The sequence below is a fragment of the Ranitomeya imitator genome, chromosome 3 (assembly GCF_032444005.1).
Source record: "Ranitomeya imitator isolate aRanImi1 chromosome 3, aRanImi1.pri, whole genome shotgun sequence".
Classification (NCBI taxonomy): Eukaryota; Metazoa; Chordata; class Amphibia; order Anura; family Dendrobatidae; genus Ranitomeya; species Ranitomeya imitator.
The window spans coordinates 343,052,517-343,340,874 of record NC_091284.1 but is presented as its reverse complement, the minus strand read 5'-3'; the positions used below and the strand labels follow the sequence as shown (position 1 = coordinate 343,340,874).

General features: G+C 44.5%; 1 protein-coding gene and 1 long non-coding RNA gene across 3 annotated transcripts; one reads left to right on the top strand and one right to left on the bottom strand.

Moving 5' to 3' along the window:
• The first annotated feature begins 90,738 nt into the window (after positions 1 to 90,738).
• LAPTM5 (lysosomal protein transmembrane 5) lies at positions 90,739 to 276,924 on the top strand. 2 transcript variants are annotated; one of them, XM_069756797.1, is made up of 8 exons: positions 90,739 to 90,858; positions 122,530 to 122,620; positions 149,036 to 149,109; positions 158,610 to 158,738; positions 165,966 to 166,094; positions 219,154 to 219,243; positions 245,530 to 245,619; positions 275,531 to 276,924. In XM_069756797.1, exons 1-8 carry the CDS (start codon positions 90,772 to 90,774, stop codon positions 275,600 to 275,602), a joined length of 762 nt encoding a protein of 253 aa, XP_069612898.1. In that variant the 5' UTR covers positions 90,739 to 90,771; the 3' UTR covers positions 275,603 to 276,924. The 2 variants fall into 2 exon arrangements, with proteins under 2 accessions (XP_069612898.1, XP_069612899.1); XM_069756798.1 differs by lacking the exon at positions 219,154 to 219,243 and having other exon boundaries at positions 90,754 to 90,858; positions 275,531 to 276,916.
• Positions 231,648 to 258,547, bottom strand: LOC138669925 (uncharacterized). The gene is made up of 3 exons (XR_011319270.1): positions 258,341 to 258,547; positions 253,661 to 253,722; positions 231,648 to 232,418 (listed from the first exon to the last, which is right to left on the bottom strand). It is a non-coding gene; the product is annotated as an uncharacterized lncRNA (long non-coding RNA).
• Positions 276,925 to 288,358: the final 11,434 nt, after the last annotated feature.

Here is a 288,358-nt window from a genome sequence, read left to right as displayed (position 1 = left end):
CCGCTTAGCGGCTAAATCCCGCAGTCCAGTGTGAGACTTCGGCCTCCGTCATCAAGAGGCAACCGCAACGTCATTAAGAGCTGCCGGAAATGCCGGTGAGGGTCGCGGCCGTAAAAAAGCGCCGCGATGCCCTCCTCCTCTGGCTCCCGGTCGGCTTTTGCAGCAGCAGTTGGAAGCGCCGGATCGGTCCTACTGCATCCCCACCAATCCTCGGACGAAGATGACGACTTGCATCCAAGACCAGCTGCGCATTTGCGTTCGCCCACTCCTGAGGGATTGAGCGCAGGTGCTGTAGGAACCGGACGACGCGACGAACGACATGGAGAGAGATTTCATGTACCAATGTCTGTCCCACATGAGCCTTTCAAAGACTTAGTTAAGTATATTGTAGCTGAGGCCCTGGGTGGAGTTTTTAACACCTCCCCAGCTGTAGCCTCCCTTATGCCTGAGAGTACATTACTTAGTTCGACTCCTGTTAACCTATTTAAGGAAGCTCTGACTTGTGAGCTGTCCCTCCTGGGCTTTCATTTAGGCTCCTCTGTTAAGGAGCTAATTTGGAATCACCAGTATGTCGACCTCTTTTCACTACTCCCACGTAGGGACCAGACGCTTAAATCCAATAAGAAAGATGATAAGTGTGAATCAGAGGATATGAAAAGGAATATTAAATCCTTTAATAATTGGCTTCAGGCCTTCGCTATATATGCAGCTGTGTTGGGCGAAAAATCGCCAAATCTCTGCAGTAGCCTTTTCCAGCATGTGGATATTATTCTAGAGGCATATAGGAACTTCAGTGGGTCTGCGTGGATTAGTTATGATGAGGCATTTAGGCATAAATTGGCGGTCCACCCTGATGTCCACTAGGGTTCCAAAGACATCGGTCTCTGGATCAACCTCATGCTTCCTATGAGGCATGCCACTTCTAGACAGCAGATTAATACCCTTCCCAAAAAAGGTGTATGTTTTGCCTTTAATCAGTCCTTTTGCAAATGGAATGACAGATGTAGGTTCAGGCATGAGTGCTCCTACTGTGGGAACCCTCGCCCTATGGCCAAATGCTTCAAGAAGCAGGCAGCTCATCAATCCGTCCTTAAAGATCCTAATGGAAAAGGCTCGGACTCCGGTGAGCCTGCAAAACATGGTATGCTGGTTAAACAGGTACCCAGACATGGAGAGCAGTAAACTTTTATTTGAGGGTTTTTCTTTTGGTTTTTGGGTTCCTCAATTTAAGCGGATTGGTTGTCATATTGTTAAAAATCTACCTTCCTTATCCGATTTTCCAGAAATTGCTAGACAAAAAATCTTGAGCGAACTAGAGCTAGGCAGGGTTGCTGGCCTATTTTCCTCTCCTCCGTTTATCAATTTTCACATTTCTCCCCTGGGTATTGTTTCCAAAAAGGAATCCGATTCGTTTCGTCTGATTCACCACTTGTCATACCCTCAGGGCCAATCATTGAATGATGAGGTGGACAAGACATTATGCTCTGTCACCTATTCTTCCTTTGATGGTGCCTTAGAGATGTTACGGAAATTTGGCCCTAAAGCCTTGATGGCTAAATCTGACATCAAGTCTGCTTTTAGATTGTTACCAGTCCATCCAGAGGGTTTTAATTCTCTTGATTTTTATTTTGATGGGTGTTTTTTCTTTGACAAATGTTTGCCTATGTGTTTTTCTTTATTGTATTTTTTTTTTTAGATTTTTTCCTGTTTTTTACATTGGGTTTTGGAGTCCAGTTCCAGGGACGTTGGGATTCTCCATTATCTAGATGATTTCCTTTTTTGTCGGCCCCTCTCATTCTACAGCCTGTGAAGACACTTTATCTGCTTTTTTATGCTTATGCGCTCACTTTGGTGTCCCGATTGCGCATGAAAAGATGGTTGGTCCATCTCATCGAATTCTTGGGTAATACCATTGATTCGTTAAAGATGGAGTCTATCCTCCCTGAGGATAAAATCGCTAAGCTGCGCAGTTCACTCTCCAATTTTCTGTCTCAATCCAAAACTACACTCAGAGAGCTGCAAGCCTTGCTGGGTCTGTTGAACTTTGCCCTTCGGGTTATTCCAATCGGCCGTGTTTTTTCTAGGAGCTTGTATGAAGCTACTAAAGGTTTTTCTTCTCCCAATTCTCATAGTAGAATCCGTTCCAATATTTGGCTCTCCTTTCTGTCAGATTTTAATGGCAGATCAATAATCCAATCTCCTTTTGTGTCAGCAGATTCCTTCCCTTTTGTTTTTTTTCCCGGATTTCTCCTCTAGGGTTAGCGTTTTATTTTCATCACATTGGGTTTCCATTCAGTGGCATGATAGGTGGGTTTCTGAGAATATTAATACGAACTCTAGTTCGTGATCTTTTTTCAATTTTTTGGGGCATTTATTTGTGGGGTCACAAAATCAGAAATTCTGGAATTTTGCTTTCCTCTGATAATCCTGGGGTGGTTTTTTCTCTCAACACTTTGTCTTAAAAAAACAGATACGCAGCTAGGATTTTGACAATGCTAGTTTTGGAGTGCCAGAATCATAACATATAGCTGAAAGCGAAGTCAGGTGTCAGTGAATTTTGATTTTTATCGGACCTTATTTTGAATCGTCAGTGGCTCGCTTTTTATCAACAGGTGCCGTTGGCCAACCCCTTGCTCTCCTTCGGTTTTGGATCTAATTCCAGCCTAATCCCTTATTTTATACAGAATTCTCTGTCTAAAAGCTCATGGGCTGACTACTCAGCCACATGGAAGAAATGGACCGATTTTTCTGTACTTCACGGGTTCGATGCGACGGTTCCTGATTCTTTTACGGCTCTGAAATTTGCGGAATCCCTGGTGGGAAAGAACCTGTCTTACTCTGCAATAGCAAAATGCTTTGCAGCAGTTTCTTTCTTTCTAAAAATACATGGAGGAATTGCTTTAACCAAATTTTTTCCGGTTAAGCAATTTCTTAAAGGGCTTAGACGGAACAAGTTTTTACAGGATACCAGACGCCCTATCTCACTTTCATTATTAAAGAACATTTCTTCAGCCTTGGTGCATGTCTGCCTAAATTCGGATGAAGCCGTTTAATTTAGATCGATATTTTGTCTTTCATTTTTTGGGGGCTCTTACGGTTGGTGAAGTAGTTTCCTTGAAGAAATCCGAGCCCTCTAGTGTTATGATCCGGTGACCTTGGAGCTGCATGAGAACTTTCACTGGAGAAGGTGGCCACTATACTGACCACAAAACTGAACTTTACACCGCAACTAGAAGTAGCCCTGGAGTGTACCTAACACACCTAGACACCTCGTCACAGCCGGAGGACTAATTACCCCTAAAGATGGAAAAAGGAATACTATCTTGCCTCAGAGAAAATCCCCAAAGGATAGACAGCCCCCCACAAATATTGGCGGTGAGTCGGAGAGGAAAAAACATACACAGGCAGAAAAACAGGATTTAGCACAGGAGGCCACACTAGCTAGATAGGACAGGATAGGACAGAGTTCTGTGTGGTCAGTATTAAAACCCTTCAAAAACATCCACAGCAGAAAATACAAAAACTTCCTACATCTAACTAATAGATGTAGGAGCGTAAATCTGCAACTCCAGTGAATCCTACAATCAGGACAGGAATAAAACTGAAACAAGCACACAAGCAGTGTGCCACAGATACAAAAAAACAAACACTTATCTTTGCTGAATTTGGCAGCAAGCAGGAGAAGCCAGAAAGTGATCCATCACTTCACAAGGAACATTGACAACTGGCAAGGGCTAAAGGATCCTGCACACCTAAATATCCCAGTCAGAATTGTAATCACCAGATACACCTGGCCAGGACTGTGACTCAGAGACAACTGCATTCCCACCTACAACCACTGGAGGGAACCCAAGAGCAGAATTCACAACACTCTGGGCTCTGTATTTCTGATGTTAGAATGTATGATTCGTTTATTATTTTGTTTATAAGGAAATCCAAAACCGACCAGTTGGGTAGAGGATCGGAGCTTCACCTGAATTCGTTTTCTGATTCAAGCATCTGCCCGGTGTTTAATTTATCTAAATGGATTAGTACAAGGAGAACAAAAAAGAAGAAAAAAGCCAGCTCACCTAATGAAACATCGGTGCACAGAGGGCCATCCTGGTCAGACCTGAATGCATAATGAAGAAAAAAGTTCACCTCCACCTCCTGGGATAAAATTACCAAATTTGTTTATTCGAAAATATCTTTAAAATTCCATTGAGGATTTCGGGACACAAAACATCAGACAGATGAAAGAGCGACGCGTTTCGATCAACACAGTGATCTTTGTCAAAGCTCTGTTTGTATAAGGATTAGTATATGGCCTGCTGTTCAGGGCCCTTTATTTCTGCACAGGGACTAGTCTCCAGTTACTTCTTTTCAGTTTCGTTTTATCTTAAAGAAATGTCTGAATTTTCTTGGTAAAGGACATCTCAAAATTTCCTCCCACTCCTTTAGGATTGGTGCGGCCACAGAAGCTTCCAGGGCTGGGTTATGTGACTCCAGGATAAAAAAAATTGGGCAGATAGGAGTCTAAGCGGTTCAAACTTTATGTCAGGCATGATCTCTATGATGACTAATTCTTCATTTTCTTGTAGGTCCAACAATTATTTGGATCGTTGGGCACTCATTTGTATTCTGGGCCCAGAAGAGGGCCAGTCAACGGCCGTATTCCGAAAACTTATCTTTTAATCCTAGCGTTGCCCAGGTTTTTTGGCACAGTATTAGAGGAATGAGATGGTCGTCTTTGGTTTATGAACTGAAAAATTGCATGGAAAGATTCCCTTATCCGCATTTGATCATTTTGCATATATATGGGAATGATTTGGGTAAAGTGAATATATTAAATCTCCTAGCTTCTATGCGCTCTGGCATCATATTTTTGAAGCAGATGTTTCCGTTCACTAGCTTCGTTTTTTCTGAAATTGTTCCCAGGCTATTGTGGCAGCATAGCCAATTTCGTTTTTTGGATGGAATTCGGAAAAGGGTCCATTTTTCCATGGCAAAATTTTTACCTCTGGTAGATGGGTTTTCTTTTCGGCACACTGATCTGGAAGGTTTTTTACCGGGAATGTTCAGGCGGGACTCAATCCATCTGTCAGATATCGGACTAGATATCTTTAATCTTGACTTGGAGCTTATTATAGAAAAATGGCTGTGTGGTTTGGGGGGGCCTTGACTCTGTGAGTCTCGGCCTTGTGGGTAAAATCACTCAGTTATGGGTGGATTTCGTTTTACTGGAAATTTGGAATTTATTGGAATTTTAATATGTGGAACATTATTTATCGGTTATTTATTAATTATTTATGTAACCCAAAATAAAACCTCACGGCCATTTTATTCCATTACTATCGTGTCTGTTTGTATTTATTTGGGAATGGGTTTTATGGGGACATGACTGTTCTCCTAATCACCTTGCTGGCAGTGGCAAAATTATTGAACCCTACAGAGACACTGGATAAACTTTTAAAGTTTGCTGACAGGGACAACAAACTTATTCAACGTCATGCTCTTAGTATAAAGGACGTGGAAGGACAAAAACTGTTGAACTGTTGGATCTGTATACACAGCCCAGTATCTGCAAGGACTATGCTGTACTTAGTCTTACCCCTGGCGCCAAGGAAGGTATTAATACCACACTGCATACACAATGAGACTTGGACTCACTCAGATTTTCTGGGTTCCTTGAGGTTCTTCTTGAGACTAATACAATACAGAGACTCCTTTTTAAACCCAGCCAATTGGCTTAGTGGCCTAGCGGGATGGATTATTTTTGACATTTTACAGACTTGCATGCAATTTTTATTGTTTTCTTTACTGTTTTATGTAGCTGTAAAAGCACTATTATATGCATTACATAAGATATTGACTAGTGTATGTTTAAGGAAGGAATCTAAGGCTGTGCCATCCATAGCATATCATAGACCCCGTATAACCACTGCTGACTGAGGAAGTGAGTGTCCACACTGAGGGTGGATGGGCGAAGCAGGTAGAAATGGGTACTAGACCCATGAGACAGTAGCTCCTTTGTGGACATCAACTGACCCTGTGGCAGGGGTTATACCATTTACAAAAGGGGGAAATTGATATAGAAGGGTTAATGTTCTGCCTTTAATTGCCTTTTGCCTTTAATTGCTAGAAAGTGTTTAGAATTTGTTCTTATGAGGCAGTTTTGAGTCTACGATTCAAGGATTTTATACTTCTTAGCTTACATGTTTTCAAAAGAAAAATATTTAGAATTGAGAGCCCACAGTGGTTGATACCTTTTAATGGCTAACAGCCATTAAAAGGTATCAACCACTGAGGACTCTCAATTCTAAATATTTTTCTATCTACTGGCTAACACGGTACCAAGATATATACAGTGGGGCTAAAAAGTATTTAGTCAGTCAACAATAGTGCAAGTTCCACCACTTAAAAAGATGAGAGGCGTCTGTAATTTACATCATAGGTAGACCTCAACTATGGGAGACAAACTGAGAAAAAAAAATCCAGAAAATCACATTGTCTGTTTTTTTAACATTGTATTTGCATATTATGGTGGAAAATAAGTATTTGGTCAGAAACAAAATTTCATCTCAATACTTTGTAATATATCCTTTGTTGGCAATGACAGAGGTCAAACGTTTTCTGTAAGTCTTCACAAGGTTGCCACACACTGTTGTTGGTATGTTGGCCCATTCCTCCATGCAGATCTCCTCTAGAGCAGTGATGTTTTTGGCTTTTCGCTTGGCAACACGGACTTTCAACTCCCTCCAAAGGTTTTCTATAGGGTTGAGATCTGGAGACTGGCTAGGCCACTCCAGGACCTTGAAATGCTTCTTACGAAGCCACTCCTTCGTTGCCCTGGCGGTGTGCTTTGGATCATTGTCATGTTGAAAGACCCAGCCACGTTTCATCTTCAATGCCCTTGCTGATGGAAGGAGGTTTGCACTCAAAATCTCACGATACATGGCCCCATTCATTCTTTCATGTACCCGGATCAGTTGTCCTGGCCCCTTTGCAGAGAAACAGCCCCAAAGCATGATGTTTCCACCACCATGCTTTACAGTAGGTATGGTGTTTGATGGATGCAACTCAGTATTCTTTTTCCTCCAAACACGACAAGTTGTGTTTCTACCAAACAGTTCCAGTTTGGTTTCATCAGACCATCGGACATTCTCCCAAAACTCCTCTGGATCATCCAAATGCTCTCTAGCAAACTTCAGACGGGCCCGGACATGTACTGGCTTAAGCAGTGGGACACGTCTGGCACTGCAGGATCTGAGTCCATGGTGGCGTAGTGTGTTACTTATGGTAGGCCTTGTTACATTGGTCCCAGCTCTCTGCAGTTCATTCACTAGGTCCCCCCGCGTGTTGTTCCGGGATTTTTGCTCACCGTTCTTGTGATCATTCTGACCCCACCGGGTGGGATTTTGCGTGGAGCCCCAGATCGAGGGAGATTATCAGTGGTCTTGTAAGTCTTCCATTTTCTAATTATTGCTCCCACTGTTGATTTCTTCACTCCAAGCTGGTTGGCTATTGCAGATTCAGTCTTCCCAGCCTGGTGCAGGGCTACAATTTTGTTTCTGGTGTCCTTTGACAGCTCTTTGGTCTTCACCATAGTGGAGTTTGGAGTCAGACTGTTTGAGGGTGTGCACAGGTGTCTTTTTATACTGATAACAAGTTTAAACAGGTGCCATTACTACAGGTAATGAGTGGAGGAAAGAGGAGACTCTTAAAGAAGAAGTTACAGGTCTGTGAGAGCTAGAAATCTTGATTGTTTGTTTCTGACCAAATACTTATTTTCCACCATAATATGCAAATAAATTGTTAAAAAAACAGACAATGTGATTTTCTGGATTTTTTATTCTCAGTTTGTCTCCCATAGTTGAGGTCTACCTATGATGTAAATACAGACGCCTCTCATCTTTTTAAGTGGTGGAACTTGCACTATTGCTGACTGACTAAATACTTTTTTGCCCCACTGTATATCTTTCCTGTATGTTTTCAATAGTCAGCAAACAGCATGTTCTGCGTATGTGGGAAATAAAGGTCAGCATGACCCGGTGTAACGGGGGGGCGAGGGGGGGCTACTTGAGTTACATTTGTTGTAAATGGTATAAAATACTGCCTCTTTCTTCATTATATCAGATGAAGTGACTTTGCTCACAGCACGTGTGCAGCTTCCTTTTTCTCCAGGCAAGCTTCTCAATGAAGGGCGTAATTCCACAATTTGGCCTCACTGGTGATCTGGCATATCTGACATTGGGTCAGAACGCAAACAGCTACAACAATATAAAGGACTGCTGCAGCATGAGGGGAGAGCACTCACCCACCTGCCAGGTCCAGCTGGTTCTGAAGAAGAACCTGACTGGTGGGCAAGGTTTCTATCTAGCACGGAGCTGCTGCTTTCATGCTGCTTGTGCAGCATCTTTACATGAGACAATTCAAGCAGATGTGGAATAGTGTGCGTGCCCAGTTGGAATTGCAGCTCCTGTGACCCCCATATCTACACCACACACCACCACAGCCTTTGTGCAATAACATTAAGACTTTGAGCAACTCTGAACTTGTGAGCAACCACAAAACAGCAAACAGCATGCAGATTTCAAACATACACAGAGGAAAAACAAATTCTAAATGTAAAATAGATTACTTAAATGTAACAATATATAAATTATAGACTTCTGCTTTTCAGACAAAGCTAATCAAAGTTGGAACTAGACTTCATCCTATCCACACATGGGAAATAAGTTAAGACTAGAAACAGTGATTTTTATTTATTTTTCAGCTCCCATGCTGCATCAGGACTGGCTAATTTATTTATGTAAGGTGCCTGGACAACATCTCTCCCACAGATGCAGGAACAGCAACACGAGCCAGAGGAAAAATTAGCTACTGGTTGCCACGAGCAAAAACAACCAGTTCCTGTCAGTGCCTTACCATCCTAACCAAATGGGATTATTTTTTCATTGTTTTCAAACATACATTTAAAAACTTTCCTGACAAGACTAAAGGAGTCAGGTTCAGTATTCTTAAGAAGTCAATTGCAATAAATCTGGCTCGCTGTGAAAGATTACGTAGTAATTGCCTAAGTTTGGAATAAATTTATAACACACTTTCATACCCAGGATTTCAGAGAGGAAGATGACAGCTATAAACTAAAGGTACCGTCACACTTAGCGACGCTGCAGCGATACCGACAACGATCCGGATCGCTGCAACGTCGCTGTTTGGTCGCTGGAGAGCTGTCACACAGACAGCTCTCCAGCGACCAACGATCCCGAGGTCCCTGGTAACCAGGGTAAACATCGGGTAACTAAGCGCAGGGCCGCGCTTAGTAACCCGATGTTTACCCTGGTTACTAGCGTAAAAAAACAAACAGTACATACTTACATTCAGCTGTCTGTCCCTTGCCGTCTGGTTCCTGCACTGACTGCTGGCCGTAAAGTGAAAGTGAAAGCACAGCACAGCGGTGAGTCACACAGCGGTGACTCACCGCTGTGGCTGTGCTCTGCTTTCACTTTACGGCCAGCAGTCAGTGCAGGAACCAGACGGCAAGGGACAGACAGCTGAATGTAAGTATGTACTGTTTGTTTTTTTACGCTGGTAACAAGGGTAAACAGCGGGTTACTAAGCGCGGCCCTGCGCTTAGTTACCCGATGTTTACCCTGGTTACCAGTGAAGACATCGCTGAATCGGTGTCACACACGCCGATTCAGCGATGTCTACGGGGAGTCCAGCGACGAAATAAAGTTCTGGACTTTCTTCCCCGACCAGCGATCTCCCAGCAGGGGCCTGATCGCTGCTGCCTGTCACACTGGACGATATCGCTAGCGAGGACGCTGCAACGTCACGGATCGCTAGCGATATCGTCTAGTGTGACAGTACCTTAAGATTGGAGTCAGAAAGTTTATCCCCTTAGTGACAGAGCCAATTTGGTACTTAATGACCGAGCCAATTTTTGCAATTCTGACCACTGTCATTTTATGAGGCTATAACTCTGGAACGCTTCAACGTATCTCGCTGATTCTGAGATTCTTTTTTCGTGACATATTGTACTTCATGTTAGTGGTAACATTTCTTCGATATTACTTGCGGTTATTTATGAAAAAAACGGAAATATGGTGAAAATTTTTAAAATTTTGAAATTTTCAAACTTTGTATTTTTATGCCCTTAAATCAGAGAGATATGTCACGAAAAATAGTTAATAAATAACATTTCCCACATGTCTACTTTACATCAGCACAATTTTGGAAACAAAATTTTTTTTTGTTAGGGAGTCATAAGGGTTAAAAGTTGACCAGCAATTTCTCATTTTTACAACACCATTTTTTTTAGGGACCACATTACATTTGAAGTCATTTTGAGGGGTCTATATGATAGAAAATAATGAAGTGTGACACCATTCTAAAAACTACACCCCTCAAGGTTCTCAAAACCACATTCAAGAAGTTTATTAACCCTTTACGTGCTTCACAGGAACTGAAACAATGTGGAAGGAAAAAATGAACATTTAACTTTTTTTTGCAAACATCTTAATTCAGAACCATTTTTTTTATTTTCACAAGTGTAAAAACAGAAATGTAACCATAAATTTTGTTATGCAATTTCTCCTGAATACGCCAATACCCCATATGTGGGGGTGAACCACTTTTTGGGCGCACCACAGAACTTAGAAGTGAAGGAGCGCCGTTTGATTTTTTCAATGCAGAATTGGCTGGAATTGAGATCAGACGCCATGTCATGTTTAGAGAGCCCCTGATGTATCTAAACAGTGGAAACCCCCCACAAGTGACACCATTTTGGAAACTAGACTCCTTAAGGAACTTATCTAGATGTGTGGTGAGCACTTTGAACCCCCAAGTGCTTCACAGAAGTTTATAACGTAGAGCCGTGAAAATAAAAAATCGCTTTTGTTTACACAAAAATGATCTTTTCGCCCACAAATTCTTATTTTCACAAGGGTAACAGGAGAAATTAGACCACAAAAGTTGTTGTGCGATTTCTCCTGAATACGTCGATACCCCATATGTGAGGATAAACCACTGTTTGGGCGCACCGCAGAGCTTGGAAGTGAAGGAGTGCCGTTTTACTTTTTCAATGTAGAATTGGCTGGAATTGAGATTGGACGCCATGTCGCGTTTGGAGAGCCCCTGATATGCCTAAACAGTGGAAACCCCCCACAAGTGACACCATTTTGGAAACTAGATCCCTTAAGGAACTTATAAAGATGTGTAGTGAGCACTTTGAACCCCCATGTGCTTCACAGAAGTTTATAACGTAGAGCCGTGAAAAAAAAAAATCGCATTTTTTCTACAAAAATGATCTTTTTGCCCACAAATTTTTATTTTCACAAGGGTAACAGGAGTAATTAGACCACTAAAGTTGTTGTGCAATTTCTCCTGAGTACGTCGATACCCAATATGTGGGGGTAAACCACTGTTTGGGCGCACCGCAGAGCTTGGAAGAGAAAGAGTGCCGTTTTACTTTTTCAATGTAGAATTGGCTGGAATTGAGATCGGACGCCATGTCGCGTTTGGAGAGCCCCTGATGTGCCTAAACCGTAGAAATCCCCCACACGTGACCCCATTTTGGAAACTAGACCCCCCATGGAACTTATCTAGATGTGTGGTGAGAACTTTGAATGCCCAAGTGCTTCACAGAAGTTTAGAATGCAGAGTCGTGAAAATAAAAAAAAAATTTTTTTCACAAAAAAGATATTGTAGCCCCCAAGTTTTTATTTTCACAAGGGTAACAGGAGAAATTGGACCACTAAATTTGTTGTCCAATTTATCCTGAGTATGCTGATGCCCCATATGTGGGGGTAAACCACTGTTTGGGCGCACGGCAGAGCTCGGAAGGGAAGGAGCGCCGTTTTGGAATGCAGACTTTGATAGAATGGTCTGTGGGCGTTATGTTGCGTTTGCAGAGCCCCTGATGTACCTAAACAGTAGTAACCCCCCACAAGTGACCCCGTTTTGGAAACTAGACCCCCCAAGGAACTTATATAGATGTGTGGTGAGAACTTTGAATGCCCAAGTGCTTCACAGAAGTTTATAATGCAGAGTCATAAAAAAAAAGATTTTGTAGCCCCCAAGTTTTTATTTTCACAAAGGTAACAAGAGAAATTGGACACCAGAAGTTGTTGTCCAATTTATCCCGAGTACACTGATGCCCCATATGTGGGGGTAACCCACTGTTTGGGCGCACGGCAGAGCTCAGAAGGGAGGGAGCGTTTGCAGAGCCCCTGATGTGCCTAAACAGTAGAAACCCCCCACAAGTGACCCCATTTTGGAAACTAGACCCCAAAAGGAACTTATCTAGATGTATGGTGAGAACTTTGAATGCCCAAGTGCTTCACAGAAGTTTATAATGCAGAGTCGTGAAAATAAAAAATATTTTTTTTTCCACAAAAATGATTTTTTAGCCCCCAAGTTTGTATTTTCACAAGGGTAACAAGAGAAATTGGACCCCAAAAGTCGTTGTCCAATTTGTCCTGAGTATGCTGGTACCCCATATGTGGGGGTAAACCACTGTTTGGGCGCACGGCAGAGCTCGGAAGGAGCGCCGTTTTGGAATGCAGACTTTGATAGAATGGTCTGCGGGCATTATGTTGCGTTTGCAGAGCCCGTGATGTACCTAACCAGTAAAAACCCTCCACAAGTGACCCCATTTTGGAAACTAGACCCCCCAAGGAACTTATCTAGATGTGTGGTGAGAACTTTGAATGCCCAAGTGCTTCACAGAAGTTTAGAATGCAGAGTCATGAAAATAAAAAATATTTTTTTTCCACAAAAAAGATATTGTAGCCCCCAAGTTTTTATTTTCACAAGGGTAACAGGAGAAATTGGACTGCAATAGTTGTTGTCCAATTTATCCCGAGTACGCTGATGCACCATATGTGGGGGTAAACCACTCTTTGGGCGCACGGCAGAGCTCGGAAGGGAAGGAGCGCCGTTTTGGAATGCAGACTTTGATAGAATGGTCTGTGGGCATTATGTTGCGATTGCAGAGCCCCTGATGTACCTAAACTGTAGTAACCCCCACAAGTGACCCCATTTTGGAAACTAGACCCCCCAAGGAACTTATCTAGATGTGTGGTGAGAACTTTGAATGCCCAAGTGCTTCACAGAAGTTTAGAATGCAGAGTCGTGAAAATAAAAAAAAAAAATTTTTCACAAAAAAGATATTGTAGCCCCCAAGTTTTTATTTTCACAAGGGTAACAGGAGAAATTGGACCACTAAATTTGTTGTCCAATTTATCCCGAGTATGCTGATGCACCATATGTGGGGGTAAACCACTCTTTGGGTGCACGGCAGAGCTCGGAAGGGAAGGAGCGCCGTTTTGGAATGCAGACTTTGATAGAATGGTCTGTGGGCATTATGTTGCGTTTGCAGAGCCCCTGATGTACCTAAACAGTAGTAACCCCCCACAAGTGACCCCGTTTTGGAAACTAGAGCCCCCAAGGAACTTATATAGATGTGTGGTGAGAACTTTGAATGCCCAAGTGCTTCACAGAAGTTTATAATGCAGAGTCATAAAAAAAAAGATTTTGTAGCCCCCAAGATTTTATTTTCACAAAGGTAACAAGAGAAATTGGACACCAGAAGTTGTTGTCCAATTTATCCCGAGTACACTGATGCCCCATATGTGGGGGTAACCCACTGTTTGGGCGCACGGCAGAGCTCAGAAGGGAGGGAGCACCATTTGACTTTTTGAGCACAAAATTGGCTGTCGTGTTTGGAGACCCCCTGATGTACCTAAACAGTGGAAACTCCCCAATTCTAGCTCCAACCCTAACCCCAACACACCCCTAACCCTAATCCCAACCTGATCCATAATCCTAATCACTAACCATAATCACAACCCTTACCCCAAAACAACCCTAATGTCAACCCTAACCATAACCCTAATCAAAACCCTAAATCCAACACACCCCTAATCCTAATCTCAACCCTAACCTCAAACCTAACCCTAATCCCAATACACCCCTAATCACAACCCTAACCTTAACCCTAATCCCAAACCTAACCCTAATCCCAAGCGTAACCCTAATGCCAACCCTAACCCTAATACCAACCCTAATCCAAACCCTAACCCTAATCCCAGCTCTAACCCTAACTTTAGCCCCAACCCTAGCCCTAACTTCAGCCCCAAGCCTAACCCTAGCCCTAAGGCTACTTTCACACTTGCATAGTTTGGCATCCGTCGCAATCCGTCGTTTTGGACAAAAAACGGATCCTCCAAATGTGCCCGCAGGATGCGTTTTTTGCCCATAGACTTGTATTGCCGACGGATCGTGACGGATGGCCACACGTCGCGTCCATCGTGCACTGGATCAGTTGTGTTTTGGCGGACCGTCGGCACAAAAAAACGTTCAATGAAACGTTTTTTGTACGTCGCATCCGCCATTTCTGACCGCGCATGCGTGGCCGTAACTCCGTCCCCTCCTCCCCAGGACATAGATTGGGCAGCGGATGCGTTGAAAAACTACAGCCGCTGCCCACGTTGTGCACAATTTTCACAACGTGCGTCGGTATGTCGGGCCAACGCATTGCGACGGCCCCATACCGACGTAAGTGTGAAAGAAGCCTAACCCTAAATTTAGCCCCAACCCTAACCCTAAATTTAGCCCCAACCCTAACCCTAGCACTAATCCTAGCCCTAACCCTTGCCCTAACCCTAGCCCTAACCCTAACCCTAGCCTTATCCCTAGCCCTAACCCTAGCCCTAACCCTAGCCCTAACCTTAACCCTAGCCCTAACCCTAGCCCTAACCCTAGCCCTAACCCTAGCCCTAACCCTAACCCTAGCCCTAACCCTAACCCTAGCCCTAATTTTAGCCCCAACTGCTGTTCTCCTGCCAGCCAGCAGATGGAGACAGATGGCGGGCGCACTGCGCATGTGCCCGCCATTTTCTTTTGCCCGCGGCCAGGAAGAGCAGCAGGAGGATCCAGGGACACAGGTGAGTATGATAGGGTCCCCGAATCCCCCTATTTCTCTGTCCTCTGATGTGCGATCACATCAGAGGACAGAGAATTACACTTTACTTTTTTTTGCGATCGCCGGTAAACAGTTAATTACCAGCGATCGCAAAACGGATCATGCTCTTTGGGGTCTCGGCTACCCCCGGCAGCCGAGACCCCAAAGATTCTCGCGGGGCCGGCCGGCGGGCGCACTACGCATGCGCCTGCCATTTTGAAGATGGCGGCGCCCAGCAGGAGCCACGAGGAGCACCGGGGGAGACAGGTAAGTATTGGGGGCCTTTCTGGGACCCCTTTTCTCTGTCCTCCGATGTGCGATCACATCGGAGGACAGAGAAATTAAAAAAAGATCGCATTTTTTTTTTGCAATCACCGGTAAACGGTTAATTACCGGCGATCGCAAATGCGTGGTGGGTAAAAAAAACCCGGAATCATGTTCTCTGGGGTCTCGGCTACCCCCGGAAGCCGAGACCCCGGAGAAAATCCGACTCTGAGGGGCGCTATTCACTTTTTCCACAGCGCCGTTAATTAACGGCGCTGTGGTTTAACTACCCTTAGCGGCCGCCGTTAAAAGGCGTATCGGCGGTCGCTAAGGGGTTAAAGCAGGTTCTCAGCCAGGGCTAGCTCCAGGTTTATGTGGGCCATTTAGTGACATAGTGCTAGTCGGTTCCACTCTGCAAAATAACTACAGTAATTACAAGAACTGCTGACACAGAATTTGTGCCATGTGCCACTGAATGGTATCCATTAGAGGCTTCCTATTAATATATACGTACCGGTGTATGCATTAAATGGCAGCCTAAACATGGTATGAATACAGCCTTACTAAAGTTGACTCCCTGCAAAGAGCACAAAATGAGAGACTGTGCCCTGTATGTACAAGGTACACAAAACTAAACCAAATTCAATTAAATGAGCTGGAACACATGTTGATATTGGTTGATATAAGAGCAATGGGTAGGTGCACATTTACACTATTTCCATTAGCCAACATAACCTAGTATAAAAACAATGAGCACACATTATGCATTAAGTAAATAAGTAAATAGTAAGAGTACATATAAATAACATAAGGTACTTTGATGACTTTTTTTGATCAAAGAAGTGCAAAAGACATCCCACTGCGCAACGTGTACCCGATCAGATCCTCTCTTAGGCTATGTTCACATTTGCGATGTTGTGTGCTGAGTCGGTGATGCAACGCATGCAAAAACGCATGCAAAACGCAGCAAAACGCTGCGTTTTGTGATGCATGCGTTCATTTTTATAGCGCAAAAAAAATGCAACAAGCTGCGTCCTCTGTGACCTGACGCTTGTGCCCAAAAAACACATGCGTCACAAAACGCAACAAAACGCATGTCCATGCGCCCCCCATGTTAAATATAGGGGCGCATGGCGCATGCGTCACCGCGTTTGCGCCCGACGCACCGCAAATGTGAACGTAGCCTTAGAAATTCCAGAACTATGGGAACCTGTCCTGGATACAGCAGTGCTGGGTCACATAATGAAGAGTGGCTCAGACAGTGAGAACTAATGAAGATGCACAGGCCTAGGGAGTGGCTTGTTTTACTGTCTATGCATGTCTAACTTTGTCCTGCAGCAGCCGCCACATGCCGATATCATGTGTGATCTAATGGTGAAAATAGTGGGCAGCACTTGATGCTGAGAGATGGACAGATTGTGACCTCACAAAGAGAGAGCACTGACCCAATGGACCTTGGCATTTTCTCGGGTGTTTATACCAATTCTGGGGAAGGTCAAGGGGACAAGGGACCGTGACGGGTTACAGGTCTCAATGATTGATTTCAACATGCCTCTATGTCCTGGTCAGTAGGGTTGAGCGAAACGGGTCGTTCATTTTCAAAAGTCGCCGACTTTTGGCAAAGTCGGGTTTCATGAAACCCGATCCGACCCCTGTGCGGGGTCGGCCATGCGGTACGCGACTTTCGCGCCAAAGTCACGTTTCAATGACGCGAAAAGCGCCATTTCTCAGCCAATGAAGGTAAACGCAGAGTGTGGGCAGCGTGATGACATAGGTCCTGGTCCCCACCATCTTAGAGAAGGGCATTGCAGTGATTGGCTTGCTGTCTGCGGCGTCACAGGGGCTATAAAGGGGCGTTCCCGCCGACCGCCATGTTACTGCTGCTGATCTGAGCTTAGGGAGAGGTTGCTGCCGCTTCGTCAGAAGCAGGGATAGCGTTAGGCAGGGTCCATTAACCACCAAACCGCTTGTGCTGTAGCGATTTCCACTGCCCAACACCACCTTCGGTGTGCAGGGACAGTGGAAGCTACATTTTTTTTTTTTCCCTCAGCGCTGTAGCTCATTGGGCTGCCCTAGAAGGCTCCCTGATAGCTGCATTGCTGTGTGTACGCCGCTGTGCAAACCAACTGCTTTTTTCAAAGCACAAATCCTCTTGTTCCTTCCTTTCTGCACAGCTATCTTTTTGGTTTGTACACACTTTTTATTTAATTTGTGCATCAGTCCACTCCTTATTGCTGCCTGCCATACCTGGCTGAGATTACTGCAGGGAGATAGTAATTGAAGGACACTCCCTGTTTTTTTTTTTGTGGGAGATTAAGATTGACATTTCTGCTAGAGTGCCATCCCTGTCTGTGTCATCTCTCACTCAGTGGGCCATAGAAAGCCTATTTATTTTTTTGCTTGATTTTGGTTCTAAAATCTACCTGAAAAAATCACTACATCAATCAGTGGGAGAAAAATATTGGCCTCAGGGCTTGTGTGCCACTCCTGACTCCTGTGTGCATCATCACTCACTCAGTGGGCCATAGAAAGCCCATTTTTTTTTTTTTTTTGCTTTATTTGGGTTCTAAATTCTACCTGAAAAAATCAATAAATCAATCAGTGGGAGATTAATATTGGCCTTTGGGCTTGTGTGCCAGTCCTAAGCGTGCCATCTCTCTCTCTCAGATAGTGGGCCATAGAAAGCCTATTTATTTTTTATTTTTTTTAATGGGTTTATAAATTTTCCCTGGAAAAAAAAAAAAAAGTGGGAGATTAATATTGGCCTCTGGGCTTGTGTGCCAGTCCTGAGCGTGCCATCTCTCTCACAAATAGTGGGCCATAGAAAGCCTATTTATTTATTTTTTTTTGGTTTTATAAATTCTCCCTTAAAAAAAAGGGAGATTAATATTGGCCTTTGGGCTTGTGTGCCAGTCCTAAGCGTGCCATCTCTCTCTCTCTCAGATAGTGGGCCATAGAAAGCCTATTTATTTTTTATTTTTTTTAATGGATTTATAAATTTTCCCTGGAAAAAAAAAAAAAAGTGGGAGATTAATATTGGCCTCTGGGCTTGTGTGCCAGTCCTGAGCGTGCCATCTCTCTCACAAATAGTGGGCCATAGAAAGCCTATTTATTTTTTTTTTTTTGGTTTTATAAATTCTCCCTTAAAAAAAAAGGGAGATTAATATTGGCTTTTGGGCTTGTGTGCCAGTCCTAAGCGTGCCATCTCTCTCTGTCTCTCAGATAGTGGGCCATAGAAAGCCTATTTATTATTTTTTTTATTGGGTTTATAAATTTTCCCTGGAACAAAAAAAAAAAGTGGGAGATAAATATTGGCCTCTGGGCTTGTGTGCCACTCCTGACTCCTGTGTGCGTCATCTCTCACTCAGTGGGCCATAGAAAGCCTTTTTTTGTTTTATTTCTTTTCTAAATTCTCCCTGAAAAAATCATTTTATTTTCTTTGGTTTCTAAATTCTTCCTGAAAAAATCATTTTATTCTATTTTTTTTTTCCTAAAGTCTCCCTGAAAAAAAAACAAAAAAAAACAAATCAGTGGGAGATTAATATTGCCCTTTCTACTTGTGTGCCAGTCTTGACTCCTGGGTGTGCCATCTCTCTCTCTCTCTCTCCAATTGTGGGCCATAGAAAGCCTATTATTTTTTTAGCTTGATTTGGGTTCCAAAATCTACCTGAAAAAATCACTACATCAATCAGTGGGAGATAAATATTGGCCTCTGGGCTTGTGTGCCACTCCTGACTCCTGTGTGCGTCATCTCTCAATCAGTGGGCCATAGAAAGCCTTTTTTTGTTTTATTTGTTTTCTAAATTCTCCCTGAAAAAATCATTTTATTTTATTTGGTTTCTAAATTCTTCCTAAAAAAATCATTTTATTCTATTTTTTTTTTTCTAAAGTCTCCCTTAAAAAAAAAAAAAAATATCAAATCAGTGGGAGATTAATATTTACATTTGTGCTTCAGTGACAGTCCTGCGTGTGTGGCATCTCTCTCATTTGTTGCCACCAACAACAGAGTGTGTAACATTGTGCCTGATTTTCGTTGTGGTCTCACTCACCTGTAAAGGGGTAGCTAAATCATACTGAAGTTATAGCTCACCGTGTAATTTGTGTGACAGCAACAAATACCGTTAGTTTGTTTACGTTTTTAAAACAATGAGGAAGTATGGTGGAAGAGGTCGTGGCCGGGGGCGTTCATTGTCAGCTGGTAATGAGGGTAGTGGTAGTGGTGGAGCATCAGCTGGTCGTGGGAAAAAAAATATTGCACCTAAGTCTGGAGCTGTGGAGCCAGGTTCGTCATCTGGCTACACAAGGCCTCGAACGCTCCCTTTTCTGGGAGTAGGAAAACCGCTTTTAAAGCCGGAGCAGCAAGAGCAAGTTTTGGCTTATCTTGCTGACTCAGCCTCTAGCTCTTTTGCCTCCTCTCGTGAAACTGGTAAATGTCAAAGCAGCGCGTCGTTAGTGGATGTTCACGGTCAGGGACAAGTCGCTTCCTTGTCCTCTTCAGCAAAAACAACAACAGAGAAGAATGCAGCAGGCGACACAACGGGTTACTCCATGGAGCTCTTTACACATACCGTCCCTGGCTTAGAAAGTGAAGCAGTTAACAGTCCATGCCCATTACAAGTTGAATCTGACATGGAGTGCACTGATGCACAGCCACAGCCAGACTACTATGCTGGTCCTTTGACTCAGACCACAACATTGCCCTCGCAGGGTGCTGATCCAGAATCAGACCCTGATGAGACTATGGTGCCCCATCACGAACGCTATACCACCGACCGACACGGTGACAGAGACGAAGTTGCACACGAGCTACAAGAAGAGGTAATAGATGACCCAGTTCTTGACCCCGATTGGCAGCCATTGGGGGAACAGGGTGCAGGCGGCAGCAGTTCTGAAGCGGAGGAGGAGGGGCCACAGCAGGCATCAACATCGCAACAGGTTCCATCTGCCGGGCCCGTATCTTGCCCAGAACGCGTGGCAAAGCCAAAACCTGTTGGAGGACAGCGTGGCCATCCGGTTAAAGCTCAGTCTGCAATGCCTGAAAAGGTATCCGATGCTAGAAAGAGTGCAGTCTGGCATTTTTTTAAACAACATCCAATTGATCAGCGCAAAGTCATCTGTCAAAAATGTTCAACTACCTTAAGCAGAGGACAGAATCTGAAAAGTCTCAATACAAGTTGCATGCATAGACATTTAACCACCATGCATTTGCAAGCCTGGACTAACTACCAAACGTCCCTTAAGGTTGTAGCACCCTCGGCCAATGAAGCTAGTCAGCAACGCAACATCCCTTCCGGCAGTGTAGGGCCACCATTTTCCGCACCACCTGCAGTATCTGTGCAGGTTTCTTTGCCAGGCCAAAGCAGTCAGGGTCAGGGAATCACCAGTTTCGTAGTAGGAAACACTGCATCTAGGGCACCGGTGGCAACAATACCATCTCCCACCGTCTCTCAGTCTGCCATGTCCACCGGCACCCCCGCTAGTTCCACGATCTCCAGCTCTCCAGTCCAGCTCACCCTACATGAGACTATGGTTAGAAAAAGGAAGTACTTAGCCTCGCATCCGCGTACACAGGGTTTGAACGCACACATAGCTAGACTAATCTCGTTAGAGATGATGCCCTACCGGTTAGTTGAAAGCGAAGCTTTCAAAGCCCTGATGGACTACGCTGTACCACGCTACGAGCTACCCAGTCGACACTTTTTTTCCAGAAAAGCCATCCCAGCCCTCCACCAGCATGTTAAAGAGCGCATCGTCCATGCACTCAGGCAATCTGTGAGCACAAAGGTGCACCTGACAACAGATGCATGGACCAGTAGGCATGGCCAGGGACGTTACGTGTCCATCACGGCACACTGGGTAAATGTGGTGGATGCAGGGTCCACAGGGGACAGCAAGTTTGGGACAGTTCTGCCTAGCCCACGGTCTAGGAAACAATTGGCTGTAGCCGTTCGCACCCCTTCCTCCACCTCTTCGTCCTCCTGCAGAAGCGAGAGCTCGTCCACAGACCGCAGTCGCACAACCACTCCATCCGCAGCTGCCACTGTTGCACACCAGGTCTCCCATTATGGGGCAGCTACTGGCAAACGTCAGCAGGCTGTATTGGCTATGAAGTGTTTGGGCGACAACAGACACACCGCGGAAGTTCTGTCCGAGTTCTTGCAGAAAGAAACGCAGTCGTGGCTGGGCACTGTAGATCTTGAGGCAGGCAAGGTTGTGAGTGATAACGGAAGGAATTTCATGGCTGCCATCTCCCTTTCCCAACTGAAACACATTCCTTGCCTGGCTCGCACCTTAAACCTGGTGGTGCAGTGCTTCCTGAAAAGTTATCCGGGGTTATCCGACCTGCTCCTCAAAGTGCGTGGACTTTGCTCACATATCCGCCGTTCGCCCGTACACTCCAGCCGTATGCAGACCTATCAGCGTTCTTTGAACCTTCCCCAGAATCGCCTAATCATAGACGTTGCAACAAGGTGGAACTCAACACTGCACATGCTTCAGAGACTGTGTGAACAGAGGCGGGCTGTTATGTTTTTGTGGGAGGATACACATACACGGGCAGGCAGTAGGACGGCAGACATGGAGTTGTCAGGTGTGCAGTGGTCGAAGATTCAAGACATGTGCCAAGTCCTTCAGTGTTTTGAGGAATGCACACGGCTGGTTAGTGCAGACAACGCCATAATAAGCATGAGCATCCCCCTAATGCGTCTGCTGATGCAAAGTTTGACGCACATAAAGGATCAGGCGTCTGCAGCTGAGGAAGAGGAAAGCCTTGATGACAGTCAGCCATTGTCTGGCCAGGGCAGTGTACAGGACGAGGTAGCGGGCGAAGAGGAGGAGGAGGACGAGGAGGATGATGGGGATGATTATATTTTTAATGAGGAAGCTTTTCCGGGGCCACTGGAAATTGGTGGCGCGGCAAGGCCGGGTTCTGGTTTTTTGAGGGACACAAGTGACGTGGATTTGCCTGAAACTGCCCCTCAACCAAGCACAACCGCAGATTTGAGAACTGGAACTTTGGCCCACATGGCGGATTATGCCTTACGTATCCTCAAAAGGGACACACGCATAACTAAAATGATGAATGATGACGATTACTGGTTGGCCTGCCTCCTTGATCCTCGCTATAAAGGCAAATTGCAAAATATAATGCCACATGAGAACTTGGAACTAATATTAGCAACCAAACAATCAACTCTTGTTGACCGTTTGCTTCTGGCATTCCCTGCACACAGCGCCCGTGATCGTTCTCACACGAGCTGCAGGGGCCAGCAGACCAGAGGAGTTAGAGGGGCAGAAATCAGAAGTGGCATTGGCCAGAGGGGTTTTCTGACCAGGTTGTGGAGTGATTTTGCTATGACCGCAGACAGGACAGGTACTGCAGCATCAATTCAAAGTGACAGGAGACAACATTTGTCCAGTATGGTTACAAACTATTTTTCATCCCTTATCGATATTCTCCCTCAACCGTCATTCCCATTTGATTACTGGGCATCAAAATTAGACACCTGGCCAGAATTGGCAGAATATGCATTGCAGGAGCTTGCTTGCCCGGCAGCTAGTGTCCTATCAGAAAGAGTATTCAGTGCTGCAGGTTCAATACTAACAGAAAAAAGGACTCGTCTGGCTACCCAAAATGTAGATGATCTAACCTTCATTAAAATGAACCACAACTGGATTTCGAAATCTTTTGCCCCACCTTGCCCGGCTGACACCTAGCTTTCCTATGAAAAGGTCTTGCCTGTGGACTATTCTGAATGCCTTTTCCAATCTCGTAATTTTCTGCACCTGATTGTCCAGCATACGACATGTTTACACCTCACTAAATGGTCAAACTCCCCACACGGGGCCGTGGTATCGACACTTGGCGACAGCACCCGTGAGAGTGCAGTTTGTCTGAAGAGGTGGGTGAGCCCGCTTTTGGTCGACGGCACTGCCACTGGGTCCCTCCTAGTACAATAAAGTGTCTCTGGCGGTGGTGGTGCGCACCCAATGTCAGACACACCGTTGTAATATGAGGGGCCCTGGGCCTGTACCGCCGGCCACAAGACAGTTTCCCCCCACCCCAGCTCAAACAGTGCTCTACCACTTGCAAAATTACCTCACAGCTCCACCAATGTTTAGTCTATGCGCTGACATCCTTCAATGCCTGCCACTGACAATACCATTGTATTGACATTTTTGTTATGTTAGGCCTTCGATGCCTGTCTGTGGTCACTCCTTCCACTAGGCCTCCACTGACCACACCACTGCTGCCCGTGTACCCCTGTAACCAATTTAAAATTGCCTACAGCCATGTGTTATTATTTTAGGCCTTCGATGCCTGTCTGCGGTCACTCCTTCCACTAGGCCTCCACTGACCACACCACTGCTGCCCGTGTACCCCTGGAACCAATTTAAAATTGCCTACAGCCATGTGTTATTATTTTAGGCCTTCGATGCCTGTCTGCGGTCACTCCTTCCACTAGGCCTCCACTGACCACACCACTGCTGCCCGTGTACCCCTGGAACCAATTTAAAATTGCCTACAGCCATGTGTTATTATTTTAGGCCTTCGATGCCTGTCTGCGGTCACTCCTTCCACTAGGCCTCCACTGACCACACCACTGCTGCCCGTGTACCCCTGTAAACAATTTAAAATTGCCTACAGCCATGTGTTATTATTTTAGGCCTTCGATGCCTGTCTGCGGTGACTCCTTCCACTAGGCCTCCACTGACCACACCACTGCTGCCTGTGTACCCCCGGAACCAATTTAAAATTGCCTACAGCCATGTGTTATTATTTTAGGCCTTCGATGCCTGTCTGCGGTGACTCCTTCCACTAGGCCTCCACTGACCACACCACTGCTGCCCGTGTACCCCTGGAACCAATTTAAAATTGCCTACAGCCATGTGTTATTATTTTAGGCCTTCGATGCCTGTCTGCGGTGACTCCTTCCACTAGGCCTCCACTGACCACACCACTGCTGCCCGTGTACCCCTGGAACCAATTTAAAATTGCCTACAGCCATGTGTTATTATTTTAGGCCTTTGATGCCTGTCTGCGGTCACTCCTTCCACTAGGCCTCCACTGACCACACCACTGCTGCCCGTGTACCCCTGGAACCAATTTAAAATTGCCTACAGCCATGTGTTATTATTTTAGGCCTTCGATGCCTGTCTGCGGTCACTCCTTCCACTAGGCCTCCACTGACCACACCACTGCTGCCCGTGAACCCCTGGAACCAATTTAAAATTGCCTACAGCCATGTGTTATTATTTTAGGCCTTCGATGCCTGTCTGCGGTCACTCCTTCCACTAGGCCTCCACTGACCACACCACTGCTGCCCGTGTACCCCTGGAACCAATTTAAAATTGCCTACAGTCATGTGTTATTATTTTAGGCCTTCGATGCCTGTCTGCGGTGACTCCTTCCACTAGGCCTCCACTGACCACACCACTGCTGCCCGTGTACCCCTGGAACCAATTTAAAATTGCCTACAGCCATGTGTTATTATTTTAGGCCTTCGATGCCTGTCTGCGGTCACTCCTTCCACTAGGCCTCCACTGACCACACCACTGCTGCCCGTGTACCCCTGGAACCAATTTAAAATTGCCTACAGCCATGTGTTATTATTTTAGGCCTTCGATGCCTGTCTGCGGTCACTCCTTCCACTAGGCCTCCACTGACCACACCACTGCTGCCCGTGTACCCCTGGAACCAATTTAAAATTGCCTACAGCCATGTGTTATTATTTTAGGCCTTCGATGCCTGTCTGCGGTGACTCCTTCCACTAGGCCTCCACTGACCACACCACTGCTGCCCGTGTACCCCTGGAACCAATTTAAAATTGCCTACAGCCATGTGTTATTATTTTAGGCCTTCGATGCCTGTCTGCGGTCACTCCTTCCACTAGGCCTCCACTGACCACACCACTGCTGCCCGTGTACCCCTGGAACCAATTTAAAATTGCCTACAGCCATGTGTTATTATTTTAGGCCTTCGATGCCTGTCTGCGGTCACTCCTTCCACTAGGCCTCCACTGACCACACCACTGCTGCCCGTGTACCCCTGGAACCAACATCAGAAAATATAAAAATAAGTATTTTGCTTATAAAAAAGAAAATACTGGAGAGATATCAAATGCAGACATTTTAACATTAAAAACAAACACATACAACAAAAATCTGGTACAGTACTAAAAATGGCCACCAGCTACAATAACTTTCTCCTGCAAGTAGTTAACTGAAAGGTTTCTTCAATTTTAAACACAGATATGGCATCCACCGAGTGTTGTCCTGTCGCGTCTTCTTTATATTATTGCCAAGAAGATGCAAAACAATGAAAATAACAAAATCATTATTTACCAAAAAAATAGAGTAAGTCAAAACCACATTGCAAATAAACATTCATTACAAATAAAGAAGTAGGGCGCGTCCGAGGGTGAGTATATACCTAATAAGAATATAATCACCCTCGGACGCGCCCTGCTTCTTTCCGACAGCCTTCCTTCCTAAGAATCAGCCCTTCCGTGGTGTAGAGAGAGGGTTTGTTACACTCCAAGGTGTTCCCCAGGTTTCCTCTCCATTGCTTCGATCTTCCGGCTCTCGTTTAGTAGTTGTTGGAAACTACGCTGCATTAGGCCTACAAATTGGGTATGGGGTGTAGAGAGATGGTGTGTTACACTCCAAGGTGTTCCCCAGGTTTCCTCTCCATTGCTTCGATCTTCCGGCTCTCGTTTAGTAGTTGTTGGAAACTACGCTGCATTGGGCCTACAAATTGGGTATGGGGTGTAGAGAGATGGTGTGTTCCACTCCAAGGTGTTCTCCAGGTTGCCTTTCCTGAGCTTCGATCTTCCGGCTCTGGTTTAGTAGTTGTTGGAAACTACGCTGCATTAGGCCTACAAATTGGGTATGGGGTGTAGAGAGATGGTGTGTTCCACTGTAGAGAGATGGTGTGTTCCACTCCAAGGTGTTCCCCAGGTTTCCTCGCCAATGCTTCGATCATCATGCTCTCGTTTAGTAGTTGTTGGAAACTACGCTGCATTAGGCCTACAAATTGGGTATGGGGTGTAGAGAGATGGTGTGTTACACTCCAAGGTGTTCCCCAGGTTTCCTCTCCATTGCTTCGATCTTCCGGCTCTCGTTTAGTAGTTGTTGGAAACTACGCTGCATTAGGCCTACAAATTGGGTATGGGGTGTAGAGAGATGGTGTGTTACACTCCAAGGTGTTCCCCAGGTTTCCTCTCCATTGCTTCGATCTTCCGGCTCTCGTTTAGTAGTTGTTGGAAACTACGCTGCATTAGGCCTACAAATTGGGTATGGGGTGTAGAGAGATGGTGTGTTACACTCCAAGGTGTTCCCCAGGTTTCCTCTCCATTGCTTCGATCTTCCGGCTCTCGTTTAGTAGTTGTTGGAAACTACGCTGCATTAGGCCTACAAATTGGGTATGGGGTGTAGAGAGATGGTGTGTTACACTCCAAGGTGTTCCCCAGGTTTCCTCTCCATTGCTTCGATCTTCCGGCTCTCGTTTAGTAGTTGTTGGAAACTACGCTGCATTAGGCCTACAAATTGGGTATGGGGTGTAGAGAGATGGTGTGTTACACTCCAAGGTGTTCCCCAGGTTTCCTCTCCATTGCTTCGATCTTCCGGCTCTCGTTTAGTAGTTGTTGGAAACTACGCTGCATTAGGCCTACAAATTGGGTATGGGGTGTAGAGAGATGGTGTGTTACACTCCAAGGTGTTCCCCAGGTTTCCTCTCCATTGCTTCGATCTTCCGGCTCTCGTTTAGTAGTTGTTGGAAACTACGCTGCATTAGGCCTACAAATTGGGTATGGGGTGTAGAGAGATGGTGTGTTACACTCCAAGGTGTTCCCCAGGTTTCCTCTCCATTGCTTCGATCTTCCGGCTCTCGTTTAGTAGTTGTTGGAAACTACGCTGCATTAGGCCTACAAATTGGGTATGGGGTGTAGAGAGATGGTGTGTTCCACTGTAGAGAGATGGTGTGTTCCACTCCAAGGTGTTCCCCAGGTTTCCTCGCCAATGCTTCGATCATCATGCTCTCGTTTAGTAGTTGTTGGAAACTACGCTGCATTAGACCTACAAATTGGGTATGGGGTGTAGAGAGATGGTGTGTTCCACTCCAAGGTGTTCTCCAGGTTGCCTTTCCTGAACTTCTATCTTCAGGCTCTCATTAAATTGTGGTTAAACGGAACAACTGCATTTGGCGTACTAGTTGGTTTGGGGCCTACTATCGGTGTCTGCCGCTCCTTGCTGTTCTCCTGGTTTCCTGTCCTGAAATTCCGTTTTCAGGCGCTCGTTAAGTAGTTGTTAATGTTAGACTGCATTTGGCCTACTAGTTGGGTTGGGGCCTACTATCGGTGTCTGCCACTCCTTGCTGTTCTCCTCCACTGAACAAAGCTGTGCCGCCTGTTTACTACTGTTGCCAATTTTGAACTGCATTTCGACTACTTACTGATTTGGGCCTACTCTCTGTGTCAGCCTCTCATTCCAGTTGTCCTCCACTGCAATGCCCCCTGATTAGTCCTGTGTTACCAATTTTGAACTGCATTTAGCCCACTTTATTCTTTGGGCCTATATCTGTGTTTCCTCCTCATCCTGCCCATTGCCCAGCCAGTGATAGATGAGTCTGCTGGTACATTGACCCATAACGCAACATTTCCCGTGCACGCTACACTGCAAGATTGTGACCCTGCTGAAAGTCAGGTCCCCCTTCCCGCATACCATACCACCTTACACGGGGACAAACAGGAAGGTGCAGATGAAAGTGCAGGTTCCTTCATCAGGTGGGGGGAGGAATACTAGTTGGCGACGTCACTGGCACAGGGCCTCTCATGGTACGCAAAAGTGTTGCTGCCGGTGGGAGGCGCCCCCGCCGTGCAAACACACCGCTGTACTTTGAGGGGCCCTGTGCCAGTGCCAATGCCAACGAGTGGGCCCCCCCTGCTTGCTCAGGTTCACAGCACTTGCAAAGTTGAAATACTTACCTCTCCCTGCTCCACTGCCGTGACGTGGTCCAGATTTCCTGGGCCCACTAATTACTTGAACCAGCCCTACCCACCACAACTTTAGCCAAATGACCCCCAATTTCAAATGCCTTCCAATTATTATAAGGTAAATTACGCTTGACAAGCTTCATTAAGAAGAATGGATGGTTTTGACATTAAAATGGGCACTCTAGGTGTTTTCCTGGCCCCCACTCACTGCCGACTATGCTGCCCCATTGACTTGCATTGGGTTTCGTGTTTCGGTCGATCCCGACTTTACGTCATAATCGGCCGATTTCACTCGACCCGACTTTTGAGATAGTCGGGTTTCGCGAAACCCGGCTCGACTCTAAAAAGGTCAAGGTCGCTCAACTCTACTGGTCAGGATACTTTGAAGCTAGTCTAGAGTAGCAAAATCACTGAACCGTTGCCATGGGTAAAAAATTAGTCTTGCTGGCTTCAGGTTAAGGTTGATACTTTACATTATTATTTTGAACTTTTAGATCAGCTTTCTTCTAAAATGTTCACTCTCCTTCAATGCAACGAAGACTGCTTTTAGGTATAACCTTACCCTGGATAATCTCTTATAACCACAAAAAAGACCTGAAACAACTTCCTGTTGGGTGAAAAATGGTCATAGCTTTATTTTAATTAATTTAAAAACACCACAATCACTTGACCCAAATTTCTGTGCAACTCCTAACATGTCTGTCACTGTAGCACAGTGAACATGTTATGACAATGGGCCAAAATTTACCATCAACTGTGACAATGACCAAAACATCTAAAAAAAAAACGAGTACAAACAAAAAGGGGTAGTGTGGGTGTTTTACCTCAGGACAGAGGTAGGAAAGAGGGGGGAAAACTTTCCAGCTCTAAACCTATATACCCCTTTGACCCTCCCTCTTTCCACTATGACTAATAAACATTTCCCAAAACAGTATTTCAAAAGATATCCCACCTTATTTTAATTGTTAACCCTGTCCCTGGCACCCTCATTAATCATTGTGGTGCTTGCAAGACTGCTTTTATATATATCCTTACTCTGGATGATCTCTTATAACCCAAAATTAGACCAGAAACAACTTCCCCTTGGGTGGTAATTGGTCACAGCTTTATGTTATTAATTTCCTTCATTAACCCCTTTTTTGTTTTGCATTTTCATTTTTCCCTCCCCTTCTTCTCAGAGCCATAACTTTTAAACTTTTTCATCAATATGGCTATGTTATGGCTTGATTTTTGTGGGACGAGTTGTAGCTTTGAACAACACTATTTGGTTTTACCATGTCATGTACTAGAAAGCGGGAAAAAAAATCCAAATGTGGTGAAATTGCAAAAAAAGTGCAATCCCACACTTATTTTTTGTTTGACTTTTTTTCACTAGGTTCACTAATTGTTGACCTGCTATTATGATTCTCCTGGTCACTAAGCGTTCATAGACACAAAACATGTCTAGGTTCTTTTTTATCTAAGTGGTGAAAAAAAATTCCAAACTTTGTAAAAAAAAAAAATTGCGCCATTTTCCAATACCTGTAGCGTCCAATATTTTTGCATGCTGAGCTGACATTTTAATGATACAATTTTGGTGCAGATACGATCTTTTAATTCCCTGTTATTGCATTTTAATGCAATGTCACGTTGACTAAAAAAACGTAATTTTGGCAATTTGACTTTTTTTCTCGCTATGCCATTTAGCGATCAGGTTAATCTTTTTTTTATTGATAGATCGGGAAATTCTGAACGCGGCGATACCAAATATGTGCTTGTTTGATTTTATTTCTATTGTTTTATTTTGAATGGGGCGAAAGGGGGTAATATGAACTTTTATAATTTTTACATTTTTTTAAGATTTTTAAAAACATTTTGACATGCTTCAATAGTTTCCATAGGAGAATAGAAGCTGCCATAACCCAATCGGTTCTGCTACATAGAGGCAATGTTCAGATCGTCTCTATATAGCAGAATTACTGACTTTTTATGAGCGCCGACCACTGGGTGGAGCTCACAGCAAGCCAGCACTGACAACCATAGAGGTCTCCAGAAGACCTCAGGTTGTCATGCCAACACACCGGTGACCTGCGATCACGTGAGGTGACGGGCGATTTAAATGCTGCTGTCAGAGTTTGACAGCGGCATTTAACTGGTTAATAGCCGTGGGTGGATCGCGATTCCACCCTCGGCTATTGCGGGTACATGTCAGCTGTTCAAAACAGCTGACATGTCCCCAGAAAGATGTGGCTTACCACTGAAGCCCACATCAAAGGGAGGGAGACCGACATTGGCATACTATTCTGCCCGATGTCGGTAAGGGGTTAAAAACACCACAATCACTTGAACCAAATTTCTTCTGTAACAACTCCCAACATGCCTGTCACCGTAGCACAGTGAGCATGTTATTACAATGGGCTAAAATTTGCTGCCAAGGGAGGAGGCCAAAAAGCCTCTTCAACCCTCCGACCATATTCCACACCTTCCTGTAAACCGTTTAACAATATGTCATTACCAATAGCGTTCAAGTGAATGCCATTCAAGATCACCATTGTTGCCCTCCGATATATGATGCCTAATGGTCACCCCTCCTGTAGAACGCACAAAATGAGACACCTTTATATTCAGCAATCTCGGTGCCCTCTCTAAAGCCACCAAGTCGGGTGGTCCCCTCCAACATTTTCAAGGCACCACTTCGGACCAAGCTAAAGCATATTTTTGAGTAAACAATCTTCTAAACCTTGTACAATCAGATTATATGATCCCAATGAGTTCAGCCAACTTTATTTTTTCCAAATCGTTACCCCCTGCGTGTATGACTAAGACAATGGGGTTTGCACATAAGTTGCTTATTGATTCTTTCCTACCAAGTATCTGAAACCACCTCAGACCACAATAATCTTCCAAATTAAAAATGGCTGCAACTTGACCTAAGTTCAGGGCCAAAGGGCGCACTCTCGCCCGTCTCTCCGCCCAATATATAAATGAATGGCCTATCATCCATATATGAGGTGTTGACGTATCTGCAAAATAAACTAAAAACAAAACTTACTATTTCCTAATTACAATAAGTCCGGTCTCACATATGTCTGAAAACACGAAGACCTGTCCAGCTGCTTTATTGTTTCCTCACCCAAACCTACAGCACTAGGTAGCACTAGGTAGCAGCTCCAATCCTGAAAGAATGCATCCCAAACTGTGAGGCATCCTAACCAACCTGTGTTAAGTTTTGAATACGGTCTTGAACTGATACAAAATCAGAGATGCACGAGATTAATGAACCAAAAAAATTGGGCCATATATTCTCATATATTCTTTCACTACTTGTACAGGACAAAAGGGATTGTCTAGAGATTTTATTGTAAGCCAAAAACGTTTTCCTTCCTGATCTGTTTTTGACTGACGTACGCACACATTTAAACAACCTTGACGAATGATAACTTTACCTGCAGCCAAACCACCTGCGCCCTTTGTGCTCAGTGCAACCAAGTTCCCGAAACACAGTGCTGCGAAAAAGGCCAAAGAAAAAGCCGCTGAAAACCAGCATGCTTCAAAGGGACTGTGAGTAACCATTTTTAAACAGCTAATAAGCTGTGACAATAAAGCAAAAGACACAGGACACCTCTTGTACTGTAATTGCTTCTCTTTTTTCCAACCTTTACGATCTGTCTGATAATAAATTCATTTGTTATATTTCTATAACCCCAAAGTTTTAGCATAAAAGCTACTCCCGATAGCTTTTTTTGCCCCCTAAAACTTGATAGGCCTCTCCTCCTCCAAATTTCCAACAACAACAGAGTAGCTTCCAAATGAGACCAATCACTTGCAGGAAACTTGCCCCTGGCAAACATCCTCCATTCATTCCATGCCGTTCCATGACTTTTCCACATCAAGTGAGCCACTGATGTCTGCACTAAGTGTGCCAACTCCTCTCTACGATGATCCACAAGTGATCTGGGCAACTGAAACCTGTCCCTTCTGCCCGTGGATGCAGTTCCCTAAAAAGCCCCATCTGCGAACGAGACAAAACATCCGTAACTTTATTATCCATGCACTGTGAACCATATATCCAGCGGAAGGCACCTGAGGACTAAATGTATTAGCAATGCTAACACTGGTAAAGAAGAGGATGATAAGGAATTAACAGCATTGACCACAGCCAAATTAACGGACCAAAATGGATGCGTCTATTTTTTAAGACTTGATCCCAAATTCAATTGGCACAATGATAGGAAACAACTCTAGCAAAATAACATTCTTTATTAAAGGCAAGTTATGCCATGCAGGTGGCCAATCTGACCTACACCTCTGCGAATCAAAAATTGCCCCAAAACTGCAACGACCCAATGCATCCATAACTAACTGTAAATATGCCTCCTGGCATAACCCTTTCCCATCAAAAGAGTGTATAAAGGTTTGCCATACCAACAATCTTCCTTTATGGAACTAGAAAATTTTACAAAATGGTTGGGCCTCTCTACACCCCTCGTCACCAAAGAAAAACGTCTAGAAAAAACACCTCCAATAGGAATTGTACTACAGGCAAAAAACAGCAAACCCAAAAGGGATTGAACCTGCTTTAACCTGGCTTTCCTTGCCATCACGAACTGATCTATAAGAGATGTCAACCTTAATAATTTCTCATCTGGCGAATGAAAAACCATAGCCACTATGTCCAACTCAATGCCTAAGAAAGAAAGATTTGTAACCGGACCTTCCATTTTTCACTTGCAGCCGGTACCACTATTTTTTTCATCAATTGGCAGAAGACATACAACAGATAAGCACAAGTGTTATCGTTGCCTGAACCGATAAAGACAAAGTCATCTAGATAATGTATGACCAATAGAATGCCCTACTCAAAACGCACTATTCACACATATCCACAAAATAGCAATCATCCAACATGCAACACAGAAAATGGTAGCATGATGGGTATACCGGCAAAACGCAAAAAGCTGAGTATATATCTGACTTAGCCAACAATGCACCCTTCCCATAGTGCCTTACTCATTGCACTGCTACATCGAAGGAAGTATACGACATCGCCGACAAAACTTGCTTTGTTCCTTTTTTGGAATCAGACCCAAAGGAAATACTCTCAATTTGGAGAAAGGAGAGGAAGCAAAGGGGCCCACCATGTGATAAGCCCAAACCTCCTGTAGTACTTTTTCCCTTGTCTCTTCTTGGTGCTCCAAAACCGACTTCAAATTTCTGGAAAAACTACCGCCAGATGAAGGTTAGAAAGGGATCTGAAATCCAAAAGAAAAACCTTCTAAAAGAACGCTTGCTTCCTTTTTCTGGGGTACTGCTCTTACCAATGTAGCATCTCTTGAATGCACATTGGCATTTTCCTCTGAATGGGGCACTGTTACTGTAACTTTTTCAGGCTGTTTAACTCTTTTTCAGAGTGCTGAATGTGCACACCATGCACTCATGTCTAAATTTCCATGTAGCAAAAAACCTGCAATGCCCTTCTTTGAATAACCAGCAGGCTCTTGTGGGACGTTGTGCTGCTGCTGAAGTTGACGGTGTCCGCACAGTGGCTCCCCTGTAAAAGGAAGAGCGTGAATGTGGGCGATGCAGCATTATCAGCTGTTTCCACGCATCAGTTGCCTTGAACGCCCACCCTATGGCAAGTGACAAAGCCAAATGACATCTAAACTCTTTATGATAGTGCCACCAAGCTGCACCTCCCTGCAGCCTATAGGCTCTATATATTGTGTCTAGATAATCGAAAAGCTTTGCTCCTTTCTCTGGAAAACGTTGAGCAAGAATGAAAGCCAAAATAGAAAATCCCTTGATCCAATTACCAAACGTTTTTGCCACTTTGGCCTTTATATATGAACCTCACCCAAAATTCGGTTCTTTGTTGACTATCACATGATCCACGGGAACAAGGGACCAACCATCTACAAATTCATGTTTTAATATTCTTTCCCTCATTTCCCTCATTTCCGAGGATACTTGAGTCCTTAATGGGGCTATGAAAAGCAAAGTTGGCGCTAATGTCTGGCTGCCCAGGCGGAAGTGAATGTTCCCTTGTTGAACCCATACCAACAGACCTGCGATCCGCCTGCTCCAACCCTGCTAAAAAAACTCTTAACATACGAATAAAACTACAGAAGCTGCCATGGGTCAAGCAGGCGTATCAGTCATTCCAACTGCTGCCCCAGATTGTGGTGATAGAACGGATACGTCCTGGGTTAAACCAGCTGGTCTGGAACTTGGTCTTGGGCGAGTGGTGTCCCGATCCTCACGTGTCTTTTGGTGACCCTCTTTACAATGCTTTCTTGTCCGCTGCCTACGTCAGCGACTCTCCCTTGGTGATGATTCCATGGAAGATGCCGATGAATATGATGGTGAGTCAGAGTCTCTTGACTCTTTGTACGATCATGTCAACAATGATCAATTCTGCTCCTGCTACAGTAATGACTATGACTCCAGACACCACTGACACCCTCACTTCCTGTAAAAAGCAACAGAGAATCAGATAAAGACCTGATGCTATTTTACATTCAGTCCCTCCTACTGCCACTATTGTGATCCCTGACCCGGGTTGTGGCAGCATGCTTCAATGGAAGTCTCATATGTTCAGGGGGTTGCTTCTGAAGAAACATCAGGCACAGCTCTCCCAAACTGCTCTGTAATATTGTTCCTCCCAATCACTGATGGCAGAGGGGAATAACTATTCCCCTGTCTTGGACACTCAGATAGCCACCCTCCTACCGCTCTCTGCGGCCTGACATCAGACCTGCTGTCTCTCGTGGCAATAGAAGGTGGCCTGCTATGCAAGCTCCTCTCACAGTAGGCCCAGCATCAGTGATGAAAGCGGCCCCTCCCCCTCCTTCCTGGACTGATGACCCCTGGTCCTGGTGAATGGACCTGCTTCGGGTGCCACCCCCGCCTGCAGGTCCTCTGCCCATCAGCGCAGCAGGCACTGCCAACCACGGGTTGTCTAGTTGCTCTGTGAGCATTCGGTGATGACCCCCGGCCATCTCGTGATGATGACGTTATCAGCAGATGATGCGCTCACTACTATGCCTGTGAGAGCATGATGTACTGCTCGCACAGTTCTCGGGCAGGGGCTTTGGGACAGGCGGTTCTATGCCAGGAAGAATCCGCTGCAGGAGCCATGATGAACCCTGCTGTGCCACCCATTCCAGCACCTTTGGTTCCAAGGCGTGAGCCATTCTGGCACACGCTTTGCTTCCGGCGTTTTACCTCAGGACAGACTTAGGACAGAGGGAGGAAACTTTCCCACTCTAAACGTTTATACACATTTGACCCTCCCTCTTTCCCCTATGACCAATATACATTTTCCAAAACCCCATTTCAAAAGATATCATCCCACCTTATTTTAATTGTTAACCATAGCAGTCCCTTGCACCTTCATTAATCATTATGGTACCTGCAAATTCATTAATACGCATTGATGATTACACTATGTGCAAAATTATTAGGCAAGTTGTATTTTGATCACATGATACTTTTTATACATGTTGTCCTACTCCAACCTGTTCAGGCTTGAGAGCCAATTACCAATTAAGTAAATCAGGTGATGTGCATCTCTGTAATGAGGAGGGGTGTTGTCTAATGACATCAAAACCCTATATATGGTGTGCTAACTTATTAGGCAACTTCCTTTCCTTTGGCAAAATGGGTCAGAAGGGAAAATTGTGAGATGTCTTGCAGAGGGTTGCAGCAGTCTTGAAATTGCCAAACTTTTGAAGAGTGATCACCGAACAATCAAGCGTTTCATGGCAAATAGCCAACAGGGTCGCAAGAAGCATGTTGGGCAAAAAAGGCGCAAAATAACTGCCCATGAATTGAGGAAAATCAAGCGTGAAGCTGCCAAGATACTATTTGCCACCAGTTTTGCCATATTTCAGAGCTGCAACGTTACTGGAGTAACAAAAGCACAAGGTGTGCGATACTCAGGGACACGGCCAAGGTAGGGAAGGCTGAAAAACGACCACCTTTGAACAAGAAACATAAGATAAAACGTCAAGACTGGGCCAAGAAATATCTTAAGACTGACTTTCCAAAGGTTTTATGGACTGATGAAATGAGAGTGACTCTTGATGGGCCAGAGGCTGGATCAGTAAAGGGCAGAGAGCGCCAGACGCCAACAAGGTGGGGGTGGGGTACTGGTATGGGCTGGTATCGTCAAAGACGTACTTGTGGGACCTTTTCGGCTTGAGGATGGAGTGAAGCTCAACTCCCAGACCTACTGTCAGTGTCTGGAAGACAACTTTTTCAAGCAGTGGTACAGGAAAAAGTCGGTATCGTTCAAGAAAAATATGATTTTCATGCAGGACAATGCTCCATCACATGCCTCCAACTACTCCACAGCGTGGCTGGCCAGTAAAGGTCTCAAAGAAGAAAAAATAATGACATGGCCACCTTTTTCACCTGATCTGAACCTCATAGAGAACCTGTGGTCCCTCATAAAATGTGAGATCTACAGGGAGGGAAAACAGTACACCTCTCGGAACAGTGTCTGGGAGGCTGTGGTGGCTGCTGTATGCAATGTTGAATGTAAACAGATCAAGCAAATGACAGAATCTATGGATGGAAGGCTGTTGAGTGTCATCATAAAGAAAGGTGGCTATATTGGTCACTAATTTTTTGGGGGGGGTTGTTTTTGCACGTCATAAATGTTTATTTCTAAATTTTGTGTAGTTATATTTTTACATGGTGAAAATAAACAAGTGAGATGGGAATATATTTGTTTTTTATTAAGTTGCCTAATAATTCTGTACAGTAGTAGTTACCTGCACAAACAAATATCCTCCTAAGGGTAGTTTCACACTAGCGTTTATCCGGGCTGCGGAGGGATGCGGACTTCCTCCGTGAAGCCCCACCCACTGCCGCTCCCCTTTGGTCAGCTCCGCCTATGGCTGCATCCGGCGTGTGCACCCTATCTTTAACATTGGGTACGCAGGCCATGCCGCTGTATGCGGATGCCGCCGCATGCGTCATTTTGACGGTGCGACGATCTGCGCCGAACGCAACATGTTGCATTTTCGTGCAGATGCCGCACCGTCAAAACGACACATGCGGCGGCATCCGCATACAGCGGCATGGCCTGCGTACCCAATGTTAAAGATAGGGTGTGCACGCCGCATGCAGCCGTAGGTGGAGCCGAACAAACAGGCACGGCAGTGGGCGCAGCTTCACGGAGGAAGTCTGCATCCCTCTGCAGCCCGGATAAACGCTTGTGTGAAACTAGCCAAAGATAGCCAAATCTAAAAAAAAACCACTCCAACTTCCAAAAATATAAAGCTTTGATATTTATGAGTCTTTTGGGTTGGTTGAGAACATAGTTGTTGATCAATAATAAAAATAATCCTCTAAAATACAACTTGCCTAATAATTCTGCAAACAGTGTGTATTGTGTCTACATCAGCAGGTTTAATATGTTGTGTAGGAGTTATTGGTCACTTTGTGGATGGGAAATCTGACATGTCAAGACAACATCTGATATTTATAGTATGAGCACATATCATACTGTGTCTCATATCAGATTCAGCTACCAGTAAAAAGATATGAACGATGCCACATTGGGGAAGTTGTGGCTACATCAACAATAGTGTGCAAAATATTTGGTTGCGGTTGTATGCTCAATAACTTTTCTTTTTCATGTTTAATGCTGACGTTGATGCCCCAACTGTAAGAATTATCAGTATAATAATACAAAAAAATATATGAACAAGCCATGCTGCATTAACTTAGATGAGATCAATGGAAATTTTTTTTTTATAACACCTAACAGCAAGAACATGCACATGGAATAACGTTATGCTTTCACCTACATGCTTGTATGTCATGTCTTATTTTAGTTAAATTTCCTTCACGTACAATGATGCTCTGATTTAGACGCTTTAGCCTCAGCATAGGAACTCATTAGGTTGAAATATGATAATTAAGAAACAAGCGGATTCTGTATTTAAATGTTGCATAGCTGCATAGAACCCTGGATGTGCAGATGTACAGAGCTCAAACTGTCACACCCAAGATGTTCTCATGCCCTAGGTGCACAAAGAAGGTAGGTATGCTACCTGTAATCCAGCTTGCTTCATTCCGATTTGGAGGACAAGTCACTGATTGAGAGAGTCTTCCAAGGTCTGATGGATGTTTTTTCCTAAACAAACAACTGCATCGTTCTCTTGGGTCCAGCCATTTCCTACCACACTGATCAGTCATTACCCACCTCAGGAGCAGTGGAATGTGCAAATTCTACTTACACAGAGACTTCACTCATCTACAGAAGACATATTACAGCCCGAAGTATGTGGCTTCAGCACAAGAAGCCTCTGTGTGCAGCTGTGACAGTGAAATAGGTGGCCACTTAGAATATCAACATGCACAAATTCTCTATCCGAAACTGATATTCAATAAGCTGCAGTGTGTAACATCATGTATTCACTGCTCCTCCCAAATCATTGTGTATGAATAAATCATCCATAACGTCAATTTGCTATAAAGTCCATATTGTTCATGGAAAGTCATTTTTATTGTACCATTTCCTAATCGTTTAAACAAATTGACAATCAACTGCCACATTAAGTGTAATCAATGGTTAAAGTGACAAGACTTGCAGTGGTTGATGCTGCTCATATGCATAACCCTGCTATTGCTCCCATACATGCCAACTTCTGTCTGAGAATTGTTTTTGCTGAAAAATTTTGTTCATTACTTTTATTATTTAGCTACTGTAGGGGTTTCACTCACTCAGGTGTGACGGCTGACACTCAGGAGGCATGTTCCTTTAAAAGTTCACAGGGTTTATTGCTCCATAAACCACATAGCAAAATAACAGAAAGCAAATAGCCTTTAGTTCAGGAAAAGAAAAACAAGTGTCCAGTCCTCCAGGCTCAGTCCTGGAGCCTTAACACACTTTGGAGGGTTTCACCTCCACACATATATCTGCTATGTTAAACATTAGCCTTTCTTTTATAGGACTAACCACACCCAGAAACCCATCACATGATTAGACATGTGGTTATGACATCACTACAGGTCCTGAAACACACATAGATAGGCAGGGTTATGTTACAGCAACAAGCCACCTATGTGACACATATCTCCCGTCGACTATACAACCTTTAGCCATGCTACATACCTCCCCCCTCTGCCTAAAGCTGTGGGGCTTGGAACTTTCTACCATTAGACAAGGGATTCTTGATAGGGCATCAGCATTACCGTGCAGCTTCCCGGCCCTATGCTCCACATGGAAATTGAAGTCCTGCAGGGCTAAGAACCAACAGGGGACCTTAGCATTTCTACCCTTCGTTTCCCTCATCCATCTAAGTGGGGCATGGTCAGATATCAGTCTAAATTTACGTCCCAGCAGATAGTACCGTAACATGTCCACAGCCCACTTTATGGCTAAACACTCCTTCTCTACGACTGAGTAATTCTTTTCAGACGAGGACAGTTTCCTACTCAGATAGAGAACAGGATTCTCCTCTCCATGTAGCTCTTGGGAAAGGACTGCTCCTACCCCAACATCTGAGGCATCTGTTTGAAGAATAAACTCTTAAAATTTGGGGCCATCAGAACGGGTTGCTTACACAGAGCCTCTTTCATTTCTTGGAAGGCCGACTCTGTCTCTTCAGACCATTTAACCATTACTGATTTCGTCCCCTTTAGCAGATTAGTCAGAGGCGCAGCCTCCGTGGCGAAGTTTGGGATGAACCTCCTGTAATATCCCACGATCCCCAGAAAGGCTTTAACTTGCTTTTTGGAGAGTGGCTTTGGCCATGTTTGCATTGCCTCCACTTTACTGATTTGGGGTTTTATTTCTCCACGACCCACTATATAGCCTAGGTACTTAGCTTCTTCCTTACGCAAGGCACATTTCTTTGGGTTTATTGTAAACCCCGTCTCTCTTAAAGCATCAAACACCGCTTGGACTTTTTCCAGATGACTCTCCCAGTCCGGGCTAAAGATGATGATATCATCCAGGTATGCAGCAGCGTATGGCTTATGGGGTGCAAGGACTCTATCCATAGCCCTCTGGAAGGTCGCCGGAGCTCCCTGTAGGCCAAACGGTATCCGGACATACTGGAAGCATCCATCTGGTGTAGAAATCGCCATCTTCTCCTTGGCTTCCTGTGCCATGGGGATCTGCCAATACCCCTTCGTCAAATCCAAGGTGGTTATATACCTGGCGTATCCAAGCCTTTCGATGAGCTCATCAACGAGAGGCATGGGATATGCGTCGAACTTGGAGACCTCATTCAACTTTCGATAGTCGTTGCAAAACCTCCACTCCCCATCAGGTTTTGGGACCAGGAGAATTGGGCTTGACCAACCGCTCTTGGATTCCTCAATGACTCCAAGCTTCAACATACGCTCCACCTCCTTGGAGGGCTTCACGTTTACCCGCACATGTGGCTCTGTCAGGGCCTCGTGCTCTATGACCTTCGTGTATCCTGGCAACTCTGAAAACAGGTCCCTGTTCTTCTGGAGTAACTCCTGGCACTGCTGTTTCTGAGCCTTCGATAGCGTCTCCGCTATAGTAACCCCTCCAACCTCACCTTCTGGGTTGTTTAGGAAAGATGGAGCTACTGCCGGCTCTCTATCTTGCCATGGCTTGATGAGGTTGACATGGTAGACTTGAATTGTTTTCTGTCTTCCTGGTTGGTGAATTTTATAGTTTACTTCACCAAGCTTCTCGACGACCTCATATGGCCCTTACCATTTGGCCAAGAACTTGCTTTCCACCGTTGGAACTAACACAAGAACTCGGTCTCCCGGATTGAACTGCCTAACTCTTGCAGACCGGTTGTAGACCCTGGCCTGAGCTTCTTGTGTTCTTGTGCCTGGAGGAGGTGTTCTTTCACGATAGGCATCACCTTTGCAATCCTCTGCTGCATCAGGGCCACATGCTCAATGACGCTTCTGTGTGGCATGACTTCGGCTTCCCAGGTTTCCTTGGCTATATCCAGGAGTCCTCGCGGATGTCGGCCATATAGAAGCTCAAACGGTGAGAACCCTGTGGAGGCCTGTGGAACTTCACAAATGGAAAACATCAGATATGGTAAGAGACAGTCCCAGTCTCTAACGTCTTTCTCTATAGCTTTTCTCAGCATGCTCTTCAGTGTCTTGTTAAATCTTTTAACAAGGCCATCTGACTTGGGATGGTACACCGAGGTCCTCAACTGGGAGATTTTCAGGACTTTGCATAACTCCCTCATCACCTTGCTCATGAATGGTGTCCCCTGGTCAGTCAGGATCTCCTTCGGCAGACCTGTCCGGGAAAACACATGGACCAACTCACGGGCTATACTCTTCGAGGAAGAATTTCTCAGGGGAATTGCCTCAGGATAGCGTGTGGCATAGTCCAGGATGACTAGTATATACTGATGGCCCTGGGCTGATTTAACTAAGGGACCGACCAAGTCCATGGCATTTCTCTCAAACGGCACCTCAGTAATGGGCAATGGTACAAGGGGGCTCCGGAAATGAGGAGTGGGGGCAGTTAGCTGACATGTAAGGCAGGACCTGCAATAGTTCACTATTTCCCGGTGACACCCAGGCAAATAGAACCTCTGCACAACCCTTTCCTGCGTTTTTTCCACCCCTAGGTGTCCACACAAGATGTGGGAATGAGCCATGTCCACTACCTTCCGTCTATATGGACCCGGCACTACCAACTGCTCTACCAACTCCTCCCTTATTTTCTTGACCCAGTACAACAACTTCGCACTCATTATAAAATAGGGAAATCTTGTGTCTGCCCCGGCTCCTGTACAACCCCATTAATAACTGTGACATTATTAAAGGCTTCCCTCAGAGTGGGGTCCCTATGTTGGGCAGTCCCAAAATTTTAACCAGTTACCTCTAACTCCAGAATGTCAGATGCAGGGGCACTTCCTCCTCATCCCCAACTCGAACACAAAAAGGAAACCTGTCTGTCTCTGGGTGTGGTGATAGCTTTTTAGGGTTCATTGGCTCCCTACTCTTGCTAGGGACCTCAGAACCCTTTCCCCACAAATCCCAAAACAAACAGAGATCCCGGCCAATAATTATAGGGTGCAACAAGTCCCGAACAATGCCGACTTCATGGGATTCAGTGCCAAATGCCGTTTCAATATCCACCCTGGCCATAGGCTAGTGCTTTGCATCACCATGTATGCACTGCACGCCGACCTTCTTTCGCGGGAGCAGGTGGAGAGGAAAAGTGGCCCTCACCAGGGTCACTAAGCTCCCCGAGTCTAACAGTGCCGTTACTGCTCGACCGTTCAAATTTACAGGACACGCTTGAGGCCCCTCGTTGGGCGGAGAGTTCACACTGCAGGCTGGATATGCATAGTATGAACTATGGCGTCCCAGGCTGTAGTCCATCTGCTCAGTGGTCTGGGAGCAATGGGCAGCTATATGTCCTGGCCTGTGGCACCTCCAACAAATAATATCACCCGAAGGGACCTTGGGCACCACCTCCCCCGCCCTTTGTGACCTTGCACGCCCCACCCCTTTTTGGGACTCAGCCCCCTTCTGGGACCCCCAGTACGGCATGGGCTGCCTCCCGAAGGAGCCTTCCAACCCTTGGTATCTCTCAACCAGTCCGATCAGCTCATCGGCGTTCTGGGGATCACCCTGGGCAACCCAAGTCTGTATGGGCCTCGGGAGGGAATGCACAAACCGATCCATCATCACTCGTTCTACCAGCTGTGCAGGTGTAGATGACTCTGGCTGCAGCCATTTATGGACCAGGTGCAACAGATGAAACATTTGGGAGCGAGGCGGTTTGTCCCGGTGATAGACCCAAGAGTGAATTCGCTGTGCCCTGACAGTCAGTGTCACCGCCAAACGTGCGAGAATCTCGGCTTTCAATTTGTGATACTCCTTGGCATCCTGCAAAGTCAAGTTATAGTACACCTTCTGGGGTTCTCCCATGAGGTATGGCGCCAGTACCTCTGCCCACTGCTCTGGCGGAAGTTTTTCCCTCTCAGCGACCCTCTCAAATACCGTCAGGAAGGCCTCAACATCATCCCCGGGGGTCATTTTCTGCAAAGAGCGTCTTACCGTCTTCCAGACGTGGGTGTCATCAGCCAGACCTGGGGTTGGGGCGCTCGTCTTGCCCTGGATAGCAGTTGCCAGAAGCTGCATCTGCTGCCGTTGCTCCTGCTGGCTCTGTTGTATCTGCTGCATAAACAGCCTGTTGGTCTCTTGCTGCTGTGACTGCGACTGGACCAAGTGTTTCAGCAGGTCCTCCATTTTCCCTGGCAATGCTTGCTGACTTGCAACAGACTTGACCCAAGACATTCAATAATAGACTTACGTCTCCGCTGGGAACGCTGCCCGCATTCTCCACCAATTGTAGGGGTTTCACTCACTCAGGTGTGATGGCTGATACTCAGGAGGCACGTTCATTTAAAAGTTCCAGGGTTTATTGCTCCATAAACCACATAGCAAAATAACAGAAAGCAAATAGCCTTTAGCTCAGGAAAAGAAAAACAAGTGTCCAGTCCTCCAGGCTCAGTCCTGGAGCCTTAACACACTTTGGAGGGTTTCACCTCCACACATATATCTGCTGTGTTAAACATTAGCCTTTCTTTTATAGGACTAACCACACCCAGGAACCCATCACATGATTAGACATGTGGTTATGACATCACCACAGGTCCTGAAACACACATAGATAGGCAGGGTTATGTTACAGCGACAAGCCACTTATGTGACACATATCTCCCGTCGACTATACAACCTTTAGCCACGCTACACTGCACACATAATTGGTGTATATCAGAGGTAATGTAACTGTCTTTTGAAATTTGTCATTCAAAAGACTTGATTGAAATAGATACCGATCTGTGACTATTGCAAAATGCAAATTAGTAATCTTGAATTGATTCACATAGACTTTCTAAAAGGAGCTCCACATTGTGATAACTTGCATTTCTTCACCATAGCCTCAGGTTAGAAAGTGGCACTAACATAGTAAAAATAACTACCCTTTATGCCTGCCACATCTGTTTTTTAACGGCCTACAGCGACTTGAAGGATGAATGCTCTATAGGAAGATCAATTTTGTGCAAGCCTTGATAGGTCCACCAAGGTCTTCTCTGCCGATATCTTGGTGGTATCAAGAGATCAGGTTGCTGGTCTTCCTCTTCATCTTGTTCCTTCTATTCTTCCTACCATGATGTCCTTCTCCTATGATTGCTCTCTTCGTACGATGTGTCCAAAGTAGGCAAGTCCTAGCTTGATGATCTTTGCTTCGAGTGACATGTCTGTCTTGATTTGTTCCAAAATTGATTTGTTTGTTATTCTTGCTATCCATGGTATTTATAAAATCCTTCTCCATCCCATTTCGAAGGCTTCGATTCTTCTGTCTTGCTTCGTTATGATCCAAGTTTTGGATATGCTACCACAGAAAAGACGAAACTATGTTTGAGCCATGTATTCATCCCAAGTGAAATGTTCTGTGATTTGAAGATCTTGTTCAGTGACCCATAATAATATGCCCAATAAATATGAGTCAGTAGAACAGAGTCAAACAAATCACATTACCTAAAGTCTTTACCGCTATGCCAATGCTCTGCACATTTGATAGACAAGAAATTACATTTTAATTGAGGTTGGAGCAGCGCTTAGTGTACAATAACTCGTAGGGCTGCAAATTTAGACAAAAAACCACTAATAGAAACTACATTTACAACTGAAAATACTAAAGCAGTGTCCATATAATAAAACTGAGTCATCTTATCCATGGTTCTGCACTGCTCATCGATGTGGAACATATACAGTGCTGTATATAGGGAGCAGATAAACAGTCACTGAAAGGGGTATTTCTATAGCCAATATTTTATCCCAATATATAGTAGGTATAATAATAATATTAGAAATACCTTCAATTAGAAATGTAGTATAGTTTTTCTGATTCGCTATGTCACATACCCCATGCGTATGGCATTGCATAGGTTAGACATACATGGTTACGACCACTAGCAACTAACTATCTGTCAATATATGAGGGGTCATAGCCATGGACACCTAAGCTACTGTATTGTCTTGCCATTGGGGTAAGCGACAGCGAATCAGAAGAACTATACTATGTTTCTAATTAAACAACCTATTCACAAGAAATATAGCCAAATTGAATATATCACATAAATCTTTATTATAATAATGCAAAACAAAATATCCATCCCTTGTACATTGTGAGCCCTCGTGGGCAGGGTCCTCTCTCATACAGTACCAGTCATGACTTGTATTGTTTAAGATTATTGTACTTATTTTTATTATGTATACCCCTCCTCACATGTAAAGCGCCATGGAATAAATGGCGCTATGATAATAAATAATAATAATAAAATATTTTTTACACATGGGCACAGTGAGCAAACAAGAAAGGTGACAAAACAGCAGGAGGAGATGGATGTATAAGCAGTTACATGGGTATGTCAAGTATATAAACCAAGCAAAGGATAAATATCCATAGTATTAAACAAACTAGATACACTTAATATCCTCAATGCTGGCCAAGTGGCTAAATATATAAATAAATCAAAGAGCGTTTGCAGCAGATATTAATGTAAACAAGTACCTGTACTCATTTCCTCTTGCTGGACTGGTACAAGGTCCTAACACGTGTTTCAGCCTGTAGCCTTCATCAGGGTAATGGTGTCAGGCCATCAGGAAGCACTCTAAATACTGCCCTGGACCAATAAAGAAATGGCACATTAAATTGTCCCAGCTGGTAGTTTGTGGCTATGTCCCACCTCCTCTGCATCATCTAAGGGAGGCCGGCCCAGGTTGCATGAGCTTAACCATGAATAGCACATGATCATGGTCTGGTCACATGACCAGGCCCAGTTGGAGACGCAGCGAGGAAAGGACCAGCGAGTTGGAATTGTGCATGCGCAGAGACCATATGTGAGAATGAGAATGAATGGGGACAGAAAATTTGAAGGCAGAGAATGTGCAGATGCACAGATGGTCTGGGGGATGGACCCAGGCCGGATCATGTGACTGAACCGCGATCATGTGCTAGTCACATGGTCGCAGTCAAACTGGCATCATGTGGGTCAGCCTCCTCAGATGACGTGAAGGATGTGGGACCTAGCTTGCTGTGTAACTGCGACATGCACCTCAAAGAACCAGCTGGGACATTTTAATGCAGCGATTCCTTATTTTGTAGTATTTAGAGTGCTTTTGCTTGCCACTTGGCCAACATTGTGGATATTTGGTGTATCTGGGTTTTTTTTAATACTATGGAAATGTATCCTTTGTTTGGTTTAGATACTTGACATACATGTATAACTGCATCTCCTCTTGCTGTTTTGTAACCTTTCTTTTTGGCTCACTGTGCCTATGTGTAAAAAATCTTTTATATTTTGTTTTGCATTACGTTAGTAAAGATATATGTGATTTGTTTCCTCAAGGTACTTTGGTTTTATCTCACACTTCAAAGGTATACTGGTAGGGAGTATAGATTGTGAGCCCCATTGAGGACAGTAATCATCAATCACAGAAAACACAGAAAGAATGGCGTACATAACCCAGCGTGCACAGCAACAGTGGTGGTCAGCCACGTACCAATATGAAAGCAAAAAAAGGGGGGAGAAGCCAGCACTGCTTATGGTCAGAGACCAATACATAAAGTGCACGTGCGCATATTAATTTCTAACTGTATTTAAAAAATGAGACGTTTAGCAAACAATTGATCAATTCTTTGAGCCACCCCGCCACGTCACGGCATTCTCATAATGGGGCAGTCCTACGCTACGTTTTTTATATTCGCTGTGCCATAAAGGCCTCCTAAACTAATTTAAAACAAGAGAACATAAGATGCAAGCTGTACCTGGAGCATTTCTGAGTCACTCCCATGGTGCCAGAAAGGGCGAGCGCATATAAAGGTTGACCAGGTCCAGCTATAGACATTTCAGGTTTAACCTCCACACTGCCCAACCAGCACCACAGATAAAGGGTGAGAAAGGCTGAGACACAGGTGCACAATTAAACAGCGCCTAGGGCAGGGCAGTGCTGCTGTATGTGTGTACAGCAGCCTATCAATCACAGAAGACACAGAAAGAATGGCGTACATAACCCAGTGTGCAAGGCAACAGTGGTGGTCAGCCACGTACCAATATGAAAGCAAAAAAAGGGGGGAGAAGCCAGCACTGCTTATGGTCAGAACGCAATACATAAAGTGCACATGTACATATTAATTTCTGACTGTATTTCAAAATGAGACATTTAGCAAACAATTGATCAATTCTTTGAGCAACCCCGCCACGTCACGGCATTCTCATAATGGGGCAGTCCTACGCTACATTTTTTATATTCGCTCTGCCATAAAGGCCTCCTAAACAAATTCAAAACAATAGAACATAAAATGCAAGCTGTACCTGGAGCATTTCTGAGTCACTCTCATGGTGCCAGAAAGGGCGAGCACAGATAAAGGTTGACCAGGTCTAGCTATAGACGTTTCAGGTTTAACCTCCACACTGCCCAACCAGCACCACAGATAAAGGGTGAGACAGGCTGAGACACAGGTGCACAATTAAAAAGCTTTTGTTGCTTTCATATTGGTACGTGGCAGACCACCACTGTTGCCGTGCACACTGGGTTATGTACGCCATTCTTTCTGTGTTTTCTGTGATTGATAGGCTGCTGTACACACATACAGCAGCCCTGCCTTAGGTGCTGTTTAATTGTGCACCTGTGTCTCAGCCTGTCTCACCCTTTATCTGTGGGGCTGGTTGGGCAGTGTGGAGGTTAAACCTGAAATGTCTATAGCTGGACCTGGTCAACCTTTATCTGCGCTCGCCCTTTCTGGCACCATGGGTGTGACTCAGTAATGCTCCAGGTACAGCTTGCATCTTATGTTCTCTTGTTTTAAAATCGTTTAGGAGGCCTTTATGGCACAGTGAATATAAAAAACGTAGCGTAGGACAGCCCCATTATGAGAATGCCGTGACGTGGCGGGTTGGCTCAAAGAACTGATGAATTGTTTGCTAAATGTCTCATTTTTTAAATACAGTTAGAAATTAATATGTGCATGTGCACTTTATGTATTGCGTTCTGACCATAAGCAGTGCTGGCTTCTCCCCCCTTTTTTTGCTTTCATATTGGTACGTGGCTGACCACCACTGTTGCCTTGCACGCTGGGTTATGTACGCCATTCTTTCTGTGTTTTCTGTGATTGATAGGCTGCTGTACACACATACAGCAGCCCTGCCCTGCCCTAGGCGCTGTTTAATTGTGCACCTGTGTCTCAGCCTTTCTCACCCTTTATCTGTGGTGCTGGTTGGGCAGTGTGGAGGTTAAACCTGAAATGTCTATAGCTGGACCTGGTCAACCTTTATCTGCGCTCGCCCTTTCTGGCACCATGGGAGTGACTCAGAAATGCTCCAGGTACAGCTTGCATCTTATGTTCTCTTGTTTTAAATTAGTTTAGGAGGCCTTTATGGCACAGCGAATATAAAAAACGTAGCGTAGGACTGCCCCATTATGAGAATGCCGTGACGTGGCGGGGTGGCTCAAAGAATTGATCAATAGTTTGCTAAACGTCTCATTTTTTAAATACAGTTAGAAATTAATATGCGCACGTGCACTTTATGTATTGGTCTCTGACCATAAGCAGTGCTGGCTTCTCCCCCCTTTTTTTGCTTTCATATTGGTACGTGGCTGACCACCACTGTTGCCGTGCACGCTGGGTTATGTACGCCATTCTTTCTGTGTTTTCTGTGATTGATAGGCTGCTGTACACACATACAGCAGCCCTGCCCTGCCCTAGGCGCTGTTTAATTGTGCACCTGTGTCTCAGCCTTTCTCACCCTTTATCTGTGGTGCTGGTTGGGCAGTTTGGAGGTAAAACCTGAAATGTCTATAGCTGGACCTGGTCAACCTTTATCTGCGCTCGCCCTTTCTGGCACCATGGGAGTGACTCAGAAATGCTCCAGGTACAGCTTGCATCTTATGTTCTCTTGTTTTAAATTAGTTTAGGAGGCCTTTATGGCACAGCGAATATAAAAAACGTAGCGTAGGACTGCCCCATTATGAGAATGCCGTGACGTGGTGGGGTGGCTCAAAGAATTGATCAATTGTTTGCTAAATGTCTCATTTTTGAAATACAGTTAGAAATTAATATGTGCATGTGCACTTTATGTATTGCATTCTGACCATAAGCAGTGCTGGCTTCTCCCCCCTTTTTTAGCTATTATTTAACCACACATAATATAGAATAAAATTTAAAAAAAAAATAGGATACTGCATTCAAAAAATAAAAAATGTAACAAAGTGAAAAGCTAAATCGTGATGTAATCCGATTAATTGGATAACGAAATAGCACAACCCCAATTCTCTCATTTGATCATGATTCTAATGACCCTACTGTCTTCTGAACAAATCTAACTAATACTGTGTCAGCCAGGATTTAACAATCCAAGAACGAATAAGATACTAGCTGGATAACTACATAAACCTATATAGTTTGTTGCTACTGTGTCTTTAATGGAAAGATTTCATCCTTCTTAGTCCCCCCTCAAAGTGTTTACACAACTGAATAGGTTATGAAGACAAAAGTAGTTATTTCACTTGTTTTAAACAAAGGTACTGCTTTATTGTCGAGAAAGCCACTTTACATGTAATATGTAAATAAGGGTGGAAGTGCTCTGGGTGTGACAGAGTATTTCCATTGCCATGGCTCCTGGATCCATTCTTAGCACCCTCCAATAGGTGATAGAGAGTTAGTTAGCACTAATGCAGCATAAAAATAACCTAGCAGGATGCAGAGTTAGGCCACGCTCACGTGGCAGCATTTTAAATCAGTATTTGTAAGCCAAACCCAGGAGTGAGTGAAAAATGCAGAAGTGGTGATGTGTTTCTATTATACTTTTTCTATGATTGTTCCATCGCTTATTTTTGCTTACAAATTATAATGTAAAATACTGAACTAATACTGAATTGTCAACATGGACGTAGGCTGAGACTGGAGCTTGGCTCTAAACCAGTGTAAGTGCTTAATCATGCCCAGAGCATACGCGTTACTTCTAAAGTGGATTTTTTGTCAGTTGAGCAACGCTTTGGTAAATCAAGGTATGGAATTACTTGTGTTGTCATAACCTACACAGTCATGTACTGTGAGGGGATTGATAAGCTTACAGATTATTTTAAAAATGTTTTCTGTTTAACCCCTTAGTGACAGAGCCAATTTGGTACTTACTGACCGAGCCAATTTTTACAATTCTGACCACTGTCACTTTATGAGGTTATAACTCTGGAACGCTTCAACGGATCCCGGTGATTCTGAGATTGTTTTTTCGTGACATATTGTACTTCATGCTAGTGGTAACATTTCTTCGATATTACTTGCGATTATTTATGAAAAAAACAGAAATACGGCGAAAATTTTTAAAATTTTGCAATTTTCATACTTTGTATTCTTATGCCCTTAAATCAGAGAGATATGTCACGAAAAATAGTTAATAAATAACATTTCCCACATGTCTACTTTACATCAGCACAATTTTGGAAACAATTTTTTTTTGTTAGGGAGTTATAAGGGTTAAAAGTTGACCAGCAATTTCTCATTTTTACAACTCCATTTTTTTTAGGGACCACATCACATTTGAAGTCATTTTGAGGGGTCTATATGATAGAAAATAACCAAGTGTGACACCATTCTAAAAACTGCACCCCTCAAGGTGCTCAAAACCACATTCAAGAAGTTTATTAACCCTTTACGTGCTTCACAGGAACTGAAACAATGTGGAAGAAAAAATGAACATTTAACTTTTTTTTGCAAACATTTTAATTCAGAACCATTTTTATTTTCACAAGTGTAAAAACAGAAATGTAACCATAAATTTTGTTATGCAATTTCTCCTGAATACGCCAATACCCCATATGTGGGGGTAAACCGCAGAACTTGGAAGTGAAGGAGCGCCGTTTGACTTTTTCAATGCAGAATTGGCTGGAATTGAGATCGGACACCATGTCACGTTTGGAGAGCCCCTGATGTGCCTAAACAGTGGAAACCCCCCACAAGTGACACCATTTTGGAAACTAGACCCCTTAAGGAACTTATCTAGATGTGTGGTGAGCACTCTGAACCCCCAAGAGCTTCACAGAAGTTTATAACGTAGAGTCGTGAAAATAAAAAATCGCATTTGTTTACACAAAAATGATCTTTTTGCCCACAAATTCTTATTTTCACAAGGGAAACAGGAGAAATTAGACCACAAAAGTTGTTGTGCAATTTCTCCTGAGTACGTCAATACCCCATATGTGGGGGTAAACCACTGTTTGGGCGCACCGCAGAGCTTGGAAGAGAAGGAGTGCCATTTTACTTTTTCAATGTAGAATTGGCTGGAATTGAGATCGGTGACGCCATGTCGCGTTTGGAGAGCCCCTGATGTGCCTAAACAGTAAAAAAAAAACACAAGTGACCCCATTTTGGAAACTAGACCCCCCAAGGAACTTATCTAGATGTGTGGAGAGAAGTTTGAATGCCCAAGTGCTTCACAGAAGTTCAGATTGCAGAGTTGTGAAAATAAAAAATATTTTTTTTTCCACAAAAAAGATTTTTTAGCTCCCAAGTTTTTATTTTCACAAGGGTAACAAGAGAAATCGAACCCCAAATGTTATTGTACAAATTGTCCTGAGTATGCTGGTACCCCATATGTGGGGGTAAACCCCTGTTTGGGCGCACGGCAGAGCTCGGAAGGGAAGGAGCGCTGTTTTGGAATGCAGACTTTGATAGAATGGTCTGCTGGCGTTATGTTGCGTTTGCAGAGCCCTTGATGTACCTAAACAGTAGAAATCCTCCACACGTGACCCCGTTTTGGAAACTAGACCCCCCAAGGAACTTATCTAGATGTGTGGTGATAACTTTGAATGCCCAAGTGCTTCACAGAAGTTTATAATGCAGAGTCATGAAAATAAAAAATATTTTTTTTTCCACAAAAACGATTTTTTTAGCTCCCAAGTTTTTATTTTCACAAGGGTAACAGGAGAAATTAGACCCCAAAAGTTGTTGTCCAATTTATCCCGAATACGCTGATGGCCCATATGTGGGGGTAACCCACTGTTTGGGCACACGGCAGAGCTCAGAAGGGACGGAGCACCATTTGACTTTTTGAGTGCAAAATTGGCTGTCGTGTTTGGAGACCCCCTGATGTACCTAAACAGTGGAAACCCCCCAATTCTAGCTCCAACCCTAACCCCAACACACCCCTAACCCTAATCCCAACCCAATCCATAATCCTAATCACTAACCCTAACGATAATCACAACCCTTACCCCAAATCAACCCTACTGTCAACCCTAACCATAACCCTAATCAAAACCCTAAATCCAACACACCTCTAATCCTAATCTCAACCCTAACCTCAAACCTAACCCTAATCCCAATACACCCCTAATCACAACCCTAACCTTAACCCTAATCCCAAACCTAACCCTAATCCCAAGCGTAACCCTAATGAAAACCCTAACCCTAATACCAACCCTAATCCAAACCCTAACCCTAATCCCAACGCTAACTCTAACTTTAGCCCCAACCCTAGCCCTAACTTGAGCCCCAACCCTAACCCTAGCCCTAAGGCTACTTTCACACTTGCGTCGTTTGGCATCCGTCGCAATCCGTCGTTTTGGACAAAAAACGGATCCTGCAAATGTGCCCGCAGGATGCATTTTTTGCCCATAGACTTGTATTGACGACAGATCGTGACGCATGGCCACACGTCGCGTCCATCGTGCACTGGATCAGTTGTGTTTTGGCGGACCGTCGGCACAAAATAAACATTCAATATAACTTTTTTTGTATGTCGCGTCCGCCATTTCTGACCGCGCATGCGTGACCGTAACTCCGCCCCCTCCTCCCCAGGACATAGATTGGGCAGTGGATGCGTTGAAAAACTACATCCACTGCCCACGTTGTGCACAATTTTCACAACGTGCATCGGTATGTCGGGCCGACGCATTGCAATGGCCCCGTACCGACGTAAGTGTGAAAGAAGCCTAACCCTAAATTTAGCCCCTAGCCCTAACCCTAGCCCTAACCCTAACCCTAGCCCTAACCCTAACCCTAGCCCTAACCCTAACCCTAATTTTAGCCCCAACTGCTCTTCTCCTGCCGGCCAGCAGATGGTGACAGATTGCGGGGGCATTGCGCATGAGCCCGCTATTTTCTTTTGCCATGAAGACGCTGGCGGCCAGGAGGAGCAGCAGGAGGACCCAGGGACACCTTGAATCCCCCTATTTCTCTGTCCTCTGATGTGCGATCACATCAGAGGACAGAGAATTACACATTACTTTTTTTTTTTTTTTTTTGCGGTCGCCGGTAAACAGTTAATTACCGGCGATCGCAAAACAGGGGTTGGTAAAATCTACCCCGATCATGTTCTTTGGGGTCTCGGCTACCCCCAGCAGCCGAGACCCCAAAGATTCTCCCGGTGCCGGCGGGCGCACTGCGCATGCGCCCGCCATTATTTTGCCGGAAAAAGATGACGGCGCCCATCGGGAGCCACGAGGAGCACCGGGGGAGACTGGTAAGTATTGGGGGGCTACCTGGGACCCCATTTCTCTGTCCTCTGATGTGCGATCACATCGGAGGACAGAGAAATTAAAAAGAAATTGCGTTTTTTTTTTTGCGATCGCCGGTAAACGGTTAATTACCGGCGATCGCAAAAGCGGGGTCGGTAAAAACCGACCCGAATCATGTTCTCTGGGGTCTCGGGTACCCCCAGCAGCCGAGATCCCGGAGAAAATCGGACACTGGGGGGCGCTATTTACTTTTTCTACAGCGCCGTTAATTAACGGTGGTGTGGTTTAAGTACCCTTAGCGGCCGCCATTAAGAGGCGTATCGGCGGTCGTTAAGCGGTTAAAAGTGTTTTCATCAGGATGCTGGAAAAGTGCACATCTACCCATGGCATAACGGAGTGATGGTAACATATTCTCTTTCGATATAGAGCAGTACATCTGTGAATTTATTATACCATCAATGAAAAGTGGAACAGGAAAATGAGAAAAAAATATAGCTGGAGGTGGCTAAAAAATAGCTTATTTTAAACATCCTTTTAAAATATGAACAAAAGCATGGTGTTGGGCACTGGCAAACTGATAGGAAAGATCGACACATTTTAAAATAAGTCATAGTCATGACTATCAGTGTGCCAGTGCCCGACACCATGCTTTTTTTCATATTTAATAAGGATGTTTAAGAAAAGTTATTTTTTAGCCAACTCCAGCTGGATTTTTTTCTCCTTTTCCTGTTCCATGTTCATTGTGGTGACTCACCACGATCCGTGCTAGGCATTGGTTGGCTCAGGGGAGTTTTACATACACCGATAAGCTGACTTTCCTTGTTTATCAATGAAAAATAGCTTATCGACACTAGCAGCACTCATGCAGCCCCACATAAGGAAACTGATACCATTTTGTGTCATGCTGCTGCAGTGCAGTAGAGTGGAACATCCTCCAGGGGGAGCTTGAGAGGGACTGCACACACAGAGCAGCAGCACAGACGCCACCAAGTGGTGAGAGAGTGGTCAGACAAGCCGAGTCAAAAAACAGAAGCTGAAGTACCAAAAATAGCAGTACTATACGTGGTCATGAACAAGCCAGGGGGTTCAGCAATGGTCAGAAGCAGATAAGAAAAAGACAGAAGGCAGAAGCGAGTCCGAATACGAGATAAGTAAAAAACCAGAGAATCAAACCAACAAACAGGGAAACACTGGGAAAAGGGCAGACAGAGGGAGTCAACAGACACGGGGCAAGTCAGTGATCACAGCAGGACAAATCAAGAGCTACCAGACTCAGGTACAAATGCCGAAGGCAGAACTATAGCTGACACCGCCAGCAGGATGCATGGGAGCTAAATAGCAAACCTGAACCCAGAATGAGGCAGAACAAAGTTAACCCTTGACATGATCCACCCGGAAAAAGAGCAGACAGGATTAAACCCTGGAACAGATCATGACATTATGTTTCTTTTTTCTAAATGCATTATGCCTACAGTGAAACATGGTGGCGGCAGTGTCCTTATGTGGGGCGATATGAGTGCTCTAGGAGTCAGGCAGAAAGCTATCTTTAATTAATTGTATAATGAATTCACAGAAATACTGCTCAATATTGAAAAGGAAGATGCTACCATCACTCCGTGCCCTTGGTAGAAGTGTATTTTTCCAACATGACAGTGATCCAAAACACACATATAAGTCCTCTGTTACATTTCTGAAGAACAAGGTGAAAGTGATTCAGTGGCCAAGTATCTGAATCTGTTCTAACAGTACGGAGAATTCAGAAGCAAAAAATTGAGCATCACTCTCCATCCAGCATCCAGGCTTTAATAGAGGTCTTTCTTAAAGAATGGAAAAAGATAGATGTTGCAATACAGGTGCTTCTCACAACATTTGAATAACAAAAAGTTAATTTACTTCAGTTCTTCAATACAAAAAGTGAAATTCATATATTATATAGAGTCATTACAAACAGAGTGATCTATTTCAAGTGTTTAGTTCTGTTAATGTTAATAATTATGGCTTGCAGCCAATGAAAACTCAAAAGTCATTATCTCACTAAATTTGAATAATTAACAAAGAAACACCTGCAAAGGCTTCCTAAGCATTCAAAAAGTGTTTCAGTAGGCTCCACAATCATGGGAAAGATTGCCGACTTGACAGATGTCCAGAACGCAGTTACTGACACACTCATCAAGGAGGGTAAGCCACAAAAGGTCATTGCTAAAGAAGCTGGCTGTTCACAGAGTGCTGTATCCAAGCATATTAATGGAAAGTTGAGTAGAAGGAAAAAGTGTTATAGTAAAGGTGCATAAGCAAACGGGATAACTGCAGCTTTGAAAGGATTGTTAAGAAAAGGCCATTCAATAGTGTTGAGCGATACCGTCCGATATTTGAAAGTATCGGTATTGGATGGTATCGGCCGATATCCGAAAAATATCGGATATCGCCGATACCGATATCCGATACCAGTACAAGTCAATGGGACACAAATATCGGAAGGTATCCTGTAATGGATCCCAGGGTCTGAAGGAGAGGAAACTCTCCTTCAGGCCCTGGGATCCATATTAATGTGTAAAATAAAGAATAAAAAAAAAAAATATTGATATACTTACCCTCGGACGGGCCCTGGTTGTCACCGCTGCAATCGCCATGCTTTTCTTCCTAAGAATGAGCGCTTTAATGACCTTCGATGACGTCGCGGCTTGTGATTGGTCGCTGAGCAGTCATGTGACCGCTCACGCGACCAATCACAAGCCGCGACGTCATCGAAGGTCCTTAACGCGCTCATTCTTAGGAATGGAGCAAAAAAGGGGAGAAGCCAGCGCAGCCTAAGGTTAAGACGCAATACATAAAGTGCAAATGCACATATTAATTTCTAACTGTATTATCAAAATGAGACATTTAGCAAACAATTGATCAATTCTTTGAGCCACCCCGCCTCTTCACAGCAATCTCATATTGGGGCAGTCCTACACTATGTTTTTTATATTCGCTGTGCCATAAAGGCCTCCTAAATGAACTAAATGCAAGACCACATTAAATGCAAGCTGTACCTGGAGCATTACTGAGTCACCCCCATGGCGCCAGAGTAGGCAAGCGAGGATAAAGGTTGACCAGGTCCAGACAGACATTTCGGATCCAACCTCCACACTGCCCATCCAGAGCCACAGATGAAGAGTGAGACAGGCTGAGGCACAGGTGCATAATTAAACAAACCCTGAGGCAGGGCAGGGCTGCTATGTGTGTGTACAGCAGCCTATCAATCACTGAGACACAGAAAGAATGGTGCACTGTTATGACATGGTGGTTAGGAGCACCCGACCTGATAGTTAAACTCATACAGGACAAGCTCTGGGATGTGGGAGCTCTGCTGACCGCAAGCCCTAATCCTATCACACACACTAGAAATAGCCGTGGAGCGCTCCTGACGCTCCCTAGGCGCCTCGTCACAGCCTCAGAGCTAGCTAGCCTTAGAGATAGAAAATAAAGCCTACCTTGCCTCAGAGAAATTCCCCAAAGGAATAGGCAGCCCCCCACATATAATGACTGTGAGTAAAGATGAAAGTCACAAACGCAGAAATGAAATAGGTTTCAGCAAAGGGAGGCCAGACTTACTAAATAGACAGAGGATAGGAAAGGAATCTTTGCGGTCAGCACAAAAACCTACAAAAGACCACGCAGAGTGTGCAAAAGGGTCCTCCGCACCGACTAAAGGTGCAGGGTGCCACTCTGCATCCCAGAGCTTCCAGCTAGCAAGACAAAATCAGGATAACCAGCTGGACAAAGAAACAATGAGCAAAAATAACAATAAGGAACTTAGCTTCTGCAGGAGAAGACAGGTCACTAGGCAGATCCAGGAGCGAACTGAACCAATGCTAAAACATTGACAGCTGGCATGGAGTAACGATCTGAGTGGAGTTAAATAGAGAAGCCAACCAAAGGATAAACCACGTCACCTGTGTAAGGAACCTCAGAAGCAGCAGCTTCACTCATAGCCACCAGAGGGAGCCCATAGACAGAACTCGCCAAAGTACCATTCACGACCACAGGAGGGAGTTCGACAACAGAATTCACAACAGTACACCCCCTTGAGGAGGGGTCACCGAACCCTCACCAGAGCCCCCAGGCCGATCAGGATGAGCCAAATGAAAGGCACGAACAAGATCGGCAGCATGAACATCAGAGGCAAAAACCCAGGAATTATCTTCTTGACCATAACCCTTCCACTTGACCAGGTACTGGAGTTTCCGTCTCGAAACACGAGAATCCAAAATCTTCTCCACCACATACTCCAACTCCCCCATGACCAACACCGGGGCAGGAGGATCAACGGAGGGAACCATAGGCGCCACGTATCTCCGCAACAACGACCAATGGAACACATTATGGATGGCAAAAGAAGCTGGAAGGTCCAAACGAAATGACACAGGATTAAGAACCTCAGAAATCTTATATGGTCCAATGAAACGAGGCTTAAACTTAGGAGAGGAAACCTTCATAGGAACGTGACGAGATGACAACCAAACCAAATCCCCAACACGAAGTCGGGGACCAACACAACGCCAGCGGTTAGCGAAACGTTGAGCCTTCTCCTGGGACAATGTCAAATTGTCCACCACATGAGTCCAAATCTGCTGCAACCTGTCCACCACCACATCCACACCAGGACAGTCCGAAGGCTCAACCTGCCCTGAAGAGAAACGAGGATGGAAACCAGAATTGCAGAAAAGAGGAGAAACTAAAGTAGCCGAGCTGGCCCGATTATTAAGGGCGAACTCAGCCAAATGCAAGAAGGACACCCAATCATCCTGATCAGCAGAAACAAAGCATCTCAGGTATGTCTCCAAAGTCTGATTAGTTCGTTCGGTTTGGCTATTAGTCTGAGGATGGAAAGCCGAAGAAAAAGACAAATCAATGCCCATCTTAGCGCAAAAGGACCGCCAAAACCTCGAAACAAACTGGGAACCTCTGTCCGAGACGATGTTCTCCGGAATGCCATGCAAACGAACCACATGCTGGAAAAACAATGGCACCAAATCAGAGGAGGAAGGCAGTTTAGATAAGGGTACCAAATGGACCATCTTAGAGAAGCGATCACAAACCACCCAAATGACCGACATCTTTTGAGAAACAGGGAGATCAGAAATAAAATCCATGGAAATATGCGTCCAGGGCCTCTTCGGAATCGGCAAGGGCAAAAGCAACCCACTGGCACGAGAACAGCAGGGCTTAGCCCGAGCACAAATCCCACAGGACTGCACAAAAGAACGCACATCCCGTGACAAAGAAGGCCACGAAAAAGATCTAGCCACCAAATCTCTGGTACCAAAGAATCCAGGATGACCAGCCAATACTGAACAATGAATCTCCGAGATAACTCTAACAGTCCATCTATCAGGGACAAACAGTTTCTCCGTAGGACAACGGTCAGGTCTATCAGCCTGAAACTTTTGCAGCACACGCCGCAAATCAGGGGAAATGGCAGACAAAATTACCCCTTCTTTAAGAATACCTGCTGGCTCCGGAACACCCGGAGAGTCAGGCACAAAACTCCTTGACAGGGCATCAGCCTTCACATTCTTAGATCCCGGAAGGTATGAAACCACAAAATCAAAACGGGAGAAAAAGAGCAACCATCGAGCCTGTCTAGGATTCAACCGTTTGGCAGACTCGAGATAAGTCAAATTCTTGTGATCCGTCAAGACCACCATGCGATGTTTAGCTCCTTCAAGCCAATGTCGCCACTCCTCGAATGCCCACATCATGGCCAACAACTCTCAATTGCCCACATGATAATTGCGCTCAGCAGGTGAGAATTTTCTAGAAAAGAAGGCACAGGGTTTCATCACCGAGCCATCAGAACTTCTTTGCGACAAAACAGCCCCTGCTCCAATTTCAGAAGCATCAACCTCCACCTGAAACGGAAGCGAAACATCTGGCTGGCACAACACAGGGGCAGAAGCAAAACGACGCTTCAACTCCTGAAAAGCCGCTACAGCCGCAGAGGACCAATTGACCACATCAGCACCTTTCTTGGTCAAATCAGTCAACGGTTTAGCAATACTGGAAAAGTTAGCGATGAAGCGACGATAAAAATTAGCAAAGCCCAGGAACTTCTGCAAGTTCTTCACAGATGTCGGCTGAGTCCAATCGTAAATGGCCTGAACTTTAACAGGGTCCATCTCGATAGTAGAAGGGGAAAAAATGAAACCCAAAAATGAAATCTTCTGAACTCCAAAGAGACACTTTGACCCCTTCACAAACAAGGAATTCGCATGAAGGACCTGGAACACCATTCTGACCTGCTTCACATGAGATTCCCAATCATCCGAAAAGACCAAAATGTCATCCAAATATACAATCATAAATCTATCCAGGTACTCTTGGAAGATGTCATGCATAAAGGACTGAAACACAGATGGAGCATTAGAAAGCCCGAATGGCATAACCAGGTACTCAAAATGGCCCACGGGCGTATTAAATGCTGTTTTCCATTCATCACTCTGTTTAATTCACACAAGATTATACGCCCCTCGAAGATCTATCTTGGTGAACCAACTAGCCCCCTTAATCCGAGCAAATAAATCAGACAGCAGCGGCAAAGGAACATCACCATGTACCCCCTGACAACCCCAGCTGGACACAGACATAGATTTCCAATCCAACACTGGATTATGGACCTGTAGCCATGGCAACCCCAAAACGACCACATCATGCAGATTATGCAACACCAAAAAGCGAATATCCTCCTGATGTGCAGGAGCCATGCACATAGTCAATTGAGTCCAGTACTGAGGCTTATTCTTGGCCAAAGGCGTAGCATCAATTCCTCTCAATGGAATAGGATACTGCAAGGGCTCCAAGAAAAAACCACAGCACCTGGCAAACTCCAAGTCCATCAAATTCAGGGCAGCGCCTGAATCCACAAATGCCATTACAGAATGGGACGACAGAGAGCAAATCAGAGTAACGGACAAAAGAAATTTAGACTGTACCGTACCATTGATGGCAGACCTAGCGAACCGCTTAGTGCGCTTAGGACAATCGGAGATTGCATGAGTGGATTCACCACAGTAAAAACACAGCCCATTCCGACGTCTGTGTTCTTGTCGTTCAGCTCTAGTCAAAGTCCTATCGCATTGCATAGGCTCAGGCCTATGCTCAGAGAATACCGCCAGATGGTGCACAGCTTTGCGCTCACGCTTGCGCCGATCGATCTGAATGGCCAAGGACAGAGACTCATTCAGACCAGCAGGCGTGGGAAATCCCACCATGACATCCTTAAGGGCTTCAGAAAGACCCTTTCTGAAAATTGCCGCCAGGGCACATTCATTCCACTGAGTAAGCATAGACCACTTTCTAAACTTCTGACAGTACACCTCCGCTTCATCCTGACCCTGACACAAAACCAGCAAGATTTTCTCTGCCTGATCCACTGAATTTGGTTCATCATAAAGCAATCCAAGCGCCAGAAAAAACGCATCTACATTTCGCAATGCAGGATCTCCTGGCGCAAGGGAAAATGCCCAGTCTTGAGGGTCACCACGCAACAAAGAAATTATGATTTTTACTTGTTGAACGGGGTCACCAGAGGAGCGGGGTTTCAAAGCTAGAAACAGTTTACAATTATTTTTGAAATTCAAGAATCTAGATCTATCCCCAGAAAATAAATCAGGAATAGGAATTCTAGGCTCTAACATAGGATTCTGAACCACAAAATCTTGAATGTTTTGTACCCTTGCAGTGAGATGATCCACACAAGAGGATAGACCCTGAATGTCCATCTCTGCACCTGTGTCCTGAACCACCCAAAGGTCTAGGGAAAAAGAAAGACAAAACACAGTGCAAAGAAAAAAAAATGGTCTCAGAAGTCCTCTTATCCCTCTATTGAGATGCATTAGTACTTTGGGCCAGCTGTACTGTTATGACCTGGTGGTTAGGAGCACCCGACCTGATAGTTAAACTCATACAGGAAGAGCTCTGGGATGTGGGAGCTCTGCTGACCGCAAGCCCTAATCCTATCACACACACTAGAAATAGCCATGGAGAGCTCCTGACGCTCCCTAGGCGCCTCGTCACAGCCTCAGAGCTAACTAGCCCTAGAGATAGAAAATAAAGCCTACCTTGCCTCAGAGAAATTCCCCAAAGGAATAGGCAGCCCCCCACATATAATGACTGTGAGTAAAGATGAAAGTCACAAATGCAGAAATGAAATAGGTTTCAGCAAAGGGAGGCCAGACTTACTAAATAGACAGAGGATAGGAAAGGAATCTTTGCGGTCAGCACAAAAACCTACAAAAGACCACGCACAGTGTGCAAAAGGGTCCTCCGCACCGACTCACGGTGCGGGGTGCCACTCTGCATCCCAGAGCTTCCAGCTAGCAAGACAAAATCAGGATAACCAGCTGGACAAAGAAACAATGAGCAAAAATAACAATAAGGAACTTAGCTTCTGCAGGAGAAGACAGGTCACCAGGCAGATCCAGGAGCGAACTGAACCAATGCTAAAACATTGACAGCTGGCATGGAGTAACGATCTGAGTGGAGTTAAATAGAGAAGCCAACCAAAGGATAAACCACGTCACCTGTGTAAGGAACCTCAGAAGCAGCAGCTTCACTCATAGCCACCAGAGGGAGCCCATAGACAGAACTCGCCGAAGTACCATTCACGACTACAGGAGGGAGTTCGACAACAGAATTCACAACAGCGCACATAACCAGGCGCGGCGCACGGCAACAGTGGTGGTCAGCCACTTACCAATAACAGAGCAAAACAGGGGAGAAGCCAGCGCAGCCTAAGGTTAAGACGCAATACATAAAGTGCAAATGCACATATTAATTTCTAACTGTATTATCAAAATGAGACATTTAGCAAACAATTGATCAATTCTTTGAGCCACCCCGCCTCTTCACGGCAATCTCATATTGGGGCAGTCCTACACTACGTTTTTTATATTCGCTGTGCCATAAAGGCCTCCTAAATGAACTAAAAGCAAGACCACATTAAAAGCATGCTGTACCTGGAGCATAACTGAGTCACCCCAATGGCGCCAGAGTAGGCAAGCGAGGATAAAGGTTGACCAGGTCCAGACAGACATTTCGGATCCAACCTCCACACTGCCCATCCAGAGCCACAGATGAAGAGTGAAACAGGCTGAGGCACAGGTGCATAATTAATCAAAGCCTGAGGCAGGGCAGGGCTGCTGTGTGTGGACAGCAGCCTATCAATCACTGAGACACAGAAAGAATGGCGCACATAACCAGGCGCGGCGCACGGCAACAGTGGAGGTCAGCCACTTACCAATAACAGAGCAAAAAAGGGGAGAAGCCAGCGCAGCCTAAGGTTAAGACGCAATACATAAAGTGCAAATGCACATATTAATTTCTAATTGTATTATCAAAATGAGACATTTAGCAAACAATTGATCAATTCTACAGTTTACGCCGGCGATGTGCTGCTGAGAACAATGATTTTTGCTCCGGCAAAAAACAATCTGAATATGCAGCATTTTACTTGTTTAGTAAAATTCACCCCATAATCCTTCATATATTATAACGTGCACCACAGTCCTCCATATAGTATAATGCACTACCTATAGTCCTCCATATATTAAAATACACTGCTCAGTTATCCACATAGTATAATACACTCCTCATAGTCCTCCATATAGCATAATACACTCCTCATAGTCATCCATGTAGTATTCACTTCCCATAATATAATGCACCCCATAGTTCTTCAAATAGTATAACGTATTCCCCATAGTCCTTGATACAGTATAATGCAGCCCACATACAGTATAATGCAGCCACCACCACCCAGAGTATAATGCAGCCACCCCACAGAGTATAATGCAGCCACCCCACAGAGTATAATGTAACCCCCCATAGAATATAATGCAGCCCCCTCATAGTTTAATGCAGCCCCCTCAGTGTATGATGCAATCACCCCTCATAGAATATAAATATAATACAGCCCCCCATAGAATATAATGTAACCCCGAATAGAATAGAATACAGCCCACCTCCCCATAGAATATAATGCAGCCTCATCAAAGAGTATGATGCAATCATCCCTCATAAAATCTAATACAGCCCCCCATAGAATATAATACAGCCCACCTCCCCATAATATATAATGTAGCCCCCCATAGAATATAATGCAGCCCCCCATAGTATATAACACAGCTTCCCCCATAGAATATAATATACCCCCATAGTATATAACACAGCCTCCTCCATAGAATATAATATACCCCCACAATAGTATATAACACAGCCACATAGTATATAAAACTGCCTCCCCCATAGATTATAATATACCCCTCATAGTATATAGCAAAGCCCACATAGTATATAGCACAACCCGCATAGTATATAGCACAACCCACATAGTATATAGCACAGCCTGCATAATATAGCACAGCCCACGTAGTATATAACACAGCCCACATAGTAGTATACAGCACAGCCCACGTAGTAGTATACAGCCCACAGAGTAGTATACAGCACAGCCCACAGAGTAGAATACAGCAAAACCCACATAGTAGTATACAGTACAGCCCACGTAGTAGTATACAGCACAGCCCACAGAGTAGTATACAGCACAGCCCACAGAGTAGTATACAGCACAGCCCACAGAGTAGTATACCGAACAAACTTTAAACCAAAAAATAGGAGTAAAAAATAACCTATCAATTATAAAATCAAAATCTCGTTCAAGTAGACAACAAATCTTCAAACCAAAAAAACTGCTTGAACACCTAAATCCGTATTAACCACATAATACACAAATTTGTCTTCATGATAAACACAATTTTATTAAAGATACCAATCCAAATTTACACAAGATATGATAAAAAGCATATAACAAATTAAAAAAACACACAAGGGGGGCAGGGCACCATGCGCAGTCCAAATATAATTAGTAGAGAAAGAAAAAATATACTCCATAATCCGTATAATAATTCAATAAGGTGCTGTATACATAGTAGATCCAGATGGTACAGGTAAGCAAAGAGGAGTGATCAGTGCTCAATAGTGGAGTAGTATACAGCCCAGCCCATAGAGTAGTATACAGCACTGCCCACACAGAGTAGTATACAGCACACACAGCCCACATAGTAGTCTACTACACAGCCCCCCCGGAATGACCCCAAAGTCCAGTTTAAAAAAACCCACTCTCCTCACCTCTCCTCGTGCCTGCGTTGCTCCCTGCTTAAGTCTCGGTGGCTGCCGCTGCACTGCCCCGCACACAGCAGGTATGCAATGATATGACATCGTCGTGCACCCGCAGTGTCAGAGGCAGAACGGGAATGATTGGAGAGGGAACTGCATCATTGCAGTTGAATGCGGCGGCAGGGGGGCGAGTCGGCGCTGGCGCTGCTGGCAACGCCACAGTGTGCAACGGCCCACTATTGGCACCGGCCCTTCAGGCATTTGCCAGAACTGCCTGATGGCCAGTCCGCCCTGGTCCACTGTGCTTTATCAAGACCAAAGTCAGCGCAGCCATCTACCAGGAAATATTAGAGCACTTTACGCTTCCCTCTGCCAACAAGCTGTTTGGAGATTAAAATTTCATTCTCCAGCAGGACTTCGCACCTGTCCACTCTGCCAAAAGTACCAAAACCTGTTTTAAAAACAACAGTATTACTGTGCTTGATTGGCCAGCAAACTCGCCTGACCTTAAAGGGAAGGTGCCATCAAAACATTTATTTTCCAGCGATTGAAAAAATGTAAAGAATTAATGTTTAAATTTCCTTTAAAAATATTATCATTTGGTTATAATTTAGTAAAATATGAAAAATAATTTTAAAAGGTTTGGCATTTCCACTTTTAAACACTAGGGGGAGAAGCTAATGAAATTTGACAAAAACCTAGTGTACAACTAGCTCGCATTACTGCACTGCAGTAATTATGGGCGGAGTCTGCTGACGTGTGTGATGTCTCCTCTCCTCCCCTTCTGGGTGTTTGCTAAGGGATTAGAGAGGAGGATATTCAGGAACACAGTGAGCAGCCATTTTGTTGGCGACTGCAGAGTAAGGCCGGCTTCACACTTGCGAGTTTTACGGACGTAAGAGCGCAGAAACTACGTCCGTAAAACTCGCAAAAAATACGGCACAATTATTCTCTATGCCCCTGCTCCTATCTGCCGTATTTTACTGATCAGTATTATACGGCTTTCTACGGCCGTACAAAATCGCAGCATGCTGCGTTTGTCACCGTACTGCGCAAGAAATACGCCAATGAAAGTCTATGGAAGCGTGAAAAATACGGATTTCACACGGACAAGCAGTGTGACTTGCGAGAAATACGCAGCGCTGTTAGAGAGAAAAGCCGGTAATTCAGTGCGGTGTACAGTAAAATCACACTGACAGCTTACAGTCCAATAGGTAGAATAAATGTGTACACATAGAATAGGTATATATATATATATATATATATATATATATATATATATATATATATATATATATATATATATATATATATATATATATATATATATATATATGTCAGTGAGACACATATATGTATATATATTAATATTTATTCCAGCGCTATACAGCTTGAAAGCCGGTAATTCAATTACCGGCTTTTTCTTTCTCCTTCCTAAAAGCCGACATGATTTGAGACATGGTTTACATACAGTAAACCATGTCTTCTCTCCATTTTTTTTGCAGATTCCACACTACTAATGTCAGTAGAGTGTATCTGCAAAATTTGGCCGTTCTAGCTCTTAAAATAAAGGGTTAAATGGCGGAAAAAATTGGCGTGGGCTCCCGCGCAATTTTCTCCGCCAGAGTAGTAAAGCCAGTGACTGAGGGCAGATATTAATAGCCTGGAGAGGGTCCATGGTTATTGCCCCCCCCCCTGGCTAAAAATATCTGCCCCCAGCCACCCCAGAAAAGGCACATCTGGAAGATGCGCCTATTCTGGCACTTGGCCACTCTCTTCCCATTCCCGTGTAGCGGTGGGATATGGGGTAATGAAGGGTTAATGCCACCTTGCTATTGTAAGGTGACATTAAGCCTAATTAATAATGGAGAGGCGTCAATTATGACACCTATCCATTATTAATCCAATTGAATGAAAGGGTTAAATAAAACACAAACACATTATTTAAAATTATTTTAATGAAATAAAAACAATGGTTGTTGGAGTATTTTATTCTACGCCCAATCCAATCACTGAAGACCCTCGTTCTGTGAAAGAAAAAACATAATAAACCAACAATATACTTACCCTCCGCAGATCTGTAACGTCCAACGATGTAAATCCTTCTGAAGGGGTTAAAACATATTTATTTATATTTATATTTATTTATTATAGCTCATTGATCTATATTTAGACTCATTCCCCGGGGTTTTGCAGCGAGGAGCAGCCTGCATTAGCAAAGCTCCTTGCTGCAAAATGTTTTAACCCCTTCAGAAGGATTTACATCGTTGGACGTTACAGATCTGCGGAGGGTAAGTATATTGTTGGTTTATTATGTTTTTTCTTTCACAGAACGAGGGTCTTCAGTGATTGGATTGGGCATAGAATAAAATACTCCAACAACCATTGTTTTTATTTCATTAAAATAATTTTAAATAATGTGTTTGTGTTTTATTTAACCCTTTCATTCAATTGGATTAATAATGGATAGGTGTCATAATTGACGCCTCTCCATTATTAATTAGGCTTAATGTCACCTTACAATAGCAAGGTGGCATTAACCCTTCATTACCCCATATCCCACCGCTACACGGGAATGGGAAGAGAGTGGCCAAGTGCTAGAATAGGCGCATCTTCCAGATGTGCCTTTTCTGGGGTGGCTGGGGGCAGATATTTTTAGCCGGGGGGGGCCAATAACCATGGACCCTCTCCAGGCTATTAATATCTGCCCTCAGTCACTGGCTTTACTACTCTGGTGGAGAAAATTGCGCGGGAGCCCACACCAATTTTTTCCGCCATTTAACCCTTTATTTTAAGAGCTAGAACGGCCAAATTTTGCAGATACACTCTACTGACATTAGTAGTGTGGAATCTGCAAAAAAAATGGAGAGAAGACATGGTTTACTGTATGTAAACCATGTCTCAAATCATGTCGGGTTTTAGGAAGGAGAAAGAAAAAGCCGGTAATTGAATTACCGGCTTTCAAGCTGTATAGCGCTGGAATAAATATTAATAATGACATATATATATATATATATATATATATATATATATATATATATATAGACAGTATATATATATATTTTTTTCTTTTTGGGACACATGGATCATTTCTATAGCGGTATGTTGGTTTTGCAAGCCTGCGAGAAAACCACGCAGTACGGATGCCATACGGATTACATACGGAGGATGCCATGCGCAAAAAACGCTGACACACCCTGCCTACGGAGGAGCTACGGACCACTATTTTCGGGACATTTCAGCGTATTACGGCCGTAATATACGGACCGTATTTTCATACGCTGAGTGTGAAGCCGGCCTTATACTGACAAGTAGACAGTCACCGAGGATGGCAAGCAGCAAGGATTCTGGGAGAGATGTGGTGGAGGGAGCAGGGTGACAGCAGCACAGAGTATTTCAGGAGAGCAGTGTGCTGGTCTATAGGGGCCCCCTGTTTGGTGCACGGAGCAGCCAGGGATTGTACATAGGGCGCTGTATTTTATACACATGGATGGACCGTCTGCTCCACAGAAATCCAGGAAACATTTCTGCAGATTGATGGCCTGTTCTGATCCAGACTTTGCATACAGACCCCATTCCCCTCCTCAGATCCTGTCTTCTCCATCCTGTCCTGGCGATGTGTGAAAGCGAGGCGACAGGCGCAGTCTGGGGTGACGCTGGGAAGGAAATGTAGCCATATAGTAACGATAAAAATGAGACCCCTCTCTTCAGCTGCCTCACCAGCCCTGACTGCACCTAACTGGAGGTCATGCTGTCCCCTCTATTACCCCAGACCCGTGTGCAGCTGCTCAACCAGAACAACCCAAGAATGGGTCCACTTTATGAAGATAATACTGCCATAGTGTTCTCACATAATACCACCATATATATCAAACATAATACTGTCCTATAGTTCTCACATAATACCATCATATAGACTGCAAATAACGATGCCATAGTGTTCTCACATAATACCGACATATAGATCTCACATAATACCGCCATATAGAGCACACATAATACCGCCATATAGAGCACACATAATACCACCATATAGAGCACACATGATACCGCCAGTGTTCTCGCATAATAGCGCCATATAGATCACACATACCGCCATACAGAGCACATATAATATCGCCATATAGAGCACACATAATACCGCCATATACTTCACACATAATACTGCCATATAGATCTCACATAATACCACCATATAGATCACATAATACCGCCATATACTTCTCACATAACGACGCCATATAGATCTCACATAATACCGCCATATAGATCACACATAACGGAACAGAGGAGTGCATAGGAGAGGATTAAATACACAGCTCAGCAGTCAGTATCACACAGGACAGTATTAGATACACAGCTCAGTCAGTATCATACAGGATAGGATTAGATACATGGCTCAGCCATCAGTATCACAATGGATAGCATTAGATACACAGCTCAGCAGTCAATATCACACAGGGGAGGATTAGATACACATCTCAGCACAGTAACACACAGAATAGGATTAGATACACCAGGGGTGTCAAAATGCATTCCTCAAGGGCTGCAAACAGGTCATGTTTTCAGGATTTCCTTGTACTGCACAGGTGATAATTTAATCACCTACACACATCATGATTCCAGCACCTTGTGCAATGCTAAGGAAATCTTGAAAACACGCATGGTTTGCGGCCCTCGAGGAATGCAGTTTGACACCCCTGAGATACACGGCTCAGCACACAGTATCCCACAGGAGAGGATTAAATACACATCTCAGCACAGTATCACACAGGGTAGGATTAGATACATGGCTCAACAGACAGCATCACATAGGAGAGGATTAGATACACGTCTCAGCACTGTATCACACAGGGTAGGATTAGATACATGGCTCAGCAGACAGTATCACACAGGACAGGATTAGATGCAGGGCTCAGCAGACTGTATCAGACAGGAGAGGATTAGATACACGGCTCAGCAAAGTATCACACAGGAGAGGATTAGATACACAGCTCAGCAAAGTATCACACAGGAGAGGATTAGATACAATGTCAGCACAGTAACACACAGGATAGGATTAGATGCATGGCTCAGCAGACAGTATCACACAGGAGAGAATTAGATACACAGCTCAGTTAGTATCACACAGGATAGGATTAGATGCATGGCTAAGCAGACAGTATCACACAGGAGAGGATTAGATACACAGCACAGTAACACACATGGGAGGAGATACTTAATGCATGGCTCCCTGCTGAGTCCTTTCTTGGTTTCCTCCTCCTCCTCCTCCTCCTCCTCCTATAACTGCAGGGCTCCTGCGATTATCCAGGGAAGCTGGAGCTCACAGATGCACTGTGAGCTCCAGGAAGATGGCACTGATCTCCTGCCTCTGCTGTGGTGATCAGGGCCGGCTCCAGGTTTTTGAGGGCCCCGGGCGAAAGAGTCTCAGTGGGCCCCCCCTTTAACACATACCCCGATTCATGATCGCATATAAACACAGCCATGTAGTATATAACACTGCCCACGTAGTATATAGCAGCCCAAGTAGTATATAGCAGCCCATGTAGTATATAGCAGCGCAGCCCACGTAGTATATAGCAGCGCAGCCCACGTAGTATATAGCAGCGCCACTCACTCAGGCACTGGTAGGACTAGGAGCTCCTCCTGAATCTGCCTCATAACTTCAGCAGCAAGGCAGCCAGCCAGGGGTGGAGATCAGAGCAGAGAACGTGCTCTCTCCGCCCACAAACAATGTCACACTGGCTGCCTTCTCTTAACCCCTATGTGTGCCTGCCTGGCTGCACTGACTGAGTGAGAAGATGCTTGTGTCAGAGCTGGCACATAGGGGTTAAGAGAACGCAGCCAGCAGTGACTTTGTGGGCGGAGAGAGCATGTTATCTCCTGCTCTGCTCTCCCAGCTGTATCTATGACAGCGTGAGTGGGCCCCCCTCTCTCCCCAGGGCCCCGGCATTTGCCCAGGTGCGCCGGGTGCTGACGCCGGCCCTGTGTGGTGTGGACGGCTCAGGGGCGTGGCCACATCACAGCAGGGAGCAGCTTATAATGCTTGGTATGGGGTCGGGCGCCGACCGCAGATGTCTATGCCCAGGGCTGCCGTATTTGCAGAGTGTAAGTGTCGTGCAACTACACTTACACTCCTGCAAAGCAAAATGGCGGCGCCCAGTGGCTGAAAAAAAATTAATAATAAAAAAAAATGTTAAAGTTAAAAAATGTTAATTTGTATTCAAAATAATTGTTTATATAAACAATCATTTTTAATACAAAAAATAAAATGCGGCACCTTCCCTTTAACCCCATAGAGAATCTATGGTGCATTGACAAGAGGAAGATGAGAGACACCAGACCTAACAATGCAGATGAGCTGAAGACTGCTATCGAAGCAACCTGGACTTCCATAACACCACAGCAGTGTCACAGGCTGATCGCCTCCATGCCATGCCGAATTGATGCAGTAATTGATGCAAAAGGTATTGAGTGCATTTACTGAACATACATTTCAGTAGGCCATTTTTCAAGCTGGTGTTATAAAGTATTCAAATTTACTGACATATTGACTTTTAGGCTTTCATTGGCTATAAGTCATAATCATCAACAATTAGCAGAAATAAACACTTGAAATAGATCACTCTGTTTGTAATGACTCTATATAATATATGAGTTTCACTTTTTGCATTGAAAAACTGAAATAAATTAACATTTTGATAATATTCTAATTTTGTGAGAAGCATCTGTATGTCACTGCTTTGTTCATTCCATGTCTAGAAGAATTGGTGCTGTCCTTAAAGGGCCACTGTCACCCCCCTGCAGCCGTTATAAACTAAAAGAGCCACCTTGTGCAGCAGTAATGCTGCATTCTAACAAGGTGGCTCTTTTAGTTTTGTGTTCATGTATTACTAAAATAAAGCGCTTTGAAACTTTTCAAAAATACCTGTCTTTGTACCTGGAGGCGGGTCTGAAGCCTCCTCTGTGAAGCGCCCAACTGCCGTCACTCATCTCTTCTGGGGCAATGGTCGCCGCCCCCCTGCGCGCTGTTCTTCTTAAATCCGGCGCCTGCGCTGTGCGTGCCTGCCTGGGGCAGGCGCATTGAGAATTGGCAGTCATAGCTCAAATGCCGGGTTCCTGACTGCGCCTGTGCGGGCAGTGCGGCCACCCTGTTACTGAATCCCCACCCCGCACTGTGTTATGCATTATGCACAGTGCGGGGCTGGGATTCCTGGGCATGCGCACTGCACTTGTCAGATGCTGCCCCAGGTTCCCCGCCTTCCAGCGTCGGTCTGTGCAGGAATCTTCCCAGGAATCCCAGCCCCGCACTGTGCATAATGCATAACACAGTGCGGGGCGGGGATTCAGTAACAGGGTGGCCGCACTGCCCACACAGGCGCAGTCAGGAATCCCGCATCTGAGCTATGACGGCCAATGAATACTGCGCCTGCCCCAGGCAGGCACGCACAGCGCAGGCGCCGGATTTAAGAAGAACAGCGCGCAGGGGGCGGCGACCATCGCCCCCGAAGAGATGAGTGACGGCAGTTGGGCGCTTCACAGAGGAGGCTTCAGACCCGCCTACAGGTACAAAGACAGGTATTTTTGAAAAGTTTCTAAGTGCTTTATTTTAGTAATACATGAACACAAAACTAAAAGAGCCACCTTGTTAGAATGCAGCATTACTGCTACACAAGGTGGCTCTTTAAAGGTACCTTCACACTGAGCGACTTTAGAACGATAACGATAGCGATCCGTGACGTTGCAGCGTCCTGGATAGCGATATCGTTGTGTTTGACATGCAGCAGCGATCAGGATCCTGCTGTGACATCGGTGGTCGGAGCTAGAAGGCCAGAACTTTATTTCGTCGCTGGATCACCCGCTGACATCGCTGAATCGGCGTGTGTGACGCCGATTCAGCGATGTCTTCACTTGTAACCAGGGTAAACATCGGGTTACTAAGCGCAGGGCCACACTTAGTAACCTGATATTTACCCTGGTTACCATTGTAAATGTAAAAAAAAAACACTACATACTTACATTCCGGTGTCTGTCGCGTCCCCTGGCGTCCGCTTCCCTGCACTCCTCCTGCATCCTGTGTCAGCGCCGGCCGGCCGTAAAGCAGAGCACAGTGGTGATGTCACCGCTCTGCTTTATGGCTGGCGCTTACACAGTGCAAGGAAGCGGACGCCGGGGGATGCGACAGACACCGGAATGTAAGCATGTACTGTTTTTTTTTTTTACATTTACAATGGTAACCAGGGTAAACATCGGGTTACTAAGCGCGGCCTTGCGCTTAGTAACCCGATGTTTACCCTGGTTACCAGGGGACTTCGGCATCGTTGGTCGCTGGAGAGCTGTCTGTGTGACAGCTCTCCAGCGACCACACAACGACGAAACAGCGACGCTGCAGCGATCGACATCGTTGTCTATGTCGCTGCAGCGTCGCTTAATGTGATGGTACCTTTAGTTTATAACGGCTGGAGGGGGTGACAGTGGCCCTTTAATAATCATGGAGGTCATCTAAAATACTAGGTGTTTGATGTGGTGTTTATTCATGTTTGAAGATTTTGTAAGGAATGTTATATTAGTAACTAGGCTTGAGCGAAATGGATCGTTCATTTTCAAAAGTCGCCGACTTTTGGCACAGTCGGGTTTCACGAAACCCGACCCGACCCCTGTGTGGGGTCGGCCATGCGGTACGCGACTTTCGCGCCAAAGTCGCGTTTCAATGACGCTAAAAGCGCCATTTCTCAGCCAATGAAGGTGGACGCAGAGTGTGGGCAGCGTGATGACATAGGTCCTGGTCCCCACCATCTTACAGAAGGGCATTGCAGTGATTGGCTTGCTGTCTGCAGCGTCACAGGGGCTATAAAGAGGCGTTCCCGCCGACCGCCATCTTACTGCTGCTGATCTGAGCATAGGGAGAGGTTGCTGCCGCTTCGTCAGAAGAAGGGATAGCGTTAGGCAGGGTCCATTAACCCCCAAACCGCTTGTGCTGTAGCGATTTCCACTGTCCAACACCACCTTTTGTTTGCAGGGACAGTGGAAGCTACATTTTTTTTCCTCAGCGCTGTAGCTCATTGGGCTGCCCTAGAAGGCTCCCTGATAGCTGCATTGCTGTGTGTACGCCGCTGTGCAAACCAACTGCTTTTTTCAAAGCACAAATCCTGTTGTTCCTTCCTTTCTGCACAGCTATCTTTTTTGTTTGTCCACACTTTTGATTTAATTTGTGCAGCAGTCCACTCCTTCTTATTGCTGCCTGCCATACCTGGCTGAGATTACTGCAGGGAGATTAGTAATTGTAGGACAGTCCCTTTTTTTTTTTTTTTAATTCTCCCTAAAAAAATAAGTTGTGGGAGATTAAGATTGGCATTTCTGCTAGAGTGCCATCCCTGTGTGTGCGATCTCTCTCAAATAGTGGGCCATAGAAAGCCTAGTGTTTTGTTTTTTTTAAATTTGGTTTATAAATTCTCCCTGACCAAAAAAACCCAGTGGGAGATTAATATTGGCCTCTGTGCTTGTGTGCCAGTCCTGAGTGTGCCATCTCTCTTAAATAGTGGGCCATAGAAAGCCTAGTGTTTTTTTTTTTAATTTGGTATCTAAATTCTCCCTGAAAAAAAAAAAACAGTGGGAGATTAATATTGGCCTTTCTGCTTGTGTGCCAGTCCTGAGTGTGCCATCTCTCTTAAATAGTGGGCCATAGAAAGCCTAGTGTTTTTTTTTTAAATTTGGTTTCTAAATTCTCCCTGAAAAAATAAAAAAAACCGTGGGAGATTAATATTGGCCTTTCTGCTTGTGTGCCAGTCCTGAGTGTGCCATCTCTCTTAAATAGTGGGCCATAGAAAGCCTAGTGTTTTTTTTTAATTTGTTATCTAAATTCTCCCTGAAAAAAAAAAACAGTGGGAGATTAATATTGGCCTTTCTGCTTGTGTGCCAGTCCTGAGTGTGCTATCTCTCTTAAATAGTGGGCCATAGAAAGCCTAGTGTTTTTTTTTAATTTGGTATCTAAATTCTCCCTGAAAAAAAAAAACAGTGGGAGATTAATATTGGCCTTTCTGCTTGTGTGCCAGTCCTGAGTGTGCCATCTCTCTTAAATAGTGGGCCATAGAAAGCCTAGTGTTTTTTTTTTTAAATTTGGTTTCTAAATTCTCCCTGAAAAAATAAAAAAAAGTGGGAGATTAATATTGGCCTTTCTGCTTGTGTGCCAGTCCTGAGTGTGCCATCTCTCTTAAATAGTGGGCCATAGAAAGCCTAGTGTTTTTTTTAAAATTTGGTATCTAAATTCTCCCTGAAAAAAAAAAAAAAACAGTGGGAGATTAATATTGGCCTTTCTGCTTGTGTGCCAGTCCTGAGTGTGCCATCTCTCTTAAATAGTGGGCCATAGAAAGCCTAGTGTTTTTTTTAAAAAATTTGGTTTCTAAATTCTCCCTGAAAAAATAAAAAAAACCGTGGGAGATTAATATTGGCCTTTCTGCTTGTGTGCCAGTCCTGAGTGTGCCATCTCTCTTAAATAGTGGGCCATAGAAAGCCTAGTGTTTTTTTTTTTAAATTGTTATCTAAATTCTCCCTGAAAAAAAAAAAACAGTGAGAGATTAATATTGGCCTTTCTGCTTGTGTGCCAGTCCTGAGTGTGCTATCTCTCTTAAATAGTGGGCCATAGAAAGCCTAGTGTTTTTTTTTTTAAATTTGGTATCTAAATTCTCCCTGAAAAAAAAAACAGTGGGAGATTAATATTGGCCTTTCTGCTTGTGTGCCAGTCCTGAGTGTGCCATCTCTCTTAAATAGTGGGCCATAGAAAGCCTAGTGTTTTTTTTTTAAATTTGGTTTCTAAATTCTCCCTGAAAAAATAAAAAAAAACCGTGGGAGATTAATATTGGCCTTTCTGCTTGTGTGCCAGTCCTGAGTGTGCCATCTCTCTTAAATAGTGGGCCTTAGAAAGCCCCGTGTTTTTTTTTTTTTTTAATTTGGTTTCTAACTTCTCCCTGAAAAAATAAAAAAAAAAAGTGGGAGATTAATATTGGCCTTTCTGCTTGTGTGCCAGCCCTGAGTGTGCCATCTCTCTTAAATAGTGGGCCATAGAAAGCCCCGTGTTTTTTTTTTAAATTTGGTATTTAAATTCTCCCTGAAAAAAAAAAAACAGTGAGAGATTAATATTCACCTTTCTGCTTGTGTGCCAGTCCTGAGTGTGCCATCTCTCTTAAATAGTGGGCCATAGAAAGCCTAGTGTTTTTTTTTTAAATTTGGTGTCTAAATTCTCCCTGAAAAAAAAAAACAGTGAGAGATTAATATTCGCCTTTCTGCTTGTGTGCCAGTCCTGAGTGTGCCATCTCTCTTAAATAGTGGGCCATAGAAAGCCCCGTTTTTTTTTTTTTTAATTTGGTTTCTAACTGCTCCCTGAAAAAATAAAAAAACAGTGGGAGATTAATATTGGCCTTTCTGCTTGTGTGCCAGTCCTGAGTGTACCATCTCTCTTAAATAGTGGGCCATAGAAAGCCTAGTGTTTTTTTTTTAAATTTGGTTTCTAAATTCTCCCTGAAAAAAAAAAAAACAGTGGGAGATTAATATTGGCCTTTGTGCTTGAGTGACAGTCCTGCGTGTGTGGCATCTCTCTCATTTGGTGCCACAGAAAACAGAGTGTGTAACATCGTGCCTGATTTTCCTTGCGGTCTCACCCACCTATAAAGGGATATCAAAATCATACAGAAGTTAGAGTTCACCTTGTAAGTTGATTGACAGTAACAAATACCGTTAGTTTGGTGAAGTTTTTAAAACAATGAGGAAGTCTGGTGGAAGAGGTCATGGCCGTGGGCGTTCATTGCCAGCTGGTAATGATGGTAGTGGTAGTGGAGCATCGGGTGGTCGTGGGAAAAACAATATAGCACCTAAGTCTCGAGCTGTGGAGCCAGGTTCGTCGTCTGGCTACAGAAGGCCTCGAACGCTCCCTTTTCTGGGAGTAGGAAAACCGTTTTTAAAGCCGGAGCAGCAAGAGCAAGTTTTGGCTTACCTTGCTGACTCAGCCTCTAGCTCTTTTGCTTCCTCTTTTGAAACTGGTAAATGTAAAAGCAGCGCGTCGTTAGTGGATGTTCACGGTCAGAGACAAGTCGCTTCCTTGTCTTCTTCAGCAAAAACAGCAACAGAGAAGGATGCAGCAGGCGACACAACGGGTTACTCCATGGAGCTCTTTACACATACCGTCCCTGGCTTAGAAAGTGAAACAGTTCACAGGCCATGCCCATTACAAGTTAAATCTGACATGGAGTGCACTGATGCACAGCCACAGCCAGACAACTATACTGGTCCTTTGATTCAGACCACAACATTGCCCTCGCAGGGTACTGATCCAGAATCAGACCCTGATGAGACTATGGTGCCCCATCACGAACGCTATACCACCGACTTACACGGTGACACAGATGAAGTTGCACACGAACTAGAAGAGGAGGTTATAGATGACCCAGTTGTTGACCCCGATTGGCAGCCATTGGGGGAACAGGGTGCAGGCGGCAGTAGTTCTGAAGCGGAGGAGGAGGGGCCGCAGCAGGCATCAACATCGCAACAGGTTCCATCTGCCGGGCCCGTATCTGGCCCAAAACGCATGGCAAAGCCAAAACCTATTGGAGGACAGCGTGGCCATCCGGTTAAAGCTCAGTCTGCAATGCCTGAAAAGGGATCCGATGCTAGAAAGAGTGCAGTCTGGCATTTTTTTAAACAACATCCAATTGATCAGCGCAGAGTCATCTGTCAAAAATGTTCAACTACCTTAAGCAGAGGTCAGAATCTGAAAAGTCTAAATACAAGTTGCATGTATAGACATTTAACCACCATGCATTTGCAAGCCTGGACTAACTACCAAACGTCCCTTAAGGTTGTAGCACCCTCGGCCAATGAAGCTAGTCAGCAACGCTACATCCCTGCCGTCACTGTAAGGCCACCATTTTCCGCACCACCTGCAGTATCTGTGCAGGTTTCTTTGCCAGGCCAAAGCAGTCAGGGTCAGGGAATCACCAGTTTCGTAGTAGGAAACACTGCATCTAGGGCACTGGCGGCAACAATACCGTCTCCAACCGTCTCTCAGTCTGCCATGTCCACAGGCACCCCCGCTAGTTCCACGATCTCCAGCTCTCCAGTCCAGCTCACCCTACATGAGACTCTGGTTAGAAAAAGGAAGTACTTAGCCTCGCATCCGCGTACACAGGGTTTGAACGCCCACATAGCTAGACTAATCTCGTTAGAGATGATGCCCTACCGGTTAGTTGAAAGCGAAGCTTTCAAAACCCTGATGGACTACGCTGTACCACGCTACGAGCTACCCAGTCGACACTTCTTTTCGAGAAAAGCCATCCCAGCCCTCCACCAGCATGTTAAAGAGCGCATCGTCCATGCACTCAGGCAATCTGTGAGTACAAAGGTGCACCTGACAACAGATGCATGGACCAGTAGGCATGGCCAGGGACGTTACGTGTCCATCACGGCACACTGGGTGAATGTGGTGGATGCAGGGTCCACAGGGGACAGCAATTTTGGGACAGTTCTGCCTAGCCCACGGTCTAGGAAACAGTTGGCTGTAGCCGTTCGCACCCCCTCCTCCTCGTCCTTCTGCAGAAGCGAGAGCTCGTCCACAGACCGCAGTCGCCCAACCACTCCATCCGCAGCTGCCACAGTTGCACACCAGTTGTCCCATTATGGGGCAGCTACTGGCAAGCGTCAGCAGGCTGTATTGGCTATGAAGTGTTTGGGCGACAACAGACACACCGCGGAAGTTCTGTCCGAGTTTTTGCAGAAAGAAACGCAGTCGTGGCTGGGCACTGTAGATCTTGAGGCAGGCAAGGTAGTGAGTGATAACAGAAGGAATTTCATGGCTGCCATCACCCTTTCCCAACTGAAACACATTCCTTGCCTGGCTCACACCTTAAACCTGGTGGTGCAGTGCTTCCTGAAAAGTTATCCGGAGTTATCCGACCTGCTCCTCAAAGTGCGCGGACTTTGCTCGCATATCCGCCGTTCGCTGTACACTCCTGCCGTAAGCAGACCTATCAGCGGTCTTTGAACCTTCCCCAGCATCGCCTAATCATAGACGTTGCAACAAGGTGGAACTCAACACTGCACATGGTTCAGAGACTGTGCGAACAGAGGCGTGCTGTTATGTATTTGTGGGAGGATACACATACACGGGCAGGCAGTAGGATGGCACACATGGAAGTGTCAGGTGTGCAGTGGTCGAAGATACAAGACGTGTCAAGTCCTTCAGTGTTTTGAGGAATGCACACGGCTGGTTAGTGTAGACAACGCCATAATAAGCATGAGCATCCCCCTAATGCGTCTGCTGATGCAAAGTTTGACGCACATAAAGGATCAGGCGTCTGCAGCAAAGGAAGAGGAAAGCCTTGATGACAGTCAGCCACTGTCTGGTCAGGGCAGTGTACAGGACGAGGTAGCGGGTGAAAAGGAGGAGGAGGACGAGGAGGATGATGGGGATGAGTATTTTTTTGATGAGGAAGCTTTTCCGGGGCCTCTGGAAATTGGTGGCGTGGCAAGGCCGGGTTCTGGTTTTTTGAGGGACACAAGTGACGTAGATTTGCCTGAAACAGCCCCTCAACCCAGCACAACCGCAGATTTGACAACTGGAACTTTGGCCCACATGGCGGATTATGCCTTACGTATCCTCAAAAGGGACACACTCATTACTAAAATGATGAACGATGACGATTACTGGTTGGCCTGCCTCCTTGATCCTCGCTATAAAGGCAAATTGCAAAACATTATGCCACATGAGAACTTGGAACTAATATTAGCAACCAAACAATCAACTCTTGTTGACCGTTTGCTTCAGGCATTCCCAGCACACAGCGCCCGTGATCGTTCTCACACGAGCTGCAGGGGGCAGCAGACCAGAGGTGTTAGAGGTGCAGAAATCAGAAGTGGCGTTGGACAGAGGGGTTTTCTGACCAGGTTGTGAGTGATTTTGTTATGACCGCAGACAGGACAGGTACTGCTGCATCAATTCAAAGTGACAGGAGACAACATTTGTCCAGTATGGTTACTAACTATTTTTCATCCCTTATCGATGTTCTCCCTCAACCGTCATTCCCATTTGATTACTGGGCATCCAAATTAGACAACTGGCCAGAATTGGCAGAATATGCATTGCAGGAGCTTGCTTGCCCGGCAGCTAGTGTCCTATCAGAAAGAGTATTCAGTGCTGCAGGTTCAATATTAACCGAAAAAAGGACTCGTCTTGCTACCCAAAATGTGGATGATCTAACCTTCATTAAAATGAACCACAACTGGATTTCGAATTCTTTTGCCCCACCTTGCCCGGCTGACACCTAGCTTTCCTATGAAAAGGTCTTGCTTGTGGACTACTCTGACTGACTTTTCCAATCGCGTAATTTGCAGCAGCTGATTGTCCAGCATACGACATGTTTACACCTCCCTAAATGGCGAAACTCCCCCCACGGGGCCGTGGTCTCGCCACTTGGCGCAAGCACCCGTGAGAGTGCCGTTTGTCTGAAGAGGCGGGTGTGCCCGCATTTGGTCGACGGCACTGCCACTGGGTCCCTCATAGTACAATAAAGTGTCTCTGGCGGTGGTGGTGCGCACCCAACGTCAGACACACCGTTGTAACATGAGGGGCCCTGGGCCTGTACCGCCGGCTACAAGAGAGTTCCCCCCCAGCTCAAACATTGCTCTACCACTTGCACAATTATCTCTCACAGTTCCACCAATGTTTAGTCTATGCGCTGACATCATTCAATGCCTGGCACTGACAATACCATTGTGTTGACATGTATGATGGTACTTAACATAGTCAGGGGCAGTGTCCTATATTTACACCAGTAAATAATTAGCGCCAAATTACTAGGTCTAAAACTCAGTAGAGTAGCCCACCCCTGTACCTAAGTATTCCACGCTTTGGTGTTTTGGTTTTGTCTATATATTTTTTTGGAGTACTAACTGGCAGACACTCATTACAATCGGCCTCCGCTGACAACACCAATGCTGCCTGTGTTCCCCTGCAAGAGAATTGCAAGTGCCTACGGCCGAATTTTGTTATGTTAGGCCTACTACGCCTGTCTGCGGTCCCTCCTTCCACTAGTCCTCCACTGACTAGACCACTGCTGCCCGTGTACCCCTGGAACCAATTTAAAAGTGCCTACAGCCAAATTTTGTTATGTTAGGCCTACTACGCCTGTCTGAGGTCCCTCCTTCCACTAGTCCTCCAGTGACCTGTCCACTGCTGCCCGTGTACTCCTGGAACCAATTTTAAAGTGCTTACAGCCAAATTTTGTTATGTTAGGCCTACTACACCTGTCTGCGGTCCCTCCTTCCACTAGTCCTCCACTGACCAGACCACTGCTGCCTGTGTACCCCTGGAACCAATTTAAAAGTGCCTACAGCCAAATTTTGTTATGTTAGGCCTACTACGTCTGTCTGCGGTCCCTCCTTCCACTAGTCCTCCACTGACCAGACCACTGCTGCCCGTGTACCCCTGGAACCAATTTAAAAGTGCCTACAGCCAAATTTTGTTATGTTAGGTCTACTACGCCTGTCTGAGGTCCCTCCTTCCACTAGTCCTCCAGTGACCTGTCCACTGCTGCCCGTGTACCCCTGGAACCAATTTTAAAGTGCCTACAGCCAAATTTTGTTATGTTAGGCCTACTATGCCTGTCTGCGGTCCCTCCTTCCACTAGTCCTCCAGTGACCTGACCACTGCTGCCCGTGTACCCCTGGAACCAATTTTAAAGTGCCTACAGCCAAATTTTGTTATGTTAGGCCTACTACGCCTGTCTGCGGTCCCTCCTTCCACTAGTCCTCCAGTGACCTGTCTACTGCTGCCCATGTACCCCTGGAACCAATTTTAAAGTGCCTACAGCCAAATTTTGTAATGTTAGGCCTACTACGCCTGTCTGCGGACCCTCCTTCCACTAGTCCTCCAGTGACCTGTCTACTGCTGCCCGTGTATCCCTGGAACCTATTTTAAATTGCATAGAGCATCCTTTTTTTAATAGTAGGCATACAAACTCTGTCTGTGGTCCATAATTGAAATTGTCCTCCACTGAACAGACCAATGCTGCCTGTGTACCCCTGTAACCTTTTTTAAACTGCATTGAGCCAAATGTTGTGTTTAAGGCCTACTACCTGTGTCTGTCTGCGCCACTCAATACAGCTGTCCTCCTTTTAAAAAAGCTGAGCGTCAATAGTCTGGTTTTCAGCCTATAGGAATTTGAAAACTGCATTGGGGCTACTACTACTACTTCGGTAGAGCCTACTAACGGTGTCTGCCGCTCCAAGGTGTTCCCCAGGTTTCCTCTCCGTAGCTTTGAGCTTCTAGCTCTCGTTTAGTAGTTGTTGAAAACAACACTGCATTAGGCCTACAAGTTGGGTCTGGGTTGTAGAGACGGTGTCTTCCGCTCCAAGGTGTTCTCCAGGTTTCCTCTCCATAGCTTCGAGCTTCTAGCTCTCGTTTAGTAGTTGTTGAAAACAACACTGCATTCGGCCTACAAGTTGGGTCTGGGGTGTAGAGACGGTGTGTTACACTCCAAGGTGTTCTCCAGGTTGCCTCTCCATAGCTTCAATCTTAAAGCTCTTGTTTAGTAGTTGTTGAAAACAACACTGCATTCAGCCTACAAGTTGGGTCAGGGGTGTAGAGACGGTGTGTTCCACTCTAAGGTGTTCCCCAGGTTTCGTCTCCATTGCTTCGATCTTCTGGCTCTCGTTAAGTAGTTGTTGAAAACAACACTGCATTAGGCCTACTAGTTGGGTATGGGGTGTAGAGACGGTGTCTTCCGCTCAAAGGTGTTCTCCAGGTTTCCTCTCTATAGCTTCGAGCCTCTAGCTCTCGTTTAGTAGTTGTTGAAAACAACACTGCATTCGGCCTACAAGTTGGGTCTGGGGTGTAGAGACGGTGTGTTCCACTCCAAGGTGTTCCCCAGGTTGCCTCTCCATTGCTTCAATCTTCTGGCTCTCGTTTAGTAGTTGTTGAAAACAACACTGCATTCAGCCTACAAGTTGGGTCTGGGGTGTAGAGACGGTGTGTTCCACTCCAAGGTGTTCCCCAGGTTGCCTCTCCATTGCTTCAATCTTAAAGCTCTTGTTTAGTAGTTGTTGAAAACAACACTGCATTAGGCCTACAAGTTGGGTCTGGGTTGTAGAGACTTGTAGAGACGGTGTCTTCCGCTCCAAGGTGTTATCCAGGTTTCCTCTCCATAGCTTCAAGCTTCTAGCTCTCGTTTAGTAGTTGTTGAAAACAACACTGCATTAGGCCTACAAGTTGGGTCTGGGTTGTAGAGACGGTGTCTTCCACTCCAAGGTGTTCTCCAGGTTTCCTCTCCATTGCTTCAATCTTCATGCTCGTCTTAAGTAGTTGTTGAAACAACACTACATTAGGCCTACAAGTTGGGTCTGGGTCGTAGAGACGGTGTCTGCCGCTCCAAGGTGTTCTCCAGGTTGCCACATAATCAAAGCTGCATAGAGCCTATTTTGTAATTTTACGCCTACAAAGTCTTTCTGCGGTCCCTCCTTCCAATTGTCCTCCACTGAGCACAACAATGCAGAACGTGTACCCATGTAACCTTTTTTAAACCAGCGTCGAGCCAACTTTGTGGTTTAAGGCCTACTTGTAGTGTCTGGCTGCGCCACTCAATACAGCTGTCCTCTTTACAAAAAATGACCTACAATTATCTGGTTTTCAGCCTATCGGAATTTTAAAACTGCAGTGGGCCTACTAGTTGGGTTGGGGCCTTCTATCTGTGTCTGCCGCTCCTTGCTGTTCTCCTACAGTGAACAAAGCTGTGCCGCCTGTTTACTACTCTTGCGAATTTTGAACTGCATTTAGACTACTTACAGATTTGGGCCTACTCTCTGTGTCAGCCTCTCATTTCAGTTGTCCTCCACTGAACAAAACAATGCCCCCTGGTTAGTCCCGTTACCAATTTTGAACTGCATTTAGCCCACTTTATTCTTTGGGCCTATATCTGTGTTTCCTCCTCATCCTGCCCATTGCCCAGCCAGTGATAGATGAGTCTGCTGGTACATTGACCCATAACGCAACATTCCCCGTGCACGCTACACTGCAAGATTGTGACCCTGCTGAAAGTCAGGTCCCCCTTCCCACATACCATACCACCTTACACGGGGACAAAGAGGAAGGTGCAGATGAAGGTGCAGGTTCCTTCATCAGGTGGGGGGAGGAATACTCGTTGGCGACGTCACTGGCACAGGGCCCCTCATAGTACGCAAAAGTGTTGCTGCCTGTGGGAGGCACCCCCGCCGTGCAAACACACCGCTGTACTTTGAGGGGCCCTGTGCCAGTGCCAATGCCAACGAGTGGGCCCCCCCTGCTTGCTCAGGATCACAGCACTTGCAAAATTGAAATACTTATCTCTCCCTGCTCCACTGCCGTGACGTGGTCCAGATTTACTGGGCCCACTAAATACTTGAACCAGCCCTACCCCCCACAACTTTAGCCAAATGACCCCCAATTTCAAATGCCTTACAATTATTATAAGCTAAATTAAGATTGACAAGCTTCAGTAACAAGAATGGATGTTTTTGCCATTAAAATGGGCTCTGTACATGTTTTCCTGGCCTCCACTCACTGCCGACTATTCTCCCCCATTGACTTGCATTGGGTTTCGTGTTTCGGTCGATCCCCGACTTTTCGCGATAATCGGCGGATTCCACTCGACTCGACTTTTGAGATAGTCGGGTTTCGCGAAACCCGACTCGACTTTAAAAAGGTGAAGGTCGCTCAACCCTATTAGTAACCTTACTTTCATGTTATGGGTTAGAAAAATGTTCTATGAATCAGGTCTTGTCAACATTTTGGAAATTGTTCTTGTATTCAGTGAGATATTGATTCTATTCTTATCAAAGCATGGATCTCAGTAAAATCAGAGCTGTAGTTGACTGGTCTACCCCAAGAAATGTAAAAGACACTCAGCACTTTTGTAGGATTTTCAAATTTCACCAAATGATTTATTAAAAACTTTTCAAAAACGGAGTGTACTTATTTATGATAAACACTGTATCGATATTTCCTACATCTATATCTAGCAATAACTGAAGAATATAAAATTGATACATACGTATCCAATGCTGCAACTGATGACAAAAAAATTTAAACTAACAAAGAAATTTAAATGGGGAGAATAAAAGATACCTTACCTTGTACATGATAATTCTTTACTATTATATAACTGCAGTTCAATATGATTTAGGCTTGTGCAGTGTGACAGAAAGAAAACCCAAGTATCATATGAAATGAAAATAAGCATAAACTTACAACATAGCGAAAGACAAGTTCACAGAGGCAAATGCACTTACATGATATTAATGAAGACTGGCACTATTGACTGTAGATATGAAAAGGCTAATTTGTGACAAATCTTGGAGCACATACTTACATTGTACATTTTACTGGAATATACTGCAAAATATCAAATTACAGAAAACTTTCAAAGCAATCAAGTTATCAATATCTAACTTTTTCTTCTAAGTTCTTTTTTTAGCTAACTCAGTATAAGAAATGTTAACAGTAAATGCTTACACAGCTATAATTTAAATATAGTATTAATTTACTGCATAAAGTATGCACATTCTGAAATAATACTATATAACCAAAAATTAAAGGGGGAGCGTCAAGGACTTAAAAATTAATAGTATCATTTATTTATACTATATGAGGGCCCAGTCCCCAACACCATTCCCCAACAGTTGAATGAAGGGGCATACAATGAAAAACCATGTTAACGCTGTCAGGAACATGAGGTATCTAATTGTCTATGATTACGTACACAGAGCTCTACTACATCCAAGAGCAGAGAACAGACACGCTGTGGGCCATTCCAACACCCCCTCTTCTCACTCTGCCTGCTGCCTATGAGTGTAATTCAAAACCCTCACTAGAATCACTGAAGAAGTTTTATGGCTTTATGCTGCAAATACCAGTCTCCCTACACTACCCATTCCCTCCTCCCAACCAATACCAGCCAAAACTGGTATAGCCCCTTCCAAACTGCATGACATCCTTTGTTCTATTAAAATGATATATATGGGCAATGATCCGGATTAGAGATATAAGAATTAAATATTCCAGATGTCCATCGATAGATCTATCACTGAAAGCGCTAGCAGCTCATTAAGCGGTTCAGGTAATTACTCCGTGTGTACACTTAAAATAGTCCCCATGATGTGGAGCACATTCTGATCATCGTGTCTTTCAGGTACGAGATTCCTACAGCGAGCTAGGCATAAAAAATAGTTTTCCTAAGTCTAAGTAAAGGGGAGGTTTCAGCCTCTAAGTGATGTTACCACAGGGGGAGTGCCTGGGTCTTAGGCAAGGAAATATCTGTATGAAGCAGGAGTCTTCAGTGTCTTTTGTCCAGGGTCTAGCTGCTATACAGATGTGTGCTGTGCATCTAAATGTGTGCATCCTACAACGCACACGGTCAGCCATGATGATATGAAATGATCTGAACTCTATGTGTTTTTTCAATTTTAATCCTTTATTTGTAATTGTAATGTACATATGACTTGTCTTCTTTATAATATATTTTATACTTTGTAAACACTGCCTACCTTTTTGGAGTAAAATATACAATTATTAGCTTGTCTCTCCTTGTTCTATAACGAACTGTCGCATCCTCTGAGGTGAATTACGCTACTGATTTGGGTTGACTCTGGACCCGTTAACAATTTTGAGAATCAGAGCTGGTGGCAGCATACTTTGTCTTGCGCAATTGTGTGTCTTTGCAGCGACTGGCAGCATTGATAATTATTGTTCCCGCCTGTGTGGGAGTAGTTATATCACCCTTGCTGCAGCATTCCCAATAGCCAGTACATAGCAGGCAGCCCTACAGGCAACTAATTACCCTAGGTGCAGTAACATGACTTACCTAAGGATAAGGGGCACCAGAGAGCTGCAAGTTCCAAACCGGAACAGGGAAATGGGATATAGATAAATCCCCTTCAGAAGGAACCAGGGGCAACCAAACAAACCCCGTTGTTAACAAATTGGTGAGAGTGGTGGGGAAGATAAAGGTATCTTCCCTGTGAACCATGATATATTGGTGGGATCCCATAGGGGTGGAGCCGCATATTCATTACTGTAATAAGCGGCACCATGTGACCGCTCATACAGGACAAGCAGCGATGCTGAGAGGATGTAAGCGCCGAGGGAGCTGGGTAAGTATTTTAATGCCAGCGGGGGGGGTGGGGGGGCACAGGGGGTGGGAGGGGGCAGATTACCGGCAACTTTATTTTAAAGACAAAAATAAATAAAAACAAAAGAGTATTCATTCCTTCTTTCCAGCGAACGCTGCTGGGAAGAAGGGATGAATACCGACTTCAGCACCGCACGCAGGGGACAGCGCTTAACTCTAGCGCTGTCTCCTGCACAGTCCGTGTGGTCCTCAGTCGGCATACGGGCGGCACACGGCTGCCGCACGTGTGCCACACTGATGTTCAACGTAAGCACACGGACACACGGACACGGATAATTCCGGTACCGATTTTTCCGGTACTGGAATTATCTGGACGTGTGAGACTGGCCTAAGGCTAAGTGCACACGTTGCAGCGTTGCGCAGAATTTGTGCTAACCTAGGCAGCATACTCCCTATGCTGTGGTTTCTTTCCTTCAATTCCACCCCAAATTTTTTTTTTTCATTTTACAATGCATTTTACAGTGAACTAATAGGGCCACTGAAAAATACAACTCATCCTGAAAAAATGTGCCACGTCTTCTAAAAAAAAATAGAAAAGTCATGGCTCTTGGAAAGAAAGGAGGAAAAAATTATTGTTTGTGTCATCAATGCATTAAAGGAATATGAGTTAGAACATTTTGTAGATTCTTGTCCAATCATAACCGATACAATAATAATAGGAATCTCAATAATAACTAATAAGATTATAACTAAAATAATAATTTCATCATTTTGACACAAATGTATTTAACAATACATCACTAAGAATCTATACAATATTTTGTACAGGAGGACAGTGTTGTTACCCATTTTGTGAGTATGCTTTTGAAAAATATCTGATTACACAGGTCTGTGACTAAAAACTGTTTGATTATTTTCATAAAATTTCCAAGTATTTTGATGTTTTGAAAACGAACAAAATATTGAAAAAAATCCTAAACGTCAGGACTTGCAACAAACCTACAGGTTGTTTTGCAAACTCTGTTGAGAATCATCGGCAGGCAGCTTACTTTCTTTCCCCATTAACATCAATAGGAACTGCCTGATTGGCTGTTGGCAATCAGGTGGGAAGTGACATAATGAAAGGACCTTATGCTTTCAAGAAACTTGCATTGGAATTTCATCCATCTACCATGTTTCCCCAAATTAGCGTTATGGCTTTGTGGAAGTGTATTAATTAGCCTGACCATTTCTGTTACACTTGTGGTGAATATGCAGTGTTGAATCAACAGTTGAATATTACAGACTTTGTGAAAAAAGTATACTTTGCATACTTCAGGCTAAAAGCTTGAGATCAAGATAAAGTTTAGGCACCTCATAAATTGTGCAAACGGAGTGTTGAGGACTTCCGAAATTGGTTAAGGGTAAGAAAAAAGCTTTCCGTTATGGGATTCCCATGGTATGGAGAGAGCAAAGGAACCATAGTGACAACTGTTACTTTTGTCCATGTAATGTGAAAGGGTATAATTTTAAATAGAAGCATTCCATTTCATACCCTGATCTACACTCAGCACTTCGGCCCATCCCCCATGGCACATATATACCAGTACCCAAGGGCCCTACTACCTTGGAAGAGATACCTAGCTCTTATGAAGGTGGAATCATACCTGAACCAGATGACAAATCAAATTCTGACTTTGAAGATGATACAAGACCATATAAAGATACAATGTTTTTCCTAGGAGGAGATGAAGGATTTAGTTAGAGACTTGAATCTTCCCAAAAATGCTGCTGAGTTACTCAGATAAAGGCTCAAAAACAGGAATTTAATGTTACCAGTAGTGTATTTTTCATGGTTCAGACATCGTGAAAGGAGTTTGTTCCTCACTTTGCCCAGGAAGACAAGTTTGTTGATTGCATCGATGTCGAAGGTTTGATGGGTCTAGTCAAAATCCAATATGATTCAGCGCAATGGCGTCTTTTTATAGATTCTTCAAAAAGAAGTCTCAAAGCAGTTTTACTCCACAACGCTTCCATCCATGTAGGTCATTCTGTACACTTGAATTACACCTACGAGAACTTGGAATTGGTTTTTCGTAAATGTAAATATGAAGACCATGGTTGGCAACTGTGTGGGGTAAAAAGGCAGCGATGTTTACCCTTCCCAGGCCTCCAAACAAATGCACTATCAGGGTACAGTGGACCCATGTAGTTAAGATGGCGGCAACACAGGTGCAAAAATAGCAATGAGACAACCACTCTCGGCCTACCAATACATGGAGGGGGTGGTTGCTTGGTGTATTAATGCACAATAGAGGCTTGTATGTGGCGCTGTTCACATAGAGATGATGTGTTACAGCATCCTGGTTAGCAGCCTATTAGTGACACCCATACTATTTGCTCGGGCGGGCTGCCCAGTGCTATCCAAATGCATCCCATGTGAACAGACACCACAGTTTACCAGACCAAATGGGCCCAGCTGCACCCTGAAAAATAAAGTGCAGAAAATACATGTAAAAATATGTGAGGTATTAGTTGATATTTTGGCAAAGATATGCAAACTCGCAGTCCGTGTCAAGGGTCCTCACGCTTGCGAGTCCTATCCCTAAACAGCAAAACCACAAGAAGAGGACTTAAAAATCCTCCAAAAATTCAAATAACCTGTTTTTCTCATCATTCAGGTTACATTGGGGGCTTATCTACAGCATTACAGAATGCCGTAGATAAGCCCCTGATGCCGGTGGCCTTAGCTCATATACGATTTTTGGGGTGACAGATTCCCTTTAAATATAGAAAAAGAATACGAACCACAAAAAGGTGAAACAAATATGTATTCCTTATTAAAGGGAACCTTTCATTAGATTTATGCTGCCCAAATCACACACAGTAAAGACCTTTCAATCAACCGGAGCTATGCGGGAAGATGACGTGGGACTACCCTGGACAAATCAGGTCTCTATAGTCCAAGAGTCAAACAGATTTGGCTGCAATCACACATCCATTTTCTGATTTATGCTGCTTGTGGTTTGGGCAGCATAAATTTAATGACTGATTAATATAGCACTAACATATTCGATTGCACTTTAGAAAAATAAATTGCCAAGTGCAAACTAGGAAAATAGATCTGAAATCTAGTAAAACTATGTAGTCAATTTTGCCAAAATCTTCTGCTAATAATAAACCTTTAGTAGAAGATTATAGTAAAAAGGAGCAGTAAGGCTTGGTTCACACTGTGTTCTGGGCGTCTGTTAGATGGACTACGTTACACCGCGGCATAAACGCGGTGTAACGTAGTCCGATAAGGCCGCCATTAATTCCTATGTCGGACGCATGTGCCGTCTTTGAGTCACGGACTCTGAGACGCGGGCTGCAGCGTTTCCGGGTCCGTCACACCTAGCGCAGATAGAGCTAGCAGATGCTCTATCTGAGCTAGCGCGATGGAGAATGTCGGCACTTGCGTCAGCAGCCCGTTCACGTATGTGTTGAACGGGCTGCTGTTTAACACAATGTGAACCCGGCCTTAGGGCCATGAAACATTAGAGTCCTGCTTGTTTAACGCAGCCGACCAGTCACATCTAAATATCAAGGGGCTCGTATATGAATATTGTAGGGTAAACCACACGTCTGTGCATGCTAATTTAGAAAACATGAAACTGGGCACTATGCTAGTCATATCTGTACAATCTCACACATTCGTAAAGGAGTGTGAGCACAGGAAGGAAGTTAGGTTAAGTCTTCATTTTAAACTAATTTCTGTCTCAAAACAGTGACCCAGCAGAAAGTGCAAGCAACAACCATGACACCAGAACAAATCAAAGGACTTGGCAAACCCAGATGCTCAAAGGTCCAACATGTGGCTTATGTTTTGGCAATATATCATTTGGTGAGTGTTTTTCTATTTGAGCCTTTACTCTACATTTTATCAACGTGAACAACAAGGGGTTGTCACGTTTGCATCAAAACACATATACATTGTGGAGACTTAATAATGACATGATATCATTGAAAATATTTTTAAATGTGTCACGCAATTTGCGTTTTTACAGAAAGCAATTTTCTTCCAAATTTCTAATTCTGCCTTCCGTTACTATTTTAGTCATTATTGTCCGTTTTATCCTTAAACTTAAATTGCGTTAAACACTGACATAGCATGGTATTACTTTATGATCCAGTTTATACTGACTAATACTGTATTACAGCACATCTTTGCTTCGAATTGCATTTTATTTTTAATAAAGTAGAATCGGTAATCCAATTAGAAATTAGCTGTGAGGAAAAGACAAGAAATGAAATTCTTCAAGTTGTTCATTGATTAAATAGATGTCTTAGGCTAGGTTCACATTGCGTTAGGGCAGTCCATTTAGCGCATAGCGCTACGGACTGAGCTAACGCAATGTCCCAAAAAAAGGGATCGCGTTTGCCGATCTCGCTAGCGCAGATGCCCGATCTGCGCTAGCGAAGAACGGACCGCGAATGCTGCAAGCAGCGTTAGAGGTCCGTCACTCAAATGATGGCACATCGCTAGCGCACGCCCAATGTGGGCGTGCGCTAGCGATGCGTTCGCCATTACAAGCAATGGCGGCGTTAACGGACTACGTTACACCGCATTATGCCGCGGTGTAACATAGACCGTTAAACGGGTTAACATAACGCAATGTGAACCCAGCCTTAGAACTGATGAGGCAGGTGTAACTATTTGGAAAATCCACGGCAGAATGGTGTTATATGCTTTAAATTAAAATGACAATTTTATTAGTCTAGTTAGATTGCTTGTCCTAATATAAGGCAAAGCAAAATTTCACAAAGGATTACACATTTCATATTACTTGCATTTCAATAAAGTATAGCAGCCTCATCATGTCTAAAATATCTTTAAAACATTTATTTAAACTGTATACTGTTTTATTGTAGTCTTGTGATAGTTGCTTCTTAAAGGGAACCTGACACATCCCCAAATGCTATTAACCTGCGAATATAAGGTTAATCTGCACCTTAAGAGTATTCCAAAGCTGCTTGGCCACTGTACTAAAAGTGCAGCTACATGAGGAAATGAACTTTATTCCTCCAGGCAGTATCCAGCTCTCAGGCATAGAGGTACTGCTGGCATGAACTCAAACACTTCTCAGCACATAGTACGCCACGGCACTAACTGACTGCACGTGCATCAGTGCTGAGCCGACTGTCAGTGAATGTCTGCCATACTTACATCCGCTGCCTACTATATACTAAGAAGTGACTGAAGGCGGCCGGCCGCGGCTCTGTGACTGAAAGCCTGAGGCTCCCAGGTGGAATAAAGCCGGGCTTTCAGTGCAATGGCCAGGTAGCTTTAGAACACTATTAACCTGCAGACTAGCCCCATATCTGCAGGATAATAGCATCTAGAACATGACAGGTTCCCTTTAAGTACTACATATGTGTGGCTTGATGTTACGCATCATAAAGTGAATTGCTCTTTGTGGTTGTCTATTTTGACAATGCCAATAATAAAAGACATAAAACGCTATGCTAACACTTGCTATGTAAAATCTAAGTTAGATAAGAAGATAGATAATTTTGACTATAATAATATTACTATTTATTTATTTTTAAGTGACCCTAATTGTATGGGGCTACAAATATGAAAAAGGTGCAAACCGAGTATAGTACATAGCATACATATCACAATACATAGCATAAGTATATAACATGCGATAGAAAACAAGAACAATAATAAGAGTCTCAGTACAATTTGCAGGAAGACAGATGTAGACCGCTGTTTCTGCACTACCATATGTCTAATATCATCAGAATGTACAAGTTTCTCCATAGTTATTCTGCACAGCTGCATATATTATTAGATCTATTCATTGTATTTATTTAATAATTTAGCCACATTTATTGTAATAAGAAAATATCTGATGAAAAGCTCATGATAAAAGGACACCAGGGAAATAAGTGTAGATCTCTGCTCTGCCTATGAGTATTAGCATGCATACAAAGTGGAAGGAAAACCTACTGAGATAACAACTTTCTAGGAACAGAAGTACTGGGGAAATTTCAGCCGCAGATGAGCTGTTTAAGTAAAAAAAAAATACAGAAATGTGATAAATCTACACTAAACTTTGTTACGGTTAATAGACGATTGATGAAGCAGTAAAACAGAGCCACAAGTAATACACAAGAATGATTGGACTTACATATAAAAGTGCATCTTCAATGCTTGGAGATTATAAAAACACATGAAGGGAAAAAATGCTTATTGGATTTTATTTCTGTGAAACATACAGAGAAATATTAAATACAGATATTCAATATAGGGGCATTATTGAACTTTACATTTTCTGTTTAATCCAATTAAAGGGATTATTTCAACTAGAGAACCTTTTTTTTAAAGGAAGCCTCCCTGGCAAACAGATGCTTGATGCAGGTGTGGCACCCAAGGAGTTCAGGTACCACAGTGGTATTGCCTTCCTCTCAGGGAGGGTAATGCCATGCCTGGAGACAGGAGGAATCACTTTGGCAGGTAACCTTACAAAAACACATTCCAACTCCAGGCCAGAAGGGGGAGCTCTACACCTGACTTGAGGGGAGCTGCTCTTTCTGGTCGGGATGATTGCTAGGCAGTTGCTAGGTAGACAAGCAGACAGTTGACAGTTGGCAGCAGACAGTGAAGGAGCACAGAGGTGCTTAGGAGCTAGAGAAAGATTGCTACTGGGCCTCTCTAAGCTGAGCGCAGAAACGGGGTACCGAGAGCCCGAGGCTGAGGGGGACTGCAAGCCCCACGGCAGAACTGGAGGGCAGGAAACTAAAAGGGACTTGCCCACATAATACCTGAGGTACAGCAGCAATCAGAGTCCAGAGTCACCGTGAACAGAGACCCAAAAGAGACAGCTCAAGTTGCCTACCGTGCAGGTACTGTCCCTGGACAGGGAAGAAAGAGGACCTTGTTAGAGAGCTACAGGCAGCAAGGGACCACAGACCACAGTGCATAGTGGAAGGCTCCCAAACTGACCTATCAAGGGGATTTCCACCTGTCTTCAGGCTGCCTGGACTCTAACTACACCTGTTACCGGTACCCTGGACTGAGGCTGAATACCATCTCAGTAAACCAGGTAAAGACTGCAACCCTGTGTCCTCCAATTATTTGCAGCATTCACCATCCCTGCCAAATACACTGGAAGCCCTGGGGACACCGCTTCACCTGTGGGAAGCAACACCATCTTTGCTGCAGCACCATCGCCCCCAGAGGACCCCTTTAAGCAGCGTCGGTCACCTCTGACCGAGAACCACAGGTGGCGTCACAAACTTTCCTTACTTCCACAACCCTTTAAAGACCGTGCCTTTTACTTGGGCGCCCAGGGCCACGGACCGGGTCATTGCCACCACGACTGGAACTTGGTACCGAGTACCCCACAGCCCTGACGGGCGACTCATTTTGGCATCTCGAACAGGATGGAATGACCCAGCAAATTGGTCTTGTACGCCTAAGAGACTATGCTTTATTGAGAAACTAGAGAGACTTTATTGAAGTGTGTACCAGAGACTTAAATGAGCTTCTAGGGTGTCGCCATCAAGGCATCGCAATAACTGCGTCACGCCATAACTGTCGCCATCGGTGCATCTCTTTGTTTTAAAAATAACCGCCAACAGCCGCCAGAAGGAGTGCTGCGAGGAGCGCAGGAAAAGAGAGGTGTGCCATTTTGGGCAGAGCCTGAAGTGAGAGATGCAAGTAAGGATGCCGTGCAGGAGAACCGCAAGTGAAGACGCTGCAAAGCCCTGGATGGAGGACCGGGAGAAGCACCCGACCGCACAGAGAGAAACTGCTGCAGACCGTGCACCGGCGGGACTGCTACAGGCTCCAGAAGAGAAACACCAGGCCTCTATAAGGTTAGCAAGGGGACATGTCTGACCCGGGAGGAAAATTGGCAGCGGTCGCAGTCGCAGGCCCCATGATGCCCCTAGGCCCCGCGGTGGATGCAGTCGCAGGTCCCATAATGCCACCAGGCCCCGCAGTGCCCACAGCTCCTGCCAGCCGGCCGGACCACACCCAGTAACTGCTCCCATAATGCTGCTATCCATGCCCTATATACCAGGAGCGGCCTGGCTTCCACAATATTCTGGGGAGTCCCATACACTCTATCACTTTAAGGAAAGGCTCTGCAGCCTATTTGAAGTATATCCTCTGACAGAGCACCAAAAGGTCAGCATTCTAAATGGTCAACTAATTGTCGCAGCCCTAAGAGAGGTAAAATCCTGGCCAGATATAGAAAAAGGGACTGTGCAGCAAATCTTTGCCAAACTTAAAATCACCTTTGACACCCGCACCGTTGCAGAAATCAAAATGAAGTTTTTTGGGTGCAAGCAGAGAACACAGGATAGCATACAGAACTATGCCCATCTACAGCAGGCACTGCGGGCCATCAAACAAGTTGATCCTAACAGCGTACAGGATGGAGACAAGCTCTAAAAGGAGCAGTTCATTGAGGGACTCCTGTCCAGCACCCAAAGGACCCAGCTACGCATCCTGGCCTTGCAAAACCCTGACCTGGACTTTGTGCAATTTAAAGACAGGGCCATCCGGGTGCTGCCCGAACCTCAGCCCAGCTGCACAGTGCCCCCTAGGCATCAAGCCTTCACGTACCACCATGAGGTGACATCATATCCCCAGGTCCCCGTTGAGGCCGACGCGCAGATCCTGGATGATGATTCTTCCACAGGACTACGCCTCCAGGTACAGGAACTGACAAAAAGCGTAGCTGCACTAGCCAGGACCGTGCAGTCCCTGCAGGAATCTCTGAAAGAAAAAATCATGCTGGCTGCCAGCCCTGAGGACGTCCCCTGGCAAAGACCGAAGAGGATTCCTCTGACCAGAGGAAGAGATAATGACCACTATCATCAGGACGGATGACCCATCTGCCACCGCTGCAACCAGCCAGGACATATTGCATGGTACTGTCATTTAAATGAACGACCCCCTGGGACAGAGGGCCAGCCCCCAGGAATAAAGCGACCAGGCCCACAAAGTTGGCGAGCCAAGTACGTCGGAGGATGACCGGTCCTCCCCATTGTGATCGGCGGCATCCCGATGAACGCTTTATTGGACACTGGTTCTCACGTGATGACTATGACTTACATCCTATATAAACAATACTGGGCTGACACAGACATTACCCGTGGCCCAGATAGTGATTTAACAATAGTTGCCAGTAATGGTCAGCCTTTGCCAGAGGTGGGGTACAAAGAGGTCACCATTAAGGTGGGGCGGGTAGAATTGAAGGCCCAAGGAATGGTGATTGTTGATATTGATGTGAATAAAACCCTATAATGACCATTGGTACTAATGTCATTGAAATTTGTCTTGCTGAGGTTATTGTCTTGTTACAACAGGTGGCCGAAACTGCTGGTTCCAGTGAGCAATGTGTCCTACAGAAAGAAATGAGAGCTTTGGTGCAGAGACAACAGGTAGAATTATCTAGTGGAAAGATTGGCCGTGTCACAGTGAGTGACCCGATCCCCATTGCAATACCCCTAGGAGTGAAATGTTAATATGGTGTCGGGCAGCAATAGGCCTCAGAGGTAAAGACTACCAGGCCCTGGTAGGACCTGTGTATTCAGACAGTGGGCCCACAATCCTGACAGCCAGTGGGGTGGTTGATGTCCGCAAGGGGAGGGTACCAGTATGTGTCCTTAATTGTGGAGAGAAAGAGGTCCACATAACAAGATATGCCACACTTGCTAAACTGTTTACTGTAAATAATAATGCAATACAGGCAACAGAACCCTTGGTCCCATCCAACCAGGTGGAGGACAATGGATGTGCAGGACAATTGGAAGATTGGTGTCAGAAATTACACATAGGCACTGACTGTACCCCATCACACCAAAAACAAGGGGCTTACTGGGTGGTCCATGAGTATGAGTGGGTATTCAGCAAACACCCCCTAGATTTTGGGCAGGTAAAAGGGGTTCAACATCATATCCCCACAGGAAATCATCTGCCCATTAAAGAGAGGTACCAGCCTGTACCTCCAGCTTACTACCAATGTGCAAAAAGTTTGTTACAAGAGATGAAGGAGGCTGGAGTAATTAGAGATAGTTGTAGCCGTTGTGCAGCTCCATTAGTCCTCGTCAGGAAAAAGGATGGCACAATGAGAATGTGTGTTGATTACAGGCAGATAAACCGCATTACACACAAAGATGCATACCCGTTGCCCAGAATAGAAGAGTCATTAGCTGCTTTAAAATCTGCTAATTACTTTTCCTCCTTGGATCTCACCAGTGGTTACTTGCAGGTTCCCGTGGCAGAGGCGGATAAGGAAAAGACGGCTTTCACAACACCGATGGGTCTCTCTGAATTTAACTACATGCCGTTTGGACTGTGCAACGCATCAGGAATATTCCAGAGGATGATGGAGTGCTGTCTTGGGCACAAGAATTTCAAAACCGTCTTGCTGTACCTGGATGATGTCATCATCTTCTCCAAGACATATGAGGACCACCTGAAGCACCTGGCTGAGGTGTTCGATGCTCTGTCCAACTTTGGCCTAAAGGTAAAACCATCCAAATGTCATCTGTTAAAGCCCAAAGTGCAGTACCTGGGCTATGTGGTAAGCACCGAAGGAGTGGCACCAGACCCTGACAAGGTCACTGTGATCAGAGACTGGCCATAACCCAGCAACATCCATGAAGTCCGACAGTTCCTCAGGTTGGTAGGCTACTACAGAAGATTTATTAAAGACTTCACCAAGATAGCCGCTCCACTACAAGACCTGTTAGTCGGCCAATCTAAAAAAAACAAGGGGAAGGAACACCCCGTTTCACTGGAATGACAGACTGGAGGGATCCTTCGCTTGGTTGATGTTGGTTCTCATGGGAGATGAGGTACTGGCCTACCCTGAATATGACCAACCGTTCATACTGTACACGGACGCCAGCAATGTGGGACTGGGAGCCATGTTGTCCCAGGTACAAAAAGGCAAAGAAAGGGTAATTGCCTACGCCAGCACGAAGCTTCGTCCCACAGAAAGGAACCCCGGAAACTACAGTTCCTTTAAGCTGGAGTTCCTCGCTATCATCTGGGCGGTAACATAGCGGGTCTAACACTACCTGGCCTCCACAAGATTCACAGTTTTCACGGACAACAATCCGCTGACACACCTGGAGACGGCAAAACTAGGTGCTTTGGAGCAGCGATGTCCAATTATGAATTCACCATCAAGTACCAGGCAGGGCACAAGAATGCCAATGCCGATGCGCTGTCCAGGATGCTTAACTTACCAGAGATGGGAGAAGATTTGGAAGAACTCGAAGAAATAGAGTTACCAGTTACCATCGCCCCGGGTTGACTCAGTATTCTCATTATGTGAGGAACAGGCGTAAGGACAAGCAAGAAGCTACGCTGAACCCATTGTCTCATCATGGATGGGCCGAGATACAGGACAGTGACCCAGCAGTCCATCTGGTCAAGGAGATGCTCTCTAGTCCAGATGCTCCACAAGAGACTCAACAGCTGTGGGAAGAGAAAGGCAAGCTGCTTATGTACAACAGTAAGCTGTGTCGAAGGAATATTGACCCACGCACTCACAAGCTGGTCTGGCAGATAGTGGTCCCAAGACAAGATGCGCCGACGGTTTTGGAAGCATACCACAATGGAGCAGGACACTTCCGATGGAAGAAGTTAGAGATCCTACTTCGTGGACGATTTTACTGGATTGGCATGAGAAAAGCCATTGAAAAGTGGTGCCGAGAGTGTGGCCCATGCAACCTGCGCAGAAAGGAACGTGACAGCCAGAGGGCTCCCCTACAGCCCATAGTCACCAAACAGCCACTTGAACTGGTAGCTTTAGACCACGTGAAGCTAACTCCAAGCCGGTCAGGCTATGTCTATGCTCTGACCATTGTGGACCATTACTCCAGATTCCTGGTAGTCGTAGCTGTCAAGGACCAGACAGCGAGGACAGCAGCCAAAGCCTTCCAGCAACACTTTTGCTGATCACACGGATACCCAGAGAAGGTACTCACTGATCAAGGCGCAGCCTTTGAAGCGGAAGTGTTTCAAGAATTTTGCAACCTGTATGGACGCAAAAATATCAAAACAACTCAGTACCAACCACAAACCAATGGAATGTGTGAAAAGATGAACCAAGTAGTGATTGACTTACTGAAGACCTTGCCTTTACATGAAAGAAACTTGTGGCCAGAGAAGTTACCTGATTTCGTAGTTTTGTACAATCACATCACAGTGAATTCCTCCAACTGTACTCCAGCATACCTGATGAGAGGAAGATCAAGCAAATTAACTGTTGATCTAGACATGGGAGTCCTAACCCCAGAAACAACCTTACCAGATACAGATTGGGATACCGGGCAACAAGAGAAATACCGCCAAGTACAAGAGTGTGTAGAGCGAAGCTTGTCTCGGGCAAGACAAAAACAAGAGAGAGACTATAACCAATGTGCCCCTGCAATTCCCTTGTCTCCAGTTGAACAAGTGTTAAAGCGAAAAAGGAGAATGCACAAACTCGATGATCTGTGGGAGGCAGAACCATATACTATCTTACCGTCCAACTTTGACAATAATAAAGTTTGTCTAATCAGCAAAGATGGAGGAGAAACATCGACTGCAGTATCTAGAGATCATCTCAAAGTATGCCCTGACAAATTGAAAGATAAAGAAAAAGATCCAAGTACTACTCAACCAATGGTAGAAGAAGAAAAGAGGATCCATACCGTTCTTGGAGATTTTCCCCAGTCTTGGACTCAAGTATATCAGGCCATAGTGATACCTGTCTTGACTTTTCCCCAGCTGGAAATAACAGAACAAAACGTGATTCAAGACCATCCTGAGACAGAAGAGACTTTACACCAGCGGGCTCAAGCAGCAAACGTCACCCTAGCAGTGGAACAAGAGAATCCACCCTCTGCTATTGTTGAATCTGTCAGACCCATGGTGAATCTAAGAAGTCGCAGATGTTTGCCCACTTTACCAATACAATGCAGGCCTACAAGTAGGACAGACATTAGTGAGTTCACAAAAGCAGACATGTTAGACCAGGAACTACGCAGATCTACCCGTAGTACCAGAGGTCAGATCCCAGCCCGTTACAGGGACTGCTGTCAATAATTGTTGTTATCTATTTTAAAAACAGATAACAACAAGCAGGTTTAAAATGTACAATAGGGTATTAGACAGTGAATTACCCAAAAACTGTTATTGTACATAGTTGGCACCCTCAAGGTGCACCCTGGTTCTGCCCACATTGCCGGCGTGGGTAGAGCCTTGTTACTTCACAGACCTAAAGCTAAAACCATCTGGTATGGCAAACACCAGGTTTGGATATGCCTTGTAGCCTGCCCAAGCCTATGTTGGGGGTTTATGACGGATCCCCTGCATCGGTACTGTTGCTAATGAACAGGGACCAGTTGTACTTTTGTAAATATGTTTGCAATGTTTAAGCCAAAAATGCCTCCCATAGGGGAAGAATAAGTTTAAACCTGTTTTATGTGTTTCAAAATGTTTTACACCTTTGTAACCTATTGTTTATGTTTCCTTTTCCCAGTCTGGGAGTACTGGATTTAACGGGGGGATGTGGCACCCCAGGAGTTCAGGTACCACAGTGGTATTGCCTTCCTCTTGGGGAGGGTAATGCCATGCTAGGAGACAGGAGGTATCCCTTTGGCAGGTAATCTTACAACAACACATTCTGACTCCAGGCCAGAAGGGGTAGCTCTACACCCAACTTGAGGGGAGCTGCTCTCTCTGGTTGGGAGGATGAGTCAGTTGCTAGGCAGTTGCTAGGCAGACAACAGTTGACAGTTGGTAGCACACAGTGAAGGAGCACAGAGGTACTTAGGAGCTAGAGAAAGACTGCTACTGGGCCTCTCTAAGCTGAGCGGAGAAACTGGGTACCGAGAGCCCGAGGCTGAGGGGGACTGTGTTGTGAGTTCTGTTTTTGGGCTCCCTCTGGTGGTTACTGATGGTGCTGGGTGATTTGTGTTCTGCTGTCTCTGGTGTCCACCTGTTCTATTAGGATTTGGGAGTTTCCTATTTAACCGGGCTTTCTTGTCATTTCCCCGCCGGCTATCAAGGTTATCAGAGTGTTTTGTTACCTCAGCTTCTGGCTTCAGTAATCTTCAGGACAAGCTAAGTTTTTGATTTTCTTGTTCCACGTTTTGCTTTATTTTTGTCTTGTCCAGCTTGCATATAATTGTTTCTTTGCTGCTGGTTGCTCTAGCGGGCTGTAATTGCTCCTCATGTTCCATGAGTTGGAACATGAGTTCAAGTAATTACAGGATGGTTTTTTGAAAGGTTTTTTGCTGACCGCGCAGTTTACTTTTGTATCCTCTGCTATCTAGTTTTAGCGGGCCTCATTTTGCTGAATCTGTTTTCATACTGTGTATGTGCCTTCCTCTCAATTCACCGTCATTATATGTGGGGGGCTGCTATTTCTGTGGGGTATTTCTCTGGAGGCAAGAGAGGTCTGTGTTTCTTCTAATAGGGGAAGTTAGATCTTCGGCTGGTGCGAGACGTCTAGGATCAACGTAGGCACGTTCCCCAGCTACTGTTATTTGTGTGTTCAGGTTTAGGGTCGCGGTCAGCTCAGGTTCCATCACCCTAGAGCTCGTTGGTGCTTGTCCTTTTGTGATTCCCTGCCATTGGAATCATGACAGTATAGCCGGCCTAAAATGTTTGGGCTGAAGTAGGAGGAAAAGTAGTCTGAGGAAGTTTTTTTTTTTTTTTTTCTCCTCTGAGGTTGCTGCCTAGCCCTAATTGCAGCCTGGCTGATTTTTTTTTTTTTTTTCCTCCTCTTAATCCTTGAATGGCTCTGACCTTAGCTGTTTATCATGGACGTCCAGAGTTTAGCTTCCAGCTTGAATAATCTTGCTGCTAAGGTTCAAAATATACAAGATTTTGTTGTACATGCTCCTATGTCTGAACCTAGAATTCCTATTCCAGAGTTCTTTGCTGGAGATAGATCTAGTTTTCTGAATTTTAGGAACAATTGCAAGCTGTTCCTTTCTTTGAAATCTCGCTCTTCTGGAGACCCTGCTCAGCAGGTTAAGATTATTATATCTTTCCTGCGGGGTGACCCTCAAAATTGGGCATTTGCATTGGCACCAGGGGATCCTGCGTTGCTTAATGTGGATGTGTTTTTTCTGGCATTGGGTTTGCTCTATGGGGAACCTAACCAAGAGATTCAGGCTGAAAAAGCTTTATTAGCTCTCTCTCAGGGGCAAGATGAAGCAGAAATATATTGTCAAAAATTTCGGAAATGGTCAGTGCTTACTCAGTGGAATGAGTGCGCCCTGGCTGCAAAGTTCAGAGATGGCCTTTCTGAGGCCATTAAAGATGTTATGGTGGGGTTCCCTGCGCCTACGGGTCTGAATGAGTCTATGACTATGGCTATTCAGATTGATCGGCGTTTACGGGAGCGCAAACCTGTGCACCATTTGGCGGTGTCTTCTGAACAGGCACTTGAGACAATGCAATGTGATAGAGTTCAGTCTAGAAGTGAACGGCAAAACTATAGGCGGAAAAATGGGTTGTGCTTTTATTGTGGTGATTCAGCTCATGTTATATCAGCATGCTCTAAACGCACAAAAAAGGTTGATAAGTCTGTTGCCATTAGTACGTTACAGTCTAAGTTCATTCTGTCTGTGACTCTGATTTGCTCATTATCATCCATTTCCGTCGATGCCTATGTAGATTCAGGCGCTGCCCTGAGTCTTATGGATTGGTCATTTGCCAAGCGATGTGGGTTTAGTCTTGAGCCTCTGGAAGTCCCTATTCCTTTGAAGGGAATTGACTCTACACCTTTAGCTATGAATAAACCTCAGTACTGGACACAAGTGACCATGCGTATGACTCCCGTTCATCAGGAGGTGATTCGCTTCCTGGTATTGTATAATTTACATGATGTTCTAGTACTTGGTCTGCCATGGTTACAAACTCATAATCCAGTCCTTGACTGGAAAACAATGTCTGTGTTAAGCTGTGGATGTCAGGGGGTTCATGATGATGCACCTCCGATTTCTATCGCTTCATCTACTCCTTCTGAGGTTCCTGTATTTTTGTCGGATTATCGGGATGTTTTTGAGGAGCCTAAGCTCAGTTCGCTTCTTCCTCACAGGGATTGCGATTGTGCTATAGATTTAATTCCTGGTAGTAAATTTCCTAAAGGTCGTTTGTTCAATCTGTCAGTGCCAGAGCATACTGCTATGCGGGATTATGTTAAGGAGTCCTTGGAAAAGGGACATATCCGTCCATCTTCGTCCCCTTTGGGAGCAGGTTTTTTTTTCGTGGCCAAGAAAGATGGGTCCTTGAGGCCTTGTATAGATTATCGTCTTTTGAATAAGATTACCGTAAAATATCAGTATCCTTTGCCTTTGTTGACTGATTTGTTTGCTCGCATTAAGGGGGCTAAATGGTTCACTAAGATTGATCTCCGGGGTGCGTATAATCTTAGACGAATAAAGCAAGGTGATGAGTGGAAAACCGCATTTAATACGCCTGAGGGCCATTTTGAGTATTTGATAATGCCTTTCGGACTTTCTAATGCTCCTTCAGTCTTCCAGTCCTTTATGCACGATATTTTCCGTGAATATCTGGATAAATTTATGATTGTGTATTTGGATGATATTTTGGTTTTTTCTGATGACTGGGAGTCTCATGTTCAGCAGGTCAGGAAGGTGTTTCAGGTCCTGTGGGCTAATTCCTTGTTTGTAAAGGGCTCAAAGTGTCTCTTTGGAGTCCAGAAGATTTCTTTCTTGGGGTATATTTTTTCCCCTTCTACTATTGAGATGGATCCCGTCAAGGTTCGGGCTATTTGTGACTGGACGCAGCCTGCATCTCTTAAGAGTTTGCAGAAGTTCTTGGGCTTTGCTAATTTCTATCGTCGTTTTATAACTAATTTTTCTAGTGTTGTTAAGCCATTGACGGATTTGACTAAGAAGGGTGCTGATGTTGCTGATTGGTCTCCTGCGGCTGTGGAGGCCTTTCAGGAACTTAAACGCCGGTTTTCTTCTGCTCCTGTGTTGCGTCAGCCTGATGTTTTGCTTCCTTTCCAAGTTGAGGTTGATGCTTCCGAGATTGGAGCGGGGGCGGTTTTGTCACAGAGAAGCTACGATTGCTCGGTGATGAAGCCATGTGCGTTCTTTTCTAGAAAATTTTCGCCCGCTGAGCGGAATTATGATGTGGGTAATCGGGAACTTTTGGCCATGAAGTGGGCATTTGAGGAGTGGCGTCATTGGCTGGAGGGTGCTAGACATCGTGTGGTGGTCTTGACTGATCACAAAAATCTGATTTACCTTGAGTCTGCCAGGCGTCTGAATCTTAGACAGGCTCGTTGGTCACTGTTTTTCTCTCGTTTCAATTTTGTGGTTTCATACTTGCCAGGTTCAAAGAATGTGAAGGCGGATGCTCTTTCTAGGAGTTTTGTGCCTGACTCCCCTGGAAATTCTGAGCCCACTGGTATCCTTAGGGATGGGGTGATTTTGTCGGCCGTCTTCCCAGACTTGCGACGTGCTTTGCAGGAGTTTCAGGCAGGTAAACCTGATCGTTGTCCGCCTGAGAGACTGTTTGTTCCGGATAGTTGGACCAGTAGAGTCATCTCCGAGGTCCATTCTTCTGCGTTGGCAGGTCATCCTGGAATATTTGGTACTAGAGACTTGGTGGCCAGGTCTTTTTGGTGGCCTTCCTTGTCGAGGGATGTGCGTTCTTTTGTGCAGTCTTGTGAGGTTTGTGCTCGGGCTAAGCCTTGCTGTTCTCGAGCCAGTGGATTGTTGTCACCTTTGCCTATCCCGAAGAGGCCTTGGACGCACATTTCCATGGACTTTATTTCGGATCTCCCTGTCTCTCAAAAAATGTCCGTCATCTGGGTTGTGTGTGACCGCTTTTCTAAAGTGGTTCATCTTGTACCCTTGCCTAAGTTGCCTTCCTCCTCTGAGTTGGTCCCTCTGTTTTTCCAGAACGTGGTTCGTTTGCATGGGATTCCGGAGAACATCGTTTCTGACAGGGGATCCCAGTTTGTGTCTAGATTTTGGCAGACGTTCTGTGCTAAGATGGGCATTGATTTGTCCTTTTCGTCTGCATTCCACCCTCAGACGAATGGCCAGACGGAGCGAACTAATCAGACCTTGGAAACTTATTTGAGGTGTTTTGTTTCTGCTGATCAGGATGACTGGGTTACCTTTTTGCCGCTGGCCGAGTTTGCCCTTAATAATCGGGCTAGTTCTGCTATCTTGGTTTCTCCTTTCTTTTGTAATTCGGGGTTTCATCCTCGTTTTTCCTCTGGTCAGGTGGAGCCTTCTGATTGTCCTGGAGTGGACATGGTGGTGGATAGGTTGCATCAGATTTGGAGTCATGTGGTGGACAATTTGAAGTTGTCCCAGGAGAAGGCTCAGCAGTTTGCTAATCGCCGTCGCCGCGTGGGTCCTCGACTTCGTGTTGGGGACTTGGTGTGGTTGTCTTCTCGTTTTGTTCCTATGAAGGTCTCTTCTCCTAAGTTCAAGCCTCGGTTCATCGGTCCTTATAGGATCTTGGAAATTCTTAACCCTGTGTCGTTTCGTTTGGATCTCCCGGCATCGTTTGCTATTCATAATGTGTTCCATCGGTCGTTGTTGCGGAGGTATGAGGTACCTGTTGTTCCTTCGCTTGAGCCTCCTGCTCCGGTGCTGGTGGAGGGAGAATTGGAGTATGTTGTGGAGAAGATCTTGGATTCTCGTGTTTCCAGACGGAAACTCCAATATTTGGTCAAGTGGAAGGGTTATGGTCAGGAGGATAATTCTTGGGTGGTTGCCTCTGATGTTCATGCTGATGATTTGGTCCGCGCTTTTCATAGGGCTCATCCTGGTCGCCCTGGTGGTTTTCGTGAGGGTTCGGTGACCCCTCCTCAAGGGGGGGGGTACTGTTGTGAGTTCTGTTTTTGGGCTCCCTCTGGTGGTTACTGATGGTGCTGGGTGATTTGTGTTCTGCTGTCTCTGGTGTCCACATGTTCTATTAGGATTTGGGAGTTTCCTATTTAACCGGGCTTTCTTGTCATTTCCCCGCCGGCTATCAAGGTTATCAGAGTGTTTTGTTACCTCAGCTTCTGGCTTCAGTAATCTTCAGGACAAGCTAAGTTTTTGATTTTCTTGTTCCACGTTTTGCTTTATTTTTGTCTTGTCCAGCTTGCATATAATTGTTTCTTTGCTGCTGGTTGCTCTAGCGGGCTGTAATTGCTCCTCATGTTCCATGAGTTGGAACATGAGTTCAAGTAATTACAGGATGGTTTTTTGAAGGGTTTTTTGCTGACCGCGCAGTTTACTTTTGTATCCTCTGCTATCTAGTTTTAGCGGGCCTCATTTTGCTGAATCTGTTTTCATACTGTGTATGTGCCTTCCTCTCATTTCACCGTCATTATATGTGGGGGGCTGCTATTTCTGTGGGGTATTTCTCTGGAGGCAAGAGAGGTCTGTGTTTCTTCTAATAGGGGAAGTTAGATCTTCGGCTGGTGCGAGACGTCTAGGATCAACGTAGGCACGTTCCCCGGCTATTGTTATTTGTGTGTTCAGGTTTAGGGTCGCGGTCAGCTCAGGTTCCATCACCCTAGAGCTCGTTGGTGCTTGTCCTTTTGTGATTCCCTGCCATTGGAATCATGACAGGACTGCAAGCCCCACAGCAGAAAGGGAGGGCAGGAAACTAAAAGGGACTTGCCCACATAATACCTGAGGTACAGCAGCAATCAGAGTCCAGAGTCCCCGTGAACAGAGACCCAAAAGTGACGGCTCAAGTTGCCTACCATGCAGGTACTGTACCTGGACAGGGAAGAAAGAGGGCCTTGTTGGAGAGCTACAGGCAGCAGGGGATCACAGACCAGCGCATAGTGAAGGGCTCCCAAACTGACCTGTCAAGGGGATTTCCACCTGTCCTCAGGCTGCCTGGACTCCAGCTACACCTGTTACCGGTACCCTGGACTGAGGCTGAATAACATCTCAGTAAACCAGGTAAAGACTGCAACCCTGTGTCCTCCAATTATTTGCGACATTCACCATCCCTGCCAAATACACTGGGAGCCTTGGGGACACCACTTCACATGTGGGAAGCGACACCATCTTTGCTGCAGCACCATCGCCCCCAGATGCACCTCTGACCGAGAACCACAGGTGGCGTCACAAACTTTCCTTATTTCCACAACTCTTTAAAGACTGTCCCTTTTACTTGGGCACACAGGGCCACGGACCGGGTCGCTGCCACCATGACCACCCCTTTAATTGCGACCGGGCTCGGTACCGAGTACCCCACGGTCCTGATGGGCGACTCACAGATGTAGAGAAGATATGGGAGGCAGTGTTTAATTAAATGGTGGCAATTTAAATAGCCATGTAAAAACTGATAAAAAATATCCCATAGCCACATCACCAAGTCTACTGCCTCTTCCCTGTAGCACGGCAGCCATGCCTAAACTCCAAGAGCCCTGTATACATGTGAAAAAGGAATATTCTACTGTGTATTCGGCACATATTGTCATATTGACAGCTCTGCTTTCCTGATGTCAATAGCACAGATCAGTTTATGCATTTCCTTCTCTCTAGTCTGAATGTACTGACATAAGGGATGATTACATTCAATCAATTTTCCATAACAACTCATCTGCTTTTATTACCTCATTCAGCAACGTATAAAAGCTTTCCTCGTGATTTCTTAATTTACCCTATTTTCCATAGCAATTACCAAAGTAAAATTAGATAATTGATATTAACTTGCTTTTAACACTAATAATGCATTTATTCAAGGTTAGCGCTTGAAAAGCCAGAAGTAAAATGAAAAGAAAACAAATGAATATTCTGATATAATGAAAATGGGCTATGTTTAGCAGAATCTCTCTCTTCCAATTTATTTTTCAGAAATCGTAGTTTTCCTTTCCTATGGCTGTTAAAAGTGTTAAATATGTAAAAAGGAACCAGTTCAGTGCCCCAATATTCTCATCATGTTAATCGATCAGAAGAGATTAATTAATCCATAAGATGCAAAGCAAATTCATGTTGACATTTTATAAATTCAACAGTAAGCCTGTAAACTCAAACAATTTGCAATTTTGCTTCAATCAATTTGAATACAATAAACTCTGCTATTTTACTCATTGCAGAAGATCATATCATCTATCATCAGTGAAGGCTGGCATGACCTCAGGCAGACTTATCCTTTCTTGCGGATATGACACCACATGGTATAGCACAGCCAATCAGGAGGGACAATCATAGCCTGTATAAAAGAAGAAGCTGGAAATGCAGCAGCCTTTTTGTGATGAAACTGGAAACTTCACAGCTCACATCATAGCCATAGACATAGAGAAAGTAAGCCACAAAACATTGAAAAGGCTGTACAGATAGTGTGTGTGACAGCATGTCAATGAAGAATATTAGTATATAAGGAAAAGAAAACAGTAGAACAATTAATTAATGGCAAATCAATTAACGACAAATCAGATTTTCTGGGAAAATTTGATGAATCTGGTAAATTCTAAAGATTTACTCACATGGGTAACATCATGAAGAGCCCTTGTTGAAGGAACGTCACACCTGTCCTTTTCCAAAGATTATGGTTTGGGGTGGCGTAATGTACTCTAGCTAGTCCCCTCTAGTCTTTATTCCAGGTACACAATCGGCTCGATGTTACATTGATTTGATGATGGCCATGTCTACAAAGGAACTGGGACGTCATTGGTCGACAATTGCAAACGGAGCTGCCAACAATAGATTTTGATGATTTCCTTGCGTAATAAGATTTAGTGTGCAAGTTTGAGAAAAAAATATTGCTCAGGCAAATATTAATAACCTCATTAATAGCATAATGCGTGTATTTCTTCTTGTTGCACTCATATTTTTTACTGAATAAATTGAGATATTTTTAAAATTTTATATCCATCATTTGATTTCAATAATTTCACACATTTTCCTTCTTGGTGTTGGAATTTCAATTTTGAGGAGTATATACTGTATGTTTTATCTTCGATATATCACAGTCAATTTGTCATCAGATATTATATCCTTTTAATGAATAGCTCATTATTCAAAATTGCTCAAAATTCAGCTGTAGATTATCTAAAGCAATAGGTAACTAAAGAACTTGACCATTTACTTTAAACTTACAGTATATGAGCCATGTCATTTCTGAAGAATGGACATGTAGGAAACACCAGTTGAGCCATAGTAACTTAAAAGGGTATGCTCTCCTGGAGAGGGTTTGCTGCAAATTTTCCTTAGAGATTTTATGGGCAGAAGTCAATAATGTATCACAATACTAGCTATATGGAGGAGAACTTGTCAAACAAATTTCATCCACTTGTTGCATAAAAATCAGTACAAAATCTACTCAGAAATTGATCTGTGCTGCAGAGTTGTATTTTGTAGCATGTCAATTTTTGTTTAAAAATTTTCTTTCGGCTTTACCTTTACAATGCATAGCTTCAAACCTGCATTAAATGTACAGCAAAATCCAGGACAAATATACATGTGATTTTTTCTTTTCCTGCTTTATCTACATCCGCAGTGAACAATAACCCCTTAAGTAAACTTATTGAATGTTTTTGGGGATTTCCAAACAGAAATAAAATAAAAAATCAGACGCTTGAGCAAATTTTGTCCAATTTCTTTCTTATAGAGTTATTGATATTTTTCCAGTTAGCTATGAAAAATTGTTTGTTGTTTTTTAACATAGTTTTTTTATGAACTGTCAATTTATAAGTTCTATTATAGCACCTTGGACATTTTTATTTAATACTGTGTCCCAAATGCAAATTTAAGAAAAACCCTTGTCAAAGATGTTGTCAACTAAGCCTGGTTTCCAGCCGCTCTTGGACCCTTAGGGCTCATTCAGATGCGCATATTATACGTATGTGTGCTGTCAAAATAACAATGTGACATCACACCGACCAAAAGGGCTGTTTAAATGACAGTTTTTCACGAGTGTGTAAAAAAATTGCAACATGCCCTATTCTTTTCAGAAATATTGGAAAATGTACTGCATCTGATTTTCACAGATACATTTCATTATTAATTATTATTTTATAATGTTGATAATGATGATGACGATGTTGATGTAAAAACGGATGTCACAGGATGTCACACAAAAGTAAAATACAATCACATGGATGGCACATGAATGACAATATGGATGAAAATCGTATGAAATTTCTGCATGAAAATTGTTTAATTTTTCAAACATTTGTAGGACCCTAGCATGGAAATGTTTGAATAAAGTTGCTTGAAACATTTTGCTTATCATTATACGGAATATTGCCATGTAAAAGTATATACATTTGGCATTATTGTACAGGACAGTACATTATAGGGGGTTGCTCTGCTTGCCTCCTTCACTCTGTTCGCAGCTGATAGGGAAAGGTTGAATGCTGCCATTTAAATGATAACATATGACTATGAGTCCGCTGTATTCATTGATTACTCTTAGTAGCCAACTGGCTCAGTATTTTTAGATGAGCAGGTTAATAGAAGAGTAGATCTTTCTCAATACTATGCTTACAAGGGGAAGCAAATTCAGCTGGCAGGTTTCCTCTAAGTTTCATGATAACAAAACACCCTGCACAATAAAATGACTTCACGGCTTTGACATATACTGTATACTTCTTGCATACTGTGCCCCAGTCCCATAAAGTATATAGTCACAAAAGGACTTTGTATTTTATAGTCACTGGGGTGTCTGCGGTATACTAAGAACCGCGGTTGCTGTGAAATACAGTCGTAGCAAAAGCTGTAAATATCGATATTGCTGCGAAAGTCATAAATATAGGCATGCAATAAATAGACATAGCTGGCATCTTGCCGCAGCTGCTGTCTGTGGTTGCATTAGTGATGGCAGGTGCCATGGTGAGATGACTATCTTGGCTCAGAAATGATGTATTTATTTCTCAAGGGAGTCCAAGTTTAACTGAGAATGGAAACTTGCCTTACCAGTAACATGGAGGATGAAAACGTTTCCAGTTAGTGGTGAGCTATGTGCATGGGTGCAGAAAATAGGCAGCAGCCAGAGAGTTACGTACGGAGCAAAGTTAAACTCTCATAATAATCATAAAAGGCACAATATTTTGCCCTTGTTTTATGATGGTAGAAATTCTGATAAATCAGTGAAAGCTATAACTGTGGGCAGGTACTATATAGGCAGCGGTATAAAGAACCCTAAAGAATTAGTGCTTAGATTCATTCTTAAAGGGAACCTGTCACCTGAATTTGGCGGGACCGGTTTTCAGTCATATGGGCGGAGTTTTCGGGTGTTTGATTCACCCTTTTCTTACCCGCTGGCTGCATGCTGGCCGCAATATTGGATTGAAGTTCATTCTCTGTCCTCCGTAGTACACGCCCGCACTACAGCTTTCTATGTAGCAGTGAGCTGCTTATCATAAAAGGGTGCCAAGCTCTTGTGCCCAAGCAATGATGAGCTACTAGAGCTAAAAAAAAATCATTGCAAGTAAACAACAAGACAGAGCTTGATAAGAGAGGCATCACTTAACCCCTAAGCTCTACCTCACTGTCTTCAGATTACAAAGCAAAAACCTGCTGACAGATTTCTCTGAAAAGACTTCATAAAGGAACAACTTATTGAAGGCTATGTTTTTCCACTTTCTGGAAATCATCTATACATTTCATGATTGATCAGTCAACCATGTAGTGCATGGATGGGACCGATCTGTAAGTAAGGGAATCACTTACACCGTGGTTCTCTTGTCTGGCTCGTACAGAGGATCTCATACACTAGGACATATCAGCAGGAGTTGTCATTGTGAGATAAGCCAACAACAATGTTTCAGCGAAGCTTTGGTTTATGCTCTTCTTTTATTTGGCATAATCATTTGTTCTTAAAAAGTAACAGACGTAAAAATAGCTTTTCAGTTTTTATTGTTTTTTGTAATCTTGAATTCAAATTTATTGATATTTGAGTAACGATGAAGATAAACGTTAGTCAAGTATATAGCAATTTGCATATTAAATTTCCCAGAGGAGCATTGCACGGCGAATAAGCCTCCTTACCTTGACAAGCCAGAGCTGGTATGTCACTCTCTACAAGGAGAAACGATACCCCTTAGACCCCAGTCCAGAGCCTCTCATCTAGCCAAATTAGCTCTCATGCTTCGCACTGATGAAGGCCAACAGCCCGAAACACCGTGTCTGCGAATTGAGATACTTTTATCCTAAGTCATATTGCACGACTCGCTAAAGGGTTGATTGTGACTTGAAGGATTACTACTTCCAACAGGTGGCGCTATAGAGTTTAAGTCCTCTTTTTCTCTGAAGACAAGTGATATATTAACATCATTGTAGGCATAAAACCTAAGACAGAAAGAATATGAACATATACCCTACTGTAAGAAAGTAAAAGCAGCAGCGCATGAAAATAGCATAAGGGGCTTAGTAAACACTGTTTTAAGTTAAGAAAAAGAGTAAAAGCCATTCTACCAGCGTCAGGGTGTACCCAAATTAGGGATGGTCCTAACTGCCAGCATTAAAACCTTACCATGTGTCAAAGTGATGTTAATGTGATTAAGAGCCAAGCAGGATCGGGCCCTGAACATGAGTACTTAGCAAAATGGGAAGTTATATAAACTTAATATCCAGCTCAAAGAAAGGGAGGCCACACACTTACCTGCAATAAGTGCAGAAACCTGAAACTTAACAAAAAAAAATGAATTGGAGTATAAGTTGGTCTGCATGCATGTTCACAGTGGCCATTAAGCAGATAAAACCTAAGAAGGAACCAAAATGAACCTATACCCTGCTGTAATCAAATAAGTAAAAGCAATAGTACATACAAATAATATTGGGTACTTAGAAAACACCATTTTTTATTTAAAAAAAAGTGTAAAAGGCATCCCAATGGTATCAAAGTGTACCCAAATTCAGGATGGTCCTAACCTCAAGTATTAGAAGTATTAAAGGTTAGGACTAGCCCTAATCTTGACCATGGTGGGATACATTTTACACTTTTATTTTTATTTAAAACGGTGTTTACTAAGTAACCTTCGTTATTTATATGCATGTTTGTGTGAGGCCCCAGGGTCCTGGTTGTCACAGTGGCAATGCTTTTGTCATGGGGAGAGTGATGTCAAACTTGGAAGCGATGGAGGATTCCTTTTAACAGGTAATTAGCACATACAATACCATTCTGACTTCAGACCAGAAGGGGGAGCTCTATACCCAAAATCGGGGGAGCTGCTCTCTCTTTGGTCGGGAGGAGTTAGTTGCTAGGCAGTTGGGAAGAATTAGACAGTTGGTGCCAGACAGCAGACTGGAGCAGTCTGAGGCAGAAGGACGGGTGAGGGGCTGTACAGAATGAGATGCTGTAGCTCTTAGTGAAATACAGAAGGAAGAACAGCCCTTAGCTAACGTGGCAGAGAGCGAAGCACAGGAGTGTGTCTAAAGGGGAGAATAGCTGTAACTGGGCTACATTCCTGATTGAGCGCAGACACCGGTAGCCAAAAGACCGAGGCTTTTGTGGGACTCTAAGACACATAGCAGAAACCGGCAGGACAGCTGGATTATACATCACCTGTTCGCCCTAACACCCAGGAGACACAGTGAAACAGAGCCCGGGTCATGATAGAGACCCTGTAAAAAGGCTCGAGTCACCTGTCATACGGGTTTGTGTCCCAGTTCAACAAAGGACAGAGATAACTGAGAGGACCTTGCTACAAAGCCATAGGCAGTAAGGGACAATAACACCACAGCGCTAGAAGGAAGGCTTTTAACTCCACCTGACAAATCTGGACTCTGAACTCGCTTCCAAGCCAGCCGGACCCTGCCTGTACCTGTGATCTGGTGCCCTGGACTTTGGCTGCCTGCTACCATCAGTAAACCAGGTATAAAGATTGCCCAGCTGTGTCCTTCGTTCTTTACTGCACCACTCACCATCCTCCATCTATTCATCAGGAGCCCTGGGGACCTACTTCACCTGTAGGAAGTTATACCATATGGCTGCCATAACATCACCCCAGAGGAGCCTTTAAGCAGCGTCGGTCCCTACTGACCAAATACCACAGGTGGCGTCACAAACTTTCCTAATTTCAAAAACCCTATAAAGACCTTCCCTTTAACATGGGCGCCCAGGGCCACAGACTGGGTCACCACCGCCATGACACGTCCCTTTGAGTAAGAGACCCAGTACCGAGTACCCCACTGCCCTGGCGGGCGTATAATTTTGGCGTCACAAACAGGATGGACCAACCCAGTAAATGGGTTTTGTGCGCCTAAGAGACTGTGCTTTATTGAGAAACTACAGAGACTTTGTTGGATTGTATGCCAGAGACTTTAAAGAGCTTCTAAAACATCACCATCAAAACATCGCCATAACTGCATCACATCAGTTAGGGTTGGGGCTACAGTTCAGGTTAGGGTTGGGGCTAAAGTTAGGGTTAGGGTTGGGGCTAAAGTTAGGGTTAGGGTTTGGATTACATTTACGGTTGGGAATAGGGTTGGGATTAGGGTTAAGGGTGTGTCAGGGTTAGGGGTGTGGTTAGGGTTACCAGTGAGATTAGGGTTAGGGGTGTGTTTGGATTAGGGTTTCAGTTAGAATTGGGGGGTTTCCACTGTTTAGGCGCATCAGGGGCTCTCCAAACGCGACATGGCGTCCGATCTCAATTCCAGCCAATTCTGCGTTGAAAAAGTAAAATAGTGCTCCTTTCCTTCCGAGCTCTCCCGTGCGCCCAAACAGGGGTTTACCCCAACATATGGGGTATCAGCATACTCAGGCCACATTGGACAATAACTTTTAGTGTCCAATTTCTCCTGTTACCCTTGGGAAAATACAGAACTGGGGGATAAAATATAATTTTTGTGGGAAAAGTTTTATTTTTTATTTTCACAGCTCTGCGTTATAAACTGTAGTGAAACACTTGGGGGTTCAAAGCTCTCACACCACATCTAGATAAGATCCTTAGGGGGTCTACTTTCCAAAATGGTGTCACTTGTGGGGGTTTCAATGTTTAGGCACATCAGTGGCTCTCCAAACGCAACATGGCGTCCCATCTCAATTCCAGTCAATTTTGCATTGAAAAGTCAAATGGCGCTCTTTCCTTTCCGAGCTCTGCCATGCGCCCAAACAGTGGTTTACTCCCACATGAGGGGTATCAGCGTACTCAGGACAAATTGTACAACAACTTTTAGGGTCCAATTTCTTCTCTTACCCTTGGGAAAATAAAAAATTGGGGGTGAAAAAATAATTTTTGTGAAAAAATATGATTTTTTATTTTTATGGCTCTGCATTATAAACTTCTGTGAATCACTTAATGGGTCAAAGTGCTCACCACACATCTAGGTAAGTTCCTTAGGGGGTCTACTTTCCAAAATAGTGTCACTTGTGGGGGGTTTCAATGTTTAGGCACATCAGGGGCTCACCAAACGCAACATGGCATCCCATCTCAGTTCCAGTCAATTTTGCATTGAAAAGTCAAATGGCGCTCCTTCCCTTCCGAGCTCTGCCATGCGACCAAACAGTGGTTTACCCCCACATATGGGGTATCAGCGTACTCAAGTCAAATCGTACAACAACTTTTGGGGTCCATTTTCTCCTGTTACCCTTGGTAAAATAAAATAAATTGGAGCTGAAGTAAATGTTTTGTGAAAAAAAGTTAAATGTTCATTTTTATTTAAACATTCGAAAAATTCCTGTGAAACACCTGAAGCTTTAATAAACTTCTTGAATGTTGTTTTGAGCACATTGAGGGGTGCACTTTTTAGAATGGTGTCACACTTGGGTATTTTCTATCATATAGACACCTAAAAATGACTTCAAATGAGATGTAGTCCCTAAAAAAAAATGGTGTTGTAAAAATAAGAAATTGCTGGTCAAATTTTCACCCTTTCAACTCCCTAACAAAAAAAAAATTTTGGTTCCAAAATTGTGCTGATGTAAAGTAGACATGTGGGATATGTTTTTTATTAAGTATTTTGTGTGACATATCTCTGTGATTTAATTGCATAAACATTCAAATTTGGTAAATTGCAAAATTTTCAAAATTTTCGGCAAATTTCCATTTTTTTCACAAATAAACACAGGTAATATCAAAGAAATTTTACAACTGTCATAAAGTACAATATGCCATGAGAAAACATTGTCAGAATCACCAGGATCCATTGAAGCGTTCCAGAGTTATAACCTCATAAACGGACAGTGGTCAGAATTGTAAAAATTGGCCCGGTCATTAACGTGCAAACCACCCTTGGGGGTAGTGGGGTTAAAAATAACAGCCACCAAATGGAGCGCTATGAGGAGTGCAGGAAAAAGAGGGGTGTGCCATTGTGGGTGGAGCCTGAAGAGAGAGCGTGAAGAGGAAGCGGGTACCGTGCTTCGAGAGGAACCGCAAGTGAGGACGCCATGCAGCAGAGCTGTAAGTGAAGACGTCGTGCAGAGGTGGCGTCACAAACTTTCCTAACTTCAAAAACCCCTTTAAAGACCTTCCCTTTAACATGGGCGCCCAGGGTCATGGACTGGGTCACCACCGCCGTGACACGTCCCTTTAAGTATCAGACCCGGTACTGATTACCCCACTGCCCTGGCGGGCGTATAATTTGCTTTTACTTATTTACTATCAGCAGGGTATATGCTCATTTTGTTTCTGTCTCAGTTTCCTTTTTCTGTTTAACCCCTTTACCCCCAAGGGTGGTTTGCACGTTAATGACCAGGCCAATTTTTACAATTCTGACCACTGTCCCTTTATGAGGTTATAACTCCGAAACGCTTCAACGGATCCTGGTGATTCTGACATTGTTTTCTCGTGACATATTGTACTTCATGATAGTGGTAAAATTTCTTTGATAGTACCTGCGTTTATTTGTGAAAAAAACAGAAATTTGGCGAAAATTTTGAAAATTTCGCAATTTTCAAACTTTGAATTTTTATGCAATTAAATCACAGAGATATGTCACACAAAATACTTAATAAGTAACATTTCCCACATGTCTCCTTTACATCAGCATAATTTTGGAACCAATTTTTTTTTTTGTTAGGGAGTTATAAGGGTTAAAAGTTGACCAGCAATTTCTCATTTTTACAACACCATTTTTTTTTAGGGACCACGTCTCATTTGAAGTCATTTTGAGGGGTCTATATGATAGAAAATGCCCAAGTGTGACACCATTCTAAAAACTGCACCCCTCAAGGTGCTCAAAACCACATTCAAGAAGTTTATTAACCCTTCAGGTGTTTAATAGGAATTTTTGGAATGTTTAAATAAAAATGAACATTTAACTTTTTTACACAAAAAATTTACTTCAGCTCCAATTTGTTTTATTTTACCAAGGGTAACAGGAGAAATTGGACCCAAAAAGTTGTTGTCCAATTTGTCCTGAGTACGCTGATACCCCATATGTGGCAGTAAACCACTGTTTGGGCGCATGGGAGAGCTCGGAAGGGAAGGAGCGCTATTTGACTTTTCAATGCAAAATTGACAGGAATTGAGATGGGACGCCATGTTGCGTTTGGAGAGCCACTGATGTGCCTAAACATTGAAACCCCCCACAAGTGACACCATTTTGGAAAGTAGACCCCCTAAGGAACTTATCTAGAGGTGTGGTGAGCACTTTGACCCACCAAGTGCTTCACAGAAGTTTATAATGCAGAACCGTAAAAATAAAAAATCATATTTTTTCACAAAAATTATATTTTTGCCCCCAATTTTTTATTTTTCCAAGGGTAACAGGAGAAATTGGACCCCAAAAGTTGTTGTCCAATTTGTCCTGAGTACGCTGATACCCCATATGTGGGGGGGAACCACCGTTTGGGCGCATGGGAGGGTTCGGAAGGGAAGGAGCGCCATTTGGAATGCAGACTTAGATGGAATGGTCTGCAGGCGTCACATTGCGTTTGCAGAGCCCCTAATGTACCTAAACAGTAGAAACCCCCCACAAGTGACACCATTTTGGAAAGTAGACCCCCTAAGGAACTCATCTTGATGTGTTGTGAGAGCTTTGAACCCCCAAGTATTTCACTACAGTTTATAACGCAGAGCCATGCAAATAAAAAATATTTTTTTTTCCACAAAAATTATATTTTAGCCCCCAGTTTTGTATTTTTCCAAGGTTAGCAGGAGAAATTGGACCCTAAATGTTGTTGTCCAATTTGTCCTGAGTACGCTGATACCCCATATGTGGGGGGGAACCACCGTTTGGGCGCATGGGAGGGCTCGGAAGGGAAGGAGCATCATTTGGAATGCAGACTTAGATGGATTGGTCTGCAGGCGTCACACTGCGTTTGCAGAGCCCCTAATGTACCTAAACAGTAGAAACCCCCCACAAGTGACCCCATATTGGAAACTAGACCCCTCAATGAACTTATCTAGATGTGTTGTGAGAACTTTGAACCCCCAAGTGTTTCACTACAGTTTATAACGCAGAGCCGTGAAAATAAAAAATCTTTTTGTTTTCCCACAAAAATTATTTTTTAGCCCCCAGTTTTGTATTTTCCCAAGGGTAACAGGAGAAATTGGTCCACAAAAGTTGTTGTCCAATTTGTCCTGAGTACGCTGATACCCCATATGTTGGGGTAAACCCCTGTTTGGGCACACAGGAGAGCTCGGAAGGGAAGGAGCACTGTTTTACTTTTTCAACGCAGAATTGGCTGGAATTGAGATCGGACGCCATGTCGTGTTTGGAGAGCCCCTGATGTGCCGAAACAGTGGAAACCCCCCAATTATAACTGAAACCCTAATCTAAACACACCCCTAACCCTAATTCCAACGGTAACCCTAACCACACCTCTAACCCTGACACACCCCTAACCCTAATCCCAACCCTATTCCCAACTGTAAATGTAATCTAAACCCTAACCCTAACTTTAGCCCCAACCCTAACTGTAGCCCCAACCCTAACCCTAACCCTAGCCCTAACCCTAGCCCTAACCCTAGCCCTAACCCTAGCCCTAACCCTAGCCCTAACCCTAGCCCTAACCCTAGCCCTAACCCTAACCCTAGCCCTAGCCCTAACCCTAGCCCTAACCCTAGCCCTAACCCTAGCCCTAGCCCTAGCCCTAACCCTAGCCCTAACCCTAGCCCTAATGGGAAAATGGAAATAAATACATTTTTTTTTATTTTTCCCTAAATAAGGGGGTGATGAAGGGGGGTTTGATTTACTTTTATAGCGAGTTTTTTAGCGGATTTTTATGATTGGCAGCCGTCACACACTGAAAGACCCTTTTTATTGCAAAAAATATTTTTTGCAATACCACATTTTGAGAGCTATAATTTTTCCATATTTTGGTCCACAGAGTCATGTGAGGTCTTGTTTTTTGCGGGACGAGTTGACGTTTTTATTGAAAACATTTTTGGGCACGTGACATTTTTTTATCGCTTTTTATTCCGATTTTTGTGAGGAAGAATGACCAAAAGCCAGCTATTCATGAATTTCTATTGGGGGAGGCGTTTATACCGTTCCGCGTTTGGTAAAATTGATAAATCAGTTTTATTCTTCGGGTCAGTACGATTACAGCGATACCTCATTTATATCATTTTTTTATGGTTTGGTGCTTTTATACGATAAAAACTATTTTACAGAAAAAATAATTATTTTTGCATCGCTTTATTCTCAGGACTATAACTTTTTTATTTTTTTGCTGATGATGCTTTATGGCGGCTCTTTTTTTGCGGGACAATATGACGCTTTCAGCGGTACCATGGTTATTTATATCTGTCCTTTTGATCGCGTGTTATTCCACTTTTTGTTCGGCGGTATGATAATAAAGCGTTGTTTTTTGCCTCGTTTTTTTTTTTTTTTTCTTACGGTGTTTACTGAAGGGGTTAACTAGTGGGACAGTTTTATAGGTCGGGTCGTTACGGACGCGGCGATACTAAATATGTGTACTTTTATTGGTTTTTTTTTTTTATTTAGATGAAGAAATGTATTTATGGGAATAATATTTTTTTTTTTTTTTCATTATTTTGGAATATTTTTTTTTATTTTTTTTACACATTTGGAAATTTTTTTTTTTACTTTTTTACTTTGTCCCAGGGGGGGACATCACAGATCAGTGATCTGACAGTTTGCACAGCACTCTGTCAGATCACTGATCTGACATGCAGCGCTGCAGGCTTCACAGTGCCTGCTCTGAGCAGGCTCTGTGAAGCCACCTCCCTCCCTGCAGGACCCGGATCCGCGGCCATCTTGGATCCGGGGCTCGAGCAGGGAGGGAGGTGAGGAGACCCTCGCAGCAACGCGATCACATCGCGTTGCTGCGGGGGGCTCAGGGAAGCCCGCAGGGAGCCCCCTCCCTGCGCGGTGCTTCCCTGCACCGCCGGCACATCGCGATCATCTTTGATCGCGGTGTGCCAGGGGTTAATGTGCCGGGGGCGGTCCGTGACCGCTCCTGGCACATAGTGCCGGGTGTCAGCTGCGATAAGCAGCTGACACCCGGCCGCGATCGGCCGCGCTCCCCCCGTGAGCGCGGCCGATCGGCTATGACGTACTATCCCGTCCAGGGTCAGATAAGCCCAGGGCACCTCGACGGGATAGTACGTCTAAGGTCACAGAGGGGTTAATTATCAATGTGAACATGTCCTAATTTGCATGCGCTCCAAACATTGTACACACAGCTCTGTGTTTAGGGTACAGTATATTTGTCCATCTCCATACATAGAAGTCAGGGGACTGTAGCAAAGGTGCACTGTCCAGTGCTTCTAGAACCATGGCATGTAGAATGAAATCAGAAATATTTCATCGGATTACGGTATTACATTGATTGTATTTGCTTTACTAACTGATATAGCACCACCATATTCCACAGGTTTGTTTAACAGTTTATTTTTTTCTCATTTTATCTATTTTATATATGCATTTATTTACAATTATTACTTTCTTAAATAAAGAATTTTTATAATATAATAATTACTGATAGCAGTGCTAACTGAGGCTCAGTGGTTAGCACAGCAGCCTTGCAGCGCTGGGGTCTTGGGTTCAAATCCCATCAAGGATAACATCCGCAAGGAGTTTGTATGTTCTCTCCGTGTTTGCGTGGGTTTCCTCTGGGTTCTCCGGTTTCCTCCTACATTCCAAATAAATACTGATAGGGGATTTAGATTGTGAGCCCCAATGATAACAGTGATGATAATGTCTGTAAAGCGCTGCAGAATTAATGGTGCTATACAAGTAAATAAATCAAATAATGTCAGGGCTTTTATTAAATGAGTTGTCTAGCAACATTCCTTAGATGCCCTGCTCTACAATGCTATCTTATGAAAAGTCTGAAACATAGAGGCTTTCTGCAGTTGGATATACCACTGGCTCTCCTTCTCAGTAAGGGAGATTAGTAGTTTTCGGAAGACAGATTATTACTTAAATAAACCTGTCTGCAGTTTCATGCTGTTCTAACCACGGACAGCATGAAATATGGTCAGGCTCCCTAATTATAATGAACTGCTTCTTAAGAGGACATTTATTGAGACTGGCATTTCATATGCCAATCTTAATCTGAAGTACGCTGGGGAACAATACGCCAAAAGTCGGAATTGAAAATTAGTATTTATTAAAGTCTTGAAATAGAAAAAACATTTGCAAAGTGATTCATGTCATTTACATCCATTCCTATGGTAGCACTGAACGTAGCAGTAAGTTTACCCATATTGAACAAACAGATACTGTGCTTCATCTGTTCTTCTAATACGAACGGTTTATGAAATAGTTCAGTTTAAGGCAAGATTTGTACAAGCACGGAAATTGTCAAACCTAATTTATTTTTAGCGTTTTCAATTAATTTTTGTGCAATACAATAATTGGACACACTAATGATAGAAAACATAGTCAGGATTGCATTTCTGACAAATAGGTTGGCTTTCTGCCGGCTGGTGGGTCATGGTTGCTGCTAGCTATACGTTGCAACGCAAACACAGGACTAGCGTTTGTGGTGATGGGGTAGCATGATGGTGAGAACTTCTGTTGTGCAGCTACATATACTAATTTGAAAAGCTCAGGCAGACGTCGGGGGATTTCGGTACGATCTCAGAGCACATTGCAAGGACTGGCTGCGGCTCTCTCAACTTGAACGTCAATGCTTGATATATGTCTATAGGTTGTCACAGTCATATCGGAGTAAAATAGGGCTGTATCACCATATTTGTCCCAACGAAAAGACTGCATCTTTTCCAGAAAACAATCATACTGTTCTTAGGCTACGTTCACATTTGCGTTGTGCAGGGCTGCGTCGGCGACGCAACGCACAACGCAAACAAGAACGCATGCAAAACGCATAGTTTTGCGACGCATGCGTCCTTTTTTTGCCGGATTTTGGACGCAAAAAAAATGCATTTTGCTGCGTCTTCTGCACCCTAACGCTTGCGGCAAAAAATACGCATGCATCGCAAAACGCATGCAAACGCATGTCCATGCGCCCTCATGTTAAATATAGGGGCACATGGCGCATGCGTCGCCGCGGCTGCGCCCGACGCAGCTCGGCAGAACGCAAATGTGAACGTAGCCTTCGTGTCTCCAATAATGTACCAACACAGCGTAGCCTTAATTGATGAAGCTGTATACCGCAAAATATTCTTCATTCCATGCCACTCAATGCTAAATACATTCATACTGAGCCTATATTTTTCTGTTGCAGGGAGTGAATGTTATACTCTTTATTGAATATTCAGTTCAGTTGGACAAAAGGAAGAACTGCTGTATTGAGCTGAGCAATGTGAACCCCATTGGTGAGTTCATGTATCTTGTACACTACTGTAATTTGGCAGCTATCTGTTTCTGAGTGCAGTGGATGGCATGACTGAATGCGTTCCTGTGCATTTTACAGTAAGAAATAGCATTCAATGCCGTGCTATAATGTCCTCGGAATGAATCACTGAGGCATACATTGGATCACATTGTCTCATTTGTTCTGCTCATCATAAATAGCAAAAAGTATTGAACTGAATCTTAAAAAAAGTAATTTATGACTGTCACGTAAATCAAAACTTTGCATAAATCAATAGAAAAGGGTTTGCAAGAAGCATTGTCAATTATCTTATCATAGAAATATGCTTTTCTGCTCACTTTTGAACCATGCCATCCCCTCCCTCCTGCCTCCTCATTCATCATCCACTCTGAAAAATAAGTCAAACTAGTGTTGGTCAAAGCAAGATGGACAGGATGCACTGCCTATTGTACTCTGTGGAGGGAAAGGAGTGACGAGTTCTCATCGCAATTAGAGGCCAGCAGAAATGGTCAGACACAGATAGATGGAGATGTAGATGTAAGTAATAGTTTTGTCTAACACCAGTGCGGCATTCACAGCCACACAGCTCAGTACTATTGTATAGTATAGTATTATATAGAATGAATGCATTCTGCTTCTCATGTTTTTCATGTGTTAAAGAGAAAGAAGAGCAGAAATCCACTCGCTCTTATGTGCTGTTCATGGAATACAATATAGTGGCTGGTCTCCACTCCGTAGGTCGGAGAGGGCTGAAAATTAGAAATAGTGCGACATACTGTAAGTCACTTAATGGCCAGAAATAGTGTAATTCCTTATGTGAACACATAACAGCCTATGCAGAAAAGTTACCTCAAATGACAGATATGCATTCACATTATTTTTTTGTTTTAAACTGTATGTACTGTATCATTATAAATGTTTTTTATGGGTGTCAGGACCGAGCATTCCTACATGAATAATTTCCTGGAAAGTGGATGGGTCGTTGTGGGCCAGTTGAATGGCCATTAAGGTCTCCCGATCTGACCCCCTTAGACTTTTATGTTTGGGGTCATCTGAACTCAGTTGTCTATGCTATGAAGATACGAGATGTGCAGCATGTGAAACAACGGATACTGGAAGCCTGTGCTAGCATTTCTTCTGCGGTGTTGGTATCAGTGTGTCAAGAGTGGGAGAGGAGGGTTGCATTGACAATCCAACACAATGGGCAGCACTTTGAACACATTTTATAAGTGGTCAAAAACTTGTAAATAACTCATGAAAGAATAAAGTTATGTTAAAACCAAGCACACCATTGTTTTTCTTGTGAAATTCTCAATAAGTTTGATGTGTCACATGACACTCTTCCCATTGAAAAAAATAAAGTTGGATCCAAATTGGCTGACTTCAAAATGGCTGCCATGGTCACCACCCATCTTGAAAAGTTCCCCTCTCCCAAATACTAACGTGCCACAAACAGAAAGTTGATATCACCAACCATTCCCATTTTATGTAGGTGTATCCATATAAATGGTCCACCCTGTGTTATGTATTCTGTTCTGATTATATTGTTTCAACGTATTTATTGTAATATCTAGAACAGGTGATCAAATGATCACAGGTTCATATAATCTAATCAGACTAAAAGAAAGCAAAAATAGTTTTTAAATTTACAAAAAAAAAACTGAAAATTCTAATCAATCCCCTTTTCCCAAGCTGAAAAATAAAAGCAGATATTGATATGTCCAATCAACTCCAAAATGGTATTTATAAAAACATCAACTTAGTGTGCAAAAAACAAGATCTCACAAAGATCAATCTATAGAAACTTATAATAATTAAGGGTCTCAGAAAATGGAGGCAGAAAACTTTTTTTTTTTTTTTTTTTACAAATTTCTGATTTCTTTTTTCAGCCACTTAAATACAAAAGGCATATATATGTAATCATGCAAACCTTAAAAATCATATTGCCAGGTTATTTTCATTGCACAACAACTGCTGTAAAAATAAAATCCAGAAAACAATGCCCTAATTGCGTTTTCTTCTGCAATTTAATCACACTTGAATTTTTTTTTAACTTTTTGTCAGTACATTATTTCTTAAAATGAACGGTGTTAATCAAAGCTACAACTCATCCTGCATTGAATAAGCCCATAAGCAGCTATGCCGGTGTCTCTTTGAAGAATGGGAGGAAAAAATAAAGCAAAAAAATTAAAATTGTCTATATGGGGTTAAGAAGTTTATTTACAGGTTCATCTCACAAAATTAGAATATCAAAAAGTTAATTTATTTCAGTTCTTCAATGCATAAAGTAAAACTCATATATTAGAAATTACAATTAGAGTTATGTATTTCAAGTATTTATTTCTGTTCATGTTGATGATTATGGCTTACAGCTAGGGTTGAGCGACCTTTACTTTTATAGGATCGGGTCGGGTTTCACGAAACCCGACTTTATCAAAAGTCGGGTCGAGTGAAATCGGCCGATCCTATAAAAAAGTCGGGGTCGGGGTCGGCCGAAACCCGAAACCCAATGCAGTGCATTGGGTTTCATGGTTCCCAGGGTCTGAAGGAGAGGAAACTCTCCTTCAGGCCCTGCGATCCATATTTTAGTGTAAAATAAAGAATTAAAATAAAAAATATCGCAATACTTACCCTCTGACGCGCCCTGGTACTAACCGGGAACCTTCCTTTCTTCGAATCAGCGCTTTCAGGACCTTCGGTGATGTCGCGGTGACGTAGCGGCTTGTGATTGGTCGCGCGACCGCCCATGTGACCGCCGCGCGACCAATCAGAAGCCGTGACGTCACCGCGACGTCACCGAAGGTCCTGGAAGCGCTGATTCTTAGGAAGGAAGGCTGCCGGAAAGAAGCAGGGCGCGTCCGAGGGTGAGTATATTCCTATTAGGTATATACTCACCCTCGGACGCGCCCTGCTTCTTTCCGGCAGCCTTCCTTCCTAAGAATCAGCGCTTCCAGGACCTTCGGTGACGTCGCGGTGACGTCACGGCTTCTGATTGGTCGCGCGGCGGTCACATGGGCGGTCGCGCGACCAATCACAAGCCGCGACGTCACCGCAAGGTCTTTGAAGCGCTGATTCGAAGGAGGAAGGTTCCCGGTTAGTACCAGGGCGCGTCAGAGGGTAAGTATTGCGATATTTTTTATTTTAATTCTTTATTTTACACTTAAATCTGAATTCCGATACCAATTCCCGATATCTTAAACATATCGGGAATCTGTATCGGAATTCCGATTCCAGATTCAGAAGATCGCCGACTTCATGGCCGACCCCACACTGGGGTCGGATCGGGTTTCATGAAACCCGACCTTGCCAAAAGTCGGCGACTTCTGAATCTTACCGACCCGTTTCGCTCAACCCTACTTACAGCCAATGAAAACCCAAAAGTTATTATCTCAGTAAATTAAAATAATTTATAACACCAACTTGAAAAAATGATTTTAACATCTGAAATGTTGGCCTACTGAAATGTGTGTTCAGTAAATGCACTCAATACTCGGTGGGGGCTCCTTTTTCATCAATTACTGCATCAATTCTGCGTGACATGGAGGTGATCAGTCCGTAGCACTGCTGAGGTGTTATGGAAGCCCAGGTTGCTTTGATAGCAGCCTTCAGCTCGTCTGCATTGTTAGATCTGGTGTCTCTCATCTTCCTCTTGACAATACCCCATGGATTCTCAACCCAACAATGGAGACGAGCTGAAGGCTGCTATCAAAGCAACCAGGCCTTCCATAACACCTCAGCAATGACACACACTTATCGCCTCCATGCCACGTTGCATTGATGCAGCAATTGATGCAAAAGGAGCCCCGACCAAGTATTGAGTTATAAAGTCTTCTAATTTACTGAGATAATGACTTTTGGTTTTTCATTGCCTGTAAGCCATAATCATCAACATTAAAGGGACACTGTCACCTGAATTTGGAGGGAACAATCTTCAGCCATGGAGGCAGGGTTTTGGGGTTTTTGATTCACCCTTTCCTTACCCGCTGCCTGCATGCTGGCTGCAATATTGGATTGAAGTTCATTCTCTGTCCTCCGTAGTACATGCAATCTTGCCTTGCGCAGGCGTGTACTATGGAGGACAGAGAATGAACTTCAATCCAATATTGCAGCCAGCATGCAGCCAGCGGGTAAGGAAAGGGTGAATCAAAAACCCCAAAACCCCGCCTCCATGGCTGAAGATTGTTCTCTCCAAATTCAGGTGACAGTGTCCCTTTAACAGAAATAAACACTTGAAATAGATCACTCTGTTTGTAATGACTCTATATAATATATGAGTTCCACTTTTTTTATTGAAGAACTGAAATAAATTAACTATTTGGTGATATTCTACTTTTGTGATATGCACCAGTATTTGACTAATAGATAATTAGATGGACAGCAAGACGTACAATATATACTGTAGATGTATTGACACTGTCTTATCAGCTACCAATTAAACCGCCGTAGCCTGTGCAAATCGTATTGTGCGGCCACATATTTTTTTGTATTGGAACCACCTTGCTACACAGTGTGTGTAAGAATGTTCAGCACACTTATTAGCTTTCAAATATAACATCCGTATAATATACATAGCTAGGAGACCAAGATGAACCGGATTGACAGACATATAGCAATCATCAAAGTAACAGCCATGCCACACTAGCTATTAATATAGTGCACCTATGCTATTGTAAGCAGGTTACTGGGATGCAACAGACAATGAGGAGACAATGGTACTTAACCAACTCTAGTTATTTAACTAACACAAAAAGGCAAGTATATATAGCCCTGCAGCGCTGGGGTCCTGGGTTTGAATCCCACCAAGGACACTATCTGCAAGGAGTTTGTATGTTCTCCCCGTGTTTGCGTGGGTTTCCTCCGGGTACTCCGGTTTCCTCCCACATTCAAAAAGACATACTGCTAGGGAATTTAGATTGTGAGCCCTAACGGGGACAGCGATGATAATGTGTGCAAACTGTAAAGCGCTGCGGAATATGTTAGCGCTATATAAATAAAAAGATTATTATTATTATTATTATACATGTAAGCACTATATGGCATTAACAGTAACAGGGTCAATACAGTATATTATGTCACAGCAAAGCGACTAAATACAGTACAATATTCTGCATTGAGCAAGGGGTTGGACACGGTGACCCTTGAGTTCGCTTCCAACTCTAATATTCTATCATTCTATGATTCTATCTCATCAATGTTTTATTACAAATATTGTTCTTGCTATCTATCATTTAAATGACTGTTAATGACTTTATGTCTCAAATTCACAGTCATCACTCTCAGTACTGTCTTTCACTAGGGGGACTTGTCAGGGAGTCACAAAAACACTGAACTTTAGGAAGGCAAAGTTTGACCAGCTTAGAGATGCCCTTAATCTGGTAGACTGGGACAATATCCTCAGAAATAAGAATACAGATAATAAATGGGAAATGTTTAAGAACATCCTAAATAGGCAGTGTAAGCGGTTTATACCTTGTGGGAATAAAAGGACTAGAAATAGGAAAAACCCAATGTGGCTAAACAAAGAAGTAAGACAGGCAATTAACAGTAAAAAGAAAGCATTTGCACTACTAAAGCAGGATGGCACCATTGAAGCTCTAAAAAACTATAGGGAGAAAAATACTTTATCTAAAAAACTAATTAAAGCTGCCAAAAAGGAAACAGAGAAGCACATTGCTAAGGAGAGTAAAACTAATCCCAAACTGTTCTTCAACTATATCAATAGTAAAAGAATAAAAACTGAAAATGTAGGCCCCTTAAAAAATAGTGAGGAAAGAATGGTTGTAGATGACGAGGAAAAAGCTAACATATTAAACACCTTCTTCTCCACGGTATTCACGGTGGAAAATGAAATGCTAGGTGAAATCCCAAGAAACAATGAAAACCCTATATTAAGGGTCACCAATCTAACCCAAGAAGAGGTGCGAAACCGGCTAAATAAGATTAAAATAGATAAATCTCCGGGTCCGGATGGCATACACCCACGAGTACTAAGAGAACTAAGTAATGTAATAGATAAACCATTATTTCTTATTTTTAGTGACTCTATAGCGACAGGGTCTGTTCCGCAGGACTGGCGCATAGCAAATGTGGTGCCAATATTCAAAAAGGGCTCTAAAAGTGAACCTGGAAATTATAGGCCAGTAAGTCTAACCTCTATTGTTGGTAAAATATTTGAAGGGTTTCTGAGGGATGTTATTCTGGATTATCTCAATGAGAATAACTGTTTAACTCCATATCAGCATGGGTTTATGAGAAATCGCTCCTGTCAAACCAATCTAATCAGTTTTTATGAAGAGGTAAGCTATAGGCTGGACCACGGTGAGTCATTGGACGTGGTATATCTCGATTTTTCCAAAGCGTTTGATACCGTGCCGCACAAGAGGTTGGTACACAAAATGAGAATGCTTGGTCTGGGGGAACATGTGTGTAAATGGGTTAGTAACTGGCTTAGTGATAGAAAGCAGAGGGTGGTTATAAATGGTATAGTCTCTAACTGGGTCGCTGTGACCAGTGGGGTACCGCAGGGGTCAGTATTGGGACCTGTTCTCTTCAACATATTCATTAATGATCTGGTAAAAGGCTTACACAGTAAAATATCGATATTTGCAGATGATACAAAACTATGTAAAGCAGTTAATACAAGAGAAGATAGTATTCTGCTACAGATGGATCTGGATAAGTTGGAAACTTGGGCTGAAAGGTGGCAGATGAGGTTTAACAATGATAAATGTAAGGTTATACACATGGGAAGAGGGAATCAATAGCACCATTACACACTGAACGGGAAACCACTGGGTAAATCTGACAGGGAGAAGGACTTGGGGATCCTAGTTAATGATAAACTTACCTGGAGCAGCCAGTGCCAGGCAGCAGCTGCCAAGGCAAACAGGATCATGGGGTGCATTAAAAGAGGTCTGGATACACATGATGAGAGCATTATACTGCCTCTGTACAAATCCCTAGTTAGACCGCACATGGAGTACTGTGTCCAGTTTTGGGCACCGGTGCTCAGGAAGGATATAATGGAACTAGAGAGAGTACAAAGGAGGGCAACAAAATTAATAAAGGGATGGGAGAACTACAATACCCAGATAGATTAGCGAAATTAGGATTATTTAGTCTAGAAAAAAGACGACTGAGGGGCGATCTAATAACCATGTATAAGTATATAAGGGGACAATACAAATATCTCGCTGAGGATCTGTTTATACCAAGGAAGGTGACGGGCACAAGGGGGCATTCTTTGCGTCTGGAGGAGAGAAGGTTTTTCCACCAACATAGAAGAGGATTCTTTACTGTTAGGGCAGTGAGAATCTGGAATTGCTTGCCTGAGGAGGTGGTGATGGCGAACTCAGTCGAGGGGTTCAAGAGAGGCCTGGATGTCTTCCTGGAGCAGAACAATATTGTATCATACAATTATTAGGTTCTGTAGAAGGACGTAGATCTGGGTATTTATTATGATGGAATATAGGCTGAACTGGATGGACAAATGTCTTTTTTCGGCCTTACTAACTATGTTACTATGTTACTATGTTACTAGGCCCGCTCCCATTATAGTCTATGTAAGCTCCTCTGACTCTGATCATTACACTGGCCCTAGGTGGGGTCATCAGTATTTCCTGCTAGGCTTCAAGTCCTAGATACAGTATGTGAGTCACTGGGTAGACAGTGTGCTCGTCGCACTGACCATTTCCATTCCTTGAAGCATGGCCCCAGCCCACTCCCTGTACCGTACATCTACACTGGAAGTAATGGCCCACAGGAAAGGTCCTCTGCTACAGCTAAATCATCTCTTGAGCCTGGTTTGGATCTAGTTATGGGCTTCTACTCGCACTACTTACAGATTTCTTACTGTCACTGGTTACGGACTTCTACTGGCACTGTTTATGGACTTCTACTGGTGCTGGTCACAGACTTCTTCTGGTGCTTGGCATTGACATATACTGGTTTGGATCTAGTTATGGGCTTCTACTCGCAATACTTACAGATCTCTTACTGTCACTGGTTACAGACTTCTACTGGCACTGTTGATGGACTTCTACTGGTGCTGGTTACGGACTTCTACTGGCACTGATCACAGTCTTTTACTGATGCTGGCCAGGGACTTCTACAAGAGCTGGTCGCAGATGGACTTATACTGGTGCTGGTCTCCGTCCTGTCTTCCACTAGCTCTGGGCATGAACTTCTAATGGCGCTGCTTACAGATCTACTACTGGCCCGGGTAACGGACTTCTACTGGCGCTGATCACAGACTTCTACTGGTGCTGGGCATGGACTTCTAATGGCGCAGCTTATGGATCTTTTACTGAGGCTGGTCACAGACTTCTACTTCTACTGGCGTGGTGGCGTGGATCTTTCTCTCTTGTCCACTTCCTTACACTATTTGCATAGCATTGCTGCTATATTACACTTTGGATTAAAAGAGTCACATAAAAAAAATAGCATAAAGCATTTGCCGTTACTTTAGCGATTGCTACATCTATAGACATCACATTGATAAATGACTTAAAGACAGGTTTACAATATAGAAACACATTCTATATACAGCACTGTAACTTTACATGGGCTCCACATCATGGTTTATTAATTTATTTTACTCATTTATATAGTGCCATTAATTCCACAGCACTTTATATACATTATTGGCACCGTCCCCGATGGGTCTCACAATCTAAATTCCCTATCAGTATGTCTTTGTAATGTGAGAGGAAACCGAAATACCCGGATGAAACCCAAGCAAACACAGGGAGAACATATAAACTTCTTGCAGATGTTGTCCTTGGTGGGATTTGAATCCAGGACCCCAGTGCTGCAAGGCTAACCATTGAGCCACCGTGCTGCATTCAGTCATTCTTAAACTGTTCCACTTTTATTACAGCACTCACAGCTGATTGTGGAATAGTTAGGAGGAAATAAATTTCATTAACTATTACAACAGTGATATCCTATTACAGCACCACACTTAACTTAAGGCCCCTTCACATTAAGCGACGCTGCAGCGATACCGACAACGATCCGGATCGCTGCAGCGTCGCTGTTAGGTCGCTGGAGAGCTGTCACATAGACAGCTCTCCAGCGACCAACGATCCCGAGGTCCCCGGTAACCAGGGTAAACATCGGGTTACTAAGCGCAGGGCCGCGCTTAGTAACCCGATGTTTACCCTGGTTACCAGCGTAAAAGTAAAAAAAAACAAACACTACATACTTACCTACCGCTGTCTGTCCCCGGCGCTCTGCTTCTCTGCACTCCTCCTGCACTGGCTGTGAGCACAGCGGCCGGAAAGCAGAGCGGTGACGTCACCGCTCTGCTTTCCGGCTGACCGACGCTCACAGCCAGTACAGGAGGAGTGCAGAGAAGCAGAGCGCCGGGGACAGACAGCGGTAGGTAAGTATGTAGTGTTTGTTTTTTTTTACTTTTACGCTGGTAACCAGGGTAAACATCGGGTTACTAAGCGCGGCCCTGCGCTTAGTTACCTGATGTTTACCCTGGTTACCAGTGAAGACATCGCTGGATCGGCGTCACACACGCCGATCCAGCGATGTCCACGGGAGATCCAGCGACGAAATAAAGTTCTGGACTTTGTTCAGCGACCAACGATCTCCCAGCAGGGGCCTGATCGTTGGTCGCTGTCACACAGAACGATTTTATTAACGATATCGTTGCTACGTCACAAAAAGCAACGATATCGTTAACGATATCATTATGTGTGAAGGTACCTTTAGTTCATCTGGTCTCTCAGGAGGTACGCAAAACCCCTCGCCAGCCTTCTAGGGAGCCAGGCCCAAGTAGGTGTTATTTACTTTTGTGGTTAAGTCTGTACAGGGACAAGTTGACTCTCTTTGTAAGTTCTTTCCTTCTACCGTTACCCATGTGAGTGTGTGAACACGTCCATAACAGCTAGGAGCCAGATTTTATACACTTATGATAATGGGACTGAATGCAAAAATAGAAATAAGTGGTTAAGAGGTGTGTCCAATACTTTTGGCTATGTCATCCATATATATATAGTATGTATATATATATATATATATATATATATGTATATTGTGATGCCCAGGAGACCGGGGTACCCAGCACCGGACCAATGGGGTCTGTCTCTTGAGGGGGATGTCACGGGTGGCTTGACCCGGTGCTGTGGCCTCAGGCAATGCACAGTGTAAGGGGTATCATGAGGGAACAGGCACTTACTTGATCAGCAGCAGGTTCTCCCAGCGGTGATGATCCTGATCCTGGATAGATGGCTATTGTCCAAATGAAAGACTGAGGCACTGAAACGTTTAACCAGTTTACTTCAACATAAAGGGATTTACAATCCAGTCCTGTCACCGGAGTCTGTATGGGAACTCTGAGTTACTTTGACCCTGCCGGGGTCTTCGCCTCTTATTGTACGCAGTTTCTGTGTGGCCCTGCTGCTGTATGTGAACTGGCTGCCGGCCCAATCTGTCCCCTCCGGACCCTGGTTCGACGGGCAACCCGAGTCCTTTTATCGGCTTACCCCCTCCGGGAGTACCGCTGAACTCTGTGTCTGTTGCTGCGTCCGGCCCTAGTGAAGCTGATATCACCTCACGTTTTTCCGGTTGCTGTATTATATATAATGAATACAGCCGCGGATCCGGTATCCGTCTTTGCGCCTTTTCTGGGTAGTGATTAGTGCTACCCGGTTCTCACAATGTCCTTTTTCTCTGTCCATCTTCTCCTCAGGCCGGTGATTTGGGCCTGGAAACCGTCATAGGGCTGTTAGAAATTCAGCTGTATGACCTCTCACTTTCAACTCCTTAGCCCAACTGCCCAACTGCCAGTTCTTCTCTCAGACCAGAATGGATCAAGGGGAGTCTCTGGAGCTCTCCCTTCTGGCCGGAGGAGGTAGTGCAGTCTTGCTATTTTAGTATTTGTATTCAGTGTCAGTAACTATATTTGTGGCAAATACCTCTAGGGGTGCCACATTCCCCCTTAGTTAAGAACAGCACTCCGGGACTGTGGGACGATAACATTTTGAAATAACAATTAATATGTACAGAGTCTTAAAAATGAAAAGTTACAAAAACCACTCAAAGAAACAAAAATAGAGTTCTGTAAAAAGTCACTTCAAATAGCGTCCATTAATACAGTTCTATCCTTGAAGGTACTAGGAAAGGCACTGCACTTTGTGTCCAAGAATTTAGGTCCATTTTTCCAACAGAGTTATCAATATAACGTCTAAAGAAAGTTCAAAAAGAGCAAAAAGCAAAGTTCAAAAAGCAGTCTTTCCGGAGCTTTGATTTAGTGCCTCCGGGCTGATAAAAAGTTCAAGAATATGCAAGAAGTTCATACAGACAAGTCTCTGTAGGTACTGGGCTTAAACGTTGCAGAATGATAACAATGACTATAGTTTTATAGTTGGTAATCTGCATACCTGGCCGGTAATTGACCCTGGGTACTACGCTGTGATCTACGTAACAGCGGTATCTCTCCATGTGGTGTACTACTGTCTACTGCGGATGTAGTATCTGCCCGCTCTGCTAAAGATAATTCCACGACTATGGAGTTGGCAAGTCCACCGTGAATGGGATCACTCTGATCAGGAATCTGTTCTTCCTGGCCTGGAATCTCCTGTAGTACGGGGTCAGCCTCTTCCTGTCTTGGGACTTCTGGTATTGGGTTCGGTGTTGGGTAAAAGGCCACCATGGGAACCACTACTGCACCATGGTATGTTAGTAGGGTTTTGGGAAAGTCTCCTATACAGGTGTGATACATTTCCTCTTCTTTTTCCTTTACTGGTTGGACCTGCATGGGTTGAATAACTTCTGGTTCTGGCTGGACAACTTCTGTCTCTTTCAGTGCTTCCGGACATAATTTAAGATTGTCTCTTGACACTAGTACAGATGATAAGCCCCCGTTTTTGCTAATGAGACACATTTTAGGATTATCCATTGTTGTTGGTAAAACTGTGTAGGGTACGGCTTCCCACTGATTGTCTAGTTTATTGGTTCGACGATTTCTCTTGAGCAATTGGTCACCCGGTCTTAATGGGGTCGCTAGAGCATTCTGCTTGAAAGTTCGCTCTTGTCTTTCTCTAGTTTGCTGAAGGCTTCTTTCCACACTCTCTTGCACTTGGCGATACTGCTTTTGCCGTATGATATCCCAATTGGAGTCTTGGACTTCTGCGTCTGGTTTCAGAATTCCCATTTCTAGATCGATTGGTAATTGGCCGGGTCTTGCACGCATAAGGTAAGCTGGGGTGCAATTGGTGGAACTCACCGGGACATGATTATACAGATCCACCAAGTCAGGCAATTTCTCTGGCCATTGATTCCTTTCTGCCTCAGGTAAAGTCTTTAGTAGTTCTATTACAATATGGTTCATCTTCTCGCATAAGCCGTTTGTTTGTGGATGATAGGCCGCCGTCCGGATCTTTTTGCAACCATACATATTACAGAATTCTCTGAAGATCTCTGATTCAAAGGCTGTACCTTGGTCGGTGAGAACCTGTTCCGGATATCCATGGGGTCTACAAAAGTACGTTTGGAACGCTTTGGCTGCTGTTTTTGCTGTCAGATCTTTTACGGGTACTACTACCAAGAAGCGTGAATAATGGTCCACGATGGTCAAGGCATAGACATAGCCGGACCGGCTTGGTGTCAACTTCACGTGGTCCATGGCTACAAGTTCAAGTGGTTGTTTGGTGATTATGGGCTGCAGTGGTGCTCTTTGGTTCTTTTGATCATTTCTTCTGAGGTTGCACGGGCCACAATTTCTGCACCACTGTTCGATTGATTTTCTCATCCCGACCCAATAAAATCTTTCTCTTAGAAGTACTTCTAACTTTTTCCAACCGAAGTGACCAGCACCATTATGGTAAGCTTCGAGGACCATCTTGACATCTTGTTTAGGCACGATAATCTGCCAAACCAATTCATGTGTTTTCGGATTGGTGTACCTTCTACAGAGCTTCCCTTGATACAGGAACATTTTGCCTCTCTCTTTCCAGAGTTGATGCATCTCTTCTGGGGCATCCTCATCGGGATATGCACTTTGCTCAGTTAACAGTTCCTTCACCAACTTCACAGCCGGATTGCTGTCTTGGGTGTCAGCCCATCTATGGTGTGCTAACGGATTAAAATTCACCTCTTGTTGTTTCTGATAGGTACTTGACTGATGATGTTTTGCCTTGGGATGATGGAAGGCTGGTAGTTCAATTTCTTCAAGCTCCCCCGTTTCTTCTTCTACATCTCTCAAGTGTGGCATCCGGGATAGGGCATCAGCATTTCCATTCTTGCGACCTGCCCGAAACTTGATCTTGAAGTTGTAATTAGATAACCGGGCTATCCATCGCTGTTCTAACGCACCTAATTTGGCTGTGTCCAGGTGGGTCAACGGATTGTTGTCAGTATAGACAATAAATTCTGCAGCAGCCAGATAGTGTTTGAAACGTTCAGTCACAGCCCAAACTACTGCCAGTAGTTCCAATTTGAAGGAGCTATAATTTTCTGGATTTCTTTCAGTAGGCCGGAGCTTTCTACTTGCAAAGGCGATGACTTTCTCCCGACCTTCTTGCTTTTGTGACAGCACCGCTCCTAGTCCCACATTACTGGCATCGGTGTAGAGGATGAAAGGTTGATGGTAATCTGGGTATGCCAGAACCTCTTCTCCGGTTAGTGCCTTCTTTAGTTGTTCAAAGGAGTCTTCCCTTTCGTCGTTCCACTGAAAAGGAGGGTTTCGGTTTGAAGGTTTCTTCGTCTGCCCTACCAAGGTGTCTTGCAAGGGTGCTGCCAACTTGGTAAATCCTTTTATAAATCTGCGATAGTAACCCACCAATCCCAGGAATTGTCTCACTTCTTTTGCGCTGGTAGGTCTTGGCCAATCCCTTATGGCGCTTATTTTCTCGGGATCTGGTGCTACTCCCTCCGAACTCACGATGTGTCCCAGGTACTGTACCTTTGGCTTGAGAAGGTGACATTTGGATGGCTTGACTTTCATGCCATACCTGGATAAGGCTTCGAACACTTCTGCCAGGTCTATTAAGTGTTGTTCGTAAGTCTCTGAGTAGACGATCACATCATCTAGGTACAGGAGGACGGTCTCGAAGTTCTTGTGTCCGAGGCAGCATTCCATCAGCCGCTGGAAGGTACCGGATGCGTTGCAGAGTCCGAACGGCATGCGATTAAATTCACATAGACCCATTGGTGTGGTGAATGCCGTCTTTTCCTTATCTCTCTCAGCCACAGGGACTTGCCAATATCCGTTTGTTAAGTCTAAGGTGGAAAAATAATTAGCAGATTTCAAAGCAGTTAAGGACTCTTCTATCCTAGGCAAGGGGTAGGCGTCTTTATGGGTGATGTTATTAATCTTCCGGTAGTCTACGCACATTCTCATGGTTCTGTCCTTCTTTTTGACAATCACTAGAGGGGCCGCCCAGGGGCTACAGCTGTCTCTTATTACCCCGGCCTGTTTCATCTCCCTCAGCATATCTTTTGCACATTGATAGTGAGCGGGCGGTATGGGTCTATATCTTTCTTTTATTGGGGGATGGTCACCGGTGGGGATTGTGTGTTCTACCCCTTCTATCCGTCCGAAGTCCAATGGGTGTTTACTGAAGACTTGTTCATATTCCGTCACTAGCCTATACACCCCTTGTTTTGGATGGGTAGGTGTTGAATTTATGCCCACGTGTAGCTGTTGGCACCAATCCTCCAATTCTCCATCTGAGCCGTTGACTTCCACCTGACAGGTTGGTTCTAAGGGCTCAATGGTTGTGATGGCATTGTTGTCAACAGTAAATAGCTTTGCCACTGTAGCATACCTTGGCAAAGTGATCTCTTCCTCTCCACAGTTCAAAAGTCGTACCGGCACTCGTCCCCGGTGTACCCCGACTACCCCTCGTGCTGTGAGTATAGTGGGCCTGCTGTCGGTGTACACTGGTTCTATTAAGGCTTGATAATCTCGTCCTTTAGTACCAATGGCTGCTCTACACCATACCAGCATTTCTGTTTTTGGTGGGATTACAATAGACGTTGGATCACTTACCCTCACACTGCCGATTTCTCCACCTGCAACTTCTACCTGTTGCCTTAACATCAATACTTTTATTTCCCTCCGGAGAACTCTCTGCTGGTAGGATTGGGCAGTTTCAGCAATTTGCTGTAAGACAGAAATAACTTCGGAAAAGCAGTTCTCTAACACATTCATTCCTATCAATACAGTGGGTTCACAGTTCCGCCGGTCAATATCAACAACAATTATACCCTGTTTCTTCAATTCTACTTTACCAATCTTTATGGTCATCTCCCTGAATCCTAGTTTCGGTACCAACTTACCATTACTGGCCCATATATCTAGTTCAACATCAGAGGGCCCTTTATCAATATCTGCATCAGCCCAGTATCTCTTATAAAGGATATACGGTATAGATGAAATCTGGGAACCTGTGTCCAGCAAAGCGTTGAGGGGAATTCCGTCCAGCACGATAGGGATAATGGGTCGTCCTCCGATGTACCTGTCGTGCCAGGGTGTTGGGCCTTGAAAGTTCATTCCTGCGAAGCGGCCCGCATTCCCAGGGGATTCCCGTTTAAATCACAATCTCGTGCAAAGTGGCCTGGCTGCTGGCAATGGCGGCAAATGGGCTGTCCATCCGGTTGGTAGCGGTCGCGGGGTCGTCCTCTCCATGTCGGGTATCTCCGGGGTCTCATCCATGGAACATCCTCTCTACAGTTTGCCAACTCCATCTTGTGTCCTCTCATCTCCTGCATGGTTTTAGCCATTGAAGCAACAACATCAGCTAAAGAGTCAAGCTTTTGTTGAAGAGCCTCATTAGTACTGGGCCCCAGGGGCTTAGCAATGGCCCCAGACATAGCTGATGTCACTGGCACTCCCTGTTGTTGAGGTGCCTCTGCCATGGGTTGCGCAGGATCCTGATCCCGAGGTGCCTCTGCCAGCTGGAGACGTATAGCGCTCTCCTTTAATTGGGCAAATGTCAATTCAGGGTTCTTAAAAACAAGCATGCTCACATGCCCCCGGTGAGAAGGGGTGTAGAGTCCCTCCATAAATTGATCACTTAGCAGTTTATCCGCTCCGGTGTTAAAAATGGGTTCAGCCAGTGTAAGTGATTTAAGGGCTTCCTGCAGGTTTAAGGCAAAGTCTCTCATGCCCTCATTAGCTTTTTGTTTGCAATTAAAGAATCGTATTTTAGCTTTGCTGCTGGCCGTGGTTTCAAATGTAGCTTTTAATCCAGCAAATATGCGTTCAACAGTGCCTTTTAGATCAGCTGCCCATGCTGTGACTTCTCGCTTAGCATGGCCACTTAACTGCATCATCAGGAGACTAACACGCTGAACTTCACCCACGGGGAACATGTCAAAATGGGCCAGCATCTTTTCTCTGAAATCGTCAAGGGTATTAGGCTCACCTTCATACATTGGAAGCCACGGGCCACCCGGGGTATATGGCATCAGCACCGGCATGATGGGCGCCGCTCCTTGCACCGCTGCGCTACCGGACTCTCTATCGACACTCTGTCTTTCAGCTGCATTAGCGTCGCCGGGTGCTGCGGCGTCTCCGTGCTGCGACATACTGTGCCCCCTTAGTTAATTCGGACCCTTCCGGTCCTCCGCTTCCGTCGGGATAGTGTAGATTCGTTATGCTGCGCAGCAGGATTGGTTTTTCCCTTGCTCTGACGTCAGAGCGCTCAGCTAGGTGCCGCCCACAATAACACGCCCCCTGCTTCTCCCGCCCGCCGCGCGCTCCGTAATGGCGGATTCTGAAGTTTTTCAGTCAGACTGGGGCTCAAGTAATGGCGTAGCCCAATTAACAGTGTCGTGCCTAACGGTTACGAGGTGATTACCTCAGGAGATGGCGGCCTTCTTTACTCTATTATAACCAATGGGGAAAAGTCACTTTCAATAGTTTTCAATGGGGAACGGAATTTTCTTTAATAAAGTCAATTTTCAAGATTTTTCATCCAAGTTTTCACAGTTTTGGGCTCCAATCACGGCACACAATACCCGGTATACGGGCTGGCTGAATCCTGTTCGTGACGCCAATTGTGACGCCCAGGAGACCGGGGTACCCAGCACCGGACCAATGGGGTCTGTCTCTTGAGGGGGATGTCACGGGTGGCTTGACCCGGTGCTGTGGCCTCAGGCAATGCACAGTGTAAGGGGTATCATGAGGGAACAGGCACTTACTTGATCAGCAGCAGGTTCTCCCAGCGGTGATGATCCTGATCCTGGATAGATGGCTATTGTCCAAATGAAAGACTGAGGCACTGAAACGTTTAACCAGTTTACTTCAACATAAAGGGATTTACAATCCAGTCCTGTCACCGGAGTCTGTATGGGAACTCTGAGTTACTTTGACCCTGCCGGGGTCTTCGCCTCTTATTGTACGCTGTTTCTGTGTGGCCCTGCTGCTGTATGTGAACTGGCTGCCGGCCCAATCTGTCCCCTCCGGACCCTGGTTCGACGGGCAACCCGAGTCCTTTTATCGGCTTACCCCCTCCGGGAGTACCGCTAAACTCTGTGTCTGTTGCTGCGTCCGGCCCTAGTGAAGCTGATATCACCTCATGTTTTTCAGGTTGCTGTATTATATATAATGAATACAGCCGCGGATCCGGTATCCGTCTTTGCGCCTTTTCTGGGTAGTGATTAGTGCTACCCGGTTCTCACAATGTCCTTTTTCTCTGTCCATCTTCTCCTCAGGCCGGTGATTTGGGCCTGGAAACCGTCATAGGGCTGTTAGAAATTCAGCTGTATGACCTCTCACTTTCAACTCCTTAGCCCAACTGCCCAACTGCCAGTTTTTTCTCTCAGACCAGAATGGATCAAGGGGAGTCTCTGGAGCTCTCCCTTCTGGCCGGAGGAGGTAGTGCAGTCTTGCTATTTTAGTATTTGTATTCAGTGTCAGTAACTATATTTGTGGCAAATACCTCTGGGGGTGCCACAATATATATATATATATATATATATATATATATATATATATATATATATATGTATATATATATATATACTGTATATATATGTATATATATATATATAGCTAGGATGGAAAGGTTTAATTAGGGAATTGAAATGTTGCTGCATGGGCCAATTAACAGTCCTTCACTTTTTCACATCATTAGAAGTGGTGTTTGTTTTTCTTGAGATATAGATATGCTAGATAGATAGAAAGATAGATAGATAGATAGATAGATAGATAGATAGATAGATAGATAGATAGATAGAAAGATAGAAAGATAGAAAGATGGATGGATGGATGGATGGATGGATGGATGGATGGATGGATGGATGGATGGATGGATGGATGGATGGATGGATAGATAGATAGATAGTCATGAATTATAGATTTTTAGGCATTTTATGGATTCAACTTGCATTGAACTTATAAAATAGTAATTATATAAGATCAATCTTTCCGCTTATACAAGCATTTTTCCAACTTACAATGTTTGAAATTCCACTATTCCCCTTGCCCATTATGAATAGATGTAGTTACACAATACCCATTTAATTTGGATGGCAATTTAAAGTAATTTCTATAAACTTAACTGAAAAACAATTACAGAGTGAATATGACTAAATAAATAAAATCAAGACTAATTTTATATGACATAAAACAAAATGTATTTATCATTACCTAACACAGAATCCCTTTTATAAATCAATAACACACATCTTTATTATCTAAATTCAATGAAAACTTGTCATATGCAGAGAATACTTTCCACTCCAGACACAATCATTCTTGCCAGATTATCATTATTGTAATAACTGTTTACAGCGATAATTATGTAACATGCATAGACAGTTGGTGTTACAATTACCACATCCCTATTAAAGACAAACAATAAAACCGCACAAAATAAATAGCGCATATGCAGGCCAAGAAGTGGGGAATTGCAGGCTTTTACCCAAAGTCATGAATTCAATCATTGAGTGATTATACTTCCTTTCATACAAAATGTTCTATACGGCATTAAAACAATAAAACCCAGTAAAAATAGAGATAAAACAATGTAAGAATAGAATCTGGCTCATTACACAATCTGTAAATTCATCAGCCTTATATATTCCACAATGCATGATCACTCACAATATATCAAAAAGTCAGAGCAGCTATAGCAATCAAGGTCACCAAAGATCTATTTGTAATCTACTTAGGTAGGGTATTTAGACATACACTGTGTGCAGAATTATTAGGCAAGTAGTATTTTAGAGGATTATTTTTATTATTGATCAACAACTATGTTCTTAATCAACCCAAAAGACTCATAAATATCAAAGCTTATTATTTTTGGAAGTTGGAGTGGAGTTTTTTTTAGATTTGGCTATCTTAGGAGGATATCTGTTTGTGCAGGTAACTATTACTATGCAGAATTATTAGGCAACTTAATAAAAACCAAATATATTCCCATCTCACTTGTTTATTTTCACCAGGTAAACCAATATAACTGCAAAAAATTTAGAAATAAAGATTTCTGACATGCAAAAACAAAACCCCAAAAAATTAGTGACCAATATAGCCACATTTCATTATGATGACACTCAACAACCTTCCATCCATAGATTCTGTCAGTTGCTTGATCTGTTTACGATCAACATTGTGTGCAGCAGCCACCACAGCCTCCCAGACACTGTTCCGAGAGGTGGACCGTTTTCCCTCCCTGTAGATGTCACATTTTATGAGGGACCACAGATCCTCTATGGGGTTCAGATCAGGTGAACAAGGGGGCCATGTCATTATTTTTTCTTCTTTGAGACCTTTACTGGCCAGCCACGCTGTGGAGTAGTTGGAGGCATGTGATGAAGCATTGCCCTGCATGAAAATCATGTTTTTCTTGAACGATACTGACTTTTTCCTGTACCACTGCTTGAAGAAGTTGTCTTCCAGAAACTGGCAGTAGGTCTGGGAGTTGAGCTTCACTCCATCCTCAACCCGAAAAGGTCCCACAAGTTCATCTTTGATGATACCAGCCCATACCAGTACCCCACCTCCACCTTGCTGGCGTCTGAGTCGGAGTGGAGCTCTCTGCCCTTTACTGATCCAGCCTCTGGCCCATCAAGAGTCACTCTCAATTCATCAGTCCAAAAAACCTTTGAAAAGTCAGTCTTAAGATATTTCTTGGCCCAGTCTTAACATTTTATCTCTCTTCTGACCCATTTTGCCAAAGGAAAGGAAGTTGCCTAATAATTAAGCACACTTTATATAGGGTTTTGATGTCTATTTAACTCAATAAAGGACCAATGTTCAGTATCTGGCCACAGCCACTATTCTGAACAGATCTAGCTGACACTTGCATCGGGAACAGCTGATTGACAAGAGTGCCGGCTGTCGCATCCCAAAAGATCAGACATTGATGACCTATTGTTAAAGTTTCAGACAACCCCTTTAAATAAAGAATGAATATGCACACATAGAGAGAGAAGGATGATGGGCACAGATTTTTTGGGACAGTACGGATTCCCTTATTTTAATTATTGCAATATTTTCTGATTTCACAGTTTTACTGTTACAAGAGTTTAACCCCTTCATGACCCAGCCTATTTTGACCTTAAAGACCTTGCCGTTTTTTGCAATTCTGACCAGTGTCCCTTTATGAGGTAATAACTCAGGAACGCTTCAACGGATCCTAGCGGTTCTGAGATTGTTTTTTCGTGACATATTGGGCTTCATGTTAGTGGTAAATTTAGGTCAATAAATTCTGCGTTTATTTGTGATAAAAACGGAAATTTGGCGAAAATTTTGAAAATTTCGCAATTTTCACATTTTGAATTTTTATTCTGTTAAACCAGAGAGATATGTGACACAAAATAGTTAATAAATAACATTTCCCACATGTTTACTTTACATCAGCACAATTTTGGAAACAAAATTTTTTTTTGTTAGGAAGTTATAAGGGTTAAAATTTGACCAGCGATTTGTCATTTTTACAACGAAATTTACAAAACCATTTTTTTTAGGGACCACCTCACATTTGAAGTCAGTTTGAGGGGTCTATATGGCTGAAAATACCCAAAAGTGACACCATTCTAAAAACTGCACCCCTCAAGGTACTCAAAACCACATTCAAGAAGTGTATTAACCCTTCAGGTGCTTCACAGCAGCAGAAGCAACATGGAAGGAAAAAATGAACATTTAACTTTTTAGTCACAAAAATTATCTTTTAGCAACAATTTTTTTATTTTCCCAATGGTAAAAGGAGAAACTGAACCATGAATGTTGTTGTCCAATTTGTCCTGAGTACGCTGATACCTCATATGTGGGGGTAAACCACTGTTTGGGCGCACGGCAGGGCTTGGAAGGGAAGGAGCGCCATTTGACTTTTTGAATCAAAAATTGGCTCCACTCTTTAGCGGACACCATGTCACGTTTGGAGAGCCCCCGTGTGCCTAAAAATTGGAGCTCCCCCACAAGTGACCCCATTTTGGAAACTAGACGCCCCAAGGAACTTATCTAGATGCATAGTGAGCACTTTGAACCCCCAGGTGCTTCACAAATTGATCCATAAAAATGAAAAAGTACTTTTTTTTCACAAAAAAATTCTTTTAGCCTCAATTTTTTCATTTTCACATGGGCAACAGGATAAAATGGATCCTAAAATGTGTTGGGCAATTTCTCCTGAGTACACCAATACCTCACATGTGGGGGTAAACCACTGTTTGGGCACATGGTAAGGCTCGGAAGGGAAGGAGCGCCATTTGACTTTTTGAATGAAAAATTATTTCCATCGTTAGCGGACACCATGTCGTGTTTGGATAGCTCCTGTGTGCCTAAACATTGGCGCTCCCCCACAAGTGACCCCATTTTGGAAACTAGACCCCCCAAGGAACTTATTTAGATGCCTAGTGAGCACTTTAAACCCTCAGGTGCTTCACAAATTGATCTGTAAAAATGAAAAAGTACTTTATTTTCACAAAAAAATTCTTTTCGCCTCAATTTTTTCATTTTCACATGGGCAGTAGGATAAAATGGATCATAAAATGTGTTGGGCAATTTCTCCCGAGTACGCCGATACCTCATATGTGGGGGTAAACCACTGTTTGGGCACACGGCAGGGCTCGGAAGGGAAGGCGCGCCATTTGACTTTTTGAATGGAAAATTAGCTCCAATTGTTAGCGGACACCATGTCGCGTTTGGAGAGCCCCTGTGTGCCTAAACATTGGAGCTCCCCCACAAGTGACCCCATTTTGGAAACTAGACCCCCCAAGGAACATATCTAGATGCATATTGAGCACTTTAAACCCCCAGGTGCTTCACAGAAGTTTATAACGCAGAGCCATGAAAATAAAAAATAATTTTTCTTTCCTCAAAAATGATTTTTTAGCCTGGAATTTCCTATTTTGCCAAGGATAAAGGGAGAAATTGGACCCCAAATATTGTTGTCCAGTTTGTCCTGAGTACGCTGATACCCCATATGTGGGGGTAAACCACTGTTTGGGCGCACGGCAGGGCTCGGAAGGGATGGCACGCCATTTGGCTTTTTAAATGGAAAATTAGCTCCAATCATTAGCGGACACCATGTCACGTTTGGAGAGCCCCTGTGTGCTTAAACATTGGAGATCCCCCAGAAATGACACCATTTTGGAAACTAGACCCCCAAAGGAACTAATCTAGATGTGTGGTGAGGACTTTGAACCCCCAAGTGCTTCACAGAAGTTTATAACGCAGAGCCATGAAAATAAAAAAAAAAAATTATTTTCTCAAAAATGATCTTTTAGCCTGCAATTTTTTATTTTCCCAAGGGTAACAGGAGAAATTTGACCCCAAAAGTTGTTGTCCAGTTTCTCCTGAGTACGATGATACCCCATATGTGGGGGTAAATCACTGTTTGGGCACATGCCGGGGCTCGGAAGTGAAGTAGTGACGTTTTGAAATGCAGACTTTGATGGAATGCTCTGTGGGCGTCACGTTGCATTTGCAGAGCCCCTGATGTGGCTTAACAGTAGAAACCCCCCACAAGTGACCCCATTTTGGAAACTAGACCCACAAAGGAACTTATCTAGATGTGTGGTGAGCACTTTGAACCCCCAAGTGCTTCATAGAAGTTTATAATGCAGAGCCGTGAAAATAATAAATACGTTTTCTTTCCTCAAAAATAATTATTTAGCCCAGAATTTTTTATTTTCCCAAGGGTTACAGAAGAAATTGGACCCCAAAAGTTGTTGTCCAGTTTCTCCTGAGTACGCTGATACCCCATATGTGGGGGTAAACCACTGTTTGGGCACATGCCGAGGCTCGGAATTGAAGTAGTGACGTTATGAAATGCAGACTTTGATGGAATGCTCTGCGGGCGTCACGTTGCGTTTGCAGAGCCCCTGATGTGCCTAAACAGTAGAAACCCCCCACAAGTGACCCCATTTTGGAAACTAGACCCCGAAAGGAACTTATCTAGATGTGTGGTGAGCACTTTGAACCCCCAAGTGCTTCATAGAAGTTTATAATGCAGAGCCGTGAAAATAATAAATACGTTTTCTTTCCTTAAAAATAATTATTTAGCCCAGAATTTTTTATTTTCCTAAGGGTTACAGGAGAAATTGGACCCCAAAAGTTGTTGTCCAGTTTCTCCTGAGTACGCTGATAAACAGCCTAAACAGTAGAAACCCCCCACAAGTGACCCCATTTTGGAAACTAGACCCCCCAAGGAACTTATCTAGATATGTGGTGAGCACTTTGAACCCCCAAGTGCTTCACAGACGTTTACAACGCAGAGCCGTGAAAATAAAAAATCATTTTTCTTTCCTCAAAAATTATGTTTTAGCAAGCATTTTTTTAGATTCACAAGGGTAACAGGAGAAATTGGACCCCAGTAATTGTTGCGCAGTTTGTCCTGAGTATGCTGGTACCCCATATGTGGGGGTAAACCACTGTTTGGGCACACGTCAGGGCTCGGAAGTGAGGGAGCACCATTTGACTTTTTGAATACGAGATTGGCTGGAATCAATGGTGGCGCCATGTTGCGTTTGGAGACCCCTGATGTGCCTAAACAGTGGTAACCCCTCAATTCTACCTCCAACACTAACCCCAACACACCCCTAACTCTAATCCCAACTGTAGCCATAACCCTAATCACAACCCTAACCGCAACACACCCCTAACCACAACCCTAACCCCAACACACCCCTAACCCTAACCACAACACACCCCTAACCACAACCCTAATTCCAACCCTAACCCTAAGGCTATGTGCCCACGTTGCGGATTCGTGTGAGATATTTCCGCACCATTTTTGAAAAATCCACGGGTAAAAGGCACTGCGTTTTACCTGCGGATTTTCCGCGGATTTCCAGTGTTTTTTGTGCGGATTTCACCTGCGGATTCCTATTGAGGAACAGGTGTAAAACGCTGCGGAATCCGCACAAAGAATTGACATGCTGCGGAAAATTCAACGCAGCGTTTCCGCGCGGTATTTTCCGCACCATGGGCACAGCGGATTTGGTTTTTCATATGTTTACATGGTACTGTAAACCTGATGGAACACTGCTGCGAATCCGCAGCGGCCAATCCGCAGCCAAATCCGCACAGTGTGCACATAGCCTAATTCTAAAGGTATGTGCACACGCTGCGGAAAACGCTGCGGATCCGCAGCAGTTTCCCATGAGTTTACAGTTCAATGTAAACCTACGGGAAACAAAAATCGCTGTACACATGCTGCGGAAAAACTGCACGGAAACGCAGCGGTTTACATTCCGCAGCATGTCACCTCTTTGTGCGGATTCCGCAGCGGTTTTACAACTGCTCCAATAGAAAATCGCAGTTGTAAAACCGCAGTGAAATGCGCAGAAAAAAACGCGGTAAATCCGCCATAAATCCGCAGCGGTTTAGCACTGCGGATTTATCAAATCCGCAGCGGAAAAATCCGCAGAGGAACAGAATACGTGTGCACATACCGAAACCCTAACCCTAGCCCTAACCCTAGCCCTAACCCTACCCCTACCCCTAACCCTACCCCTAACCCTACCCCTAACCCTAACCCTACCCCTAGCCCTAACCCTACCCCTAACCCTACCCCTAGCCCTAACCCTAACCCTAGCCCTAACCCTACCCCTAACCCTAACCCTATTCTAACATTAGTGGGAAAAAAAAAATTTCTTTATTTTTTTATTGTCCCTACCTATGGGGGTGACAAAGGGGGGGGGTCATTTATTATTTTTTTTATTTTGATCACTGAGATATAATCTATCTCAGTGATCAAAATGCACTTTGGAACGAATCTGCCGGCCGGCAGATTCGGCGGGCGCACTGCGTATGCGCCCGCCATTTTGGAAGATGGCGGCGCCCAGGGAGAAGACGGACGGGACCCCGGCTGGATCGGTAAGTATGATGGGGTGGGGGTGACCACGGGGGGGGATCGGAGCACGGGGGGGGAATCGGAGCGCGGGAGGGGTGGAACGGAGAACGGGGGGCGTGGAACGGAGCACGGGGGGGCTGGAACGGAGCACGGGGGGTGGAACGGAGCACCGGGGGGGTGGATCGGAGTGCAGGGGGGGTGATCGGAGCACGGGGGGGTGATTGGAGCACGGGGGGAGCGGACAAGAGCACGGGGGGGAGCGGAGCACTGGACGGAGGGGAGCCGGAGCAGTGTACCGGCCAGATCGGAGGGCTGGGGGGGCGATCGGTGGGGTTGGGGCACATTAGTATTTCCAGCCATGGCCGATGATATTTCAGCATCGGCCATGGCTGGATTGTAATATTTCACCCGTTATAATAGGTGAAATATTACAAATCGCTCTGATTGGCAGTTTCACTTTCAACAGCCAATCAGAGCGATCGTAGCCACGAGGGGGTGAAGCCACCCCCCCTGGGCTAAACTACCACTCCCCCTGTCCCTGCAGATCGGGTGAAATGGGAGTTAACCCTTTCACCCGATCTGCAGGGACGCGATCTTTCCATGACGCCACATAGGCGTCATGGGTCGGAATGGCACCGACTTTCATGACGCCTACGTGGCGTCATGGGTCGGGAAGGGGTTAAATGAGAAAGACAGTCAATGAAAGGCAGTAAAGAGAGTGGGAAAAGTAAATGAACACCATAAATGAAGAGCTGTAATTAGGGAATGAATTGGCATGCACATTATAATGATTACTGGAACGCGCATTACAGGCAATAATTCATCCGTTATTCCCTTATGTGTTTAATACTAACAACTATACTTACTACAAATTCTATGTGAACAACTGATTTTACCAAATCTATAATATCTGGGTTAAAGGAAAATAAGGAACAAATACAAGAACAAATCAAAGTCTGTTTAGCCACATTCACTCATTCACTTTCTTTTAAATTGTATTCAATTATTATTCAGTTTCTTTAGAATTTTAATTAACTTCATCCTACTAACACAATTATGTTGATGATTATAATTATGACAAATGAACTACCGTAGTTATTTCTAAAGCTATGTCAGTAGAATGAAATATAACATTTTTTTCTATTTTTCAACAGATACAGTTTCAAGTTACCTCCTTCTAGTAGCCCTGTTTCTGATCAGCCTCTCATTACTGACTGGTGCGATAAGTGTAAGTGGCCTGCCTAGTTTGAGCCATGTTTATGAATTTATAAGTCTTTAACAGTAATGAAGCAAGTCAGAACATAGACATGTGAGGTGCCATGGCTAATACTTTCTTTGAGGCGTTATCATTGGTTATGTTATCAATCTAAAAAATGCAGAAATAATAACATAGCCATAGACTCAAACACAGAAAATTGAGAGAATAACAATATTGTAATGATTAATCATAATGCAATATATAGGAATGGAACATACTGTATATGCAAACATAATCATGTAGAATACATGTAGCATTTATAGAAAGTAAACTGCAATGCATGAAATGCATAAGGTGCACATGCTTCTGCATGAGAATTAGATGAGTGATGAAAGTATTTAGGAGGACCAAGTCAAAGGAATGAACACTTGAATTTATTCGCTCATCTCCACATCTGTTCCTTCAAACAATTCTAGTAACTGCTCATTACACTAGCTTAAATCGACTACTAGAAACAAAACTTTAATAAGTCTTACTGCATTTAAATAATCGATACACAATTTTAATAAATCATGGAACTCCTTTAGGCTGTTTTCACACTATCGCTCTGATAGTTATTATCCTGTTCTTTATTCAGATTAGAATAGCTTAACTAATAGCACTAATAGATTTATTACATGATGAACTTTGTTGGCATGAGACAAACCTCATTGACTTATAATGGTGTCTGGTTTCTGTTAAAGCGTTCATTATTTTATCTGAAAAATAGCACAGATGATTTCTCATCAATAAAACCATGTGTACAGGGTGGGCCATGTATATGGATACACCTAAATAAATGGGAATGGTTGGTGATATCAACTTCCTGTGTGGAGCAAATTAGTATATGAGGGGGAAAACTTTTCAAGATGGGTGGTGACCATGGCAGCCATTTTGAAATCGGAAAAGAGAAACTTGTAAATAACTCATGAAAGAATAAAGTTATGTTAAAAGCAAGCATGCCATTGTTTTTCTTGTGAAATTCTCAATAAGTTTGATGTGTCACATGACTCTCTTCCAATTGGAAAAAATAAACTTGGATCCAAAATGGTGGAATTCAAAATGGTCACCATGGTCACCACCCATCTTGAAAAGTTTTCCCCCTCCCATATACTAATCTACCACAGACAGGATGTTGATATCGCCAACCAATCCCATTTAATTTAGGTGAATCCATATACATGGCCCACCCTCTAGTATGTAGGATACACCTTAAAGGGAGTCTTTGACACATGTGCAGTAGTGATGTTGCAGGTATAGCACGGGGCCAATGTAGCAAGTCAGTGGTCTCAGGGGATTAGCTATCTAGTTCAGATGTTAGATCCAGTTGGAGATTTTTTGAAAAGGTCATGATCCCAGAGGTCCAATTGAATTTTCAGTTTGGTAGGCTTCTGAGCTGTAATCTCCCAACATTCTGAGTTGAGTCAATGACAACTTTTTAAGCAAGATAAACATACATATACTTATCAAGAAGGCTAGAAGATTTTACTGCTCCTCCTATGTAATGTATTTCTAATATGTAAATGATGCACATGCATACTGAGACCAATTTATTCCAACCTATAGAAAATATAGAAAATATTGCAACTTAGTTGTGTGATGTGCATCAGTTCCCAATGTACATTGTACCACACTTCACCAATGTCTTTTTTTCATCCAAATCCAATGAATTATAGCTGCAAATCATAGAGTGAAAACTATATAATTTAAACTGCATTAATAATTAATTTATTTTCCAGACTATGATGTAGAGTATTAATATACAGTATATTTATATATATTGTATATCTACACCGTGTTCCATATTATTATGCAAATTGGATTTAAGTGTCATAAAGATTTAATTCTTTTGTTTTTCAAATAAACTCATGGATGGTATTGTGTCTCAGGGCTCAATGGATCACTGAAATCAATCTTAAACACATGTGATTATTAGTTTTCCAGGTGATTCTAGTTTAAGGAAAACTACTGAAAAATGATGTTCCACATTATTAAGCAGGCAACAGTTTTCAAGTTACATGGGAAAGAAAAAGGATCTCTCTGCTGCAGAAAAGCATCAAATAGTGCAATGCCTTGGTCAAATGAAAACATTAGATATTTCCCGAACACTTAAGTGTGATCACCGTACTGTTACGAGATTTGTGGCTGATTCTGAGCACAAATGTGTTCGTGCTGATAAAGGCATAATGAGGAAGGTTTCTGCCTGGCAAGATCATCGGATTAAGAGAGCAGCTGCTAAAAAGCCATTACAAATCAGCAAACAGATATTTGAAGCTGCAGGTGCCTCTGGAGTCCCTCAAACCTTAAGGTGTAGGAGCCTTTAAAGGCTTGCTGTGGTTCATAAACCTACTATTCGGCCATCCCTAAACAGTGTTTACAAGGAGAAACGGTTGCAGTGGGCCCAGACATACTTGAAGACTAATTTTCAAACCGTCTTGTTTACTGATGAGTGTCGAGCAACCCTGGATGGTCCAGATGGATGGAGTAGTGGATTGTTGGTGGATGGCCACCATGTCCCAACAAGGCTGCGACATCAGCAAGGAGGTGGAGGAGTCATGTTTTGGGCTGGAATCATGGGGAAACAGCTGGTAGGGCCCTTTAAGGTTCCTGAATGACCTCTGCAAAAGTACAGTGGTGGCCAAAAGTATTGACACCCCTGCAATTCTGTCAGGTAATACTTAGTTTCTTCTTGAAAATGATTGCAAACACAAATTCTTTGGTATTACTATTTTCATTTAATTTGTCTTAAATGAAAGAACACAAAAGAGACTGAAGCAAAAAGCAAAACATTGATCATTTCACACAAAACTTCAAAAATGGGCCAGACAAAAGTATTGGCACCCTCAGCCTAATACTTGGTTGCACAACCTTTAGCCAAAATAACTGCGACCAACCGCTTCCGGTAACCATCAAGAGTTTCTTACAATGCTCTGCTGGAATTTTAGACCATTCTTCTTTCCCAAACTGCTCCAGGTCCCTGATATTTGAAGGGTGCCTTCTCCAAACTGCTATTTTTAGATCTCTCCACAGGTGTTCTATGGGATTCAGGTCTGGACTCATTGCTGGCCACCTTAGAAGTCTCCAGTGCTTTCTCTCAAACCATTTTCTTGTGCTTTTTGAATTGTGTTTTGGGTCATTGTCCTGCTGGAAGACCCATGGCCTCTGAGGGAGACCCAGCATTCTCACACTGGGCCCTACATTATGCTGCAAAATTTGTTGGTAGTCTTCAGACTTCATAATGCCATGCACACGGTCAAGCAGTCCAGTGCTAGAGGCAGCAAAGCAACCCAAAAACATCAGGGAATCTCGACCATGTTTGACTGTAGGGACCGTGTTCTTTTCTTTGAATGCCTCTTTTTTTCTCCTGTAAACTCTATGTTGATGCCTTTGCCCAAAAAGCTCTACTTTTGTCTCATCTGACCAGAGAACATTCTTCCAAAACGTTTTAGGCTTTTTCAGGTAAGTTTTGGCAATCTCCAGCCTGGCTTTTTTATGTCTCGGGGTAAGAAGTGAGGCCTTCCTGGGTCTCCTACCATACAGTCCCTTTTCATTCAGACGTCGGCGGATAGTACGGGTTGACAGTCACTGTTGTACCCTCGGACTGCAGGGCAGTTTGAACTAGTTTGGATGTTAGTCGAGGTTCTTTATCCAACATCCGCACAATCTTGCGTTGAAATCTCTTGTCAATTTTTCTTTTCAGTCCACATCTAGGGAGGTTAGCCACAGTGCCATGGGCTTTAAACTTCTTGATGACACTGCGCACGGTAGACATAGGAACATTCAGGTCTTTGGAGATGGACTTGTAGCCTTGAAATTGCTCATGTTTCATCACAATTTGGTTTCTCAACTCCTCAGACAGTTCTTTGGTCTTCTTTCTTTTCTCCATGCTCACTGTGGTACACACAAGGACACAGGACAGAGGTTGAGTCAACTTTAATCCATGTCAACTGGCTGCAAGTGTGATTTAGTTATTGCCAACACCTGTTAGATGCCACAGGTAAGTTACAGGTGCAATTAATTACACAAATTAGGGCAGCACAGTGGCTCGGTGGATAGCACTGCAGCCTTGCAGCACTGAAGTCCTGGGTTCAAACCCCACCAAGGACAACAGCTGCAAAGAGTTTGTATGTTCTCTCTGTGCTTGCGTGGGTTTCCTCCGGGCACTCCGGTTTCCTCCCACATTCCAAAGACATACTGATAGGGAATTTAGATTGTGAGCCCCAATCGGGGACAGCGATGATGTGTGCAAACTGTAAAGCGCTGCGGAATATGTTAGCGCTATGTAAAAATAAAGATTATTTATTATGATTAAATTAGAGAAGCATCACATGATTTTTCGAACAGTGCCAATACTTTTGTCCACCCTTTTTTATGTTTGGTGTGGAATTATATCCAATTTGGCTTTAGGACAATTCTTTTTGTGTTTTTTCATTTAAGACAAATTAAATAAAGATAATAATACCAAACAATTTGTGTTTGCAATCATTTTCAGGAAGAAACTGAGTATTATCTGACAGAATTGCAGGTGTGTCGATACTTTTGGCCACAACTGTATATAGAGTTTCTGACTGACAAATTTCTTCCATGGTATAAAAAGCAGAAATATGCCTTCAGGATTAAAATCATCTCCATGCATGACAATGCACCATCTCATGCTGGAAATAATACCTCTGAGTCATTGGCTGCTATGGGCATAAAAGGAGATAAACTCATGGTGTGGCCACCATCTTCCCCTGACCTCAACCCTATAGAAAACCTTTAGAGTATCATCAAGCAAAAGATCTATGAGGGTGGGAGGCAGTTCACATCAAAACAGCAGCTCTGGGAGGCTATTCTGACTTCATGCAAAGAAATACAAACAGAAACTCTCAAAAAACTCACAAGTTCAATGGATGCAAGAATTGTGAAGGTGATATCAAAGAAGGGGTCCTATGTTAACATGTAACTTGGCCTGTTAGGATGTTTTGGAGTTAAATAGCTTTTTTGTTCAGTGAATGTGACCTCCTAATGCTGAAAATTCAACAAATGAGCATTTTCATTTCTTTAAAACATATCAAATGTATAGAAATTCTACTGTGCCTAATAATTTGGAACATTTATAACAATAATTTGCATTTTGAGGTTTTATCCATTTTGGAGATTAAACTGTTATCATTGGGATGTTTCTTTAATAAAATTCGATGTATACTCTAACAGGTGATGACTTTTATTAGACTGACTGTCATTTGCACCGACCATTTAGGAAAATCCGAGAAGAATATCATTTGCATAATAATTTGGAACATAGTGTATATATATATAGCACTGTATATACTGTAATATAGTGTATATAAAGTAAGAATGCTTTAAAAAATAAAGTGGTAATAGTTTATTTTCAACTATAAACAAAATGTAAAGTGAATGACCAAAAAAGAAATATAAATAAAGTCAATATTTGGCACCTTTTTTCTTCAAAACAGCATCAAGTATCAATTCAGTTCTTGAAGTAATAAGTTTGGGAGGTTGTTCCAAACATCTTGGAGAAATAAGCACAGATCTTCTGCAGATGTTAGCTTTCACAAATCTTTCTGTCTCTTCATGTAATCCCACATTAACTTGATATTGAGATCAAGGCTCTTAGGGGGCCATATCAAGACTTCCAGGACTCCTTGTTTTTCTTGATGCTGAAGATAGTTCTAATGACATTTGATGTATGTTTGGTGTTTTTGGTCTGCTGCAGAATACATTTGTAGAAAATGCCTGATAATATTGCATGACAGATAAGCATCTGCATTTCTTACCATTGAGGAAACCATTAATCTTGACCAAATCTCCAACTCCATTAGTTGAAATGTAGTTCAAAGCTTGCGGGAAACCTCCACGATGCTTCACTGTTGCCTGATGAAGGAAACCGTGTTCTTTCTGAAACTAGTTGGAAGGTATTGGCCCCAAGTATACCACGTGACCGCTGATGTCACGGAAGGTCCTGCAGCAATTGCAGACCGAGTGAATCTGTATTACACAACTGCACGCTAGCGCAACGTGGGAACCAGGAGCAGTGGAGCGTCTGTCACCAGCCGGGGCAGCGCTTAGGAAGATTGACACACAGAAGCCCGCTGCAACCAGACGGCTTTTCCGCTCTCATTACAACTGTCACGCCACTCAGTGAGCTATTCCAGAGCTACGGATGCCTATTCAGCAGTAAAGTAAAACTACTGGACTTTTTACTCATTATTAAGGCACATTTGTGGCATGATTTAGAATCACTGTTCTGAGTGGTTAATCATCTGAGGGGTTTGGATTTTTGATACTTTAGGGATACTCTTTGCGCAAATAATTATACATTTATATATACAATCTTTTTTAACAGCTTTGAGTGGTGTGTTGTTCTGTTTTTTTTCAGCAAGTATCCCTATGTTCTTCATTTTTCCTCACTCCTCCTTTTTGTTTAATTTGATAGCATTATTAACAACTCTCTAGCCATTCAGTGAAAAAAAAAATGCTTTTGATTGCAGCCAAATGTTGGGTTGTCATTATGATTTAAAAAGAGAAAACACAGTAGTTTGACAATAACTGGCTTCACCCAACCACTAACCATGAGTGAACCATGAGTGAAGAAAAAGTTTTGGTCTTATGATTCATATTCTCTGAAAAAAGGCCAAGAAAGCAAAAATTCTGCTGGGGTATGTAAACTTTTGAGCACAAATGTAAGTAAGATGTGTCTTTCATCGTCTGTTCTAAGTTTCTTTGAACAACCACTGCATCTATGGTCCAAAACATTGTCCATTTCTTGGGGTCTTCAAGGCTGAAAATTACTGGCAGATTTTTATCTTCTATGCAATAACCTCAGGGAGGCATCTGAATGGCTCCAAATTTATTCTGAAGCAGAACAACGACTTTAAACATACAGCCAATGTAATTAAGAATTATTTTAAGCATTTAAAAAACAGAGTATTAGAAGTGATTTGGCCATCACAGCGCCCTGATCTCAACAGCATCAAGTCTCACCTGGATTACATGACGAAACAGAGAGCTTGAATCCAAAGTCTTGAGTGGAGAATAAAATGAAGCACTATCCTCTTCAATGATCAGTCCTGCTTTTGTCTTAGATGTAATGATAGCCAGACTCTGCTTTGGAGACCACATGGGCAATGCTATAAAGAGGCCTTCATGAAGGAATTTCACAGTAGTCCTACTCCCATGATTATGGTGTGTGGTAGCTTTTCGCTCCCTCATTCCCAGAGCCATAACTTTTTTATTTTTCCGTCAATATGGCCATGTGAGGGCTTATTTTTTGCGGGACGAGTTGTACTTTTGAATGACACCATTGGATTTACCATGTTGCGTACTGGAAAACTGGAAAAAATTTCAAGTGCGGTCAAATTGCAAAAAAAGTGCAATCCCACACTTGTTTTTGTTTTTTTGCTAGGTTCACTAAATGCAAAAACTGACCTACCATTATGATTCTCAACGTCATTATGAACTCATAGACACCAAACATGTCTAGGTTCTTTTTTTTCTAAGTGGTGAAAAAAAATTCCAAAATTTGCAAAAAAAAATAAAAAATTGGGCAATTTTTTGAGACCTTTGGCGTCTCTATTTTTCATGATCTAGGGATGGGTGAGGGCTTATTTTTTGTGTGCTGAGCTGACATTTTTAATGATACCATTTTGGTGCAGATACGTTCCTTTGATCGCCCATTATTGCATTTTAATGCAATGTCGCGGTAAGCAAAAAAACGTAATTCTGGTGTTTTGAATTTGTTTTCTTTTATTGATATATCGGGCGATATTGAATGCAGCGGTACCAAATATGTGTATGTTTGAATTTTTTAATTGTTTTATTTTGAATGGGGCGAAGGGGGGGTGATTTCAACTTTTATATTTTTTCATTTTTTTCTATTTTTTAAAGCATTTTTTTTTTACTTTTGCCATGCTTCAATAGTCCCCATGGGAGACTAGAAGCTGGCATAGCCTTATCGGCTCTGCTACATAGGAGCGATGCTCAAATCGCTCCTATGTAGCAGATTTACTGCATTGCTATGAGCGCCAACCACAGGGTGGCGCTCACAGCAATCTGGCATCAACAACCATAGAGGTCTTCATAAGACCTCTGGTTGTTATGCCAATGCACCAATGACCCACGATCACGTGACGGGGTCACAAGTGTGCGCATTTCCAGCCCAATGGCCGGAAGTGCTTATTAAATGCTGCTGTCAGTGTTGACATGTTCCGGCTTTGATGCAGATTCACCGCTGGAGCCCACATCAAAGCAGGGGATCTGCCATTGGAACATACTATTCTGTCCAATGGCAGAAAGGGGTACTGTCTGGACCTCTCTGGCCATTATTCCAAGTGCATTGACAGCTTGTCATAACATTGATTTGGTGGTGGAAGCAGTGATGCAGTAATTTCTCTAAAGTGTCCCAGGAGCCATTAGGCAACACAACCTCAGTTCACATGTTGCTCTTGAACTGTGAGCAGTTTGCATGGCTTAAACAGGCTGCAATGGCCTGCAGCATCTCCTGACTTGTCTAATGAGCACATCTGAGGCATCATTTGATGGCAGTTGCAAAGGGAGCTGCCAACAGTGGATCTTGAAGATTTGTGTGCCCAAATGCATTCAGCGTTGCAAATAAATCCCCAGAGAGACAATAATAACCTAAATGATAGCATATTAAGGTGTATAAGCGAGTGCGTATTTCTGTGTATGGCACTCATATTCGGTACTGAATAAATTGTGACATTTTCAAAATCTTTGTTTCCATTTTTCATCATTTGCATATCATTAACACATGTATTGATTTCCTGATTTTCACATATACATGACTTTTCTTGGTTTTTCAATTTCGATGTTATACATATATATCAAAAAGTGTATATTAAAAATTACTTAAAGGGGTCGTCCCAAGAACAAAGTACAAATCAATAGTTCTTGGAATAATAATAAGCTAGTGGAGAAAGCATAAGTCTCTTATGATAAGTAAGTATATACATGAAACAACAGGGACTCGCAACAATTGTTTTCTGAGTGAACTCATTTGCCTGTCCATTTTATCATAAGAGCAAGTGTCACCTGTCACCAGTCCTGTGAGCTCATCATAAGTCATGTCAGTGATATATAAGCTCCGCAGCCACTGGAGCTCCTATATAACTGACTTGATTTATGATGAGCTCTGTGGGCTGTAGATGTGGCAAAAACGCTCACGTCTGTGGTAAAACCGGCATGAAAATGTGTTACCTAAGAAAGCAGAAGCTGTGAGCCCCTGATTATTTCAGCACAGGAATATTTTTAACACATCCAATAGTAAAACTTATTATTATTGATTGAAATGTACTTTCTTAATGGAACAACCCATTTAAGAATTTTATAAATTTTAATTCTTTATCTTTAAGTATAAAAATGAAAAAGTATTGCAATAGTAAATAGTAGTGAAATATTAAAACACAAGTGGCTACATTATTATAATGTTTTTGTTCACTTTATAATTGAGGTCTTCTTTTATGTTCTAGAATCGAGGAACTCTTGTTATGCCATTTTTGGCTTTACAGTCAATGGATTTCCTTCTGAGTTTTCTAATGTTCTTTACCAATTATAGTGATATACCTTCTAGCTATGAAACTTTCATGCAAAACAACATGGTGAGTCAACGTTATTAAGATATTATATACCTATTGAAAGGGAATCTGTCAGTAGGATAAACCCCTCCTAAGCCATGTAAGTGGGCATGTAGGTCATAAGATGAAAAAAATGATGTAATTATATCTGCGATCAGAAATTTTATTCCAGAGAAATCTACATTTTTTTCTTAGTATGTAAATGAGTTGTGTAAATCTATGAGCCAGCCATAGAGCTGCACCAGAATCTGCCAGAGCTTGCTTTAAGTGAAAGGAGGCATTACCAATGCAAGACATGTCACTAAAGGTACCGTCACACTCAGCAACTTTGCAACGAGAGCGACAACGATCCGTGACGTTGCAGCGTCCTGGATAGCGATCTCGTTGTGTTTGACACGCAGCAGCGATCTGGATCCCGCTGTGACATCGCTGGTCTGAGCTAGAAGTCCGGAACTTTATTTGGTCGTCAGGTCGGCGTGTATAGTCATGTTTGACAGCAAAAGCAACGATGCCAAGTGAGTCGCCGTTACGTCACTGGATCGCTCCTGCATCGTTCAGCTGTTGCCATGTTTGACGTCTCCTAGCGACCTAAACAGCGACGCTGCAGCGATCGGCTCGTTGTCTATATCGCTGCAGCGTCGCTGAGTGTGACGGTACCTTTAGGCCCCCTTCATGAGTCCACTTAAACCATGTAGTTTTCTGTTGGCCATCTGTGTGTACCATATGTGTGCGATTTGTGGGTACATGTGTGCCGTCTGTGTGACACGTACAGGAATAGAAGTTAGAATAGAAATTACAGATTTTTATGTGTTAAAGATGTGCAAAAATATATATAGATATATAGATAACAGATAAATAATAAGATATCAGTGAGGTATGAGTGCCTTGTGTGTTGCTTGCTGTTCAGTTATTAACCTAATAAATAAATGAAAAAAATGATGTGGGTCCCCCCAATGTTTCTATTTATTGGGGCCTTCCCAGCCTGAAAATACCATCCTGCAGCCACCCCATAAGAGGAACATCACATGCAATGCTCCAATTCTAACCCTGGTTAAGAAAAAAGGAAACACACACTAAAAATACTTTATTTAAATAAACACTCTGAGACACTTTTCCTGGTTCACCAGGTTATTAACCTCTTTACCCTCAGGGGTGGTTTGCACGTTAATGACCGGGCCAATTTCTACAATTCTGACCACTGTCCCTTTATGAGGTTATAACTCTGGAATGCATGAACGGATCCAGGTGATTCTGACAATGTTTTCTCATGACATATTGTAATTCATGATAGCTGTAAAATTTCTTTGATATTGCTTGCGTTTATTTGTGAAAAAGCAAACATGTGGTGAAAAATGTGAAGATTTCGCAATTTTCCAACTTTGAATTTTCATGCCCTTACATCACAGAGATATCTTACACAAAATACTTAATAAGTAACATTTGCCACATGTCTACTTTACATCAGTACAATTTTGGAACCAAATTTTTTTTTTGTTAGGGAGTTATAAGGGTTAAAATTGACCAGCGATTTCTCAATTTTACAACACCATTTTCTTTTAGGGATCACATTTGAAGTCACTTTGAGGGGCCTATATGATAGAAAAAACCCTAAATGACACTATTCTAAAAACAGAACTACTCAAGGTGCTCAAAACCACATTTAAAAAATGTATTTACCTTTCAGGTGCTTCACAGGAATTTTTGGAATGTTTAAAAAAATGAACATTTAACTTTTTTCACAAAAAAATTACTTCAGATCCAATTTGTTTTATTTTACCTAGGGTAATAGGAGAAATTGGACTACCCCTAAAGTTGTACAATTTGTCCTGAGAACACCAATACCCTAAATGTAGGGGTTAAACCACTGTTTGGGCGCATGGCAGAGCTTGGAAGTGAAGGAGCGCCATTTGACTTTTCAATGCAAAATTGGCTGGAATAGAGATCGGACGCCATGTCGCGTTTGGAGAGCAACTGATGTGCCTAAACAGTGGAAACTCCCCACAAGTGACACCAATTAGGAAAGTAGACCCCCTAAGAAACTTATCTAGATGTGTGGTGAGCACTTTGAACCCCCAAGTGCTTCACAGAAGGTTATATTGTAGAGCCGTAAAAATACAATATTTTTTTCACAAAAATGATCTTTTTACCTCTAATTTTTTATTTTCCCAAGGGTAACAGGAGAAAGTTGACCTGAAAACTTGTTGGGCAATTTGTCCTGAGTATGCTGATACCCCATATATGGGGTAAACCACTGTTGGGGCGCATGGCAAAGCTCAGAAGGGAAGGAGTGCCGTTTGACTTTTTCAAAGCAGAATTGGCTGGAATTGAGAAAAGACGCCATGTCGCATTTGGAGAGCCCTTCATGTACCTAAACAGTGGAAACCCCCCCACAAGTGACCCTATTTTAGAAACTAGACGACCTAAGGAACTTATCTAGATATGTGGTGTGCACTTTCAACCCCCAATTGTTTCACTAAAGTTTATAATATAGAGCTGTGAAAATTAAAAAATAATTTTTTTCCCACAAAAATGATATTTCTCTCCCAACTTTTTAATTTCCTAAAGGTATCTGGAGAAATTGGACCCCAAAAGTTGCTGTGCAATTTCTCCTGCATATGCTAATACCCAATATGGGGGGGAAACCACTGTTTGGGTGCACGTCGGGGCTCGGAAGGGAAGGAGTGCTATTTTGGAATGCAGACTTTGATGGAATGGTCTGCGGACTTCACGTTGCATTTGCAGAGCCCCTGATGTACCTAAACAGTAGAAACCCCCCACAAGTGACCCCATATTGGAAACTAGACCCCCATGGAACTTATCTAGATGTGTTGTGAGAACTTTGAAGCTCCAAGTATTTCACTAAAGTTTATAACGCAGAGCCATGAAAATAAAAAATCATTTTTTTCGCACAAAACTGATTTTTTAGCCCCCACATTTTTATTTTCCCAAGGGTAACAGGAGAAATTGGACCACAAAACTTGTTGTCCGATTTGTCCTGAGTTCGCCGATACCCCATATGTGTGGGGAAACCACTGTTTGGGCGCACGTCGGGGCTCGGAAGAGAAGAAGTGGCGTTTTACAATGCAGACTGGTCTGCGGGCATCTCATTGCGTTTGCAGAGCCCCTGATGTGTCTAAACAGTGGAAACCCCCAATTCTAACTCCAATCCTAACCCAAACACACCCAAAATCCTAATCCCAACGCTAACCACACCCATAACCCCAACACACCCCTAACCCCAACACACCCCTAACCTCAACACACCCCTAATCCCAACACACACCTAACCCTAATCCCAACCTTAATGATAACCCTAACCACACCCCTAACCCAAACACACCCCTAACCCTAATCTCAACCCCAACACACCCCTAACCCTAATCACAACCCTACCCATAACCCTAGCCACACATCTAACCCTGACACACCCCTAACCCAACTGTAAGCATAATCCAAACCCTAACCCAAACTCTAGCCCCAACCCCAAACCTATCTTTAGCCCCAACCCTAAACCTAACTTTAGCCCCAACTCTAACCATAACTTTAGCCTCACCCCTAACTTTAGCCCGAACTCTAACCCTAACTTTAGCCCCAACGCTAACCCTCATGGGAAAATGGAAATAAACACATTTTTTTTCACTTACAAAGGCGGTGATTTAATATTTATAGCGTGTTTTTATGTTTGGCAGCTATCACACACTAAAAGATGCTTTTTATTGCAAAAAATGGTTTTTACGTCACCACCGTAACATTTTCGGGCACATGACATTTTTTGTTCGCTTTTTATTCTGATTTTTGTTAGGCAGGAAGAACAAAAACCAGCACTTCATGAATTTTTTTGGAGGGGGCAGTTATACCGTTCAGCGTTTGGTAAAATTGATAAAGAAGTTTTATTCTTCGGGTTAGTACGAATACAGTGATACCTCATTTATATAATTTTTTATGTTTTGGCACTTTTATACAATAAAAGATATATAAAAAATTATTACTTTTGCATCGCTTTATTCTGAGGGCTATAACTTTTTTGCTGATGATGCTGTATGGCTCGTTTTTTGCTGGACAAGATGACCTTTTCAGTGGTACCATGATTATTTATATCCGTCATTTTGATCGTGTGTTATTCCACTTTTTGTTCGGCGGTATGATGATAAAGCATTGCTTTTTGCCTCATTTTTTTTTACGGTGTTCACTGAAGGGTTAACTAGTGGGACAGTTTTATACTTCGGATCATTATGGATGCGGTGATACTAAATATGTGTACTTTTATTGTTTTCTTTTTCATTTACATAAAGAAATGTATTTATTGGAACAATATTTATTTTTATTTTTTTTTCCTTATTTAGGAATTTAAAAAAAAATATTTTTACACAATGTAATTTTTTTAAACTTTTTTACATTGTCTCAGGGTGGGACATCACTATATAGTGTCAGATCGCTGATCTGACACTTTGCAAAGCAATATGTCAGATCAGCGATCTGACAGGCAGTGCAGGAGGCTTACCGGCGCCTGCTCTCAGCAGGCACTGACAAGCCACCTCCCTGCAGGACCCGGAAGGACCCCTGCGGCCATCTTGGATCCAGGGCCTGCAGGGAGGAGAACGGAGGAGACCCTCGGAAGACAGCGATCACATCTCAGGGTCTCAGGGAAGCACGCAGGGAGCCCCCTCCGCCAGAATGCTGCAATCATGTTTGATCACAGTGTTCCTTGGGTTAATGTGCCGGATAGTACATCAGATGTCAGAAAAAAAAATCCTGTGCAGGTCCAATGTAGTCCAGCTAATCCGATGTAGTCCAGCAAATGGAAACCTGAAAAGAACATGCACATAAACCACAGAAAAATAAAACAAAGACACTTTCCTTCATTCAACACTTTATTAAAAAAGTTCCCACTTCCCAGCCCCGTAGGTTAAAATGGGTATGTTTGGATATGTGCCTTCAGTACATGTAAAAACGTTTGCAATACATTGCCACATGCAGCAAAAATTGTATGACAAATTTTGGTGTTCTTTTTACCCATTTCCATGCATCACAATGTAGGATCTAGGGATAAAACAAAATTTCTATAGTAAAAATTTATTTTTATTTCTACACCACCCAATGGTAAGAAATTTTGTGACACATATGGAATCAATATGATCACTGCACCCCTATATAAATTTATTGAGAGGTGTAGTTTGTAAAATGAGGTCACTTAATTGGGGGGTTCTGCTATTCTGGCACTTCAATGGCATTGCCAATGTGACTTGACAGCCTCATACCATTCCAGAAAAATGTGCACTACAATATGGCGCTCCGTCCCTTCTGAGCTTTGCACTGTACCTCAAAAGTAGATTTTTCAACCATATATGAGGTATTTGCGCATTCATGAGAAATTGCATAACACATACTTGGGACCAAAGTAATATTTTAGTGGAAAAAATTGTAATTTTCAACTGACTTAGCCCAATGTTAACTAATTAAGTAAATCACCTTTCCATTAAAAAGGCTCAATACATCGCTAGATAAATTCCTCAAGAGCTGTAGTTTCAAAAATGGTTACGCTTGTGGGGGATTCTGCTGTTTTGGCATGTCAGAGGCTCTTCAAATATGACATGGTATCCGCAATCTGATCCATACAAAATTGCAATGCAGAATTCTCTTGCCGCTCCTTCCCTTCCGAACCCTGTTGGGTGCTCAAAGAGTAGTTTTCCACCACATGTGGTATATCAGTGTACTCAGGACAAATTGCACAAGAAACTGTATCATCCATTTTCTCCTGGTACTCTTGTGAAAATGAAAAATTGGGGGCTGAAGCAAGATTTTTGCTGGAAATATGTATTTTTTCATTTTCACGACTCAACGTTATAAAATTCTGTGAAGTACTTGTTGGTTCAAGATGCTCACCAAACTTTTAGCATCCGCTGCCTATTTCAGCTAAAATTGTGCTCCGGAATTCAATTGGTGCTCCTTTCTTCCCAGCCCTGCCGTATGCCCAAACAGTAGTTTAACACCACATATAGGGTATCTGCATACTCAAGATAAAATGCACAACAAATTGTAGAGTTCACTTACCCTTCTGAGAATGAAAAATTTTGGGCTAAATTAACATGTTTGTGGGAAAAATGTATTTTTTTTATTTTCAAGGCTAAACAATATAAAATTCTGTGATGCACCTGTGGATTCAAGGTACTCGCCACACCCCTAGATACATTCTTTAAGGGACGTGGTTTCCAAAATGGGGTCACTTGTTGGGGGTTTCCACTGTTTAGGCACATCAAGGGCTCTGCAAACATGGCATTGCATACGCTATCTATTACAGCCAATTTTGCACTCCAAAAGTCATTTAGCCCGACTTCCTTTCTGTGCCCTGCCACGCATCCTAACAGTAGTTTTCCATCACATATGGAGTTTCGGTGTACTCAGGAGAAATTTCACAGCAAATTGTATGGTACGTTTTCTCTTGCTACCCTTGTGATAGGGTTACTAAACTTCTTGAATGTGACCTTGAGCACTTTGAGGGGTGCAGTTTTTAAAATGGTGTCACTTTTGGCTATTTTCTGTCATATAGGCCCCTCAAAGTCATATCAAACGTGATGTGGTCTGTAAAAAAAAGTTTTTGTAAATTTTGTAGGTCAAATGAGAAATTGCAGATAAACTTTTAAACCTTCTAACTTCCTAATCAAAAAAATTAGGTTTGAAAACTGATGCTGATGTAAAGTAGCCATATGGGAAATGTTAGTTATAAATTATTTTTATACAGCATGACTAACTGGTTTTAGAATATAACACTTGAAAGTTAGAAAATTGCTACATTTTAAAAACTTGCAATAAAATTTGGATATTTTCAGAAATAAATATAAATTTACCACTAACATAGTACAATTTGTCACAACGAAACAATCTCAGAATCACTGTGATATGTTGAAGTGTTCCAGACCTATTACCATATAAAGTGATATTGGTCAGAATTGTAAAATTTGGCCTGGCCAGGAAAGAGAAAACAGGCTTCTTGGTGAAGGGGTTAAAAGGTCGATATTAACTTTTAGAATTGCTACATTCAAAGGCTGGCAGTAGATTTCAGAACCTCTTTGTCTTATAACAGACTTTTACATATATAAAGGGGTTCTTTAAGAATAAGATCAAATGTCATCCCTGATATAATTCAAACTACAGCTTGTCTATGTGTATTGTGTGTGTGTTTGTGTGTGTGTTTGTGTGTGTATGTAGAACACTTAAATGTGAATGCTTATGATATTTGTTGATTTTTTGTAGGCAATATCCAAGCTGGAGACTGAGTCAAGGCATTGGAGTTCTTTTCAGATGTGCCTTAGATTCATGATTACCTGTAGCTGTTATGTTGAAGTTCCCACCTTCATAAACCTAAGTCCTACAAATTACAATGTATGTAATAGATATTTATACAATGTTATGTTTTATATAATTTATACTATCCACCATTTCAATGTTAACGTCATAAATAGTGTTGAGCATTCCGATACCGCAAGTATCGGGTATCGGCCGATACTTGCGGTATCGGAATTCCGATACCGAGATCCGATATTTTTGTGATATCGGGTATCGGTATCGGAAGTGTAAAATAAAGAATTAAAATAAAAAATATTGTTATATTCACCTCTCCGGCGGCCCCTGGACATCTGCGCGAGGAACCGGCGTCCGGCACGGCTTCTTTCTTCAAAATGCGCGCCTTTAGGACCTGTGGTATGACGTCCCGGCTTCTGATTGGTCGCGTGCCGCCCATGTGACCGCCACGCGACCAATCAGAAGCCGCGACGTCATTCCTCAGCTAAAGTCCTAGAATGAGCGCCTTTTAGGACCTGAGGAATGACGTCGCGGCTTCTGATTGGTCGCGTGGCGGTCACATGGGCGGCACGCGACCAATCAGAAGCTGGGACGTCATTCCACAGGTCCTAAAGGCGCGCATTTTGAAGAAAGAAGCCGTGCCGGACGCCGGATCCTCCCGCTGATGTCCAGGGGCCGCCGGAGAGGTGAATATAACAATATTTTTTATTTTAATTCTTTATTTTACACTTTAATATGGATCCCAGGGCCTGAAGGAGAGTTTCCTCTCCTTCAGACCCTGGGATCCATGAGGATACATTCCGATACTTGACGTCCCATTGACTTGTATTGGTATCGGATATCGGTATCGGCGATATCCGATATTTTTTGGGTATCGGCCGATACTATCCGATACCGATACTTTCAAGTATCGGACGGTATCGCTCAACACTAGTCATAAATAATTTTTGCTGGATCAGCACAGATAAGACTGAATTCACATTTAGCATCAGGGGCAAACATCAGGTGCACATCTATCAAGCTGTCTTCGGAGCCGTACCATACATTTTAGCTGGTGGCTTTGTCAGTTTCTGTGGCGTGCACACCTTGAATATTATGTATGTTGTTTGCCTCAGTATCTGTAAGCCAAAACAAGGAATGGAACAATCATAAGGAAAGTATAATAGAAACGCGTCACCACTTCTGCATTCTGTTACCCACTACTGGTTTTGGCTTACACATATGCAGGTAAAACTGTTGGAATAATGCTTATTGTTGTATACAGTTCTGTGAAAAATTGTCCCCTTCCTGATTTCCTATTCTTTTTTATGTCTTCCACACTTAAATGTTTCAGATCACCAAACAATTTTAAATAGTAGACAAAGATAACACAAGTAAACACAAAATGCAGTTTTTAAATGAAGGTCTTTATTATTAAGAGAAAAAAATCCAAACCTACAAAGCCTTGGGTGAAAAATTTATTGCCCCCTCTTATAACATAAATTAACTGTGGTTTAATACATCTTTGGGAAGCTGAGTTAAAATTCCTTAGCCACACCCAGGCCTGATTACTGCCACACCATTTCTCTATCAAGAAATCACTCAAATAAAATCTGCCTGACAAAGTAAAGCAGACCAAAAGAACCTCAAAAGCTAGACAACATGCCACAATCCAAATAAATTCAGGAACAAATAAGGGCATTTATTTGTCCAGCAAACCACAGTGTGAGTCATTATTCACAAATGGCAAAAATATGGAACAGTGATTAACCTTCTCAGGAGTGGCTGATGAAAAAATTACCTCAAGAGCGCAGCGATGACTCATGCAAGAGGTCACAATAGACCCCAAAACATCAAAGAACTGCAGGCCTCACTTGCCTCAATTAAGGTCAGTGTTCATGACTCCACCATAAGAAAGAGCCCGGGCAAAAAAGACCTGCATGCCAGAGTTCTAAGATGAAAACTACTGCTGAGCAATAAAAACATAAAGGCTTGTCTCAGTTTTGCCAGAAAACATCTTGATGATCCCCAAGCCTTTTGGGAGAGTACTCCATGGACTGACGAAAAAAAGTTTAACTTTTTGGAAGTTGTATGTCCCATTAATTTTTGCATAGAAGTAACACAGCATTTCATAAACGGAACATCATACCAACAGTAAAATATGGTGGTTGCTGTGATTGTCTGGGGCTATTTTGCAGCTTGATTGCAGTTCCTGCTGCTAAGGGTGGCCCAACCAGGTATTAGGTTTAGGAGGCAATCACTTTTTCACGCAGGGTCCTATAGGTTTGGATTTCTTTTTCCCTTAATAATAAAGATCTTCATTTAAGAACTGCATGTTGTGTCTACTTTTGTTGTCGTTGTCTAATATTCAAATTTGCTTGGTGATCTGAAACATTTAAATGTGACAGACATGCAAAAGAATAGGAAATCAGGAAGGGGCAAACACATTTTCACCCAACTGTATATTGTAACAGCTACTATTTACTACTGGCTAATAGTGCATGAGATTTTGTCTCCAGCAGTAGTGTTTTATTTCTAATAATACACTGTTAAAAAGCAAAAAAACACAGGAAGTTCATGTTCACTGTGTGTAGCTGGAATGTTGTGAATTCTGTGGCTGAGTTCACTTCTGTGGTCACAAGTGGTATTGCAGTCTCTGGGCTTCCTCCCTCAGGTGTTTTGGTGAGCTCGTTGGCTGCCTTGCTATTTAGCTCCACCTGAGTCTGTCTTCCTTGCTCCTTGTCAATGTTCCAGTGTTGGATCTGAGCTACTGCATCTTTCCTTGGGCCTGCTGCTCTGCTAGATAAGTGCTTCTAGTTTGTTTTCTGTTTTTTCTGTCCAGCTTGCTATTAACTTTTGCTGGAAGCTCTGAGAAGCAAAGGGGTGCACCGCCGTGCTGTTAGTTCGGCACGGTGGGTCTTTTTGCCCCTTTGCGTGGTTTTCGTTTTAGGGTTTTTTGTAGACTGCATAGTTCTCTTTGCTATCCTCGCTCTGTCTAGAATATCGGGCCTCACTTTGCTGAATCTATTTCATTCCTACGTTTGTCTTTTTATCTTGCTAACAGTCATTATATGTGGGGGGCTGCCTATTCCTTTGGGGTATTTCTCTGAGGTAAGTCAGGCTTGTATTTCTATCTTCAGGCTAGTCAGCTCCTCAGGCAGTGCCGAGTTGCATAGGTAGTGATAGGCGCAATCCACTGCTGCTTATAGTTGTGTGAGGATAGATCAGGTACTGCAGTCTACAGAGATTCCACGTCTCAGAGCTCGTCCTATTGTTTTTGGTTTTTGCCAGATCTCTGTATGTGCGCTGATTACTGCACGCTGTGTTGCCTGATTGCCAGCCATAACAGTACAAGGAGCCACACCAATGATTCCCAATAGAGGGAAAAAAGAAATCCTGACATCATTTTTTTTTCTTAGCTCTGTCTTCAGTCTTTTTTTTCCCCTAGACATTAGAGTGCTTCAGGACACAGCTGTGGACATGGATATTCAGGCTCTGTGCTCCTCAATGGATAATCTCGTTGTAAATGTACAAAAGATTCAAGATACTATTGATCAGAAATCGATGCTAGAACCAAGAATTCCGATTCCTGATTTGTTTTTTGGTGACAGAACTAAGTTCCTGAGCTTCAGAAATAATTGTAAGCTATTTTTGGCCTTGAAACCTCATTCTTCTGGTAATCCTATTCAACAGGTTTTGATTATTATTTCTTTTTTGCGCGGCGACCCACAGGACTGGGCGTTTTCTCTTGCACCAGGAGATTCTGCATTGAGTAATGTTGATGCATTTTTCCAGGCGCTGGGATTGCTTTACGATGAGCCTAATTCAGTGGATCAGGCTGAGAAAAATCTGCTGGCTTTATGCCAGGGTCAGGATGATGTAGAAGTATATTGTCAGAAATTTAGAAAGTGGTCAGTACTCACTCTGTGGAATTAATCTGCACTAGCGGCTTTGTTCAGAAAGGGTCTCTCTGAAGCTCTTAAGGATGTAATGGTGGGATTTCCTATGCCTGCTGGTTTGAATGAGTCTATGTCCTTGGCCATTCAGATCGGTCGTCGCTTGCGCGAGCGTAAATCTGTGCACCATCTGGCGGTATTGTCTGAGAGTAAACCTGAGCCTATGCAGTGCGACAGGACTATGACTAAAGTAGAACGGCAAGAACACAGACGTCTGAACAGACTGTGTTTCTATTGTGGTGATTCTACTCATGCTATTTCTAATTGTCCTAAACGCACTAGGCGGTTCGATAGCTCTGCCGTTATTGGTACTGTACAGTCCAAATTCCTTTTGTCCATTACCTTAATGTGCTCTTTGTCATCGTATTCTGTCATGGCATTTGTGGATTCAGGCGCTGCCCTGAATCTGATGGATTTGGATTATGCTAAACGTTGTGGATTTTTCTTGGAGCCTTTGCGGTGTCCTATTCCGTTGAGAGGAATTGATGCTACACCTTTGGCCAAGAATAAGCCTCAGTACTGGGCCCAGCTGACCATGTGCATGGCTCCTGCACATCAGGAAGTTATTCGCTTTCTGGTACTGCATAATTTGCATGATGTGGTCGTGTTGGGGTTGCCATGGCTACAAACCCATAATCCAGTATTGGATTGGAACTCTATGTCGGTAACCAGCTGGGGTTGTCAGGGAGTACATGGTGATGTTCCATTTTTGTCTAATTCGTCATCCATTCCTTCTGACATCCCAGAGTTCTTGTCGGACTTTCAGGATGTATTTGAAGAGTCCAAGTCTGATGCCCTACCTCCGCATAGGAATTGTGATTGTGCTATCGATTTGATTCCTGGTAGTAAATTCCCTAAGGGTCGTTTATTTAATTTGTCCGTACCTGAACACACCGCTATGCGCAGTTATGTGAAGGAGTCCCTGGAGAAGGGACATATTCGCCCATCGTCGTCACCATTGGGAGCAGGGTTCTTTTTTGTAGCCAAGAAGGATGGTTCGCTAAGACCGTGTATTGATTACCGCCTTCTTAATAAGATCACTGTTAAGTTTCAGTATCCCTTGCCATTGATTTCTGACTTGTTTGCTCGGATTAAGGGGGCTAGTTGGTTCACCAAGATAGATCTTCGTGGTGCGTATAATCTGGTGAGAATCAGGCAGGGAGATGAATGGAAAACGGCATTTAATACGCCCGAGGGTCATTTTGAGTATCTGGTGATGCCGTTCGGACTTGCCAATGCTCCATCTGTTTTTCAGTCTTTTATGCATGACATTTTCCGTGAGTATCTGGATAAATTCTTGATTGTTTACTTGGATGACATTTTGATCTTCTCAGATGATTGGGAGTCTCATGTGAAGCAAGTCAGAATGGTTTTCCAGGTACTGCGTGCTAATTCCTTGTTCGTGAAGGGATCAAAGTGTCTCTTCGGTGTGCAGAAAGTTTCATTTTTGGGGTTCATCTTTTCCCCTTCTACTATCGAGATGGATCCGGTTAAGGTTCAGGCCATCCAGGATTGGACTCAGCCGACATCTCTAAAAAGTCTGCAGAAATTCCTGGGCTTTGCTAATTTTTATCGTCGCTTCATCTGTAATTTTTCTAGCATTGCCAGACCATTGACCGATTTGACCAAGAAGGGTGCTGATTTGGTTAATTGGTCTTCTGCTGCCGTGGAAGCTTTTCAGGAGTTGAAGCGTCGTTTTTGCTGTGCCCCTGTGTTGTGTCAACCTGATGTTTCTCTTCCGTTCCAGGTCGAGGTTGATGCTTCTGAGATTGGTGCAGGGGCGGTTTTGTCACAGAGAGGTTCTGGTTGCTCAGTGTTCAAACCATGTGCTTTCTTTTCCAGGAAATTTTCTGCTGCTGAGCGTAATTATGATGTGGGCAACCGAGAGTTGCTGGCCATGAAGTGGGCATTCGAGGAGTGGCGTCATTGGCTTGAGGGTGCTAAGCATCGCGTGGTGGTTTTGACTGATCATAAGAACCTTACTTATCTTGAGTCTGCCAAGCGCTTGAATCCTAGACAGGCCCGTTGGTCGTTATTTTTTGCTCGTTTTGATTTTGTGATTTCATACCTTCCGGGCTCTAAAAATGTGAAGGCGGATGCTCTGTCTAGGAGTTTTGTGCCCGACTCTCCGGGGTTATCTGAGCCGGCGAGTATCCTCAAGGAAGGAGTCATTGTGTCTGCCATTTCCCCTGATTTGCGGAGAGTGTTGCAGAAATTTCAGGCTAATAAACCTGATCGTTGTCCGGCCGAGAAACTGTTCGTCCCTGATAGGTGGACTAGTAAAGTTATCTCTGAACTTCATTGTTCGGTGCTGGCCGGTCATCCAGGAATCTTTGGTACCAGGGAGTTGGTTGCTAGATCCTTCTGGTGGCCATCTCTGTCACGGGATGTGCGTGCTTTTGTGCAGTCCTGTGGAATTTGTGCTAGGGCTAAGCCCTGCTGTTCACGTGCCAGTGGGTTGCTTTTGCCCTTGCCGGTCCCGAAGAGGCCTTGGACACATATTTCGATGGATTTCATTTCTGACCTTCCCGTTTCTCAAAAAATGTCGGTCATTTGGGTGGTCTGTGATCGCTTTTCTAAAATGGTCCATCTGGTGCCCTTGGTTAAATTGCCTTCCTCCTCTGATTTGGTGCCTTTGTTCTTCCAGCATGTGGTTCGTTTACATGGCATTCCTGAGAATATTGTTTCTGACAGAGGTTCCCAGTTTGTCTCGAGGTTCTGGCGAGCCTTTTGTGGTAGGATGGGCATTGACCTATCTTTCTCCTCGGCCTTCCATCCTCAGACTAATGGCCAGACCGAACGAACCAATCAGACCTTGGAAACATATCTGAGATGTTTTGTTTCCGCTGACCAGGATGATTGGGTGTCATTTTTGCCGTTGGCTGAGTTCGCCCTTAATAATCGGGCCAGCTCGGCTACCTTGGTCTCTCCATTTTTCTGCAATTCTGGGTTCCATCCTCGTTTCTCTTCAGGACAGGTTGAGTCTTCGGACTGTCCTGGTGTGGATTCTGTGGTGGACAGGTTGCAGCAGATCTGGACTCAGGTGGTGGACAATTTGACCTTGTCCCAGGAGAAGGCTCAGCTTTTCGCTAATCGCAGACGCCGTGTGGGACCCCGACTTCGTGTTGGGGATCTGGTTTGGTTATCTTCTCGTCATATTCCTATGAAGGTTTCCTCTCCTAAATTTAAACCTCGTTTTATTGGTCCGTATAGGATTTCTGAGATTCTCAATCCGGTGTCTTTTCGTCTGACCCTCCCAGACTCCTTTTCCATACATAATGTATTCCATAGGTCGTTGTTGAGGAGATACGTGGCACCTATGGTTCCATCTGTGGAGCCTCCTGCCCCTGTTTTGGTGGAGGGGGAATTGGAGTATATTGTGGAGAAGATTTTGGATTCTCGTGTCTCTAGACGGAAACTCCAGTATCTGGTCAAATGGAAGGGTTATGCTCAGGAAGATAATTCCTGGGTTTTTGCCTCTGATGTCCATGCCCCAGATCTTGTTCGTGCCTTTCATGTGGCTCATCCTGGTCGGCCTGGGGGTTCTGGTGAGGGTTCGGTGACCCCTCCTCAAGGGGGGGGTACTGTTGTGAATTCTGTGGCTGAGTTCACTTCTGTGGTCACAAGTGGTATTGCAGTCTCTGGGCTTCCTCCCTCAGGTGTTTTGGTGAGCTCGTTGGCTGCCTTGCTATTTAGCTCCACCTGAGTCTGTCTTCCTTGCTCCTTGTCAATGTTCCAGTGTTGGATCTGAGCTACTGCATCTTTCCTTGGGCCTGCTGCTCTGCTAGATAAGTGCTTCTAGTTTGTTTTCTGTTTTTTCTGTCCAGCTTGCTATTAACTTTTGCTGGAAGCTCTGAGAAGCAAAGGGGTGCACCGCCGTGCTGTTAGTTCGGCACGGTGGGTCTTTTTGCCCCTTTGCGTGGTTTTCGTTTTAGGGTTTTTTGTAGACTGCATAGTTCTCTTTGCTATCCTCGCTCTGTCTAGAATATCGGGCCTCACTTTGCTGAATCTATTTCATTCCTACGTTTGTCTTTTCATCTTGCTAACAGTCATTATTAGAGTTGAGCGACCTTGACCTTTTTAGAGTCGAGCCGGGTTTTGCGAAACCCGACTATGTCCAAAGTCGGGTCGAGTGAAATCGGCCGATTATGACGTAAAGTCGGGATCGACCGAAACACGAAACCCAATGCAAGTCAATGGGGCAGCATAGTCGGCAGTGAGTGGGGGCCAGGAAAACACCTAGAGTGGCCATTTTAATGTCAAAACCATCCATTCTTCTTAATGAAGCTTGTCAAGCGTAATTTACCTTATAATAATTGGAAGGCATTTGAAATTGGGGGTCATTTGGCTAAAGTTGTGGGGGGTAGGGCTGGTTCAAGTAATTAGTGGGCCCAGGAAATCTGGACCACGTCACGGCAGTGGAGCAGGGAGAGGTAAGTATTTCAACTTTGCAAGTGCTGTGAACCTGAGCAAGCAGGGGGGGCCCACTCGTTGGCATTGGCACTGGCACAGGGCCCCTCAAAGTACAGCGGTGTGTTTGCACGGCGGGGGCGCCTCCCACCGGCAGCAACACTTTTGCGTACTATGAGAGGCCCTGTGCCAGTGACGTCGCCAACTAGTATTCCTCCCCCCACCTGATGAAGGAACCTGCACTTTCATCTGCACCTTCCTCTTTGTCCCCGTGTAAGGTGGTATGGTATGCGGGAAGAGCAACCTGACTTTCAGCAGGGTCACAATGTTGTTGTGTAGCGTGCACGGGGAATGTTGCGTTATGGGTCAATGTACCAGCAGACTCATCTATCACTGGCTGGGCAATGGGCACGATGAAGTGGAAACACAGATATAGGCCCAAAGAAGAAAGTGGGCTAAATGCAGTTCAAAATTGGTAACACAGGAATAACCAGGGGGCATTGCAGTGGAGGACAACTGGAATGAGAGGCTGACACAGAGAGTAGGGCCAAATCAGTAAGTAGTCGAAATGCAGTTCAAAATTGGCAACCGTAGTAAACAGGCGGCACAGCTTTGTTCAGTGGAGGAGAACAGCAAGGAGTGGCAGACACCGATAGTAGGCCCCAAACCAACTAGTACGCCAAATGCAGTTGTTCCATTTAACCACAATTTAATGAGAGCCTGAAGATAGAAGCTCAGGAAAGGCAACCTGGGGAACACCTTGGAGTGTAACACACCATCTCTCTCCACCCCATACCCATTTTGTATGGCCTAATGCAGTGTACTTTTCTACAACTACTAAACGAGAGTCGGAAGACCGAAGCAATGGCAAGGAAACCTGGGGAACACCTTGGAGTGTAACACACCCTCTCTCTACACCCCATACCCAATTTGAAGGTCTAATGCAGTGTAGTTTCCAAGAACTACTAAACGAGAGCCGGAAGATCGAAGCTCAGGAAAGGCAACCTGGGGAACACCTTGGAGTGTAACACACCCTCTCGCTACACCCCATACCCAATTTGAAGGCCTAATGCAGCGTAGTTTCCAACAACTACTAAACGAGAGCCGGAAGATCGAAGCTCAGGAAAGGCAACCTGGGGAACACCTTGGAGTGTAACAAACCCTCTCTCTACACCCCATACCCAATTTGTAGGCCTAATGCAGCGTAGTTTCCGACAACTACTAAACGAGAGCATGAAGATCGAAGCTCAGGAAAGGCAACCTGGGGAACACCTTGGAGTGTAACACACCCTCTCTCTACACCCCATACCCAATTTGTAGGCCTAATGCAGCGTAGTTTCCGACAACTACTAAACGAGAGCCGGAATATCGAAGCTCAGGAAAGGCAACCTGGGGAACACCTTGGAGTGTAACACACCCTCTCTCTACACCCCATACCCAATTTGTAGGCCTAATGCAGCGTAGTTTCCGACAACTACTAAACGAGAGCCGGAATATCGAAGCTCAGGAAAGGCAACCTGGGGAACACCTTGGAGTGTAACACACCCTCTCTCTACACCCCATACCCAATTTGAAGGCCTAATGCAGTGTAGTTTCCAAGAACTACTAAACGAGAGCCGGAAGATCGAAGCTCAGGAAAGGCAACCTGGGGAACACCTTGGAGTGTAACACACCCTCTCGCTACACCCCATACCCAATTTGAAGGCCTAATGCAGCGTAGTTTCCAACAACTACTAAACGAGAGCCGGAAGATCGAAGCTCAGGAAAGGCAACCTGGGGAACACCTTGGAGTGTAACAAACCCTCTCTCTACACCCCATACCCAATTTGTAGGCCTAATGCAGCGTAGTTTCCGACAACTACTAAACGAGAGCATGAAGATCGAAGCTCAGGAAAGGCAACCTGGGGAACACCTTGGAGTGTAACACACCCTCTCTCTACACCCCATACCCAATTTGTAGGCCTAATGCAGCGTAGTTTCCGACAACTACTAAACGAGAGCCGGAATATCGAAGCTCAGGAAAGGCAACCTGGGGAACACCTTGGAGTGTAACACACCCTCTCGCTACACCCCATACCCAATTTGAAGGCCTAATGCAGCGTAGTTTCCAACAACTACTAAACGAGAGCCGGAAGATCGAAGCTCAGGAAAGGCAACCTGGGGAACACCTTGGAGTGGAACACACCATCTCTCTACACCCCATACCCAATTTGAAGGCCTAATGCAGAGTAGTTTCCAAGAACTACTAAACGAGAGCCGGAAGATCGAAGCTCAGGAAAGGCAACCTGGGGAACACCTTGGAGTGTAACACAACGTCTCTCTACACGACGGAAGGGCTGATTCTTAGGAAGGAAGGCTGTTGGAAATAAGCATTGCGCGTCCGAGGGTGATTATATTCTTATTAGGTATATACTCACCCTCGGACGCGCCCTGCTTCTTTATTTGGAATGAATGTTTATTTGCAATGTGGTGTTGACTTTCTCTATTATTTTGGTAATTAATGATTTTATTATTTTCATTATTTTGCATCTTCTCGGCAATAATATAAAGAAGACGCGACAGGACAACACTCGGTGGATGCCATATGTGTGTTTTCAATTTAAAAAAACTTTCAGTTAACTACTTGCAGGAGAAAGTAATTGTAGCTGGTGGCCATTTTTAGTACTGTACCAGATTTTAGTTGTGTGTTTGTTTTTAATGTTAAAATGTCTGCATTTGATATCTCACCAGTATTTTCTTTTTTATAAGCAAAATACTTATTTTTATATTTTCTGATGTTGGTTCCAGGGGTACACGGCCAGCAGTGCCCTGGTCAGTGTAGTAGTAGTTGAAAGAATGGACCGCAGACAGGCATCGAAGGCCTAAAATAATAACACATGGCTGTAGGCAATTTTAAATTGGTTCCAGGGGTACACGGACAGCAGTGGTGTGGTCAGTGGAGGCCTAGTGGAAGGAGTGACCGCAGACAGGCATCGAAGGCCTAAAATAATAACACATGGCTGTAGGCAATTTTAAATTGGTTCCAGGGGTACACGGGCAGCAGTGACCTGGTCAGTGTAGTAGTAGTTGAAAGAATGGACCGCAGACAGGCATCGAAGGCCTAAAATAAAAAAATTGGGCTGGCTGTAGGCAATTTTAAATTGGTTCCAGGGGTACACGGGCAGCAGTGGTGTGGTCAGTGGAAGTCTAGTGGAAGGAGTGACCGCAGACAGGCATCGAAGGCCTAAAATAATAACACATGGCTGTAGGCAATTTTAAATTGGTTCCAGGGGTACACGGACAGCAGTGGTGTGGTCAGTGGAGGCCTAGTGGAAGGAGTGACCGCAGACAGGCATCGAAGGCCTAAAATAATAACACATGGCTGTAGGCAATTTTAAATTGGTTCCAGGGGTACACGGACAGCAGTGGTGTGGTCAGTGGAGGCCTAGTGGAAGGAGTGACCGCAGACAGGCATCGAAGGCCTAAAATAATAACACATGGCTGTAGGCAATTTTAAATTGGTTCCAGGGGTACACGGGCAGCAGTGGTGTGGTCAGTGGAGGCCTAGTGGAAGGAGTGACCGCAGACAGGCATCGAAGGCCTAAAATAATAACACATGGCTGTAGGCAATTTTAAATTGGTTCCAGGGGTACACGGACAGCAGTGGTGTGGTCAGTGGAGGCCTAGTGGAAGGAGTGACCGCAGACAGGCATCGAAGGCCTAAAATAATAACACATGGCTGTAGGCAATTTTAAATTGGTTCCCGGGGTACACGGGCAGCAGTGACCTGGTCAGTGTAGTAGTAGTTGAAAAAATGGACCGCAGACAGGCATCGAATGCCTAAAATAATAACACATGGCTGTAGGCAATTTTAAATTGGTTCCAGGGGTACACGGGCAGCAGTGACCTGGTCAGTGTAGTAGTAGTTGAAAGAATGGACCGCAGACAGGCATCGAAGGCCTAAAATAAAAAAATTGGGCTGGCTGTAGGCAATTTTAAATTGGTTCCAGGGGTACACGGACAGCAGTGGTGTGGTCAGTGGAGGCCTAGTGGAAGGAGTGACCGCAGACAGGCATCGAAGGCCTAAAATAATAACACATGGCTGTAGGCAATTTTAAATTGGTTCCAGGGGTACACGGGCAGCAGTGACCTGGTCAGTGTAGTAGTAGTTGAAAAAATGGACCGCAGACAGGCATCGAATGCCTAAAATAATAACACATGGCTGTAGGCAATTTTAAATTGGTTCCAGGGGTACACGGGCAGCAGTGACCTGGTCAGTGTAGTAGTAGTTGAAAGAATGGACCGCAGACAGGCATCGAAGGCCTAAAATAAAAAAATTGGGCTGGCTGTAGGCAATTTTAAATTGGTTCCAGGGGTACACGGACAGCAGTGGTGTGGTCAGTGGAGGCCTAGTGGAAGGAGTGACCGCAGACAGGCATCGAAGGCCTAAAATAATAACACATGGCTGTAGGCAATTTTAAATTGGTTCCAGGGGTACACGGGCAGCAGTGACCTGGTCAGTGTAGTAGTAGTTGAAAGAATGGACCGCAGACAGGCATCGAAGGCCTAAAATAAAAAAATTGGGCTGGCTGTAGGCAATTTTAAATTGGTTCCAGGGGTACACGGGCAGCAGTGGTGTGGTCAGTGGAAGTCTAGTGGAAGGAGTGACCGCAGACAGGCATCGAAGGCCTAAAATAATAACACATGGCTGTAGGCAATTTTAAATTGGTTCCAGGGGTACACGGACAGCAGTGGTGTGGTCAGTGGAGGCCTAGTGGAAGGAGTGACCGCAGACAGGCATCGAAGGCCTAAAATAATAACACATGGCTGTAGGCAATTTTAAATTGGTTCCAGGGGTACACGGGCAGCAGTGACCTGGTCAGTGTAGTAGTAGTTGAAAGAATGGACCGCAGACAGGCATCGAAGGCCTAAAATAAAAAAATTGGGCTGGCTGTAGGCAATTTTAAATTGGTTCCAGGGGTACATGGGCAGCAGTGTATGGTCAGTGGAAGTCTAGTGGAAGGAGTGACGGCAGACAGTCTTCGAAGGCCTAACATAACAAAATTGGGCTGACTGTAGGCACTTTTAAATTGGTTCCAGGGTAACACGGCCAGCAGTGGCCTGGTCAGTGTAGTAGTTGTAGAAAGAAGGGACCGCAGACAGGCTTCGAAGGCCTAACATAACAAAAATGTCAAAACAATGGTATTGTCAGTGCCAGGCATTGAAGGATGTCAGCGGCTAGACTACACATTGGTGAAGCTGTGAGAGATAATTTTGCTAGTGGTAGAGCACTGTTTGAGCTGGGGGGGGGAACTGTCTTGTGGCCGGCGGTACAGGCACAGGGCCCCTCATATTACAACGGTGTGTCTGACGTTGGGTGCGCACCACCACCGCCAGAGACACTTTATTGTACTATGAGGGACCCAGTGGCAGTGCCGTCGACCAAAAGCGGCCACACCCACCTCTTCAGACAAACAGCACTCTCAAGGGTCCAAGCGCAAAGTGGCGATAGCACGGCCCCGTGTGGGGAGTTTGGCCATTTCGTGAGGTGGAAACATGTCGTATGCTGGACAATCAGGTGAAGAAAATTACGAGATTGGAAAAGTCATTCAGAATAGTCCACAGGCAAGACCTTTTCATAGGAAAGCTAGGTGTCAGCCGGGCAGGGTGGGGCAAAAGATTTTGAAATCCAGTTGTGGTTCATTTTAATGAAGGTTAGATCATCTACATTTTGGGTAGCCAGACGAGTCCTTTTTTCTGTTAGTATTGAACCTGCAGCACTGAATACTCTTTCTGATAGGACACTAGCTGCCGGGCAAGCAAGCTCCTGCAATGCATATTCTGCCAATTCTGGCCAGGTGTCTAATTTGGATGCCCAGTAATCAAATGGGAATGACGGTTGAGGGAGAACGTCGATAAGGGATGAAAAATAGTTTGTAACCATACTGGACAAATGTTGTCTCCTGTCACTTTGAATTGATGCTGCAGTACCTGTCCTGTCTGCTGTCATAGAAAAATCACTCCACAACCTGGTCAGAAAACCCCTCTGTCCAACGCCACTTCTGATTTCTGCCCCTCTAACACCTCTGGTCTGCTGGCCCCTGGAGCTCGTGTGAGAACGATCACGGGCGCTGTGTGCAGGGAATGCCAGAAGCAAACGGTCAACAAGAGTTGATTGTTTTGTTGCTAATATTAGTTCCAAGTTCTCATGTGGCATAATATTTTGCAATTTGCCTTTATAGCGAGGATCAAGGAGGCAGGCCAACCAGTAATCGTCATCGTTCATCATTTTTGTAATGCGTGTGTCCCTTTTGAGGATACGCAAGGCATAATCCGCCATGTGGGCCAAAGTTCCCGTTGTCAAATCTGCGGTTGTGCTTGGTTGAGGGGCAGTTGCAGGCAAATCTACGTCACTTGTGTCCCTCAAAAAACCAGAACCCGGCCTTGCCACGCCACCAATTTCCCGTGCCCCCGGGAAAGCTTCCTCATTAAAAATATACTCATCCCCATCATCCTCCTCATCCTCCACCTCCTCTTCGCCCGGTACCTCGTCATGTACACTGCCCTGACCAGACAATCGCTGACTGTCATCAAGGCTTTCCTCTTCCTCTGGTGCAGACGCCTGATCCTTTATGTGCGTCAAACTTTGCATCAGCAGACGCATTAGGGGGATGCTCATGCTTATTATGGCGTTGTCTGCACTAACCAGCCGTGTGCATTCCTCAAAACACTGAAGGACTTGACACATGTCTTGAATCTTCGACCACTGCACACCTGACAACTCCATGTCTGCCATCCTACTGCCTGCCCGTGTATGTGTATCCTCCCACAAAAACATAACAGCCCGCCTCTGTTCGCACAGTCTCTGAAGCATGTGCAGTGTTGAGTTCCACCTTGTTGCAACGTCTATGATTAGGCGATGCTGGGGAAGGTTCAAAGAACGCTGATAGGTCTGCATACGGCTGGAGTGTACAGGCGAACGGCGGATATGTGCGCAAAGTCCACGCACTTTGAGGAGCAGGTCGGATAACCCCGGATAACTTTTCAGGAAGCACTGCACCACCAGGTTTAAGGTGTGAGCCAGGCAAGGAATGTGTTTCAGTTGGGAAAGGGAGATGGCAGCCATGAAATTCCTTCCGTTATCACTCACTACCTTGCCTGCCTCAAGATCTACAGTGCCCAGCCACGACTGCGTTTCTTGCTGCAAGAACTCGGACAGAACTTCCGCGGTGTGTCTATTGTCGCCCAAACACTTCATAGCCAATACAGCCTGCTGACGTATGCCAGTAGCTGCCCCATAATGGGAGACCTGGTGTGCAACAGTGGCAGGTGCGGATGGAGTGTTTGTGCGACTGCGGTCTGTGGACGAGCTCTTGCTTCTGCAGGAGGACGAGGAGGAGGAGGAGGAGGGGGTGCGAACGGCTACAGACAACTGTTTACTAGACCGTGGGCTAGGCAGAACTGTCCCAAACTTGCTGTCCCCTGTGGACCCTGAATCCACCACATTTACCCAGTGTGCCGTGATGGACACGTAACGTCCCTGGCCATGCCTACTGGTCCATGCATCTGTTGTCAGGTGCACCTTTGTGCTCACAGATTGCCTGAGTGCATGGACGATGCGCTCTTTAACATGCTGGTGGAGGGCTGGGATGGCTTTTCTGGAAAAAAAGTGTCGACTGGGTAGCTCGTAGCGTGGTACAGCGTAGTCCATCAGGTCTTTGAAAGCTTCGCTTTCAACTAACCGGTAGGGCATCATCTCTAACGAGATTAGTCTAGCTATGTGGGCGTTCAAACCCTGTGTACGCGGATGCGAGGCTAAGTATTTCCTTTTTCTAACCATAGTCTCATGTAGGGTGAGCTGGACTGGAGAGCTGGAGATCGTGGAACTAGCGGGGGTGCCGGTGGACATGGCAGACTGAGAGACGGTGGGAGATGGTATTGTTGCCGCCGGTGCCCTAGATGCAGTGTTTCCTACTACGAAACTGGTGATTCCCTGACCCTGACTGCTTTGGCCTGGCAAAGATACCTGCACAGATACAGCAGGTGGTGCGCTAAATGGTGGTCCTACACTGCCGGAAGGGATGTTGCGTTGATGACTAGCTTCATTGGCCGAGGGTGCAACAACCTTAAGGGACGTTTGGTAGTTAGTCCAAGCTTTCAAATGCATGGTGGTTAAATGTCTATGCATGCAACTAGTATTGAGACTTTTCAGATTCTGACCTCTGCTTAAGGAAGTAGAACATTTTTGACAGATGACTTTGCGCTGATCAATTGGATGTTGTTTAAAAAAATGCCAGACTGCACTCTTTCTAGCATCGGATACCTTTTCAGGCATTGCAGACTGAGCTTTAACCGGATGGCCACGCTGTCCTCCACCAGGTTTTGGCTTTGCCACGCGTTTTGGGCAAGATACGGGCCCGGCAGATGGAACCTGTGGCGATGTTGATGCCTGCTGCGGCCCCTCCTCCTCTGCTTCAGAACTGCTGCCGCCTGCACCCTGTTCCCCCAATGGCTGCCAATCGGGGTCAAGAACTGGGTCATCTAATAACTCTTCTTGTACCTCCTGCGCAACTTCGTCTGTGTCACCGTGTCGTTCGGTGGTATAGCGTTCGTGATGGGGCAACATAGTCTCATCAGGGTCTGATTCTTGATCAGCACCCTGCGAGGGCAATGTTGTGGTCTGAGTCAAAGGACCAGCATAGTAGTCTGGCTGTGGCTGTGCGTCAGTGCACTCCATGTCAGATTCAATTTGTAATGGGCATGGACTGTTAACTGCTTCACTTTCTAAGCCAGGGACGGTATGTGTAAAGAGCTCCATGGAGTAACCCGTTGTGTCGCCTGCTGCATTCTTCTCTGTTGTTGTTTTTGCTGAAGAGGACAAGGAAGTGACTTGTCCCTGACCGTGAACATCCACTAACGACGCGCTGCTTTTACTTTTACCAGTTTCACGAGATGAGGCAAAAGAGCTAGAGGCTGAGTCAGCAAGATAAGCCAAAACTTGCTCTTGCTGCTCCGGCTTTAAAAGCGGTTTTCCTAATCCCAGAAAAGGGAGCGTTCGAGGCCTTGTGTAGCCGGACGACGAACCTGGCTCCACAGCTCCAGACTTAGGTGCAATATTTTTTCCCCCACGACCACCTGATGCTCCACCACTACCACTACCCTCATTACCAGCTGACAATGAACGCCCCCGGCCACGACCTCTTCCACTAGACTTCCTCATTGTTTTAAAAACGTAACCAAACTAACGTTATTTGTTGCAGTCACACAACTTACACGGTGAGCTATAACTTCAGTATGATTTAGCTACCCCTTTACAGGTTGGTGAGACCACAGCGAAAATCAGGCCCAATGTTACACACTCTTTTTTTGGTGGCTGCAAATTAGAGAGATGCCCCACACGCAGGACTGTCACTGAAGCACAAATGTTAATATTAATGTCACACTATTATTTTTTTTTTATTTTTATTTTTTTCAGGAACACTTTAGAAACCCCCCAAAAAAAAAAAAATAGATTTTTGCAGGGAGAATTTAGAAAACAAATGTAACAAACTATATGCTTTCTATGGGCCACTGAGTGAGAGATGACGCACACAGGAATCAGGAGTGGCACACAAGCCCAGAGGCCAATATTTTTCTACCAATGATTGATGGAGTTATTTTCTCTGGTAGATTTTGGAACCCAAATCAAGGAAAAAAAATGTAGGCTTTCTATGGACCACAATTGGAGAGAGAGAGAGAGAGAGAGATGGCACACCCAGGAGTCAAGACTGGCACACAAGCAGAAAGGCCAATATTAATCTCCCACTGTTTTTTTTTTTTTTTTTTTTTTTTTTTTTTCAGGGAGACTTTAGAAAAAAAAATAATAAAAAAAATATGATTTTATCAGGAAGAATTTAGAAACCAAATAAAATAAAATGATTTTTTCAGGGAGAATTTATAAAACAAATAAAAACAAAAATAGGCGTTCTATGGCCCACTGACTGAGAGATGACGCACACAGGAGTCAGGAGTGGCACACAAACCCAGAGGCCAATATTTTTCTACCAATGATTGATGTAGTTATTTTCTCTGGTAGATTTTAGAACCCAAATCAAGGAAAAAAAATATAGGCTTTCTATGGACCACAATTGGAGAGAGAGAGAGAGAGAGAGAGAGAGAGAGATGGCACACCCAGGAGTCAAGACTGGCACACAAGCAGAAAGGCCAATATTAATCTCCCACTGTTTTTTTTGGTTGTTTTTTTTTTTTTTTTTCAGGGAGACTTTAGAAAAAAAAATAATAAAAAAAATATGATTTTATCAGGAAGAATTTAGAAACCAAATAAAATAAAATGATTTTTTCAGGGAGAATTTATAAAACAAATAAAACCAAAAATAGGCGTTCTATGGCCCACTGACTGAGAGATGACGCACCCAGGAGTCAAGACTGGCACACAAGCAGAAAGGCCAATATTAATCTCCCACTGTTTTTTTTTTTTTTTTTCAGGGAGACTTTAGAAAAAAAAATAATAAAAAAAATATGATTTTATCAGGAAGAATTTAGAAACCAAATAAAATAAAATGATTTTTTCAGGGAGAATTTAGAAAACAAATAAAACCAAAAATAGGCGTTCTATGGCCCACTGACTGAGAGATGACGCACACAGGAGTCAGGAGTGGCACACAAACCCAGAGGCCAATATTTTTCTACCAATGATTGATGTAGTTATTTTCTCTGGTAGATTTTAGAACCCAAATCAAGGAAAAAAAATATAGGCTTTCTATGGACCACAATTGGAGAGAGAGAGAGAGAGAGAGAGAGAGAGAGAGATGGCACACCCAGGAGTCAAGACTGGCACACAACCAGAAAGGCCAATATTAATCTCCCACTGTTTTTTTGGTTGTTTTTTTTTTTTTTTTTTCAGGGAGACTTTAGAAATAAAAATAATAAAAAAAATATGATTTTATCAGGAAGAATTTAGAAACCAAATAAAATAAAATGATTTTTTCAGGGAGAATTTAGAAAACAAATAAAACCAAAAATAGGCGTTCTATGGCCCACTGACTGAGAGAGAGAGAGAGATGGAACGCTTAGTACTGGCACACAAGCCCAAAGGGCAATATTAATCTCCCTTTTTTTTTCCAGGGAGAATTTCTAAAACCCCAAAAAAAAATAAAATAGGCTTTCTATGGCCCACTATTTGTGAGAGAGATGGGACGCTCAGGACTGGCACAGATGGCACGCTCAGGACTGGCACAGAAGCCCAGAGGCCAATATTAATCTCCCTTTTTTTCTGGGAGAATTTATAAAACAAAAAATATTTAAATAGGCTTTCTATGGCCCACTATTTGTGAGAGAGATGGCACGCTCAGGACTGGCACAGATGGCACGCTCACAACTGGCACACAAGCCCAGAGGCCAATATTAATCTCCCTTTTTTCAGGGAGAATTTCTAAAACCCAAAAAAAAAATAAAATAGGCTTTCTATGGCCCACTATTTGTGAGAGAGATGGGACGCTCAGGACTGGCACAGATGGCACGCTCAGGACTGGCACAGAAGCCCAGAGGCCAATATTAATCTCCCTTTTTTTCTGGGAGAATTTATAAAACCAAAAAAATATTTAAATAGGCTTTCTATGGCCCACTATTTGTGAGAGAGATGGCACGCTCAGGACTGGCACAGATGGCACGCTCACAACTGGCACACAAGCCCAGAGGCCAATATTAATCTCCCTTTTTTCAGGGAGAATTTCTAAAACCCAAAAAAAAAATAAAATAGGCTTTCTATGGCCCACTATTTGTGAGAGAGATGGGACGCTCAGGACTGGCACAGATGGCACGCTCAGGACTGGCACAGAAGCCCAGAGGCCAATATTAATCTCCCTTTTTTTCTGGGAGAATTTATAAAACCAAAAAAATATTTAAATAGGCTTTCTATGGCCCACTATTTGTGAGAGAGATGGCACGCTCAGGACTGGCACAGATGGCACGCTCACAACTGGCACACAAGCCCAGAGGCCAATATTAATCTCCCTTTTTTCAGGGAGAATTTCTAAAACCCAAAAAAAAAATAAAATAGGCTTTCTATGGCCCACTATTTGTGAGAGAGATGGGACGCTCAGGACTGGCACAGATGGCACGCTCAGGACTGGCACAGAAGCCCAGAGGCCAATATTAATCTCCCTTTTTTTCTGGGAGAATTTATAAAACCAAAAAAATATTTAAATAGGCTTTCTATGGCCCACTATTTGTGAGAGAGATGGCACGCTCAGGACTGGCACAGATGGCACGCTCACAACTGGCACACAAGCCCAGAGGCCAATATTAATCTCCCTTTTTTCAGGGAGAATTTCTAAAACCCAAAAAAAAAATAAAATAGGCTTTCTATGGCCCACTATTTGTGAGAGAGATGGGACGCTCAGGACTGGCACAGATGGCACGCTCAGGACTGGCACAGAAGCCCAGAGGCCAATATTAATCTCCCTTTTTTTCTGGGAGAATTTATAAAACCAAAAAAATATTTAAATAGGCTTTCTATGGCCCACTATTTGTGAGAGAGATGGCACGCTCAGGACTGGCACAGATGGCACGCTCACAACTGGCACACAAGCCCAGAGGCCAATATTAATCTCCCTTTTTTCAGGGAGAATTTCTAAAACCCAAAAAAAAAATAAAATAGGCTTTCTATGGCCCACTATTTGTGAGAGAGATGGGACGCTCAGGACTGGCACAGATGGCACGCTCAGGACTGGCACACAAGCCCAGAGGCCAATATTAATCTCCCTTTTTTTCTGGGAGAATTTATAAAACCAAAAAAATATTTAAATAGGCTTTCTATGGCCCACTATTTGTGAGAGAGATGGCACGCTCAGGACTGGCACAGATGGCACGCTCACAACTGGCACACAAGCCCAGAGGCCAATATTAATCTCCCTTTTTTCAGGGAAAATTGATAAAACAAAAAAAAAAATTAAATAGGCTTTCTATGGCCCACTATTTGTGAGAGAGATGGCACGCTCAGGGCTGGCACAGATGGCACGCTCAGGACTGGCACACAAGCCCAGAGGCCAATATTAATCTCCCTTTTTTTCTGGGAGAATTTATAAAACCAAAAAAATATTTAAATAGGCTTTCTATGGCCCACTATTTGTGAGAGAGATGGCACGCTCAGGACTGGCACAGATGGCACGCTCACAACTGGCACACAAGCCCAGAGGCCAATATTAATCTCCCTTTTTTCAGGGAAAATTTATAAAACAAAAAAAAAAATTAAATAGGCTTTCTATGGCCCACTATTTGTGAGAGAGATGGCACGCTCAGGGCTGGCACAGATGGCACGCTCAGGACTGGCACACAAGCCCAGAGGCCAATATTAATCTCCCTTTTTTTCAGGGAGAATTTATAAAACCAAAAAAAAAAATAAATAGGCTTTCTATGGCCCACTATTTGTGAGAGAGATGGCACGCCTAGGGCTGGCACAGATGGCACGCTCAGGACTGGCACACAAGCCCAGAGGCCAATATTAATCTCCCTTTTTTTCAGGGAGAATTTATAAAACCCCAAAAAAAATAAAATAGGCTTTCTATGGCCCACTATTTGTGAGAGAGATGGCACACTCAGGACTGGCACACAAGCCCAAAGGCCAATATTAATCTCCCACTGTATTTTTATCAGGGAGAATTTATACACCCCACAAAAAAAAATACAGAAAAATGAAAAGGCTTTCTATGGCCCACTATGTGAGAGAGATGGCACACACAGGGATGGCACTCTAGCAGAAATGCCAAATTGCCAATCTTAATCTCCCACCAAAAAAAAAAAAAAAAAAAAAACAGGGAATGTCCTACAATTACTATCTCCCTGCCTGCAGTAATCTCAGCCAGGTATGGCAGGCAGCTACTATCTCCCTGCCTGCAGTAATCTCAGCCAGGTATGGCAGGCAGCAACAAGGAGTGGACTGATGCACAAATGAAATAAAAAGTGTGGACAAACAAAAAAGATAGCTGTGCAGAAAGGAAGGAACAAGAGGATTTGTGCTTTGAAAAAAGCAGTTGGTTTGCACAGCGGCGTACACACAGCAATGCAGCTATCAGGGAGCCTTCTAGGGCAGCCCAATGAGCTACAGCGCTGAGGGGAAAAAAAAAAAAAAAAAAAACTTCCACTGTCCCTGCACACCGAGGGTGGTGTTGGACAGTGCAAATCGCTGCAGCACAAGCGGTTTTGTGGTTAATGGACCCTGCCTAACGCTATCCCTGCTTCTGACAAAGCGGCAGCAACCTCTCCCTAAGCTCAGATCAGCAGCAGTAAGATGGCGGTCGGCGGGAACGCCTCTTTATAGCCCCTGTGACGTCGCAGACAGCAAGCCAATCACTGCAATGCCCTTCTCTAAGATGGTGGGGACCAGGACCTATGTCATCACGCTGCCCACACTCTGCGTTTACCTTCATTGGCTGAGAAATGGCGCTTTTCGCGTCATTGAAACGCGACTTTGGCGCGAAAGTCGCGTACCGCATGGCCGACCCCGCACAGGGGTCGGATCGGGTTTCATGAAACCCCGACTTAGCCAAAAGTCGGCGACTTTTGAAAATGTTCGACCCGTTTCGCTCAACCCTAGTCATTATATGTGGGGGGCTGCCTATTCCTTTGGGGTATTTCTCTGAGGTAAGTCAGGCTTGTATTTCTATCTTCAGGCTAGTCAGCTCCTCAGGCAGTGCCGAGTTGCATAGGTATTGATAGGCGCAATCCACTGCTGCTTATAGTTGTGTGAGGATAGATCAGGTACTGCAGTCTACAGAGATTCCACGTCTCAGAGCTCGTCCTATTGTTTTTGGTTTTTGCCAGATCTCTGTATGCGCGCTGATTACTGCACGCTGTGTTGCCTGATTGCCAGCCATAACACTGGAACAAATTTTTTCTTTCATTTTGCAAGCTGATAGACAAAATGCTAAGATGCTAAGCTATAAGAAATACCTATTTTAAGCTGTGCTATCTGTGCTCCTGGATAAAAATATATTCACAGTTAAACTGCTAGACAGTACAGAGATTAATTTACCGCCAACAAGTTATGAACCCAGAGACCCAAAAACTTAAAACCCAAAGACACAGAGAAAAGCCCAGAGGAGAGAGAACAAAGGTGTACTAAGTAGAAGTAAAGATGGCCACCAGCAGCAACTCTGTGAAGTGGACAAATCTGACTAATCAGATCTACCAATCCTGGAAATTGTTTGTAAAGATGCTGCTGATAAGAGAAGTTATGTGGAAATACACACAGGAGTCTTGGAATGACAACCTACCAGAAGACTGGGTAGAGAATGTTCAAAAAGCACAAAGCACTATCTCTCACAGTATAGATGATGATCAGATTGTGCATGTGCAGAATGTTAATGTGAAACTGCAAAAGAAATGTGGGAACAGCTGCAGAAAGCGCATGAAAGGGTAAATCTCAGCAAAAAGCTCTACTTAATGAGAAAGTTGTATAAATCTAAGCTAAATAAGGGTCAAGGATGCAGGATTAGATAAGAAATACTCTAGAAATTGTGGAGCGCGTGCGCGACATTGGGGAAGATCTAAATTTCCACATTGCTGCACTACTACTAAGTGGTCTTCCAGAAAGCTATAACCCACTTGTAACTGCACTAAATGCACTCCCAAATTATGAGCTTACTTTGGGGTATTTCAGAGGAAAGCCTGTAGATGAATATAAGTGAAAGACAGAAAGTGTAAGCAGCAGTAGTGTATCCAAAGTAGAATCCACTTTAACCCCTTAACGACCGCCGATACACCTTTTAACGGCGGCAGTTAAGGGTACTTAAACCACAGCGCCGTTAATTAACGGCGCTGTGGAAAAAGTAAATAGCGCCCCCCAGTGTCCGATTTTCTCCGGGGTCTCGGCTGCCGGGGGTAGCCGAGACCCCAGAGAACATCATTCGGGGTTTTTTTTACCGACCCCGCTTTTGCGATCGCCGGTAATTAACTGTATACCGGCGATCGCAAAAAAAAACATGATTTCTTTTAATTTCTCTGTACTCTGATGTGATCGCACATCAGAGGACAGAGAAATGGGGTCCCAGATAGCCCCCCAATACTCATCTGTTTCCCCCGGTGCTCCTCGTGGCTCCCGATGGACACCGCCATCTTTTTCTGGCAAAAAAATGGCGGGCACATGCGCAGTGCGCCCGCCAGCCGGCACCGGGAGGATCTTTGGGGTCTCGGCTGCCGGGGTAGCCGAGACCCCAAAGAACATGATCGGGGTCGGTTATACCGACCCCTGTTTTGCGATCGCCGGTAATTAACTGTTTACCGGCGATCGCAAGAAAAAAAAAGTGGTGTGTAATTCTCTGTCCTCTGATGTAATCGCACATCAGAGGACAGAGAAGAAGGGGGATTTGGGGACCGTATTATACTTACCGGTGTCCCTGGGTCCTCCTGCGTCCTCTCCTGCCCGCCAGCGTCTTCTTTGGGAAACAAAATGGCGGGCGCATGCGCAGTGCGCCCATCATCTGTTGCCATCTGCCGGCCGGCAGGAGAAAGCAGTTGGGGCTAAAATTAGGGTTAGGGCTAGGGCTAGGGTTAGGGTTAGGGTTAGGGCTAAGGTTAGGGCTAGGGCTAGGGTTAGGGTTAGGGTTAGGGTTAGGGCTAGGGTTAGGGTTAGGGCTAGGGTTAGGGTTAGGGTTAGGGTTAGGGCTAGGGTTGGGGCTAAATATAGGGTTAGGGTTGGGGCTAAATTTAGGGTTAGGCTTCTTTCACACTTGCGTCGGTACGGGGCCGTCGCAATGCGTCGGCCCGACATACCGACGCACGTTGTGAAAATTGTGCACAACGTGGGCAGCGGATGCAGTTTTTTAATGCATCCACTGCCCAATCTGTGTCCTGGGGAGGAGGGGGCGGAGTTACGGCCACGCATGCGCGGTTGGAAATGGCGGACGCGACGTACAAAAAAACGTTACATTGAACGATTTTTTGTGCCGACGGTCCGCCAAAACACAACTGATCCAGTGCACATCGCGATCCATCGGCAATACAAGTCTATGGCCAAAAAACGCATCCTGGTGGCACATTTGCCAAAACGACGGATTGTGACGGATGCCAAACGACGCAAGTGTGAAAGTAGCCTTAGGGCTAGGGTTAGGGTTGGGGCTAAAGTTAGGGTTAGGGTTGGGGCTAAATTTAGGGTTAGGATTAGTGGAGCGCCCCCAGACACAGGGCCACGAGTTCTCGGTACCGGGCCTCTCTGGTTTGGTTCTGAGGCTGTCATGGTGGCTAGACCCGGTCCGTGACCCTGCTAAGGGGCATCCAGTAAAGGGATTTGTACAGTCTGTCAGTGGTTCGTGACGCCACCTGTGGTGTTCGGTCAGGGTGACCGACGCTGCTGTGGGGTCCACTGGGGTGATGAAACGGCAGCTGGATGGTATAACTTCCCACAGGTGAAGTATGTCCCCAGGGCTTCCCAGTAAGGTGGATGGTGATGGTGTAAGGCGCAGTCAATAACGAGGACACAAGGTTGCAGTCTCTTTACCTCTTTACTGAAGGCTTCAGGATCTTCAATCCAGAGTACGTTTAACAGGGCTCTCAGAGACCGGCCAGTCCGATGGGCACATCCAGAGTTTCCCTCGCAGATTGAAATTGTTGCCTTCCAATAGCGCCTGTATGTTGTAGTCCTACCCTGCTGAGCATTCGGAATAGTCCTCACAATTGCTGTTCTCGTCCGTTCGTTCTCTACAGCTCTCTCTCTCTCTCGTTCTTTGGTTCCAGATGTTGCTAGTTTCTAACGTCCCCCAGATATGTTATGGCTAGGACGCCACCCGTTTGACGGGAAGGCTTGAAGGTCTTCCGGGACCCTAGAGACGCCCCTCTCCCAATGTTGCCCCCTATGTCTTCGTAGGTGTAAAAGGTAGACAGCCAACCTATAGTCAACTGTCCAGCGGAATTTGAACTGAGGCCTGAAGTCAGTTACTCCTACGGTGATACGGCCACCGACTACGCGCCTCAGTAAGATGTTGCCTTCCTCTCTCGGCACGACTCTTACTGGCTCTCCTTTATGCTGATCTCGTTTACACTGTTCCACAATATTCTTCCCCTCTTGTCTCTTTCTTAGGACACCGCCGCAAGGTGTGCAGGTGCGGTTCCATTACGTTCTGTTCTGTCGCTAGGCACCTGCCAGGTTCCCATGCCTGACAGGGACCCCCCTGTGCCTTCTCCCTGCAACACCCCCTGCCACAGGATGTTGCCTGGTTCCAACCCAGTCAGCTTCTGACTAACTTCCTCCCCAGCCCCTAGTTTTAACAGTGTGAGGAGTGACCCAATAAATAAAGCCTTTTGCTCCCCCTAGTGGCCGGAGTGTGAAGTGTAATGTGTTCTGGTGATACCTGGTCAGGCTAAGGCTATGTTCACACTTTGCGGATTTTGCTGCGGATCCGCAGCGGATTTGACCGCTGCGGATCCGCAGCAGTTTCCCATGAGTTTACAGTACAATGTAAACCTATGGGAAACAAAAAACGCAGTGCACATGCTGCGGAAAAAAACGCGCGGAAACGCTGCGGATTACATTCCGCAGCATGTCACTTCTTTTCTGCGGATTTTCACCGGGATTAGGGTTAGGTTTGAGGTTAGGGTTGAGATTAGGATTGGGGGTGTGCTGGATTTAGGGTTTTGATTAGGGTTATGGTTAGGGTTGACATTAGGGTTGTTTTGGGGTAAGGGTTGTGATTATTGTTAGGGTTGTGATTAGGATTATGGATCAGGTTGGGATTAGGGTTAGGGGTGTGTTGGGGTTAGGGTTGGAGTTAGAATTGGGGGGTTTCCACTATTTAGGTACATCAGGGGGTCTCCAAACACGACAGCCAATTTTGCGCTCGAAAAGTCAAATGGTGCTCCCTCCCTTCTGAGCTCTGCCGTGCACACAAACAGTGGGTTACCCCCACATATGGGGCAACAGCGTACTCGGGATAAATTGGACAACAACTTTTGGGGTCCAATTTCTCCCGTTACCCTTGTAAAAATAAAAACTTGGGGGCTACAAAATCTTTTTTGTGGAAAAAAAAAATATTTTTTATTTTCACGACTCTGCATTATAAACTTCTGTGACGCACTTGGGCATTCAAAGTTCTCACCACACATCTATATAAGTTCCTTGGGGGGTCTAGTTTCCAAAATGGGGTCACTTGTGGGGGATTACTACTGTTTAGGTACATCAGGGGCTCTGCAAATGCAACATAACACCCACAGACCATTCTATCTAAGTCTGCATTCCACAACGGCGCTCCTTCCTTTCCGAGCTCTGCCGTGCGCCCAAACAGTGGTTTACCCCCACATATGGGGCATCAGCGTACTCGGGATAAGTTGTCCAATTTCTCCTGTTACCCTTGTGAAAATAAAAAAATGCTTGCTAAAACATCATTTTTGAGGAAAGAAAAATGATTTTTTATTTTCACGGCTCTGCGTTGTAAACGTCTGTGAAGCACTTGGGGGTTCAAAGTGCTCACCACATATCTACATAAGTTCCTTGGGGGGTCTAGTTTCTAAAATGGGGTCACTTGTGGGGGTTTCTACTGTTTAGGCACACCAGGGGCTCTGCAAACGCAACGCAACGTGACGCCCGCAGACCATTCCATCAAAGTCTGCATTTCAAAAGTCGCTACTTCCCTTCTGAGCCCCGACGTGTGCCCAAACAGTGGTTTACCCCCACACATGGGGTATCAGCGTACTCAGGAGAAACTGTACAACAACTTTTGGGGTCCAATTTCTCCTGTAACCCTTGGGAAAATAAAAAATTCTGGGCTAAATAATTATTTTTGAGGAAAGAAAACTTATTTATTATTTTCACGGCTCTGCATTATAAACTTCTGTGAAGCACTTGGGGGTTCAAAGTGCTCACCACACATCTAGATAAGTTCCTTTCGGGGTCTAGTTTCCAAAATGGGGTCACTTGTGGGGGGTTACTGCAGTTTAGGTACATCAAGGGCTCTGCAATCGCAACATAACGCCCACAGACCATTTTATCAAAGTCTGCATTCCAAAACGGCGCTCCTTCCCTTCCAAGCTCTGCTGTGCGCCCAAAAAGTGGTTTACCCCCACATATGGCACATCAGCGTACTCAGGATAAATTTGACAACAACTATTGCTGTCCAATTTCTCCTGTTACCCTTGTGAAAATAAAAACTTGGGGGCTACAATATCTTTTTTGTGGAAAAAAATGATATTTTTATTTTCACGACTCTGCATTCTAAACTTCTGTGAAGCACTTGGGCATTCAAAGCTCTCACCACACATCTAGATAAGTTCCATGGGGGGTCTAGTTTCCAAAATGGGGTCACTTGTGGAGGGTTTATACTGTTTAGGCACATCAGGGGCTCTCCAAACGACATGGCGTCCGATCTCAATTCCAGCCAATTCTACATTGAAAAAGTAAAACGGCACTCATTCTCTTCCAAGCTCTGCGGTGCGCCCAAACTGTGGTTTACCCCCACATGTGGGGTATTGACGTACTCAGGAGAAATTGCACAACAACTTTTGTGGTCTAATTTCTCCTGTTACCCTTGTGAAAATAAAAAATTGGGGGCAAAAATATCATGTTTGTGTAAACAAATGCGATTTTTTATTTTCACGGCTCTACGTTATAAACTTCTGTGAAGCACCTGGGGGTTTAAAGTTCTCACCACACATCTAAATAAGTTCCTTAAGGGGTCTAGTTTACAAAATGGGGTCACTTGTGGGGGGTTTCCACTGTTTAGGCACATCAAGGGCTCTCCAAACGCAACATGGCGTTCGATCTCAATTCCAGCCAATTCTGCATTGAAAAAGTCAAAAGGCGCTCCTTCACTTCCAAGCTCTGCGGTGCGCCCAAAAAGTGGTTTACCCCCACATATGGGGTATTGGCTTGTTCAGGAGAAATTGCACAACAAAATTTATGGTTACATTTCTGTTTTTACACATGTGAAAATAAAAAAAAATGGTTCTGAATTAAAATGTTTGCAAAAAAAAGTTACATTTTTTCCTTCCACATTGTTTCAGTTGCTGTGAAGCACGTAAAGGGTTAATAAACTTCTTGAATGTGGTTTTGAGCACCTTGAGGGGTGCAGTTTTTAGAATGGTGTCACACTTGGTTATTTTCTATCATATAGACCCCTCAAAATGACTTCAAATGTGATGTGGTCCCTAAAAAAAAATGGTGTTGTAAAAATGAGAAATTGCTGGTCAACTTTTAACCCTTATAACTCCCTAACAAAAAAAAATTTTGTTTCCAAAATTGTGCTGATGTAAAGTAGACATGTGGGAAATGTTATTTATTAACTATTTTTGTGACATATCTCTCTGATTTAAGGACATAAAAATACAAAATTAAAAAATTGCAAAATTTTAAAAATTTTCGCCATATTTCTGTTTTTTTCATAAATAATTGCAAGTAATATCGAAGAAATGTTACCACTATCATGAAGCACAATATGTCACACAAAAAACAATCTCAGAATCAGCAGGAACCGTTAAAGCGTTCCAGAGTTATAACCTCATAAAGGGACAGTGGTCAGAATTGTAAAAATTGGCTCGGTCATTAAGTACCAAATTGGCTCTGTCACTAAGGGGTTAATAAACAAAGTTATAAACAAAAATAAAAGTAATTCAAATGAAACACATGAGTGTTTTGTCTGCAAGAAATCAGGGCACCTGTAGACTGACTGCAGAGCCTGGAAAACTAGAATGAATCAGCTGAAAAAGCAAAATAACCATCAAAAGGTTAAAAAGTGCCATTACTGAAGAACATGATAGTTCAAGTACTGAAGCTGCATTTGCTGTTAATGCAAGCTTATCACATCATGCATGGTGCATAGACTCTAGGGCAAATAATCATATGACTAATGGCAATGTAACCTCGACCAAAGTAAGTCAGTAAAAGTGATCTTGGCTAATGGCCTGTATATGAATTCAGAGGGAATAGGAAATGTTTAGAATAATTGTCATGTCTCCCCAACACAAAGCAGAAAGATCCCAGTAAAGGATGCACTCTATATCCCTAGTCTTGAAAGCAATCTGTTATATGTTAAGAAACGCACAAGACAAAGAAATTAAGTTACATTTAAAGATAACAGCTGTATCATCTCAAAGATAGGTCACATAGTAGCAGAAGGAAAAAGAAAAGATGAGTTGTACCAGCTAAAAGCAAGGAAGCACTGCTAAGCATGAACAGCACAAGAATTGTATCCATGTCTGGCACAGGCGTTTTGAACAGAGAGACCCAGAAGCAATAAGAAAGTTAGTTTTAAAAAAAATCTTGCTGATGGTATAACAGTCTATCAGTGTAAGCAGACAATGAAATGTACTAGCCATCTTAAAGGAAAACTGTCAAGAAAATCCTGTCCTAAGAATAGTGCTACAAAATCAGAATAGCTTCTGGACTTAGTGCACACAGATGTACTTGGTCCATTGAGTACTTCTGGAAGATCGACAACTGTATATCTGCTTCACAGCAAAAAAATGAAGTTCCAGAGAAACTTGAAATATATCGCTTTCAAGTATATAACAAATTTGAGCGAATGCCAAAAATTCTGCATATACAAGTAATGAAACACAAAGTGTTTTAAGGAAAAATGGAATTGTGCTTCAGACCACTGCACCATACAACGCTGAACAAAATGTAGTAGAAGAAAGAAGGAACTAGATACTTTGTGAAAGTGGAGGAAACATACTATTTGATGCAGGTTTGCCAACAACATATTGGGGTGAAGTAATCATGAGAGCTTGCTTATCTTCAAAATAGACTACCAGGTAAAGCTACCGAGAAAACAGAACAGCTAGAAGCCTAAACTACAACACATAAGAATATTCGGAAGTAAAGTATTTATACATATTCCCAAAGAAAAAAGTATCAAGTGGTAATCTCATGCAAAATAAGGTACACTAGTGGGCTTCAGTGAAACCCAGAAAGGATATAGAATCCTGCATGAAGAAACAAACAAGATCACAATAAGCAGCGATGTAATGATTGATGGGAACTTTGTGTTGCTCAGGTTTTATGACATTATACTAGTACTCCAACTGAAGCAACAACACTCTCAATCACAATTTCAAAATAACAAGGAAAAGGATGTAGAAATTTGGCTAGGTTGTTCATCCACTAAAGATGAAACAGAAAAACTTGAAGTCAGCAGACCGTCAAGATCAAAACAAAGGTATACCAGCTAAGCGTCTATCCTACTTTGTCAAAACACTACTTGAGTCAGAGTTGCAGTCATGGGATGAGATGCAACCTCAACCTGTCCATGAAAAATTGAAGTGGGTTAATGCTGCAAATGAGGAAATGAAGTCCCTTCATCAATTTAAAACTTGGAAACTCACCAAACTACCACCAGGCAAGAAAGCAATTAAAATGTAAATGGGTTTTTAAGACCACATATGACTCTGTAGGCAAACCTCATAGATTTAAAGAAAGATTACTCTGAAAAGGATTTTATCAGAAATGTGATGAAGATTATAAATTCACATTTTCTCCAGTTGCTAAGCAGATCACATTCACGACTCTAATAGCTACAGCTTCTGTGCAAAAGATATGTGTGAGACATTTGGACATCAAAACTACTTTTTTAAATGAGGTAATTGAAAAGGACTTGTACACAACTCAACCTGAGAGTTATATCAAAGAGGGTGAAGAGAATCTTGTTTGCAAACTGCAAAAATATCTCTATGGTCTTTTGCAATCGGCAAGAATATGGAACACCAAAATGAAAAAAGTCTTATTGGAAGAACGATTTAAAAGAGGTCAAGCAGATCCCTGTTTATACACAAAATGTACAGATGGAAAGTGGATGTATATTCTGTTATATGTGGATGATGTGATTATAGTTCATCAAGAGGAAACAGAAATTGCTAAGAAGACTAGGGATGAGCGGACCCATGGATTTTCGGGTTCGTCGGGAACTCCAGAAGCTAGTTCTGGTACCAGAATGGTACCCAAACTTTATCCCAAATCCCGTTGAAATCAATGGGGGGTCTGAATGTCTAGCTGTTGCCATGCCTATTTGACAGCGTGAGAAACACTGGCTCTGAATAGCAGTAATCTTACTGAAGTCACCGCCAGTCACAGCCGCTGGGTATCACGTTTCCCACGCTGTCGCACAGAGGACAGCCTGTGTGCCAGCAGCTGTGTCTGTTGGTGAAAAAGATTACTGCCGGTCAAGTGCCAGCTGATGACTACTGCTGTCATCAGCACCCCTGCTCTTGGTGATAGCAGCAAGAGCATGCAAGGCTGATGAGTGTATTCATCAGCTGGCACCTGTGCATTGTGGTAAGAACATGGATGTGGATTACTTTGTGGGATTGTTTTATTAATAAATCGGTGAACAAAGAACAGTATGGGGGAGTCTTTAATCAAGTAACGTTTTTTGTTTTGTGTGTGTGTTTATTTTTATTACTGGGTTAGTAATGGGGATGTCTGACTGACACCTCTCCATTACTAACCCCAAAAACTGAGAGCTGTGGCTAATCGCCAGAATTGGCGCATCAAATATGATGCTCCACTTCTGAGGCAGCTGCAGGCTGATATCTATAGGTTGAGAAAGGTCCAATAACTGCACAGCCTCTAGATGTCCCAGCAGTTGGAAACAACAGTAACCTTTACCCCTTCACGATATGCGCCATACATGTAATGTGCATGTCGTATCCCTCCCTTTCATGTGGGCTCTGGCGCTGAACCCACATCTTTCCCGGCACATGTCAGCTGTTTTGAACAGCTGACATGTGCCCCTAACAGCCGCTGGTGGAATCGCAATACACCTTCTGCTGTTAACCTGTTAAATGTCGCTGTCGATCTCTGACAGGAGCATTTAATGTGATCTCGCCGGAAGCGCGTCACTAATCCCACCCGTCGGCACCAGTGTCACATAACCGTGAGTCGGCGATGGGTTGGCATGACAACCCGGGGTCTGCAGGAGACCGCTGTGGTGTCATTGCCTAATTGCTATAAGAGCCGTCCAGCAGACGGCGCTCATAGCAAGGAAGCATTTCTGCAACACAGAGGCGATCTGATCTCACCTTTCATTAATTTTTCTCTTTCAGTCATGGGAAGTAAACGTCCTGACTATATTGCACGCACTTTCAGCCTTGACTATACATAAACTGTATATATACTGTATGTATATATATATATATATATATATATATATATATATATATATACACACATACACACATATATATTTATACACACACGGCATATGTATGTTTACAGTGACATGTAAAAGTTTTGGTACCCCTGGTCAAAATTGCTCTTAATGTGAACTGTTAAGCAAGTTGAAGATCAAATTATCTCTAAAAGGCCTAAAAATATATATATATTTTCATTTTTTACGTTTTAAAAAAAATACAAAGAAGAAAATGAGCCAATGCAATAGTTTGGGCACCCTGTATGGTTAGTACTTAGTAGGACCCCCTTTTTAAAGTATCACAGCTTGTAAACGCATTTTGTAGGCAGGCAAGAGTTTCTTATTTGAAAAATTCTTACAGCTCTGTAAGATTCCTGGGTCGTTTTGCATGCACTGCTCTTTTGAGGTCTAGCAACAGGTTTTCAATGATATTCAGATCAGTTGACTATGAGGGCCATTGTAAAACGTGCGAGAAAAACTGATGGCACTTGGACCACTGTCTGACCAAGATCAGTCTGTTTTTCTTGTATGTGAGAAAATTGGATGTATGAATGAGCCCTAACACAAGCACAGCCTTAAACCTCAATCTGTACTTGGACTGTGTCTGAAAGAGGCTTAACCCCTTAAGCCCCGAGTGTGGTTTGCACGTTAATGACCGGGCCAATTTTTACATTTCTGACCACTGTCCCTTTATGAGGTTATAACTATGGAACGCTTCAACAAATCCCGGGGATTCTGACACTGTTTTCTTGAGACATATTGTACTTCATGATATTGGTAAAATTTATTTGATATTACCTGCGTTTATTTGTGGAAAAAATGGAAATTTGGTGAAAATTTCGCAATTTTCAAACTGTGAATTTTTAAGCCCTTAAATCACAGAGATATGTCACACAAAATACTTAATAAGTAACATTTCCCACATGTCTACTTTAAATCAGCACAATTTTGGAAACACATTTTTTTTTGGTAGGGAGTTATAAGGGTTAAAATTGACCAGCAATTTCTCATTTCTACAAGACCATTTTATTTTAGGGACCACATCTCATTTGAAGTCATTTTGAGGGGTCTATATGATAGAAAATAACCAAGTGTGACACCTTTCTAAAAACTGCACCCCTCAATGTGCTCAAAACCACATTCAAGAAGTTTATTAACCCTTCTGGTGCTTCACAGGAATTTTTGGAATGTTTAAAAAAAATGAGCATTTAATTTTTTTTTCACAAAAAATTTAATTCAGCTAAAATTTATTTTATTTTACGAAGGGTAACAGGAGAAAATGAACCCCAAAAGTTGTTGTACAATTTGTCCTAAGTACCCCGATACCCAATATATGGGGGTAAACCACTGTTTGGGCGCATGACAGAGCTCGGAATGGAAGGAGCGCCATTTGGCTTTTCAATGCAAAATTGGCTGGAATTGAGATGGGACGCCATGCTGCTTTTGGAGAGCCACTAATGTGCCTAAACATTGAAACCCCCAACAAGTGACACCATTTTGGAAAGTAGACCCACTAAGGAACTTATTTAGATGTGTGGTGAGCACTTTGACCCAAAAAATGCTTCACAGAAGTTTATAATGTAGAGCCGTAAAAATAAAAAATAATATTTTTTCACAAAAATGAAGTTTTTGCCCCCAATTTTTTATTTTCCCAAGGGTGGTAGAAGAAATTGTACCCCAAAAGTTATTGTGCAATTTGTCCTGATTACGCTGATTCCCCATATGTGGAAATAAACCACTGTTTGGGCGCAAGGCAGAGCTCGGAAAGGAAGGAGCGCCATTTGACTTTTCAATGCAAAATTGGCTGGAATTGAGATGGGATGCCATGTTGCTTTGGAGAGCCACTAATGTGCCTAAACATTGAAACCCCCCACAAGTGACAATATTTTGGAAAGTAAACACCCTAAGGATCTTATCTAGATGTGTTGTGAGAACTTTGAACCCCCAAGGGTTTCACTACGGTTTATGACGCAGAGCTGTAAAAATAAAACTTCTTTCTTTTTTTCCACAACAATTATTTTTAGCCCCCAGTTTTGTATTTTCCCAAGGGTAACAGGAGAAATTGGACCCAAAAAGTTGTTGAGCAATTTGTCCTGAGTACCCTGATACCCCACATGTGGGGGGTAACCACCGTTTGGGCGCATGGCAGAGCTCGGAAGGGAAAAAGCGTCATTTGGAATGCAGACTTAGATGGAATGGTCTGCAGGCGTCACATTGCATTTGCAAAGCCTCTAATGTACCTAAACAGTAGAAACCCCCCACAAGTTACCCCATATTAGAAACTAGACCCCAGGGAACTTATCTAGATGTGTTGTGAGAGCTTTGAACCCCCCAAGTGTTTCACTACAGTTAATAACGCAGAGCCTTGAAAATAAAAAATCATTTTTTTCCACAAAAATATTTTTTTATCCCCCCAAATTTTTATTTTTCCAAGGGTAACAAGAGAAATTTGACTCCAAAAGTTGTTGTCCAATTTGTTCTGAGTATGCTGATACCCCATATGTTGGGGTAAACCCCTGTTTGGGCGCATGGCAGAGCTCGGAAGGGAAGGAGCGCCATTTGGAATGCAGACTTAGATGGATTCGTCTGCAGTCATCACATTGCATTTGCAAAGCCCCTGATGTACTTAAACAGTAGAAACCCCCCACAAGTGACCCCATATTGGAACCTCGACCCCCCAAGGAACTTATATAGATGTGTTGTGAGAACTTTGAACCCCCAAGAATTTCACTACAGATTATAACGCAGAGCCATGAAAACAAAGAATCATTTTTGTCCCACAAAAATGTTGTTAGCCCAGCAAATTTTTATTTTCCCAAAGGTAACAAGAGAAATTGGACCCCAGCAGTTGTTGTCCAATTTGTCATGAGTACGCTGATACCCCATATGTGGTGGTAAACCCCTGTTTGGGTGCACGGGAGAGCTTTTTCAACGCAGAGTAGGCTGGAATTGAGATTGGATGCCATGTCACGTTTGGAGAGCCCCTGATGTGCCTAAACAATGAAAACCCCCAATTCTAACTGAAACCCTAACCCAAACACACCCCTAATCCCAACCACACCCCTAACCCCAACCGTAACCACACCGCTTACTCCAACAGACCCCTAATCCCAACCATAACCCTAACCACACCCCTAACCCTGACACACCCCTAACCCTAATCCCAACAGTAAATGTAATCCAAACCCTAATCCTAGCCCCAACCCCAACCCTAACCCTAGCCCTAACCCTAGCCCTTACCCTAACCCTTACCGTAGTCCTAACCCTAACCCTAGCACTAACTCTAGCCCTGGCCCTGACCCTAGCCCTAGCCCTAATGGGAAAACGGAAATGAATATATTTTTTAAATTTTTTTTTATTTTTCCCTAACTAAGGGGGTGATGAAGGGGGGTTTGATTTACTTTTATAGCGGATATTTGGTGGATTTTTATTACTGGCAGCTGTCACACACTAAAAGACGCTTTTTATTGCAAAAAATATTTTTTTGCGCTACCACATTTTGAGAGCTATAATTTTTCCATATTTTGGTCCACAGAGTCATGTGAGGTCTTGTTTTTTGTGGGACGAGTTGATGTTTTTATTGGTAACATTTTCGGGCACATGACATTTTTTGATTGCTTTTTATTCCGATTTTTGTCAGGCAGTATGACCAAAAATCAGCTATTAATGAATTTCTTTTGGGGGGGGCTTTTATACCGTTCCGCGTTTGGTAAAATGGATAAAGCAGTTTTATTCTTCGGGTCAGTACGATTACAGCGATATCTCATTTCGATTTTTTTATGTTTTGGCGCTTTTATGCGATAAAAACTATTTTATAGAAAAAAGAATTATTTTTGCATCGCTTTATTCTGATTGTCAATATAAAAAAACGGTGCACACTACCATATAAAAAGTACAAAAACAGGGGTGCAATCAGTATAAAGACAACAATGGAAAAGAAGAAAAAAGACACTACTGGAATATATGCACACCACCGCAGTGATTCAAGTATAGAAAAGCATATACACTTTATTAGTACACAACAACAATCTATATATATAATTGTCTAAGGGTTTTTCCGTCTGTCTGTCTGTCTGTCTGTCTGTCTGTCTGTCTGTCTGTCTGTCTGTCTGTCTGTCTGTCTGTCTGTCCTGGAAATCCCTGCTCTCTGATTGGTCGAGGCCGCCAGGCCTCGACCAATCAGAGACCGGCACAGCATCGACGTAGAAATCCCGCGTCTCTGATTGGTCGAGGCCGCCAGGCCTCGACCAATCAGCAACGGGCACAGCGACGATGATGTCATAAAGGACGTAGAAATCCCACGTCTGATTGGTCGAGGACGCCAGGCCTCGACCAATCAGCAACGGGCACAGCGACAATGATGTCATAAAGGACGTAGACATCTCACGTTTCTGATTCAGCGACGGGCACAGTATCGACGTAGATGTCATAATGGTTGCCATGGCGACGATGATGTCATAAAGGTTGCCTCGACCAATCAGCGACGGGCACAGTGTGCCGCGAATTCTGGAATCATCATTGTCCATATACTACGGGGACATGCATATTCTAGAATACCCGATGCGTTAGAATCGGGCCACAATCTAGTTAAAACATAATTAACCCCTTAGCGACCGCCGATACGCCTTTTAACGGCGGCCGCTAAGGGTACTTAAACCACAGCGCCGTTAATTAACGGCGCTGTGGAAAAAGTGTATAGCGCCCCCCACAGGCCGATTTTCTCCGGGGTCTCGGCTGCCGAGGGTAGCCGAGACCCCAGAGAACATGATTCGGGGGGTTTTTAACCCTCCCCGCATTTGCGATCGCCGGTAATTAACCGTTTACCGGCGATCGCAAAAAAAAAAAAAAAAAAAGCGATCTCTTTTTAATTTCTCTGTCCTCCAATGTGATCGCACATCGGAGGACAGAGAAAAGGGGTCCCAGGTGGCCCCCCAATACTCACCTAGCTCCCCCGATGCTCCTCGTGTCTCCCGGTGGGCGCCGCCATCTTCAAAATGGCGGGCGCATGCGCAGTGCGCCCGCCGGCCGGCACCGGGAGAATCTTTGGGGTCTCGGCTGCCTGGGGTAGCCGAGACCCCAAAGAGCATGATCGGGGGTCGGTTTTAGCGACCCCTGTTTTGCGATCGCCGGTAATTAACTGTTTACCGGCGACCGCAAAAAAAAAAAAAAAAAAAAAAAAAAAAAAAAGTAAAGTGTAATTCTCTGTCCTCTGATGTGATCGCACATCAGAGGACAGAGAAATAGGGGGATTCGGGGACCCTAGCATACTCACCTAGGTCCCTTGATCCTCTTGCTGCTCCTCCTGGCCGCCGGCAGAAGAACATGGCGGACGCATGCCCAGTGCGCCCGCCATCTGTCTCCATCTGCCGGCCGGCAGGAGAACAGCGGTTAGGGCTAAAATTAGGGTTAGGGTTAGGGGTAGGGTTAGGGTTAGGGGTAGGGTTAGGGGTAGGGGTAGGGTAGGGTTAGGGTTATGGTTAGGGGTAGGGTTAGGGTTAGGGGTAGGGTTAGGGGTAGGGTTAGGGGTAGGGCTAGGGTTAGGTTAGGGGTAGGGTTAGGGGTAGGGTTGGGGGTAGGGTTAGGGGCAGGTTTATGGTAGGGGTAGGGTTAGGGCTAGTGTTAGGTTAGGGGTAGGGTTACGGCTAGGGTTAGGTTAGGGGTAGGGTTAGGTTAGGGTTAGGGGTAGGGTTACGGCTAGGGTTAGGTTAGGGGTAGGGTTAGGTTAGGGTTAGGGGTAGGGTTAGGTTAGGGGTAGGGTTGGGGCTAAATTTAGGGTTAGGGTTGGGGCTAAATTTAGGGTTAGGGTTGGGGCTAAATTTAGGGTTAGACTTCTTTCACACTTACGTCGGTACGGGGCCGTCGCAATGCGTCGGCCCGACATACCGACGCACGTTGTGAAAATTGTGCACAACGTGGGCAGCAGCTGTAGTTTTTCAACGCATCCGCTGCCCAATCTATGTCCTGGGGAGGAGGGGGCGGAGTTACGGCCACGCATGCGCGGTCAGAAATGGCGGATGCGACGTACAAAAAAAGTTTCATTGAACGTTTTTTTGTGCCGACGCTCCGCCAAAACACAACTGATCCAGTGCACGACGGACGCGACGTGTGGCCATCCGTCACGATCCGTCGGCAATACTATGGGCAAAAAACGCATCCTGCGGGCACATTTGCAGGATCCGTTTCTTGTCCAAAACGACGGATTGCGACGGAATGCCAAACAACGCAAGTGTGAAAGTAGCCTTAGGGCTAGGGTTAGGGTTGGGGCTAAAGTTAGGGCTAGGGTTGGGGCTAAAGTTAGGGTTAGAGCTGGGATTAGGTTTAGGGTTTGGATTAGGGTTGGTATTAGGGTTAGGGTTGGCATTAGGGTTACGCTTGGGATTAGGGTTAGGTTTGGGATTAGGGTTAAGGTTAGGGTTGTGATTAGGGGTGTATTGGGATTAGGGTTAGGTTTGAGGTTAGGGTTGAGATTAGGATTAGGGGTGTGTTGGATTTAGGGTTTTGATTAGGGTTATGGTTAGGGTTGACATTAGGGTTGTTTTGGGGTAAGGGTTGTGATTATGGTTAGGGTTAGTGATTAGGATTATGGATCAGGTTGGGATTAGGGTTAGGGGTTGGAGCTAGAATTGGGGGGTTTCCACTGTTTAGGTACATCAGGGGGTCTCCAAACACGACAGCCAATTTTGCGCTCAAAAAGTCAAATGGTGCTCCCTCCCTTCTGAGCTCTGCCGTGCGCCCAAACAGTGGGTTACCCCCACATATGGGGCATCAGCGTACTCGGGATAAATTGGACAACAACTTCTGGGGTCCAATTTCTCTTGTTACCCTTGTGAAAATAAAAACTTGGGGGCTACAAAAAATTTTTTGTGAAAAAAAAAAATATTTTTTATTTTCACGACTCTGCATTCTAAACTTCTGTGAAGCACTTGGGCATTCAAAGTTCTCACCACACATCTAGATAAGTTCCTTGGGGGGTCTAGTTTCCAAAATGGGGTCACTTGTGGGGGGTTACTACAGTTTAGGTATATCAGGGGCTCTGCAATCGCAACATAATGCCCACAGACCATTCTATCAAAGTCTGCATTCCAAAAAGGCGCTCCTTCCCTTCCGAGCTCTGCCGTGCGCCCAAACAGTGGTTTACCCCCACATATGGCACATCAGCGTACTCGGGATAAATTGGACAACAACTATTGCAGTCCAATTTCTCCTGTTACCCTTGTGAAAATAAAAACTTTGGGGCTACAAAATCTTTTTTGTGAAAAAAAAAATATTTTTTATTTTCACGACTCTGCATTCTAAACTTCTGTGAAGCACTTGGGCATTCAAAGTTCTCACCACACATCTAGATAAGTTCCTTGGGGGGTCTAGTTTCCAAAATGGGGTCACTTGTGGAGGGTTTCTACTGGTTAGGTACATCAGGGGCTCTGCAAATGCAACATAATACCCGCAGACCATTCTATCAAAGTCTGCATTCCAAAACGGCGCTCCTTCCTTCCGAGCTCTGCCGTGCGCCCAAACAGTGGTTTACCCCCACATATGGGGTACCAGCATACTCAAGACAAATTGGACAACAACTTTTGGGGTCCAATTTCTCTTGTTACCCTTGTAAAAATAAAAACTTGGGGGCTACAATATCTTTTTTGTGGAAAAAAAAAATATTTTTTATTTTCACGGCTCTGCATTATAAACTTCTGTGAAGCACTTGGGCATTCAAGGTTCTCACCACACATCTAGATAAGTTCCATGGGGGGTCTAGTTTCCAAAATGGGGTCACTTGTGGGGGATTTCTACTGTTTAGGCACATCAGGGGCTCTCCAAACGCGACATGGCGTCCGATCTCAATTCCAGCCAATTCTACATTGAAAAAGTAAAACGGCACTCCTTCTCTTCCAAGCTCTGCGGTGCGCCCTAACAGTGGTTTACCCCCACATATTGGGTATCAGCGTACTCAGGAGAAATTGCACAACAACTTTTGTGGTCTAATTTTCCCTGTTACCCTTGTGAAAATAAAAATTTGTGGGCAAAAAGATCATTTTTGTAGAAAAATGCGATTTTTTTTTTTTCACGGCTCTACGTTATAAACTTCTGTGAAGCACATGGGGGTTCAAAGTGCTCGCCACACATCTAGATAAGTTCCTTAAGGGGTCTAGTTTCCAAAATGGTGTCACTTGTGGGGGGTTTCCACTGTTTAGGCACATCAGGGGCTCTCCAAACGCGACATGGCGTCCAATCTCAATTCCAGCCAATTCTACATTGAAAAAGTAAAACGGCGCTCCTTCACTTCCAAGCTCTGCGGTGCGCCCAAACAGTGGTTTACCCTCACATATGGGGTATCGACGTATTCAGGAGAAATCGCACAACAACTTTTGTGGTCTAATTTCTCCTGTTACCCTTGTGAAAATAAGAATTTGTGGGCAAAAAGATCATTTTTGTGTAAACAAAAGCGATTTTTTTATTTTCACGGCTCTACGTTATAAACTTCTGTGAAGCACTTGGGGGTTCAAAGTGCTCGCCACACATCTAGATAAGTTCCTTAAGGGGTCTAGTTTCCAAAATGGTGTCACTTGTGGGGGGTTTCCACTGTTTAGGCACATCAGGGGCTCTCTAAACGTGACATGGCGTCCGATCTCAATTCCAGCCAATTCTGCATTGAAAAAGTCAAACGGCGCTCCTTCACTTCTAAGTTCTGCGGTGCGCCCTAACAGTGGTTTACCCCCACATATGGGGTATTGGCGTATTCAGGAGAAATTGCATAACAAAATTTATGGTTACATTTCTGTTTTTACACTTGTGAAAATAAAAAAAATGGTTCTGAATTAAGATGTTTGCAAAAAAAAGTTAAATGTTCATTTTTTCCTTCCACATTGTTTTAGTTCCTGTGAAGCACGTAAAGGGTTAATAAACTTCTTGAATGTGGTTTTGAGAACCTTGAGGGGTGTAGTTTTTAGAATGGTGTCACACTTCATTATTTTCTATCATATAGACCCCTCAAAATGACTTCAAATGTGATGTGGTCCCTAAAAAAAAATGGTGTTGTAAAAATGAGAAATTGCTGGTCAACTTTTAACCCTTATAACTCCCTAACAAAAAAAAATTTTGTTTCCAAAATTGTGCTGATGTAAAGTAGACATGTGGGAAATGTTATTTATTAACTATTTTTCGTGACATATCTCTCTGATTTAAGGGCATAAAAATACAAAGTTTGAAAATTGCAAAATTTTAAAAATTTTCGCCATATTTCCGTTTTTTTCATAAATAATCGCAAGTAATATCGAAGAAATGTTACCACTAACATGAAGTACAATATGTCACGAAAAAACAATCTCAGAATCAGCGGGATCCGTTGAAGCGTTCCAGAGTTATAACCTCATAAAGTGACAGTGGTCAGAATTGCAAAAATTGGCTCGGTCATTAAGTACCAAATTGGCTCTGTCACTAAGGGGTTAAAATAACCAGTACAGTTGTCCCCACTCTGAATATATAGCATGATACCTCAATACATAGCCCGGTATACAATAATATATATATATATACACATATACATATCTATATATATAATTGGCTAAGGGTTTTTCCGTCTGTCTGTCTGTCTGTCCTGGAAATCCCACGTCTCTGATTGGTCGAGGCCGCAAGGCCTCGACCAATCAGCAACGGGCACAGCGACGATGATGTCATAAAGGACATAGACATCCCGCGTCTCTGATTCAGCGACGGGCACAGTATCGACGTAGATGTCATAATGGTTGCCATGGCGACAATGATGTCATAAAGGTTGCCTCGACCAATCAGCGATGGGCACAGTCTGCCGCGAATTCTGGAATCATCATTGTCCATATACTACGGTGACATGCATATTCTAGAATACCCGATGCGTCAGAATCGGGCCACAATCTAGTATATATATATATGCATATATATATATATATATATTGTGACAAAACACTCTGGGATCGCCTTTGCTGGGGTCAAAGGACACGTGGTTTGTGCATTGAATCTGAGGCGTATAGCAGGTTTCTGAGCAGGCTGACCTCAGGTCAGATTTATTAACGTGAAAGCAACACAAAAAACAAAACATAAAAATAAATCCTAGCCTGTCCGGCACTAACTAAACAAATACGTTGCTATCTCAACAACTGGGGGGGCTTCTCCCACCCAGCTAACATCATACAGATCTTGAGCAGAGCTCTTCACTCACGTTTGTCTCACACAGGCAGGCAATCTGTGTGCCCCAGGCAGAGACTGGAAACACCCAGCTGGTCATCTTTTATTCCTGCAATCATTAACCCATTAGCACCCTGAAGATACTGAGTGGCCTAATTCACATAGGACAAACACCTGGGCGAGATATACCTGCCTCCATCTACCACACCAGCATGAGTCTTACATATCCCCCCCCCCTTGCTCAGACCACTCCGGTCGAGCAAGAACACTTTTGAAACAGTGCACTCGGGATAGGGCATCGGCGTTCCCCATCTGCACCCCAGGTCGGTGCTCCACCGTAAAAGAGTAAGCCTGCAGGGCAAGGAACCACCGGGTTACCCGACTATTACGGTCCTTGTGGAGGTGCATCCACTTGAGAGGGGCATGGTCTGTGACCAGCCTAAACTTCCTACCAGCCAAGTAATACTTGAGGGAGTCGAGAGCCCATTTAATGGCTAGGCACTCTTTTTCAACCACCGCATACCTCTGCTCATGTACATTCAGTTTCCGACTGAGATAGAGGACCGGGTGTTCGACTCCGTCCCTCACCTGGGAAAGTACAGCTCCGACACCAGTATCAGAGGCATCAGTTTGTACCACAAACTCGCTGCTGAAATCACGAGTCACTAGTACGGGCTGAGAGCACAAAGCCCGTTTCAGGCTGTGGAAGGCCTCTTCAGCAGCTGAGGTCCATTTTACCATGACGGAACCCTTCCCCTTGGTAAGATCCGTCAAGGGAGTAGCCATGGCTGCAAAATTGGGTATGAACCGGCGATAATAGCAGGCAATCCCCAGGAAAGCCTGCACTTGTTTCTTGTTCACTGGTTGTGGCCAGCCCTGAATTGCCTGTATTTTGTCGATCTGGGGTTTAACCACTCCTCGGCCAATCACGTAGCCCAAGTATCGGGCTTCTTCAAGCCCGATGTGGCATTTCTTGGGGTTTGCCGTTAAACCTGCATCTCGCAGGTCATCAATCACGGCTTGTACCTTCTGTAGATGAGTTTCCCAGTCCATGCTGTAAATTACGATGTCATCCAGGTAGGCAGAAGCGTACTGTCTGTGAGGCCTCAAGACTCGATCCATCAATCTCTGGAACGTTGCGGGAGCTCCGTGAAGTCCAAACGGCATATAGACATACTGGAACAGACCTTCCGGTGTAGCAAATGCCGTCTTCTCTCTGGCCGCCTCGGCCAGAGGAATCTGCCAGTACCCCTTTGTTAAATCCAGGGTCGTAATGTATCGGGCTTTACCAAGCCGGTCGATCAACTCATCGACCCGGGGCATAGGGTACGCATCAAATTTAGAAACTGCATTCAGTTTCCTAAAGTCATTACAAAACCGGATGGAGCCATCCGGTTTAGGTATCAACACAATTGGACTGGACCAGGCGCTGTGTGACTCCTCAATGACTCCTAAGTCCAACATTGCCATCACTTCCCGGGAGACGGCTTCACGGCGGGCTTCCGGAGTCCGGTAGGGCTTCACATGAACAGTGACGCCAGGCTCTGTGACAATCTCATGTTTCACCAACTTCGTCCGGCCAGGTTTTTCGGAGAAGAACTGTCGGTTCTGTAACAAAAATTGCTTAACCTCAGATTTTTGTCGTTCTGAGAGAGTCTCAGCAACCTGCACCTCTGGTACAGTAGGTGAACAAACCGGACGGGGCAGATCCGCCGTTAGGGCAGAGCGGTCTTTCCAGGATTTTATCAGATTCACATGATAAATCTGTTCCGGTTTTCTCTTACCCGGCTGGTACACTTTATAGTTCACTTCACCAACTCTTTCTCGGACCTCAAACGGGCCCTGCCATTTCGCCAGGAATTTACTATCCACCGTAGGGATTAGGACCAACACCCTATCGCCGGGTGCAAATGTACGGACCTTAGCGCCTCTATCATAACTTTGCCTCTGGGCTCCCTGGGCCTGTAACATATGGTCCCTAACAATGGGCATGACAGCGGCAATACGATCCTGCATTTGTGTTACATGGTCGATCACCGTTTTAAAGGGAGTGACTTGACCTTCCCAGGTTTCTTTTGCGACGTCCAGCAGTCCCCGGGGACGACGGGCGTACAACAGTTCGAAAGGCGAAAATCCTGTGGAAGACTGGGGAACTTCCCTAATGGCAAACAGCAAATAGGGTAACAAGTAATCCCAGTTCTTCCCATCTTTGTCTATCGCCTTCCGGAGCATCTGTTTTAAGGTTTTGTTGAAGCGCTCAACCAGGCCATCTGTTTGAGGGTGATAGACAGACGTACGCAACGGGTCTATTTGTAAGAGCCTGCAGAGCTCCTTCATTACCCTCGACATAAAGGGAGTCCCCTGGTCGGTGAGTATCTGTTTTGGAATTCCCACCCGACTAAACACTTGTACCAATTCCTTGGCGATCGTCTTGGTAGCTGTGTTACGCAAAGGGACGGCTTCCGGGTAACGAGTGGCATAGTCCACGATGACGAGGATATGTTGGTGCCCACGTGCGGATCGGGGAAGGGGCCCAACCAAATCCATCCCAATTCTCTCAAAAGGGACCCCGATGATAGGAAGGGGTACCAAAGGGCTACGGAACTGAGATTTAGGGGCCGCGATTTGGCACTCTGGACAGGACTCACAATAGTTACGCACATCACAATGTATTCCAGGCCACACAAAACAATGCAATATCCTTTCTGTGGTTTTCTGTACCCCCAGATGTCCCCCCATTATATGACCGTGGGCCAAATTCAGTACCTTCCGCCGATAAGGTTTGGGTACCACTAACCGTTGCACTGTGTCTTCCCCTTTTTTTTCTACCTGGTAGAGCAAATCATTTTCAAGAACCATATACGGGTACGCTAGCCTAGTGTCAGGTTCTACGGGTACCCCATCTATCATTTTTACATTTTTCCTAGCCGGAGTCAAGGTAGGATCTTTCATTTGCTCGCTGTGGAAGTCCAGGTGGATGACTCCCAAATCTGGCAGGCAGGGTGCCGGATGGCTGTCTGCCTCCGCCTCTCGCTGAGGTTCCTCAGTTTCCTCTGTTTCCCCCGCCATGACGGAGAATGGGTACTGAAGGTTAGATTCACTAACCTCCCCAGCAACATCTTCCTGTGGGGTCTCCTCTAGGGACTCGGGACCTCCAGATGGCATGGGAGAAGATTCACGGGTACAGCTACCGTGAAGGAGCAACTGATTCTCCCACAACTGCCAGAAATAGGGAAAATCCCTGCCCAGGATTACATCATGTAACAATGCGGGAACGAGTCCCACTTTGTGCTGCACTGACCCATAGGGAGTAGAAATCCATATGACCGCTGTTAAGTACGAGCGGGTGTCACCATGCACACACGTCACAGAAAACTTGTCAGACGGACCAGACGGAAGTGCCACTAGACTAGCTTTCACCAGAGTCACCACACTTCCAGAGTCTAGTAATGCCACAACATTTTTCCCATCAACAGATAATTCACACAGGTGTTTCACTGTATCATTTTGACCCGCATTCACACTCACTAGCTGTGTAACCAAAGACATGCGTTTTCTAGAGTCTATAACGTCGCACTGCATGGGTTCAGCGGTAACATGACAGTTCACAGAAACATGACCCTTCTCATGGCAGCGGAAACACCTAACAGGTCCCCTACTGAGACCACCGTCCAACACTCTTGGTCTCGGAGTGCGAGCAGTCCCGGACTCCTCCCCCACAGTTTTAAGCGATTTTCCTTCACCCGTGGTCCCTGGAACAGTCTTACCGGTTCCACGAGGAGGAGGCACAGACCGGGGGTTGGCGGTGTCGTCGGGAAGTCCTTCTGCCACGGAATAACGCTCGACCAACTCCACAAGTTGATCCGCTGTCGTGGGATTTCCTTGGCTTACCCACCTTTTCAGCGCTGGGGGTAGTACTCTCAGGTACTTGTCCAGGACAACCCGCTGGATTATTTCGGGTATTGTCAGTACCTCAGGTTGCAGCCATTTCTTTGTCAAGTAGATCAGGTCGAACATCTGAGACCGCGCTGGTTTATCCTGCTGGTATGTCCACTGATGTACCCTCTGTGCACGGACAGCCGTCGTCACACCCAGCCGGGCCAGGATCTCTGCTTTCAGCTTCTCAAAGTCCTGAGCGACCTCCGGGTCCAAATCATGGTAAGCTTTTTGGGCCTCGCCGGAGAGAAACGGGGCAATCAAATCGGCCCACCGTGCCTTCGGCCACTTCTCTCTCAATGCCGTCCGCTCAAACGTTGTCAGGTATGCCTCGACGTCATCTTCTGCAGTCAGCTTTTGCCAGTATCGACTCACATGGATCCTTCTGGACTCTGCTTCCGGGTCAGCGTCAGGCATGCTCACCAGGCGCTGCGCCACCTGTTGGAGAAGTTGGCGGTCTGCAACCATCATGTCCAGTAACTCCTTCAGCTGTGCGGCCATCAAGCGATTAGCTTCGTGCTGTGCGGCAGTGGCCTGCTGCTGTACGGCAGTGGACTTTACTAAGGCTTTCACCACGTCTTCCATGCTGTCGCCTGTGCCACGGTATGCCCGCGTTCTCCACCACAATGTGACAAAACACTCTGGGATCGCCTTTGCTGGGGTCAAAGGACACGTGGTTTGTGCATTGAATCTGAGGCGTACAGCAGGTTTCTGAGCAGGCTGACCTCAGGTCAGATTTATTAACGTGAAAGCAACACAAAAAACAAAACATAAAAATAAATCCTAGCCTGTCCGGCACTAACTAAACAAATACGTTGCTATCTCAACAACTGGGGGGGCTTCTCCCACCCAGCTAACATCATACAGATCTTGAGCAGAGCTCTTCACTCACGTTTGTCTCACACAGGCAGGCAATCTGTGTGCCCCAGGCAGAGACTGGAAACACCCAGCTGGTCATCTTTTATTCCTGCAATCATTAACCCATTAGCACCCTGAAGATACTGAGTGGCCTAATTCACATAGGACAAACACCTGGGCGAGATATACCTGCCTCCATCTACCACACCAGCATGAGTCTTACAATATATATATATATATATATATATACATACATATATACATATATATATATACATATATATATACATACTATATATATATACATATACATACATATATATACATACATATATACATACATATATATATATATAATACATACATATACATATATATACACACATATATATATATATATATATATATATATATATAATGTGTGTAAGTACAAAATAAAGTACACATTTCCCCCTCAATGACTCATGGGGCACCTAAAAAGGCTCCTATCCATATGAACATATCCAAAGAGGAATCAGTCCCAATAACTTAGGCTACTAATCACACTAATCTTTAAACAAGTTATTGGGATTGATTCCTCTTTGGATATGTTCATATGGATAGGAGCCTTTTTAGGTGCCCCATGAGCCATTGAGGGAGAAATGTGTACTTTATTTTGTACTTACACATCTATATATACCTGTATATGTATATATATATATATATATATATATATATATATATATATATAGAGTAGAGGAAAAAAACAAATCAGCACTTCCAATGTGAACACGTGCAAGCTGCAAACTGCAACACAGAGATAAAAAAAAGACCACAGCATTCATAAAAAAAATTTCAAAATTTTTTTTTTTTTTTTTTATAAAACTTACAGTTAAAATGGAGATTCTTAGCGCATAAATTGGCCAATTCATGTGTGCCCATCAACCACGGCAAGGTGATCTCCCCCTGATGGGTCCTACTCTACTGTACATGCCACTCTTGGGCCACCAGCCTACAACTTCGGACAAACATGTCACTCTGGGCTAGACCTACAATTTATGGGCAGGTAGAGTTGATTACCGCCACCTGCAAGGTCAATGGGGGAAGTGCAAGATAAGTCTGGATGTTGCCACATCCATACAAATAGAGGAAAAAACTCTATTGGCCAATTTATGCGCTAAGAATCTCCATTTTAACTGTAAGTTTTATGAAAAAAAAAAAATTTTAAAAAAATTTTTATGAAAAAATATTTTTGTGAAATGTATATTTGTCTGTGTTTTCACATGGCCGATTCATGTACATGTGCTGCTATGGTCTTTTTTTTTTATCTCCGTGTTGCAGTTTGCAGCTTGCACGTGTTCACATTGGAAGTGCTGATTTGTTTTTTTTCCTCTATTTGTATGGATGTGGCAACATCCAGACTTATCTTGCACTTCCCCCATTGACCTTGCAGGTGGCGGTAATCAACTCTACCTGCCCATAAATTGTAGGTCTAGCCCAGAGTGACGTGTTTGTCCGAAGTTGTAGGCTGGTGGCCCAAGAGTGGCATGTACAGTAGAGTAGGACCCATCAGGGGGAGATCACCTTGCCATGGTTGATGGGCACACATGAATTGGCCAATTTATGCGCTAAGAATCTCCATTTTAACTGTAAGTTTTATGAAAAAAAAAATTTTTTTTGAAAAATTTTTTATGAAAAAATATTTTTGTGAAATGTATATTTGTCTGTGTTTTCACATGGCCGATTCATGTACATGTGCTGCTGTGGTCTTTTTTTTTATCTATCTATATATATATATATATATATATATATATTATCTATCTATATATATATATATAAAAATAAGAGCAGCACAATGCTCACCGGTGGGTGCCAAGCCTCCTGGATAAGACCATCCACATGTCCAACCACATAATATGCCAAGCAGAAAAAGAAGGCAGCACTCCAATAATTTGTAAAGGTGAAAAAAAGCTGTGAAGTTTATTTCAAACCCACATGTCGCGACGTTTCGGCTCACACTGAGCCTTTCTCAAGCCAAGGCTTGAGAAAGGCTCAGTGTGAGCCGAAACGTCGCGAGATGTGGGTCTGAAATAAACTTCACAGCTTTTTTTCACCTTTACAAATTATTGGAGTGCTGCCTTCTTTTTCTGCTTGGTATATATATATATATATATATATATATATATATATATATATATCTAATATATATATATCTAATATATAATTGCCTAGAATACTACTTCCTGCAATTTGTGCCAACTTCCGTGGCTTTGTCCGGAGCTAATGTCCGGAGCTAATGTCCGGAGCTAATGTCCGGAGATTAATTGCCTAGAATACTACTTCCTGCAATTTGTGCCAACTTCCGTGGCTTTGTCCGGAGCTAATGTCCGGAGCTAATGTGCGGAGCTAATGTGCGGAGCTAATATCCGGAGCTAATGTGCGGAGCTAATGTCCGGAGCTAATGTGCGGAGATAATGTCCGGAGCTAATGTCCGGAGATAAGTGACGTCAACAGTGTCCAGTGTCTGATTGGTTGCCGCCTGCTGCGAGCGACCAATCAGAAACGTGCCGTACTGTGACACACTCCGCCCGCCATTTTGGTGTGATTTTTGAATTTTTACCTCACAGCAAGTTTCTACTGCGTGGAGGCGGGCCCAGTGACGTTGCTCTTCAAGCTCCTGCCGAATTTCGTCAAAAAAATGATAATACCATTTACCAAAACTATATATATTTAGTTGTGAAGTGGTTCAGTGACATTTTCACACCAATTTTGAACTTTTGTTTGGTGTTTTCTCCATATACTGCCTATTATTTTTGTTCTTTCTTACTATTATTTATTAATTGTATTATTCTTACATTTGAATAAATAAAGTATATATGGATTCTAGACTCCCGATTCTTTAGAATCGGGCTGCCATCTAGTATATATATAAATGTGTATATATATATATATACGGTAATTGTATACTGGGTCATGTATTGAGGTATCATGCTATATATTCAGAGTGGGGACATCTGTATTGGTTATTTTAATTATGTTTTAATTGTTGTTGTGTACTGATAAAGTGGATATGCTTTTCTATACTTGAATCATTGCGGTGGTGTGCATATATCCCACTAGTGTCTTTTTTCTTCTTTTCCATCGCTTTATTCTGAGGACTATAACTTTTTTATTTTTTTGCTGATGATGCTGTGTGGCAGCTTGTTTTTTGCGGGACAAGATGACGTTTTCAGCGGTACCATGGTTATTTATATCTGTCTTTTTGGTCGCGTGTTATTCCACTTTTTGTTTGTCGGTATGATAACAAAGGGTTGCTTTCTGCCTCGTTTTTTTTTTTTTCGTTTTTACGGTGTTCACTGAAGGGTTTAACTAGTAGGACAGTTTTATAGGTCGAGTTGTTACGGACGCGGCAATACTAAATATGTGTACTTTTATTTTTTTATTTTTTCTATTTAGATAAAGGAATGTATTTATTGTATATTTTTTTAATTTTTTTACCTGGGGGGATCACATTCTATTGACAGATCGCTGATCTGACACTTTGCTGTGCACTGTGTCAGATCAGCGATCACACAGGCACAGTAGGGAGGCTTACTAGCACTTGCTCTGAGCAGGCGCTGGTAAGCCACCTCCCTGCAGGACCCGGATGCAGCCCCGTGGCCATTTTGGATCCGGGCCTGCAGGGAGGAGGAGGTAAGAGACCCTCGGAGCAACGCGATCACATTGCATTGCTCCGAGGGTCTCAGGGAAGCACGCAGGGAGCCCCCTCCCTGCGCGATGCTTCCCCATACTGCCGGAACACTGCGATCATGTTTGATCGCAGTGTGCCAGGGGTTAATGTGCTGGGGGCGGTTCATGTCCGCTCCTCGCACATAGTGCTGGAAGTCAGCTGACACCCAGCCGCGATCAGCCGTGCTCCCCCCCTTGAGCGCAGCTGATCGCACTGGACGTACTATCCCGTCACGGGGAATTAAGTCCCAGGTCACCTTGACGGGATAGTGCGTCCAATGGGATTAAGGGGTTAAGTAAATTCAAAGTGACCTCCACATATATGACTATGGGAAAACAGATGGTAACTGCTCTTCACTGCTGTTTTGTCAATTCACAATCTGTACTGTGTGCTTACAGATTTTTGCTGTAAGCTGTGACATCCTCCTGCTAAACAGATTCACCCTAAAATAGTTACTGCACTGTATTCCCTGCCTCGGCTTTTATATTGTCTATGAAACACTGTGCTATACTATATGATGTTTTATGCCAGATGATGGCTTTGTTATGCCATCTGATAGCTATCTCATAGCTGCAAGGCATTATTGGGAAGCCTACAAAGGTCATGTGTGCCTTCTCTGACAAGCAATGCTATTCATCGTGTAAAAAAATGAAGGATATTTTTGGCAATTTTCGCAAATTAAAATATAAATTGTACAAATTTGCAGGGTACAGTGAATTTCCTACAATTCAAAACTAATTAGATTCCCATCTTATAGATTTGCTCATATCTACCTGCTACACTGACAAATTTAGCTCTATTCCATCTATAAGAGCATTATACTCAGTTCACATAGTATAACTCTGAGTGAAAAGCAATAGAAAAGTAAAGATGATCTAGATTTGAACTCCATATTGCAAGCAGAATAAATCAATATTCCGGCTACTTTAAAAGATGTGGTGAAGCTTATGCTCTTCATTATCTATCTTAAATCTATGGGATTATAAAATGCATTAGCAATTCTGTTTATAGGGTGAAATCGTAATAAACTCAGCTCTTTATCTTAGACTTACCCTTCTGCAAGCATGTCTTCTGAGAAATACATCAAGAAAATGATCATCTTCTCATTGCTCCGTACTGCTGTGATCTTGTATAAGGTAACATTTTCATTTCTGAATATACATTTATAAACTTTGCTCACTACAGCGAGCAGTGTAATTAAAATGAGTAAGCCAGAGAAAGATGATTCAGCAACTCTGTGCAATGCAATTAGCCGGGGGAATATATACCATGACCGCTCCATAAACTTCCTTACTTAGCATCAGCAAAGCACAAGGAACTGGTAGAAATAAACATGGTATAATGTCCAGCACTATGTTATTAAGATACGAATTGGTAAAGATCTCTGAAGACACTAAATCTCAGACAAATAATTCCTGCTCTCTGTGAACTCCTGCAACATTGAATTTACTAGGACGGCAAATTGCACAGGTAAATCACTGTTTCCATATTTTCCATACTAATGTAATATCAGACATCGTCGACGCTCGTTGAATAGCTCTGATGTTGCTGTGGAGCAACACAAAGGAAATACTACAAGATATTCCTACGTATTTGGAAATAGAATAAAATGATAGATTATTTTCTGTTAAGTCAGACTAATTATTACATTTATTTAAAGAGAAGCGGTCACCTCGTTCAGCCATGCTCTAATTAGGGGCAGTGGAGACATGAGGGTCAGTAGGTCCTCTTATCAGCTGGCCTGGCTGTCTTTAGAAAAACAGCATAGACCAGGGCTCATCCAACTGAACGCCCGTACTCCTTTCCCATGGACAGAGTACTACTCAGACAACGAGGTGTGAAGGTAATTGACTACGGAAATAATTTATTGGATCAACAACAGTCAATAACATAGAGTACAGACCCAGCAAGTGCATAATATGATGCAAATTAAAGAGTCTCACCCTTCCACTAGCTCACCGGGAATTAGAACATCTGCTATTTCAGGGCTTCTATGGCTAACTACATCAACCAGTAGCACTCAGCTTTTGACGGGCACCCACAAAGAGGAGGTAGCGGAAAGCTTAGGAAGCTGACAGAGTCCATTGAGGTATGTGGCCACGTGGCCTTATTGTTCCAGTCTGGGTTCTCTAAACGTCTCGATGGGTTCAGTGAATGAAATCTGTATTCCTCCGGTTGAAGTTATGGTTCCTTGGCTGCTATCTTGTAAAGACTCTCTGTATCTTGTAAAGACTCTCCGTAGAAGAAGAGAGATCCTTTTTTATACCTACAGCTGTGCCTCAGGCCAATATCCACAGATTTCAGGAAAGGTGGGAGGATATTATCTCTCATTGTTCAAGTGTTCAATTAATCTGCATGGACTGTGTATCAGCAGGTAGTCAGCAGGAATTCACCAAATTAGCAAATATCGATTGTTCAATTAACCTGTGCTTTTGTCCCTCAAGAATAGAAGAAGAATAAAGGTACCTTCACACATAACGATATTGTTAACGATATCGTTGCTATTTGTGACGTAGCAACGATATCGTTAATGAAATCGTTATGTGTGACAGCGACCAACGATCAGGCCCCTGCTGGGAGATCGTTGGTCGCTGAAGAAAGTCCAGAACTTTATTTCGTCGCTGGACTCCTGCTGACATCGCTGGATCGGCGTGTGTGACACCGATCCAGCGATGTCTTCACTGGTAACCAGGGTAAACATCGGGTAACTAAGCGCAGGGCCGCGCTTAGTAACCCGATGTTTACCCTGGTTACCATGCTAAAAGTAAAAAAAACCAAACAGTACATACTTACCTACAGCCATCTGTCCTCCAGCGCTGTGCTCTGCACTCCTCCTGTACTGTCTGTGAGCCGGAAAGCAGAGCGGTGACGTCACCGCTCTGCTTTCCGGCTCACAGCCAGTACAGGAGGAGAGCAGAGAAGCAGAGCGCAGCGCTGGAGGACAGACAGCGGTAGGTAAGTATGTACTGTTTGTTTTTTTTTTACTTTTAGGATGGTAACCAGGGTAAACATCGGGTTACTAAGCGCGGCCCTGCGCTTAGTTACCCGATGTTTACCCTGGTTACCGGCATCGTTGGTCGCTGGAGAGCGGTCTGTGTGACAGCTCTCCAGCGACCAAACAGCGACGCTGCAGCGATCCGGATCGTTGTCGGTATCGCTGCAGCATCGCTTAATGTGAAGGGGCCTTAAGCTGTAGGGGTTGGTAAGATAGGTAATCATCAGACATTCAACAAACATCAATTCAATCTACAACAAGAGTCAACATTCAAGCTCATATGAACAATAGGTCATGTCCCTGGGAATACTAAATAATACATCTGGCATGATTAAGAACAAACGTGGTGTCATCATAGGGGTGTACGTAGTAATCATGGGGCCTAATAAAAAATGTCCTATTTGGGTCCCCCAGATCACCCAAAAACAAAAATATTTGCCAGATTAGGCAGGAACATGTCACATAGTATAGTCACAGAAGGGCATATCTCACAACTTATAAATATAGAGAAGGACATTTATTGTAGTACTTACAAATTAATTTTGCCCCGATTTGAAGCCATTTGGTGTTCTTACCTCTTCTGATACCCCTTTCTTTGCCCCCATAAGGTATGATACAAACAAAAATCCCCCCTAAAACACAGCATGATACCCTCACAGATATTTCCTCAACATTACCCTCAACATGCACAGTATAATGCCCCCATAGTGTCCACAACACAGTGATGTTCCCACAGTTCCCCCATGCACTTTATGAGGCCCTGTGATCTCCAGCACAATATGATGGGCCCCACAGTCCCACAATGCAGTATGATGTATACCACAATCCTACACAACAGTATAATAGCCCTACACACAGTATGAAGCTTCCCATAGTCTTCCACTCGGTATGAGACCCCCAAGCAGCCATCCACACAGTCATTATATTGTATCTTGACCATTATACTCTATAATGTCCCCATACAGCAATCTACATAGTATAGTGACTCTCATACTGTATAATGGTCTGACACACACACACACAGCTTTCCAGACAGTATAAAGGCCGATACACAGAAAAACTATCCCTCCATAAAGTATAATGGCCCCAAAAGCACCCAAATAATATTGCTATACAGTACAGCAGTCAAACAGGTGTCCTGTGACATGTTTTCCTATTGTTATTATTATTATTTATTTATATAGCACTATTAATTCCATGCTGCTGTACATGAGAACGGGGTTACATACAGAGTTATAGATATTGTTTACCGTAAACAAATTTACAATGACAGACTGGTACAGAGGGGAGAGGACCCTGTCCTTGCAGATTTACATTCTACAGCATAATGGGTAAGAGACAGAAGGTCGGGGGTGCAGCAACTCTAGTGGTGGTGAGGCGGTAGCTCGGATGGTGGTGATGCAGTAGAATGGCTATTGCAGGCTGTAGGCTTTCCTGAAGAGATGGGTTTTCAGGTTCCATCAGAAGGATCCGAGGGTGGTGGATAATCGGACGTGTTTAGGCGTGGAATTCCAGAGGATGGGAATATTCGGGAGAAATCTTGGAGGCGGTTGTGTGAGGAACGAATAAGTGTGGAGGAGAGTAGGGGGTCTTGGGAGGATCAAAGATTGTGTGAGGGAAGATATTGGGAGATTAGTTCAGAGATATAGGGAGGGGACAGGTTGTGGATGGCTTTGTAGATCAGTATTAGTAGTTTGAACTGGATTCATTGGGGAATTGGGAGCCAGTGGAGGCATTTGCAGAGTGGAGAAACAGGGGAGTAGCAAGGAGAGAGGTGGATTAGCCGAGCAGCAGAGTTGAGGACAGACTGGAGTGGTGCAAGCGAGTTAGCGGGGAGGCCACAGAGGTGAGTGTTGCAATAATCGAGGTGGGAGATGATGAGGGCATGCACAAGAGTTTTAGTAGATTGAGGGCTGAGGAAGGGACGGAATCTGGCAATATTTTTGAGTTGTAGGCGACAGGAGGTGGCAAGAGTTAGGACATGCGGTTTGAAGGACCAGGAGAGTTGAGAGTTACTCCGAGCTAGCGGATTACAGGTGCGGGAGAGATTGTGATGCCATTTACCATAATAGATAGATCGGGTAGGGGAGATACGTGAGATGGAGGAAAGATGATGAGTTTGGTTTTGTCTACATTGAGTTTTAGAAAGCGAGAGGTGAAGAAGCAGGATATGACTGATAGACACTCTGGGATTTTAGACAACAGGAGGTGACATCTGGGAATGAGAGGTAGATCTGAGTGCCTTCCGCGTACAGATGGTACTGGAAGCCATAGGACTTTATGAGTTGTCCTAGGCCAAGGGTATAGATGGAAAAAGTAGGGGCCCAAGGGCAGAGTCCAGAGGGACACCAACAGAGAGAGGGCGGGATGAGGAGGTAGTGTGGGAGTGGGAAACGCTAAATGTGGTCCGAAAGGTATGAGGCAATCCAGGACAGGGCAAGGTCTTTGATGGAGGAAGTTTGAAACATACATTCCCTATTATCTTGTGGGCTTTTAGGAATAAAGGGATTTCATGCTATTAAAAGCTCCCAATTTTTAGGATTCATAATTGGAAGTCATCCTATTGAAAAAAAGATACCTACTACAAGTGGCTACATTACGACTATGAGTACAGACTATGTACAGACTATATTACATAGCTGTGCTCTGGCAAAGTCACTGGACAGGAAGTGACTTTCTGGGATTAAACCTAATGGAAATATAAAGGGGTGCATCAATCAGCTGACTGCTGCAATTCCAGCCTATCAACTCCCTTCCCCCAGTGATAACATGAAGTTGCATCCAGGTATGCTTATTCTGTGTAGTGGCATGTAGTATTGCATAGCAGCTATTCAATTAAATGGTCATCAGTGAAGTTCATATATAGATCAGGTCTGCCAGAGTGGGTGCCATTGATTCCTAGGGTCTTTCTGCAGGGAACACCAAGGAGTAGGGTTGAGCGAAACGGGTCGTTCATTTTCAAAAGTCGCCGACTTTTGGTAAAGTCGAGTTTCATGAAACCCGACCCGACCCCTGTGCGGGGTCGGCCATGCGGTACGCGACTTTCGCGCCAAAGTCGCGTTTCAATGACGCGAAAAGCGCCATTTCTCAGCCAATGAAGGTGAACGCAGAGTGTGGGCAGCGTGATGACATAGGTCCTGGTCCCCACCATCTTAGAGAAGGGCATTGCAGTGATTGGTTTGCTGTCTGCGGCGTCACAGGGGCTATAAAGGGGCGTTCCCGCCGACCGCCATGTTACTGCTGCTGATCTGAGCTTAGGGAGAGGTTGCTGCCGCTTCTTCAGAAGCAGGGATAGCGTTAGGCAGGGTCCATTAACCACAAAACCGCTTGTGCTGTAGCGATTTCCACTGTCCAACACCACCTTCGGTGTGCAGGGACAGTGGAAGCTACATTTTTTTTTTCCTCAGCGCTGTAGCTCATTGGGCTGCCCTAGAAGGCTCCCTGATAGCTGCATTGCTGTGTGTACGCCGCTGTGCAAACCAACTGCTTTTTTCAAAGCAAAAATCCTCTTGTTCCTTCCTTTCTGCACAGCTATCTTTTTTGTTTGTCCACACTTTTTATTTAATTTGTGCATCAGTCCACTCCTTATTGCTGCCTGCCATACCTGGCTGAGATTACTGCAGGGAGATAGTAATTGAAGGACACTCCCTGTTTTTTTTTTTTTTTGTGGGAGATTAAGATTGGCATTTCTGCTAGAGTGCCATCCCTGTGTATGCCATCTCTCACTCAGTGGGCCATAGAAAGCCTATTTTTTTTTTTTTTGCTTGATTTTGGTTCTAAAATCTACCTGAAAAAAAATCACATCAATCAGTGGGAGAAAAATATTGGCCTCTGGGCTTGTGTGCCACTCCTGACTCCTGTGGGCGCCATCTCTCACTCAGTGGGCCATAGAAAGCCTATTTTTTTTTTTTTGCTTGATTTGGGTTCTAAAATCTACCTGAAAAAAAATCACATCAATCAGTGGGAGAAAAATATTGGCCTCTGGGCTTGTGTGCCACTCCTGACTCCTGTGGGTGCCATCTCTCACTCAGTGGGCCACAGAAAGCCTATATTTTTTTTTTTTATTTGGTTTCTAAATTGTCCCTGAAAAATCATTTTATTTTATTTGGTTTCTAAATTCTTCCTGAATAAATCATTTTATTTAATTTTTTTTCTAAAGTCTCCTTAAAAAAAAAAAAAAAAAAAGTGGGAGATTAATATTGACGTTTGTGCTTGAGTGACAGTCCTGCGTGTGTGGCATCTCTCTGATTTTGTGCCACAGAAAACAGAGTGTGTAACATTGTGCCTGATTTTCCTTGCGGTTTCACCAACCTGTAAAGCGATATCGAAATCATACTGCAGTTATAGCTCACCGTGTAAGTTGTCTGACAGCAACAAAATATGTTACTTTGGTTAAGTTTGTAAAACAATGAGGAAGTCTGGTGGAAGAGGTCGTGGCCGTGGGCGTTCATTGTCAGCTGGTAATGATGGTAGTGGTAGTGGAGCATCAGGTGGTCGTGGGAAAAAAATTATTCCACCTAAGTCTGGAGCTGTGGAGCCAGGTTCGTCGTCTGGCTACACAAGGCCTCGAACACTCCCTTTTCTGGGAGTTGGAAAACCGCTTTTAAAGCCGGAGCAGCAACAGCAAGTTTTGGCTTACCTTGCTGACTCAGCCTCTAGCTCTTTTGCCTCCTCTTCTGAAACTGGCAAATCTAAAAGCAGCGCGTCGTTAGTGGATGTTCACGGTCAGGGACAAGTCGCTTCCTTGTCCTCTTCAGCAAAAACAACAACAAGAGAGAAGGATGCAGCAGGCGACACAACGGGTTACTCCATGGAGCTCTTTACACATACCGTCCCTGGCTTAGAAAGTGAAACAGTTAACAGGCCATGCCCATTACAAGTAGATTCTGACATGGAGTGCACTGATACACAGCCACAGCCAGACTACTATGCTGGTCCTTTGACTCAGACCACAACATTGCCCTCTCAGGGTACTGATCCAGAATCAGACCCTGATGAGACTATGTTGCCCCGTCACGAACGCTATACCGCCGACCTACACGGTGACACAGGCGAAGTTGCACACGAGCTAGAAGAGGAGGTTATAGATGACCCAGTTGTCGACCCCGATTGGCAGCCATTGGGGGAACAGGGTGCAGGCGGCAGTAGTTCTGAAGCGGAGGAGGAGGGGCCGCAGCAGGCATCAACACCGCAACAGGTTCCATCTGCCGGGCCCGTATCTTGCCCAAAACGCGTGGCAAAGCAAAAAAATGTTGGAGGACAGCGTGTCCATCCGGTTAAAGCTCAGTCAGCAATTCCTGAAAAGGGATCCGATGCTAGGAAGAGTGCAGTCTGGCATTTTTTTAAACAACATCCAATTGATCAGCGCAAAGTCATCTGTCAAAAATGTTCAACTAGCTTAAGCAGAGGTCAGAATCTGAAAAGTCTTAATACAAGTTGCATGCATAGACATTTAACCACCATGCATTTGCAAGCCAGGACTACCTACCAAACGTCCCTTAAGGTTGTAGCACACTCGGCCAATGAAGCTACTCAGCAACGCAACATCCCTTCCGTCACTGTAAGGCCACCATTTTCTTCACCACCGGCAGTATCTGTGCAGGTTTCTTTGCCAGCCCAAAGCAGTCAGGGTCAGGGAATCACCAGTTTCGTTGGAGGTAATACTGCATCTAGGGCACCGGCGGAAACAATACCGTCTCCAACCGTCTCTCAGTCTGCCATGTCCACCGGCACACCCGCTAGTTCCACGATCTCCAGCTCTCCAGTCCAGCTCACCCTACATGAGACTCTAGTTAGAAAAAGGAAGTACTTATCCTCGCATCCGCGTACACAGGGTTTGAATGCCCACATAGCTAGACTAATCTCGTTAGAGATGATGCCCTACCGGTTAGTTGAAAGCAAAGCTTTCAAAGCCCTGATGGAGTACGCTGAACCACGCTACGAGCTACCCAGTCGACACTTTTTTTTCCAGAAAAGCCATCCCAGCCCTGCACCAGCATGTTAAACAGCACATCGTCCATGCACTCAGGCAATCTGTGAGTACAAAGGTGCACCTGACTACAGATGCATGGACCAGTAGGCATGGCCAGGGACGTTACGTGTCCATCACGGCACACTGGGTGAATGTGGTGGATGCAGGGTCCACAGGGGACATCAATTTCGGGACAGTTGTGCCTAGCCCACGGTCTAGGAAACAGTTGGCTGTAGGCGTTCGCACCCCCTCCTCCTCCTCCTCATCCTCCTGCAGAAGCGAGAGCTCTTCCACAGACCACAGTCGTGAAACCACTCCATCGTCAGCTGTCACTGTTGCACACCTGTTGTCCCATTATGGGGCAGCTACTGGCAAGCATCAGCAGGCTGTATTGGCTATGAAGTGTTTGGGCGACAACAGACACACCGCGGAAGTTCTGTCCGAGTTCTTGCAGCAAGAAACGCAGTCGTGGCTGGGCACAGTAGATCTTGAGGCAGGCAAGGTAGTGAGTGATAATGGAAGGAATTTCATGGCTGCCATCTCCCTTTCCCAACTGAAACACATTCCTTGCCTGGCTCACACCTTAAACCTGGTGGTGCAGTGCTTATTGAAAACTTATCCTGGTTTCTCAGACCTGCTCCTCAAAGTGCGTGGACTTTGCGCACATATCCGCCGTTCGCCTGTACACTCCAGCCGTATGCAGACCTATCAGCGGTCTTTGAACCTTCCCCAGCATCGCCTAATCATAGACGTTGCAACAAGGTGGAACTCAACACTGCACATGCTTCAGAGACTGTGCGAACAGAGGCGGGCTGTTATGTTTTTGTGGGAGGATACACATACACGGGCAGGCAGTAGGATGGCAGACATGGAGTTGTCGGGTGTGCAGTGGTCGAAGATACAAGACATGTGTCAAGTCCTTCAGTGTTTTGAGGAATGCACACGGCTGGTTAGTGCAGACAACGCCATAATAAGCATGAGCATTCCACTAATGCGTCTGCTGATGCAAAGTTTGACGCACATTAAGGATCAGGTGTCTGCACCAGAGGAAGAGGAAAGCCTTGATGACAGTCAGCCATTGTCTGGTCAGGGCAGTGTACAGGACGAGGTAGCGGGCGAAGAGGAGGTGGAGGACGAGGAGGATGATGGGGATGAGTATATTTTTAATGAGGAAGCTTTCCCGGGGGCACTGGAAATTGGTGGCGTGGCAAGGCCGGGTTCTGGTTTTTTGAGGGACACAAGTGACGTCGATTTGCCTGCAACTGCCCCTCAACCAAGCACAACCGCAGATTTGACAACTGGAACTTTGGCCCACATGGTGGATTATGCCTTGCGTATCCTCAAAAGGGACACACGCATTACAAAAATGATGAACGATGACGATTACTGGTTGGCCTGCCTCCTTGATCCTCGCTATAAAGGCAAATTGCAAAATATTATGCCACATGAGAACTTGGAACTAATATTAGCAACAAAACAATCAACTCTTGTTGACCGTTTGCTTCAGGCATTCCCAGCACACAGCGCCCGTGATCGTTCTCACACGAGCTCCAGGGGCCAGCAGACCAGGAGTGCTAGGGGTGCACACATCAGAAGTGGCGTTGGACAGAGGGGTTTTCTGACCAGGTTGTGGAGTGATTTTGCTATGACCGCAGACAGGACAGGTACTGCTGCATCAATTCAAAGTGACAGGAGACAACATTTGTCCAGTATGGTTACAAACTATTTTTCATCCCTTATCGATGTTCTCCCTCAACCGTCATTCCCATTTGATTACTGGGCATCCAAATTAGACACCTGGCCAGAATTGGCTGAATATGCATTGCAGGAGCTTGCTTGCCCGGCTGCTAGTGTCCTATCTGAAAGAGTATTCAGTGCTGCTGGTTCAATATTAACCGAAAAAAGGACTCGTCTGGCTACACAAAATGTTGATGATCTAACATTCATTAAAATGAACCACAACTGGATTTCTAATTCTTTTGCCCCACCTTGCCCGGGCGACACCTAGCTTTCCTCTGAAAAGCTCTTGCCTGTGGACTACTGTGAATTACTTATCAAATGTCTTAATTTGCAGCAGCTGATTGTCCAGCATACGACATGTTAACACCTCCCTAAATGGCCAAACTCCCCACACGGGCCCGTGGTATCGCGACTTGGCGCAAGCACCCGTGAGAGTGCTGTTTGTCTGAAGAGGTGGGTGTGCCCGCTTTTGCTCGACAGCACTGGCACTGGGTCCCTCATAGTACAATAAAGTGTCTCTGGCGGTGGTGGTGCGCACCCAACGTCAGACACACTGTTATAACATGAGGGGCCCTTTGGCCTGTACCGCCGTCCACAAGAGAGTTCACCCACCCCCAGGTCAAACATTGCTCTGCCACTTCCACAATTATATCTCACACTTCCACCAATGTTTAGACCATGCGCTGACATCCTTCCATTCCTGACACTGACAATACCATTGCGTTGACATGTATGATGGTACTTCACATAGTCAGTGGCAGTGTCCTCTATTTACCCAAGTAAATACTTTGCGCCAAATTAGTAGGTCAGAAACTACGCAGAGGATCCCACCCCTGTAGCTAATGATTGCACCCTTTAGTGTTTCCGTTGTGTTTTAAATGCGAGACATTCACATTTCTGTATTGTTTTTGACTACTAACTGGCAGACACTCATTACAATCTGACTACACTGACCAGACCACTGCTGCCCGTGTACCCCTGGAACCAATTTCTAATTGCCTAAAGCAAGGCCAATTTTTTTGTGTTAGGCCTTTGATGCCTGTCTGCGGTCACTCCTTCCACTAGACCTCCACTGACCAGACCACTGCTGCCCGTGTACCCATGGAACCAATTTCAAATTGCCTACAGCAAGGCCAATTTTTTTATGTTAGGCCTTTGAGGCCTGTCTGCGGTCACTCCTTCCACTAGACCTCCACTGACCAGACCACTGCTGCCCGTGTACCCATGGAACCAATTTCAAATTGCCTACAGCAAGGCCAATTTTTTTATGTTAGGCCTTTGAGGCCTGTCTGCGGTCACTCCTTCCACTAGACCTCCACTGACCAGACCACTGCTGCCCGTGTACCCCTGGAACCAATTTCTAATTGCCTAAAGCAAGGCCAATTTTTTGGTGTTAGGCCTTTGATGCCTGTCTGCGGTCACTCCTTCCACTAGACCTCCACTGACCAGACCACTGCTGCCCGTGTATGCCGATGGGCGGGGGTTTATGATGCGCTTCCGGCACAGGTATGTTAAATGCTGCTGTCAGAGATTGACAACAGCATTTAAGATGTTAACAGCCATGGGTGGATCGGAGAAAAGTTGCAGGCTCATCGCCGCATCAAACAGGGGGAGGCAACCTTGGACGAGCCTATACATTTTTACCTTGTCCCAGTATGGGACATCTATGTTTCCTGATCTCATACTTTGCAATGCATTTAAATTGCAGGGCATCAGATCAGCGTCTTGCAGGCAGGGAGGAGGCATTTCAGCTCCTACTCTCAAAGAGCTTAAAGGCCAAGGCCATAGTCCCTGGGTGACCTTGCAGCCATCTTTCATCCCGGGGTCACCATGGAGACCGTCGGCACAAAGCAATGGCAAACGCATTGTGATCATGGGAGCAGAGAGGGAGCTACCACCCTCTGCGATGCCCATTGTTGTCACTGTCACTATTGACAGCAGCATCAGAGGGGCTAAACGCCCACGATCAATGCTAGCAGGGCGTCACCTCTCATATTGAGTTGACACCCACATTTGATCGTGACGGTGCTTGGTGTGAGCTCATGTGATCCCACAGCACTGTACATATATGGCGCATGTTGGGAAGGGGTTAAGAAAGAAGTGTGTAAAGACAGAAGACACAACCTTCCAAGAAATCAAGCATTTTGGAAATTAAAGGGACTCTGTCACCTGAATTTGGCGGGACTGGTTTTGGGTCATATGGGCGGAGTTTTCGGGTGTTTGATTCACCCTTTCCTTACCTGCTGGCTGCATGCTGGCTGCAATATTGGATTGAAGTTCATTCTCTGTCCTCCATAGTACACGCCTGCGCAAGGCAAGATTGCTTTGCGCAGGCGTGTACTATGGAGGACAGAGAATGAACTTCAATCCAATATTGCAGCCAGCATGCAGCCAGCAGGTAAGGAAAGGGTGAATCAAACACCCGTAAACTCCGCCCATATGACCCAAAAACAGTCCCGCCAAATTCAGGTGACAGGTTCCCTTTAAGAAAAGTAAACACTGAATCAGAAGGCAAACATTTTAATAAAGTTCACAATACTAATAACAATACCACACACAATACAATACAACCACTCACCGATTCATCAAACCTACATACTAAAGATGACCTGCTAAAAGTTGTTATCACATTTTACTGTCTTTATAAGTATAACAGCAGCGCTAGAATGTAGTCTTTATGTTGTTTTTTATCTATTTTGAAACACTACTGCTTTTGACAGAACAAACTTGACATTTCAGTCTGTCTTAAAATATTGTGCACAGGGCAACAAGCTCAGAGTACAAAACCAGCACTAAAACTACATATAAATTATGCAAAAGGATTCAATGAAGAAAGTAATGCAATAAAAGGAACAAATAATGTCATGTCAAATGCATACAGGTTGCTGGGGAGAGGATGTATGCCTACAAAAAAGTGCTGAATGATTGCCCACTGTCCTTAAAATCTGATGATACCTATGGTGCTAATTACAATCAGTTCCTTCTATAAAATCTTACAATGGCTTTAAAATATAAAACATTAAGTAGCAATGAAGAAAGTGTTTAAGTAGGAAAGATGGATATGCTTCTTAGACCAGCTAATTTTCCTTACTGCTCAGTTCACAGATCTGGGGGTATGACCTAGAATAATGGCCCAACAGACGGAACTTGCTAACATTTCACCTGAGAAGAGCTGACAAGTGTCCATTCAGTTTTTTTTATATAAGACAGTAAAGGCATAACAATCATTTCCAAACCATGAAATCTTTGAGATCTCTTAGAGCAACAATTAGAAAAAAAATATAATGTGACTCATTAGAAACACATATATAAGACACTTTATAAGCGTGCCCCGAGGAACACTCCGGTATAAAACATCAGAAAATATAAAAATAAGTATTTTGCTTATAAAAAAGAAAATACTGGAGAGATATCAAATGCAGACATTTTAACATTAAAAACAAACACATACAACAAAAATCTGGTACAGTACAAAAATTGGCCACCAGCTACAAAAACTTTCTCCTGCAAGTAGTTAACTGAAAGTTTTTTTTCAATTGAAAACACAGATATGGCATCCACCGAGTGTTGTCCTGTCGCGTCTTCTTTATATTATTGCCAAGAAGCTGCAAAACAATGAAAATAATAAAATCATTATTTACCAAAAAAATAGAGTAAGTCAAAACCACATTACAAATAAACATTCATTACAAATAAAGAAGCAGGGCACGTCCGAGGGTGAGTATATACCTAATAAGAATATAATCACCCTCGGACGCGCCCTGCTTCTTTCCGACAGCCTTCCTTCCTAAGAATCAGCCCTTCCAGGACCTTCGGTGACGTCAGCGGTGACGTCGCGGCTTGTGATTGGTCGCGTGAGCGGTCACATGGGCGGCCGCGCGGCCAATCACAAGCCGCGACGTCACCGCAAGGTCCTGGAAGGCTGATTCTAAGGAAGGAAGGTTCCCGATTAGTACCAGGGCGCGTCAGAGGGTAAGTATTGCGATATTTTTTATTTTAATTCTTTATTTTACACTAAAATATGGATCGCAGGGCCTGAAGGAGAGTTTCCGCTCCTTCAGACCCTGGGAACCATGGAAACCCAATGCATTGCATTGGGTTTCAGGTTTCGGCCGACCCCGACCCCGACTTTTTTATAGGATCGGCCGATTTCACTCGACCCGACTTTTGAAAAAGTCGGGTTTCGTGAAACCCGACCCGATCCTATAAAAGTAAAGGTCGCTCAACCCTACCAAGGAGCCCTTATATTATGTCATTTTAAAATAATTTACCTGTCTGTTAAAAAAAGGCACATGCTGAGTAAGAAATAGCAAAATGTAAACTCCAAGACTCCAAGACTTCTCCCATGCTGCACCAATCCTCTGGAATGCTCTACCCCAAGATATTAGGACCATCCACAATTTGCATAGTTTTAGGCGCTCGCTCAAAACACATTTGTTCAGAGTGGCCTACCACGGTCACTAATTAAACTCATTTTATGTTTGTGTGTGTGTAGCCCATTCACTATCTCCATCTATCCCCCACCCTCTGAAAATGGCTGGACCATCATTGTAAATACATCATTGTAAATACACACCTGTACTTTGTGTCTCCCCCACCTCATTGTAGATTGTAAGCTCTCACGAGCAGGGTCGTCTTATTGTGTTTTAATTATTGTATTGTTAACGCTGTTACTTATGTCTGTTGTGTTTGATACTGTTAAACTGTAAAGCGCTGCGGAATATGTTGGCGCTATATAAATAAAGATTATTATAATTATTATTATTAAATACAGGAAAAGGCCTAAACGGCTAGGTGAATTATAGATAATGAGCCCGTCCATTCTATTGACTTGTGATTGCTGATTAAATAACTGTTGATGTTGCTTTTTATAATGAAGGACAGCATTAATGGCAAAATATTTACTTTGCCACATAAGAAAATCAGTGTGTTCTGCACAGAGAGGTTTCTGTTCCAAAAAGCAAATTTATTGGGTCAAATAAACTACCTACATTTAATTGGATGAGAATGTTGTTTACGGATAAATCAGAAAAACTCTTCCATTTCTGTTGCTCTCAACAGAGAATCTTGTGATGTCTTTGTTACATTCTACTTGGAGTTCATAACTAGGATTAGGATTTGCTGAATTAATCTTGTTTTTAAGTTATTACAAAATTATAACATGACCGCGTATCGCTGGGTCTTCTCCGTAAGCAATCTTCCGCCCCCACTACCCTGCCCCTAAAAAAATCAGCTTGCCAACTATTGAAATTAAAATGAAACACATTAATTTCTTTGGATAAATTGGCCACAGCGGCCATTTTATTAAACAAACAATTACATGAATAACAACATGTATACCATTGCATATGTAAAACCTTGAGGGGAGGGTTCTTGGAGCTAAAAAATCTGGCTCACAATAGGCAGAAAGCCACCACAAAAATTTAAAACCAAAACACTTTTTTACCCTCAGCCGTAACCACTAGCTCGAGGGCACCATGTAACCCGTTTCGGGCAAACAAACCCCAAAGGTCCCGAGGTAAACGCCCCGTCCAGAGCCCGTAAACAAAAGCCAGATCAACCCCATAAAACATCATCATCAACTCCAAGAACCCCACCCCCCGCCACACACGAACAACACTGACCACCTCAGGCTCGTGAGTGCCCCACCACCGCCATAGCTCTTTCGGCTCCTTCCTGTAAACCGAGCGCCCATAAATCCATACCTATGTCATTGAGATGCACTCCATCATCCCTCCAAAAATTGCCAATCCCAGACTCCAATTCAAAATGTCTTACGGCAATACTCCCGTTCCGAGACACAAAACTTGCCACCGCCCTATTCAGCTTCACCCTGGCCCTATTAATCCCTTTTTGAGAACGTGCATCCCGCCACTTCCGCCGTGGTACAATGTCTGACCAAACCATCAATACACCAGGAAAAGATACCAATAATCTCAGAAAATCGAAACGGATATCCCGAATCAATTCCCTCACTGGTTTTGCTCCTAAATCGTTTCCTCCGAGATGAACCACCACGATGTCCGGAGGTCGATCCAAACGAGCGGCGCGAGAAAATTCCGACAACAACCTACACCACAACATACCCCGAAAACCCAACCAACTAATGACCATGGCATCCCTACCAAAACCTAATTGCCTACCATTCGGCCTAGCATCAGCCCAGAGAGCACCCCAGTAAACGAATGAATGTCCAACAATCCAAGCCAAGAGGGGGGTTTGACCTGTAAAACATAACAACAATTAACACCACGCCATAACTTGCCCCAGTACCCTTGACTCAATGCCGAACATAAGACAGATAACGATTCGAACTCCATCTGCCTATTCGCTTAATCACCTCCGCCCCCAAGCCCAAACCATCAGCTTCGGACGCAGCCCCAATTCTAAACGAGTGCGACCCAAAACTATCTAGGTTAACACCCAGCAACCCCAAACCTTTTTTTAATATGGCCATAAATTGAAAACGCGACAAAAAATCACCCTTTTGGTATCTTAACAAAGGGCCTGACTGTTGTGAATTCTGTTGTCGAACTCCCTCCTGTGGTCGTGAATGGTACTTCGGCGAGCTCTGTCTATGGGCTCCCTCTGGTGGCTATGAGTGAAGCTGCTGCTTCTGAGGTTCCTTACACAGGTGACGTGGTTTATCCTTTGGCTGGCTGCTCTATTTGACTTCACTCAGATCGTTACTCCATGCCAGCTGTCAATGTGTTTGCATTGGTTCGGTTCGCTCCTGGATCTCTCTGGTGGCCTGCCTTCTCCTGCAGAGGCTAAGTTCCTGATAGTCATTATTTGTTCACTGTTTTCTTGTCCAGCTGGTTATCATGATTTTGTCTTGCTAGCTGGAGGCTCTGGGATGCAGAGTGGCCCCTCCGCACCGTGAGTCAGTGCGGAGGTCCTTTTTGCACACTCTGCGTGGTCTTTTGTAGGTTTTTGTGCTGATCGCAAGGTTGCCTTTCATATCCTCTGTCTGTTTAGTAAGTCTGGCCTCCCTTTGCTGAAACCTGTTTCATTTCTGCGTTTGTGACTTTCATCTTTATTCACAGTCAATATATGTGGGGGGCTTCCTTTACCTTTGGGGAATTTCTCTGAGGCAAGGTAGGCTTAATTTTCTATCTCTAGGGCTAGATAGTTCTTAGGCTGTGACGAGGCGCCTAGGTCTGGTCAGGAGCGCTCCACGGCTATTTCTAGTGTGTGTGATAGGATTAGGGCTTGCGGTCAGCAGAGCTCCCACATCCCAGAGCTCGTCCTGTATGAGGATTAACTATCAGGTCATTCCGGGTGCTCCTAACCACCAGGTCATAACAGTACAGCTGGCCCAAAGTATTAATGCATCTCAATAGAGGGATAAGAGAACTTCTGAGACCATTTTTTTTTCTTTGCACTGTGTTTTGTCTTTCTTTTCCCCTAGACCTTTGGGTGGTTCAGGACACAAGTGTAGATATGGACATTCAAGGTCTGTCCTCTTGTGTGGATCATCTCACCTCATCTCATCTCAAAACATTCAAGATTTTGTGGTTCAGAATCCTATGTTACAGCCTAGAATTCCTATTCCTGACTTATTTTCTGGGGATAGACCTAGGTTCTTGAATTTCAAAAATAATTGTAAACTGTTTCTAGCTTTGAAACCCCGCTCCTCTGGTGACCCCGTTCAACAGGTAAAAATCATTTTTTCTTTGTTGCGTGGTGACCCTCAAGACTGGGCATTTTCCCTTGCGCCAGGAGATCCTGCATTGCGTGATGTTGATGCGTTTTTTCTGGCGCTTGGATTGCTTTATGATGAACCAAATTCAGTGGATCAGGCAGAGAAAATCTTGCTGGCTTTGTGTCAGGGTCAGGATGAAGCGGAGGTGTACTGTCAGAAGTTTAGAAAGTGGTCTGTGCTTACTCAGTGGAATGAATGTGCCCTGGCGGCAATTTTCAGAAAGGGTCTTTCTGAAGCCCTTAAGGATGTCATGGTGGGATTTCCCACGCCTGCTGGTCTGAATGAGTCTGTCTTTGGCCATTCAGATCGATCGGCGCATGCGTGAGTGCAAAGCTGTGCACCATCTGGCGGTATTCTGAGCATAGGCCTGAGCCTATGCAGTGTGATAGGACTTTGACCAGAGCTGAATGGCAAGAACACAGACGTCGGAATGGGCTGTGTTTTTACTGTGGTGAATCCACTCATACTATCTCCGATTGTCCTAAGCGCACTAAGCGGTTCGCTAGGTCTGCTACCATACAGTCTAAATTTCTTTTGTCCGTTACTCTGATTTGCTCTCTGTCGTCCTATTCTGTAATGGCATTTGTGGATTCAGGCGCTGCCCTGAATTTGATGGACTTGGAGTTTGTCAGGCGCTGTGGTTTTTTCTTGGAGCCCTTGCAGTATCCTATTCCATTGAGAGGAATTGATGCTACGCCTTTGGCCAAGAATAAGCCTCAGTACTGGACTCAATTGACCATGAACATGGCTCCTGCACATCAGGAGGATATTCGCTTTTTGGTGTTGCATAATCTGCATGATGTGGTCGTTTTGGGGTTGCCATGGCTACAGGTCCATAATCCAGTGTTGGATTGGAAATCTATGTCTGTGTCCAGCTGGGGTTGTCAGGGGGTACATGGTGATGTTCCATTGCTGTCAATTTTGCCTTCCACTCCTTCTGAAGTCCCTGAGTTTTTGTCAGATTACCGGGATGTATTTGAAGAGCCCAAATCTGGTGCCCTTCCTCCTCATAGGGATTGCGACTGTGCTATAAATTTGATTCCTGGTAGTAAGTTTCCTAAGGGCCATCTGTTTAATTTATCTGTGCCAGAGCACGCCGCTATGCGGAGCTATATAAAGGAATCCTTGGAGAAGGGTCATATTCGTCCGTCGTCGTCACCATTGGGAGCAGGGTTCTTTTTTGTGGCCAAGAAGGATGGTTCTTTGAGACCTTGTATTGATTACCGCCTTCTTAATAAGATCACAGTCAAATTTCAGTATTCTTTGCTGCTGCTGTCTGATTTATTTGCTCGGATTAAGGGGGCTATTTGGTTCACCAAGATAGATCTTCGTGGTGCGTATAATCTTGTGCGAATTAAACAGGGTGATGAATGGAAAACGGCATTTAATACGCCCGAGGGCCATTTTGAGTACCTGGTTATGCCATTCGGGCTTTCTAATGCTCCATCTGTGTTTCAGTCCTTTATGCATGACATCTTCTGAGAGTACCTGGATAGATTCATGATTGTATATTTGGATGACATTTTGGTCTTTTCGGATGATTGGGAGTCTCATGTAAAGCAGGTCAGAATGGTGTTCCAGGTCCTTCGTGCGAATTCCTTGTTTGTGAAGGGGTCAAAGTGTCTCTTTGGAGTTCAGAAGGTTTCATTTTTGGGTTTCATTTTTTCCCCTTCTACTATCGAGATGGACCCTGTTAAAGTTCAGGCCATTTACGATTGGACTCAGCTGACATCTGTGAAGAGCTTGCAGAAGTTCCTGGGCTTTGCTAATTTTTATCGTCGCTTCATCGCTAATTTTTCCAGTATTGCTAAACCGTTGACTAATTTGACCAAGAAAGGTGCTGATGTGGTCAATTGGTCCTCTACGGCTGTAGAGGCTTTTCAGGAGTTGAAGCGTCGTTTTGCTTCTGCCCCTGTGTTGTGCCAGCCAGATGTTTCGCTCCCTTTTCAGGTTGAGGTTGATGCTTCTGAAATTGGAGCAGGGTCTGTTTTGTCACAAAGAAGTTCTGATGGCTCGGTGATGAAACCCTGTGCCTTCTTTTCTAGAAAATTCTCGCCTGCTGAGCGCAATTATGATGTGGGCAATCGGGAGTTGTTGGCCATGAAGTGGGCATTCGAGGAGTGGCGACATTGGCTTGAAGGAGCTAAACATCGCGTGGTGGTCTTGACGGATCACAAGAATTTGACTTATCTCGAATCTGCCAAACGGTTGAATCCTAGACAGGCTCGATGGTCGCTCTTTTTCTCCCGTTTTGATTTTGTGGTTTCATACCTTCCGGGATCAAAGAATGTGAAGGCTGACGCCCTGTCAAGGAGTTTTGTGCCTGACTCTCCGGGTGTTCCGGAGCCGGCGGGTATTCTTAAAGAAGGGGTTAATTTTGTGTGCCATTTCCCCTGATTTGCAGCGTGTGCTTCAAAAGTTTCAGGCTGATAGACCTGACCGTTGTCCTACGGAGAAAATGTTTGTCCCTGATAGATGGACTAGTAGAGTTATCTCTGAGATTCATTGTTCAGTGTTGGCTGGTCATCCTGGAATCTTTGGTACCAGAGATTTGGTGGCTAGATCCTTTTGGTGGCCTTCTTTGTCACGGGATGTGCGTTCTTCTGTGCAGTCCTGTGGGACTTGTGCTCGGGCTAAGCCCTGCTGTTCTCGTGCCAGTGGGTTGCTTTTGCCCTTGCCAATTCCGAAGAGGCCCTGGACGCATATTTCCATGGATTTTATTTCTGATCTCCCTGTTTCTCAAAAGATGTCGGTCATTTGGGTGGTTTGTGATCGCTTCTCTAAGATGGTCCATTTGGTACCCTTATCTAAATTGCCTTCCTCCTCTGATTTGGTGCCATTGTTTTTCCAGCATGTGGTTCGTTTGCATGGCTTTCCAGAGAACATCGTCTCGGATAGAGGTTCCCAGTTTGTTTCGAGGTTTTGGCGGTCCTTTTGCGCTAAGATGGGCATTGATTTGTCTTTTTCTTTGGCTTTCCATCCTCAGACTAATAGCCAAACCGAACGAACTAATCAGACTTTGGAGACATATCTGAGATGCTTTGTTTCTGCTGATCAGGATGATTGGGTGTCCTTCTTGCCTTTGGCTGAGTTCGCCCTTAATAATCGGGCCAGCTCGGCTACTTTAGTTTCTCCTTTTTTTGGTAATTCTGGTTTCCATCCTCGTTTCTCTTCAGGGTAGGTTGAGCCTTCGGACTGTCCTGGTGTGGATGCGGTGGTGGACAGGTTGCAGCAGATTTGGACTCATGTGGTGGACAATTTGACATTGTCCCAGGAGAAGGCTCAATGTTTCGCTAACCGCCGGCGTTGTGTTGGTCCCCGACTTTGTGTTGGGGATTTGGTTTGGTTGTCATCTCGTCACGTTCCTATGAAGGTTTCCTCTCCTAAGTTTAAGCCTCGTTTCATTGGGCCATATAAGATTTCTGAAGTTCTTAATCCTGTGTCATTTCGTTTGGACCTTCCAGCTTCTTTTGCCATCCATAATGTGTTCCATAGGTCGTTGTTGCGGAGATCCGTGGCGCCTATGGTTCCCTCCGTTGATCCCCCTGCCCCGGTGTTGGTCGAGGGGGAGTTGGAGTATGTGGTGGAGAAGATTTTGGATTCTCGTGTTTTGAGACGGAAACTCCAGTACCTGGTCAAGTGGAAGGGTTATGGTCAGGAAGATAATTCCTGGTTTTTTGCCTCTGATGTTCATGCTGCCGATCTTGTTCGTGCCTTTCATTTGGCTCATCCTGATCGGCCTGGGGGCTCTGAGGGTTCGGTGACCCCTCCTCAAGGGGGGGGGTACTGTTGTGAATTCTTTTGTCGAACTCCCTCCTGTGGTCGTGAATGGTACTTCGGCGAGCTCTGTCTATGGGCTCCCTCTGGTGGCTATGAGTGAAACTGCTGCTTCCGAGGTTCCTTACACAGGTGACGTGGTTTATCCTTTGGCTGGCTGCTCTATTTGACTTCTCTCAGATCGTTACTCCATGCCAGCTGTCAATGTGTTTGCATTGGTTCGGTTCGCTCCTGGATCTCTCTGGTGGCCTGCCTTCTCCTGCAGAGGCTAAGTTCCTGATAGTCATTATTTGTTCACTGTTTTCTTGTCCAGCTGGTTATCATGATTTTGTCTTGCTAGCTGGAGGCTCTGGGATGCAGAGTGGCCCCTCCGCACCGTGAGTCGGTGCGGAGGTCCTTTTTGCACACTCTGCGTGGTCTTTTGTAGGTTTTTGTGCTGATCGCAAGGTTGCCTTTCCTATCCTCTGTCTGTTTAGTAAGTCTGGCCTCCCTTTGCTGAAACCTGTTTCATTTCTGCGTTTGTGACTTTCATCTTTACTCACAGTCAATATATGTGGGGGCTTCCTTTACCTTTGGGGAATTTCTCTGAGGCAAGGTAGGCTTAATTTTCTATCTCTAGGGCTAGATAGTTCTTAGGCTGTGACGAGGCGCCTAGGTCTGGTCAGGAGCGCTCCATGGCTATTTCTAGTGTGTGTGATAGGATTAGGGCTTGCGGTCAGCAGAGCTCCCACATCCCAGAGCTCGTCCTGTATGAGGTTTAACTATCAGGTCATTACGGGTGCTCCTAACCACCAGGTCATAACACCTGACCTCACCGGCCACAGACTCCAGTATGCTTCCAAACAATGTTGCGGGCACATCCCGCTACCGCCAACTCTTCCCAACACTACCCACTCTCCTCTACCCAGCTGATCAGTCTTTGAACGCCTGCGCCAGAAAACAATCGACATCTTCCGCTAAAAGACCACCAGCCTTGTCTTTGTTCGGGGAAACCAACTCCCCCAAGCGCAAAGCCCCAAAAAATGCTAACGAAAAGGCCAACTGAAAAAGTACCACCTCGAACTGAGAACAACAAATGTTCCCCAAGGCCTCACCCAACCGCTCCAACATCCCAAAGGAAATGGGCCTACGCTTATCAAAAGTCACATTGCCTTTCCGAAAACCCTTCAATGCCCGCCTTATCACAAAATCCCTTGTCACATCATCCGACCCTTGCAGCTGAAAACCGAAAGCCAAACCCGCAATAAATTTGTTTAACCTCGACACAGACCATCCCCATTCAGACACCTTACCTATCAACGACAATAACGCCAGTGTCCTATCGCTGTCAGACTCGAACAAGCCGCATTGGACCAACCAACTTTCCCACATACCCCATGCCGCTTCATAATCTGACCATGTCTGGCTCGACACCAAGGCTTGGATCAACCGACCTCCTCGTCCACAACAATCTACCACAAATGCAAAGGACATCCTGCTCCTGTAGCCTCCGAATCTAGTGCCAACTCCCGGAATCGTTCCCACTGCGAACGAGACAAAGCATCGGCTTTAGAGTTTTGAACACCTGGCACATGTACAGCCAAAATCCATGCATTCAATTCAAGGCACTTCAACACCAATTCCCTGACCAACCTGATCACCGGGGGAAGGAAGAAGATAGGCTGTTAATCACCGACACCACGATCAAGTTATCACAATGACAACATACACGGCGGTCCCTAAAAATGTCACCCCAAATAAACACCGACACCACAATTGGGAACAACTCCAAAAACGCCAAATTCTTGGTAAGCCCATTTTTTTGCCACTCTTCCGGCCACACCCTGACACTTCAATTACCTCCATAATAGGCACCATAACCAACTCCTCCCGCTGCGTCCGTGTAGATCTCGCAATCAAAGGCATTCAAATCCTCCTGCTGAATCAACGCCCTGCCGTTATAATTTTCCAAGAAACGTTGCCAAACGAGCAAATCCTCCTTATGTTCTCTACTCAAACGGATAAAATGATGAGCCGCCCGAACTCCCGCCATAGCTCTGGACAATCTACGGCAACAAAATCCTGCCCACACGCATAATACGGCACACAATATTCAGGCGACCCAGCAACGACTGCAACTCCTTCAATGTCGTTTTTCGCAATTATCCAATTCTGACCACCTCCTGCTTAAGCAACAACAACTTGTCGTCTGGCAACCTACACTCCATTTTTCCCGAATCAATAAGAATCCAGAGAAAACTTCAAACCGTGCAGGGGCCCTTTGTTTTTTCCTGCGCCAAGGGTACACCGAAATGCCCAGCCACCCATTCCATGGTAGATAGTAAATTTCCACATACAGCAGAGTCCGGTGGACCTACAAACAAAACATCATCCAAGTAATGAATGACCGAAGGAACAACAGAAAAGTCTCTAACAACCCATTCAAGAAAAGTACTGAAAGTCTCTAACAACGAACAAGAAATCGAACAGCCCATAGGCAAACACCTTTCCAAATAAAACCCCCCATCCCAACAGCAACCCAATAAAAGAATACTCTCCGGGTGCACTGGCAGCAGCCTAAAAGCTGACTCAATATCTTGTCTTTGGCAGCAAAGCCCCTGCCCCGTACCTACGCACCCACTGCACCGCCGCGTCAAATGACGTGTAAACAACGGAGCACAATTCTTCCGCGATGCCATCATTCACAGAGCATCCCTTGGGATATGACAGATACTGAATTAAATGAAACTTATTTGGCTCCTTCTTGGGTACCACTCCCAACGGGGAAACAATCACCCCCTCCATGGGCAACGAACTAAACGGCCCCACCTTCAACCACAATCCAATGTCCTTTTGATCCCATTTAATCTCGGGCCTAACCTCCTTCCGCTGCCTAAACTGCTCATCGTAGCACAGCCAAGCCTGGCCCCCATACGTACGATGTGCTTCCCCAATAGCATCGAAGTAACAAAAAAGACCCGAGCAATTTTCTGGGAATTTTTCTCCTATAACACTTGCCATAATAGCAAGAGCCTGCTGGCAGTTTACAAACGTCTGAGGAATCGGGCGCCAACGTTTCTTTTCCTCCTCTTCCTTTTTGCTATCATCTTTCTTTCCTTTGTCCAAGTTAAATTTTTCCAAAGGAAGGAGGGAGAAAATCTCCACGTATTCATCTTTCCAAATTTTCTCCTTCACCTCTTTCTTTAAATGGGCCCCAAGAAAACCCTCAAAACACACGTAAACCTCCCCTTTCGCCCTATCGTCTAATTTCACCGCATCACCCTTCCTTGCTTCAGTTTGAACCAACACCCCAGCCGCTGGAACCGGTGCAGCGCCACCAGACCTCGCTATCTCGCCAGCCCCCCACTCCGTAACCAGAATCTGTCAACCAAGCCCTCCGAGGGTGAAGCCCCAACGCTATCCACCACCCCACCATCTAGTCTCCTCCGCCAAAAGCTCTCTAACGCCAGGAGATCCTGAGCTACCATCCCCCACCTGCTCCGCTTACCCGGCACCTGAAAAAGACTAGACATATACTCACGAGGCTGCACGGGTGCTGTGTCCCCACCAGCCGTGCCTCCTGAATCCCACTGCTCTCCATCATCTCTATGATCGCTCCCAGATCTGGAGTTGTTGCTTCCACTTTGCTGCCCCAGGCCCACGCCCCTGGCCTCCACGTCACCAAGCGGGACCAAGGCTGGTGAGACATCCCGGTCCCTTGACCTCCTGCTAGATCGAGACCTGGAAATTCCCGGAAGTCCTCTGCACCCTTCAGCCGGACTGGCCACGCTAGCCGCCGCTCCCGCAGCCTGATCGCGTCCCGAGCCCTGCTGAAATGCTGCATTCAGCCTGCCCATCACCCTGCTCTGCCGTCCGGTTCCAGAGCCAGGTACACCCGGGGACCGTGATCCCGGTGTGCCCCTGCTGCACGCCCTGCCTCCGCATTCCTTGTTGCTGCTGTCCCCACTGGGTGCCTCCCATGCACCGTCGCCTCGCCGCTGACTGCGCTGCTCCCCGGCGGGTCCTGGGTCCACTCGTGGGTGCCGCAGCCCCTTCGCACCCGGGACTAGGCCTCACTTCCGGTGCGGCCCTCACTTCCGGTGCGGCCCTAACGACTGGCCGTGCCTGTGCTGTCCTCGCCGCGCACCACCGACTCACGCCGGCAGAGCTGCCAGGTGGATTCCTGCCAGAGGGGGGAGCAGGCGGAGTTGCTGCGCCACGTCCCTCAGCCCCCGCAGGGTCCCCGGAGGGGCACCGCGGCCTGCGTCTGACGCGCGGTGCCATGTCGGGGGACAACCTTTCAGGCGGCCTCGTCCTCCTAGTCCTGCTGCCCCGGCTCCCGCTGTCTCCGAGCAGCCTGGTGAGCTGCTCCTCCAGCCATCCGTCCCTCCTGGACCGTGCCTCTCTCCTCAGCTGCACGATCAGGCTGTCCACTGTGGCCATGGTAAGTCCTGCTACGGATAGTAGGTCTTCTCACTTCCTCTGGCACTGCAGTAATGATGTCTTCCTGCACATTTTCTAGCCCCCGCCTCTTTGTCCTAACAAAACTCTTCCCCCCTTCGCGGCGGCCATTTTCCTGCAGCCGAGATGCGAACTCGGCTTCAGGAAAATGGCCGTCGAGATCGCCATCTGCGCACTTGCAGCATCCCGCGGCCATTTTCCTGAAGCCTCGGGAAGCCGAGAAGAACCATCTGTGCACGCGCGGCCTCACAAAGATGGCCACGCCCACCGATAAACGGCTGAATAGCGCAGATTGCGCTATTTTCCTTGAAGCTGCACAGTGGATTCGCCACTTGGACATGCGCACACCACTACGCCACCAACGGAGATCTGGGGGAGAAACAGCGCTGTCACCACGCCCATATGACCTGACCAGTGTGAGTGACAGCCCAAAACGGCGACTTTACAAAGGTATTTCGGCAGCATAGGTGGGGAATAAAGGCTCCAAAATACACTAATGTAAAGTCCAGCTCTGCCCCTATTTAACGCTATTTTTAGCTCTTCTTGAAAAAACGGGGTGACAGGTTCCCTTTAAATATATCTGAATACTGAAACTAGCATTCATAGTATAGTAGCTGCAATGTTAATATTGTGTCTCAATATCTCTAATGATTTACTATGAAAAGTCAAATCAATATGTGTGCTTCTATGTTCTTAACTAGGATATACTGTACATGACGTATATAATATGTAAAAATGTATTAATTCATCACATATATAAACTATGTACGAATAACTCAATGTTTCATCTATAGGCACTTATGATCTGGTGTGTCTGGAGAGTCTTCAAGTCTTCATCAAAGAATCACTCAAAAGACAAGCATATTCTGAAAGGAGTCTCAAAGGTAATGTCTACATAACAAGATTAGAAGGGTTTTCCATGTATAATTATTTCACGTTGTTGTGCTGGGAAAATAAAAACAAACCTATTTCTCACCTCCGATGTCTCAATAGAGGCCTCTCTTTTCACTGCACCCATCTTTGTTGACAGGTTATAGCAGTGACCTCACCTCACCAACATTAAGCAGATAACCGCTGCAGCCAATCACTGAGTTCAGCAGTGATTCTGAAGCAGTAACAGCTTTGTTTCTTACTGTGACCTAGAGAAAGCACGTTTAAGATACAACTGCACTCATACAGTTAAAAATATCACGCAGAAAAAGTTAGTGGATCTTTATAAAACTGGTAAAATTAGTCTTTAAATGAAATGCTCCCTCTACCCACTGGCAGACATCAAAATAGGTAGACCTCAGAGATCACGGTAAAGAAGTTGACATTTACATTATATCATCTTCAAGAACCTCCCAAGGTATATAAGTGCATATATGTGTAGTGTGTGATTGCACAGTACTGTATGTCTATCTATCTCAGATATTAGAGAGCAATATTGCACTTTGTTTAGTAATGGTAAACAATGTCACAAGTTTACCACGATAGAGAGGAGCCAGAAGATCGCAGCGTCTGATTTCTCCTACTCCTGCACTGATTAAAAGCACTTCAACTTCATATTAAACAGTGTAAGTTTCTTTTAGCAGTGCAGGGGTGAATATGCTCAGTTGAGAGCTTCTGGAAGCTTTCCTGCCTTAAGGCTCTCAGCTGTGCACTGTTAGCGACTGGTTAGCACTCGCTGCATTGTTGTCAATTGCTATTGGAGAAGGGGTTTGGTGGATTTATCTGTGACTGTTGCTAGGTTTTGATTGCGTAAGAATTCCCTTTCTTCTCCTACTTTGGTTTAACCCCATCCTCCACTCTCCAATGTTTACCATTGTTGTTTGTGTGTACAGTACAGACCAAAAGTTTGGACACACCTTCTCATTTAAAGATTTTTCTGTATTTTCATGACTATGAAAATTGTAAATTCATACTGAAGGCATCAAAACTATGAATAAACACATGTGGAATTATATACTTAACAAAAAGTGTGAAACAACTGAAAATATGTCTTATATTCTAGGTTCTTCAAAGTAGCCACCTTTTGCTTTGATGACTGCTTTGCACACTCTTGGCATTCTCTTGATGAGCTTCAAGAGGTAGTCACCGGAAATGGTTTTCACTTCACAGGTGTGCCCTGTCAGGTTTAATAAGTGGGATTTCTTGCATTATAAATGTGGTTGGGACCATCAGTTGTATTGTGCAGAAGTCTGGTGGATACACAGCTGATAGTCCTACTGAATAGAATGTTAGAATTTGTATTATGGCAAGAAAAAATCAGCTAACTAAAGAAAAACGAGTGGCCATCATTACTTTAAGAAATGAAGGTCAGTCAATCCGAAAAATTGGGAAAACTTTGAAAGTGTCCCCATGTGCAGTGGCAAAAACCATCAAGCGCTACAAAGAAACTGGCTCACATGAGGACCACCCCAGGAAAGGAAGACCAAAAGTCACCTCTGCTTCTGAGAATAAGTTTATCCGAGTCACCAGCCTCAGAAATCGCAGATTAACAGCAGCTCAGATTAGAGACCAGATCAATGCCACACAGAGTTCTAGCAGCAGACACATCTCTACAACAACTGTTAAGAGGAGACTTTGTGCAGCAGGCCTTCATGAGAAAATAGCTGCTAGGAAACCACTGCTAAGGACAGGAAACAAGCAGAAGAGACTTGTTTGGGCCAAAGAACACAAGGAATGGACTTTAGACCAGTGAAAATCTGTTTGGTCTGATGAGTCCAAATTTGAGATCTTTGGTTCCAACGACCGTGTCTTTGTGCGATGCAGAAAAGGTGAAAGGATGGACTCTACATGCCTGGTTCCCATCGTGAAGCATGGAGGAGGTGTGATGGTGTGGGGGTGCTATGCTGGTGACACTGTTGGGGATTTATTCAAAGCTGAAGGCATACTGAACCAGCATGGCTACCACAGCATCTTGCAGTGGCATGGTATTCCATCCGGTTTGCGTTTAGTTGGACCATCATTTATTTTTCAACAGGACAATGACCCCAAACACACCTCCAGGCTGTGTAAGGACTATTTGACCAAGAAGAGTGATGGGGTGCTGCGCCAGATGACCTGGCCTCCACAGTCACCAGACCTGAACCCAATCGAGATGGTTTGGGGTGAGCTGGACCGCGGAGTGAAGGCAAAAGGGCCAACAAGTGCTAAGCATCTCTGGGAACTCCTTCAAGATTGTTGGAAGACCATTCCCGATGACTACCTCTTAAAGCTCATCAAGAGAATGCCAAGAGTGTGCAAAGCAGTCATCAAATCAAAAGGTGGCTACTTTGAAGAAGCTAGAATATAAGACATATTTTCAGTTGTTTCACATTTTTTTGTTAAGTATATAATTCCACATGTGTTAATTCATAGTTTTGATGCCTTCAGTGTAAATTTACAATTTTCATAGTCATGAAAATGCAGAAAAATCTTTAAATGAGAAGGTGTGTCCAAACTTTTGGTCTGTACTGTATATTTGTATGATTGGTATTTTCCTTTATCCCTGTTCGTATTACCTTGTTAGTCTGGTTGGGGTACTACAGTATACTATTACTCCCCTCTTCCCTGTGTGGGGGAAGGGTACAGACTGAGGGCGGATTCCAGATCTAAGCAAGTTACATGACCCCCGGCATCACCATCAGAAGTAATCTTGGGAACAGGGTGAGCTACTGCACCTCAAGTGTTAGGGAAAAGGAAAGAGCCCCTGGTCCTGGGACACCCGACAAGAGTCATGACAAATACTTTCCTCAAAATTGAAATTACAACTCTAAGAAGGAAATGTCGTGGTATTATGGAAATCATGGGATCTATTGACATTTCATGCGATGCAAAAAAACAGAAAGTAGGAAGGCACTAGGGCGGCTGAGCAGCTTGCGTTTTCTCTTTAGCACACTGGATTCATACAGGACGTTAGCGGCACAATAAGACTGAACTGGCAACTACTGGGTGGTGCTCAACCGTAAGATTTATACTGTTATCAATCCACAGGTAGAAAAAATGAAAGTGGCACTCACCCAAATGTTGCTAAATAGTGATGTCCTTTATTCAGAAAACAGAAGGACAAACATGAGGAAGAGAGGCCGCTGGTAGCAGTTAGGGTGCGGGAAGGAGGTGAGGGACGACGGCCGTTTCGCGCCTGCGCGCTTCAACGGGTCCAGGACCCGTTGAAGCGCGCAGGCGCGAAACGGCCGTCGTCCCTCACCTCCTTCCCGCACCCTAACTGCTACCAGCGGCCTCTCTTCCTCATGTTTGTCCTTCTGTTTTCTGAATAAAGGACATCACTATTTAGCAACATTTGGGTGAGTGCCACTTTCATTTTTTCTACCTGTGGATGGATCTATTGACATGTTAATGATAAAAGAAAGAGAATTTAAAAAATGTATTTATTCACTATTAGTGTTGAGCATTCCGATACCGCAAGTATCGGGTATCGGCCGATACTTGCGGTATCGGAATTCCGATACCGAGTTCCGATACTTTTGTGGTATCGGGAATCGGTATCGGATCCATAGTGATGTGTAAAATAAAGAATTAAAATAAAAAATATTGATATATTCACCTCTCCGGCGGCCCCTGGACATCACCGCTGGTAACCGGCAGGCTTCTTTGTTTAAAATGAGCGTGTTTAGGACCTGAGAATGACGTCACGGCTTCTGATTGGTCGCGTGCCGCTCATGTGACCGCCACGCAACCAATCACAAGCCGCGACGTCATTCTCAGGCACTAAACTCCTCATTCTAGGAATTTAGGACCTGCGAATGACGTCGCGCCTTCTGATTGGTCGCGTGGCAGTCACATGAGCGGCACGCGACCAATCAGAAGCCGCGACGTCATTCTCAGGTCCTAAACGCGCTCAGAGTTTCCTCTCCTTCAGACCCTGGGAACCATCAGGATACCTTCCGATACTTGGTGTCCCATTGACTTGTATTGGTATCGGATATCGGTATCGCCGATATCCGATACTTTTCGGGTATCGGCCGATACTATCCGATACCGATACTTTCAAGTATCGGACGGTATCGCTCAACACTATTCACTATCAAGTATGAGCAACACCTGCAGAAATATCTGGACTTAAACACTTTGGCATGCTATTAATGAGGTTATTAAAGGGAATCTGTCACCAGGATTTTGCTACCCCACCTGCAGCCTGAAGTAGAAGCAGACACACTGATTCTAGTGAGCTATCACTTACTGGGTTACTTGCTGCACATTGATATAAATGCTGCAAAACTACCAGTTTTCTGATTGCTGAGCTCTGTATAACCCCTCCCACACCACTGATTGAAAGCTTTATGTGTACTTTTTGCATAGGCAAAAAGCTGCCAGTCAGTGATAGGGATGTGCTTGGACTACATGGCAGCAGGTTTGCTAGTCCTTTGTGATAATCTCCTGCTGGTAAAACAATGATTTTAGAAAAACTACATTACTGGTATCAGGGTCTCTATCTTTATATTATGCTACTTTCAGATTAGATAGCAAAAATCTGGCAACAGATTCAGTTTTAGGGTATGTGCACACGTCAGGATTTCTTGCAGAAATTTCCTGAAGAAAACCGGAAATTTTCTGCAAGAAATCCGCATTTTTTGTGTGTTTTTTTTCCTGTTTTTTTCGCTTTTTTTCAGCATTTTGCAAGCAAAATTAGCTTGCAGAATGCTAAAGTTTTCCAAGCGATCTGTAGCATCGCTTGGAAAACTGACTGACAGGTTGGTCACACTTGTCAAACATAGTGTTTGACAAGTGTGACCAACTTTTTACTATAGATGCTGCCTATGCAGCATCAATAGTAAAAGATAGAATGTTTAAAAATAATAAAAAAAATTAAAAAAAATGGTTATACTCACCTGCAGACAGCCGATCTCTTCAGCGGCGTCCATTCCTATAGATGGTGTGTGTGTGTGCAGGACCTTCGATGACGTCGCGGTCAATCACAAGACAGCGATGTCATCGCAGGTCCTTCACACAGAGCATCTATGGGAACGGAAGCGGCAGCGTGCACCGATGAGAGGCGGGAAGACTCCGGGGCCATCAGAGGGTAAGTATATCACTATTTTTTATTTTAATTCTTTTTTTTTTTACCAATTATATGGTGCCCAGTCCGTGGAGGAGAGTCTCCTCTCCTCCACCCTGGGTACCAACCGCACATAATCTGCTTACTTCCCGCATGGTGTGCACAGCCACATGTGGGAAGTACGCGGATCAATGCATTCCTAGGTGTGCGGAATCCCCGCAATTCCGCAAATTTAATGAACATGTTGCTTTTTTTTCCGCAATGCGATTTTTTTCGCGGAAAAAAATGCAACATTTGCACTAGAAATGCGGAATACACTGTAAATAATAGGAGTCATATGTAAGCTTTTTTTTCGTGTTTTTATCACGTTTTTATAGCGGAAAAACACGAAAAAAAACGCGAAAAATACTGAACGTGTGCACATGGCCTAATGGTTGTCTGATGAATGTTCTGCCACAATGAATGCACTAGGATATGCATGTCATCACGATAGATAGCTCCCTTTGAAATTTCCAAACAACGGTGTACCAAATGTGCTCAGTGAAAGACAGGTCCAGAAATGTTACAGGCTATGGCAACGTGTTTAGACCATGTACGCTGCTCCCAGTAGCACGAGCAACATACAGTCTGGCATTGTCATGTTAAGAAAAGGTTCCTGGGATACTTTGGAGTAGTGGCCGTATCACTGGTTTCACCAACAAATCAATTTAACACTGAACTGTGCACCTGTAATAAAGACTAGAGTGGCCCGGCTGCAATATATGATGCTAATACATACCATAATGCCAGGAGTTTGAAGTGAAGACCTTTTCATGGTGTTGACCATGTGATCTCCAGGCCATTTGTAAGAGCATCCATGACAAAGTCGGGACCATGTGTGAAATGCCATGAAGAGACATTTATGATGAAACATCACCCTGGTCCTACTACAAAGATTAGGGTGTTGGATGGACTAATGTATGGTTTCTAGACCCCTTTAAGCCTTCCTTCCAGGTACACTAACAGCTAAGCATTGCATTGATTTAGTGGTGGAACCAGAGGTCCTGCTATTTCTCTAAAGTGTCCCAGCAGTCATTTTTCAACACCAGAAGGCCCAGCCGCTTGTTTTTTGTGCTACTGTAAACAGCGTGAACACGCTAAACGTGCAATGCGCTACAATGACCTGCAGCATCTCCAGAATTGTCTCCCATTAGGCAAATCTGGGACGTCATTGGTCAGCAATTGCAAAGGGAGATGCCAACAATGTGTCTTAATGATTTGTGTGCTCAAGTGAGTTCAGTGGAGCGCCCCGTCAGGGCAAGGGGGATACTTGGTACTGGGTCCTGCGGTTCACAGCGGGATGTCACGGTGGCTGGCCCAGTCCATGGTCCTGGGATGTCCATATAAGAGGGAAAGGTCTCTTTAAAGGGATAAGGTTTATGTTCGTGACACCACCTGTGGTATTCAGTCAGGGTGACGAACGCTGCTTTAAGGGGTCCGCTGGGATGATGTGACGGCAGCTAGATGGTACACCTTCCCACAGTTGAAGTATATCCCCAGGGATTCCCAGTGTGTAGATGGTAGAATGGTGAGAGGTGCAGTGAAGAACGAGGACACAGGTTTGTAGTCTCTTTACCTTGTTTACTGTTGGCTTCAGCAGCCACAGTCCAGGGCACCAGATCACAAGGCAGGTAGAGTCCGGCCGGTTTGGAGGCAAGTCCAGAGTCCCCTTGACTAGGTGGAAATCAATAGCCTTCCCTTGCGCTGTAGTGGTGTAGTCCCTTACTGCATAAGCTTCAAATAAGGTCCTCACAGATGTTCTCTCTCTGTCCCCCATAGTCAGATAGGTCAAAACCAGTATGACTAGTGGCTTGAGGCAGTTTATAGGGACTCTAGCATGCCCCAGCCTCTGAGGGGTACCACCATGCCTCCTGGGTGTAGGTGTGGACAAGCAACGTGTAATTAGCTGTCCTGCCTGTCTCTGAAGTAAGGCGTAGAGGTCCTTACTACCTCGGTGTTCTAGCTACCGGCGTTCTGCACCTCAGAAGGAGGCAGCCTGCTCGGGGCTGGTCCCCTTCTGGTATCCTCTCCTGTGCTTTGCTTTCCTGCACGCTCACTGCAATGTATTCTGCTTTCTGAAAAGTCTCCTTCTGGGAGCTGCAGCTCTTAGGGCATGCACGGCTCCTCTGCTTCATTTCTCTCTGTCTCTCTGACAGGAACTGAACTCCTTTCCCTCCAGATCAGGATGTTCTTATAGGGGAGTTCACCTTAAACAGGCTTAGAGCTCCTCCTTCTGTTCTGGAGTGTGAACATGTTGCATGCATTGTGTTACCTGACAAAGAGTTCACCTTCATTGCCTCCAAACGTAACATCACTCTCCCCAGGAGGAAAGCAACATTACTGTGACGACCAGGACCCTGGGGCGCCACACTAGCATGACAAAGCATTCCTTAAGCAACCATTAATATCCTCATTAATTGCATATCAAGACTTGTGTGTATTTTTGCACGTGGCACTCATGCGCAATACTGAATAAATGTTTTGAAAATTTTGTTTCCTTTTTTCACAATTTGCATATAATTAACATTTGCATCAGTTGTGTGATTTCCATAATTTGTCTTTTTTAAATATCTCCCATAATTTTGTATCTATAGCGTGTGCAGATATTGTTGCCTCCATTACAGACAAATCATGTGTCTTGTGTCACTTGATTGTAGTCAAACATTATTTCTGTCCATTTGTTTTCTCTGTAAGTTAGCATGAGGCATGGGCCACATAGACAATCATAACATGTAATTGCAGAAACCAACAGCACACAGAATCTGACTACAGCCATGGCTTGATGTACAGGTCTCTTTATATTTGCATTTAGGTAGGGAACTGTTAAGCAAGTTTAGCAAATCAGAAGTAATGCAGCAGACATGACAATTGGGTATACGTGAATCCCCATGAGTTTCTCTACCCACCTTTTTTATTCCTCATTTACCCCTTCAACCTAACGGCCCGGCCACTTTATCTGAAATAAAAACTGACCACAATGGTTATTTGGATAAGTTGGCCACAGCAGCCGTTTTATTAACACATAATAACAGTTTATTTATTTTACATTAGCCACGGGGAGGGCGGTCCTCGAAGCCCCAAAATGTAATAAACTTGGCCTCCAGACCATAAAACTTGTCCTCCATAACCGTAAAAACTTGGCCTCCAGGTCGCGTCTTGCCTCTAGCCGCTACGCTCCAGCTCAGAGACACCCATAGACTCACCCGGCCAATTTCCTCCAAAATTACCCATCTATCCTAATTATCACCTCCATGTGATCTTTTGTTCCATTCCAAATTTGTTCACCCACGGGGGAGTCCAGGACCTTTGAGATCCCCCCCCTCCGATCCACCATTTCCATCACCACCAACCTCGAGGACCTCCCCCCCACGCCACCAGCATAAATGTTCTGATCCCTTAAACATTTATGTCACGCCATACCAAAATACCTTTCTCAATGCCCTCTTGAATCGCCAGACACCACAGATCAAGACCTATCGCATTTAAATGGACCCCATCTTTCCTCCAGTATTCCCCTTGCCCAGACTCTAGATCCTTATGCCGAACCACAAGTGCCCCATTTCTCACCATAAAATCTGAAATCGCTCTGTTTAACTTAATCCTCGCCTTGTTCACACCCTGAACAGATCTTGCCCCGCGCCAAACCTTCCTGGGCACAATGTCTGACCAAACCACTAACAAACGTGGAAACATAGACCAAAGCTGTAACATGTCAAACTTGATATCCCTGATTAGATCCCTACAGGGACGTTTGCCCAAGTCATTGCCCCCCAAATGAACCACCAACAAGTCTGGTACCCGATCCAATCGAACAAATCTGTGGAATTCTGACAGCAATTGCTTCCACATCATACCCCTTTTACCGATCCACCTCAGGGTTCCAAGCGATCGGGGCACTCCCAGTTGTCTCCCGTCTGAACGCACGTCGGCCCTCACTGCCGCCCAATAGACAAATGAATGACCCATGATCCAAATAAGTAATTGCCTCGGCTCTGAAAATAGAAAAGAAACATCAACACTGTATAACTGAAAAAGGAAAACCACGGTCAATTAGATCAATCCGTCACAACAAAGAATGGCGAATGTAAGAACGAAATCTTACTGATTCCCAACGACCGATCCTCTGAACCATTTCATCTCCCAAACCCCTCCTGGCAGTCTCCGTTGCCGCCCCAATCTGGAATGAATGTCCGCTAAAATTCTTCGCTGGAATGCCCCCTTTTTTCAAACAACGTCTAAATACAGTCAAAAACTGAAAACGGGAGAGGAATGACCCATCCTTATGCACTAACAATGGGCAGTCCCCCAAACCTGGCCCAGACAGGAATTCTCTCAAACATTTTACCGGGCAAACTGGTGAGCCGTTTACCTCAAAAAGAACCACTCGACAACCTTTTCCTGCAGTATCCGTTTTGGAAGAACGCAAAAATATCACTAGCCTGTCCCCAAACATGTCCACATCCTGCCTCAGTATACCACCTTTTTTATACCTGGAAGGACTAACCAATTCACCTAAACGAAAAGCACCGAAAAATGCTAGAGAAAATGCTAATCTAAACAAAATTACTTCCCCCATATCCGAACACAAAGCCTCCAACTGATTTTCCAGATTTAGTAAAACTTCATATGACACCGGACGCCTACCGTCTGACACCTTCCAACCTTTACGACAGCCTTTTACCACCTGCCGGACCAGAAACGATTTTGTCAAATCCTTCAACCCCCTAAGTTTAAAGCCAAAAGCCAAACCTGATAAAGAATTATTGATTTTTGACACTGACCATCCTGTCTCCCAGATATGACCGATAAATAAAATCAATTTGCTTTCGTCCTCTAAATCCACACCCATCTGATATTTCCACCGTACCCAAGAATCTCAGGCCCTCATATAGTGCGACCAAGTTCCAACTGACAGCGATCTGGCCAACAAGTCTCTCACTGCCCCAGCGGAAGATTCCATAGCTCCTCTGAACAAACCTTCCCTGTGGGTTCCACTTGAGGTGCCAACTCCCGAACACGATCCCACTGTGAAGAAGAAAGAGCTTCAAGAATGTTGTTATATTTCAAAACCCCAAGCTCTGCCGTGACCCACAAATTAAAATTCAAACCAACCCAAACCAGGTGCTGCAAAACTCGCAGAAGAGAGTGTTTTGATGATGACAACGAATTAATAGCCTCCATGGCCCCAACTGAGCCGCAACGAAAACATATTTTCTTGTCTCGAACATTGCCTCTCCATAGTGTCAAAGCTACCACGATAGGAAAAACTTTGCAGAGTGTAAGATCAGCTACCAAACCGTTATCTTTCCACGTTTTTGGCCACTCGGCCACTAACCATTCGTTCCAAAAGAACAAAGAAAAACCTGATTCGTCCGCCGAACCGACCAAGATGCCGAGAAACTCCGCCGACACCACCGGCGCAATCCAAAGTGACTTTCCATTGTATGATTCCAGAAAAAATTCCCAAACTTTCAAATCATCCTTCAGGTCCCTCCTAAGCCGTATGAAATGATTTGGCGCTCTAATCCCAACCGTGGCCAATGAAAGTCTACGACAAAAAACTCTTCCCATTGGCATGATCCAACATGCAAAGTTCAGTTTACCAAGCAACAACTGGACCTCGCGAAGTGTTACCTTCTTCAAGCTACCCACACGCTTCACCTCCAATCTCATGTTCACCAATTTGTCCTCTGGCAATCTACACTCCATTGCCACCGTGTCGATTTCAATACCCAGAAAACTCAAAGATGTAACAGGCCCAACCGTTTTTTTCGCTGCCAACGGAACGCCAAATCTTTTAGCCACCCCTTCCATCGAGTGAAGTAAAACCGAACAATCCGAAGAAAAAGCTGACCCGACAAACAGGAAATCATCCAAATAATGAACACAAGAACCGAGTCCTGTCACGTCCTTAACATTCTAGAAATGTACTAAATGCTTCGAAATAGGCGTATGACAGTGAACACCCCATCGGCAAACAACGATCCACAAAAAATCCCCCATCCCAAAAACAACCAAGCAAATGCATACTGTCCGGGTGAACTGGCAGCAGTCTAAACGCTGCCTCAATGTCCGTCTTTGCCAACATGGCCCCTTGTCCACATTTCCTAACCCACGACATTGCCGAATCAAAAGAAGTATATAACACAGAACACAATTGGGGGTCAATTCCATCGTTAACCGAAGAGCCCTTCGGAAATGAAAGGTGATGAATCAACCTGAACTTGTTAGGCTCCTTTTTTGGCACAACCCCCAATGGCGACACTCTCAGGTTATCGATATGGGCCGTGTCAAACAGGCCAGCCAAGGCCAGCTAAGGCCACTTCTTTTTGTAATTTTTCAGTGACCACTTCTGGGAATTCCCTGGCTGATTTCAAATTCTTGGTTGATAACCTCACCTCCATTTCGAAAAAAGGGATCTTGAATCCTTCCCGAAAACCATCACGCAACAATTTTGCAGCATCTTTGTCCGGGTATTTATTTAGAAAGTGCTCCATCTCTTCCAGCCGAACTGGTGTCACCCCTTTTTTCAAAACCCTCAGATCCCTTCTGTCTTCCTCCCTTGAAGCACTTCGACACCCTGTGATTACCTCCGCAGGCGGAACACTCGTGTTTAAATTTGCACTTAGTACCAAACCTGCATGCGCCGTCATTGTATAAGAAGCACAGTCCTTTCTGTACTGCCACCGAGTGCCCTGACTGCCCTGAACCCCTGGTGCCCCCAAGAAACGATTGTGAACCCGGACCCCCTTTACCAGGGGCCGTCACTCTCATCCAAAGAGCTATGTCTTTATGATCCCACCTAATGTTTGGACGAACTGCTTTCCTCTGGCGGAATTGCTCATCATATCTCAGCCAACCTTGTCCCCCGTATACTCTATATGCCTCCCCTATGATATCCATATAGCAGAATAGGGGCGAACAATTTTCTGGCGCTTTTTCCCCAATCACGCTAGCCAATATAGCGAAAGCCTGTAACCAATTATTGAATGTGCGGGGTATCAAACGAAAACGTCTCTTTTCATCGTCTTCCTTTTTAGACTCATCCCGTCTGACCCCCTATCTAAATTAAAACGTTCGAGTGGGAGAAGCGAGAATATTTCCACGTATTCCCCCTTCCAAATCCTATCCCTTACTTCCTGCTTTAAATGTGTTCCCAGCAGCCCCTCAAAACAGACATACACTTCACCTTTCGCAGCATCCCCTAAACGCACTGCCTCATCCTTATCTTTTCCCCCGTTATCAACTGCCGTGGATACCTGACCCGTTATCGCGTTGCCCGAAGCCGCCACATCCCCAGCCGCCGCAGTAACCCCCATTGCCTCGCTCTGGACCACAGGGCGTGACTCTAGACCCCTTCCTCCATCCCCCATACCCCTTCTATTACCCAACCAAACCGCCGAAGGAGATAACGTGCCCTGTGTACTCCCCGCCTCCCATAAACGCACTAAATCTTTAAGACTTTGTAATAAAACACCAGAGCCGCCACTAGCCCCCCCAACAGATAAATCTTCCCCCCCCCCCCCCCCCCGCGTTCACATTTGAGGCTAGTACAGGCAAGTAAAAGGAAGTGACATCTCGCTCACCTGGCTGCCTGGGTGCTGTGTTCCCAGCAGCCGCCAGTCTAGCGTCCTGACGCGATCTCTCTGGGCGCGTGCTTCTTCCATCTTCATGCTGTCCCATGGATGTTGATGTAGTGTGCAGCCGGCCCGAATCGACCGCTGCGTCCCCAGTGTCCATGAGTCCTACATATCCTGGTTCAAATCCGGCTGATGCTCTTCTTCTTCTAGATGAATGGCCTAATTCATGCTCCCCCCTCCTCTCCCCCTCCCCAGTGGCCGGAGATTCCCTCCCTCCTACTTCACAGCGATCCCCTCCAGGCCTGCGTTCAGCTTCGTCCCCCCTCTCCCTCCCAGCTGCAGCACAGGGACCTCGAGCTCTGCTCTCTGTAGCAGCAGCAGCCAGTGAGCGGGAGGAGTTTCCCCACTGCCACTCATCAGCCACCCTGCGTGCTGGTGCTTGCCCCGCCGACTCCTCACTGCTGCTGTAAGAATGCCGAGCCTGGGACCGAACCGTAGGGGCCCCAGCCGTACCTGACCCTGGATCCCTGGTTCCTGCTGCTGCCGGTGAGTGCTCGCATTGCCGGCTATCCCCCTGCGCTGAAGGCACCTGACTAGCAGGCCCTCGTGTGCACCGCAGTACCTCTCTGCCCCGCCGAGCCGAGCCCGTTCCTGGTTGGGCAGTGGCCGCTCCTGCTCCTGGATCCACACTTCCTCCAGACCCCATCGCTGCAGGGGAGGCCGACACCTCCCCCTGTTGCAGGCCCCACCGGTTTTGCGGATTCCTCCCAGCCGCTGGTTTACGTTCCGCCTGCCGTCGCTTCGTGACCGCGGCCTGAGGGTCCCTAGAGGGGCTCCTAATACGGCGCCGGGCCCTGGGGGTAGCCTCAGGGCTGAGGCGCTCTGGAGGCCTGGACCTCCGAGTCCGTCGCCCTGCACTTAATCCTTGGGGTTGCACGGCTCCCCCATCAGGCAGCAGGCCCTGAATGGATGCCTGCAGCCATCCCACACCCCTGGTTCCCGCAGCAGCAATCAATCAATTGCTGCAGAATCGCCTCAATCTCCATAACTAAAAATAGCTCTGAGCTTGTTTCTAGTACGGTGGGGAACCTAAAATGGTTGCCCCACTGAGATGGCCGTTGCCCCTTATACTGCCCGCCCTTACTCCGCCTCCTCTCCCTATTCCCCCCCCCCCAGCCATACATCATTCCCCAGATTCAAACTTATTAACCCTTCCCCACCCAAAATTCCTTCTACCCAATGCTTTCTCATGTATTATCACTTAACCCTGTCATGGCGTCCTCCCTTTGAAGGCCTGCGGCCCAGTACGTCCTTACTATTCTGCTTGTACCCAACCAATTTTTTAAACATGTTTTCACTGATGCACCAAATTTAAACATTATTTGTCGTAACAAGGGGGATTGATGGTTCTTCTTGATGTTCTTAGTAAAGGCAGTCATTGATACCAGTGATAGTGTTAACACCCCTAATTCTCAAAAATGCTTATATTCTAACTGATCCACCAAAACACTAATTGAATTGACAATAAGTAATAAATCAGTCACTTAATGGATCAGTAAAAACTTAAAGGCAGCATAATTCAGCAAACAGGTACTTTAAAATCAGATAGTATGATTATTATTATAATTAGTATCACATTTTTTATAAGCTTGATAAACCCAGGCTTCCTTCCTTACAAAAAAGACTTTCACTTTAAGATGATGGTGTATTTCTGTGATTATCATGTATATAAGTGTGGCGCCCCAGGGTCCTGGTTGTCACAGTGGCATTGCTTTCCTCAAGGGGATAGTGATGTCACGCTTAGAGGCAAGGAAGGATAACTTTCACCAGGTAAACACAAGCATGCAACATATTCAAACTCCAGGCAACAAGGGGGAGCTTTTGATCCTATAATAGGTGAATCCCCTATATATAGGGGTTTGAAGGAAAAGTGAGTGAGTTCCTGTCAGAGACAGAGGGGAAGGAAGCAGAGGGGCCGTGCAGCCACGAGAAAGTGCTGCAGCTTCAGGACAGAGATAACACTGAAACAAGAACAGATTGTAGTGAGTATGTAGGAGAGAGAGGCACAGGCGTGTGACACCTGGGGAGGATAGCAGTGATTGGACTGTCTCCCTGGCAAAGCGCAGACACCAGTAGCTGGAAGACGGAGGCTTTTGTGGGACTCTAAGACACATAGCAGAAACCGGCAGGACAGCTAGATTATACATCACCTGTTTGCCCTAACACCCAGGAAACACAGTGACACATAGAGCCAGGGTCATGATAGAGACCCTGTAAAAAGGCTCGAGTCACCTGTCATACGAGTTTGTGTCCTAACCTATATGGGGGACAGAGAGAAGAACTGTGAGGATCTTATCAAAAGCCATAGGCAGTAAGGGACTACATTACCACCGCGCTAGAAGTCTTTAATCTCCACCTGGAAAAGAGGACTCCCAACTTGCCTTCAAGCCAGCCGGACCCTGCCTGTCCTGTGATCTGGTGCCCTGGACTGCAATTGCTTGAAGCTACAGTAATCCAGGTAAAAGACTGCAAACCTGTGTCCTCGTTTTTCACTGCACCTGTCACCATCTTCACCTATACATCGGGACCCCTGGGGACCTACTTCACCTGTGGGAAGTTATAGCATGTTGCTGCCATACCATCACCCCAGAGAACCCTTTTAAGAAGTGTTGGTCCCTACTAACCGAATACCACAGGTGGCGTCATGAATAGGGTTGAGCGAAACGGGTCGTTCATTTTCAAAAGTCGCCGACTTTTGGCAAAGTCGGGTTTCATGAAACCCGATCCGACCCCTGTGCGGGGTCGGCCATGCGGTACGCGACTTTCGCGCCAAAGTCGCGTTTCAATGACGCGAAAAGCGCCATTTCTCAGCCAATGAAGGTAAATGCAGAGTGTGGGCAGCGTGATGACATAGGTCCTGGTCCCCACCATCTTAGAGAAGGGCATTGCAGTGATTGGCTTGCTGTCTGCGGCGTCACAGGGGCTATAAAGGGGCGTTCCCGCCGACCGCCATGTTACTGCTGCTGATCTGAGCTTAGGGAGAGGTTGCTGTCGCTTCGTCAGAAGCAGGGATAGCGTTAGGCAGGGTCCATTAACCACCAAACCGCTTGTGCTGTAGCGATTTCCACTGCCCAACACCACCTTCGGTGTGCAGGGACAGTGGAAGCTACATTTTTTTTTTTCCCCCCTCAGCGCTGTAGCTCATTGGGCTGCCCTAGAAGGCTCCCTGATAGCTGCATTGCTGTGTGTACGCCGCTGTGCAAACCAACTGCTTTTTTCAAAGCACAAATCCTCTTGTTCCTTCCTTTCTGCACAGCTATCTTTTTGGTTTCTACACACTTTTTATTTAATTTGTGCATCAGTCCACTCCTTATTGCTGCCTGCCATACCTGGCTGAGATTACTGCAGGGAGATAGTAATTGAAGGACACTCCCTGTTTTTTTTTTTGTGGGAGATTAAGATTGACATTTCTGCTAGAGTGCCATCCCTGTCTGTGTCATCTCTCACTCAGTGGGCCATAGAAAGCCTATTTATTTTTTTGCTTGATTTGGGTTATAAAATCTACCTGAAAAAATCACTACATCAATCAGTGGGAGAAAAATATTGGCCTCAGGGCTTGTGTGCCACTCTTGACTCCTGTGTGCATCATCACTCACTCAGTGGGCCATAGAAAGCCTATTTATTTTTTTGCTTGATTTTGGTTCTAAAATCTACCTGAAAAAATCACTACATCAATCAGTGGGAGAAAAATATTGGCCTCAGGGCTTGTGTGCCACTCCTGACTCCTGTGTGCATCATCACTCATTCAGTGGGCCATAGAAAGCCCATTTTTTTTTTTTTTGCTTTATTTGGGTTCTAAATTCTACCTGAAAAAATCAATAAATCAATCAGTGGGAGATTAATATTGGCCTTTGGGCTTGTGTGCCAGTCCTAAGCGTGCCATCTCTCTCTCTCAGATAGTGGGCCATAGAAAGCCTATTTATTTATTTTTTTTTTTAATGGGTTTATAAATTTTCCCTGGAAAAAAAAAAAAAAAGTGGGAGATTAATATTGGCCTCTGGGCTTGTGTGCCAGTCCTGAGCGTGCCATCTCTCTCACAAATAGTGGGCCATAGAAAGCCTATTTATTTTTTTTTTTTTTTGGTTTTATAAATTCTCCCTTAAAAAAAAGGGAGATTAATATTGGCCTTTGGGCTTGTGTGCCAGTCCTAAGCGTGCCATCTCTCTCTCTCAGATAGAGGGCCATAGAAAGCCTATTTATTTTTATTTTTTTTTAATGGGTTTATAAATTTTCCCTGGAACAAAAAAAAAAAGTGGGAGATTAATATTGGCCTCTGGGCTTGTGTGCCAGTCCTGAGCGTGCCATCTCTCTCACAAATAGTGGGCCATAGAAAGCCTATTTATTTATTTTTTTTTGGTTTTATAAATTCTCCCTTAAAAAAAAAAGGGAGATTAATATTGGCCTTTGGGCTTGTGTGCCAGTCCTAAGCGTGCCATCTCTCTCTGTCTCTCAGATAGTGGGCCATAGAAAGCCTATTTATTATTTTTTTTATTGGGTTTATAAATTTTCCCTGGAACAAAAAAAAAAAAGTGGGAGATAAATATTGGCCTCTGGGCTTGTGTGCCATTCCTGACTCCTGTGTGCGTCGTCTCTCACTCAGTGGGCCATAGAAAGCCTTTTTTTGTTTTATTTGTTTTCTAAATTCTCCCTGAAAAAATCATTTTATTTTCTTTGGTTTCTAAATTCTTCCTGAAAAAATCATTTTATTCTATTTTTTTTTTCCTAAAGTCTCCCTGAAAAAAAAAAACAAAAAAACAAATCAGTGGGAGATTAATATTGCCATTTCTGCTTGTGTGCCAGTCTTGACTCCTGGGTGTGCCATCTCTCTCTCTCTCTCCAATTGTGGGCCATAGAAAGCCTATTATTTTTTTAGCTTGATTTGGGTTCCAAAATCTACCTGAAAAAATCACTACATCAATCAGTGGGAGATAAATATTGGCCTCTGGGCTTGTGTGCCACTCCTGACTCCTGTGTGCGTCATCTCTCACTCAGTGGGCCATAGAAAACCTTTTTTTGTTTTATTTGTTTTCTAAATTCTCCCTGAAAAAATCATTTTATTTTATTTGGTTTCTAAATTCTTCCTCAAAAAATCATTTTATTCTATTTTTTTTTTTCCTAAAGTCTCCCTGAAAAAAAAAAAAAAAAAACAAATCAGTGGGAGATAAATATTGCCCTTTCTGCTTGTGTGCCAGTCTTGACTCCTGGGTGTGCCATCTCTCTCTCTCTCCAATTGTGGGCCATAGAAAGCCTATTATTTTTTTTAGCTTGATTTGGGTTCCAAAATCTACCTGAAAAAATCACTACATCAATCAGTGGGAGATAAATATTGGCCTCTGGGCTTGTGTGCCACTCCTGACTCCTGTGTGCGTCATCTCTCACTCAGTGGGCCATAGAAAGCCTTTTTTGTTTTATTTGTTTTCTAAATTCTCCCTGAAAAAATCATTTTATTTTATTTGGTTTCTAAATTCTTCCTGAAAAAATCATTTTATTCTATTATTTTTTTTTCCTAAAGTCTCCCTTAAAAAAAAAAAAAAATCAAATCAGTGGGAGATTAATATTTACATTTGTGCTTCAGTGACAGTCCTGCGTGTGTGGCATCTCTCTCATTTGTTGCCACCAACAACAGAGTGTGTAACATTGTGCCTGATTTTCGTTGTGGTCTCACTCACCTGTAAAGGGGTAGCTAAATCATACTGAAGTTATAGCTCACCGTGTAATTTGTGTGACAGCAACAAATACCGTTAGTTTGTTTACGTTTTTAAAACAATGAGGAAGTATGGTGGAAGAGGTCGTGGCCGGGGGCGTTCATTGTCAGCTGGTAATGAGGGTAGTGGTAGTGGTGGAGCATCAGCTGGTCGTGGGAAAAAAAATATTGCACCTAAGTCTGGAGCTGTGGAGCCAGGTTCGTCGTCTGGCTACACAAGGCCTCGAACGCTCCCTTTTCTGGGAGTAGGAAAACCGCTTTTAAAGCCGGAGCAGCAAGAGCAAGTTTTGGCTTATCTTGCTGACTCAGCCTCTAGCTCTTTTGCCTCCTCTCGTGAAACTGGTAAATGTCAAAGCAGCGCGTCGTTAGTGGATGTTAACGGTCAGGGACAAGTCGCTTCCTTGTCCTCTTCAGCAAAAACAACAACAGAGAAGAATGCAGCAGGCGACACAACGGGTTACTCCATGGAGCTCTTTACACATACCGTCCCTGGCTTAGAAAGTGAAGCAGTTAACAGTCCATGCCCATTACAAGTTGAATCTGACATGGAGTGCACTGATGCACAGCCACAGCCAGACTACTATGCTGGTCCTTTGACTCAGACCACAACATTGCCCTCGCAGGGTGCTGATCAAGAATCAGACCCTGATGAGACTATGTTGCCCCATCACGAACGCTATACCACCGACCGACACGGTGACACAGACGAAGTTGCACACGAGACAAAAAGAGGTAATAGATGACCCAGTTCTTGACCCCGATTGGCAGCCATTGGGGGAACAGGGTGCAGGCGGCAGCAGTTCTGAAGCGGAGGAGGAGGGGCCGCAGCAGGCATCAACATCGCAACAGGTTCCACCTGCCGGGCCCGTATCTTGCCCAAAACGCGTGGCAAAGCCAAAACCTGTTGGAGGACAGCGTGGCCATCCGGTTAAAGCTCAGTCTGCAATGCCTGAAAAGGTATCCGATGCTAGAAAGAGTGCAGTCTGGCATTTTTTTTAAACAACATCCAATTGATCAGCGCAAAGTCATCTGTCAAAAATGTTCAACTACCTTAAGCAGAGGACAGAATCTGAAAAGTCTCAATACAAGTTGCATGCATAGACATTTAACCACCATGCATTTGCAAGCCTGGACTAACTACCAAACGTCCCTTAAGGTTGTAGCACCCTCGGCCAATGAAGCTAGTCAGCAACGCAACATCCCTTCCGGCAGTGTAGGGCCACCATTTTCCGCACCACCTGCAGTATCTGTGCAGGTTTCTTTGCCAGGCCAAAGCAGTCAGGGTCAGGGAATCACCAGTTTCGTAGTAGGAAACACTGCATCTAGGGCACCGGTGGCAACAATACCATCTCCCACCGTCTCTCAGTCTGCCATGTCCACCGGCACCCCCGCTAGTTCCACGATCTCCAGCTCTCCAGTCCAGCTCACCCTACATGAGACTATGGTTAGAAAAAGAAAGTACTTAGCCTCGCATCCGCGTACACAGGGTTTGAACGCACACATAGCTAGACTAATCTCGTTAGAGATGATGCCCTACCGGTTAGTTGAAAGCGAAGCTTTCAAAGCCCTGATGGACTACGCTGTACCACGCTACGAGCTACCCAGTCGACACTTTTTTTCCAGAAAAGCCATCCCAGCCCTCCACCAGCATGTTAAAGAGCGCATCGTCCATGCACTCAGGCAATCTGTGAGCACAAAGGTGCACCTGACAACAGATGCATGGACCAGTAGGCATGGCCAGGGACGTTACGTGTCCATCACGGCACACTGGGTGAATGTGGTGGATGCAGGGTCCACAGGGGACAGCAAGTTTGGGACAGTTCTGCCTAGCCCACGTTCTAGGAAACAATTGGCTGTAGCCGTTCGCACCCCCTCCTCCTCCTCTTCGTCCTCCTGCAGAAGCGAGAGCTCGTCCACAGACCGCAGTCGCACAACCACTCCATCCGCAGCTGCCACTGTTGCACACCAGTTGTCCCATTATGGGGCAGCTACTGGCAAACGTCAGCAGGCTGTATTGGCTATGAAGTGTTTGGGCGACAACAGACACACCGCGGAAGTTCTGTCCGAGTTCTTGCAGAAAGAAACGCAGTCGTGGCTGGGCACTGTAGATCTTGAGGCAGGCAAAGTAGTGAGTGATAACGGAAGGAATTTCATGGCTGCCATCTCCCTTTCCCAACTGAAACACATTCCTTGCCTGGCTCACACCTTAAACCTGGTGGTGCAGTGCTTCCTGAAAAGTTATCCGGGGTTATCCGACCTGCTCCTCAAAGTGCGTGGACTTTGCTCACATATCCGCCGTTCGCCCGTACACTCCAGCCGTATGCAGACCTATCAGCGTTCTTTGAACCTTCCCCAGCATCGCCTAATCATAGACGTTGCAACAAGGTGGAACTCAACACTGCACATGCTTCAGAGACTGTGTGAACAGAGGCGGGCTGTTATGTTTTTGTGGGAGGATACACATACACGGACAGGCAGTAGGATGGCAGACATGGAGTTGTCAGGTGTGCAGTGGTCGAAGATTCAAGACATGTGCCAAGTCCTTCAGTGTTTTGAGGAATGCACACGGCTGGTTAGTGCAGACAACGCCATAATAAGCATGAGCATCCCCCTAATGCGTCTGCTGATGCAAAGTTTGACGCACATAACGGATCAGGCGTCTGCAGCTGAGGAAGAGGAAAGCCTTGATGACAGTCAGCCATTGTCTGGCCAGGGCAGTGTACAGGACGAGGTAGCGGGCGAAGAGGAGGAGGAGGACGAGGAGGATGATGGGGATGATTATATTTTTAATGAGGAAGCTTTTCCGGGGCCACTGGAAATTGGTGGCGCGGCAAGGCCGGGTTCTGGTTTTTTGAGGGACACAAGTGACGTGGATTTGCCTGAAACTGCCCCTCAACCAAGCACAATCGCAGATTTGAGAACTGGAACTTTGGCCCACATGGCGGATTATGCCTTACGTATCCTCAAAAGGGACACACGCATAACTAAAATCATGAATGATGACGATTACTGGTTGGCCTGCCTCCTTGATCCTCGCTATAAAGGCAAATTGCAAAATATAATGCCACATGAGAACTTGGAACTAATATTAGCAACCAAACAATCAACTCTTGTTGACCGTTTGCTTCTGGCATTCCCTGCACACAGCGCCCGTGATCGTTCTCACACGAGCTGCAGGGGCCAGCAGACCAGAGGAGTTAGAGGGGCAGAAATCAGAAGTGGCGTTGGCCAGAGGGGTTTTCTGACCAGGTTGTGGAGTGATTTTGCTATGACCGCAGACAGGACAGGTACTGCAGCATCAATTCAAAGTGACAGGAGACAACATTTGTCCAGTATGGTTACAAACTATTTTTCATCCCTTATCGATGTTCTCCCTCAACCGTCATTCCCATTTGATTACTGGGCATCAAAATTAGACACCTGGCCAGAATTGGCAGAATGTGCATTGCAGGAGCTTGCTTGCCCCGCAGCTAGTGTCCTATCAGAAAGAGTATTCAGTGCTGCAGGTTCAATACTAACAGAAAAAAGGACTCGTCTGGCTACCCAAAATGTAGATGATCTAACCTTCATTAAAATGAACCACAACTGGATTTCGAAATCTTTTGCCCCACCTTGCCCGGCTGACACCTAGCTTTCCTATGAAAAGGTCTTGCCTGTGGACTATTCTGAATGCCTTTTCCAATCTCGTAATTTTCTGCACCTGATTGTCCAGCATACGACATGTTTACACCTCACTAAATGGCCAAACTCCCCACACAGGGCCGTGGTATCGACACTTGGCGACAGCACCCGTGAGAGTGCAGTTTGTCTGAAGAGGTGGGTGAGCCCGCTTTTGGTCGACGGCACTGCCACTGGGTCCCTCCTAGTACAATAAAGTGTCTCTGGCGGTGGTGGTGCGCACCCAACGTCAGACACACCGTTGTAATATGAGGGGCACTGGGCCTGTACCGCCGGCCACAAGACAGTTCCCCCCCCAGCTCAAACAGTGCTCTACCACTTGCAAAATTATCTCACAGCTCCACCAATGTTTAGTCTATGCGCTGACATCCTTCAATGCCTGCCACTGACAATACCATTGTATTGACATTTTTGTTATGTTAGGCCTTCGATGCCTGTCTGTGGTCACTCCTTCCACTAGGCCTCCACTGACCACACCACTGCTGCCCGTTTACCCCTGGAACCAATTTAAAATTGCCTACAGCCATGTGTTATTATTTTAGGCCTTCGATGCCTGTCTGTGGTCACTCCTTCCACTAGGCCTCCACTGACCACACCACTGCTGCCCGTGTACCCCTGGAACCAATTTAAAATTGCCTACAGCCATGTGTTATTATTTTAGGCCTTCGATGCCTGTCTGCGGTCACTCCTTCCACTAGGCCTCCACTGACCACACCACTGCTGCCCGTGTACCCCTGGAACCAATTTAAAATTGCCTACAGCCATGTGTTATTATTTTAGGCCTTCGATGCCTGTCTGCGGTCACTCCTTCCACTAGGCCTCCACTGACCACACCACTGCTGCCCGTGTACCCCTGGAACCAATTTAAAATTGCCTACAGCCATGTGTTATTATTTTAGGCCTTCGATGCCTGTCTGCGGTGACTCCTTCCACTAGGCCTCCACTGACCACACCACTGCTGCCCGTGTACCCCTGGAACCAATTTAAAATTGCCTACAGCCATGTGTTATTATTTTAGGCCTTCGATGCCTGTCTGCAGTAACTCCTTCCACTAGGCCTCCACTGACCACACCACTGCTGCCCGTGTACCCCTGGAACCAACATCAGAAAATATAAAAATAAGTATTTTGCTTATAAAAAAGAAAATACTGGAGAGATATCAAATGCAGACATTTTAACATTAAAAACAAACACATACAACAAAAATCTGGTACAGTACTAAAAATGGCCACCAGCTACAATAACTTTCTCCTGCAAGTAGTTAACTGAAAGGTTTTTTCAATTTTAAACACAGATATGGCATCCACCGAGTGTTGTCCTGTCGCGTCTTCTTTATATTATTGCCAAGAAGATGCAAAACAATGAAAATAATAAAATCATTATTTACCAAAAAAATAGAGTAAGTCAAAACCACATTGCAAATAAACATTCATTACAAATAAAGAAGCAGGGCGCGTCCGAGGGTGAGTATATACCTAATAAGAATATAATCACCCTCGGACGCGCCCTGCTTCTTTCCGACAGCCTTCCTTCCTAAGAATCAGCCCTTCCGTGGTGTAGAGAGAGGGTTTGTTACACTCCAAGGTGTTCCCCAGGTTGCCTTTCCTGAGCTTCGATCTTCCGGCTCTCGTTTAGTAGTTGTTGGAAACTACGCTGCATTAGGCCTACAAATTGGGTATGGGGTGTAGAGAGATGGTGGGTTACACTCCAAGGTGTTCCCCAGGTTTCCTCTCCATTGCTTCGATCTTCCGGCTCTCATTTAGTAGTTGTTGGAAACTACGCTGCATTGGGACTACAAATTGGGTATGGGGTGTAGAGAGATGGTGTGTTCCACTCCAAGGTGTTCTCCAGGTTGCCTTTCCTGAGCTTCGATCTTCCGGCTCTCGTTTAGTAGTTGTTGGAAACTACGCTGCATTAGGCCTACAAATTGGGTATGGGGTGTAGAGAGATGGTGTGTTCCACTGTAGAGAGATGGTGTGTTCCACTCCAAGGTGTTCCCCAGGTTTCCTCGCCAATGCTTCGATCATCATGCTCTCGTTTAGTAGTTGTTGGAAACTACGCTGCATTAGGCCTACAAATTGGGTATGGGGTGTAGAGAGATGGTGTGTTACACTCCAAGGTGTTCCCCAGGTTTCCTCTCCATTGCTTCGATCTTCCGGCTCTCGTTTAGTAGTTGTTGGAAACTACGCTGCATTAGGCCTACAAATTGGGTATGGGGTGTAGAGAGATGGTGTGTTACACTCCAAGGTGTTCCCCAGGTTTCCTCTCCATTGCTTCGATCTTCCGGCTCTCGTTTAGTAGTTGTTGGAAACTACGCTGCATTAGGCCTACAAATTGGGTATGGGGTGTAGAGAGATGGTGTGTTACACTCCAAGGTGTTCCCCAGGTTTCCTCTCCATTGCTTCGATCTTCCGGCTCTCGTTTAGTAGTTGTTGGAAACTACGCTGCATTAGGCCTACAAATTGGGTATGGGGTGTAGAGAGATGGTGTGTTACACTCCAAGGTGTTCCCCAGGTTTCCTCTCCATTGCTTCGATCTTCCGGCTCTCGTTTAGTAGTTGTTGGAAACTACGCTGCATTAGGCCTACAAATTGGGTATGGGGTGTAGAGAGATGGTGTGTTCCACTGTAGAGAGATGGTGTGTTCCACTCCAAGGTGTTCCCCAGGTTTCCTCGCCAATGCTTCGATCATCATTAGTGTTGAGCATTCCGATACCGCAAGTATCGGGTATCGGCCGATACTTGCGGTATCGGAATTCCGATACCGAGATCCGATACTTTTGTGGTATCGGGTATCGGTATCGGATACATAGAGATGTGTAAAATAAAGAATTAAAATAAAAAATATTGATATATTTACCTCTCCGGCGGCCCCTGGTGAGTCCGCGGTTAACCAGCAGGCTTCGTTGTTCAAAATCAGCGCTTTTAGGACCTGAGAAACACGTCCCGGCTTCTGATTGGTCGCGGGCCGCCCATGTGACCGCCACGCGACCAATCACAAGCCGCGACGTCACCGCAAGCTATTAGCGCGCTCATTTTTGAAAAATGAGCGCGTTAATGACTTTCAAAGACGTTGCGGCTTGTGATTGGTCGCGCCAACGCGACCAATCACAAGCCGCGACGTCACCGCAAGCTATTAGCGCGCTCATTTTTGAAAAATGAGCGCGTTAATGACTTTCAAAGACGTAGCGGCTTGTGATTGGTCGCGGCCACGCGACCAATCACAAGCCGCGACGTCACCGCAAGCTATTAACGCGCTCATTTTTAAAAATGAGCGCGTTAATGGCTTTCAAAGACGTAGCGGGTTGTGATTGGTCGCGGCCGCGACCAATCACAAGCCGCGACGTCACCGCAAGCTATTGACGCGCTCATTTTTAAAAATGAGCGCGTTAATGGCTTTGAAAGACATAGCGGCTTGTGATTGGTCGCGTGGCCGCGACCAATCACAAGCCGCTACGTCTTTGAAAGTCATTAACGCGCTCATTTTTCAAAAATGAGCGCGCTAATAGCTTGCGGTGACGTCGCGGCTTGTGATTGGTCGCGGCCACGCGACCAATCACAAGCCGCTATGTCTTTCAAAGCCATTAACGCGCTCATTTTTAAAAATGAGCGCGTCAATAGCTTGCGGTGACGTCGCGGCTTGTGATTGGTCGCGGCCACGCGACCAATCACAAGCCGCTATGTCTTTCAAAGCCATTAACGCGCTCATTTTTAAAAATGAGCGCGTCAATAGCTTGCGGTGACGTCGCGGCTTGTGATTGGTCGCATGGCGGTCACATGGGCGGCCCGCGACCAATCAGAAGCCGGGACGTGTTTCTCAGGTCCTAAAAGCGCTGATTTTGAACAAAGAAGCCTGCCGGTTACCCGCGCTGAGTTCAGGGGCCGCCGGAGAGGTAAATATATCAATATTTTTTATTTTTATTCTTTATTTTACACCTCCCCATGGATCCCAGGGCCTGAAGGAGAGTTTCCTCTCCTTCAGACCCTGGGAACCATGAGAATACCTTCCGATACTTGATGTCCCATTGACTTGTATTGGTATCGGATATCGGTATCGGCGATATCCGATATTTTTCGGGTATCGGCCGATACTATCCGATACCGATACTTTCAAGTATCGGACGGTATCGCTCAACACTAATCATCATGCTCTCGTTTAGTAGTTGTTGGAAACTACGCTGCATTAGACCTACAAATTGGGTATGGGGTGTAGAGAGATGGTGTGTTCCACTCCAAGGTGTTCTCCAGGTTGCCTTTCCTGAACTTCTATCTTCAGGCTCTCATTAAATTGTGGTTAAACGGAACAACTGCATTTGGCGTACTAGTTGGTTTGGGGCCTACTATCGGTGTCTGCCGCTCCTTGCTGTTCTCCTGGTTTCCTGTCCTGAAATTCCGTTTTCAGGCGCTCGTTAAGTAGTTGTTAATGTTAGACTGCATTTGGCCTACTAGTTGGGTTGGGGCCTACTATCGGTGTCTGCCACTCCTTGCTGTTCTCCTCCACTGAACAAAGCTGTGCCGCCTGTTTACTACTGTTGCCAATTTTGAACTGCATTTCGACTACTTACTGATTTGGGCCTACTCTCTGTGTCAGCCTCTCATTCCAGTTGTCCTCCACTGCAATGCCCCCTGATTAGTCCTGTGTTACCAATTTTGAACTGCATTTAGCCCACTTTATTCTTTGGGCCTATATCTGTGTTTCCTCCTCATCCTGCCCATTGCCCAGCCAGTGATAGATGAGTCTGCTGGTACATTGACCCATAACGCAACATTTCCCGTGCACGCTACACTGCAAGATTGTGACCCTGCTGAAAGTCAGGTCCCCCTTCCCACATACCATACCACCTTACACGGGGACAAACAGGAAGGTGCAGATGAAAGTGCAGGTTCCTTCATCAGGTGGGGGGAGGAATACTATTTGGCGACGTCACTGGCACAGGGCCTCTCATGGTACGCAAAAGTGTTGCTGCCGGTGGGAGGCGCCCCCGCCGTGCAAACACACCGCTGTACTTTGAGGGGCCCTGTGCCAGTGCCAATGCCAACGAGTGGGCCCCCCCTGCTTGCTCAGGTTCACAGCACTTGCAAAGTTGAAATACTTACCTCTCCCTGCTCCACTGCCGTGATGTGGTCCAGATTTCCTGGGCCCACTAATTACTTGAACCAGCCCTACCCACCACAACTTTAGCCAAATGACCCCCAATTTCAAATGCCTTCCAATTATTATAAGGTAAATTACGCTTGACAAGCTTCATTAAGAAGAATGGATGGTTTTGACATTAAAATGGGCACTCTAGGTGTTTTCCTGGCCCCCACTCACTGCCGACTATGCTGCCCCATTGACTTGCATTGGGTTTCGTGTTTCGGTCGATCCCGACTTTACGTCATAATCGGCCGATTTCACTCGACCCGACTTTTGAGATAGTCGGGTTTCGCGAAACCCGGCTCGACTCTAAAAAGGTCAAGGTCGCTCAACTCTAGTCATGAACATAAACTTTAATCAATATCCCTTTTACATGGGCGCCCAGGGCCACGGACCGGGTCGCCGCCGTGACACATCCCCTTAAGTACTGGACCCGGTACCGAGTACCCCACGGCCCTGGAGGGTGTTCCATATGAGTTATATATTTCTTTGCTATGCTATGAACGACACTGTTGTTTGAAGTTCAAGGTAAAAAAAGAGTTGGAGTAGAAATGTGGAATGTTACCATTGTTGTAGCAGGAACTGTAAGGAGCATATACATAGAGTTAGTAGCAGGAAAGAGAAGCAGTGTGTGGCTGAAGCTAAATGTAGATTCATGGTAGTCTAACTTAGTTGACTGTTGGTCCCAGGGATAGAGTTCAATTATCGAAAAAGTCAGAACCTGTAGAATGTGCAATGAAACTACCTAAAGTGCCTGAGAGTTATTCTGGCCTGCAAAAATAAATAGTGGCGCTGGAACTTCTCCATAAAAGATCTATTGTTGGGATAAAAGCTGTGTGATGTAAAGGTGTATGCTGAAGGTTAATTATGGACATATATTTGGAGAAGTGGGAAGATAGTAACATCACAAACAGTTAATACCCTAGCTTGGAAAAGCATCCTATGTAGTGTTGGGCTGTATAAAACCTTCAGTCTGGTGTGAGATCAGTTCTGAGAAACTGTGCAGACTAGGTGTGCAAATTAAGTCAACCCAGCTGATAGCCATAACAAGGCCTAAGTGGATTATGTGGGTCTTCCATCCTTGAAGTGTGCAAGTCTCCCTGCATATCACAGGTCTGCAAAGTAACCTACATTTAATCAGGTGCTGTTGGCTAGTGGACTGGTGGAGAACACTGGAATAAGATCTAGGGTTCTCTAAATGTGGACGGTAGAAATTAAATTCTCTTCCTGCATACAGTAAGAGTATATTTGAACTTAGCCACATGGTGGTAACGTGTCATGTAGGTGTACATACTCATTACTGTGGGTTGCTGTTAGTAATTCAGTCACAGGTAGTGACTCTGTAATCATGAGGACATCCTGAGTTATTGGCCTAATAATACAAAGTGGCACTCCATGAGTACCGTCTGAGTGGGTCATGCTGAGGGTCAGAGGTTCCTCAAGACTCCCAAGGTTAATGAAGGATATAACCATTGTGGGAGCCACATACCCAGTCTGATAAATGAGGGTTTACGATTAGAAAATTATTGTTCTGTGCCTGTAAAGGTACCGTCACATTAAGCGACGCTGCAGCGATATAGACAACGATGCCGATCGCTGCAGTGTCGCTGTTTAGTCGTTGTGTGGTCGCTGGAGAGCTGTCACACAGACAGCTCTCCAGCGACCAACGATGCCGAAGTCCCCGAGTAACCAGGGTAAACATCGGGTTACTAAGCACAGGGCCGCGCTTAGTAACCCGATGTTTACCCTGGTTACCATTGTAAATGTAAAAAAAAAAACAGTACAGCTTCCCTGCACTGTGCAAGCGCCGGCCGTAAAGCAGAGCGGTGACATCACTGCTGTGCTCTGCTTTATGGCCGGCACTGACAGTACAGGGAAGCTGACGCCGGGGGACACAACAGACACCAGAATGTAAGTATGTACTGTTTTTTTTTTTTTACATTTACAATGGTAACCAGGGTAAATATCGGGTTACTAAGCGTGGCCCTGTGCTTAGTAACGCGATGTTTACCCTGGTTACAAGTGAACACATTGCTGGATCGGCGTCACACACGCCGATTCAGCGTCACACACGCCGATTCAGCAATGTCAGCGGGTGATCCAGCGACGAAATAAAGTTCCAGACTTTCAGCTCCGACCAGCGATGTCACAGCAGGATCCTGATCGCTGCTGCGTGTCAAATACAACGATATCACTATCCAGGACGTTGCAACGTCACGGATCGTTATTGTTATCGTTCTAAAGTTGCTCAGTGCGAAGGTACCTTTAGTCTGTCCTGCAACTGCCAAACTTGTTGTTCCACTTATATATTTGAGTGCCATTTTGTAAAAAATTAAAGCCTGCAATTGCTCACTACGTTCTGTAATCATTCTTAAAGGGGAACTCCTTTATCACCTCGTCCACGACCATATCCGTGGAATTGCTGTATATAAACTATCCTGTAAACAAGGTAGAAGATAAATATGTAAAATACTATAGAGTAAAATTGAAATGGTCACGGACATCTAGACGATGACTCTTTACTGGGATAATGTTGCTTTGTATTATTTTTCACTTACAAGTTATTCATATTTTCTTAATATTGTATGTTTCTGATAAAGCATGCACTGTGTTTTACAGGCAGCACTTCCATCCTACAAGGAGGCAATAATGGAAACCAAGGATTTACCCCCTCCTTACTCCACAGTGTAACTACAAATATACAAAAAGAAATAAACTGCTTCTGTGTTAAAAGCTTCCAATCATCCTGTGCCCGATGCTGAGAGAATGGAGCACCGCAATGCCTCTGCCACTGAAAGCAAACAAGCATCAAAGAGAACATGGGCATGTGGTTCGGGTTTCATAAAAAATGAAATAAAAGCATTGAAGTACACCAAGAAATAGAAAATGGATCAAACCTCAAGACAGCGTCACGATGTAGAAAAGTACCACCATGCCTGTTAAATTATTTTAAACCTGCTCACGGATACATAGCATTTTATGAGGGTATATTTTCTTTGACTGAATTTTTTTTCCTTGCATCTAAGCTGGAGTTGTCTCTGAAGAAATCACAAAGATTTCTGCAAGCCCTCCTGTAAGAGAAAGCTTGGTACTATCTACAACATATTAAGCTAGACCCCTTTGTCAGTTTCACAAGATCAGGACAGGTTTTATCCTAAGTCATATTACAAGGCTTGTTAAAGAGCCAATATTGACTTGTAGAATTCCTACTTCCAACAGGTGGCACTATATTTCAAATCCTCTTCTTCTCAGAAGAGACAATTTGCAAATTGAATTTCCCAGAGGAGCACGAAAAGCATTAAGTCTCCTCATACTGGCATGTCACTCTCCGCAAGGAGAAACGTTACCCCTTAGATCAAAGTCTTAGCCTCTCATCCATCCAAATCAGATCTCATACTTTGCACTGACGAGGGGCAATACCCCAAAACACCGTGCCTGCAAATCGAGTTTCTGATATGGCTTTTATCCTAAGTCATATTGCAAGGCTTGATAAAGGGTCGATACTAACTTTTCAGTTTGCTTCTTCTAATAGGTGGCACTAGAGTTCAAGTTCTCTTCAACTCTAAAAAGATTTGCATATAGATTTTGAATCTATTGTTAAGGCCCATAATCAAATAATGAGACATTAAAAATTCCTTTAAGACCTCATTCATATGTCCATTTTTTCTGCATATTATCAGTATTCTGGATCTGAATTCCACCCATTTTTTGGTCAGGTCTCCATTGTTACCAATCAATTTAGCATCTGTTTTACTGGGAAAAGAAAATCCAAGCTTCTTCTACCCAGGTATAAGAATGAAGCTACAGTTTTGCAGTTGTACCACCATAGATAGTAATTATAATTTTATAACTGGGATGGAATACTCCTCTATGCCTCATTTTTCTAAAAGCAGGAAACTTTTAAATATAGGAATTTTTTAAGCAATTGTTACCTTAGCTTGCCAGCAATTGTTGATTTTTCCATCAATAATCATTGCTAATAATGTAATTAATAAAAAGCTACCAAACTGCTTAAAGAAACACTCTGGCATTTTTATTTCTTACTATTGACACAGTTCTATTTTTTTATTTTGTAGAATCCTTCTCTCCTCTTTCTGTTACTGAAAATGAAAATAGTTACTGGATAGGTGATAACTTATAGATTGGTAGGGGTCTAATGGATGGAACCTGCAACGATCACCAGATCGGGTCACTTTTATCAATGTTAGAATGTAGATGCAGTGCACATGCTTGAGGGCCGCTCCATTCATTACTTGTAGGGCTTTCAAGTGCTGTGTTTGACTTTTTTTGGCAGCCCCATAGAGAATGAATGGAGTAACAGTCGGTATTGCTTTTCTCATCTCCACTAGGGTTGAGCGAAACGGGTCGAACATTTTCAAAAGTCGCCGACTTTTGGCGAAGTCGAGTTTCATGAAACCCGATCCGACCCCTGTGCGTTGTCGGCCATGCGGTACGCGACTTTCGCGCCAAAGTCACGTTTCAATGACGCGAAAAGCGCCATTTCTCAGCCAATGAAGGTGAACGCAGAGTGTGGGCAGCGTGATGACATAGGTCCTGGTCCCCACCATCTTAGAGAAGGGCATTGCAGTGATTGGCTTGCTGTCTGCGGCGTCACAGGGGCTATAAAGGGGCGTTCTCGCCGACCGCCATCTTACTGCTGCTGATCTGAGCTTAGGGAGAGGTTGCTGCCGCTTCGTCAGAAGCAGGGATAGCGTTAGGCAGGGTCCATTAACCACCAAACCGCTTGTGCTGTAGCGATTTCCACTGCCCAACACCACCTTCGGTGTGCAGGGACAGTGGAAGCTACATTTTTTTTTTTCCTCAGCGCTGTAGCTCATTGGGCTGCCCTAGAAGGCTCCCTGATAGCTGCATTGCTGTGTGTACGCCGCTGTGCAAACCAACTGCTTTTTTCAAAGCACAAATCCTCTTGTTCCTTCCTTTCTGCACAGCTATCTTTTTTGTTTGTCCACAGTTTTTATTTAATTTGTGCATCAGTCCACTCCTTATTGCTGCCTGCCATACCTGGCTGAGATTACTGCAGGGAGATAGTAATTGTAGGACAGTCCCTGTTTTTTTTTTTTTTGTGGGAGATTAAGATTGGCATTTCTGCTAGAGTGCCATCCCTGTGTGTGCCATCTCTCAGTCAGTGGGCCATAGAAAGCCTATTTATGTTTTTGCTTGATTTGGGTTCTAAAATCTACCTGAAAAAATCACTACATCAATCAGTGGGAGAAAAATATTGGCCTCTGGGCTTGTGTGCCACTCCTGACTCCTGTGTGTGCCATCTCTCACTCAGTGGGCCATAGAAAGCCTATTTATTTTTTTGCTTGATTTTGGTTCTAAAATCTACCTGAAAAAATCACTACATCAATCAGTGGGAGAAAAATATTGCCCTCTGGGCTTGTGGGCCACTCCTGACTCCTGTGTGTGCCATCTGTCACTCAGTGGGGCATAGAAAGCCTTTTTTTTTTTTTATTTGTTTTCTAAATTGTCATTGAAAAAATCATTTTATTTTATTTGGTTTCTAAATTATTCCTGAAAAAATCATTTTATTTTATTTTGTTTTTAAAGTCTCCCTGAAAAAAAAAAAAATAGGTGGGAGATTAATATTGCTCTTTCTGCTTGTGTGCCAGTCTTGACTCCTGGGTGTGCCATCTCTCTCTCTCACTCTCAAATTGTGGGCCATAGAAAGACTATTAATTTTTTTGCTTGATTTTGGTTCTAAAATCTACCTGAAAAAATCACTACATCAATCAGTGGGAGAAAAATATTGGCCTCAGGGCTTGTGTGCCACTCCTGACTCCTGTGTGTGCCATCTCTCCTTCAGTGGGCCATAGAAAGCCTATTTATTTTTTTGCTTGATTTGGGTTCTAAAATCTACCTGAAAAAATCACTACATCAATCAGTGGGAGAAAAATATTGGCCTCAGGGCTTGAGTGCCACTCCTGACTCCTGTGTGTGCCATCTCTCAGTCAGTGGGCCATAGAAAGCCTATTAATTTTTTGCTTGATTTGGGTTCTAAAATCTACCTGAAAAAATCACTACATCAATCAGTGGGAGAAAAATATTGGCCTCAGGGCTTGTGTGCCACTCCTGACTCCTGTGTGTGCCATCTCTCACTCAGTGGGCCATAGAAAGCCTATTTATTTTTTTGCTTGATTTGGGTTATAAAATCTACCTGAAAAAATCACTACATCAATCAGTGGGAGAAAAATATTGGCCTCAGGGCTTGTGTGCCACTCCTGACTCCTGTGTGTGCCATCTCTCAGTCAGTGGGCCATAGAAAGCCTATTAATTTTTTGCTTGATTTGGGTTCTAAAATCTACCTGAAAAAATCACTACATCAATCAGTGGGAGAAAAATATTGGCCTCAGGGCTTGTGTGCCACTCCTGACTCCTGTGTGTGCCATCTCTCACTCAGTGGGCCATAGAAAGCCTATTTATTTTTTTGCTTGATTTGGGTTATAAAATCTACCTGAAAAAATCACTACATCAATCAGTGGGAGAAAAATATTGGCCTCAGGGCTTGTGTGCCACTCCTGACTCCTGTGTGTGCCATCTGTCACTCAGTGGGGCATAGAAAGCCTTTTTTTTTTTTTTTATTTGGTTTCTAAATTGTCATTGAAAAAATCATTTTATTTTATTTGGTTTCTAAATTATTCCTGAAAAAATCATTTTATTTTATTTTGTTTATAAAGTCTCCCTGAAAAAAAAAATAGGTGGGAGATTAATATTGCCCTTTCTGCTTGTGTGCCAGTCTTGACTCCTGGGTGTGCCATCTCTCTCTCTCTCAAATTGTGGACCATAGAAAGCCTATTAATTTTTTTGCTTGATTTGGGTTCTAAAATCTACCTGAAAAAATCACTACATCAATCAGTGGGAGAAAAATATTGGCCTCTGGGCTTGTGGGCCACTCCTGACTCCTGTGTGTGCCATCTGTCACTCAGTGGGGCATAGAAAGCCTTTTTTATTTTTTTTAATTTGGTTTCTAAATTGTCATTGAAAAAATCATTTTATTTTATTTGGTTTCTAAATTATTCCTGAAAAAATCATTTTATTTTATTTTGTTTATAAAGTCTCCCTGAAAAAAAAAAAAAAAAATAGGTGGGAGATTAATATTGCCCTTTCTGCTTGTGTGCCAGTCTTGAATCCTGGGTGTGCCATCTCTCTCTCTCTCTCTCTCAAATTGTGGGCCATAGAAAGCCTATTAATTTTTTTGCTTGATTTGGTTCTAAAATCTACCTGAAAAAATCACTACATCAATCAGTGGGAGAAAAATATTGGCCTCTGGGCTTGTGGGCCACTCCTGACTCCTGTGTGTGCCATCTGTCACTCAGTGGGGCATAGAAAGCCTTTTTTTTTTTTTATTTGTTTTCTAAATTGTCATTGAAAAAATCATTTTATTTTATTTGGTTTCTAAATTATTCCTGAAAAAATCATTTTATTTTATTTTGTTTATAAAGTCTCCCTGAAAAAAAAAAAAAAAATAGGTGGGAGATTAATATTGCCCTTTCTGCTTGTGTGCCAGTCTTGACTCCTGGGTGTGCCATCTCTCTCTCTCTCTCAAATTGTGGGCCATAGAAAGCCTATTAATTTTTTTGCTTGATTTTGGTTCTAAAATCTACCTGAAAAAATCACTACATCAATCAGTGGGAGAAAAATATTGCCCTCTGGGCTTGTGGGCCACTCCTGACTCCTGTGTGTGCCATCTGTCACTCAGTGGGGCATAGAAAGCCTTTTTTTTTTTTTTTTTTTTGGTTTCTAAATTGTCATTGAAAAAATAATTTTATTTTATTTGGTTTCTAAATTATTCCTGAAAAAATCATTTAATTTTATTTTGTTTATAAAGTCTCCCTGAAAAAAAAAAAAAAAAAATTGGGAGATTTATATTGACATTTGTGCTTGAGTGACAGTCCTGCATGTGTGTGGCATCTCTGTGATTTGGTGCCACAGAAAACAGAGTGTGTAACATTGTGCCTGATTTTCCTTGTGGTATCACCAACCTGTAAAGGGATATTGAAATCAAACAGAAGTTATAGCTCACCGTGTAAGTTGTTTGACAGCAACAAATAAAGTTACTTTGGTTAAGTTTATAAAACAATGAGGAAGTCTGGTGCAAGAGGTGGTGGCCGTGGGCGTTCATTGTCAGCTGGTAATGATGGTAGTGGTAGTGGAGCATCAGGTGGTCGTGGGAAAAAAAATATTCCACCTAAGTCTGGAGCTGTGGAGCCAGGTTCGTCGTCTCGCTACACAAGGCCTCGAACGCTCTCTTTTCTGGGAGTAGGAAAACCGCTTTTAAAGCCAGAGCAGCAACAGCAAGTTTTGGCTTACCTTGCAGACTCAGCCTCTAGCTCTTTTGCCTCCTCTTCTGAAACTGGTAAATGTAAAAGCAGCGCATCGTTTGTGGATGTTCACGGTCAGGGACAAGTCGCTTCCTTGTCCTCTTCAGCAAAAACAACAACAAGAGAGAAGGATGCAGCAGGTGACACAACGGGTTACTCCATGGAGCTCTTTACACATACCGTCCCTGGCTTAGAAAGTGAAACAGTTAACAGGCCATGCCCATTACAAGTAGATTCTGACATGGAGTGCACTGATGCACAGCCACAGCCAGACTACTATGCTGGTCCTTTGACTCAGACCACAACATTGCCCTCTCAGGGTACTGATCCACAATCAGACCCTGATGAGACTATGTTGCCCCATCACGAACGCTATACCACCGACCGACACGGTGACACAGACGAAGTTGCACACGAGGTAGAAGAGGAGGTGATAGATGACCCTGTTGTTGACCCCGATTGGCAGCCATTGGGGGAACAGGGTGCAGGCGGCAGTAGTTCTGAAGCGGAGGTGGAGGAGGGGCCGCAGCAGGCATCAACATCGCAACAGGTTCCATCTGCCGGGCCCGTATCTGGCCCAAAACGCGTGGCAAAGCAAAAAACTGTTGGAGGACAGCGTGTCCATCCGGTTAAAGCTCAGTCTGCAATTCCTGAAAAGGGATCCGATGCTAGGAAGAGTGCAGTCTGGCATTTTTTTAAACAACATCCAATTGATCAAAAATGTTCAACTAGCTTAAGCAGAGGTCAGAATCTGAAAAGTCTCAATACAAGTTGCATGCATAGACATTTAACCACCATGCATTTGCAAGCCTGGACTAACTACCAAACATACCTTAAGGTTGTAGCACCCTCGGCCAATGAAGCTAGTCAGCAACGCAACATCCCTTCCGTCACTGTAAGGCCACCATTTTCCGCACCACCGGCAGTATCTGTGCAGGTTTCTTTGCCAGCCCAAAGCAGTCAGGGTCAGGGAATCACCAGTTTTGTAGGAGGAAATACTGCATCTAGGGCACCGGCGGAAACAACACCGTCTCCAACAGTCTCTCAGTCTGCCATGGCCACCGGCACACCCGCTAGTTCCACAATCTCCAGCTCTCCAGTCCAGCTCACCCTATATGAGACTCTGGTTAGAAAAAGGAAGTACTTATCCTCGCATCCGCGTACACAGGGTTTGAACGCCCACATAGCTAGACTAATCTCGTTAGAGATGATGCCCTACCGGTTAGTTGAAAGCGAAGCTTTCAAAGCCCTGATGGAGTACGCTGAACCACGCTACGAGCTACCCAGTCGACACTTTTTTTCCAGAAAAGCCATCCCAACCCTGCACCAGCATGTTAAACAGCGCATCGTCCATGCACTCAGGCAATCTGTGAGTACAAAGGTGCACCTGACTACAGATGCAGGGACCAGTAGGCATGGCCAGGGACGTTACGTGTCCATCACGGCACACTGGGTGAATGTGGTGGATGCAGGGTCCACAGGGGACAGCAATTTCGGGATAGTTGTGCCTAGCCCACGGTCTAGGAAACAGTTGGCTGTAGGCGTTCGCACCCCCTCCTCCTCCTCCTCGTCCTCCTGCAGAAGCGAGAGCTCTTCCACAGACCACAGTCGCCAAACCACTCCATCGTCAGCTGTCACTGTTGCACACCAGTTGTCCCATTATGAGGCAGCTACTGGCAAGCGTCAGCAGGCTGTATGGCTATGAAGTGTTTGGGCGACAACAGACAAACCGCTGAAGTTCTGTCCGAGTTCTTGCCGGAAGAAACGCAGTCGTGGCTGGGCACAGTAGATCTTGAGGCAGGCAAGGTAGTGAGTGATAATGGAAGGAATTTCATGGCTGCCATCTCCCTTTCCCAACTGAAACACATTCCTTGCCTGGCTCACACCTTAAACCTGGTGGTGCAGTGCTTATTGAAAACTTATCCTGGTTTCTCCGACCTGCTCCTCAAAGTGCGTGGACTTTGCTCACATATCCGCCGTTCGCCTGTACACTCCAGCCGTATGCAGACCTATCAGCGGTCTTTGAACCTTCCCCAGCATCGCCTAATCATAGACGTTGCAACAAGGTGGAACTCAACACTGCACATGCTTCAGAGACTGTGCGAACAGAGGCGGGATGTTATGTTTTTGTGGGAGGATACACATACACGGGCAGGCAGTAGGATGGCAGACATGGAGTTGTCGGGTGTGCAGTGGTCGAAGATACAAGACATGTGTCAAGTCCTTCAGTGTTTTGAGGAATGCACACGGCTGGTTAGTGCAGACAACGCCATAATAAGCATGAGCATCCCCCTAATGCGTCTGCTGATGCAAAGTTTGATGCACATAAAGGATCAGGCGTCTGCACCAGAGGAAGAGGAAAGCCTTGATGACAGTCAGCCATTGTCTAGTCAGGGCAGTGTACAGGACGAGGTAGCGGGCGAAGAGGAGGTGGAGGACGAGGAGGATGATGGGGATGAGTATATTTTTAATGAGGAAGCTTTCCCGGGGGGACTCGAAATTGGTGGCGTGGCAAGGCCGGGTTCTGGTTTTTTGAGGGACACAAGTGACGTAGATTTGCCTGCAACTGCACCTCAACCAAGCACAACCGCAGATTTGACAACTGGAACTTTGGCCCACATGGCGGATTATGCCTTGCGTATCCTCAAAAGGGACACACGCATTACTAAAATGATGAACGATGACGATTACTGGTTGGCCTGCCTCCTTGATCCTTGCTATAAAGGCAAATTGCAAAATATTATGCCACATGAGAACTTGGAACTAATATTAGCAACAAAACAATCAACTCTTGTTGACCGTTTGCTTCAGGCATTCCCAGCACACAGCGCCCGTGATCGTTCTCACACGAGCTCCAGGGGGCAGCAGACCAGGAGTGTTAGGGGTGCACACATCAGAAGTGGCGTTGGACAGAGGGGTTTTCTGACCAGATTGTGGAGTGATTTTGCTATGACCGCAGACAGGACAGGTACTGCTGAATCAATTGAAAGTGACAGGAGACAACATTTGTCCATTATGGTAACAAACTTTTTTTCATCCCTTATCGATGTTCTCCCTCAACCGTCATTCCCATTTGATTACTGGGCATCAAAATTAGACACCTGGCCAGAATTGGCTGAATATGCATTGCAGGAGCTTGCTTGCCCGGCAGCTAGTGTCCTATCAGAAAGAGTATTCAGTGCGGCAGGTTCAATATTAACCGAAAAAAGGACTTGTCTGGCTACACAAAATGTTGATGGTCTAACATTCATTAAAATGAACCACAACTGGATTTCGAATTCTTTTGTCCCACCTTGCCCGGGCGACACCTAGCTTTCCTATGAAAAGCTCTTGCCTGTGGACTACTGTGAATGACTTTTCAAATGTCTTAATTTGCAGCAGCTGATTGTCCAGCATACGACATGTTTACACCTCCCTAAATGGCCAAACTCCCCACACGGGGCCGTGGTATCGCGACTTGGCGCAAGCACCCGTGAGAGTGCTGTTTGTCTGAAGAGGTGGGTGTGCCCGCTTTTGGTCGACAGCACTGCCACTGGGTCCCTCATAGTACACTAAACTGTCTCTGGCGGTGGTGGTGCGCACCCAACGTCATACACACTGTTGTAACATGAGAGGCCCTGGGCCTCTACCGCCGTCCACAAGAGAGTTCACCCACCCCCAGGTCAAACATTGCTCTGCCACTTCCACAATTATCTCTCACACTTCCACCAATGTTTAGACTATGCGCTGACATCCTTCCATTCCTGCCACTGACAATACCATTGTGTTGACATGTATAATGGTACTTAACATAGTCAGGGGCAGTGTCCTCTATTTACCAAAGTAAAAACTTTGCGCCAAATTAGTAGGTCAGAAACAACGCAGAGGATCCCACCCCTGTACCTAAAGATTGCACCCTTTAGTGTTTTCGCTGGATTTTAATGTGAGACATTCACATTTATGTATTGTTTTGGACTACTAACTGGCAGACACTCATTACAATCATCCTCCGCTGACCAGGCCACTGCTGGCCGTGTTCACCTGGAACCAATTTAAAATTGCCTACAGCCATATGTTATTATGTTTGGCCTTTGATGCCTGTCTGCGGTCACTCCTTCCACTAGGCCTCCACTGACCACACCACTGCTGCCCGTGTACCCCTGGAACCAATTTAACATTGCCTACAGCCAGCCCAATTTTTTTATGTTAGGCCTTCGAAGCCTGTCTGCGGTCTGTTCTTTCAACTACTACTACACTGACCAGGCCACTGCTGCCCGTGTTCCCCTGGAACCAATTTAAAATTGCCTACAGCCATCTGTTATTATGTTATGCCTTCGATGCCTGTCTGCGGTCACTCCTTCCACTAGGCCTCCACTGACCACACCACTGCTGCCCGTGTACCCCTGGAAGCAATTTAAAATTGCCTACAGCCAGCCCAATTTTTTTATGTTAGGCCTTCGAAGCCTGTCTGCGGTCCGTTCTTTCTACTACTACTACACTGACCAGGCCACTGCTGCCCGTGTTCCCCTGGAACCAATTTAAAATTGCCTACAGCCATCTGTTATTATGTTAGGCCTTCGATGCCTGTCTGCGGTCACTCCTTCCACTAGGCCTCCACTGACCACACCTCTGCTGCCCGTGTACCCCTGGAACCAATTTAAAATTGCCTACAGCCAGCCCAATTTTTTTATGTTAGGCCTTCGAAGCCTGTCTGCGGTCCGTTCTTTCTACTACTACTACACTGACCAGGCCACTGCTGCCCGTGTTCCCCTGGAACCAATTTAAAATTGCCTACAGCCATCTGTTATTATGTTAGGCCTTCGATGCCTGTTTGCGGTCACTCCTTCCACTAGGCCTCCACTGACCACACCACTGCTGCCCGTGTACCCCTGGAACCAATTTAAAATTGCCTACAGCCAGCCCAATTTTTTTATGTTAGGCCTTCGAAGCCTGTCTGCAGTCCGTTCTTTCAACTACTACTACACTGACCAGGCCACTGCTGCCCGTGTTCCCCTGGAACCAATTTAAAATTGCCTACAGCCATCTGTTATTATGTTAGGCCTTCGATGCCTGTTTGCGGTCACTCCTTCCACTAGGCCTCCACTGACCACACCACTGCTGCCCGTGTACCCCTGGAACCAATTTAAAATTGCCTACAGCCAGCCCAATTTTTTTATGTTAGGCCTTCGAAGCCTGTCTGCGGTCCGTTCTTTCTACTACTACTACACTGACCAGGCCACTGCTGCACGTGTTCCCCTGGAACCAATTTAAAATTGCCTACAGCCATCTGTTATTATGTTAGGCCTTCGATGCCTGTCTGCAGTCACTCCTTCCACTAGGCCTCCACTGACCACACCACTGCTGCCCGTGTACCCCTGGAACCAATTTAAAATTGCCTACAGCCAGCCCAATTTTTTTATGTTAGGCCTTCGAAGCCTGTCTGCGGTCCGTTCTTTCAACTACTACTACACTGACCAGGCCACTGCTGCCCGTGTTCCCCTGGAACCATTTTAAAATTGCCTACAGCCATCTGTTATTATGTTAGGCCTTCGATGCCTGTCTGCGGTCACTCCTTCCACTAGGCCTCCACTGACCACACCACTGCTGCCCGTGTACCCCTGGAACCAATTTAAAATTGCCTACAGCCATCTGTTATTATGTTAGGCCTTCGATGCCTGTCTGCGGTCACTCCTTCCACTAGGCCTCCACTGACCACACCACTGCTGCCCGTGTACCCCTGGAACCAATTTAACATTGCCTACAGCCAGCCCAATTTTTTTATGTTAGGCCTTCGAAGCCTGTCTGCGGTCTGTTCTTTCAACTACTACTACACTGACCAGGCCACTGCTGCCCGTGTTCCCCTGGAACCAATTTAAAATTGCCTAAAGCCATCTGTTATTATGTTATGCCTTCGATGCCTGTCTGCGGTCACTCCTTCCACTAGGCCTCCACTGACCACACCACTGCTGCCCGTGTACCCCTGGAAGCAATTTAAAATTGCCTACAGCCAGCCCAATTTTTTTATGTTAGGCCTTCGAAGCCTGTCTGCGGTCCGTTCTTTCTACTACTACTACACTGACCAGGCCACTGCTGCCCGTGTTCCCCTGGAACCAATTTAAAATTGCCTACAGCCATCTGTTATTATGTTAGGCCTTCGATGCCTGTCTGCGGTCACTCCTTCCACTAGGCCTCCACTGACCACACCTCTGCTGCCCGTGTACCCCTGGAACCAATTTAAAATTGCCTACAGCCAGCCCAATTTTTTTATGTTAGGCCTTCGAAGCCTGTCTGCGGTCCGTTCTTTCTACTACTACTACACTGACCAGGCCACTGCTGCCCGTGTTCCCCTGGAACCAATTTAAAATTGCCTACAGCCATCTGTTATTATGTTAGGCCTTCGATGCCTGTTTGCGGTCACTCCTTCCACTAGGCCTCCACTGACCACACCACTGCTGCCCGTGTACCCCTGGAACCAATTTAAAATTGCCTACAGCCAGCCCAATTTTTTTATGTTAGGCCTTCGAAGCCTGTCTGCAGTCCGTTCTTTCAACTACTACTACACTGACCAGGCCACTGCTGCCCGTGTTCCCCTGGAACCAATTTAAAATTGCCTACAGCCATCTGTTATTATGTTAGGCCTTCGATGCCTGTTTGCGGTCACTCCTTCCACTAGGCCTCCACTGACCACACCACTGCTGCCCGTGTACCCCTGGAACCAATTTAAAATTGCCTACAGCCAGCCCAATTTTTTTATGTTAGGCCTTCGAAGCCTGTCTGCGGTCCGTTCTTTCTACTACTACTACACTGACCAGGCCACTGCTGCCCGTGTTCCCCTGGAACCAATTTAAAATTGCCTACAGCCATCTGTTATTATGTTAGGCCTTCGATGCCTGTCTGCAGTCACTCCTTCCACTAGGCCTCCACTGACCACACCACTGCTGCCCGTGTACCCCTGGAACCAATTTAAAATTGCCTACAGTCAGTCCAATTTTTTTATGTTAGGCCTTCGAAGCCTGTCTGCGGTCCGTTCTTTCTACTACTACTACTACACTGACCAGGCCACTGCTGCCCGTGTTCCCCTGGAACCAATTTAAAATTGCCTACAGCCATCTGTTATTATGTTAGG

Coding starts and splice junctions, on each gene's coding strand:
- LAPTM5 (XM_069756797.1), top strand. CDS start 90,772: ATGACACCAGAACAAATCAAAGGACTTGGCAAACCCAGATGCTCAAAG. Junction 158,739..165,965: donor CTTTCATGCAAAACAACATG/GTGAGTCAACGT, acceptor GATTTTTTGTAG/GCAATATCCAAGCTGGAGAC. Junction 245,620..275,530: donor TTCTGAAAGGAGTCTCAAAG/GTAATGTCTACA, acceptor TGTGTTTTACAG/GCAGCACTTCCATCCTACAA.